General features: G+C 41.3%; 34 protein-coding genes, 4 long non-coding RNA genes and 6 other non-coding genes across 91 annotated transcripts; 23 read left to right on the top strand and 21 right to left on the bottom strand.

The window, feature by feature from the left end:
* Nucleotides 1-3,795: 3,795 nt before the first annotated feature.
* Nucleotides 3,796-8,516, top strand: hoxb8a (homeobox B8a). 2 transcript variants are annotated; one of them, XM_088357711.1, is made up of 2 exons: nt 3,796-4,723; nt 7,386-8,516. In XM_088357711.1, the coding sequence occupies exons 1-2, from the start codon at nt 4,291-4,293 to the stop codon at nt 7,787-7,789; spliced, it is 837 nt and encodes a 278-aa protein (XP_088213837.1). In that variant the 5' UTR covers nt 3,796-4,290; the 3' UTR covers nt 7,790-8,516. The 2 variants fall into 2 exon arrangements, with proteins under 2 accessions (XP_088213837.1, XP_088213835.1); XM_088357709.1 differs by having other exon boundaries at nt 7,383-8,516.
* A 2,243-nt stretch (nt 8,517-10,759) lies between these two features.
* On the top strand, nt 10,760-28,244 carry LOC148384176 (homeobox protein Hox-B5a-like). Of its 3 annotated transcripts, XM_088357015.1 has the most exons (3): nt 10,760-10,911; nt 26,243-26,836; nt 27,402-28,244. In XM_088357015.1, the coding sequence occupies exons 2-3, from the start codon at nt 26,341-26,343 to the stop codon at nt 27,647-27,649; spliced, it is 744 nt and encodes a 247-aa protein (XP_088213141.1). In that variant the 5' UTR covers nt 10,760-10,911; nt 26,243-26,340; the 3' UTR covers nt 27,650-28,244. The 3 variants fall into 3 exon arrangements, 2 of the variants coding, with proteins under 2 accessions (XP_088213141.1, XP_088213140.1); XR_015853255.1 differs by lacking the exons at nt 26,243-26,836; nt 27,402-28,244 and adding an exon at nt 11,850-12,502; XM_088357014.1 differs by lacking the exon at nt 10,760-10,911 and having other exon boundaries at nt 26,045-26,836.
* LOC148384177 (homeobox protein Hox-B6a-like) lies at nt 17,071-24,492 on the top strand. Its single transcript, XM_088357016.1, has 2 exons — nt 17,071-22,449; nt 23,376-24,492. The coding sequence occupies exons 1-2, from the start codon at nt 21,894-21,896 to the stop codon at nt 23,645-23,647; spliced, it is 828 nt and encodes a 275-aa protein (XP_088213142.1). The 5' UTR covers nt 17,071-21,893; the 3' UTR covers nt 23,648-24,492.
* Nucleotides 28,245-33,514: 5,270 nt separating the features above from the next.
* On the top strand, nt 33,515-62,188 carry hoxb3a (homeobox B3a). 7 transcript variants are annotated; one of them, XM_088357007.1, is made up of 5 exons: nt 33,515-33,651; nt 41,929-42,176; nt 52,742-52,808; nt 57,286-57,983; nt 58,719-62,188. In XM_088357007.1, the coding sequence occupies exons 4-5, from the start codon at nt 57,407-57,409 to the stop codon at nt 59,591-59,593; spliced, it is 1,452 nt and encodes a 483-aa protein (XP_088213133.1). In that variant the 5' UTR covers nt 33,515-33,651; nt 41,929-42,176; nt 52,742-52,808; nt 57,286-57,406; the 3' UTR covers nt 59,594-62,188. The 7 variants fall into 7 exon arrangements, with proteins under 7 accessions (XP_088213133.1, XP_088213132.1, XP_088213130.1 ...); XM_088357005.1 differs by lacking the exon at nt 52,742-52,808 and adding an exon at nt 41,769-41,850 and having other exon boundaries at nt 33,526-33,651; XM_088357006.1 differs by lacking the exon at nt 52,742-52,808 and having other exon boundaries at nt 58,722-62,188.
* Nucleotides 37,153-40,487, top strand: hoxb4a (homeobox B4a). The gene is made up of 2 exons (XM_088357017.1): nt 37,153-37,808; nt 38,962-40,487. Exons 1-2 carry the CDS (start codon nt 37,424-37,426, stop codon nt 39,234-39,236), a joined length of 660 nt encoding a protein of 219 aa, XP_088213143.1. The 5' UTR covers nt 37,153-37,423; the 3' UTR covers nt 39,237-40,487.
* Nucleotides 60,097-84,754, bottom strand: LOC148384171 (uncharacterized). Its single transcript, XR_015853256.1, has 4 exons — nt 81,118-84,754; nt 79,296-79,559; nt 76,451-76,513; nt 60,097-60,654 (listed from the first exon to the last, which is right to left on the bottom strand). It is a non-coding gene; the product is annotated as an uncharacterized LOC148384171 (long non-coding RNA).
* On the top strand, nt 64,204-68,089 carry hoxb2a (homeobox B2a). The gene is made up of 2 exons (XM_088358521.1): nt 64,204-64,983; nt 66,147-68,089. The coding sequence occupies exons 1-2, from the start codon at nt 64,497-64,499 to the stop codon at nt 66,986-66,988; spliced, it is 1,329 nt and encodes a 442-aa protein (XP_088214647.1). The 5' UTR covers nt 64,204-64,496; the 3' UTR covers nt 66,989-68,089.
* On the top strand, nt 77,406-80,322 carry hoxb1a (homeobox B1a). The gene is made up of 3 exons (XM_088357011.1): nt 77,406-77,501; nt 77,860-78,660; nt 79,184-80,322. Exons 2-3 carry the CDS (start codon nt 77,895-77,897, stop codon nt 79,534-79,536), a joined length of 1,119 nt encoding a protein of 372 aa, XP_088213137.1. The 5' UTR covers nt 77,406-77,501; nt 77,860-77,894; the 3' UTR covers nt 79,537-80,322.
* Nucleotides 84,755-97,001: 12,247 nt separating the features above from the next.
* LOC148384170 (chromobox protein homolog 1-like) lies at nt 97,002-100,427 on the top strand. Of its 2 annotated transcripts, none has more exons than XM_088358203.1 (5): nt 97,002-97,254; nt 98,199-98,419; nt 98,566-98,737; nt 98,873-98,967; nt 99,112-100,427. In XM_088358203.1, the coding sequence occupies exons 2-5, from the start codon at nt 98,229-98,231 to the stop codon at nt 99,260-99,262; spliced, it is 609 nt and encodes a 202-aa protein (XP_088214329.1). In that variant the 5' UTR covers nt 97,002-97,254; nt 98,199-98,228; the 3' UTR covers nt 99,263-100,427. The 2 variants fall into 2 exon arrangements, with proteins under 2 accessions (XP_088214329.1, XP_088214328.1); XM_088358202.1 differs by having other exon boundaries at nt 97,003-97,254; nt 98,178-98,419.
* Nucleotides 100,428-101,587: 1,160 nt separating this feature from the next.
* On the top strand, nt 101,588-106,905 carry copz2 (COPI coat complex subunit zeta 2). Of its 2 annotated transcripts, XR_015853443.1 has the most exons (10): nt 101,588-101,701; nt 103,199-103,267; nt 103,562-103,646; nt 103,745-103,836; nt 104,369-104,424; nt 105,104-105,181; nt 105,277-105,328; nt 105,441-105,545; nt 106,053-106,091; nt 106,193-106,905. XR_015853443.1 is itself a non-coding variant. In XM_088358254.1 (9 exons), exons 1-9 carry the CDS (start codon nt 101,684-101,686, stop codon nt 106,238-106,240), a joined length of 537 nt encoding a protein of 178 aa, XP_088214380.1. In that variant the 5' UTR covers nt 101,588-101,683; the 3' UTR covers nt 106,241-106,905. The 2 variants fall into 2 exon arrangements, 1 of the variants encoding a protein (XP_088214380.1); XM_088358254.1 differs by lacking the exon at nt 105,441-105,545.
* Nucleotides 106,906-106,975: 70 nt separating this feature from the next.
* Nucleotides 106,976-111,664, bottom strand: LOC148384168 (uncharacterized). Of its 2 annotated transcripts, none has more exons than XM_088358252.1 (6): nt 111,423-111,664; nt 110,033-110,286; nt 109,695-109,941; nt 109,401-109,607; nt 109,156-109,335; nt 106,976-108,354 (listed from the first exon to the last, which is right to left on the bottom strand). In XM_088358252.1, the coding sequence occupies exons 1-6, from the start codon at nt 111,549-111,551 to the stop codon at nt 108,187-108,189; spliced, it is 1,185 nt and encodes a 394-aa protein (XP_088214378.1). In that variant the 5' UTR covers nt 111,552-111,664; the 3' UTR covers nt 106,976-108,186. The 2 variants fall into 2 exon arrangements, with proteins under 2 accessions (XP_088214378.1, XP_088214379.1); XM_088358253.1 differs by having other exon boundaries at nt 109,204-109,335.
* A 328-nt stretch (nt 111,665-111,992) lies between these two features.
* rab11fip4a (RAB11 family interacting protein 4 (class II) a) lies at nt 111,993-116,064 on the bottom strand. Its single transcript, XM_088356671.1, has 13 exons — nt 115,831-116,064; nt 115,539-115,741; nt 114,925-115,047; nt 114,599-114,733; nt 114,351-114,386; nt 114,103-114,211; nt 113,855-113,958; nt 113,491-113,631; nt 113,327-113,408; nt 113,058-113,195; nt 112,836-112,982; nt 112,615-112,758; nt 111,993-112,545 (listed from the first exon to the last, which is right to left on the bottom strand). Coding segments are annotated over exons 2-13 (1,278 nt in total). The 5' UTR covers nt 115,541-115,741; nt 115,831-116,064; the 3' UTR covers nt 111,993-112,428.
* Nucleotides 116,065-116,168: 104 nt separating this feature from the next.
* Nucleotides 116,169-123,938, bottom strand: coil (coilin p80). Its single transcript, XM_088356672.1, has 9 exons — nt 123,888-123,938; nt 122,096-122,174; nt 118,471-118,657; nt 117,657-118,404; nt 117,437-117,523; nt 117,144-117,191; nt 116,978-117,047; nt 116,634-116,722; nt 116,169-116,459 (listed from the first exon to the last, which is right to left on the bottom strand). Exons 3-9 carry the CDS (start codon nt 118,641-118,643, stop codon nt 116,409-116,411), a joined length of 1,266 nt encoding a protein of 421 aa, XP_088212798.1. The 5' UTR covers nt 118,644-118,657; nt 122,096-122,174; nt 123,888-123,938; the 3' UTR covers nt 116,169-116,408.
* scpep1 (serine carboxypeptidase 1) lies at nt 119,295-123,508 on the top strand. 2 transcript variants are annotated; one of them, XM_088356670.1, is made up of 13 exons: nt 119,295-119,460; nt 120,060-120,199; nt 120,458-120,547; nt 120,723-120,878; nt 120,954-121,028; nt 121,169-121,241; nt 121,403-121,440; nt 121,522-121,650; nt 121,901-121,985; nt 122,298-122,411; nt 122,665-122,802; nt 122,882-123,045; nt 123,322-123,508. In XM_088356670.1, exons 1-13 carry the CDS (start codon nt 119,403-119,405, stop codon nt 123,382-123,384), a joined length of 1,323 nt encoding a protein of 440 aa, XP_088212796.1. In that variant the 5' UTR covers nt 119,295-119,402; the 3' UTR covers nt 123,385-123,508. The 2 variants fall into 2 exon arrangements, with proteins under 2 accessions (XP_088212796.1, XP_088212795.1); XM_088356669.1 differs by lacking the exon at nt 123,322-123,508 and having other exon boundaries at nt 122,882-123,129.
* Nucleotides 123,003-127,744, bottom strand: cln3 (CLN3 lysosomal/endosomal transmembrane protein, battenin). 2 transcript variants are annotated; one of them, XM_088356667.1, is made up of 15 exons: nt 127,534-127,744; nt 127,411-127,447; nt 127,081-127,177; nt 126,771-126,854; nt 126,608-126,687; nt 126,399-126,484; nt 126,246-126,318; nt 125,934-126,077; nt 125,648-125,784; nt 125,331-125,404; nt 124,767-124,835; nt 124,627-124,682; nt 124,415-124,508; nt 124,197-124,337; nt 123,003-123,945 (listed from the first exon to the last, which is right to left on the bottom strand). In XM_088356667.1, exons 1-15 carry the CDS (start codon nt 127,580-127,582, stop codon nt 123,829-123,831), a joined length of 1,338 nt encoding a protein of 445 aa, XP_088212793.1. In that variant the 5' UTR covers nt 127,583-127,744; the 3' UTR covers nt 123,003-123,828. The 2 variants fall into 2 exon arrangements, with proteins under 2 accessions (XP_088212793.1, XP_088212794.1); XM_088356668.1 differs by having other exon boundaries at nt 125,331-125,383.
* A 128-nt stretch (nt 127,745-127,872) lies between these two features.
* On the bottom strand, nt 127,873-133,321 carry dus1l (dihydrouridine synthase 1-like (S. cerevisiae)). Of its 4 annotated transcripts, XM_088356663.1 has the most exons (15): nt 133,212-133,231; nt 132,956-133,093; nt 131,828-132,109; nt 131,053-131,161; nt 130,915-130,965; nt 130,682-130,794; nt 130,415-130,497; nt 130,209-130,312; nt 129,991-130,138; nt 129,687-129,783; nt 129,527-129,612; nt 129,130-129,287; nt 128,817-128,854; nt 128,623-128,682; nt 127,873-128,356 (listed from the first exon to the last, which is right to left on the bottom strand). In XM_088356663.1, the coding sequence occupies exons 3-15, from the start codon at nt 132,062-132,064 to the stop codon at nt 128,087-128,089; spliced, it is 1,554 nt and encodes a 517-aa protein (XP_088212789.1). In that variant the 5' UTR covers nt 132,065-132,109; nt 132,956-133,093; nt 133,212-133,231; the 3' UTR covers nt 127,873-128,086. The 4 variants fall into 4 exon arrangements, with proteins under 4 accessions (XP_088212789.1, XP_088212788.1, XP_088212787.1 ...); XM_088356662.1 differs by lacking the exon at nt 132,956-133,093 and having other exon boundaries at nt 133,212-133,321; XM_088356661.1 differs by lacking the exon at nt 133,212-133,231 and having other exon boundaries at nt 128,607-128,682; nt 132,972-133,111.
* A 43-nt stretch (nt 133,322-133,364) lies between these two features.
* Nucleotides 133,365-138,699, top strand: engase (endo-beta-N-acetylglucosaminidase). The gene is made up of 14 exons (XM_088356660.1): nt 133,365-133,528; nt 134,456-134,535; nt 134,658-134,859; nt 135,155-135,303; nt 135,385-135,536; nt 135,648-135,796; nt 135,923-136,094; nt 136,233-136,336; nt 136,424-136,535; nt 136,622-136,809; nt 136,898-137,037; nt 137,557-137,656; nt 137,791-137,902; nt 138,092-138,699. The coding sequence occupies exons 2-14, from the start codon at nt 134,457-134,459 to the stop codon at nt 138,497-138,499; spliced, it is 2,067 nt and encodes a 688-aa protein (XP_088212786.1). The 5' UTR covers nt 133,365-133,528; nt 134,456; the 3' UTR covers nt 138,500-138,699.
* A 68-nt stretch (nt 138,700-138,767) lies between these two features.
* LOC148384161 (serine/threonine-protein phosphatase 4 catalytic subunit B) lies at nt 138,768-142,692 on the top strand. The gene is made up of 9 exons (XM_088356673.1): nt 138,768-138,920; nt 139,558-139,703; nt 139,943-139,994; nt 140,077-140,127; nt 140,277-140,378; nt 141,009-141,182; nt 141,493-141,619; nt 141,694-141,883; nt 142,133-142,692. The coding sequence occupies exons 2-9, from the start codon at nt 139,594-139,596 to the stop codon at nt 142,260-142,262; spliced, it is 936 nt and encodes a 311-aa protein (XP_088212799.1). The 5' UTR covers nt 138,768-138,920; nt 139,558-139,593; the 3' UTR covers nt 142,263-142,692.
* A 274-nt stretch (nt 142,693-142,966) lies between these two features.
* aldh3b1 (aldehyde dehydrogenase 3 family, member B1) lies at nt 142,967-148,073 on the bottom strand. Its single transcript, XM_088356665.1, has 10 exons — nt 147,803-148,073; nt 146,711-146,880; nt 146,509-146,619; nt 146,271-146,391; nt 145,951-146,036; nt 145,798-145,879; nt 145,217-145,609; nt 144,126-144,289; nt 143,949-144,048; nt 142,967-143,840 (listed from the first exon to the last, which is right to left on the bottom strand). The coding sequence occupies exons 2-10, from the start codon at nt 146,870-146,872 to the stop codon at nt 143,653-143,655; spliced, it is 1,407 nt and encodes a 468-aa protein (XP_088212791.1). The 5' UTR covers nt 146,873-146,880; nt 147,803-148,073; the 3' UTR covers nt 142,967-143,652.
* A 366-nt stretch (nt 148,074-148,439) lies between these two features.
* timm29 (translocase of inner mitochondrial membrane 29) lies at nt 148,440-149,700 on the top strand. Its single transcript, XM_088356674.1, has 2 exons — nt 148,440-148,850; nt 149,084-149,700. The coding sequence occupies exons 1-2, from the start codon at nt 148,745-148,747 to the stop codon at nt 149,677-149,679; spliced, it is 702 nt and encodes a 233-aa protein (XP_088212800.1). The 5' UTR covers nt 148,440-148,744; the 3' UTR covers nt 149,680-149,700.
* Nucleotides 149,701-150,269: 569 nt separating this feature from the next.
* rpl23 (ribosomal protein L23) lies at nt 150,270-152,572 on the top strand. Its single transcript, XM_088357522.1, has 5 exons — nt 150,270-150,296; nt 150,800-150,883; nt 151,485-151,613; nt 151,829-151,942; nt 152,458-152,572. The coding sequence occupies exons 1-5, from the start codon at nt 150,284-150,286 to the stop codon at nt 152,538-152,540; spliced, it is 423 nt and encodes a 140-aa protein (XP_088213648.1). The 5' UTR covers nt 150,270-150,283; the 3' UTR covers nt 152,541-152,572.
* A 393-nt stretch (nt 152,573-152,965) lies between these two features.
* On the bottom strand, nt 152,966-158,069 carry LOC148384157 (all-trans-retinol 13,14-reductase-like). The gene is made up of 12 exons (XM_088357519.1): nt 157,503-158,069; nt 157,074-157,256; nt 156,461-156,599; nt 156,286-156,388; nt 155,966-156,161; nt 155,673-155,870; nt 155,372-155,491; nt 155,156-155,294; nt 154,803-154,912; nt 154,568-154,734; nt 153,291-153,450; nt 152,966-153,223 (listed from the first exon to the last, which is right to left on the bottom strand). The coding sequence occupies exons 1-12, from the start codon at nt 157,660-157,662 to the stop codon at nt 153,075-153,077; spliced, it is 1,824 nt and encodes a 607-aa protein (XP_088213645.1). The 5' UTR covers nt 157,663-158,069; the 3' UTR covers nt 152,966-153,074.
* Nucleotides 158,070-158,932: 863 nt separating this feature from the next.
* Nucleotides 158,933-171,846, bottom strand: carm1 (coactivator-associated arginine methyltransferase 1). Of its 13 annotated transcripts, none has more exons than XM_088357505.1 (18): nt 171,660-171,846; nt 169,870-169,995; nt 169,680-169,786; nt 169,489-169,593; nt 169,181-169,291; nt 168,922-169,099; nt 168,704-168,794; nt 168,451-168,532; nt 168,146-168,231; nt 167,986-168,075; nt 167,604-167,741; nt 167,176-167,265; nt 166,885-166,982; nt 163,534-163,611; nt 162,658-162,717; nt 160,855-160,920; nt 159,949-160,017; nt 158,933-159,832 (listed from the first exon to the last, which is right to left on the bottom strand). In XM_088357505.1, the coding sequence occupies exons 1-18, from the start codon at nt 171,799-171,801 to the stop codon at nt 159,693-159,695; spliced, it is 1,857 nt and encodes a 618-aa protein (XP_088213631.1). In that variant the 5' UTR covers nt 171,802-171,846; the 3' UTR covers nt 158,933-159,692. The 13 variants fall into 13 exon arrangements, with proteins under 13 accessions (XP_088213631.1, XP_088213633.1, XP_088213644.1 ...); XM_088357508.1 differs by having other exon boundaries at nt 159,685-159,832; nt 159,906-160,017; nt 171,660-171,845; XM_088357507.1 differs by lacking the exon at nt 160,855-160,920 and having other exon boundaries at nt 171,660-171,845.
* Nucleotides 171,847-172,102: 256 nt separating this feature from the next.
* clpp (caseinolytic mitochondrial matrix peptidase proteolytic subunit) lies at nt 172,103-174,484 on the bottom strand. The gene is made up of 7 exons (XM_088357521.1): nt 174,326-174,484; nt 173,570-173,671; nt 173,255-173,326; nt 173,056-173,152; nt 172,732-172,919; nt 172,522-172,627; nt 172,103-172,395 (listed from the first exon to the last, which is right to left on the bottom strand). The coding sequence occupies exons 1-7, from the start codon at nt 174,341-174,343 to the stop codon at nt 172,169-172,171; spliced, it is 810 nt and encodes a 269-aa protein (XP_088213647.1). The 5' UTR covers nt 174,344-174,484; the 3' UTR covers nt 172,103-172,168.
* A 542-nt stretch (nt 174,485-175,026) lies between these two features.
* mrc2 (mannose receptor, C-type 2) lies at nt 175,027-190,277 on the bottom strand. 2 transcript variants are annotated; one of them, XM_088356847.1, is made up of 29 exons: nt 190,139-190,277; nt 190,048-190,087; nt 189,294-189,440; nt 185,914-186,318; nt 185,385-185,558; nt 185,045-185,209; nt 184,610-184,723; nt 184,394-184,537; nt 184,132-184,323; nt 183,585-183,739; nt 183,362-183,466; nt 181,129-181,244; nt 180,908-181,056; nt 180,619-180,842; nt 180,415-180,554; nt 180,251-180,347; nt 180,041-180,170; nt 179,944-179,967; nt 179,707-179,873; nt 179,449-179,617; nt 179,243-179,385; nt 178,977-179,088; nt 178,750-178,916; nt 178,562-178,670; nt 178,262-178,500; nt 178,036-178,198; nt 177,788-177,937; nt 177,596-177,709; nt 175,027-177,457 (listed from the first exon to the last, which is right to left on the bottom strand). In XM_088356847.1, the coding sequence occupies exons 3-29, from the start codon at nt 189,430-189,432 to the stop codon at nt 176,967-176,969; spliced, it is 4,497 nt and encodes a 1,498-aa protein (XP_088212973.1). In that variant the 5' UTR covers nt 189,433-189,440; nt 190,048-190,087; nt 190,139-190,277; the 3' UTR covers nt 175,027-176,966. The 2 variants fall into 2 exon arrangements, with proteins under 2 accessions (XP_088212973.1, XP_088212975.1); XM_088356849.1 differs by lacking the exons at nt 190,048-190,087; nt 190,139-190,277 and having other exon boundaries at nt 175,027-177,214; nt 177,278-177,457; nt 189,294-190,000.
* Nucleotides 190,278-190,337: 60 nt separating this feature from the next.
* tlk2 (tousled-like kinase 2) lies at nt 190,338-197,407 on the bottom strand. Of its 3 annotated transcripts, none has more exons than XM_088356852.1 (21): nt 196,791-197,407; nt 195,758-195,840; nt 194,691-194,768; nt 194,510-194,579; nt 194,359-194,402; nt 194,164-194,262; nt 193,910-194,011; nt 193,723-193,815; nt 193,537-193,647; nt 193,321-193,457; nt 193,087-193,239; nt 192,938-193,004; nt 192,769-192,866; nt 192,607-192,688; nt 192,444-192,535; nt 192,277-192,366; nt 192,037-192,206; nt 191,829-191,967; nt 191,636-191,747; nt 191,427-191,534; nt 190,338-191,342 (listed from the first exon to the last, which is right to left on the bottom strand). In XM_088356852.1, the coding sequence occupies exons 2-21, from the start codon at nt 195,836-195,838 to the stop codon at nt 191,169-191,171; spliced, it is 2,100 nt and encodes a 699-aa protein (XP_088212978.1). In that variant the 5' UTR covers nt 195,839-195,840; nt 196,791-197,407; the 3' UTR covers nt 190,338-191,168. The 3 variants fall into 3 exon arrangements, with proteins under 3 accessions (XP_088212978.1, XP_088212977.1, XP_088212979.1); XM_088356851.1 differs by lacking the exon at nt 196,791-197,407 and adding an exon at nt 196,625-196,659; XM_088356853.1 differs by lacking the exons at nt 194,164-194,262; nt 196,791-197,407 and adding an exon at nt 196,625-196,652.
* A 188-nt stretch (nt 197,408-197,595) lies between these two features.
* On the bottom strand, nt 197,596-200,042 carry mettl2a (methyltransferase 2A, methylcytidine). Its single transcript, XM_088356854.1, has 9 exons — nt 199,855-200,042; nt 199,674-199,762; nt 199,308-199,564; nt 199,100-199,149; nt 198,930-198,990; nt 198,725-198,864; nt 198,449-198,555; nt 198,002-198,067; nt 197,596-197,928 (listed from the first exon to the last, which is right to left on the bottom strand). Exons 1-9 carry the CDS (start codon nt 199,995-199,997, stop codon nt 197,771-197,773), a joined length of 1,071 nt encoding a protein of 356 aa, XP_088212980.1. The 5' UTR covers nt 199,998-200,042; the 3' UTR covers nt 197,596-197,770.
* A 450-nt stretch (nt 200,043-200,492) lies between these two features.
* Nucleotides 200,493-207,436, bottom strand: LOC148384145 (integrin beta-3-like). The gene is made up of 15 exons (XM_088356850.1): nt 207,137-207,436; nt 206,580-206,665; nt 206,310-206,514; nt 205,987-206,239; nt 205,766-205,928; nt 205,537-205,698; nt 204,384-204,479; nt 204,224-204,313; nt 204,030-204,164; nt 203,548-203,977; nt 201,926-202,148; nt 201,621-201,721; nt 201,416-201,535; nt 201,118-201,284; nt 200,493-201,043 (listed from the first exon to the last, which is right to left on the bottom strand). The coding sequence occupies exons 1-15, from the start codon at nt 207,192-207,194 to the stop codon at nt 200,969-200,971; spliced, it is 2,364 nt and encodes a 787-aa protein (XP_088212976.1). The 5' UTR covers nt 207,195-207,436; the 3' UTR covers nt 200,493-200,968.
* trnat-ugu (transfer RNA threonine (anticodon UGU)) lies at nt 204,542-204,613 on the top strand. The gene has a single exon. It is a non-coding gene; the product is annotated as a tRNA-Thr (tRNA).
* trnat-cgu (transfer RNA threonine (anticodon CGU)) lies at nt 204,714-204,785 on the top strand. Its single transcript has one exon. It is a non-coding gene; the product is annotated as a tRNA-Thr (tRNA).
* Nucleotides 204,893-204,964, top strand: trnat-cgu (transfer RNA threonine (anticodon CGU)). Its single transcript has one exon. It is a non-coding gene; the product is annotated as a tRNA-Thr (tRNA).
* On the top strand, nt 205,069-205,140 carry trnat-cgu (transfer RNA threonine (anticodon CGU)). Its single transcript has one exon. It is a non-coding gene; the product is annotated as a tRNA-Thr (tRNA).
* trnat-cgu (transfer RNA threonine (anticodon CGU)) lies at nt 205,245-205,316 on the top strand. The gene has a single exon. It is a non-coding gene; the product is annotated as a tRNA-Thr (tRNA).
* Nucleotides 205,423-205,494, top strand: trnat-cgu (transfer RNA threonine (anticodon CGU)). Its single transcript has one exon. It is a non-coding gene; the product is annotated as a tRNA-Thr (tRNA).
* Nucleotides 207,437-210,059: 2,623 nt separating the features above from the next.
* rprml (reprimo-like) lies at nt 210,060-211,293 on the top strand. The gene has a single exon (XM_088356855.1). The coding sequence runs from the start codon at nt 210,262-210,264 to the stop codon at nt 210,628-210,630; it is 369 nt and encodes a 122-aa protein (XP_088212981.1). The 5' UTR covers nt 210,060-210,261; the 3' UTR covers nt 210,631-211,293.
* Nucleotides 211,294-213,634: 2,341 nt separating this feature from the next.
* Nucleotides 213,635-216,157, top strand: LOC148384143 (uncharacterized). Of its 2 annotated transcripts, XR_015853242.1 has the most exons (4): nt 213,635-213,730; nt 215,380-215,436; nt 215,562-215,635; nt 215,708-216,157. It is a non-coding gene; the product is annotated as an uncharacterized LOC148384143 (long non-coding RNA). The 2 variants fall into 2 exon arrangements; XR_015853241.1 differs by having other exon boundaries at nt 215,562-216,157.
* LOC148384142 (uncharacterized) lies at nt 214,062-218,149 on the bottom strand. 2 transcript variants are annotated; one of them, XR_015853240.1, is made up of 3 exons: nt 218,056-218,149; nt 217,222-217,304; nt 214,062-215,843 (listed from the first exon to the last, which is right to left on the bottom strand). It is a non-coding gene; the product is annotated as an uncharacterized LOC148384142 (long non-coding RNA). The 2 variants fall into 2 exon arrangements; XR_015853239.1 differs by having other exon boundaries at nt 217,987-218,078.
* Nucleotides 218,150-218,432: 283 nt separating this feature from the next.
* Nucleotides 218,433-219,763, bottom strand: tcap (titin-cap (telethonin)). Its single transcript, XM_088357922.1, has 2 exons — nt 219,418-219,763; nt 218,433-219,258 (listed from the first exon to the last, which is right to left on the bottom strand). The coding sequence occupies exons 1-2, from the start codon at nt 219,564-219,566 to the stop codon at nt 218,868-218,870; spliced, it is 540 nt and encodes a 179-aa protein (XP_088214048.1). The 5' UTR covers nt 219,567-219,763; the 3' UTR covers nt 218,433-218,867.
* Nucleotides 219,764-221,530: 1,767 nt separating this feature from the next.
* Nucleotides 221,531-223,739, bottom strand: LOC148384140 (melanoregulin). 3 transcript variants are annotated; one of them, XM_088358381.1, is made up of 6 exons: nt 223,274-223,739; nt 223,044-223,209; nt 222,452-222,617; nt 222,291-222,381; nt 222,031-222,194; nt 221,531-221,959 (listed from the first exon to the last, which is right to left on the bottom strand). In XM_088358381.1, the coding sequence occupies exons 2-6, from the start codon at nt 223,127-223,129 to the stop codon at nt 221,762-221,764; spliced, it is 705 nt and encodes a 234-aa protein (XP_088214507.1). In that variant the 5' UTR covers nt 223,130-223,209; nt 223,274-223,739; the 3' UTR covers nt 221,531-221,761. The 3 variants fall into 3 exon arrangements, with proteins under 3 accessions (XP_088214507.1, XP_088214508.1, XP_088214509.1); XM_088358382.1 differs by having other exon boundaries at nt 223,044-223,184; XM_088358383.1 differs by having other exon boundaries at nt 223,044-223,192; nt 223,275-223,739.
* Nucleotides 223,740-223,873: 134 nt separating this feature from the next.
* stard3 (StAR related lipid transfer domain containing 3) lies at nt 223,874-229,268 on the bottom strand. The gene is made up of 15 exons (XM_088358380.1): nt 229,107-229,268; nt 228,088-228,314; nt 227,940-228,017; nt 227,713-227,790; nt 227,574-227,627; nt 227,278-227,395; nt 227,104-227,205; nt 226,981-227,036; nt 226,814-226,906; nt 226,606-226,668; nt 225,873-225,968; nt 225,728-225,807; nt 225,550-225,654; nt 225,391-225,484; nt 223,874-225,308 (listed from the first exon to the last, which is right to left on the bottom strand). The coding sequence occupies exons 2-15, from the start codon at nt 228,298-228,300 to the stop codon at nt 225,177-225,179; spliced, it is 1,362 nt and encodes a 453-aa protein (XP_088214506.1). The 5' UTR covers nt 228,301-228,314; nt 229,107-229,268; the 3' UTR covers nt 223,874-225,176.
* A 561-nt stretch (nt 229,269-229,829) lies between these two features.
* Nucleotides 229,830-237,998, bottom strand: ppp1r1b (protein phosphatase 1, regulatory (inhibitor) subunit 1B). Of its 6 annotated transcripts, none has more exons than XM_088357811.1 (5): nt 237,858-237,998; nt 237,005-237,334; nt 233,007-233,096; nt 232,825-232,900; nt 229,830-231,011 (listed from the first exon to the last, which is right to left on the bottom strand). In XM_088357811.1, the coding sequence occupies exons 1-5, from the start codon at nt 237,873-237,875 to the stop codon at nt 230,860-230,862; spliced, it is 666 nt and encodes a 221-aa protein (XP_088213937.1). In that variant the 5' UTR covers nt 237,876-237,998; the 3' UTR covers nt 229,830-230,859. The 6 variants fall into 6 exon arrangements, with proteins under 6 accessions (XP_088213937.1, XP_088213939.1, XP_088213936.1 ...); XM_088357813.1 differs by having other exon boundaries at nt 233,013-233,096; nt 237,858-237,992; XM_088357810.1 differs by lacking the exon at nt 237,858-237,998 and adding an exon at nt 231,345-231,449 and having other exon boundaries at nt 233,013-233,096; nt 237,005-237,326.
* Nucleotides 237,999-242,540: 4,542 nt separating this feature from the next.
* LOC148384137 (neurogenic differentiation factor 2-like) lies at nt 242,541-247,274 on the top strand. Of its 3 annotated transcripts, none has more exons than XM_088357809.1 (2): nt 242,541-242,632; nt 244,811-247,274. In XM_088357809.1, exon 2 carries the CDS (start codon nt 244,815-244,817, stop codon nt 245,907-245,909), a length of 1,095 nt encoding a protein of 364 aa, XP_088213935.1. In that variant the 5' UTR covers nt 242,541-242,632; nt 244,811-244,814; the 3' UTR covers nt 245,910-247,274. The 3 variants fall into 3 exon arrangements, with proteins under 3 accessions (XP_088213935.1, XP_088213934.1, XP_088213933.1); XM_088357808.1 differs by having other exon boundaries at nt 242,557-242,934; XM_088357807.1 differs by lacking the exon at nt 242,541-242,632 and adding an exon at nt 242,947-243,115.
* On the bottom strand, nt 247,275-263,014 carry LOC148384136 (uncharacterized). 4 transcript variants are annotated; one of them, XR_015853365.1, is made up of 7 exons: nt 262,880-263,014; nt 260,857-260,985; nt 257,750-257,835; nt 253,208-253,309; nt 252,717-252,854; nt 248,331-248,397; nt 247,275-247,459 (listed from the first exon to the last, which is right to left on the bottom strand). It is a non-coding gene; the product is annotated as an uncharacterized LOC148384136 (long non-coding RNA). The 4 variants fall into 4 exon arrangements; XR_015853366.1 differs by lacking the exons at nt 247,275-247,459; nt 248,331-248,397 and adding an exon at nt 249,329-252,511 and having other exon boundaries at nt 252,604-252,854; XR_015853367.1 differs by lacking the exons at nt 247,275-247,459; nt 248,331-248,397 and adding an exon at nt 249,329-250,244.
* A 636-nt stretch (nt 263,015-263,650) lies between these two features.
* cdk12 (cyclin dependent kinase 12) lies at nt 263,651-272,073 on the bottom strand. Of its 2 annotated transcripts, XR_015853318.1 has the most exons (16): nt 271,527-272,073; nt 270,156-271,401; nt 268,748-269,467; nt 268,426-268,605; nt 267,929-268,068; nt 267,692-267,862; nt 267,293-267,482; nt 267,157-267,213; nt 266,955-267,056; nt 266,774-266,851; nt 266,508-266,624; nt 266,292-266,423; nt 265,967-266,199; nt 265,477-265,866; nt 263,890-264,324; nt 263,651-263,829 (listed from the first exon to the last, which is right to left on the bottom strand). XR_015853318.1 is itself a non-coding variant. In XM_088357380.1 (15 exons), exons 2-15 carry the CDS (start codon nt 271,301-271,303, stop codon nt 263,993-263,995), a joined length of 3,990 nt encoding a protein of 1,329 aa, XP_088213506.1. In that variant the 5' UTR covers nt 271,304-271,401; nt 271,527-272,073; the 3' UTR covers nt 263,651-263,992. The 2 variants fall into 2 exon arrangements, 1 of the variants encoding a protein (XP_088213506.1); XM_088357380.1 differs by having other exon boundaries at nt 263,651-264,324.
* Between the last annotated feature and the right edge of the window lie 475 nt (nt 272,074-272,548).

Raw genomic sequence — 272,548 nt, 5'->3', positions numbered from 1 at the left:
AATTTATTGTTAAATACGTTTAAAATATTATCAGTGGTTATATTTACAATATAATAATATATCTCCCTTGACTCATAAAGCTCTGGCATATTTTGGTTCTCTTCTCACCGCATCATTTTGCACACTTTCTATTTTCAAACATGGAAACAAACAGGGGGAGAAGGAAGTGCAGCATGCACCAGGGTTTCTGAGAAGAAAAAAAAAGGGGGGGGGGGTGTATGAAGGTGACGAGGGATGCAGCATTGGATGGTTGGAAGAAGCCGCCGCCGACTGTCGTAAAAAACAGTAAGACGGCAAAGAAGAGCAAGAGAGCAGAGAGAAAGGGAATTCAATGCGGTGTGCCGCAATAAAATGATATGACGGCAATAAAAGTTTATAGCGTATAAATTTCTGAAGGTTAAGAACTAAACGGCTGTAAAGCAAACACGCCGAGAGAAAGGGGAAGGCGGCAGTATGGAGACAGACACACTGAAAGTATTAGCGAGAACGCAGAACCCCCAAAATTTATTTGGATGATGAGATTGATGGAAGGAAACAAGTGAATGTTGTCACATGTTTTACCTAAGAATTGCGTGTTTATTTATTTTTTATTATGAATGACCCAATTCTGTTACGTGCTGAATTTTGGATTAAAGGGGAGGAAAGAACTCCTTCCTCTTCTCCTCTTCCTTTGAAAGGGGAGTTTTATGGTTTTGCTGCTGTTTGCCTCTATGGGGATATCTTTGCGTTGCTGTGTTGAGTCTCCCGTCCTACTTTCCTTTGTCTTCCTCAGTTGCATCCTTACAGCATGGGTCATAAAATCCCCCCCCACAAAGAAAAACACCCAAGACGGTAGAGCTAGAGGCTCTCACCTTCCGGTCCAGAGGGCAGAACGAGGCCCAGACTGAAGCCTCAAATGTGAGAAGAAATTCTGGGGCTTCACTCCAGAAACAAAGGTCCCTCATAAGAGGTTTTTCAATACATGTTCGTATTTTTTGTTATTGCTCCTGTGCTCTCTGATTTCACTGTGCTGGTCTGATAATGACTCAGATATCCAATGGCTGAAAACTCAGGAACTGTGCTGCAGGCTCTTCAGATAATGGTAACAATTGCTTTTTACGGGCTGTTTGCAGCCTCTAATTTAACAGGCCGGCGCGCGCGCGCGCGCGCGCGCGCGCTCACACACACATATATACACACACGTATGCGCGCATACGCGCACGCGAGTGTGCATGCGCGCACGCGTGCAAATATGCACGCACGAGATAATCGAATGAGTTAAAAAAAATCAGGGTTTTGATTGACATTTGATTTAAAATAAATACGATTATCATCTGTTTTGTGTTGCTGTTTTGCTTTAACTAAATATATATTTAAAATGAATTTTCAACAACTATTTTAACAACGCAGTTATCGGTAACATAACTGTTATTGTTTTTTATTGATATAAATAGTTTTACCATGAGATATTTCCATGTTGTTAATTTTATTTAGGACTACAATAGACAGTATATTATATTGATTTGATAGTTATTGATAACATGTGTACTCATACTTGAAAATATATGCTATAACGTGTGGATGATTCTCTAAAATAAATCTAACCATTTCAAACACAAAACTCATCATTTTTATTGAAACATTGTTCAACAATTTAATTGAGATAACTTGCATTCTGTATTTACGAAGCACCAGTTTTTCTTTTCCGTTTGACACCCCAAGTGCATCATCTGCAGGATAAAGGCACACATTTCAACGAATAAAATTAAAAAATCTACAGAAATGGTCGAGGCCTGTCTCTGCCTTCACCCAGATCAGCTGGGATTGGCTATACAGCTAAAGCTTCCATGAATATATAAAGAATATAAGCGTAGGAAAATTCTAGTGATGTACGACTATAGTATTAGTAGTGGTAGTAAAACTATAAAAACATTATAATAATAATAACAACAATAATAATAATAATAATAATAATAATAATAAAATTTCATCTAATTTTAGAATTTTATATCATCATTTTTCATTGAAATATTTTTATCAGTAATAATGAATGTGATGTGATTGTCTTTTTCTCTTGGGTTCCCAGTCACTATTGTAAACTTCTTGGAGCACAGTTTTTTGGAGCCGTGTATGTAATGTGTAGAATTAAACTGAGCCTGCACGCATGCCTAGTGTAGGGCTCTAACTTTAAAAGCCACTTGATGGCGCTCTTGCACCGTTATTAGACCTTAAGAGCCATATTGCTCACAGGCTGACTGGTGAACGTGCAAACACACCATTCGCCATCTTACGTTCAGAATGTGTTTTAAAAAAATTATTATCAATATTATTATTATTGATTTAGGAATAGTGTGAATTGGTTAACTTGTCAATGGACATATGCAAGTATGATGTACAGAGGCAACGAGCACAATATATTTTCCATAGATTTATTTTCCATAAAAACAAAAGGTTGTCTAAAAGGAGCTGAAGGTGCAGTAAACACGGGAATATAAAATGGCCATATTGTTTCCGTGGTGTATTTGAGGTTTGTGTACAATGTCTTTAATTGATACACATATAGGAGAAGCAAACTAACAAATAGCTACATCGATTTTCTCCAAATACTTGCAAATAGTGGCGGCTACCTCTCGTGTTCGAACATATTGGGTATAGATACTTGTTTTATAGGAAATGAAAACAGCCGACTCTAAAAACAAGTGAACTTAACCATTTGATGTGTTAAATGCGGTGCAATGAACTTTGGCCAGTCTGAGTAATAGATGTGAAAATACTGCTGGACTCTTTGTGAAATCTAGCGTATATTAATGTGATTTATACAGTGGCCATTTCAAATGGGCGCTTGCGACATTTTGGCAACACGTCAGCGCTCTATAATGATTCATTCATTCTTTCATTTGACTAACATGCGCGTGTTTGAATGTCACACAAAAAAAATCCACATTCATATGGTGAAGAATGATTCAAGATCCTAATTGATACATCTACTGCACATTAAATATTCGAGTTTAATCAGTGCGGGGTTTTTTTTCCCCATCAAGTCAGAAGATCTAAACGAAAGCCATCCTACAACTTAACCCTCGTTAAAAAGCATCCCTTTGTCCACACCTCGACATGAGGGGCGACATCTGTATGACGAAATGACAATTAAAACCCGCGGTATTCTTACTCGGTTAAGGGCATTTACGGCCTTCGCTCTTGCAAAAAGGGCGCTCATAACCCCTCTTTGTGCTTCTCTGTTGCGAGGACGTAAACAAGCAAACACCACCGCGTCAGCTTTATGGGACTTTATAGTTGCTTAAACTGTTTACAGCCGATTCTAGCGTTTATTACCCAACCACCCACCTCTCCTCGCATGTATATGAAGATCATATTTATAAAATGATCAGAACGCATCGTCCAGATCCCGCGGCTCGTTTATTTCCAAAGCCACACTTAGACTGAAAAGAAGTGCTTGGTAATTAATGGGGACGTGTTGTTCTTAATGATGCAATGCATAGAATGCAACCTCTTATCTTCCTTCAATTATAATTTTCAGACTGCATATGAGATGTGTGTGCTATGCATTGGTTAAAACTTTTATTAACACACACGCACACACACACATACTCCCTTCTTCGATCTCTCCATCCTCCAGCTCTCTTTGCATTAGACGCGCGCCAGCCGACGCCAGCGGGGAAGTGCAGTGAGTGTGCGCACGCTCGTGCATGTTTGTTCGTGCACAGAGAAGCCAATGGGACGAAGAGCTGATAATAGATGCAAATTATCCTGAAACACACATACTACAGAGGGAGACAGGGAGAGGGGGGATGGAGAGAGAGTGAGCGTGTGTGTGTGTGTGTATGTGTGAGAGGGGAGAGAGAGAATATGAAACAAGTCATTTGCAGAAGAGTAAATCACAGAAAAGCCGTTTGAGAGCAAGACAGCGCTCCAGATTTCAACGCTATTGCCGGAATTGTGATGCTCGCTCGCCTTTCCTCCTCCACTTCCCTTTCTCTGGTTTCTTCATCGCTGGATATTTCATGGAATCGGTGTGAAAGTTGTTGTTTTTGCGGCGGCGGCATTGTCTCATGGTCCCGCTCCGGCAGCTTGTCGTCACCGAGATCAGCTCGTCAGTTGTGGCCGTGAGGGGGAACACCACAACAGACTCTCGCTCACTCTCTCCCTCCCCTCCGTCTCTCTCCGTCTGGTGCTCTTTCTCTCGCCTGAAAACATAACCGAAGCAGACAAACACAACAGAGCGCCGCCGCTCACTTATACTCTGACTCTACAGACGGGGGAAAAAAAACAAAAAAAAAAAATCAGCAAAAGATGAGTTCATATTTCGTCAACTCACTCTTTTCCAAATATAAAAGCGGCGACTCGTTACGTCCAAATTATTATGAATGTGGCTTCGCGCAGGACCTCGCCGGTAGCCGGCCCACTGTAGTGTACGGTCCGGGCTCCGGTGCCACCTTCCAGCACGCTCCTCAGATCCAGGACTTCTATCACCATAGCGCCTCAACACTGCCCAGCAATCCGTACCAGCAGAGTCCTTGTGCGGTGACGTGCCACGGCGAGTCCGGCAACTTCTATGGATATGACGCCCTACAACGGCAGACGCTCTTTGGGACGCAGGACGCAGATTTGGTTCAATACAGCGACTGTAAGCTGGGAGGCGCACCCGGACTCGGCAGCGAGGACGCGGAGGGAACAGACCAGAGTCCTTCACCGACGCAGCTCTTTCCCTGGATGAGGCCGCAAGGTGAGAACTTTCTTTCTCTCTCTTTGCGAAACCTCTTCATAAAGTAGTTCGGAGCAAATCTATGACCTGCTTCTCCGGAGGAGGCAGCAGAATATTTGAGATGTTGTGGGAAGCAGGAGACAAAAGTTGCCAATTCACTATTTAATGAAGGTAATTGGGGCTTCCTGTGTTCAAAGCGGAAGACAAAGACATGTTTATGGTTTTATTGCCAGCACCAAAACTTGCGGATGACGGGGTTTTAAATTGCACCAAGCATACTGTGGTGGATGGGCGAGCACAGAGAAGGGAAGCACACTGTGGAAAGAATGGTGTTTATGTGTGCGCGTGCGTGCGTGCGTGCGCATGTGCGTGTGTGTGTGAGGGGGGGGTCAGACCAAGACCAGACCGGACTAGGAAGAAGTCAACCTCATCAGAAAACCCCCGTCTGCACCAGATGGGAAATAGTACAAGAGTATTGAGAGCTCTCAAAGACTTGCTTTAGACATGCAGGCATGACCTGGGTTAAACTTTTACGGCATTTTCCTTTTTACGACTTACTTGTGGTCTTCTGAATTATTCAGCTACACGGGGGCCATGCTGCCTGCATGGGAGAGATGAGGGGGTGTATAGGGGCGACAGAGAGAGAGAGGGAAAAAAAAGAAATGAAGCTCCCTTTTAAAAAAGAAACGAGGTTCGCTTTTATGTTAGTTTTAACACACACAGTGTGTGCATATATGCATTGTGTGAGTGTGAGAGAGAAAGAAGAAGACTCGGAGCTGTGAAGCATTCTTTATTTCAAATAGGAACGATGGCAGAGTAGCTTTATTGTCAATGAGTCTCCCTGCACACACATTGTTTGGATATATATTTTTTTATTTCAGGAGAATATTGCAAGTGACCGTTATAATTTTACAGTAGTCTTATTGGCGATAGTGAAACAAAAATAACAATAAAAGCTAAACACAAAATCTCTCCCTGTTGCCTAGGGCAGTGATTCATCACTGCTGGTAAAATAGCAGCAGGCCTACAAGTTCACTTATGTTTCCGCACCCGTTTCACAAGCCTGTGTAAACTGCAGTGCCTTCTAGCAATTGTGTATTACCACGGACCTGGCTTATGTTGGCTGCATGCTTACTAATTGTCCCAACACCTCTGCGGGTTTTACGGCTTGTAATGTTGAGTTGGCAAAGATGATAATCTGAGGGGATCATATGGTTACAATATTAGTCCGAATTGTTATTTGGTCTATAAACATATTCTGTGCTCGGTATGAGAATCAAAACAGGAAAGGGCGCGCCATACTTGTAGTTCTATGCAATGGAGCTCCATGGAAAATTTCATTTCTGCACATGTAAAAAAAATAATGTCGTGTTGTTGTCTTCTGCATGTGTTAGTTCAATAAATGGGTTAGCACTAAATGCAAAATATGTTGTCGTGAATCCCTATCAAACCTCTTGATAATGTATTTGCAACCCCAAGTTACTTCAGTTAAAATTATGGAAGAGACTACATGACTTTTTTTGTTTTTCTTTGGCGTGTGAGGAGCATATCTGTTGTTTTGAAATAACTTGTGCTTGTTTATTGGTGCTATATTATAATTGAACTGAATTATGCAATCAAAATTAGTTGTAATCATTAGAAACATCGACCCGTATTGAAAACTTATTGTCACATAAAAACACCGGTACAGATAATTAAATTATATACAATGTGAAGAAATTGTTTTAATTTAATCTCAAAAGTCATTGATAGAGAAGTTTTGTCCACCAAAATTTCACTTTCTAATCCCTGATCTTTATGACGAGTGGCATATTTTGTCCGTGTGGTGCATCCATCCCCTTTTATGGTAGGCAATCAAAGCGTAGGACAAACAGTTTTATGGAAATATAATCACTCACATAAATGCCCCGTGTGTGTAATCTGTCGGGAGTCGGACGCCAAGCGTTCACTGTTAAATGCGTTAATATATTTTTTTAATATATCCTTGGATGTTTATGGAAGTTGAGATGCTTTTGTGAGGAATCATGTTGAGTTCCTAAATTAAAAATGTACATTTCATTTTTTGTTTCACTGCACCCAGTTGAAGGAATACACTGTTTAAAGTTTAAATGAAATTATCAGCGGGTGTAGTTAATTGGAATGGGAAGTATTGAAATCGTATATGTCCTTGTAATGCATGTGACTTGTGGCCTTGAAATTAGTAATTGAAAATCACTTTGAATATTTTGAATCATTTATGAACTTAATATTGAACTTGTGGTGAATTTAATTACTTCTCTGTCAGTGAAACAAATCTGCACAAATCTCCCACCGGTGCAGAGCGAACGAATCGAATTCCCCCCGCGTTGAAGTTTTTCCACTAATTGGACCGTTTATGTAGTAGACTTGTTTACGATTTGACACATAACTTTTATTTCCAGAGATTTTATGATTGCAACTTTGCTCTGTTTTGATTTATAATATACACAATTAATTTATTAACAATCAATAAAAAGTGAAAATAATTACATATTGTTTTAAATAATACGAACACATGATTTTTTTTTATTCTGTTGTGGACTCCTTTCATTTAAGTTAAAAAAAGAAAAAGATTCCATTGCTTGTTTCGATATGCATGGGAGACCCAGTCTCTAATAACATATGTCCTCATTCCCCACCTTTTCCTCACCTCCTCCCCCAGTAGCTGCCGGAAGGAGGCGAGGCCGGCAGACGTACAGCCGCTACCAAACTCTGGAGCTGGAGAAGGAGTTCCTGTTCAACCCGTACTTGACCCGAAAGCGCCGCATCGAGGTGTCGCACGCGTTGGCGTTGACGGAGCGACAGGTGAAGATCTGGTTTCAAAATCGAAGGATGAAGTGGAAAAAGGAGAACAATAAGGACAAGTTCCCCAGCAGCAAGAGCGAACAGGAGGCAGTGGAGAGGGAGCGGAGGGAGAAAGAGCTCCGGGATGGTGGGGCAGTTGGTGCGGGAGGTGGAGGAGGTGGAGAGGGTGGAGGTGGTGGAGGCTCCGTGCCCGTAGCGGGAACAGCTGGATCACAGGCGGCTTTGAGTGATGATTGCTGCGAGAAAAGTCAGAAGCAAATGTAGGAAAAAATATAGATTAATTTGGGGAGCTCCTTGTGTTATTTGGTCTGAATTGGGGATTTGATTCTCCCATATATTCACCTTTCAATCGACGGGACCGAACTTTAGTTTGCAAATCGGCGAAAGGCTATCTGATATAGGACTGGAAGGGTCTCCGTACCCACTTCTGCTGACTGAATGAAAAAATAACAAGAAAAAAAAAAAGGAAAAAAAAATCATGTGGAAAAGTAAATAATGAGGGCGGGATTAATCAATCCAACATAGTCTACTTTAGTGAAGAAAAAAAAAGAATGATACCACAATGATAGCTTCCTTTCTTTGGTGAACACTTGTCGTGGAAACATTTCTATATTGTTCGAAGTTTGTCATTAACAATTTTATCTTTGGCAGCTGTATAGTTTTTAAGTTAAAATGATGATGGTGCACTTTTTACTGTACTTCTCACTCCTATGTTGTTGTTGTTATTATGGCAATTGTTATTAATGATGAAGTTGATGGCGTAGCAATTAATGAAATGTCCAACAACATGAAACTGCCTATTTATGCCGTTTTAGTAGGTCGGGTCTCTTTTTTAAAACACTCTAATCGTTGTTTATGGTTTTAGTTCGTTTCTGATTGATGGTGTTTGTTTATGCTGTCTTCCTTTTCTCTTTTGGGATTAAAAGCATGCGCACAGTGCGGTTAATAAAGAGAAAATACTTATAAATAAAAACGATTTTAAAATGTACAACGTTTGTGCGTTCTACATTTTGTTTTGAAGTTTGGCTGTTATTTTTTTTTAAAACCTGTTTGCCTATTTTGGTTCTACTTTGGAGGCATTAGCCTGCGAACCCAAGGCAATTAATGGCATACAAATACTTCCTTGTCCTTTTTTTATAAACTCTCATTTTCAAAATTGCATTTTCTGTCATAACACAGACTGATAAAACTGCAGTTTAAGCCTCTTAAAATCACACGCACACACATACGGGCACACATACAAAACCCTTTGCCTATTCAAACACACTTTTATTTATGGCGCACTCCTCCAATTATATCGTTGCAAGTCTGTGTTGGCGCAGATTTACACTGCTCTCAATCATCATCATATCAAACACTTGCAGCAGGGTTGTTTCCTAATGGAAGGATCAAACACAAAAAAACGACTATAGGTTTAAGCATAAACCCCCCACAATATACGGTTTAACATATGCAGTAATAAAAGCAGGAGAAGGTACATTGAAATGTTGTCATTTTATAGTGTAGGCTATATTAATTTGCGTGTAAAATTTGTTTATTTATTTTCATATAGAGCACGTTATACAGAAGTATGCTCACTTCAAGGAAAAACGTTATTTTCAGACTCCAAGAACAATCGGATTGTGTGGCCTTAAATGGGTTCTGGTATATCACGTTTTGTACGAGGTGATAGAAATTCCAATTTGTCGCAACACAGAACAATGAAAACCGATGAAAACACGCATTTGCTTGAATATACTATACGGTAAGGTACGCGGTTTGAGTCCTACTTACAATTAATCAACAGAATATGATGCCGCCGGATCTATGTTGAATTAAAAAGGAACTAAGTAAGCAATTTAAACCTCTATGGAGGATATCCGTTCACAATGAACGTCCAGTTTGGAAGAACAGCAGAACAATTGTTGCTATGCAACACACGAAAATAGAAATAAAGGAAATAATAGGTTCCACCGCCAACCTGTCACCACTAAAAAAAACATTTGGTAGTATATAAAGGTAGTTTATTTTCTAAACCAGCCGCTTGACGTCATTAAAAGGACAAAAAACGCAAAATAAATAAATAAATAAATAAATAAATAAATAAATAAATAAATAAATAAATATGACGAATTTTACTTTGACTTTAGGATGCATCTGCACTTCTCATTGTTAACTGTAACTCAAGTGTAAAAAGCTAACCAATGTAAAACGTAAAAAAAATTATGTGATGCGTAAAGTTTTTGTCCATTCCAAATTATCTCTGATTAAATGAAATGGAAAAAAATACGAGTTTGTAACGAGGAGGCGCCAGGCTGCTTCCAGACAGCAATATGAAAGTGATTGCCACTGACCCGAACTTGCCATGTTTGTGCTTGTGCTCCAATATATTGACCAGGGGATTGTTTTTTTTTTTCTTTTCAATCTCCCAATAAAAATAAAATTCAGCAAAACGTATGGGTGAGGAAGATAAGGTGTGTGAACACTGCAAATTGTTCTCAAGGGAAGATAGCAAAGATTGCCTAGTGGTGACATTGCCACTTCGAGAGGATAGATAGTCACCCAAACCTCTGTCATCAGGTTTACAGTTCAAGTGTGTGAAGTTTGAATAACTTTGAATCAAGCTGAGTATCTTTATTGGCTGCAAGTTATTTCATTATTAAAAAGAGCATAGGATCTATGGCTGTGCAAAATTCAGAATTTTGGGATTTAATTCAATTAAATTTAATTGAAATGATTTGAATTGACTCCAAGCCACAGTATTTTTCATTGAAATGACAGGATATTGAATTTAATTCAACGTGAATGATAGAAACTAATTCTCATCACATATCGGTGAGAATGAGACTGAATTTCAAAAATCCATCCATCCGTCCATCAATCCAATTTCTCAACCGCTTGTAAAAAAATTCAAAATGTTTTGGCAGAAATTTTAAAGAATTAGATAAAGCAATGTATTCTGGGTAATGAAGTGCTGCTTTAACATAATCTCAAACAATCCCCATCATGATTGAGGTGCGTTCATGGGCTGTTGTAAAATTGGAAATCTCATTTGTAGATGTCGGCTACTCTAAATGAATGTAACACAATGACAACAAGCATTCTTGAAACTTGAATTAATGTATTTTATACATGCAATATATATTAGGGCTGTGTTCAAATCAGCGGTAATTTGTTCACTTGTTCGATTTGGAATGGCGTATCAATAATCTATAATTTGCGGAGTCGGATTTGAGGATGTGACGTCACGGGAACTGCCATTTTGTTCACAGCTGTTTGCGGGAGCCCTCTGACAAGCAAACAAATTTAAGACAGGAATGGCGGTTGATACAAAAACCTGCTTCCTAAATCCTGTCCACTACTAATGCAGCAAGGAGGAGGATAACTTAAATGTGGCCAGAGAAAAGGTAAAAATACATTTTTACATTCTTTTCGAACTCTTGTCGCTTTAAACGTTACATGTGTGTGCATGTTTTTGAGTGCATATTTGTTTCCACATATTTCTAAGAGAAAGAACAACCAAAACCAGCAACAGAAACATAAGATAAATAATAACAATGAATAAACTAATACACTTACTGCAGACATTTATAAAGAATATATTTTATTTAGCAACAGTAACATTGAAGAACATATCTCTTCCCGTGTATTGCTCTTATTCTGAAAGTCAAAGTGTTGTACTTCTGGTGGCAGATTGTCGTTGGCTTACTTATCGATGAACGGAACTTTCACTAACGTCGCAACAAAATCAATCAAAATATATAGTTATATATATCAAAATATACATTGTTATATATATATATATCAAAATATATATTGTTATATATATATATATATATATATATATATATATATATATACTATATCCCTATATCTATATGTATGTATATATGTATGTATGTATGTATGTATGTATGTGTATATATATATAGTGTAACAAAAAACCTCAGCCATACAAGTTTAAACATAAGAAGTTAACTTCTGCAAAACTTAACAAAAACCACAATGTTAGCATGGGTTCTTGCAGTGGAAGAACAGATGGCTGTGTCAGTGAGAGGGCAAAGAATGTTTCTATGGTTCGACCAAATCATTTCATTAAACATTTTGTGTCGCCTTGGTTGCGCAGCGGTTACTGTCAGTAGCTCAAATATGCCTGACTGTCTCTTTCTTTTTTATACAACCCCTCCTCTCTCATGCATTCTCAGGGAAATCTTTTATACTCTGTGACCTCCATAAAACAACAATTTAAGACTTAGTGAATATTCATTAGTTTGTATTGTGTTTAAGAATCTGCAACAAAATACAGCACTCGTGTAAATCACTGCGCCATTGCTTGTCATTGCAGCCTACTGTACATTGTGTGCTGAAAATGGTGATGATGAAGACTGAGAGGATCCCAGTTTCTTCAAACAGCCAATAAAAACTGTCATTGACTTGCAAGAGGGAGCGGGGTTTATACTTAAGCAACGGAAGCATTCGATTACAGCTCTGGCCTTCCTATCTTGGGTTTGCATGTTCTCCCCATGCCTGCATGATTTTTTTTTTCCACGTAATTCAATTTCCTCTCACACGAGATGCGTGGTAGGACGTTTGACCACTCCAAATTGTCCTTAGGTGTGACTGTGAGTGTAGATGGCTGTTTTTCTATGTGTACTCTGATTGGCTGGCAACCAGTTTAGGGTCTACTCCGCCTACCGCCCGAAGACGGATGGCTCTGGCACCACGCTACCCTCGTGAGGATAAACGGTTCCGTTGATGAATGAATGAGTACAAACACAGAAAACCAGATCATTTTATAATTTGCTGGTCTATTGTAATAATGTCAAGTTAAAAAATCATATTTGATTTGGCTGGTATGACGCTTTTTATGACTTATGTTGTTTGTGGTCTGCTGTGTTGGGCACAGCCCTGTTTCTCAGGCACCTGAAAAACACTGAGCATTTTCTAAATATTGGTGAATAGATCATTTGCAATTTAATAAAGAGAGTTGCATTTTAATGGGTACTAATTTAATTTTAGTGCTACCCTGATTACAATAACAGTGCAATACAGTACAATACCGTGTTTGTATAAATCAGCCTTTAGTTCAAGACCAAAACGACTTTTGCTCTTGAAAGGCATATCTTCAGAGCCTATCTTTATATTATTAGAAATATTCAAAACGTTTTACTTATTTTATTTGAAACTCTGAAGTATATTAAGGTAGCAATTGTTTTTAAAAATTTGCGTTTGGTCTATTTAAATTGAAAACGGAAATAAATATTAAATTAAATTATTACGACAATATTTTTTATAGTTAAAGCATATTAGAATTAATGGCTGTATTTTGTACATACTTTTTAAATGACTTTCGATATATTTTTCTAAAGTCACCATGACGGTTTGATCGTGATTGCGTTATGCAATGTGAAGACAGGAAGTGTTTTATAATCCAGTTTATGATTTTTGGGAACCCCTCCCCCCAGCGCTCTTTGGCAGGTGGCATGCAAATATAATCATGATCAATAAAAAATGGTTATAGAATACATATTAATGCACGAGGAACAAGCTAATGTTCGGATATAGGTGACTTGTTTTTTTCCCCGTTGTGTAGGCTACAATGAGAAAATTCACGCATGCAAGCACAGCAAACACCCAGGGCCTAAAATTCGAACCAATCACTTAAATGGTAGACGACGCAAAAACAATCTACAGTCTGAATCGGGCGAGAGATTTTTTGGAACTCCACGTATTCATGACAGTTACCTGATTTTGTGTGCATTTCTTCATTATTAGTATTCACCCATTTTCAGAACCGCTCATCCGCACGAGGGTCGCGGATGCGCTGGAGCCTATCCGAGGGGTTCACCCTAACCTGGTTCTCAGCCAATTGCAGGGCATATTATTATTATTATTATTGTTATTATTATTTCCATACATTTCTACAAATGTGTATTTTACCCATGGTAAGAGAACATTATTCAGCCTCGTTTCGCTTGTGGAATTAATTAAAAATGGAATGTTCTCCTGATACCCGTATAGCAAATCTTGCAAAAATAGCCGAAATTTGCTTAATCTGCACTTGAAATGCGATTTGTACTTGTTAGAGATCGCTACATATTTAGTTTATTTTAGGTTCGATTTTATTTGTGCACAACTACTTATTTCAGCGTTAGTAGTTTTCTTTTGAATGCAACAAAAACGTAAGAAAAAGTAATGACTCGCCCGTACATAAAATATAAATCAACAGATACCCCGAATCAGAATCTGATTCATTTGTATGATTTCGTCAATGTTGTGAGAGAACGTTACCGCCGCAGAGCCATGCAATCTCCTTGTAAAAAACAGACGTTTTTCCTTTTTGGTCAATAAAATCCTTATCTAGCTCTGCAAACCCTCTTCGCTCCGAGTTCCAAGTTGCAAACATGGGGGTTCGCCGTCAAGCGGAGAGGCTGTGGAGCGTGGGCTTTACAACGAGTCCTGGTGACTTTATTGCACCCACCAAAGGGGCGGGAAGCCAAATAAAAGCCCAAATCGCACAAAGAAACCAAACGAACAAGGTATCGAGTGGCCTGTTTCAAACAGAACACTCTGTGCTGTGCTTCTGCCGGTTTAAATTTTAACCTAAGATATTTGCAAGAGGAAGTCTCGCGTCCGTTTTAGCAATCGTGTATAAGACAGTTTTGAAGGAAGCCGCACCAAATTGTTTAATTACAATATTGGCCCATTTCCTTTTATTATTGATTGTGTAAAATAACCAAGGATTAAGATGAAAATTGTAATTGACGCATAGCAATGGCACGGTCAAATTATACTTTGGGACTTGGTTATTCCTATACGTAAGTAGTATGGACATAACTGGTATATTATTTTACCTCATCTAATAGCTAATACGCGCCGTTTACTTCGTTTTTGCGCAAAAATCGGCCATGCAGTCCTGCCTTCACGTGGAATAGTAAGAACGGGCGCTATGTAATAATAATATTAAAAATAATAATGTATTCACATCTCCAATTTTAGCCACTGTACCGTATGCATATTAAGAATATAAATAAAATCGCATCGAAACCTGCACTACACATCTTGTGGCAGGAGGCCCGTCGGTAGTTAAACTGGTGACGCATCTTGTGCCGCAATGCGAAACTACATTTACGCATCACGCGCTTGTAGCTTATTCAGCTGCTAGCCTAGAAATCAACACTATACGCATTCAACTCAATTTAAAACCTAATGTTTCCCTTTGCAAGAACTACAAACAAACGAAATGCGAGTGAATCTTGTCCGTCTGCCTTTTTTTATTTTATTTATCAAGTGGCGCGTCTGTATTTTTGTTCATGTTTTCCAACCAAGCAATTGGTTACTGACTAGACGCGTGTGTCGCTCAAGTTGTGTTGTCTAGGTCTGTCTGATCATTAGCTGCAACAAGATTTTATATAACCAATATGCTTGTATAAATACTGCAAATTTGTTTAGACCGAACATACAGATTTTATCTTTGTATATGTGGCGAGTGGTGCAATGCTTAAATGAAGAGAGGCCAGCAATGTTTGAGAGGGGGTGAAAGGCTTATTTCAAGAGCAGAAACAGAAGAAAATGGCGGAGAGAAGAGTGGACGAGGGTGTGAGAGCAAAAACCTCTCTCGCTCTCTCACTCGCAACATCCACCACAGAATTGCTATAAATTCTTTGTTGTTTTATGAAAATTTACAACTTTGTGATACAAGTTTATGAGTGGCCGCGCGCAGGGATTGGCCAATGGACTGGTCATGTGGACGCCCTTAACGTGAACATGAACTTTTTATGATTTCCCAAGTGGCTATATTGCTGCGGCACTGCTCTCCGGCCCGAATCAGCCACCTCCGCTGAGCCCAGCTCCGCAAGCCTGCGTTGACGCGGTGCCGAACGTCGAATTTAGCTCGCTTTGACTACATGCTGACAGGAATGTTGGTGGTGGCTGTGCTTGGGAGCCACGGAGATGTTGACACCAACCCGTGCTAACCCACACACCCCTCCTCCTTCTCATCATCATCATCTTGCTCTTCCGGATCTTGCTCCTGTGTGCTATATGGCTCCGCTTTCGTGTGGTCCCGTGCTGCTGCCTGCTCCGAAACGGCGCGCCGACTTTTGAGCCATGAGTTGGCGGCTCTGATGACAGCGGAGAGACTTGCAAACGTTTCTACCTCCTTAGTTGTCCGTTTGAGTCATTTTTGTCAGTGATGCTGCTGAAGATAGCGGGGGCGGCGATGAAGCCGACGTATTTTTTACAACTGGTTGACAACCCAGACCCCGATTTCCATCCTCCTCCACCACAAACTGCCCTCCAATTTGCATGCTTCCGGTGCGCATGCACCAAGACCGACTGGTTCCCCATGGTACCGGGCTAACGTGTTTGCCCGAGTGAGCTGCAGGTGTTTCGGACTCGTGACGGACAAGCAGCAAAAAAAAAAAGAAAGGTAAGAGCGCTTGGGTGCTGCATGCACGCTGTTGACTTCAGCCATGTTAAATGAACAAAACAACTGCAGCTTCGCCCTATTTTGACGCGTCTTTCTCGGTTTCCTCTTTAAAGCGTTGAATAATTACACCAGAAATATTGTTGGGATTATTTACGCAGGAAACAACAAATGAAACTGCAGTGTTTCAGTAAAAAATAATAATCAAGAAACGATTTTCCCTTTTGTCTTGCGTGCCATTTAGACTACTGCTGACAGACTTTCTTCATATTGAGAATAGGGATGCTTTAATATCGTTGTTCATTCAAATGTGAGACTATTGTTTTGCTCTTTCTGTCCACGTTGTGTCAATATGCAGCCGTCTCTTTGTCTTTCCATCGCACGCGCGCGTGCGTGAGCGCGCCCTGCCCACTTTTATGACTTCGCTTCCCTTCTCACTTCCTCCCAGCAGGTGGCTGGTATCTTTTTCTCCCCTGATTACCCCTCCACCCATTCCCTTGCTCCCAACATGTGCAGATGCACATCCTGCACATTCTTAAATTTAGGATCAGCCCGAGTTGTTGTCTTTTAATGTATCAGCTGCAAGCATGTTCTTTAGCGTGATGATTCTCATGCATATCCCACAATGTAGATTTATTACATCTCGTATGCATTTGGCTATACTAAGCCAACAACTGTATTGCATATTTAGCTGCACGTTAACCTACCAATGTACGTGTAAAACTTGGTTAAAAACAATCCAATTTGGGTTGAAAATTGGACAGACCCATGAGGTTGGATCAGTTTGACCTAACTTCCTGGTTTGCTTTACCCGAAACAACCCCTTTATTATGATATATATATTTTTTAAACAATTTAATTTCACAATTTCCCGGGTCGGTCCAATTTATAACCCAACAGTTTATTTATTTTATTTAATTTATATATATATATATATATATATATATATATATATATATATATATATATATATATATATATATATATATATATATATATATATATATATATATATATATATAATACACACACACACATACATACACTAATTTTGTGTGTGTGTGTGTGTGTGTACATGCATTTACAAATGAAAACAGAATATTACGGAACAACGGAATATTCTTCAATACCATTTTTTCTAATTTTAGTCTCGGCCATGCACTCTTTGTGAATGTAGTCATTTCTATTCTTCTCATTTCTTAAATAATCTGCCCAAATCTGACGTCCTATCAAACCGCAGAGACCTCGTTTTTAAATCTCCAAATTAATTAATTCATCATCAGTATAATTGCAAATATTATTGGTACATTGCCCCAAAATTTTGCAACTCTACGAGCGATGGTCCGACAGACAACCAAACAGCTCAGCTTCACACTTTGCTCGGTTGCTCATGAGTAACCATCAAAATGCTTTGGTGCCATCTAGCGACTCATTGGTAGTAATGTCTAAAGCTATGCACAGACGTGACAACCTTACTGATGATTCAAAGGAACGCTTGCTATGCGGTTGTGCCTCTGTGTTATGTTAGCTCGTCTGTGTGCGCGCGCGCGCGCGCGTGTTCCTTATTCTGGACATGCATGTACATCGGTTGTACATGAATATCTTAACAGGCAATATGAATTTAATATTTTATTATGAAAGTAGTAGAGAGTTACGAAAGTTGTCCACATTTTTTTTTCCAGTGTACTGGTAGAAAAGGTCAAGGGCCTGCATTGTTGAGTCTGCTGACGAACTCTGTGAAATGAATCTGAAAGAGGCGAGTGTTCATGCGTGCATGTGGTGGACCGTGGCGGCAAGGTGTAACCCCTAACCTTTTGTTTCTGCTAGCGAGCCTTCTTTCTTTATTTGTTTGATGTGAACTCAGCTGGCGACAGATTGGTGCTTCGCCAAGGTTAGGCATACCCGCTGTTACCCTGTGTTGAATGAGGCGTGAAGCATGCGTGAAACTGGACTGTGCCATTGCGCGCTTTGAAAAACAAGCTTGAGGGGGGAAAAAGTTTCTGCAGGTTGGCTAAGGTCTCTAAACAGATCCAAGCAAAGATCCTGTGCACGTGATTTTTTTTGCTCACGCGTTTGTGTGAAGGGCAGCATGGGGTGGGGCCCTCAGTGTCCCCTGGTCCTTCCAATATATGCATCCAAGTGAATGTGAGCATAATTTATGACTTCATCATCGTCAGAGGGGGAAAATTATCTTTTTTTTCACACCCTATCGAAGACAAATCCATATAAATCCTCGCTTTCCGTTATTTATGCTTTGGTGAACAGCCAACGTTGCCATCGGATTCGCGATGTAATTAGATTACAAGTGTGCAATCCATCATGCTTCACCTTTTTAATAAACAAGTGAGGACCACAAGCAAGTCAAGCCCACCAGCAAGTCAATCTTTAAAAAGAAATGACTATAATATAAAATATCAATAATAATAATAATAATAATAACCAACGAAAAACAAAACGGGACGTATGCCTACTAGCTATTTACGCATGTCCGTTCTACGTCCTCCTTTTATAAGAGAAACAGTCAAAATAGTTTCCAGCCACCTTTGTGGTACCTTAAACGTCGCTTTAATCGTTAACATGCCCCGGGGTCGCTTTGGCGGGCGGACACAAACACGAGCTTATAGTGGCGTGAAGGGCGAGCTTTTGCTCCCTTGAAACGATCAGTATATTACAGCACCAAAATTCAAGTCAGTAAATATCTTTCAGTTTATTATTAACTGCGGCTGCGGGGTCGGTCAAAAACGACGCGCGTAAAGTAGGAGCGGGAAAACACAGGCTACAATGAGTTACTCAGTTAAATTTATAATAAATATTCACAATATATATATATTTATTATATATATTTATATTTATAATATATATATATTATACACACACACACATTTACTGTTTTAGATCAAACAAATTAGAATAAATCCAATAAATTAGATTTGCTATACACCGATGTCTTCGTCGGTTGGCCGCATTTAAATCTTTTTTTTTTTTTTGATTGCAAAGTACAAGCAACAAGACTCAATATACAAGTAAATCATTTGACAATAATTGTGAGTAAATACCCTGTCGAAAACGCGGCGTAAAAATTGCTCAGGGCCACTGTGCGCCGAAAAGAGAGGGAATGTGTGTGAGCGTGTGTGTGTTGCTATTTTTATTGCTTTATGACTGTTATTGACTCCTTGTAAAACCCAAGGAATGGGGAGTTAAAAAAAACAGGCCTGTAGCAAACAGCAGATGAACAAATGTGCTGTGCAGCACAAAGAACGGCACACACGCACGCGCGCACGCGGGAACGCGCTCCCAGGGACGCAGTGAAAAGAGCAATAAAACCATAAAGAAGCCTCAAAAGTTTTGCTCCATTTGAATTTAGTTGTCATGATTGTTTTTAAGTGAGGGATTCCGATTTTTTTCCAGATGCTCTCAGTCGGTATTCAGCGCATCGGTTTCCAAATCTACCTTGCCAAAATGCAACTAAACGCGCTTTGGGACAAAAAAAATAGTTGTACTGGAATGATTTCTTCGGGGTTTTTTTTATATAAATGTGATTCCGATATTTTCTTTCAAATTGTCAGCTTTATAGACAGGAAAACTGTCAAAGGGACTATAGTAAATAAATGGGGAAACTGTGTTTAGTCAATTAAAACAGACCCGTTCGGATATAATGTTATTTTATTTTTCAATGTTTATTTATTTTTAAAACTCCAATATATGCGAGCAGCGCGAATAGGCATGACAAATGATCACAAACTATTTGAATCGCCTTGTTGTCTTGAAAGTTATCCAAAATGTTTCAGCCAATTCAAAATTATTTATTGTTAAATAGAAGTGGACGTCGATTGCTCACGTTCTATCTCAGATTAAATTCTAAAACTAAAATTACTGATAAAGAAAAAAAACGGTGTAGTGACAACAAAGAAGAATTTTATTTCACAAAATATCTTAACATATATTTGGTATATATATAAAAATGGATGCATGCAAATGCCGTTTAGCAATGTACCTATATGACGTTACCGTGAACGCACCAAAATTACATTGCGGCTGGCTGTACATTATTTTACGCACTAGCAGCACCTTCGCGCGTTCCCTCCTATTAAGGCCAAGCCTGCACTGTCCCCTGCCATGCAGCGTTGGTAGACATTAATGATTAAACCGCAGTCAGCTCCAACACAATGCTGCAGCTTCCCGTTCCCACAAAGCAGAGAGGAAACGGAGCGTCCTGCCATTGCAGGGAGATGGAAAGATGGCGAAAGGGGTGGGGGTGGAAATGAAAGTTGAAGAGAGTTCCTCCGTCTGTCTATAGTGATCTTGCACAGAAACTGAGGTTTAAACTTATTAGCTGACCCGTGTTACTTCGCAGAGCTGCGAGAAGGCACGGACGCAGGAATGGTGGGGGGTGGGACACGGTGAAGTAAAAGTAAAAATAGAGTCTTTGTCTCGATTTGTCAGCCATACTGTCTGCAATATGCCCATTTAGACAAATCGGGGCCTATAAGGGAACGATTCATTGCCAAAGAGAACGACACAGTGAGACTGGTTGTATTTATTTCGGAACATGCAGTGCAGGGTCACAACGTCGTGCAGAATGGCTCTTCTATAGGAACAATAAATTTGTGATATGTAATATCTGCGTGATATTATTAACATTTTGTTCAGTATCAAATATTAGCCTATTTTATGCAATCAACGGATTATTTTAGGCTATTTAATCGTCTGCGGTCTTCTGGCATCCGATCGGTTTCACAAAATCAACACGGGCATAAATCAAACCGGGTATGTTTGTTTAGCAACACTTCTGTGGTATGTTTGAAATGAGAGCCACACGCAACAACGTTTCTCCTCGTGGCATAAAAAAAAAGCCTCACCTGATACGCTATATTATTTCCGTCTACAAGGTGGTCTAAGGCACCCACACACTTTTATGTCCGTGTACAGTGTAACCTATCACAGATTAAATCCAGGATCGCACGCTTTATAATTGGAGCTATATAATACCACCAACATGCGCACAAAGGATCGCACGCGAGCGCTTGCGTAATATATTTTTGCCGAAATTATTTGAATGTGCTGTATTATTTGCAAAGTGCAAGGAATATGTTTTATTGTTTCCATTTAGTACCCCCCCCCCCCCCCCCACACACACACACACACACACACACCCTCGGGGCTTGAGTTCGCTTGCGCTGCGCATAAGTGCGTTTGTGAGCCGCCAGTTGTTATGGGGCCCAACAGACGGAGACACAGGGAGAAAGAGAATCAATTTAACGCGCGAAAGACTCCGAGTCTGATTGCGCAATGTCACCGGGAACCAGATGACGATTGTAAAAGTAGATTGGAAGAGAATTAGCAAGAGAGGAAGGGAGATTGGAAAGTGGAAATGAGAAAAGAGCGCACACACGTACATTGACGCGCACACGCGCGCGCGTCGTGTTCTCCTCCGCCTGGGTATAGGAAAACGAGTGAATGAATGCAGGCACAGAACCTTCTCATTGGTCAGGGTGTGGTCAGCTGGTTCCTGCTTGCCTCCACCTACCTTACCCCTCATCTATTTTCCTCACCCAATACCGCTTTACACACAACGCGCACACAAAAACGCACGCCCGCGCGCGCACGCATGCTGATGCCCCCCTCTCCCTCTCTTTTTCTGTATGTGCTCCACACAAGCCAGACTCCCCGTGTCCCCTCTAACCCTCATCAACCTCACCCCTCCTCCCAATCTGCGATCAACTAAGTGATAGCAGCAGCCCGTCGAACTGTCGGCTATAAAACACAACAAATCATAAAGTGCAGGCTGGGGAAGCAGATGAAGGAGGACTGGAGGGAGAAGCGTTAGCTTTTAGCCGATAGCCTCATTCTACTCCTCCTTCTTTTTTATAACGCGTGCACGTTGTTGTTGTTTCGCACCCTCCTGTCCTGCCCTCTGCTCATCTCCTCCGTTATTATCCACTTTCATTGCCTACTGTCCTCATGAGTTCCTATTTTGTCAACTCCTCTTTCCCCGTTGCGCTATCGGGAACGGGTGGAGGCGGGCAGTCGGCCGATTCGTTCTTAGGTCAAATCCCTCTCTATTCCTCTGGATACACCACCGATCACCCGCTCAGACATTACCCGGGAGCTGCTGCAGCGGCGGCGGCGGCGGCCGCGGCTTACGGCGCGAGCGGAGGTAGCGCGCAGGAGAAGCCCTACCCGGCTTCTTATTACCAACAGGCGACAAACGGAGCCTATAGTGGGCATCGGACGGCGGCAGGGGTTGCTGTCGGTGCCGCAACCGGCGCAAGTGCGTGTGACTATGCTGCGGCTGCTGCTGCCGCGGCGGCGGCGGCCGCCACAAGCTTTTACCGGGACAAGGACTACGCGTGCAGCCGAGAGGAGCATCCACTCGCATTGAGCCAGGATGGCGTGCCCCGCAAGACGGACTGCCCGAGTTTGAGTGGCAAGGGGGTCTTTGGTGACATCGAGGATGACAAACAAACGGGGTCAACCCACATTTATCCGTGGATGCAGCGAGTGAACGCCTGCAACGGTGAGCTTTCTTTTCTTCCTTCAACGCATCTTCCTTGCATATTTTATGATCCCCCATCATAAAACTGACGTTTGTTTCCTCTTTGAGATTCTCCCTTTCCTTTTCCTCCTCCTCCCCCTCCTCCTCCTCCTCACTCCCTCCTCCTCTTCCTCTCCCACGATTTGTTTTACGATCACCGTTTGTTGGCCCGTCAGTCACTACTCGCTATTTTACTGTCCATCGTAAAACGGGTATGTTTTGGTTGGAGCTGTTAGTGTAGGCCGATGCCGCTACCGAGTAGACGAGAGAAAGAAATCAGATGATGAAAAAGTGGCACGTCTTCAATCTACATTAAGTCTGTCATCTTTTCGTTTGACAATAAAAATTAATAATGATAATACAAAAAAGAAGAAAAATAAGCATAATAAAAAGAATTATAAAGAAGAAACGGTAATTGGTTGGAATAAACTAGACCAAAATCATACTGACACTAAGTGAAAGTAAAGTTAGCCTTTTACAAATGCCACGTGATTGTCCCGAAAAAAAAATAAAACTATTTAATTTGATTTTAACATTCAGATTTTGACGAACACGATGTCATGAGCGATACCCGGGAGATGCGTTAACCAGTTATGAAATGGGAACATTCTCTACAATGAGCACAAACAACATAATTTGATATTTAGAAAGAGCACCCATGCATGCACTTAACAAGTGATGTTCTTTTTTTTCCCATTTTATTCCATTAACATAAAATTAAACTGTTGAACTGTTAATTGTTAGCCCAGTGGTTATTTGGTCCTGCCTGTGCGTATTGTACATAGTTGATAATAAATGAAGTTTTTTTTTTTTACGTCCAAACATATTTAAACTGATTTAATTCTGTGTTGAAATAATTCCCCCTCGTCAACGTCCTAACTCTTTCTTCAATTCTCTTTCTCTCTCAGGGGTATTTGGGAGTCCCGGCAGGCGCGGGCGTCAGACGTACACCCGCTACCAGACTCTCGAGCTGGAGAAGGAGTTTCACTTCAACCGTTACCTTACGCGCAGGCGGCGGATCGAGATCGCGCACGCGCTTTGCCTCACAGAGCGCCAAATTAAAATATGGTTCCAAAACCGGAGGATGAAGTGGAAGAAGGAGAACAAATTGATAAACTCTTCATCCTCCTCTTCATCCACAGTGAACGGGGTCGATGAAGAGGAAAAACTGACGGAGTAAAAAAAAACAAAGACTAATAAATGGAAGCGATAGGAGAAGATGGTAGAAAAGACATTCTGATGAATACTTTGTCATCTTCTTCCTTAAAGCGCATTCATTCCTTCAACGCCCTTGGTCTGAACTTAAAACTCTGGGAAAGTAACCTGTGTTTAATTGCTTTGTATTGTTTTACATGAGAAGAACCGAATCGGAGCCATATATGACCCCCACTTCCGTCATCATTCAATTCGTTTTTATCTGTGATTTGAAAGGAGAAAAGGGACGTCGTTTAAAATGCTACGGTGAGCAAGATGGTACATTTTGCTTGGTGCGTTTTGGTGGTTTAAAACCAGCCGTGTTAACGTGTTGTTTAACAACAGTTACATTTTCCAAAAAGCGATTAATTTTCTTTTTGCGCGTATGTTTTTCCTCTCTCCTATAAGCACTTGAATTTTAATCACTGTGTTGATTTCTTTGGTATAATTTACAAAAACGGGTCTTAAACTTTTAGTATGACCCGTACACAAAATTAAGAGAAAAGACACCAAATGTAAAAACAATGTGTTTGTTTGGCACTCATATTTAATATGTACTGTATATTTGAAAAAAAAAGCTGGGTCAAAATCCCAATACATATTGAGCTTTAGCATCATTTTGTAGGGGAGGGGGAACTTAAGGTAATACTTGACGGTTTTACTTAAGCGGAGTGGTGGTGTGAAGTTGGGGGAATAACATATTGTTGTTATTCCATGAACTACTTTAAGTATTCTGAAATGTGGTCATTTAGAAATTGTATATTTTATGGGCTTTTGCATTGTTTGGTTATTATGTCTGTGTTTGTCAAGTACTGACCAATACTACCTATATGTCCAATAAAATGTAAAGAAATGTAGTTTAAGTCTGCAAAGAGGTTGCTTTTTTTGTCCAGGTAAATTCATAAAAATAATAATAATAATACTCAGCCAGTCGGCATATCTCTATATAATTTCTTCTAGACAGGGGGCACAATGTTGCTGGTGGTCCGAGCTAATTGATGAGCTGGCCGATGGGGTGAAAGTTGACCTGGCCTCGAGCTGAGCGGCCAGACACGACACCCATAAACACACACTTCACCCAGACAAAGTGGACAATGTCCTTGTGACCCTTTGAACCATGCTTGTCCCCTGTGTGACCGTACGTTCCATCCCGCAGGAGAGAAAGCTTGACTTTATTAGTACTCGGGGGACGAAAAGGCGAAAATGAGGCACAAATGAAGAAAGGGACAATGTGAATTATACTTATAGCCCACTCCAGCCAGATTTCGATTTTGATGAAACAATTAGTCTTTGGCAATTTTTGGGGGGGGTCAGATAAGCAGAGTGCGAATTAAGGTGAATATGTTCGCCTATAGCGTGCAATGTGTGGTCTTCTTTGGGCATGCATCATTTATCGCCAATGGTGATAAAGTCTCGTTCACTTGAAGGATATTTTGAATGATTAATTTTAAAAAAAATCATGACATATGAGTCACACCGGCTTTTTACATCCCTGCTCAATTTTTTTTTCCAGCAGGAAAATATGACTAAAATCATGCAGTGACTATTGTTGCGTTGCTGTAGATTGTGTGTGTGCTTCTGCAAGTTTGATTCCTTGAATGCACTTGCGTACGATTTCCTCTGATGCTCTTATCAAAAGCTGCTTCTATTCACCATTCATATAGCTTATATTAAGAATAGAGAATGTTCACAGTTGACTAAGATTCAAATCTAAATCGACTGTCTCTCTTGCAAGAAGACTTGCAGTATACCGAGTATGAGAATTGAACAATAACAGTGTAGTCATGTTTATATAATTTGTATTACGTGTATTATAATTTGTGTTGTAATGTGTGCTCTAACAAAACCTACTTTGATATCGTAATGTTATTTTCTATTTCATCCGGGGAAGCCAACAGATTTGCTTTTATATTTCAATGACTAAAAAAATTAGCGCAAAGTTCACTGGCACATTTTCCTATAACAAAATTATTTTCTAGCATGTTTTTTTTATATAAGACACCAAGAATGGATAGCAAAGTGCAAATTGCGGCTTAGTTCGGATACACTTGCAAAGATTTGAAGACTCGCGTAGTGAATTTCATCACCTCCGCAAACACCCCAGTCATTTTGATTGCTGCAATAAATTCTAACAGTAGGTGGCGCTCTGAGCTCAGCTGCAGCAATGTGTGCACGCGTGTGCGAGTGACAGAAAGGGAGAGAGAAATTGCCCCCGCCCATGCCTTTATCATTAGAAACCTCAGAACATGAATTACCTATCCAGTCATCGGCGAGAATTTACGACGGGTCAACAAAAGCACGTGACCGCTCCCTTCAGCTCTCTGCCCCCCCCTTTTGCGCCCTACCCATCCCACTCCCTCAAACATACACTCACCACCCCACCCCCATATTTGGACGGCGCATACATAGCTAAAAAACCAAGTACATCGCCATAATTCAAACTGTACATCATAAATCGATGAAAGACAGCGCGTTATAAGGACCACGAGAAATCCTCCAAATTAAGATTCCTATAACATTAACAATACGCAGCTCTCTAAACCCACCTAAATGAGCTCTTACTTTGTAAACTCGTTCTCAGGGCGCTACCCAAATGGCCCCGACTATCAACTGTTAAATTATGGAACCGGCAGCGGCGCATTGAACAGCGGGGCGTACAGCGATCCCTCCACGGCCGCGATGCACCATGCGACTGGCTCTTACGGCTATGGCTACAATGGTATGGACCTGACGGTCGCGAGCCGGGGAGGGGGGAACACCTCAAATACTGGAGGACACTTCGGGAGAGCTTCGGACTCCCGGAGCTTTAGCCCTCTGGACAGCGAGAAGCAGTCGTCCAGCTGTTCCGTCGCCTCCGTGAGAGACTCGCTTCCGTCAACTAATTGCGGAGACGATAAGCAGAGTAGTCGGAGCTCGTCTCCGGTCTCGGAACAAGCAGGAAGCGTTCTTCTAAACTCCCTTAACCTACCCTCAGCCACGGGAGCAACACATCGGTTCACGGAGCTAAATGAAAACGCAGCAGAAGCAAATGGAATGCAGCACAACAACCCGGCCAGGGGCGATCACCTAATACAGCCTGCGCGGAAACAAGAGGGCGGTCAGGCGGCCAGCTCAAACTCGGGCAGCGAGTCTCCACAGATATTCCCCTGGATGAGAAAGCTGCACATTAACCATGGTATAAGCGTAATGTATATCAATAAATCAATTAGGTAGTATGCATTTTACTAAGCCTTGTGCCATTGTCTGTATTTAGAAACCAATTGTTGCATCCGTCTTTGTAGTTTAGAAAATTCCACAAAAGTGTCATAATTCTGCCAAGATAGCGCGACAAGCAGGGCAGTAAAAGCAACGGGAGAAATGCAGAAAAGACGCAGCCGGGTGGGAAACGGGAGGGGGGGAAAAAGGCCAGCAAGACTTTTGAGGTTGTTGCTTAGAAAATTAAAGCTTTATCTTACGTGTGAGCACTTCATGAGGCAGAAGATGGGGTAGTAAACGTCTCCCCCCAATGCGACTGGAGAAATAATGGGGCGTCGGTGAAGCAGAATAACATTCTAAAGCGAGGCCTTTATGCTCTTGTAGAATGAAATACAATTTGGAAAAAGGTGCTGATAGTTCCGAACACTTTTGGGGGAAATGTAGTTCACTAATATGTGCGTGGATAACCCCGTTATATTTAATTGTGTCCATTTTGTATTTTTTTCCCGCTCATATAACGTGTTTGTCCGCTTCAAAACCCTCAGATATGACGGGCCCCGACGGGAAACGTGCACGGACGGCGTATACCCGCTACCAGACACTCGAGCTGGAGAAGGAGTTTCACTTCAATCGCTATCTTACGCGCAGGCGGCGGATTGAGATCGCGCACACGCTTTGCCTCACCGAGCGGCAAATTAAAATCTGGTTCCAAAATCGAAGGATGAAGTGGAAGAAGGACAACAAACTGAAAAGTGTGAACCTTGGAAGTACCGGGGCAGTCTTCCAACCTTAGCAATTATTCATTTTGAATCATCCACTCATTAGGCCTATAAGGGAGATTTTTGATTTCTAAAGAGAGAAACCGGAGATCAAAAAATGCCATCGATGTAAGATATCGAGAGGGAAAAATTGGAAATCAACTTGGAGCCCCATGCAAATGAAAATTTATTCATGTCCTCATTTCTGACGCAATACTGAATATCAACACGGCACTTTCATTTCTTCATGCATGGTGGACCAGTGTTTTGGGTAAACGTGAAACTATGGTACTGTGGTAGAGTTATCGTGTTTTCGTTTTGGGAAAAAAAAAACAGTACAAGTCTTACACCTCTTATCACTCCCCCACCCTCCGCAAAAAAAAAAAAATCTTCAGCCATCCTGGTGAACATTTTCAAGATGTTTATTGTAAGTTATTTGAGCCTAACGTGTACGTATAGTCGAAATATTACAATTTTGAATGCCTTTAAATTCTGCTCTGGAGTTTTTGGTCTTGTGTGTGTAAATGCGCCTTTTGGGGGGGGGCAACTTTTCACGCAATTTTGTCCTCTCCCTCTTATTATATTGTCATTGTGATATGTGTTTAAGTAAATCAAAATGCATTTTCAATATATGGCTGTTGCATGATGTTATCAGCTCTGGAAATTTTTGAGTTCTTTTGTGTATACATTTTGACAAAATATTGTTATTGTGCTGTTGAGTCACACCGTATGATACAATATAATTTTGGAGCATATTCCGAAACGCAAATTACGGCACAGTAATAAATGACTTCCTCAATCAAAACGTAATATTAACCTTGTAATGGAATATTAGATACAGCAATCGTACCATTGTTGGGTTGACCTTCTGACCGAATAGAACCAAACATTGATAAAAGAAGAACTTGAAGAAGAGTCAAACATTGATAAAAGAAGAACTTGTACAGCTAACGTCCACTATGGACACATAGAATTTTTTTTTTTTTGCATTATTGTGTCAATTTAATATTTCATATCAGACCTGGCAAACTAAGTTATTCTAAATCTCTAAGGGCAACGCAAATAAGTTCAGAATAGCTGAAAGATTTAAAATACAAAACTTTTAAAACTCACCGACTGATGTGGGACTACTAGTATATTCTCTTCTTTTCTTTTTTGTTTTTTTTTCCCCCTACGAGAATTATCCGTACACGACCCTCCGTTCAATGTGCTCGACAATTGAGATATTTCCACTGCTTTGCGTTGCACCATAAAAACGAATTCAGCTTTGACATTTACATGTCGAACAGATGAGTGCTTTTTATCTTCAAGTTGCATCGTAAAGTTCAGGCCTGCGTGGCCTCAAACTGATACTGCTCACTGGCTGTCCACTAGTCACGTGGGGTCCATAAAGCTAGTTTTATGGTTTTGGGGAGTTGACATTGTACAATATATTCAAGATTCTAGAAATCAAGTGACTGTTTAACTGCTTCTAGGGGATCCTAAAGGGGTCAGTAAAGTAGAGACAGAACAGCAGAGGGAGGGAGAGGATTGCGAGCACAGGCCGTGCACGCAGGATGGTCACTGATCCCACTCGGGTCCACACAGGCTCAGAAGGCCGGTCACGATCGTTGTCGATGCATGGGAAAAATCTCAAGGAAGGAAAGGGGGTACAAAGTAAGTACTGGCGTGGATTACTTGGGGAAAGTATAAGAGAAGCGTGTTTGATTACTGTGTTACTCTGATGCAAATATTTCTTATGCAGTTGGGGATTTTGTTGCAGCCTTTGCATGATGCCATCAAATATATTATTTGTCAGGGATAGATCACGTTGTGTATTTTTGTGTGTGTAAACTGCATGGGAAACTTAAATTGAGTAAAATTGGAGGCTAGAACACAAGAGATTCATTTATAAAGCAGAACTTCAAGTTATAGCATACTATAGTAAACACTTGTGTTTTAAATGTCGTAAAATTCATGATAACATCTGAAGCTATTGTTTTGGTTCTTGTTTTTTCCCCCCAAGTACCCACGCGTGTGCATAATTTACCCCAAATTATGGGAAATATTGGATTAATGTAGAACTGAAACAATGTATTTTTTTCTTCTTCCTCTTCTTATTTTTTTTAGAATCCCAGCCAAAGTAAATGTGAATTATTTAGATGAATTATTTAATGTCTTATTTGATTATACTTTTTTTTTTTTTGTGAATCAAAAAGAACAATAAGTACAAAAAAAGAGCAATGTTTGCATCAGAAATTACAGCCGTGGTTTGCAGGAAATTTCGCTTCGGTAAACAGGAAAGGAAAAACTCCTTTTCCTTTTATACTTACTTCCTCTTTTCCTAACGACAGGAACTTCCTTCCCCCCCACAACAGGTATCCCCCAGCCCCATATTACACAGGTCCGTATATGAATCTGTGACGCAAATAGGCTATTTTTGAAGCGAAAAATGTGTGTGTTTGTGTGTGTGCACCCCGCTGAACTCCAGAACTGCTTTTCCACCATTATTCGGTTTATGTACATAAGCTGTCTTGCTCCTTTGAGCCTGTACACGCTTGCCACAAGGCGCTGACCTTGCCCACACAGGTGATGACGAGTGGGTGAGTCACAAATGTGACATGGCCCCCTTTTCTTTGCATTGTCGAGGTGTGTCTGGGTTTGTCTTGGAGTTGGACACTCCTGAAGCTTTTGTGGAGAGGTAATCAAGGAGTGTATTGTTGCATCTGAGAAACGTGCACACGGATGTAGGCATGACTTTGGAATGAACCGAGTATTTTGGTCGTGTTTGTTCTTCTACCATTGTTTGTGGTGTGTGTGGATCTGCTTGCAGTCATCCACAAAAAAAAATTTTGTTGGAGGCACATATTCATTCCTTTCGGAGTCGACTAAAAGTATTTCAAATCCAACACGATCACATCGAGTATCCGAGAATCGCTTTCCTTTTGAATCACGTCTTCTGCATACTAATGGTGGTTCATGAATAATGTACCAACCCGGAGTCATTGCGAGGTCACCAGACAGGCTGTAACTGCTCTGCTCATGCGCAGGCCGTCCATGCGAGGAAAAGCCCATCAACCCTCCCTCCCATGTGTGTTTGTTTATGTCACTTACACAGAGGAAAGAAAATAGCCTAACAACTCACTGCTTTTGTTTGTGCATCAATGTTCCCAATTTCCAGGTCACAGGGAAAGGAAGTTTACCTCAGGCAAATAAATTACATCCCAGGCCAGTTGGAGAAATCACACAGATTTGTAAAACAAAGGAGGGCTCACTTTGGACAACAATAGTGAATGGGTGGTTATTGTTGATGGTGGTAATATGGAAATGTGTGTATTTATGCAAAAAATAAGGACTATGTCTTTTGTCAATTATTTTCTACACTCCCCAACCTTTAATATTCCAAGGCACCTACTTTACATTAGGCAAATTTCACATTCTACTACATGATTAAATAAATAAATGAATAAATAAATAGATTCATTAAAAAATATATAAAAATAAATAGACATAAATTTAAAAAATATATATATAAATAAATAAATAATTCGCAATTTACTGCCAAATTTACTCACTCAATTTGATACCTTGATCTTTAATTAAATACGAAATCTTATAGGATTTATACCTTCTCCCATCAAATGGAAGAGCATTCCATTGTTCTGCCTGTCATTATAGATGTAAAAATATGTATTTCCAATAATAAATACTATGTATAAGTGAAATTTAATAATTTCTCAAGACAATGAAGTCTAACAGCCCACTATTATTACCACGACATTATAGCTGGGGATCCACCCAGTCCTTAATATGCTTCCAAGGAATTTGGTAGGATTTTTACTTCAATAAAATGAGCTGTGCTGAGGAATATAAAATAAATGCAGCTCCCCCCGCTGCCACTAGAGACCGCTTGAGACCGGGAGGACAAGATAAGCCTACGGTTCTTAAACCCTGCAACCAGATAACGTCTCATATCCGCTTTACCATTCAAATCCATATAAATGCATGTTAGAATTGCATCTCGCAGGAGCTCTGAGATGATGCACCTGTGTATTTATAACTTGAATTGTGAAGTGGTAGATCATTTCAGTCTGACTGTAATCAACTTTAATCTAGTGATGAGCTATCAATGTAAAACCTTACATTGGCTGCAAGCCATTGTTTCACTCAGTTTCCTGCCCGAGGAAGGAACTATAGCACCCTAGCTTTATTATCAGAGTAGAATTCTTGGGTGTCAACTATACAGCTCGCAGCAGAAGGTTCAAGGAGTTGAAGGGTCAAAAGTTTACCGTCGTGCATGCGTGGGTTCCTCCCTCGCCTCCTTCTCCAAACCAATTGCTGTAGGCTAAGACTACACAAACATGGGAGGGAGGCAGAGAGGTATGAGAGAAATGATGACAGGAGGCAAAGGAGAGGTGAATACATGACCTTCCTTTTCCAGGGACAAAAGCATAGGGCTGCTATATATAAAGTATCGAGTTGAGTGAGTGAGTGTGGCGTGGATGGAAAGTAAAGGAGGTAACATTGAGGGGTTGGATGCGGAGATGTGTTTTGGGTGATGTGGTTTGGTGTCGATTGTGTATTTTGCTAACACCCGATAGCATCTCTAATGAGGCAAATATTTTTTCCCCGTATATAAAACCAAATATTAGTGTTTTAAATATATAATGATAATAATAATAATAATGGATGGGTTTATTATTATGGATATTCACGTGCACAAATAAATATAACATTATTTGTTATAGTTGTGCTATGGACCTCCCACAGGTCAGCCACGTGAACTGCATCCTTCAACTATCAAATTTTAAGGTTGCAATATTCCTATTGTTAGTCATTTTGCGTTTTGTCCTTTGCCTGCACCCAAGTCAGCTATAAAATATCGGATCCACTGCTAAAAACTAAATCATGGAGGAACCCATCTTGGTTCATCCTGAGTTCACCATTGATTGGGTTTAGTTCGTATTGCTAGCCTGTCTGTCTCCAACCTGAGTAATAACCAACCAATTGGCATGTATTTTTTTTTCTTCCTAAAGCATGATGCGTATGTTTTGTACAAGAGTATGCAATCAAATGGGCACGATGCAAACACAAATAATAACAAGAAAAACTTCCTCAAATGTGTTAAGATGTGCTCACCTCAGTAGAGATTAAAATGCAAAAAAAAATGACAGATTTTAGATTTGAAATCATCTTTAATACTGTTTTTGTTATAAAGCCACAAATCTCGTGTGTGTCATTAATAGTTTCACGCCGAAAGGAAATGAGAAATGACATTCAAAGAGAAGAAAAATCGGTTTTAGAGAATAATATAAAGACCAGCCCACCCCCACTGCAGCCAATGGCCATTTTTCTTCAAATTAATGACTCCCAATTCAATTTGCTATGACGGAGGGAGCGAAAATCACAATGCAGAACGACGGAGTAGGCGAGAGAGATGGGATAAGTGGCAGAAAGAAAGGAAGAGGAGAGGGGGGGGCTGGAGAGAGATGGAGGGGGGGGATATAGGGGCTCATGCTCGGGGTGAACGGGAGGTCAGTAGTCACACCATGACGTTGAAAACATGGGGACGAGCCTCCTCCTTTTAACAAAGCCTTACCGCAGATTAATTGGAAAACTTGAGTCCACACGTACACGCACGCGCGCGCGCGCATACACACACGCACAATGTGAGTCAATGCCTTGGAGAGCACGCAGTACTCGGCAGCCGTGAGCCTTCAACAGCTAGCTTGCATTAATCGCAGGGAAATACTGCAAGAGATGTTGTTTTTAGCACCTATAGTCTGCTATGGTCGCTACTGATTTTTTTTTTTTTTTTTTTTTTTTGGAGGAGTGTGTGGAAAATTACAGCGACTGACTTCCCATTTCTCCTTCTAGTTTGTAGACACCTTGTGGAGACGTCGAGGATCTCCGTGATGTCGCAATGGATGGGAGAGAACGCATGCTGAGAATACCGGAGTTGCGGATCAACAATACGAAAAGGATGCGTTTTAAAAAATCGGATAGGATAAGAGGATGGAAAAGTGGAGCTGGAGTCGGATTCGAGAGCTACGAAACAGTGAGTATAAAGCATCCTGTTAGGAGGGAGGGTGGGTGGGTTTTGTCATGCGTGCGCTTGCGTGGGTGTCAGGTGATGCTGCATGGTGATGAGAGGTTATGGGATACCACGTGCTGCAGGATTGTCTATGGCTTCTTGTGATTTAATTACAACATCATTTATCAGCCAATTGAAGTTGAATCGCCATTTTGCAATTACATTTTTACAAATTAATCATTTTGCACGCACAAACCACATTGTCACTGTTTTGTATATATTTTTTTCTGTTTCTTTTTGTAAGTTTGCAGCTATGATTCGTTTAATTCACGGTGAGGCCTGAGAATTTCTCATTTTTCTAATTCTGTCAGTCACTCTCCATAACAAAAGAACGAGGGATTGAGTCTAGGTTTATTTTTCACACTATCTACAATGGAGCAAAACTGCATTTTTCTTATTTGCCGTTGCCACTTCTTTGTCCAGTGATTAATATTTCAAAACAATGACAAGACCAGTGTTTGCAAACAAGATCGATTCACTCTGTAATATTTCACTTAATGTATAGCTTTAAAACCAAATGATTATTTTCTTTAGATGTAAGTATTTTTACACACACGCACGCGCGCATACATTCACGTGCACGGAATAAGTTACAAATACCAATATCATCGTTTTAGCATTTATTTGCAGGAAATGATTTATAAATTTGTTTTTGTTTGGATAAATTCGAAATTTGGTTTGCTTTGGCTTTCCATTCAAGTAGCAGCAGCTCCTAGATAAAACACAGACAACATCCGTGAACATTTAATATTTAATTGAGTTAAAAGGCCGTGTAGGGGTTCACATTTTGGATTTTGCTATGTATAGGAATAAATTACTAATCCAAAATGTCATTTTGGAGCATTATTTGAAGAAAAAGATTTTTTTAAATACAGGAAAAGGCCAAGTTGCAATAGCATCATTGTTTGCATTATTATTATGCTAAATTTCGTGCATGGCCTCACTAAAAAGTATTTCTTGATGCCATTTTATGTTTGTTACATTATTGAATAACATATTTAGACAGCTTAACCCTGACCGTATACACAAAATACCAGTCAATATTAATTCCATACAACATAGCCATTTTACAACCATTTCCCACAAATAGAAGACTGAGTTAAATAAGCTTTTCTTTTCATTTGTCTTCAAGTCATGTTTGGATAGTAAGTATACAAATATTTGGTTCGGTTCACCAAATATACCCTAGCTGGTGAGTGACTCTGGTAGCAAAGTGACCTCCATGTGAACTACGTTGTGCAGCCTAAACAAAAGCTGCTGCTGACAAACTTGACATAGGCAGGGGGAAGTGTCACAGTCACACTCAACACACCTTGATCGATATACTACCTGGGATGATGGCAACGGGGGTCAAGTTGAATGCTCCCACACCTGGAATTGAATAGAGTGGAAAAGAATAGCTGTTTTGGTGCAGTGTACATAGCAAAAAAAAAAAAAAAATCGAGGTTCGTTGCAAACGCATAAGCTCTCTTTTAAATTGAAGTGCTGTCTGCTCATTGTTCAATTGATGTATGATGTATGACGTATGATGTATGAGCTACTGAAAACGGAGAATAGCAAGGCTGCCTAAAGCAAGGGACAAATATTATTGGTGGCACAAATATCAATGTGGGAACAATATTGCTTACTATTGCCACACAATTAGATGTGCAAAAAATATATCTAATAATAAAATGTACTTTGCAAGCTGCACTGAAAAAAACAAAGAAAAAAAACAAAAAACATACACGAATGCAAAAAAGAAAAACAAACTAGAAAGAAATGAAGAACTAAGGATGAACCATCCTCAATTAATTCTTTACTACGAAAATTAACTTTAATGAAGACATTTTCCTGACTAGGTTCGAACGGAAGTCATTTGCGCTTTCATTGTTCCAATATGCATTTTTTTTGTATGGGCTCCTGTTAAAACATATATTTACACATATCTAATATTTCCATGTGTTTAATTAAATAATTCTTCGTCTTATATTATTATTATTATTATTATTATTATTATTATTATTATTAATATTATTATTTATGATTAATAGTTATGAAATATAATTAGTATTAAATTAGTGTTCATTATTAATACAATTAGCATTATTTATTTTTTTGGTAAGCATATAGGCTATTCAATATTTTCTTTTCATGGTTATGTGACTTATATTATTGCACATTGTGTCAGTGTGGTTGAATGCTTCATGTCACTCTATAAACAAGCAAATTACAGATGCATACCTCGTACTTAATCTCCCCCACCCCCCAACCGCATCCCTTTTCACTTGATGATTTAGTTGGTGCTTGATAACACTGCGGCAGTGGTGACAAGGAAGTGATGCGTCAAGCGAGCATTTTTTTTTTTTCCAGTCTCGTGGGCAACATAAAGTGAAGTTTCAAGACGGCACAAATGCAAAAGTGTTTTAAGTTGAAAGTCATCCCGTAAGCAATAATTATCGTTTGACGCAGCAAAGTGAGATACCCTGTCTTCTATATCTACCCTGTAGATCCGGATTTGTGTCAAAATCTTAAAAGCAATCACAAATTCGCTTCTAGGGGAGTATATAGTTGATTTATACACGACGGCACCGATGGACACTGTAAGAATAGCGCTTCTTTTTTTTGTCTTTTAGCAAGCGCTCTTTATTTTTTTTAGCATGGATTTCAAAACATTTGCCACCAGAGGAGGCTTTTAGCAAAGTCTCCATTGTGTCAAATGAAACAGTATTTGGACATATTAAATTGCCTTATCTATTCTGTAATTATCGACGTTTTTAATTTTTGTCATCCATCCATCTATCCATCTGAACCACTTCTTCGTCATATAATATTGGGACATGTTATGCTTAAATGTGGCATTTAAATTATAATTGTATCGGTATTGTTGATTGTATTAATTGTATTTAGCTGCATGTATGATTTTAAATTAAGTTTCGTAGACATATGCAGTACTGTACATTACAATTTAGTCAATTTGTGACTAATATTGCTTATTGAAAATAGTCCATGGACAAAATATTGCGGGTGGAAGTGTGGACTTAACATGTCAGTGATGTTAATATGTGCGCATGTATGTATACATACATGCGACTTTAACATGGCAGCAAATTTAAATTACTGTAAGTACATTACAGATAAATATCAAATGAAGGTAACAGTGTAACCTTTTTTGGTTGATGAATTTTTTATCGATCCCAAACTGGATATAGAGCTGTGTCTGACAGCTGTTGGGTGGCCGCACAAGAGTCCATTTCTCTCTCCCTCATTAACACTAATTTACAAAGACTAAATTGATCGGGGGCGATAATCAATAGAATATTCACAGGCAATAAATTGCAAATTTTAATCGAACACATTTGATTTCCAAAAATTTGATAGCAACTCATGCATGATATGCTTCTCTGCATACTTTCAAGGGATTTAATATATAGTGGGGGGTATTTACATGCAGGGCAGCGTGCGCAACGTGGGGAGCGTGGCGGGGAGTGAAAGTATTGGGAAGACTTGTTTGTGACTGCACACAAAATGAGAGCATACAACAAGGCGCGTGCGGGGCAGTGTGTACACTTAATCTCGTTTCCTTGTCCACGCGGCGAGTCCCGCTCCAGTTCAATTGGCTCGCTGTAGTCACATGACCGCTTAACTTTCTTCACTTGACAGAAAAGTAGGAGGGTTCAGCGGAACAGGAATGACCGACGAGTAAAGGGATGCGGTATCAATTTTAGTTATATATTATGTACAAGGAGTGGAATAAATGGTCATGAGCTCATATTTGATCAACTCCAACTATGTGGATCCTAAATTCCCACCCTGCGAGGAGTACTCACATAGCGATTATCTACCCAGCAACTCTCCGGACTATTACGGCCAAAGAAATGAAACCACCGCCTTTCTACCGGACTCTGCTCTCTACCATCAGCAGGAGCGATCGGAGCCACAATACACGCTATGTCAGCCTGCCTCGGTGGTGATGCCCCCTCGTGGCCTGGCTATCCCCCAGATTGGAGTCGACCGAGACTCTGTGACACCCAGCCCGCCTCAGTCGCGGGAGCAGCCGCCCCTCAGCCGAAACAGCCCCGCAAATACAAAAAATGACCCAGTGCTGTATCCGTGGATGAAGAAAGTCCACGTAAACACTGGTAAGTTCTGCATACAAACTTCCTTTTTTTGATCTGTAGTCGTCCGCGGTCACAATCTACGGCTTTCTCTCCGGTTCGACTTGGACTCGTAGTCCTTGGAGATTTACGATCGTCTGTTTGCACGGCCAACATAATTACACCCCCCATAAATTTTTATTACACCTCTACGCCGAGGTGCCTTTTTGAAGTCCGATCTCAGGCTCGAGTCCTTGCTTTATGACAACGCAGACTGAACTCATAAGTTAGGTTTTATGCTGTGGTAATTTGATTTTAAGTGGTAGGTTTGTATAAACTGTGCGCTCCACACTGTCAAGCCTTCCTTCCCCACTCCATGTTCAAGGGGAGGGGAAGTTTTATGGCATCTGAAATATTCCTGTTTATGGAGCACGCCGTAAAACACTAATGCAAAGGCAAATACCGCAATCTATTATATCTTCTCAGCGTTGTCGTTGGCGAGGTGACTGTACATATGGCTTGTTCGTTCGACGATGTAAAGGCAATTTAGACCACTCGTGAACGCATGGACATAGTGCAGTTATAAAATAATGGCAGTTTCTTGTTGCTTTTTTGGAGGTTCAGGACCACCCTCCCACCTCTATGTTGGCAGACAATCAACGCCCCTTAGCTTGCTGTGCGTCGTGGCCGTGCAGACGCAGGGGGGGAAAAAGCGCTCCTTAATTTTATACGCTTATAATTCCTGTTGGTCCCAATAATTAGATCATTCTGTAGTATTGTTGCAAAATAGTTCAGTTCACCACCACAAAATGTACATTTGATCTTATTTTTTTGTATAAAATCACATTTTATTGTGTCGATGGGGGTGGGGACTGCTTGCTGGAGGCATTTAAGATCACGTGATACGTGTAGTCCCTTGACATGAGCGCTTTTTTTTAATCAATAGAAAGAAAATCACGACCATTGAGGCTACTAATATTCTTATAATTATTATTAAGATTGCTAATTTGCATATAGTAGCATCCCTCCCCCTTTACCCCATCACATGTAGGAAGCACATTATTATTATTGTTATTATTATTATTATTATTATTATTATTATTATTATTATTATATAATGATAACAATATAATTACTAATATTAATGTTGTTGCTGCTGTTCAGAATATGAATACGGTACTTTATTCTTTATTCACAGTAAATTCAAACTACACAGGAGGCGAGCTGAAGCGCTCTCGGACAGCTTACACCCGCCAGCAGGTTCTGGAGCTTGAGAAGGAGTTCCACTACAACCGATACTTGACGCGCAGGCGCAGGGTGGAGATAGCGCATACTCTGTGTCTATCCGAACGCCAGTTCAAAATCTGGTTCCAGAACCGGCGAATGAAATGGAAGAAGGATCATAAATTGCCCAACACCAAGGTCCGCACCGGGAATAACACAAACGCTCAAGATTTAAATGGCTCCACCTGACCATGCACATGCAGAAATCGAGTCCATCTGCTCTTGCCGCATTTCCGCCACCCAAAACGAAGCTGTAAATAAAAACTGTGGACCGGAATAACCTTGACTGACTTGGAAGCTTGCTTATATGTGTCGTCAGTAATGGGCCGGACACAAAAGGGAGTTCACCGTTCGAACACTACTGACAAAGAGCCCGATTGAAAGAATTCCAGTATGTGTAAAATACAGTGAAACGCTTCAATTCTAGGAAAGTGTTTTCTTTTCTGCCGACAGAAAGGCATTTTCTTCATTTTAATGCTCAATTTGGAATTATTTGTTTATTCAGTGGCTATAAAGCTGAAAACATGGGTGAATTGATTAAAAGTGGTTCTGCACTGGCCACGCAAAATACCATAAATAATATAAAAATATGAGCTCTATTCACGTGTCACCCGGCTTCCACAATAAAAAACTTCTATTAATAATGCGATAAAAATATGAATATTTATTGAACAATTTTTTTACGGTTATTTTCATTGGTCGCAAAATATTGATTTAGATACTGAGAATGACACAGAGCGCTGTCTGTTGATAACACCGACGTATAACAGACTGCTCAAACAAAAAATAGGTTCAGTAGTCATGACTGTATAACAGTATTAGACCGAAAAAAAAAATCGGTTACATTTGATAAATATGTAGGAAACGGAGGCAATCTTCCACTCTTTTCCTCCAAATAATAATTACATGATATATGATTTTACCATATCTTAAGCTTATGCAATCAATGCACATGTTTGAATTTAGTAACTCCAAATGACTTTTGGGTGCGTATTTGTATTATATCCCAAGTACGCACTAAATTCAGCGCTACAATATTACCTCAACTGCACGTTTATGTTTTATTTCAGTCTTCAATGAAGTGACGCATTTCAAGCAGTCTTAGTTTGAGTATTATATAGCGAGTTCGATCAAATTGCTATACGTTGCTCTGTAGAGCGCCTCTGTACTTTTCAAAAAGCAAACGTGGCATTGCTCTATTCAGAGACATCATAAAAATGAAGCCTTTTGTTGCATGAATTAATCATTTGTTGTATGAAATACGCGCACACGGTGTCGCTCCGTGTTTTATTTAAACGAAGTGTTGTCCAATTTACATTCCAAAGATAATGATTGTTCATAATAATAATAATAATTATTATTATTATTATTATTATTAATATACTCTCGTATTTGATTGATTGATAATGTTGAATACCTCACAGATATGTATATTGCATTTGTGTTTATATGCTGTCTTACTTGCTATGATTTGTAAATACAAAATAAATACATGTCTGGAAATGCGTTGTTTTCCATTATCCTCTATTTTCCTTTCAGAAGTTATAATTTGATTTTGAGGTATTTCCCTTTGAATATTATTTTATATTATTGACAGCTGTCATGTCTAGCAAATGCAATGTTGTATAAAAATGTGTATAAATGTGTATACAATTACATAGGCTACTACAAAATGCACTGTTCAATATGATTTCAATGTTCCCAAGAAACACAAAGCCCGATTGTCTTGAGAAATCAGAGACTCACGATGATTAATTTTGCCTTGCCGCTAGTGATCTTGGTACATTACGTCCTGTAATCTCGTTTTAAATCACAAACCGTATTCTGTTTCGCCCCCTTTCCTCTGTTAATTTAACGTCAGTGTGCAGCACATTGAACCATTTGAATAATAATAATAATAATAATAATAATAATAATAATATTTGATTGTAGCCTTTGAATGCGTTAATGAATGTATAGTTTCTCCACAACTGGTTTTTTTTTTTCAGCATAAGCGTAGAGTGCGCATGTGTGTTTTAGAGGGAAAGGGTCGGCACCATAGCTCAAACCCTGACAAGCAAATAGATAATCAACAAGACGAATGACTTCTTTTGTAAGGCTCGGCTCCCGTATTAATTTTCATTTTCTTCTAGAGCAGGTATCGAAAAATAAAGAGCAAGAGAGGGTGTGGGGCGAGAAAATACCATTCCTCTCGATGAACTTTAAACTAAAAATGTGCCCCCTAAATTGGTCCACTCGTATTCCTCGGCCCAGAGAAGATTCCCCATTACATGTTGGCTGATTTCTCTCCGGGCCCCTTGCCAAAGAGACTCCCCTTGGCCATTTATCTATTTTCTTCCATTTATGAAAGCCTATTGCTCCGTAAAGAAACACGCCCAAATATATGTTCGAATACCCAACAAAACAAATTAGAATAGTGTCGCATATGCTTGACTTCCTCTTGCATCTTTACGTGCACCTGCTTTTTCCATCTTTTATGCATGTGGCAACATGGGCACGGATTTACCACGCGCTAAATAACAATAGCATATTCAAATACGTGCATAATCACAATATTTTATAATATATCAAACATTCTCAGAATCTTGCCCCTCAGTATTTGATTTAATCTTGAAATAAATGCGTGCTATGGTTACCCAAAATGCAATGAGATGCTTTCGAAGTAGTTTTCAAACACAGCTGGACCTTCTTGCTTTCCTTTAATGAGGGAATATATTTTAGTGAGGATTGCCCTCGCCTTGTGAAAAGTTCACCTCCATTATTGGGAAACAGGAGAAAGAGGACTGCCCCCGAGAAGAAAAATGTGAGAATTATACAAAAAAATAATCATTAATCACGAGTTCTTCTTAAACCCTTTTCTTTTTCTATTGTCATCTCGCAGCTTCCTCCAAGGCCCCTTCTGTCAGGAGGTGCGAGGGGCCAAGGAACAGAAGAAAAAAGAAAGAAAACGTCTAGGAAGACATCCCCTCCTCCAACACAACAAGAAAGATTTTTTTTTTCTTCTACTGATTCATTCACGGGCTATTTTTACGCCCTTCGAGAGTAGAAGACAGAAAAACCTGCTCATTGGAAAGAAGATAGGAACTCGAGAAGATGGCGAAGAGTTTCATCAACAATGTGCCCTGCAAGGTAAGGCCTGCGTAGTTTTAACATCTCCGGTTTTGTATTTTGTCTTCCTTGCTTGTTTTGAAATGGCTCCTTGGCATTTGAATGGTTTTATTGCCTTGTGCGAATTAGAAGGCTGGGCTTGCATGCGCGCGCATGCAGGCACGCGTAGCGCTTGTGTGTGCGCGCATGTCTGGTACAAATCACAGCCTTGGTGTTATTTTTTTTCTTTTTCCTTTTGTGTTTATGTAGCATGTGACCGGCCGCCTCGGCGTTAAAGCGTTACTTTTACATTTGTCACATCTGTTTTAGTGCGTATTTGCCATTTATTAAATATGTTCATTTCAATTAAATACACAGGCACACACACAAATTGATTCCACATGGTAAATGGTTATTTTTTGAGCCAAGATTTTTTTTTTTTTTTTTTTAATGACTGCAAACGATCGCAGGCCTTCTTGCATGGGCCTGTGTGTTATCTATTGAACAGAGCTGCCGTTTGACCCCAAAAGAAATCAATCTGACCAGATTAGAAATAAAAGGGCAAAAGCTCTGGTGTGTCTCAAGGGGATGGAAGCCGCTGCTAGATTCAATACTCGGAGAAGTGAGCGAAACAAATGGAAAAATATGCAGTTGCGCAGCACAGTGTGTTGCGGATTGATGATTGTCCGGGGCCGGTGGTCAGAATGGGTTCAAACAGGGGACACGTTTTGCTGACCGATGAGGTCGAGTGACTCTGAAGCAAGAGGCTGACCTGTGGTTATCCCCCCCTCCCCATGTTACCCGCCTTGACCTCACATGGGTTCTACAGCCTCTGCTCATTCGGACATTCCCAGACCTCCTGAGGCCCTGCCTGGCCCCTTAGTCATAACATGCCGAGTTTAGGGCACTGTAAACCACGGAGAGTCAGAGACAAGGAACCCTATCAACTTTGGAGAGGTCAGATTCAGGTCACAGTTAAACGGCTAGATTGATAAATATCCAGTCACATAGATATACAGTCGATAAAAATAGACATCGCAGTGAAGTCCTCAAATATTTTTTTTTAAAACCAACCTCAGCTGAAACAAATTGATGTGCATACAACAAAAGATTATCAAACATAAGACAATTCAAGATTAAATAAAAAAAAATGATGCTGGGGAAAATCTTGTTTAGCTGGTTCACTGTATGTGCTTAGATACTGCGCACACGACATACCAAAATATTTGAGATAACTGCGCTTGATGTAAAAACAGGTGCAACTTCATTTTCACACTGCATGGGGCAAATCGAGTTAAACGTGTTTGTGAATATGGTGGACAGCACTGTGTGTGGATATGCCCGGCAAATGGAGCACGATTTCTATTTTTTTCTGATTGGCAGATGTGCAAATTTGGTGAGAAGATGTAGAACACATTTTATAATAACCATGTTTAACTTGTAGAGGTGATTTTGGTGATTTGGTGGACACGTGGTGGATGTCATTGTATTTCATTAATAGTGAGCATGGGACAGTGCCTCTGAATCACTGAAGAAATCAATTCATTGAACAAATTATGACCATTATCATAATAATTTTTTTTTATCGCACCCCTCTGACCATGCGACAACTATTTTGTGGGGCGGGTGTCACATGGCCATAAGGTTGTGGGAGGGAGAGAGAGAGAGAGAGAGAGAGAGAGAGAGAGAGAGAGAGAGAGAGAGATTCAGTAAAACTAGTTCTTTAAATACTTTTAATTGTATTTCTTTATAGAAACATTTACTGAAAGTCTCTTTTTGTAAAAAAAAAAAAAATACTTACAATTTATGAGTGGGAAAACCTTTCCATTTTTTTTCAAGTAAAATTCACTATCCATTTTTACAATTGTCAGTATGGATGTGGGTTTAACTCTGATTTGTCTGTGCCATGCAATTGATGCAATTGACAGGCGACCAATCCAGCTCATGACGAATGAACAAGCGGTTTATGGATCACATGCCATATTATCAATATGTGGATGGTATGTGACTGCATTCAGTCATGACTGACTGCATGGTATTTTTTGATATTTAATTCAACCTATAGTCATTAAACAGTGTGGTAAATAATTTAATAAAATTTGGACATCTCCATTTAAGAAAGACCTTTGTAAAACCTTAACAGGAACTTTTTTATTATTATGAACTGAGCTTCGGAGGTTCTTTCCGACACATCCACCACACAGGTCATGAAACCGGCCAAGGGAAGAACTCACGGGTGGCGCTCTGCAATATATTTTAAAAAGCAGTTGTGACTCGAGGCAGATTTACGAGCGGCAGTGAAAAAAAATATCAACATGTCAGAGCTTCGTAAATCAATCTCTCTGCCTCTGTTAACGCTGTAGTCATAACAATAATAATAATAATAATAATAATAATAATAATAATAATAATAATTGATTAGGCTATTCGTTACCATAAATCAAATAAGCATCTCAGGTAATACATTTCTTTTCTTCATTATAACAAAAAGACATTTTCAGTTTGTCTCGTTGAGTACTTAAGACAGATTAATGATTAACGTAAAGGAAGACTGAACCTTCCCTAATCCATCACGTTCCACACGAGACCGCAGGATTCTTAAGGTTTGCATGCGTTTGCATGGTTACACCAAATATATTTGTCATTGAGATTACACAATATTTAGATGACTATTTTAATTGAATTGAAACTTAGCAGTGCAATATTAACATATAGAAGAACAAGAAGCGACTTTGCAGTACTTCAATTTTTAAATCAAGGTGATTTGCTTTTATTAGGCTACATTCTGTTTTGGGGATTAATGTCGTATTGCTTCAGTTGCGGCAATGTGGCACATTTGGCAAAAGCTGATTCGTTGTCTGGCCGCTTTGGTTCCTCTCCTGCATGCTTATCTTAGCTGTTGTTCACACTCCGAGTACTATAATTTATGGCCATCATTACAGACGCCATCATCATCACTGCAAATGTTTGATTTCAATCTTCTTATGGAGAGAATAGAAAAGTGCCATATTGCTCTTTGTGCGCCTTTAATTAAATGATTAATATAAATGATAACTCCTTTTTATCAGAATGTGGTTTCTTTTATTAATGCAATTGGTTTATCCCCTTCCGGAATATAAATTTGTTGTAACGAAAATGTTCACGTTTATTGTTGAACTTGGATGGGTTCTTGAGGGTTCAGGTAGCTTCTTGTTTGACCTTGAATAATTTCTTGCTTGAAAAAGCAAGGTGAGCTTTTCTTCCATGTTCCAATGTTGCATGCATTAGAACTCTGGAACCAGCAGGACACATAAGGGCCAAATTGATTCTTGCTTCAATTGTTGTGGCAGGACGGGAGTTCATTCTTCAACTATATGGTTGCTGTATTTTTTTATGCAGAGCTATTTTGATCAAGATACACACCTGAAGACGGTTGACTGCCTCTAAACAATTTATAAGATCTTTCAAAAGTGACTCTGAGTCACTAGAGCTTGTTTTTATTATTATTCTAGCGCATTTGTTTTTAGAAGGGAGATGTATTCCAACAAGACATGAATGCAGCACAGATTTTGTAAATATTTAACAATTAGGAAATAGAGTGCTTGTAAATGTAAGACAAAGATAACAAAATGAAACTTAAAAAAATGCATATTTCTGATTAAAACAAATATTTAGAAATTAAAGCCAAGGCACTTTAAGGAATTCCTCCTCCTCTGCAGAACGGCGCAGTTATTTTTAAGAGCACCGCACAGTATTTTTAATTCTTGCCCCACTCGTTTTTTTTTTACCTCCTGTACTAAAATATGCGCCATTATTCTTGGGTTGCCATTTTCCACTTTATGTCAAATAACACATCGGAACAGGCAACAACTCCGGTACCGCACTTGCAGAGGTTGCAGAATTTTTTTTTTATCTGTCTAGAAATATAACGCCAAGAAAAGGTCTCTCGCCTGCTGCGTGTTAGTGTCGTGGAAAATTAAACTATTTTTTCAAACAAAAAGGGAGGGGAGGGGGAAAACACGACCCCCACTCAAAGCAGAGCGAGAGAATAGGGGGGAGAAAGAGAGAGCGACAGAGAGAGAGAGAGAGAGAGAGAGAGAGAGAGAGAGAGAGAGAGAGAGAGAGAGAGAAGGGGGCTGCAATATAACAAATTTGGACGGGTGTGCGTCTTGTGGGTCGTTGTGGACACAACGTGAGTATTGCGGAAGAAAGAGGACCTGCGTGGGGGGGAACGAAAGCACCCTCCTTCGACGCTGCACTTCTCTCGCCTGCATCCATCACTGGCTCATATAGGCTTTTTAAACACCTTGGTAAATATCCCCCCCAAAAATAACAATAGTGATATTTGACTCATTGTGCATGTTGCTGTCGTGTTGTTTACACATCTTCCTCCGCCCATAATCATCATCATAAGCCATTTTGTACAGTGTGAAATCAATGTTAGCCGATGGCTGTTTATATCTTAAGAAGCACTTTTATATTCTCTCCATCTCTCCCCCCCATCACTTCCTGTCTGCCTCTGCATTCCTCTCTCTGTCCATCCCTCCCTCTCTCCCTTTCCCCTCGCAGCCTCCCTCTCTCTCTCTCTCCTTCTGCTTTTTCTCCCTGTCAGCTAGCAGCCCAGCTACTTCTCTTGATTTATAGTGAGACTGGGTGTCAGCGTGCGGCCGCGCCTGCCATTGTGTGTTTGTGGGGGAGTGCTTTTGTTTATGGCATTGCACGCGATAAGTCGTGAAGCGATGGTGTGAAGGAAACGACGGCCGATGGAGCGATGATACACTAGAGACCAGTTGAGATTGGCTCTTCTCTCAGTTCTCCTTCTTTTCCCCTTCTTGCATATATGACTTTATTTTCGCTACCTTCCATGCTTTTTTTTTTTCCTGTGCAATGATTAGCTCAAATGTTTTTTTTTTTCTTGGGAGTTTCATCTCCGGGTGTTAAATCTCTGCAGTGAGCAATTAACTGAAAATTAGGTTGACACAGTGGAAGCCCCGGCTGCCATGAAATCTCACCGAGGGTATTTCATCCAGCTGGGAGGTGTGACAAAACCCAAGTTACGGATTAAGATGTAGTTTAAAGTCTTCTAATTTGCAACTGACTGCGAGTTTGAATATTTCATAAAGTATATTCTGCACTATAGGAGACTCCAGTAGTGTTATTTTAGTCAAAATTCCCTGTTAGTGTGTCGAACGGACTAAAAACAAATGTGCCGTCCATTTTCATAATGTTTACTCCCAAATTGTTTTTTTTAGAAATATGGCTGCAGATAAGGCTGCTATCCGTTATTCATGTCAGTATTCAGTGTCTGCTTTTACTCAAACCCTCCACCCTCGATTAAACTATTCTCAAATGGCGAAGCAGAACAGAATTTAGGAGCAGTCTGTGTGAATGAGGATATGAAATATGAACGTATGTATTTCTGCTTCTTGAGAGCATAGGATAAAAAAAACAGTATACAATACAGGTAACTTCGTATTATTATTTTTATTATTATTAGAATTTCACAAAAATAATCGTATTCATCCTAAAACACATTAAACAAATAAAATACAATAACAATGGGGTTGGAATTGCTTTATGATAGCATTTCAAACGAATTCCATACATGTCCACTCCTCCCATCTTACTCCATTAGATCAAACCTCAGTGTAACCGAATTAGAGTTGATCCGCAATTTCCCGTCACATATTGATGAAAGTGGGAGCATGAGGCGTAACTTTTGAAAATGTGTGCTCCTTCTGTCTGCTGATGTGTAAAATGTAAACTGGGCTTTGTCCTTTTACATGTTATTATCATTTTTATCATTATTATTATTTATCATCAATTATATAAGCAATGGTAGCCAGCGCATTTTAAAAAAAATTATATTTTCGAATATAAAGCGCAAGCCAAATTCCACTTTAGTAGAAGCGCACCAGAGTAAGTGGCAGCAATTCACTTTTCTTATCTTATCTTTAGGTATGCGGCCACTTTTAAGTACGTTTGCTCTGGAAAGATAATGCCAAATCCGCGCAAAATAGTTCAAATATTTGAAGAAACATTATCCACCAAATAGCGAAGGGGGTTATCAAATCGCTCGAACTCTTCGCGTCCACAAATCAAAAGTTCTGTATCGGTTGCCGTAAATGAATATTTAAGACCCGAGCAGCGACTGCTGCGATGTCCATTTTGTTTTTATAAGGAATACTTCTTCGTCGTCGTCGTCTTTAATCAGGTTTATATTTTGTCATTTGTGGTCCAAGGCCAGGCAAAAGTAAATCCATAATAATGACAAGCGGTAATACTTCATAAAAAACGGCCCGTGTCGTCTCCGTCACGAGCACGACTTAAAAGCTAAAGAATTTCATTAAAAATATGCGTTGTAACGTTATGAACACTACAATTAAAGTGTTTGTCGGATCCTGCACGTAGGATGTGTCTGCAGTGAACGAATATTTTGGAGACTTGCATTAAAAATCGTAGACCTAAATATTATATGGAAAAAAAGACACGCGCATAAATAGCCTATAAATACAAGCACAAAAGGCAAACAAATAATTTAAAGATTAGTTTGTGAATATAAAACAGATAAAGTACCTAAAGTAAGGAGGTAAGAAAAAAAAAACGAAATAATCAGTCTTCGAAACGGTCAAAAATAAATCAGGCGACAACAGGGCTCCCTAAATTGTGCATGTCAAAGGATTTACGCGATGTAAACTTAACAGGTTAACAAATCCGTATCAATATGTAACATCCGTAATATGTGTTATTTTTAAGGCTTTATACATCTACATTTTGCGCTATTATTATTATTATCATTATTATTATTCGCTGTTGTTTTCCTCGTTGTGTCTGGATTTTTTTTTCTTCTTGTGGCCGCGTGGGCATGTCTATACGCGTGGGAAGATAACACAATCCATACAAAGGCAGAGGAGCAAACAAAACAAAGCGCACGTTTCCGTTCGTATTTTACCCTTTGTGTTTTAGCGGCGGGTCCTATTCCGCATCATGTTAAAACAAAATTACAATGACGTAAATATTAATTTGCAATCATTTCAACGTAACACATGATTGCAAATAAATCTTTACGTCATTGCATATATATATATATATATATATATATATATATATATATATATATATATATATATATATATATATATATATATATATATATCTTGTAACACTGCTGATTGCTCTCAGTTTGACGCCATGTAATAACCAACATCTGGACCGCGTGCAGGCAAGACAGACAGGCAGGTCAAAACGAACCTCACCGACCCCCCTGGCCCGCATCAACCAGGCTGCCCTATTGGACAGAGACAAGAACCAGAATCCCCCTCCTTCTCCCCGACTGCTAAGGCATCTCTTGGCTCTCAGTTGGCTGCTCGGTTCAGAAAGAGTTCACTCAGTCATTCCGGTACATCCCGCACATAGGCAAAATCGGAACCGCAGGGTCCAAACCACCACAGGAAATGTGAAGGGAGAGAAGCAGGTTAGTAGAAATTTGATGCTTATGCAATGTCCAATACGTGGACGATATTATTAGAAAAACGTGACAGAATAGCGTTTAGAGAAAGGTTTTATTTTGCAGTCTTAATCCCATTTTGTGTCATTGGTACACAAATGCTCTGGGAATAAGAAGCCTGCAGCGCAGTGCAGGAAGAGAACGCAGAGAGAGCGCCTGCGCGTTTTTTTTTTTTTTTTTTTAAAGGTAGCGGAAAAAAGGGGCCCAGACCTAGCAGACCACATCTGCTTGTGATGCCAGCCAGCAGTAAGAGCATTTAAATTCGCAGTGAAAATCAATCAATGCTTTCCCGAAACAAAACACCGTGCTGGTTTTTTGTCAAAATGTCCTCAGGATAAATTTGATCCAAGCAAATCACCAAAAATAAATCCAGGTAAGTTGTGCCCACGCGTATGCATCTTGCATGCTCATTCATTGTCCTGCTGATGTGCGTTTCCGAAGCATGCACGCCGATCCCACGCGCTGTCACTGTCCTGCTTGCCAACGTTCTCTGGAGCTCACTGAGATGTTCATGCGGCGTCCCCACGTGTTTGCTCCGCTCGTGGACAAAAAACTCGGTTCCCTCTGTGCGTGTCAGTGAATCATTCCTATGACAGATGCCTTGGATAGGTAACAAACAAGGGGCCTGCAGCCTCGCCATTCTCTCTCTCTCTCTCTCTCTCTCTCTCTCTCTCTCTCTCTCTCTCTCTCTCTCTCTCTCCCCCCTACGCAAAAGAACAAGGCAGAAAGGAAGTAAGAGAACGTGCATGTAGCATTAAATGGATCCTGGCAGCCAGGTGGAAGGAAAAAAAAAAGATCTATAGCTGCACAATGATTTATGATGGTGTGAACAGATTGTTTACTCTCAACTTGCACCACACTCTTGTCCTTGCTTTTGTCTCATCCTCAAATTTCACTAATGTGCTACCATGTGTGGAGAGGTCAAAAGTTTGCTACAATATAGAGCCATCGTGTGGCAAATAGTTTCGAATAGTTCATATTGGTTTTGGACACTTTTGAAACATCAGTTACTATATATGGGCAGAATAAGATAAAATAAGCACATACGAGAAAAAAAAAACTGCTGTGGTGTCTTCCCTGATGTCAGGGCTTTCTTTGAGTTTGAGGTTAAAGATTAGCATCTCTGATAAAGATTAACTCCACCATCAATGGAAGGTGCTGATGACATGAATGTCTGACCAAGGGGTGAATACTTTAGTGTTGTGCCTTGCCGAAACACAAAAGTACTTTGACATGTTGGTAAACTCATTGCTCAGCCTAAGGTGTAATGCCAAATCGTTGGAGTGCAAAATGCACATTAGGGGGTCACCATTTGAGTTGGGGGAGTTGTTTAACTTAATCTGATCTGATTTATTTCAGTATAGACGGTGTAGTTGGGCATTTTATTAAAGTTGTCATTTGTTAGTGATTTATTGTTGTAGTTTTGAAATCACGCTATTGGCCTGGCCGGTTTGCAACCATGGATGGAGGGTGCAAAAATAATTGGGGGCGGGGTTAGAGGTATTAGGTCATGAGCTAACAATTTTTTTTTGTTGGCCTTAGGAATTTTACCAAATTATTTCTTCAGTCTGACTTTGAGTTAAAACCAAAGTGTAATGAAACAAAGACCAGAAAAAGACTCCCAACACTCCATTTTTAGTGCACATGACTTTTGAAAAGCAGTGTTGACAGATATGCTTGTGTGTCATCAACCTGCAGGAGGAAGAAGGAAGGAGATAAAAAGTATCGCAGTGAAAGACCTGTCGTCACTTCCCATTTAGTGTCTGAGGTCATGGTGATGATGCTGCATGACTGTTCGACCTCATTAAACATTTTCAAAATGACTTGATGAGAAATATCGCTTTGGAAGGTGGAAGGGTTTTTGTTTTTATAATAATTTCACGGTGGAATGATTAATAGTTGACAAATAAAATAAAGTAAGATCGGCTGCAAAAATTGCAAAAAAATACCCCTCCTGACCTATTTTGGCTCATCAGCTGAATTGTTGACTGCAAAGGCGGCCTCCTTTTGTCTTGGCCTGTATGCTAGCTTGCTAAGCTAATCAGGCCTCCATCATTCTCGGGACAACCTGTGACTTGTCAACTTGTTTGTTTTATGCCTTCAAATTTTCTGCGCACTCGCCGTGCTAAGTGTGAGAGGGAACCCGAGCTGATGATGTGATGGGAATGCACCCCAGTCAGAGATGTGCGTGAGTGCATGGACGGAAACAATAAATAACTTTATGGTGGAGGTATAGGCACTTGCAGAAGTGGTTTTTATAGTGCTGCTGGTATCATGAAAGTCAGGAGAGCCTTGCTGTTGATTTATGACTTTTGAAAAAGCTGTCAGGAGCCCAACTAGAGGCAGAGTGGAACAGCAATTTTATTCCATCATTTTGATATTAACATCTGCATGTAAGAACTGTGGAGACTACCTGAACTATTTATTCATAAAATCAACAAGATGATTTCTGTTTACTTAGTGACCACCGTTATTTTTTTTATAATTATTATGCTCTAAAAAATGAGCATAACTGGACTTTTGTCCGCTTGTATGCTCAAAGCGATGGCGAGAGGAATTATTTATGACCTCTGTGGATCTATATCTGCCTGGAAGTAGCAAGAACATAACGCCCCACCATCCCCACTAAGAATCTGATATCGCCACATTGAGGACATGCTCAAGACTGGAATTTAAAAACATTAAAAAATAATTAACTAAATTAGTAGGGGTGCAAAATACAACCATTATTGGAATCTTACTTTTACAAAACAAATTGAAATGTATATGCATTGTGTATCATAACTATTCAGATATATGGATTAAGTTGGTCAGTAGTTTTGTCAATGTGCACCTAACAAGTTGAATATATAACGCTGTTTTTTTTTTTTTTTTTTAAAACAAGGGGGATGCGTGACTTGTTTCATGTAATTAATACAATGTTCACAATCAATAATGTCCACTCCAGTACTTGGTGCAGTTCATGTTGCTTCATTCCGGGATATGACAGTGGGGAATCGTTTGAGGTCATACCTGTCCATTAGGCTCCACTACGTTTTTGTTCTCTATTGGATTTGCAAGAACTATGATGCCATGTCTCTTTTCCCTCTTTCCTTTATTCCCACATTGCTGCCAACATCAGTTCTCAAGAGATCTGTGGAGGGTGCCCTTTCCCATCAAAGCACCAGGACATAGAAGAAACTCTCTCAGTGAGTTTTACGCTGTACTTTTTATTCTCAAAGTTAATCGTGGCTATGAATGTGTGCATGCATGGGAGTCATTTAAGTTATTTGCATGCAGTGTGCGCATGTGCTGGATGACAGGATATTATTTATTATATTATTTATATAGTATAAATGTAAAAGCAAATTGCTAGATATGCCTCATAGATAGATAAATATAAAAAAAACATGACCTATATAATAAATAACATATAATAAAGAATACAGAATATCTTAGCATTAAATTAAGACGCAATTAAACAAATTTGAAGAGGTTAAATTGGCATGCAAATATTCTTTAAATGTATGTTTGTGTGAATATGTAATATAATGTATATAATGTCATGTGCTATTCAATAATGTGGCAATTATATGATATAGTATCCATAAATGTAACAGGAAGTAAACGAGTGTGCTCATCAGTTGATCGATTAAAAAATGTAAATGTGTAAATTATAACTGCTACCATCATTTCGTGAAGATAGCAAGTCAGGAAAATATTACTTTCATTAGAGGCATTTGCATTCTTTTGTAGGCGTTTCAATCAACGTTTGAAAGTTTCTTAAATCAAAATCGATCCATCTCCTTGTGCGAGGTCATTGAGAAAATAATACATTTCCTTGAACAGTCTGAAATGTTGAATCCGCAACTCACACAACATTGAATTGTCCAGTAAAAATAAAAATTAAACTTTGCAATCAGTGGTGTGCTTTCACAAGCGTGCACTTCCCCTCTGGGTGCATGTCTCTCCCCCACACATGGTTTGCGTTTTGGAAAAAACGTTTGGTTAATGAGTAACGTGGTCTGAGCAGAACCTTCAATTAACAAAAGGCTTCGTTGAATAAAAACTGCTGACCGGCACATTTTTGGCTCCCACCTTCTTCCCCCTACATGGAGCTAATCCTCCCATTTCAGCAGCCAGTAACCAATGCTATCTGCTTTTAACTTGTTCTACATTTACAAGCTCGCTCATGCAGAGAGCTCGTAAGTCTAAACGTCTTGCATGGGAAAAAAAATAGAGGGGAGTTGGAAAGAGACCATGCAGTGGCATGTGAGAACGACAGGCTGGCAGATTCTCAGCAAGGAATTCTAAATGCTTTTACTGTTTAATCTATTCTTGAAGATGATGTTGTTCCCTCTCGAGGATGTGTGTGAACGGTTGAGCTTTGTGAGTCTAAAAAGATGGATGGATGGATGGATGGATGGATGGATGGATGGATGGATGGATGGATGGATGGATGGATGGATGGATGGATGGATGGATGGATGGATGGATGGATGGATGGATGGATGGATGGATGGATGGATGGATGGATGGATGGATGGATGGATGGATGGATGGATGGATGGATGGATGGATGGATGGATGGATGGATGACCCAGTTGTGTGCGATTCACGACTACAGATGCTCAGTAGCACACGTAGTGTGTGAATGTCTTTTTTTCTCCCAGAATAGAGGTGTTACGTCATATGACGTACCTATGGCACTGATTCAATATTTTTACAATTCCCTCAGATTAAAAAAAAAAAATCTAAAACAATTCGCCAATTCAATTGACTGTCGAAACGTATGGTCAGGGCATCGTTGTTTTTGTAATAAAATGAAATTACATCACAGTTTGCGAGGAGTTTAAATTAACTGAGCTGGTGGAAACTGGAGCGCTACATACAAACAATTAAAGCGCGCTCTTAACTGAGCGCTCAACAATAATAGATAATTTCTCTCCACTATAGCCTACAGCATTTTAGAATTGTTTTTTCATTAATCGGTGTGGTATAAAGCGCAAACCTAGCATTTGTTTTATTTATTTATCTAGCGCACAGACCAAAGCATGCAGTGAGACGTTCAGGATAGGAAGGGAAGGAAGGAAAGGAAAAACATGCGCAGATTAAAGTTGAATTAAACTATTGAATCATTAACGGTCCCATAATGTGTGTTCCTTTGGGGGCTATATCTGGCTGTGTTTGGTGGTCGTAGGAGCAGCAATACAAAAAAAAGACATTTGAGGTCATTGTTATCAACCAGCAGCGGTGCAAGCAGGCAGGCAGCGCTGGTAGTGGAGGGGAGAGGGGGGCGGGGGTCTACAGCAGGCAGCAGGCGGGCTCCCGGTAAGCTCGTTCAGCTTGTGTGCTAGCCATAGCCTCTCGGTAGGCTGTCCGTATATTCCACCTGTTTAAACCGGCCCCCCCTCCATCACCGAGGTGCTGAATTTGTCCACCTCTCGCAGCCGCGGAGCGTTCATGTCACACGGCGTCCGGCTTGCCGCCCTCCGCGGCCGCTGGCGCCAGGAGGTGGTGGTGGTGTTGTGGTGGCGGCGGTGGCGGCTGCAAACAGCCGCCCGCTAGGCGAGAAAACATCGGAGCGGCTTGCGCAGGAAATAGAGGGAGCACCAGGATTCTTCATGGATTTCATTATTTTGCCATGATTAATGAAATGTCCCAGTGACGGCAAATCTGTGATGCGATCTTGCTGGGTCCTATCGGGATTGTACCGGGACCGCCGGTGCTAATAAAGGTAAGGATGCCTCACCAGTGGGCAGGCCAGGCGCTAATGCACGAGCGCGTACAACAAAGCAGAAATATCTCGTATTTGCGCATTGTGCACTTTGGGGTTGGCTTGGTTATTTATGACCCGCGTGTGCTCAATGCCGGTTCAACAAGAGTTCACTATGCGTTAAACTGTCTTATAGCAACACCCCCCCCCCCCCCTCACCTCTCCTTCCACCTATTCCGCTTGCCCTTTCTTTCTCTCTTAAATGTTTCACTCCCTCATTCCTTGTAATTTTTTTCTTTTTTGAAATAACCTATTTAATGGCTGACACTTTCACATGATTCGTACAATTTATCTTCTGGTTTTAGTCTTTTTCATTTACATTTATATTTTTATTTATTTAGGCATTTTGTTATTTATTCATTCCTTCTTGCACGTAGCGTCCCCCCCCCCAAAAGAAAATGTTTATTTTAAATTTGTTTTTAGACGTTTGTAGCATATACCACATCACCACATCAATCCGTAGAGTATTTATTCCGTATTAAATGAAATCACCCCGTTTTTGTTTTGTTTTCTAAGCCTTTCATATTGTTAAAAAAAATGTAATAAATCGGTTTCGTATCTCCAAGCTTGCATGGTGCGTCACGGCAGGCGCCATTTGTAATTTTATATCTCAGGATGAAGCAGTCACTGGACACCAAGGCCGACCTCTCCCTCCCTTCGTTTTTTGTTTGGGTGCTTGTGTCACTATGCTTATTATTCTGGGAGACGTCTAAGAAAGTTGGTGATTGTATAAAGCTGTTGCCCTTATAAAACAGGGGAAGATAAATTACGTTTGCCCGTTTTAATCGTAAAACAGCTATGATTCAATAAAATGGTCCTCCTACCCTCACTGCCATGGTCTCGCTAGCTCCCTTCTTTTTTTTTTTTTTTTTTACTCCCCCTCTGCTTGCGACTATTCCTCAGAGTAAATAATTAGGATTCCAGCTTGTCTTGAGGAAGATAAATGGCTGACATATGTGACGTGCTGAGAGCTGGAGAGGGGCTGGACAGTGTCTCTGATAAATAAAAAGCTTAGAAATAATATTTTGAAAAATATATGGAGTTTAAACAGCTGAAAATTCTGCATTGATTTAGGTTGTCATTATTATGTACGTAGAGACTTATACCCACTTTACTGCTTAATTTTAGTGTAGACTTTTTATTTAAATACCAATTACTATTATTATTAATTTTATTTTATTCATATTATTATTATCTATCTAACTTATTTATCTTGCTTTTTATTAAAAAAAAGTTTGTATAGAGTGTGAAATAAAAAATATGAATGTATGAATACATTTACAAATACATTTAGGTGTAACAATGACAGCTTTTAAATTAGCAACAATGAGGCAAGGCTCAAATCCAATGCAACATTGACAGAAATAGGCTATTTGCATTAGCCACGTTAGAACACATACAGAGTGCCAGTGCCTTTCTCTAAAAAAAATAAAAAAAATAAACACCTATGTATTTGCAAACACTTGAACAATGCAAGGAAATGTGTCCTATAGCAAATAATTTGTCTCATGTTAGGAGATAAAAAAAACACAGGGCTTAATCATACAATTCTTCATTTTCAAATTTGGCTAATATTGTTCGAATGCTATTTTGCAAAAACTGTATTACATTTTACTCCTTGCTCATGCATTAATTCCCCCCTATTTGAGTCACATACAGTATGTGTGTGCATGTGTACGTCTTTCTCTGACATGAGTGTGCGTGTGCATGTGTAAAGAAAGAGGTCTGCCCTCCTCATGCCCCCTCCACAAGAGCATCTGCAGCCTGTGCTCGGGCTCTGAAGGGAGGGGGGGGGTGCAGGAGGTGAGGGAAGAAAAGCGCCGGATTCTATTCATGTCATGGCGCCTTTCAGTGGCAGAAGATGGATTTATCTCTCTCATTTCTTGTTTCTGCTTTTCCTAACCTCTTAGGTCAGATTGCAGGGGGCCATTCGAGAGACACCGTCACGTGACCCCTGGTACCAAATGGTCTTCCGGCAGTGGTTCTCAACAAGGGCCGGAGCTAAAGACGACATTGCCACATTTCCCAGACATGCAGAAGACAACATACTACGACAATTCAACTCTTTTTGGTGGCTACGTGTCTTATCAGGTGCAGGGGGCAGCAACTGCACCTGTCAACAGCTTTGGGGGCTATGAAGTCCAAGGGTCTCATCATCAGCCAGCCTTCCAGTCGGCAACCCATCTGGATGTCGACTCTTACCACCGATCCGCCTGCTCTTTGCAGACACTGGGTGGTGGCAGTGGGCACCAGCAGCAGCAGCAACAGCTAGCCAAAAACAAGGAGCCCAATGGCAGCTGCATGAGGCCCACCCTGCCTCCTGAGCACCATGCTGGCTCCCAAGTCTCCCCACCATTGGCCCCCAATCCAAGCGACAGTAGTACCATAGCTCAGCAGCCAGGGGGCAGTGCTGGTGCCTCGTCAGTCCCTAAATCAGGCCTCAATAGGTCATCTAATTCTTCCTCCTCGACGTCATCCTCCACTTCTTCCTCCTCCTCTTCGCTGCCCTCCAACCCAACTTTGGCCAAGCATATATTTCCCTGGATGAAAGAGTCTCGCCAAGCAACTAAGCAGAAAAACTGTTCGCCCAGCAACAACTCGGGCAACGGTGTGTTTTACCCATCTTTTGAATTGTTACACTCAGTTTTAATATTTTGATATTTTTGTGTTTGACTTATAGAAGCTAGCACAATACTGATTTTTCAATCACTGTAGTTTTTGCAAAAAAAATCCACCTGATGCTGAACCTAGCGCTTAATTCTTAAATATCATTAAATGTTTTACTATATTACATATTAGTGCTAACATGGTATTATTAATATGACAACCTAATGTGCTAGGTGAGAAAAATATTTCTAAAAGTTTATTTGCGTCTATGATAAAAAAAAAAGTTAAGTGTTATTAGAGTCTCAGTTTAAAAAAATCACCATTTTGCTAGAATCTGATTTGAGCCTTTTAACATGCTGGACTTCTTTTTGATGCCAATCAACATGCTCCTAAAATATATCTCTTTTTTGCATTCTTCATTCTTAGTAATGTACTAAATGTAAACTTAAGTCCACCTTTACATGATTTGTGCAGACATTTTTCCTGCTGCAGCTATTGTAGCTGTAGGGGCTTTGTCTTTCTGGCCAAGATGCAATTTAGTGGCCCTCCACTAGTAACGGCCTTGCTCTCTTAATAACTGCCACTGTTAGAAAGCGGTGACAACTAATATTAGGGGATACTAACCTCTGCCTGCACAGTATCGCTTAATCTTCTCATCTGCTGTCTCATCCTTACGTTTTATTTTTTTTTCTATTTAGATCGCAAGCTTTGTCTGATCAATTTTTTCTTCTGCCAGCAGCATCGGGTGGAGGTGAGAGCGGTAGCGGCGGGGAGAAGAGTCCAACTACCGGATCATCGGCATCATCGAAACGAGCACGCACAGCGTACACCAGTGGCCAACTTGTTGAACTGGAGAAGGAATTTCATTTCAATCGCTACCTGTGCCGTCCACGGCGTGTGGAAATGGCCAATCTTCTTAACCTTTCTGAGCGCCAGATCAAGATCTGGTTCCAGAATCGCCGCATGAAGTACAAAAAGGACCAGAAGGCCAAGGGATTAAGTTCTAGCTCAGGAGGGCCTTCACCAACTAGCTCACCGCCTCTGCCCATGCAATCCTCTGCGAGTTATCTCAACTCAATGCACCCAATGGTTGGGGGAGGTGGGGGAGGAGGGTCAGCCTATGATGCCCCATCTCCTCCATCTTTTGGTAAACCTCACCAAGGAGTTTCATACTCCATGTCCACTGCCTACTCCAATCTCCCAATGAAGGGCTGCCCTCCACAACAGAAGTTTAGTCACCAAGATCAAGACTACGGTGATCCACATCCTCACCACGGCCTCGTGCAGGCCAACACTACCAGCTTTGGAACTCCCACAAACATGCAGGCCAGTCCAGTGTATGTGGGGGGTGGCAGCTATGTGGAACCCATGCCTGGCTCTGGGCCCTCCATGTATGGCCTAAATCACCTGGGCCCAACACCATCCCATCACCAAACCATTGAATACAATGGTGGAGGGCCCATGTCAGCCACTAACCAGCATCATGTGAGTGGAGGGGTACCTCCAGGTCCTTGCGACCCACCCAGTCATACAACGTACACAGAGCTCTCTGCGCACCATACCTCGACTCAGGGCAGAATTCAAGAAGCACCCAAGCTCACTCACCTGTAGCACTGGGGAGAAAAATGAAGGATGACCACACAAAATTAACAGGCTGATTTAGAGGAAAAGCTATGGAAGAAAATGAGATGGAGAGGAGCAATTCAGTGGTTTATGCTTTACATGCACTTAGGGAAGTAATCAATGTTTGGCTCTATATTGATGTCATCGCTGTCAACAATATGTCAATGTACTTTAGTCTTAGAAAGACACTTCATTTGAATTTGTATTTATTAATTTTGAATAGAAAAAAAATCCTGTACCTCTAGTCTTTACAGAGCAGGCAGTAAGTCCATGTGGAGGTTTTTTTTTTGTCGTGGCCTCGTCCCACATTTCAAAAATATGGTTATTAGATTATTCTAAATCAGTGGTGGCCAAACTTTGTGCGTCACGAACTGGTTCATAAAAGTTCTCACAACCCGAATGAGAAAAAGTTGGTATAGGGAATGAATGAATGAAAATTCAGAACATAATATGATGACAACCTTAAAAGAGAGCCATTTATTTGTCTTTGGTATGTCCCATCGAATTCAAAACTAGCATCAAATGATCTCCATAGATCTCAAAATAATTGCTCACTTGAATAAATGGAAAACTGTTTATTAATATTCTTGAATAACATAATCTGATTTAAATAATAGACACCCCAGAAGACCCATATACAAACCAGTCTTCCAGATGAAATAGTGGAACATTTAATGGGAAGTTACTGAGGTGCTAAGATTAATGACAGTGAGGTTTCTTCCCCTCCAGGCAACACATGTTGTTGTCATCTGAGCTGAGTAAGTTGAGCTCTTCGAGAGAGGAAAGAATAGCTGGCACTCTTCACTTTCGCCTGTCCAGTAAAGTGCATAAAAACGCTGATTGATCCTCTGTCTCTTTTCATCTCCTGCCATAAATTTCTGTGTGGATCCAGATTTAATCACTGACCCATTGTGTTCGTTCGATATGTCACAACAGCACATACGCTCTAATTGGGGCGACATTTTTTTTACAATTCAATTTATGCATCTGTACACAACACCTCCAATCACTTCTTCTTCCACTCCAAAAGCTTCAAGGTTGTAGATTCCCTGGAATGACACATACAATGTCTTGCTAAGTACTTTAGCGTACCATCTTTGTACACACAGCAATGCTAAGCTAGTTTCATATTGTTGGTAACTGCAGTCAGGTAACGCCAGCTGCTGATGTTGTTACAATGTTTGTTTATTACCATACTTTCGCACATCATTGATACAGGGTATAGAGTTGAGAATGCTTTTTACTTATGCTTATGCCCATTCTCTCCCTCACTTTCACTAATGGAAGGGTTTACATAAATAGGTGGGCATAATTCTTTTATATATAAATATATTTGTTTTTTGTTTTTCTTGCATATTTTGACTTTTGAAATGGATACAGGGTATATATTTGAACAAAAATGCCAGTCCCAGGAATGTGTACACATTTTTGAAAAATATGGGTTTATTTGTTTAAATCGTTAGTAAGGAGTTGGGAGCAAGACACAAAACATTAAAAGAAAATAATTGAAAATTGTTAACTCAACGTTAAAAGAATTAAAGGGGAAGTGAACCCACAATTTCTTTTTTTAACAATATGTTCTGAGCAGTCCAACTAGTCAAAACATCATGTTCTGATTAATGTTTCATTTATGGAATATGAATTAAGGAAGCAAAATCTACTTTTTTATGCAGCTCAGAGGGCGTCCATTTTGCATCTTGCTGTTGATTGAAAATGACATCACAGTTGCCATGTCTCAGGTCACAACCAATCACAGCTCATCAGTTTTTGTAAGCTGAGACATGATTGGTTGGGACCTAAAACATTAGCAACAGTCATTTTCAGTCGACATCACGTGGCAAAATGGCCGCCCCTAAGATGTATAAAAGCTGTTTTTAGACTAGTAAGGGCACATAAACAACATATTGTAAAGAAAAGTAATGAGTTGACTTCCCCTTTAAGTGTGTCTGGCCCACTCTACACAACTTGATGCTCTGAAAATATACTCATATTTTTCAAAAGTGTGATTTACACAAATGCTTTTTGCATCTGGGTGTCATTGTTGCACTTAGAGTTTACAATTTTTAAGTTTAATGTAAAAAAAATTGTTATTTTGAGGAAGCCTCTCCAATCAGAGTCCTTCGCAAATGTGCGTTCAAGTTAACGTTCATATAAAATATTTATTTGTTATTGCCAGTTTAAAATAATTCTCTCTCTCCATTATCATTATTTATCCATCGTGTATTTATATTGATAAAAAAATGTAATTTTCTAGCATTTACCTGTTATGAATGAAAAACAGCAGTGTGTTTCTTCTTTGTCGATTGTACTGAAGTTACAATTTTAGTTCTTGTATTTTGATAGGGAATAAGTAATTTTTAAGTTCCTACAGTTCTTTTTACAAGAATGTCTTGACATGTAAAAGGAAATAGCAGGCATGGGGATTGGTAACCCATCCATGCAAAATTTTGACAACATATTAGCCGGGGGAAAGAATAAGACTTTTTGGAGAACAATGACTTATTTATTTTCCCTTTAGCAATTTTTATTTAATTGTTTATAGAGTTGTCTGTCCAGCAGTTCCTTAATAAAATGTTACTTTATTCAGAGTTTCATTCACTGTTTCAACATAATCTCAGATAATTGACGTCACAGTGTAATGTGTTACAATAAATAACAAAAGCAAAGCATCAGTAGAACAAAAACAAAGCATCATGTAGAACTTTTTTAAGAATGCACGCAAACATATAGTCACTATTAAGCTTCGAGATGGCTATAAATGCAAATTATACACCCACTCAGGTCTTCCAAGATGAACCCAAGCGTGATCACGTGGTGTGGAGCCTCACCCCAGCTCAAATACGTTCCTTCTCTCTGTCCTACTCCCCCCATTTATGAGAACCGAAGACTTGAGACATAAATCAGCGTCCCATAAATAACGGCTGTACTTCCCTTTACATTTTCGTTGGACTAACAGACAATAAAAACACCAATAAGCAAAGATTGAATGTAATTTATTGCCTCGTAAAAACAGCCAGGGAACTTGGCTTCAGCCTCTGCTGAAAATAGCGGAGCCCTGGAGCGTGCGATGTCACACGAGCAAGTAGAGCTGTTTTAGCAACATTAATTGCAGGAATAATATCTTAACATTTGTTGCGTTAATAATGTTTTATTTATGTTTTATTTGTAATCCATGTTTCAAATAGATCAATTTACTATTCGCAAAATAATACAAGATGTCACTCTAAAACATTCACAAATTCAATCCCCCCCCCAAAAAAAACGAGTGCCTTTTGCCGAAATTCCACTGTTTTGTCTTTGCTTGCTCTGCCGAATGGACTTCACTCCCACGCACATTTCTGCCTTTTTTTTTTTTTTTTTTTTTTTTTACTCTTACCGAACAACAATTTGTATGCAAAGAAAATGGGTTATGTCTTCAATGGTTGTATTTTAATATTAGGATCAAATGTGCGGTTGATAACAGTGAGTGTTATTTAGTAAGTGAAGTGAATGGAAGGTTTGCATGTTTAAGAAGGGGCTGCGTCAGGCTCTTTGCAGTCAGAGAAAGATTGATCACCGCCACCCACCCGGGGGTCCCTATAGGCCCTTCCGAAATATCCCTATAGTAAATTTTTGAGTTCCCATTTTTTACAAACTGTCGCAATTTGCGCCCCTATTTTCCATTGACGTTAGACTCCCTGCGATCAACCCGGAGATCTAAAAAAAAATGCCGTCTTTCTACAAATAGGAATGTGTGGACTTCCCTCCGCTACAAAACGACCTTGCTGTGAACTCGCTCTCCCTCCGTAAACACACCAACCATTTTTAAGTCACACGTACTTCATTCACACTAAGAGGGGGTGGGGGACCAATATTCTCACTGTGGATTAATGAAGGACGAGATGATGGCTTCTAAAATCAAAACACTAATCAGATTTTTACGCCAAATATAAAAATTAAAAAAAACACACGCATAAATAAATAAATAAATAAATAAATAAATAAATAAATAAATAAATAAATAAATAAATGAATACGCTTCACGCACTGGAAACACTTGATTAATAAAACCTTTTATTATGTCTTCTTTCGTTAAAACAAATAAATAAACAAACAAAACAAACGTGACCCATTTACACATTCAATTCTCACCTTTTTTCCAAAATAAAATCTAGCCATACCGTTGTCTGTACAAAAAAAAAAAAAAAAATCCCATCATAAAACGGGAGTTTGTCAGACTCAATAAGATTAATGATCCGTGTCTTGTAGATAGAATTTTTTTTTTTTTTTGAAGGAGTTGTGTAAAAAGTGTTGGCGCTCTTCAAATATTAACAGTCGTCTACCACCGGAAAAAAAAATGTCCCAGCGATGCTCTTTTGTTGGCGTCTACGAGCTGAGATCCACCGACAGGTCGCCTACACTGTCCACATGGCGACCGGTAGCCCACAGGCTTCTCTGAATTACCCCCCGGTGTGCCAAAAACAATGGCATTATTTTATGCTATAGCCCCGTTTGCCACATTTTGTACAAAATAATTATGCAGCTTCCCACAGTCAACGCCGCCGCCAGGCCTAGCCTTGTAATTGGTTCGTTGGGGTCACGTGACCAGGAATTGGCTGCATTTTCACCCCATAGTTCTTCAGTTTAGCCTACCCAGGTCCCCATACGCTAGTAATATCACCAATATACACAATTATTATATTGCCACACGCATTTACGCTTTCGCAGCCGGAGCGTGCGTGCTCGCGCTTTTTTATTTTTGTTAAATTTGAACGTGTTTCGAGGCTGTATGAGTCTGCTTCATTGCGTGCGTGTGTGTGCGTGTATGTGTGTGTGTGTGTTTTGCTTTTTTATTTTGGGGAAGGGATTTTCAGGGTTCTCGTCGTTTGATTGATATCCGTTTGAAGGAGCAATGAATTTTGAATTTGAACGAGAGATCGGTTTTATAAACAGCCAACCGTCGCTAGCAGAGTGCCTGACGTCCTTCCCTGCCGTCCTGGAGTCATTTCAAACTTCATCAATCAAGGAGTCGACAGTAATTCCGCCTCCCTTCGAGAACACCATCCCCAGCCTCAGCCCTTGCACAACCAGCCAGCCAAGACCAGCTTCAAGGAACCAACAGAACCGGAGAACTTCTGTTAGCGATGGCCTCCCCACAAACCACCGACTCACCCAGCATCCCTGCCCGCCTGGCCAAGCCCCCGCCCCGAATGCATCATCGTCTTCGGCTGGACCACTGGCTCACGAATTCCCCTGGATGAAGGAGAAGAAATCATCCAAAAAATGTCTGAAAACTGGGATCAGCTCCAACAGTGGTGGATCCATCATCCCATCCGCTTCTTCGTCCCCGTCACCGACCGTCCCCGGGTACGCTCCGACGGGCATCGAGTCACCCACAGGTCGGTACATCTGCACTCTGTATGGTTGGGCTGTGGGGGTGATTTAGATGTGTTTAAACTGATTGATTGTACACCGTTAATCTCCTCTGAAGCAATTGCATGAAATGTGTCGGAAGAAGATGGCATTGTCTCTCTCAAGCAGTGATGTGTCTATGTGCGTCTTGTGCATTGCGGTGATGTTGGATCAACAGGGGAGCCATTTTCAGACTACTGCATTATGCTGTGCACTGCCTTGCACGCATTCATTCATTGGATTTAAAATGGCCACGTTATCCATTTAAAGACAGGGATTGCGTTTTGCATTGAGCAAGACATCGTATTGTATTATCCGGATTATTGTGACGATAAATAAATAAAATTGATTTATGGCGTATTATCAGTGAGCGTAAAATTCTATTTATATACAGTACAATTTATCACATGCTCATTTCGAATAGTTGTGATTTCCTAAAGCCGGATATAACCTATATTTTGTGATCAAGGAGCCATATTTTACTGATATGGCTAAATGACGACGCATATAGTCCGTCAGAGAATGTGGGGTGGGGGTTGGGTGGTAAAATGTGGAAATCTTCAAGCCCTCGTGTCGTTTGGCTTGCGGTTCAACCCCCTTATTAGTTTATCACTTTTTATCTCTACACCCAAATCACGCAAAACTCGCCCCCCCCCACACACACACATTTTATTAACGATTTTGTGCGCGTGTGTGTATTTTTTTTTTAATTTTTATCTGCGTCTCCCACTTTTACTCCCTGCTTTGATTTATTTAATCTAATCGCTGCTATCGATTTTACGCAGTCGCTCTTATCGGCGCGCTGCGCTGCTCAGGAGCGTAACCTGACATTATTTAGCTTGCAAGGTTTCATCATCATTCTTTATTTATTTATTTATTTATTTATTTATTTATTTATTTAAAGAGTAGCGCTGTATTTAGAGAGCATGTTTTATGTTTGCTAACTGCTTCATTTTATTTATGGAAGACCCAGCGAGCGGGAGATCCCTCATGCCTTTGAAACAATTTATTGTGAAGGCTGGAAATTGTGCGCGTAATAATGACTTGAGGGAGATTTTATGCACATTGTAAATATTACAACAATGACGAAATCAATATATTTGTCACATATTTGAATGAGAATTAAATCCTTTATTTATGTGCCATTCAGATCCAAATCAAGCGGGTCTAGACGTCGGAGGCGCTGGGTCTCGTCGGCTCCGCACCGCTTACACAAACACGCAACTGCTGGAGTTGGAGAAGGAGTTTCACTTTAACAAATATCTTTGCCGACCGAGAAGAGTGGAGATTGCTGCCCTTTTAGATTTGACCGAGCGTCAGGTTAAAGTTTGGTTCCAAAACCGGCGGATGAAACACAAGCGGCAGACCACACATCACCGTGATGGTGGTGGCGGCGATGGGGGAGGAGGAACCCAAGAATCCGGAGAGCCGAGTTGTATCGAGCCGCTCGAAGGCGCGGATGCTTCATCACCGTACTCAAGTCAGCCGCTTGAGGCATCTGGCACCGGCGAGTTATCGGATGGCGAGGCGGGGTGCAGTAATCCATCTTCGGCTGCAGCACCCACCGCCCACACTCTTGACAGCGGAGACAATGCGCGTCCCACGCTCGAGGAGGGAGGCCTATCCAGGCTCCCGGACCTGCCAACGCTGTCGAATGCGGCTTGCCCCTGTGACTCTGCTGCCAAATACCACTCCCCGGAGCCGTTCGCCAATAAAAATTCCAGCGATAACGCGAGCATAAGGCATTTGAACGAAACGAGCACAGTCGCGGGATCTGAGCCACCACGTGCATTTTGCGAGCAGCCGGACTCGTCCGTCCCTTCCTCTTCTACTTCCTCCGAGCTCCCCGACTTGACTTTTTTTGCTGGGGACGCCTGCATGTCACCCAGCCTTCAGAGTTCCCTGGACAGCCCGGTGGATTTTTCCGAAGAGGACTTTGACTTGTTCACAAGCACATTGTGTACAATGGACCTTCAGCATCTCAATTTCTGAGAGTTTTATTCGTGATTAAAACTCTCAACAAGAACTGCGTCGCTGAAAAAAAAACATGACAACATTCCTGAATGATTCAAGAGCGAAATATTGGACGTTGATATTTAAATATATATTTTCATCATTTTGCCAGTATTATTTGAACATGTAGCTCAACTAGCTACAAAAAAACTCGGAATATATGTGCCCTCATTTCAGGAATGTGAATTTACATATTTATTAGTCATTAGAATTTTTAGAATGTGTGGATTTTTTCCAATCCAAACTTCTCAGGAACTGCTGCCGCTTTTTTGAACATCTTATCTGAGGAAATGAACAGGAAAAAATCTCTTGCTGTGCACCCGAGAGAAGAGGGAAGCCGTGTTGATGATTGAAGTTTTAAACCCTAGTTTATTTATTGAGATTCTTTAATAGTGATATCCAAATTATTTATTGTATACATATTTTCATAGTGGAATACTAATATGATAATAAAAATACAAACACATAAAGTGGCATTTGTACTTTTTATTTCGAAGGTGTTTTCTATTATAGGTTCAAATTAAGTCCTAAGTCTGTTCAAATATCTGAGCAATGTTATTGAACTTTTACAAAATGCACGTTATTATGGTTAATAGTTGAAAGGTGGTATTTAATTGCACTAAATACGTTTTATTTGTTTTACTGTCTATAAGATTGGGAGACGTAGTGAATAAATAAATCAGTGCAGTCATGTGACAGCAAACTTGCTGCATTATGGTATAAATGAAAGCATCACTTTGCCATCTCTTATTTTAGTACTATAGTAAGAGTACTTATATAATGCAACAACAATAAGTATCCACGACGTAGTAACATCTCGCAGGCTTTGAGAATTAATGTTATGCAAACTTGGCTGCTGCCCCTCCTCCTGCAGAGTTAAAATGGCGCTACAGACAAAGCAGGATGCAAACAATGAGCAATGGCAGCCATTACAGGACAAGCTGTGTGCGCGTGCGCGGTTTCGTGTACGTGCTTGTGTTAGTGCGTGCGTGCGCGCGCGTTTGGGGCTGTGGGGAAAAGAAAAGAAAGGCAGAGAGAAAGCGTCATTGTTTTTTTTTACTCGAACTGCATCGTTTTATTCCAACCGCTTCCACTCTTCTACTGCTAAATAAAATTTAATAAAATAAAATAACGATGGGGAATTGTTTCGCAATGACAATATAGTGTTCTAAATAAATGATTAAAAATAGTGGATACTATTATCTGTTTCACGACATATAGACATATATTTTCCTTGTGAGCTATTATAAACAGTATAGTAAAATAAATATAACAATATGGTTCAACAATCCTTTAGCCCAGGGATTGTCAATCGGTGGTCCGCGGCCCTCTAGCGGTTTGTAGTGGTATTGCAGGTGGTCCGTATTATTGAAATTGGAAAATAATTGTAACATTTTTAAAAGTAAAATGGATACATTATTTAGACTTGATTTATTTTTAATTGAATAAAAATAAATACTAAATATTCTTTAAATTGTATTTCTTTTGTAAATGAAAGTGACAGTTTTTGAAAAAAGGTTTTAGACTGTAAGGAATAAACTATTGAAAGTGATTGTGATCAAAATCTGAAAGAATCAATATGGCTTTGTTTACTGTTTTAGACATTAAGAACAAAGTCACTTTTAAAGACGCTCTGCTGTTCTGACAGCGGCTGAGTGGCTATCACAGTCGAGGTGTCTCGACTTGACTGTGTATTTTACGTTGGTGAAAAATGAACAATCCAAGTTCTCCCGTTGCTCTGATTTCCATCGGGCCAAAAACGCACCACAGCCGTCATAGTGTCACTTGTAAGTAAAAGAGGGCAAGGAAAAACTAAAAAAAAAACCTACTAAAAGAAAGAAATAGTCGTATTGTTTTATTTCATCGTATTTATATATTAATTATAAATGTATTATTTATTTATATAAATGTATTATTTATTCATATAAAGGCCGGTCCGCGAAAATATTTCTGACACGTAACCAGTCCGTGGTGCAAAAAAGGTTGGGGACCACTGATCTATTACGATTTGCTTGTGAGCTGCTCCATAAAACCGTATATATTCCCAGCAACATCAGTGCAGGTTCCATAGTGTAATGGTTAGTGCTCAGGACTCTCACCCCAGTGACCCGGGTTCAAATCCCATTGGGACCTAACTTATTTTGTCATAGAAAATTTGCAACACGGTTGCTCGTGTGCTCCCCCAAATAACCATTATAACTATTTGCTTGTGAGCTGCTCCATAAAACCATCTATATTCCAAGTAATGTAAGTGAAGGTTCCATAGGGTAGTGGTTCGTACTCTGGGCTCTCACCCCAGTGACCCGGGTTCAAATCCCATTGGGCCCTAAATAATTTTATCATAGAAAATTTGCAACACAGTTGCTCGTGTGCTGCCCCATGTAACCATGCACCTCCGGTTCGGCCTAGGGTTAGAGCTAGGTTTAGGGTTAGAGTGAGGGTTAGAGCTAGGGTTAGGGTTAGAGCTAGGATTAGGGTTCGAGCTAAGGTTAGAGCTAGGGTTAGGGTTAGAGCTAGGATTAGGGTTCGAGCTAAGGTTAGGTTTAAGGTTAGAGCGAGGGTTAAGGCTAGGGATAGAGTTAGGGCTAGGGTTAGGGTTACAGCTAGGTTTAGGGTTAGAGCTAGGATTAGGGTTAGTGTTAGAGCTAGGATTGGGGTTAGGGTCAGAGCTAGGGTTAGGGCTAGGGTTAGGGTTAGGCTAAGAGTTGGGGTTAGAGCTAGGGTTAGGGTTAGAGCTAGGGTTAGTGCTAGGGTTAGAGTTAGAGGTAGGATTAGGGTTAGAGCTAAGGTTAGGGTTAAGGTTAGAGCGAGGGTTAGGGCTAGGGTTAGAGTTAGAGCTAGGGTTAGGGTTTCAGCGAGGGTTAGGGTTAGAGCTAGGATTAGGGTTAGAGCCAGGATTGGGGTTAGGGTTAGAGCTAGGGTTAGGGTTAGAGCTAGGGTTAGGGTTAGACTAAGAGTTAGGGTTAGAGCTAGGGTTAGGGTTAGGGCTAGGGTTAGAGTTAGATTTAGGATTATGGTTAGAGCTAAGGTTAGGGTTAAGGGTTAGGGTTGGGTTAGGGTTAGGGTTTAGGGTTAGTGCTAAGGTTAGGGTTAAGGGTTAGGGTTAGGGGTTAGGGTTAGAGCTAGGATTGGGGTTAGAGCTAAGGTTAGGGTTAAGGTTAGAGCGAGGGTTAGGGCTAGGGTTAGAGTTAGAGCTAGGGTTAGGGTTACAGCTAGGGTTAGGGTTAGAGCTAGGATTAGGGTTAGAGCCAGGATTGGGGTTAGGGTTAGAGCTAGGGTTAGGGTTAGAGCTAGGGTTAGGGTTAGACTGAGTTAGGGTTAGAGCTAGGGTCCATGAAACCATATATATTCCATGCAATGTGAGCGAGGGTTCCATAGTGTAGTGGTTAGTGCTCTGGACTCGCGACCCAGGTTCAAATCCCAGTGAGACCTAAAATATTTTATCATACAAAATATTGCAACACAGTTGCTCGTGTGCTGCCCCATAGCTATTGGCTTGTGAGCTGTTCCATAAAACCATGTACATTCCATGGAATGAGAGCGAGGGTTCCATAGTGTAGTGGTTAGTGCTCTGGACTCTCACCCCAACGACCCGGGTTCAAATCCCAGTGAGACATAAAATATTTTATCATAGAAAAATTTGCAACACAGTTGCTCGTGTGCTGCCCCATAAACCATTTGCTTGTGAGCTGCTCCATATATCCATGTATATTCCATGCAATGTGAGCAAGGCTTCCATAGTGTAGTGGTTACTGCTCTGGACACTCACCCCAGCGACCTGGGGTTCAAATCCAAGTGAGACCTAAAATTTTGATCATAGAAACATTTGCAACACAGTTGCTCGTGTGCTGCCCCATATATCTATGTGCTTGTGAGCTGCTCCATAAAACCATTTTTATTCCATGCAATGAGAGCGAGGGCTCCACAGTGTAATGGTTAGTGCTCTGGACTTTTACCCCAGCGACCCAGGGTTCAAATTCCATTGAGACCTGAAACCTTTTATCATAGAAAAATTTTCAACACAGTTGCTCATTTGCTGCCCCATATAACCATTATTACTATTTGCTTGTGAGCTGCTCCATAAAACCACAGTAGTCAACCTGTAGTCCTCGGTGCCGCATTCCAACATGTTTTCCAAGTTACCCTCGTTAAGTGCACCTGCGTGAAAAGTTTTAGCCACTTTCACGGTCAAAAGGAGCTAAAACTTTTCACGCACCTGCACTTAACGAGGTAATCACACGGACACCCCATTAGGTACACCGCTATTTTCAAGTGTACCTAACAACAGGCCACTTTATTAGGGAAATATCATGGTCAAAGATCACAGGTTTCAAGCTTTAGTCCTCGGGGCTGCATTCCAACATGTTTTCCAAGAGTCCCTCGTTAAGTGCACCTGCGTGAAAAGTTTTTGGTCATTTTCACGTTCTGCAGGAACTAAAACTTTTCACGCAGGTGCACTTAACGAGGGACTCACACGGACTCTCCATTAGGTACACTATTTATTAGGGAAATATCATGGTCAAAGGTCACAGGTGTTAAGCTCTAGTCCTTGGGGCCTGCATTAATGAGAGAATCTTGGAAAACATATTGGAATGTGGCCCCGAGGACGAGAGCTTGACACCTGTGGTTTTATGGAGCAGCTCACAAGCAAATAGTTATAATGGTTATATGGGGCAGCACATGAGCAACGGTGTTGAAAAATTTTCTATGATAAAATACTTTAGGTCTCACTGGGATTTGAACCCAGGTTACTTGGGTGAGAGTCCAGAGAACTAACCACTACACTATGGAAGCCTCGCTCACATTGCATGGAATATACATGGTTTTATAGATCAGCTCACAAGCAAATAGTTATAATGGTTATATGGGGCAGCACACAAGCAACTGTGTTGCAAATTTTTCTATGATAAAATATTATAGATCTCACTGAGATTTGAACCGGGGTCGCTTGGGTGAGAGCCCAGAGCATTACCTACTACACTATGGAAGCCTCTCTTAAGCTACTTGGAATCTATATGGTTTTATGGAGCAGCTCACAAGGAAATAGTTATAATGGTTATATGGGGCAGCACACGAGCAACTGTGTTGCAAATTTTTCTATGATAAAATATTTTATGTCTCACTGGGATTTGAACCCGGGGGGCTGGGGTGAGAGTCCAGAGAAGTAACCACTACACTATGGAACCCTCACTCTCATTCCATGGAATGTACATGGTTTTATGGAGCAGCTCACAAGCAAATAGCTATGGGGCAGCACACGAGCAACTATGTTGCAATATTTTGTATGATAAAATATTTTAGGTCTCACTGGGATTTGAACCTGGGTCGCTGGGGTGAGAGTCCAGAGCACTAACCACTACACTATAGAACCCTCGCTCACATTGCATGGAATATATATGGTTTCATGGACCCTAGCTCTAACCCTAACAGTCTAACCCTAATCCTAGCTCTAACCCTAACCCTAGCTGTAACCCTAACCCTAGCTCTAACTCTAACCCTAGCCCTAATCCTCGCTCTAACCTTAACCCTAACCTTAGCTCTAACCCCAATCCTAGCTCTAACCCTAACCCCAAACCCTTAACCTTAACCTTAGCACTAACCCTAACCCTAAACCCTAACCCTAACCCTAAACCCTAACCTTAGCTCTAAACCTAACCCTAGCTCTAACTCTAACCCTAGCTCTAACCCTAACCCTAACCCTAGCTCTAACCCTAACAGTCTAACCCTAATCCTAGCTCTAACCCTAACCCTAGCTGTAACCCTAACCCTAGCTCTAACTCTAACCCTAGCCCTAATCCTCGCTCTAACCTTAACCCTAACCTTAGCTCTAACCCCAATCCTAGCTCTAACCCTAACCCCTAACCCTTAACCTTAACCTTAGCACTAACCCTAACCCTAAACCCTAACCCTAAACCCTAACCCTAAACCCTAACCTTAGCCCTAACCCTAATCCTAGCTCTAACTCTAACCCTAGCTCTAACCCTAACCCTAACCCTAGCTCTAACCCTAACAGTCTAACCCTAATCCTAGCTCTAACCCTAACCCTAGCTGTAACCCTAACCCTAGCTCTAACTCTAACCCTAGCCCTAATCCTCGCTCTAACCTTAACCCTAACCTTAGCTCTAACCCCAATCCTAGCTCTAACCCTAACCCCTAACCCTTAACCTTAACCTTAGCACTAACCCTAACCCTAAACCCTAACCCTAACCCTAAACCCTAACCTTAGCTCTAACCCTAATCCTAGCTCTAACTCTAACCCTAGCTCTAACCCTAACCCTAGCTCTAACCCTAACTCTTATCCTAACCCTAACCCTAGCTCTAACCCTAACCCTAGCCCTAACCCTAAACCCTAACCTTAGCTCTAACCCTAATCCTAGCTCTAACTCTAACCCTAGCTCTAACACTAACCCTAACCCTAGCTCTAACCCTAACCTTAGCTCTAACCCTAATCCTAGCTCTAACCCTAACCCTAGCTCTAACCCTAACCCTAGCTCTAACCCCAACACTTAGCCTAACCCTAACCCTAGCCCTAACCCTAGCTCTGACCCTAACCCCAATCCTGGCTCTAACCCTAACCCTAATTCTAGCTCTAACCCTAAACCTAGCTGTAACCCTAACCCTAGCCCTAACTCTATCCCTAGCCCTAACCCTCGCTCTAACCTTAAACCTAACATTAGCTCTAACCCTAATCCTAGCTCTAACCCTAACCCTAGCTCTAACCCTCACTCTAACCCTAAACCTAGCTCTAACCCTAGGCCGAACCCTAAACTTTAGGGAGGTGCATGGTTACATGGGGCAGCACACGAGCAACTGTGTTGCAAATTTTCTATGATAAAATTATTTAGGGCCCAATGGGATTTGAACCCGGGTCACTGGGGTGAGAGTCCTGAGCACTAACCACTACCCTATGGAACCTTCTCTTACATTACTTGGAATATAGATGGTTTTATGGAGCAGCTCACAAGCAAATAGTTATAATGGTTATTTGGGGGAGCACACGAGCAACCGTGTTGCAAATTTTCTATGACAAAATAAGTTAGGTCCCAATGGGATTTGAACCCGGGTCACTGGGGTGAGAGTCCTGAGCACTAACCACTACACTATGGAACCTGCACTGATGTTGCTGGGAATATATACGGTTTTATGGAGCAGCTCACACGCAAATAATGGTTATATGGGGCAGCACATGAGCAACGGTGATGAAAATTTTTCTATGATAAAATATTTTAGGTCTCACTAGGATTTGAACCCAGGTTACTGGGGTGAGAGTCCAGAACACTAACCACTACACTATGGAACCGTCACTCACATTACATGGAATATATATGGTTTTATGGAGCAGCTCAAAAGCAAATACTAGTTATAATAGCAAATTTTTCTATGATAAAACATTTTAGATCTCACTGGGATTTGAACCCAGGTCACTTGGGTGAAGGCTCAGAGCATTTACCACTACACTATGGAACCCTCTCTTGTGCTACTTGGAATATATATGGTTTTATGGATCAGCTCACAAGCAAATAGATATAATGGTTATATGGGGCAGCACACGAGCAACTGTGTTGCAAATTTTTCTATGATAAAATATCATATTATATTTGCTCACAAGCAAATCAAAGCTCAGTGGTCCCCAACCTTTTTTGCACCACGGACCGGTTACGTGTCAGAAATATTTTCGCGGACCGGCCTATATATAAATAAATAATACACTTATATAAATAAATAATACATTTATGATAAATATATAAATAAGATGAAATAAAATAATACGACTATTTCTTTCTTTGAGTAGGGTTTTTTTGAGTTTTACTTGCCTGCAAACACTGCAAGAGCACACACCCAGGCTGAAATCATAACAATGACGGTGAATGTAATACAAAAGATAAAGGACTACGCCATATTAAAACGTGGCAGCTGGTCGACAGACAGTGACAGCCAGAAGAGCAAGATTATCAAAGCACACCTAACCAATCTCTCTCTCTCTCTCTCTCTCTCTCTCTCTCTCTCTCTCTCTCTCTCTCTCTCTCTCTCTCTCTCTCTCTCTCTCTCTCTCTCTCTCTCTCGCTGCCTATTGTCACCGATTATGTTAATATATTTTATGGGCAGATTTCCAGGTACACCCGAGGCATTGAGGTGGTGATCTCAGTATCTCATCTTTTTTTTTGCGCTAATCTTGTCCTTGTGTTCATCCACGTATCAAACTGTACGTTCAAACTTTATGCTTTGAATCACAATGAATAGCAAATAACCAATCAACCTGCCTCCCTCTCATGCATCAATGTGTGGCTAAATTGTGTGAGAGCAAATGTCACACGTTTGTTTCTATATATACAGTACAAAAGAAGCACAAGTGCACAAATGACTTGTCAAGCTGGATCCGTGGAGAGTACAGTGAAAACAATCGGAATAAGTGTGTACTGCACCAACCTAAACAGGTCAATAAAGTCATTTCACTAAATTTGCTAACATTTACCAAGGGACCAACACCGACAATTGCCACTCATTAACAGAAAGTAAATAGACGGCGAGGGATTACTGAAGCATTTACACTTCGATCCATTGTTGACCAGCAGCAGTCAACAAGAAGTAGAGAAATAAATTACAATATATAAACTATATAAAAAAACAGTTATGCATTATTTAACATCATCTAACTGAGGCCACTTTTGTCCTGCTTAGAAGAAATTGAGGCCTGTATGAGACTGAATATTCCTGAATTTCAGTGAATAGAACACAAAAGTTGTTCAATCCAAGTGATCCATCCTGCTTATTTGAGCTAAATTCTCTCTTTTCACCACATCACCTTGAAACAGAAATTCTTTGTCTCTTCTCAACTGTATTAGTGCAGGAATTGTCAACCAATGGTCCGCGGCCCTCAAGTGGTTTGTAGCGGTATTGCAGATGGTCTGTGAAATTGGAAATGGAAAATAATTCAAATGGATCAAAATTGTTTAGTATTTACAAGCTTCCACTTGGGGACTTTATAATATAAATAAGGGTTATATAGATCAAATTGACTTGACTTGAATCACAATAGGACTTTTAGACACATAATTAAAATTTTAACCTTTTAACCTCAGTTTCTTTCTGCCCTGTAGTCACTACTCAGACAGTCATGTGGGTGTCATTTGATGGTCATCTTGTACTAGTCTGTTCCTGCATTCTTCCTACCCACTTATTTTAGTCTGTGTCCTTTCATTCACTATGCGATCATTAACCGCCATCCTTGTTACCCACCCACATCACTCGTCATATAGCGGGGGGGTGAGTTGGAGTTCTGTTTGCTGTCCGGCCACTCACCATGGTTTGACAAATTCCTTTTTCTGAAGCTTGTCAGCAAGAACTTTTATACTTAAGCAGGCAAATGAATCACTTTAAGAGTATACCGCCTTCCATAAATATTTGCAATGGTCTTTAAAAATGAAAAAAAAAAAAGTATACCTCCAAAGTATGGTGGTAACTGATCTGCACACAGAACATTGTGATGTCACCATTTCTTCTTTCCTGATGGACAAAAAAAAAAAAGTATTTGGTTAACCAGAAGGTCTGCTGTCTCCCTTAATCTCATTGCTATAACAGATCAGCAAAATTATTCCATTAGCAAACACATGGTCAAACACATCACAATCCAATTGTTAGAAATCAAATTGATTCCCCAAAGTTTCTGATCATCTTCTCGTGCAATGTATTATATTATTCCTGGTCTTATTATATATAAAAAAAAAATCTACAAATAAGAAAAAGGAAAGCATTTTAATGTTTGATTTAAGGTGAATTCCTGAAGTTAATTTGAAGACCGTTCACTCTGAATTATCCAAGGGTGGTTTATAATTCAGCCACATACGAGAAGACAATTATTAAAATTTGAGAGGAGCAGGTGGCCCTCACTCATTAAAATCAGGGGAGCAACATTTGTAATTAGCTATTTTATCCATCCATCCAATCATGCTGAAAAGTACAAAATGTACTGCATAGACATTACAAGGAAGTACAACTTTCTTTACTTGTAGTTGTAATGTTTAAAAAAAAAAATAAAGCGTTTTTTTTTTCTTTCAACGAAGATGCCAGGGAGCAGAAGGCTGGTTCACAACTCCTCTTTTATTCCCTCACCCTCTCTCCGCCCTGACAGATTCGTGCTGATATCAGATTGATGGGTCAGTTTGATTGAAGTCTCTTTGTCGTGCCCATGTCACGGCGAGTGATGGATGAGGCGCGTGCGCAAATACAAAACGCGGGCACCTAAGTCCTCCCTGTTCCTCATTCTCCGTTTTACGCGCACACGCACCCCTCGCTTCGTCCACCGGTCAAACAAGATTCTGGGGTTTTTGGTCACCCTAGGCGACGTGACGACAAGTCACGTGACCCGGGGAGGTAAGAAAAGAAGTGACACGAAAAACAGAAGGGGACATGTAAAAGAGGAAAGCCGAGTGTGAGAAGAAAATGATTTACAGGATGGAAGAAGACGGATTATTACCTGTGTGACCACAAAAAGGTGACTTGACTTTTTTCTGCCCTGTTGCGTTGTTTTGCATCATCACCGAGTCTCAGAATTCCGCACGCGGATTTTTTTTTTGGCCTTGCTTTTGCGTAAACTTATAGGAACACGTATACGCGCGCCACACAATCACATGCACGCACGCGCGCACACGCAAGCGCATCTCAAACAGAGACCATTAGGCTACTTTGGTCTGATTCCATTTGGGGTAGCAGAGTCTTCTCCATTTTTTTTTGTCTTGCTTCTTTGTTTCTCTATATTATTTTTATGATTTTGGTTAACAGCATAGATTTTTAAAAAATATATTTTTTCTTGCAGCCAAGTCATTATTGACCAATATCTTTTTCCATTTTAGATTTTTCCCCGAATATTTGTCCCTAAAGAGTCTGCATGGACACATCGAATATGAACTCATTTATGCAATATTCAGTTAGTAATCGATCCTATTGTAGACCTAAATCTGGATACCATCAACAATTGCATCATCATCCTTTGGATCAGCATCAAGATTTCCAGCTGACCAACGACAGCATCCACTCGGACCAATCCGCTCCTCAAGATCCCATCACCGTGTCAAGAAGTTCCAGGCTGTGTTATAATGAACGCTTGAGTGCTGACAGCGGAGGACCGAGCGAGACAACAGAACCGGCCCAGCATCATGAACAACCTCATCATGAGCATCAACACACACATAATGGCTACTATCATCAACTTCTCAACACACAAAGCGGATTATTGTCTTCCTACCATAACGGAAGTACTGTTAATAACGGGGCCTATTTGGAGCAGGCCTGCACCACAAACACTGACTATACGACAAGCCCTGCCAACACCATCCATCCTCAATATTTCCTGGACGACCCAGTAACATCTACCTATTATCATCAATCAACTTTTGCTACCTCGACCCCCACTGGTGGTCCAAGCTATGGAACCCTGACTACAGCTTATTGTGGGCCTCAAGGCGCCCTCGTCGGTTCCCATTACCCATCTCAGGTTAGCACGAGTCTGGACGCAGTGGACTACCTGCACGGGGGAGGATATGGAGAGGTACCCATGTCCCTGGAGCGAAAGAGGGAGGACGAGGAGAATCAGCCAGTCGGACAGGGACAAACATTTGATTGGATGAAGGTGAAGAGGAATCCTCCTAAAACAGGTGAGTTGTGCGCGTGCGTCGCAAATTTTTACTTGTGAGCGCTCCAGTTTCAAAATGTCTTAGCATAAAAATGATCGACCTCAAACTAATATAAAGTAAAAATTGCATTATAAGAAACTCAAACGACGAAATTAGGATTACAATGTTGGAAAAAATGTCTCGTTTTATCCCGAATATTCATTTTCTTGAACTAACTGTGAGTGGGAGGGGCCTATAGATAATCCAGTTTTGTATAAAATAATTAAATGTTGGCTAGTTGAGCATGTCATCATTTTAGTTTCATATTAAAAAAAAAAGACGACCGATTGCACACAATTACGCACACACCCACGAACACGCGCGAGCACACACTATAAATAAACAAAAGTCAAAAGGGGAAGCAAATGGTTTTCTCTTTAACGGTGTGCGCAACACGAAGCCTCCAAAATTACGCACACTCATGTATCCATTAGTCAATGTCGAACTTCTGTCGCATCTAATATAAAACTGTTGCATAACGTATAGTTTGGTTTGATTTATTCAGTTAAAGTGACTGACTTCGGCCTGGCCGGTGCAAACAACACCATGCGCACCAACTTTACCACACGGCAGCTCACAGAATTGGAGAAGGAGTTCCACTTCAGCAAATATCTGACCCGAGCACGGCGAGTTGAAATCGCTGCCACTCTCGAGCTGAATGAAACCCAGGTGAAGATTTGGTTCCAGAACAGGCGCATGAAGCAGAAAAAGCGCGAGAAGGAAGGCACGTCCACGCCGGTGCGCGCGTCGTCCTCTTCGGGTTCGTTGAACACTGGCGGTGGCTTCAACAAGGAACTGGAGGAAACGGACCGCTCCTCTGCATCCACTTCACCAGACGCATCTCCCGACTCGGAGTAGATATCCAAAGTTGTTCATTGAGCCTAGATATGTGAAATGAAATAATGCCAACTTGGCTTTGATTCATGTGTGTGACACCTCTTTCAACATTTCTATCCAAATTATAAAATTTCCAAATTATAGAGGGTGCTATCAAACACTACGTATTTTAATTTAAATGCACAGTAAACATCAACGCAATTAAAAGCAAAATAAACGAAAAACTACCAATTGACAACTGATGAATCATATTTATCGTTTATTTATTTTCTATAGGATTGCTTCTTAAATTGCTGTTCTGTTACACAATAAAGAGGAACCTCAATGCACAATGATGAGGTTCAAATGAAAGTTTATATTTTGAAATGTTGGAAAGTTTGCTCTTAATTTGCAAAAATCCCAAATTACGAGTTAGAAAAAAAAAACTTTTTTGTGTATGTATGGGGGGGGCAGCCAGTGTGATTTGCTTAGGGCGCCTTTGGGCATATAAATTTATTTTAATTTACTGTACTGTGATCTAATCTTCCCATGGTGCATTTATATGTTGGACAACATGGTAAATATGGTAAAAGAAGAAACATATTCAATTATCTCCATTGTCAGGAATTTTATAATTACTAAAGATTAATGGAATTTGTCAGCATTCACTTCTCAGTACAAGGTAGTACATTGCCCTGGAAGCCCCTCCCCCTTTTGTTCTTTTTTTTTTTTAAAGGTTTCAGTCTTGCTCGAGGACTGTCCTGTCAGAATTGTAGCTTGAATCACAGAGACCATTTATTAAAAAGCCATAGCAGAATAGAATTTCTATGATAGATACTTGTATTTTTTTCTCATGTTTGAAGTTTTTTCAGTGTGTCTACTCAAGGCTGTCTGTTTAATATGCTTTGACACATTTAATATAGAAAAACAAAGTGGAAGATCAAGCTCCAGATTCTTTAAGTCGTGACACACTGAATGATTTACATGCATGATTTATTCAACTTTTTATAGTTAGATTCAGGGATGCAACTTGCACTGATGAAATAAAATAAAATAAAAAAGCTGGCCATTGAAATGATCTCTCTTTCCCTGCTGAGTCTAGAAAGTCATTTTCCAGCCTGTCAGTGATCCCATGAGAGTCACATTTATATTGTAATGCACAGAGTGAGGTCTCACTCTAAACAATAATGTCTGAATAAAAACCATCAACAATAATATCTGGTGCTAGAACAGCTGATATCAACTCAGAGTAGGTTAACCTTGAGTTAAGTGTGTGCACGGCCATTACAAAAAGCCATCATCAATGAAGCAGTGATACATTGATTCACTATGGTAACCATGGAGACAAACATTGATCCACGTGCTCCACACTCATTGAAGATTTCAACCCTAGAATAAGAATGTTAATTTTATTCTTTACATATAGCGTAATAAGAACAGAACATAATATGGTGAGTTAGCAATTTGTCGCTAATGTGGCTTTAACCATTTTTATTTTTCTTCTGCTGCAATTGTCAGTGACTAGAGCAAATATTATAAAAAAAAAGTTTTAGAAAAAAAAATCACTGCAAATGCTTCACTCCTGGTCTTTCTCAACATGGAAAACAGAGAGGAATGGCTGACCTGATAACCTTTGACCCCAGCAGCATAACATCTCGACAGACTTTCTGAGGGGGGGGAAAAAAGATCACTGACGTTAACACAATTGGCAGATAGAGTTTATAGCATCAGTATATAAACACAGTATATTATTTTGATTTATCTTTTTGTTTTATCTGCTACATGTGTTATTTCATACTATTTGTTCTCACTCATCCAACTTGTATTGTTTCTCTAACCTGCCAACTCCTTAACAGACCCAAATATATTGCACTCTCGTCTTTCTCCCATCCCGGATAAGCCACACGTCGGTGACGACAAGTTGACCTCTCTTGCTCTCCTCCTCTGCTCTCATATTTCCCACCATGCCGTGCTGCAGACAAGATGTGGCGTCACCTGCGCCTGTCCTCCCCGCAACCCCTAACTCTGACCTCCATGTGCGCACGAACACACACTGCGCAATCCAAACATCCACACTTCTGGTTGCCGGTTAGATCAGGTGTGGTAAAAAGGACTGTCAAGCGTCTTTTGGCCCAACTCTAATATGACCCGAACAAAGGTCAACAGAGTCAAAGGAAACTGACCCCAGGAGCTATGCTATCTCGATAACCCCCCTCCCTTCCCCCAAACACACAATCTTACTTCACACATCCACAAAAACACAGTTAGTATTAATTCATTTCTTCTGGTTGCTGGTTTTATATCATTTCCAAATTAATGTATTTATTTGAAAATGGACAGTACATATTAATGAACATGAGCATGCCTGAAAAATTAACACTAGTTAATTGCACCATCATTATATGATACATCTTTAGCATTAGTGGCTAACTGTTAGCAGCTAGCCGCTTGCCAGGCAACAGCATCTGTCAGCTGTTTTGTTCCTTTGTTTTCTTTGTTTTTTTTCCCAAGATGTGGACAGACTTCTCTTTTTTTGTCATCCACTTTCCATATTTAAAGAAAGAAGATGTGGCCTTGAATTGTACTTTAAGGTCTTTTTCAATTATGGTCCATGTATGAAATGAGAAGGTACCACCACATATTTTTATTTTCACTTAAAGCACCGGTACCTGTTCAAAAGAACAATATTGGCACTGCTTCACACAATGGCAGTTAACCTGTTACCTAAATGTTGTAAAGAGTCTAACAAGAGATAAATGTGGACCATCGGGTCTACATTGGCCATGCTGAGAATGATGGAGAAGGAAGGTGTAACCCTAAAAATGGCCTGACAATGAAAAAATAGGTATAACAGTAAAAAAAAAAAAAAAATACTCAAGTGTCAAGCCATAAATTGAATTTTTCCTTAGGGACTAATATTATCATCTTCTTCTAAAAAGATTGAGTGCCTCAAAATCTGGCTACCCTACTGTTCAACCCAACAACCGAAGAAGATAGAACTCAATCATGGTTGTATTCCGCCATAAAATTGAGACAGTCTTATAACCTTCCAACCCTACGTCTTGTAATGGCCATGTTTTCCTACATTCTACTCTCAAAGGTGTTTGCCTGGTTGAAATGTTGCTGATAGATGGAATCTTGTGGTCATGACCTCATTGTCTGGCCCTCAAGAAGTAATACAAGGGAAACTAAAATGGCCGCCTTTACACTGTGTGCACAATTATTAGGCAAGTGAGTATTTTGTCCGTATGATCATTTGAATGCATATTTTCCATTTCCATGCTGTAGAAGTTTTTAGAAGACTTTCAAGAAACGTTTCACTTTTACTCTTTTAAATATTCAAGTTTGTTTTATTAACATTTTGGTTGACCGAGAGCACTCTAGTTGTTCAAAACCAAAATAAATTCTCAAAAATACAATTTCCTTAACACTTCTACACACAGTACACAAAATTGATCTCATTAACTACAGTATATAGATAGAACATGAAAACGATGTGTGGCCAGCATCGATATAAAGCCAAGCTCTCATCGATGAGGTAATAAATACACTTGGGAGTAGAAGACACAGACACAAACTCATGGAGGGGAACATCTAATATCCACGATAAAACATATTCCCAAAAAAGAAAAGTGGTGCTTCCCCATTGTGGGTTCACAGATAAACAAAAACATTTGACAATACATCGGACACTGTAATGCAGTTCAGTAGCAGGCTCTTACGCTGATATAGCTGTGGCCTCTGGTTGACCCACACACACACACACAAACACACACATAGACACACGCTGAGCTACAGCGAGGAATGTAGGTTAGCTTTCCGGGTGGTTCGCTAAGCTGTCAACCTTTGGAGAGGCTCTGGGATATCTAAACATGTAAACACACTCTTGCTCACCAGCTTCATCACCTCCACAACTCGTTTGAAATACTAGTTGTGGTGGAGCCTGGGTGGCAAGCTCAGTCATCACTTCGCACACACACACACACAAAAGTTTTTAAGTTTAGATTTAGAAATAAATCTAAATACACTAAGAAGAATGTGGTGAAATTTAATTCATGAAGTCTGATTAAGGCTCAGTCGCCCTCTCACTTGTTAATGTGTGCCTTTAAGGGGCGTGACTTAGTAAGACGACAGAAGTTTCGTGAGGCACCTCAAGAAACCCCCCTCCAAATTGACAACTGCATTGTTACACAAACTAAGGAGAAAGATGATGGACTGGCCAAGTATCCAGATCTAAAATCTGTTCAGCATATGTTTGACATCCTTAATCAAAAAGGAGAGAAGCGAAAAGCCTTGGCAAAAAAAAAAAATTGATTTCTGTAAAGCTATCCAGTATCTTTCCTCCTTGTTAATGCAGCCTTGGCATGAGAAACAAATTCACCCAGAGGCAAGTGAACCCCATGGTGGACACTCATCCTCAGGGCGATGTGGCCTTGGCTTCATTCATCACTTTGCTGACACATTCCTGCTGACTGCCTGAGGCTCAAACTTACACAGCAGGCTGTTGTGCTCCTACAAAGTGCCATGTGGTCACACTGGCACCTCTGTTCACCTCAATCTCGTAATACATTACATTCTATTATCTATTAGCTGTAGGTAAAGTGTATATTCAATAATTATGGGTGAGGTGAGAGAAGGACGTCTGGAATCTCTGCTAAATCAAAGCAAAACACAACTGCAGACTTTGGCCAACATGGGATTTTGACAAATATTCGTGCCTATAAATATTTGCATTTCAGACCGAAACTCTCCGCTTTTCAAATCCTGCAATGTTGAAGAGTGAATCTGTTCAGGCTTCAAGCTTTCAAAGTGTCGAGAGTTTGTAAGGAGAGGAGGAGAGTCCCTTTCCCTGAGGTCTATTGGTGTGCTGTCTCATCAATAACTTCATATTGACAGGTGGAAAAAAAGAGGCAGCTCACCCCCACAGTGTGACGCCTTTCAAAGCCCATTTGAATGAGGTTTCAGGTTGAGGAAATGAGTCTTGTGTCTTCAACCCTGTCCCTGAGCAGGTGGTCAGTCAAGTCTTATCTGCCTTGCCCTCTGTCGGACACTCACATACAAGTACATAGTAGCAGCTTTCTGGGCAGATGTGTGTAGAAAAGAAAAAAAAAACACAGTGGACATCTGCCGTGTATTTATAAAGTCATTCTGCATTGTTAAGTGGAAAAAATGTGTTTGTGTTTTTAATGCAAAGACAGAATCGCATTGGGAGACACTCAGAAATTATAAACTGGATGGACGGACGGAGGAAGAAATATAAATGCACCATAATCACAGAAAGGCTCACCATATCAGACCGCGGTGCGTATTGCCCCCTAGTGGTACGTCTCAAATTGGAGGGCTTCACGCACCATGAGGTCAGAGAACCACTCCCATTCTGTCAGGGTCTGTTTCACAATTGCCGATAATACATCTGACAAAATCAACAATATGGAATGCCCCCTAATATTTAACAGAGAACAAGAGAATATAATTTATCGCAGTTGACCAAAAGCAGCAATTCACTCAACCTTTCTGCAATCTATACCGAAAGGCCGAATGCCTTAACAAGCAAAATAATAAATCGATAATCCATATTAGATGCCGAATCACCTCTCGATTCAAATGACCACTGATTCTAATAAATTGTATAAAATAAGATATAATATTATATAATATCTAATAATAAAAACATACTATGATATGGTGTGTTTGTAGAGTCCAACACATATTTGTGTCAGCTTTATAGGAGTCAAATTCCAGAGGGAAAAAAAAAAAAGAGTTCTGCAGTATGGCATTCTTGCATTTCACAGTTCTCTACCTCCGCCGTCAGAGTAGAAGTGTGAATTGTCTGCTGTGGGTGAGAGGAGTCTTTGACATGAAGGCACCCTCTTATGTGCTCTGCACAGAGTGCAATAGCATATTGTGATTGTTAGGTAAGAATTTTTAGTTATAAATAAAAAGGAAGGATTATATACAAATGATTTCCTTACATTTCCTCATTTTATTCCTATGTATTTTCCCCTTGGTTAAAAAAGCCAAATCAAAGCTAGTTACTCGTCACTACTTCTATTACTTGTCTTGTGTCATTTAACAATATGATTTATGATTCTGTGATAACATTGTTGACATTATTTGCAGCCGTGTGTAAAATGATGCTTCCTTGGCAACAGCGGGACTAGGAATAAACAAATGTAATCATCAGCCAATTGAAATTTGGATCTGACTGTGTGTTGCATTGCAGTCAAAATTCTTCTCGGATGATCGTGCATTTGAATCAGGTATGTTGGAGGAGGGAAACATCAAAAACAGGCTGGATTGGAATTCTTGAAGAATGGACTTGGTTTTGACCTTGCTGAGATCAAGGGTGCCCAAGTCCGCTCCCACACTTCTTTTTGAGATGAGAGCTGCCTCTTCAGTAACATTTATTCAAAAACAGTTAAAAAAAAAATTGGGGGGTAGTATTTGAGACTATGTATGTGCTGTCAGGCAATTAATAAAAAAATCTAATCAATTACAGGATTTGTAAATAATGGAATGAATCGCATTCTAATCTCAGACCTAATAAATTAATAAATTTCATATGTAGAATTTGAATTCTAGGTCATTACAAAATTGTAGTGCCTGACTAATCAGTTGCTTATTATTTTTCTGTTTGATGAAACAAATTATTTCACTATGAAATAATATTAAAATATTTCAAGAATAGATAAAGAATGAAGGTGTGAACGAGTATGTCTTGTGTTTGTATGAAGTATGGATTTTTCTAGTTTCAGTGTTGCCAGGTTATTGCAATGAGTTTGGGAGGGAGTGGGAGCCATAACAATTTCACACAATTTCACACACCCCACCCTGAGCCACTCACGAACACGCGCACAGTTCACCACAAACACCCCTCTGCCTCGCCGACAGTGCCCCCTGTTGTCAATTTTACAACACTTCATGTCTGTGTATATGGAGGGAGTAGTGTTACATATGTGAAATAAGAGTCTCCTACAAAGACCCCTTGACTCTTCATGACCCGGTTACCAGTTCAAGTTCAGTTCAGACGTTTCTAGTGTGGAAATCCTGCTTTTGTGAATGCTTCGCGGTGGCTCACCATAAAAGGATAAAAGAATTTGGGGATGAAAAATGATGTTATTGTCTGTGGAAACGTTTGTATAAAAAAATGTATGAAAAAGTAGAAGCTGTATCAAATGATGACAAAAGGCAAAAGCTGTATATATATATATATATATATATATATATATATATATATATATATATATATATATATATATATATATATATATATATGATTTTTGCTGCAGCCTATCCACCAACTGTTGAACTAACCTAGGAAATTACGGATAAACAGAACAATAAAGAGAGAAAGGGTTAACCACAGTTCAAGGGTTCAATTTTTGTTCACTTACAAAGCTAATGTGTGTGTGTGTGTGTGGTGGGGAGGGTGCATGGCGTGCACGTGCGTGTGCATCTGCCTGCATGAGTGCATAAGTGTGTGTACACATTCAGCATTATAGCATAGGCCCTGGCAGAAATTGGTATGATGTGTGTGTCTGGATCGCTACCTTAATACTAGAAACCTCCCTAGTGCTTTCTTGGACCTAGTATTTTCATATAATGAGTTTTGTCCATGGTGTGCGTGTGTGTGTATGTGTGTGTGTGCATGCTTAAGTGTGTTATACGCCATTTGCTGGTCTTCCTTGCTTACAAATATGGTGTCACTCACCCCATTGAAGATGAAACACACACACAGACACACACATGCACACTCACGTAGGAATATGGTAATTTGAACTTTGTTTCACCCGAAAAATGTCGCATTTGATCCAAGTAAGAACACCTTTTCGCAAATTCTTCTCTCCTGTGTGTCTTCATTTCTTCGCCGGATTCTATTCTCTCTTCTTCTTTTCCAATTTTCCATCCTAGTACCCCTGATGAAATTGATGTATCAAATTTTCTGCACCGCTTTACATTGATGAGGGCTGGATTTGTTTACATCGATGCTGGCCTCACACCGACACATCGTTTTTATAAGTTATCAATCGATCGAATTGATGTAATTAATCAGATAATTTTCTTATTCAAAATTCCTCACACCCTTACACATCTCTTAACTTATATTATTTTAAAAAATGTTACAATTATTTTTCCTTTCCAATTTCGTGGACCACATACAATACTGCCACGGACCACTAGAGGGCCGCGGACCGCCGGTTGACGATTCCTGTTGGAAATTTAGTATTTAAATAACCAAAAATAGGCCAAATGGTTCTTGGAATGTGGGAGGACAGTAGAATACCTGGAGAGAATCCATTTAAGATATTTTAACACTAAAATTTGGTACTGTATGTAACTAACTTGCAAACAAAGCACAAGTGAACTCTGAACTCTTGACTGGGTCAATGTTTCTGTGTAGGATCAGGAAGGCAGCGAGACCACTTGAAGGCGTATAGTGTGAAACCTTTTAAAATATTAGGAAGAGAGATGTCTGTCTTTTGACCACTGAATGACCTCTTGCCTTCCAGTCCTTCTGAGTGACTCTGCTAATCTCCCCGGAGACGGTTTTAGGGGTCACAGTGGTTTCAGAAAATGGTTGTTTGTTGCTGCCGGAAAGGATACATGCGTCCTTTGTTTTCGTCAAGGTTAGTCAAGGGTAGGGTTGAAAGATTTTGGGAAATAATTTGCTACTTTTTGGTGCTGGCCAGACTTGCCAACTTTCCCAATCCACTGCTGATTTTCAAGTTGACGGAGACTTAGATTGGCAGATAGCCAAACCTTCCAGCTAGCACTCCAAACCACCCAGCTAGCAAACCTCAGACATGGCTCATCAATATTCTGAAGTAGATGTAATGCTTCCTCTATTATATGTTTTTTTTTAATAGACCATGGTGACCTGCAGATTTGCGGTGGTGGCCCAGTGGTGCAAAAAGATTTAGAATGAATAGAGCCATTAAATTAAAGATCGTGGTATCTGAAGGAACAACTTGAATACTGACTTGTATTTTTTTATATATTTTAATCCATCTTATTCCTATGCCCCATGAGCCTTTGCTACCAACTAGCGACAAGGTAACGACTTTCCGAACTTTGTTCCTTCAGATGTGAGGCAATGAGCAATCTCAAAAGCTCAGCGACATGCAAAATCCAGAAATAATGATCGATTAATGATCCCAGGGGTAGCAAAGAGAAAACAGAATAGGGCTGAGAATAGAACCCTGTGGTACACCAATGGCGGGATTTAAAACCAGACTGAAATTTATCAAGAACAGAATTGCTCTGAAGAAAATGCCTGTAGTTGAATAAAAACAACCAGAGCTAAGACAACGATTAATCTCGACAAGCAGACTTAACCCAACTAGCTAGCATAACGTCTAAGAGACAGTTCGTGCCACCTTAGTAAAAGACGACAGCAAAATGGTTTCTGGTAGAAAGCCAAAACGCAAAATTAGCTGCAAAACATGATGAGGCTAATGAAGCAACTGAATCCACAAGGAAAACACGCAGAAGATTTTTAAGACACGTGTCCCTCCATGGGTCCAATTTACATATGGTGGTCGGTGGAGGACTATGATGAACTGAAACCCTGTAGAATAATGTGGATTATTTGCGGAAGAAGAATCCATCTGTAATGGCTCACAATTATATTAAACGTGATGTCATCCCGATGAGACTACGAAAAGAGCTCGCGACAAAAACGGCACAATACAGTCTACACTGCGTCATGCGCATACAGAATATTATGCAGGCTCATCCGGTCGCAGTTATGGCTCATCAACAGGGAATCGGCACACTGAATCATGGTGGTCCCACTCATCCAATGAGTCTAATCTCCCCCCACAGTTCCTACCACTTCCAGTAGCTTAATGTTCACTGTGTTTTTCCATTTGCTAATTTGTCATTTGTTTTTTTGTGTTCAGCTATTCGTTCAGTCTTTTCCAATCTTAATTGAGCCAAGACGTGAAAAAAAATCTCACCATTTAGCAAAATGATTCACAAAAGTGGATCTACAGATTAATTATGTACCTTCTGTTATTCTAGTGGGAGAGCATTTGATTGTTTTGCTTCCTTTTTTTTTTTTTTTATTCGTGGTTGGTGTATATCAATTAAAAGTTACTGTGCTCTGCTGCTTTTCCCAAAAACATGACAATACAGTAAACATGAAATAAATAAAATGACCAAATAACGGACGTTTCAACAAAGAACACTGATTTTGCATGGTTAATAATCCGTATGTGAAGACATGGAAAAAGAAAATAATTAGAATGGATCGAATCACCCATGTTCACACAGTATGCTGTAAATAAACTCCAGTGTACAGATGGTGTGTGCTTGCATGTGTGCGACTGATTTACAGCTTCCGACATCACAGAATGAAGAGAAAATTGAAATCTTAAACTAGAAAAAAAAAATCGATTTACACTGACACATACACATGCAGAGAAACATTCACTCAGAGCAGCTGTTGCGCTAATTAGCTCTGCTATGCACAACACACTTATCACCGTTACTTGGTTCTGTCTACTAATTTAGTAATCAATCTAATTTTATGGATTCTGTATTGGTATTATATTTTACACAATATGAATTAATTTATTTATTATCATTTTTTTTGTCCTTTAGTTTTTGATTGACAGATTTCACCACCTTTTTATGTTGTTATAGAGTTCTTTATTTGTCATTTATGGTTTGTGTTGTTTTTTGTTTCAATTAAATTTGTGCTTGATTTTCATGCAGCATTATTTACAAGTACTACTACTACAAGTACTACAACTAGTAGTACTACTACTACAATTCAAAGAGAAACTAAGCAGACAAAAGAAAGATTTGGAAAGATTCAAAGTACATGGAGGGCAAACTGCAGAATCTACGTGAAGCCAATTAAATCATCTCCTGAGAAGACTAGAAAAAAAGATTGAAAATTGAGGTATGTCAGGTCCTAAGAAAAAAATCTTTTTAGCTCTGCTCAATCAAGAAAAGCTTCACAAAGTATTTTGCAAGACCTGAGGGAATTGCATAGGAGCTATGACTATATAAACCTGGAAATAAATCATCATCAAAGATCAAATGACCCAAATGAAGATATTGATCCAGATAGCTATTACTACTGTAACTTAATTAACCCATTAACTTGGGTTAATGAAGATATCCACCTCGACAGATACAAATCCGGTGGAGGAATAAAGCTCTTAATTGAAGAGCAAGTCGATGATGGTTGAATGTGTGTCAATAAAAATCACGATGGAACCTTTAAAAGCGAAGTAAAGGGTTTATTGATAAAACAATACCAGCATTACTGTAACATGTAAACTCGATGAAATGTTCAGAGTTATTTTGAAATTTATCATTATGTCTTTATTAGGTCTGTAATTATAAGCAGGTGCCTGAGCTCTTAATAGAAATCTACTTTGACGTAAGAGTCACGGGTTTGGAAGTATGTGATGGGCGGAAGGGAAACATAGAAGAGGAGATGATGAGAAGGAAGGAGGAGGACAAAGAGAGGGAGGAAGCACGGAGGCATTTGGATTTGACCGCGGATTGACCTCCTCCCTCTCACCTCTCCTTCACCTCCCTTTCTTCATCCTTCATCCTAGACAGAGGAGGCCTTAAATGCACGCACGAATGCGTGTACACACACACACACATACACACACACACACACACACACACACACAAGGATTCATTCTGATTGTGTCCTCTGCTATGCTCAACAGGAAGGTTGAAAAGAGGATGACTGAGTGACATGTCTACACATAGACCCATGGGCACATAATTAGTCACACACACACACACACACAATCTTAGTCGGGATTCAGCCACATGCCAGGTGTGTTTATTTGGTGCCGACGGAAATGAGTGTAGTCAGTGACACAAACACATTTGACACAAACGCCGATGCTTTCTTATTTGTTGCCGTGCCTCAAATGATGATCATTTGTTTTATTTTCTAAAATTGAATCACCCACTGAAACAAAAAAAAAATTCGGAGATAATGACCACATAATTTACTACAAGTTAAACAATCGACATATTTTTTAATAATAATTCACAAGCGTCTAAAGATTTTACAGTATGATTCCAGAAGTCATCATTGCACTTACTACATTGGCAGTTAAACTTAAAAATGGAAAAAACTATCGCAGGGAGAAAATTATTTTTGCTTATTGTCTTCTAATGGGATATTGTGATTTTAACTATGCCAGTGCGGTCCACTCGGGATGTTGGCACTGCAGGCGACACCGGGAAGGAAGCGCAGCACCCGCCTTCTGGGTTTCTCATTGTTCACATTTCTCACTGATCACAGTTGGACTGGCTCGGTCTTGAAAGGTCTTGATCAAAAAAATAATAATCCAGAGTCTGACCTTTTAGTTTTAAATTCTTATAAACATCCAGTTTACCAGATGGTTTACAATACAAGCAAATTACAATAAATTGCAGATGAAAGCGAGATTTCGACGCCAACATACTGGAGCTGGATTTCTTCTGAAGCCCTGGTTAGCTGTTGCAGAGGTGGTGGAGGACTAGTTAGCTGTAACCCAGGTGGTAAAGACCCGGTTAGCTGTATCCCTGATGGTAGATGCCCGGTTAGCTTTAGCCTAAGTGTCAGAGATCCAGTTAGCTGTAGCCCAGGTGATGGAGGACCAGTTAGCTAGTATAGCCTTATTTTTTGCGAATTTCATTTACTACCTTTTGGTGGATACCCTGGACCTTGATGTGGTAACCAAAATACTACAAATAGCCATAGTGTATCATTCTTATGTTCTTATTTCATGTATACTTTTTTTATTTTTCTCCCATATGTGGTGTCAGTACAGACTTGCAGTACGTTTCCTCGTTTGACGTCTGCAGACGAATAGACTGGTTATTAATCCATCCATCACAAAATTGTCAGTTAACTCATAGTCTTGGCCTACGATATACTGCAGTTAAGAGCACGGAAGGCAGGATGAGCAATGAGTACTCAGCGATTGTACACTCAGAGTATGATGTGCTGTGTCAGAGTGCCTCCAAGTGGCTGGACAAGAGGTTGTGGGAGAATGAAAGCATTGTGCCTCTTTTTTTTTTTGTTTTCAAAATAATTCCTTATGTTGTGATGTAAATTCATTCATAAAGTGTGATTTTTTTTCCAAAGAATATTACTGTATTCCAAATGCTCAAATATGATTGTTTAATTTGACAATTCATCTCCAGTTAATTTATTTTACTTACCATATGTTACATTTATACTTTTTATTTAATACAAAATGTCCGTCACCAAATAAATGTCCTCATAATAAACTTGTTGGCCGTTACAACCTGTGATGTGATATGTTCTGTTATATTATTTTTTTACATTCCTACATTTGTTTTACGGACTTGGAGAAGATGTTCGATCATGTTCCTCAAGGAGTTTCGTCAGGGTCTTGATAACCAATGTCAGAATTCGGTCCATGTTATTTTGCTGTCTACAAACCACAGAAGAGAAAATAAACCATAGAAATGTTCAGTTCTTGTGGAGTAACGTTGAAAATAAAGTTGGATTAAAGTACCGGTCACCAATACAGTCTTGGTCTCGGGAAAAACACTCTTAAGAAGTGGAGAATGCAATGGCAAAGAAACAGAAGATATTGCAATGTAAAAGAAAAGGCGGGGAAGAGGCTGTTTGCAAGAGACAATTTGATTCAATTTTCCGCTCAATAAAATGCAACCATCAGCTCTGCATGTACACATGCGCACAGACACACACACACACACGTACACACTGACAGGGAAAGAGAGGAAGTCTGTCTCTAGAGTGGGGTTTTAATTGAAGTAGGTTACGGTGGTCTCTTGATGAAATTGAAAAAATTAATCAGCTGTAAAATGATGCCTTTTCTTCCTTCTGGCCTTCCTGCTATCTCTCGCTTTCCCTTGGTCTATATCAGTCTCATATGAGATGTGCGTGTTTGTTTTTGTTTTTTTTCATGTTTTCAGAACTTGTGTAAGTGATCATATCAATGAAGAACAAAACAACAAAAGTGCTAATATTCACAGAACTCAAGTTATACTAAAAAAACACAATATCAAGGGTTAAATGCTTAATATAACAATTTAAATCTTATATTGTACTGTATTATAGTATTAAACTACACGAATACGTTTTATGATAAACTTTTCTTATGGTTTTTGTATATTTGAAAATATAATACCGATTTCACAGACCTAGAAGAATATATTGTCGTTACTGATTTTAAATTTAGGTTCATGAATGGATGCGTTTGTATTCTTACCAGTACCTGGGTATGTTGTTTATACTCCAGTAAGTTTCCCTAACCAAATGTGCTATTTTATGGTATGATGTTTATGTTCAAACTGTCTTTCAAGGAAACAGGAATATCCTTTAAACTGCCCCACCTCTCCCTGTGGTCACATCAAAATTCAGAGTTGAGTGGAAAGGTCATTTCCTTAACAATAATTCTCCTTCTACTCACAGAGCAATATTTTTCATTCTATAAGAAACTCCCGGTGGTATACCCATTTGGGGATATGAAGAGTTAATGATTTGTTTAAAAAAAGCTAGTATGCTTGACGAAGTACAATACATATGAAATTAATCATTTATGAGTAAAACGTAAATATTGTTTTTATCCGTCATTGTCTTTCTTCTCGCATACATCGAGACAAGCAAGGGCCGGATATAGAAAAACAGATAGGGCAGCATTCAGATGAAATCATATCAACACTAGCAAATGAGAACAGGAAGAAAAGCAGAAAGGAAACATAAAATGACAAGAGCGAGGGATTGGGAGAACGGCGAGAATGGAGATGAGCTCAACTGTGTCCTCATCTCATTTTCAATCTCAAGCCAATTAATTGTTCTGAATTAATCTCGCAGTAGGCCTTGCACATGCACACATACCCAAACACTTTAAAGCTTAACATAAACACAAATGCACGTACACACACTTTTGCTATTGGAAACACAAAGACACCCGTGTGAATGAGCAGGCACACACACACAAACCCCGCTGTGAACAAAGTGGCAGACTGCACAGTTGGACATGAAATACTGTCCAATAGCATCATCCATCTGCTTTTTTTTGCCCCTCCTTTTCTCATTCACTCTCCATCATCTATCCCTCTATCATAATACTGTCATCTTTTCCTCCCTTGTCCTCTTATTACAGTTCCCTTCATTCGTTCATTCTTGCCCCCCACACACCAACTCTCCAATTTTGTTCCCACTTTTTTTCCTGTCCTTCATACAAATAAATACATCTCCAGGAAAGTGAGTCTTATAATTAAGATCAAATAATACTGTGATATTGTATCATGTGTTTTATTTTTGTATTATGGATAAGACAAAAATATTCGCAATTTCATTGTATACCTGTTGTACAATGACAATAAAGGCATTCTATAATTTGTACAGTGGGTATATACACTGTAATATAGTATATACATTTAATTTGATGATGTACATCATTGCACTACTAAGATTTTGCCCTCTTCTCTTCAAAAATAATAGAATAATATATGTTAGTTGAACATTTTAATCATGTGCAACAGATGTACATGTGAAATCAGTGTGATTTAATGTATTAGTATTTTATAGTATCTATAACTGTGTCCTAAATTCTACATCCTGAAAAAATGTAATTCCAAATTTATTCATGTGCTCTAGTAAATATTTTCACAGCACGTTTATTTCTTTTTTGAAGACCATAGGCTTAAAATTAAGAAATGAATAAAAACAGAAACGCTTTAAATTTTATTTGTATACTTGTTATGTGAAATGCCATAGGTAATTTTATTTTTACTTTATTGTTTGGCACTTTAATCTTTTTTATAAAAGCTGCAATTCTTGATGTTTGTTTGACAAAGACATTCAATAGAAAAAAAAGACTTATTTAATTATTGTCCCATCATAGCAAGACTGACGGTATAACATATATTTAACCAAAATTAAAGAGGCAATCTCTCTTCCAAATGTAAGAAGGCAAACTCTTAAAATAGACTGATTGATATACGTACCTGAAAACAAAATGGGAATATCGATCCTTCCTGAAAACTGCTATTTTGCTTTTATTATTCCATTTGCATTCACAGGCTCTCTCCTCAATTTTTATCCAGATTAATCCAGCACGATTTTTATAAAATGAAAAATAATTTTGAAAAAATGTATAAAGCGTCAGACACCGGTACGAAGTGTGGCGACAATTGCTCATGTGAAAGTTCCATTTTTGTGCACTCTTCTGATGCCACCTGCTGGTCAAAAGTCTACCGACATTACCTTCCATCTTTAATATTGTGCACATTTTTTGAAAATACAGTATGTCTATAATAACTCTAAACAAACAATATATTTTTCTGGCATTGGATTTTATGTTAAAAGTAACTCAGCTTTGCTGATTTCAAAATGTAAAAAAATAACTATTGATATCAGAACAAGCTTGGACTCTTAGTTTTCTAGCATGGACAGTGCAAAAATGTGCATAAAACAAGCTATCATTTTATACGCTAATTTACCTTTATATCAGAATAAGACTTACGACGGGCAATTTGAAGTGCTCAATCAGCCTACCATGCATGTTTTTAGGGATGTGAGACGTAACCGCAGTACCCGCAGTAAACCCACGCAGGCACGGGGAGAACATGCAAACTCCACACAGGGAGGTCCGGAGGTGGAATCAAACCCGCACCCTCTGAAACCGTGAGTTGGACGTCCTACACTAACATTAAACTTCCATATTAAAGTCCGCATAAAATCGAATTTAAGTGCACTTACTATCGGCCATGCTCGATTGCTGAGCCTTTTTTACCTTGTTAGTAAGGCACATGGTTTATGATCTGTATGTCCAGATAAAAGTGCACTTTTTGCACTTCTAAATTCATGCCACACGAGGGGTTGCGCTAACCAACGTGCATCCTCCAAAGGACAGTGACCTGGCCTTCACCTCACCTCCGCTTAGGGATAATAACCCAGTCTTCAACCCTGTCCTTTGACCTCAGCTGGGTTCAACCTGAGGTCGTCCCTCTCACACACACAGTTCAAGACGGGGTCACTGGGAAGCAATTTAGATGCCATGTGTTCCTCTGACGCTTTTTATCCATCCCACATCGAAAAGCTACAAAACCTGATTGCACTATGCTGGACTAGATTTGAGGGTGGTTGCACAGTCTTATGTAAATTTTCACATTCGGGGTCAAAGTTGCCAATATTATCGACAATTTCTCAGTATTAAGAAACAATCGATTATTTACCACATGAACGTAAAAGCAAATTCCTCAAGGTATCATGTGGACACAAGCACAAAAGAAAACAATCAAAAAAACATCAACTTACCTTTTATTTCAGGTGTGCAGTATCTTTGAGCTACTATATATTACATGGTATTTGAATATTGTCAAAGAGTTAATACATTTGCCCTGTGTTTGTTTTGGATAACGCATGCATGAAGAAAAGGTAACTGCAAGATGGCGGATTTCTTGACGTATAATTGAGCCCTACAGGAGTAAGCTAGTTGGTCTAGAACGCTTCGCACGACCATAAGCCTTTGCGTCGTAAGGCACTTCCGGTATTGCTGTTGGCGGGTAGACGGGGTTTGCAAGCCGTGCTGCAGAGTGCTGAAGCTATTGTATTATTTAGCACAAAGCTTTTTGGATGGACAAAGAACCCGAACACTAGTAAAACCTTGAGTAGCTTGTTGGTCACAACAACTGGAGATCGGTCTGTTATTCACTTAAAACAGACCCGAAATCACTAGTTGGTTAATTGACCCTCGCGAGAAGCTAATTCAAGAAGTTTTCATCGTAACGGTAAGCATTTTGGGGGAGTAACATGCCATCGCCATGTTGTACCCAGTTGCAGAGCCTGGCTGGCTAGTATTTATTTGTATGTTTGTTTTTGGCGGGGTGTGGCATTTGGATAAAAGTATGTTTGGCAAGAACGATCCCATTTGCCAACGCATACTGGTGTTTGGTTTCATACCCAAAATCTGCAACTTTAGTGTTTGAGCATGTCAAGATTAAAAACGCCGGACCCCTATTCTTCCCTCGTGAATGCAGTTTGTGTACTGTGCTAGTTGGATTGGAATGCTATTTATTTGATGTGATTTAAATGACACTGACATAAAAAATAAATTAATTAAAAAATGAATTAAGTACTTATATACTTGCCTGCAGATATTAAAATGATGGCTGGTTTTAACGCGTTATTTCGAATATTCCGTTGCATGTTAATGCGCTAATTAAATAAATTTTGAGCGTCAAGTCAATGCGTAAACTTTGCAAATTTGGCACGTTGAGCTACCCGTAGGCTGCAGTGGCTGGTCATTTCCTTTTTGCGCTTCGTTACTCCGCTCCTCCCCGCGTCTCACGTTTACATTTGCACAATTTAAAGCAAGGATGGTTTATTTTTAACCCAGTTTACGTATGCAAAATCCAGCAATCTCCTGCATTAGTTGCACGTCTGCTTCATACAGCCTGTTGCCACATCAAATGTTTCTTTGAATGTGTCTTTTTTCCTTAGAAGACACTTTGTTTACTATATACTGGAGTAGCAACGATTTCATTTGATACACTTTCAATTTAAAACATAATTTTCCATTCAAGTTGTTTTTGTTAAACCCCTTATAATTACATCACATATACTGGTGTGTTATGGTTACTTTGATTTTTATGTGAAAAAACACAATACACTTTTAAAATTGTCTTTTTAAATTTGTCTGGACCCATCATAGACGTTTTCATTTCACGTCAAGCTGGCGACTGTAGCAGTAAAGAAGGGCAATATGGAGGAGGAGAAGGAGCAGGAGCAGCAGCAGCCGCCGCCCGTAGTGCCTGAAACGCCAACAGCAACCACAGAAGCAATAGCAGCACCAGAGGAGGAAGAGGAGGAAGAATATGTGGTTGAGAAGGTTTTGGACCGTAGAGTGATGAAGGGCAAAGTGGAGTTTCTACTGAAATGGAAGGGTTTCTCAAAGTGAGTCTGTTATCATCTTTTAAGTAAGCTAACAATGTAGAAATCTCTTTCAAGAAGAAACAAGTTTAAATTTATTGACTGGATTGTTACTAATCCTATTTTCGTTTGTAAATAATGTTTTGCTTTCTGCACTTGTACCTGTTTAGTGAAGACAATACATGGGAACCAGAGGACAATTTGGACTGTCCAGACCTTATTGCAGAATTCATGCGGAAGTACAAAGAGAAGGAGGAAAAAAAGAAGGATGGCAAAAGAAAACTCACCGGTGAGGCCGTCGGAGGTCCAGAAGACAAAGGGAGCAAAAAGAAGAAGGAGGAGGTAATTGGGAAGATAGTAGGGGTGGAATTGGTTACTGTATCTTCTAATTCACAGCTTTTGTGAGAAATGGCAGTTCAAAAGAGGATACTTTATGGCTCTTTTAATATTTCATGTTATTTATTTCCTTGTGTCTAGGGTGAGAAAGTCAGAGGTTTTGGGAGAGGTCTGCAGCCAGAAAGAATTATTGGTGCGACAGACTCAAGTGGCGAGCTGATGTTTCTGATGAAATGGTGAGTCCTCTTTCATTTAAAATTCAAAAACAAAATACACAAATCCTCTAGAAACATTGAGAGGATGAGACTACAATTCTCAGGGAGGGTCACTTACATTATCCTGATGTTTTATATTTATGTTCCCCTTACTTGTCATTACAGGAAGAACTCAGATGAAGCTGACCTTGTCCCAGCCAAAGAAGCCAACATCACTTGCCCGCAGGTGGTCATCTCTTTCTATGAGGAGCGTCTCACATGGCACTCTTACCCTGCAGAGGAAGAGGACAAGAAGGAGGAGGAGAAAAAAGACTAGATAAGTGGATGTATATGCAAGAGAGAAAATGAGGAGGTGCAGGGTTGTAATTAAAAGTACAGTACCTACACATGTAATAGCTTAGTTTACTGCAATGGACCCAAGTGCAAAAACTCCAAGGAGTGGGGTGTTAATTGCCACCATTAAATGTTTTTCCTGTGTTGTGATACATCGATTTATTAAGATACTCCAACTTGCATTATGATTAATAATATTTTTAAACATATGTCATCCAATAAATGATGTTCTGCTTTCTTGACATGGGTTGAGTGTAGGGCAAATTTGGTTTTGCAGTGAAACAATCAAAATCTTACATAGTGTGCGCAAAGCTATCAATTCATCTTGACTGAGTTGTGGCAAGCAAGTTGGGCTCTTTATGAAATGTTTAAATAATGATGGCATACATGTTGATGATGGCTGCAAAAGTCAATTCAAGCTTTTTCACAACATAAATTACACTTGTCACAGTACCACCAACTGCTTTGTCCTCTTTTTGTACTTACAACGGTCATTTATGTAAGTCTTGTGACCTATGCCATAAAGTGACTGAATTATTTGCTGTCATGATTTCTAATGTGGGAACTCAACTAAGCTTTACTGTACTGATTTTTCACCCAATAAGGTGCTGTAATGTTATCATATTTGTTGGGATAATGTGAAGTTAGTCTTGTTGATGTCAAAACTTATGCAACAATTTTGTTGTTGAACCTCAAAAGGCCAAGTTTTTAAATTGATTCACAATTTTGAATAAATGATGCAATACTTCCCAGTTTTATTTGCAAAGTCTGAAACACTGATATTCGATATGCACAGCTAAACCAAAATATAAGTACAATTACTGGTTGTAACAAAAGGGCACTTTGGAGTTCAGATCCATAATTCAATAGAACTGCAGGGTTTTGTTTTTTTTCTCCCGCCTGGTCTTGGAATCGAAATTTTGTCAGCCTCACTCACGCTTTAATCTCCTCATTCTATTACTGATGAGATATTCTGATGTAATTGTGGTACAGATTTAATATTTGGGAAGAATGATGTTCTTTGGTCGGAAAATGGTTATTACTTCTATTTCAGTTAGTCTACCCGAAAGGTTGTTTGTTGATGAGACTTGAGTTTGCCATCAAATGATAAATTACTGACATGAATAATAAACTCAATGCATCTTCTATGTCGGCTTGCATGTTCACTCTTTTGATGTATGCCTTTGAGTTTTGGCTGAATTTGTCAATTATTTTATGTAATTGTGCCATAACAAGAACAGGAAAAACATTGAAAGTTCAGCCGTGTGACCCTTTGTTTTTTTCTTACCCTGTCATCTTTTTATACAATTAGCTAAGGTTTCTTTGCTATTGAGTAGAATTATTATTGGCTCCACAGATATGAAATGTAATTTTTCTTTTAAGCCACTGAAATAAATACAAATAACACCTGTACGTGTGCATTTACGGAGAAAGGTGGTCCCTAGTAACCAAGCCATTCAATGAATGTGCTAAATATTGAATCAATATGGATTTTTTTTTAACCATTCAGCAAAATGTATACAAGTGCTGCCCACAATTCTGAACAGTAATCATTCAGCAATCGACTTGTAGTGTAATTTTATACTTTAAATAGATACTTTTCCTGCAAAGCTTCTGTTCTACATCAGTATTCTGAAGTCTTGTGATTCATTTTCTTGTCTCTATAGCTTTTTCATTTTTGCATTCATCAAAGTGGTAGTCATTTTGCATGTATCTTATTGTCACGATTATTGACTGATCCACTTTCAATTATTAAACAATAAAAAGTTTTTGATTTTCTTAACTGTGTATTCAGTTTAGTAAATCTCATTGTAATTCAAACATGTATGAGTGTGTATATGTATATACATCAACCTCAGGGTTGAGAAGCAAACACTACCACGGAGCCACGCCACTTGTAATTACATACATATTTAAGTAATTCAATAAACATTTAATTAAAATATCTATTTCGTTATTGGTGCATTTATTTAACTCTACATTTAAATGAAAAAAAACCTAAACATTTCATGGCGTATTCATTATTTAATTTTGGTCCTCCATAACTCTTAAGCATTCATTTAATAAGCTGAAAATAATGTTGTGTACTGGATCCAAATGCAAGGATTGTATCTGGTTATTTAAAAATGATCTGTTGTCCCATACTCATCTTTCATTCATCATTCATTCATCTGAAATATTTCCATTGGAACGATTTGACCTCGCTGTTTTTAGAGCGGAATCGTGAGCGCCCCCTGTCAAACTCCTTGTGCATATGCTTTGATTTGGTTGGCTGCAGGATGATCGGGAACGCGATGGGGGCGGCCCTGTATGGAGGCGGGGGGGGGAGAGTTGCCGTATGCGAGGTGGTGCGACTGCTACAGCTCGGAGACTTCCACGTCAACACACCGTCTGAAAGAGTGCAATGGATTCCGCGTCTCTGGTGAGGCTTTTCTTCCTTTCACATGGCTCCGAATACGCGTTACACACTGGTGGAGGGACGATTATTGTCATTATCGTTTTTAAAGGCTATAACGATGTTGTCATTTGTTTTTTCCCCATGACAGCTGTAGTTGGCAGGGAACATGCGGTACCAACCGCGGAGTTTAGTCCATTATAGATCCATCTAGATTATATAGCAGAATGAATTTGTATCAATTGAATAGATGAACCTCAGAGTCGGTTTTTCGATATTCCCTAAAATAGGGGCAACAGCTACTGCTGAGACATCGTGACCAACTTGCGTGGCGATTTTGTAGTCCTTTACGTTACGGTAGTGTGGCTCAGGAACAGCCGTAATCTACTTACGGTGACCGAGAGATCGTAGAATGTCCCGGAAACCGAGACTGGTTAGCATCATGCCACAAAAGCGTTGTAGTCATGGCAGATTGTTTATTACCGTGAGTTGCTAAAATATCTGCTTGTGTCCACTTGACGTGTAGTCGTTGATGCCACGTCCTCTCTCTCTCTCTCTCTCTCTCTCTCTCTCTCTCTCTCTCTCTCTCTCTCTCTCTCTCTCTCTCTCTCTCTCTCTCTCTCTCTCTCTCTCTCTCTCTCTCTCTCTCTCTCTCTCTCTCTCTCGCTCTCTCTCGCTCTCTCTCGCTCTCTCTCTCTCTCTCATATTTAGCGCTGTTATTCTGAATGTTCATTCAAATCATAACGGAGTTAATATTTTCTGTCAGGATTATCTGATAAATGAATAAATGGGGCTGAATTTCATTCATAATTTGATTTTTTGGACTCTAAAAGATCAAATTATGAATGAAATTCAGACCTATTATTATGCTAACATTAGCTCTAAAATTTAGAGCTAATGTTAGCATAATAATGGCAGTTTTAGAAAACAATCATTTTAAGTTCAGCACTGTTGTAGACAGTAAAATGCTGCTTAAGATGAATAAAAAGGGAAAAAAGATCTTCCTAATCTCATGTTATTTATTTTATTCTTCATGCTCGTCCCCCCCTAAGGTCAACTTTATACAGGCTGGTCTTCAAGTGTCTGGTCTAAGTTCTGTGATACACTCTGACTGTGAATCTATGCTAGTCAGTGCATAACAGAACTTTGTCCCGAGTCTAAAATACTCTTCTGATAAATGGACAGGTGAAAGAATCTTTTGTTGCATCCGCGTCTTGATCAGGATTGAACCAAAAACAGCATCAACATTCACTTGAAGCAATATTGATTCACAAAAAACAGTAGAAAATGAAAAATGGATCATAAATTTAGCTCTATTACCTGCAGCCTTTTGAAACACACATGACATTGGTCTCAAAAGCAGTCAGTGTGTTGTTTGTTGAGAGAATAATGAAAACATTCACTCTAAAAGCAATTGAGTCAAAAATAACCCAATTGTATCAAAAGGGACAGACCCAACTTTATAGACGTTTTACTTGACCTCTTTATGCAAACATGAAACATTTGCATCATGCGTCTTTGCAGGAACCTTCCCTCTACACAGTGAAAGCTCTTTTTATTCTTGACAATGATGGCAACAGACTTCTCTCAAAGGTAAAATTAATATTACAAATGCATATCGCTATTATTGTTAGCCATGAACTTTGTAATTACTGTTTTGCACCTTACTGAAAATTAGACAAGAACATTATTATTAACCACTTTCATTCCTAAATAGTAAACAGGTTGTGTACTTGAAGTTATTTAGAAATTGCTCATTGTTTTTCTGAACATCAAAATGGTGGAAGCTGTTTTTATGATCCTTTTGTTGTTGTTTTATGATATAGGTGTAATGAATTTAATAACTAAATGGGTGCTCAACTGATTTTTATTTCTTCCCTATCTTAGTATTATGACCCTGAGCTTTACCCCTCCATGAAGGAGCAAAGGAACTTTGAGAAGAATATTTTCAACAAGACTCACAAAGCAGACAGTAGGTTTAATTATATATATATATGTGTATGTGTGTGTGTATATATAAATATATATAATTATATTATATATTTACCCCCCCTCCCACCTCTCTCCTAGATGAAATAGCTTTCCTGGAAGGATTGACTATCGTCTATAAAAGCAGCATAGACCTTTTTCTCTATGTTGTCGGAAGCTGTCAAGAAAATGAGGTAAGATGCACTCATCTGTTTCATCGAAATCTGCTTTCAGAAAATACCCAAATAATACAATTCTAAGGAGGACCGTGGTGACTGTCACAGATTAGCCAAACACAATTCAAGATCTCTTTATTGCTGTAATCTCTCAATTCTGACTGAAAATTCATAATCCAACGTCACCACCGCCCAGCAAGGCCAATTTATAGAATTTATCATTTTTTTTCTTTAGCATTTCAGACACTAATACAAATGCTTGGGTGGTATTTATTCATTGGCCCTCTACCAGGAAATTGTCCTTACTGGTTTGTTGGGACTACTCAATTTTGTCATTTCATTTGATATTTTTCCTTGTAAAGGCTAAATTAATTCCAGGTAGACACTAGTTTTTCTTTCACAAGATAAAATTGCCTACAGTACCCAGTATTAAGAGGATTACTATATATAGAGTTGCGCTCATCTGGTTAGCTCAACTGAAGCATCGGTACTGGAACATAGGGATTGATTATCTCAGGGGAATTTAATTTCATTTTTTCTTTTTCTCTAGTTGATGCTTATGTCTGTACTCAACTGCCTATTTGACTGCCTTAGTCAAATCCTGAGGTAAATTCATCCACCACATATTTAATTTTAATATGCACTGTCTGACACACAAACTCGCAGTTCAACAAAGTCCAAAAACATAATAATTTACAATAATTTTCACTTACTATGCATGTTGCTTAGTGCGACTTCTGGCTTTCCTTCCTTCAATCCTCTTCAAATCTGGCTTGTATTCCGTTGTTGCAATGTTCCAAGCCAGTTGACAGTCTCTGAGTGCTTCGTCATTTTGGGGAAAAACTGTACCGGTTTTTCTGCCTGACTTTTCAAAGTTTCCAACTAACGCTTGCGAAATTTATTCCCTTTTGAAAAGTTTTTATCGATGTTAGCATGGAGTGAGCTAAAATGGCGCTGAAGTTTTGAAATGCGCTAATGACGTCTGACATATCAGACAGAATGGCTTGCCATGACGTTGAACAAAAAAAAATATCAACTTTCCCACTATGTTAAAAACGTCCTGTGTTCATCTTCATATTTTTGTATAGCTGTGCGTTTTTTTACCTGCCATTTTGAGAGCGAAATTGACACTAATTGTTTACTCGAATGGGTTTGCCACTTCCTGCTTTGTGGAATTTCTTGCGCATGCGCGTTTGACGAAAATACCATATTAGACTCAAGTGAAGTAACGCACACAAAAAAGACATAAATTTGAATGAATATATTTGTTGCACTTTTTTTGAAGGAAAAATGTGGAGCGTAGGTGTTTCCTTGAGAACATGGAAGGAGCTTTTCTCATTGTTGATGAAATCGTTGATGGAGGGTAAGAATCCTGATATCTATAAAAAAAATTGTTTTTCAACATTGGTTCAAAAATTCACATCAAATGCAAATAATTTAAATTTATTCTTTTGATAGGGTGATCCTGGAAAGTGACGCACAACAAGTCCTCCAAAAGGTCAATTATAAGGTAAATTCTTGCTATAAAATTACCACTCTTATAATTAGCCTCTTCTTAACTTTTCTCCTATTCGACTTTCTTAAACTCTTATCTTTTCCCTGTCATCTCTGGTTGGCACCAGCTTGTGCCAGAGCCTGCCTATGGTTTTGTCCTATTTGATCACATCACTGGTAACCTCCAAGCACAAACAGACAAGAGCCAGCTCCTGTAGAAAGACAAAAACAGGGTGAGAAAGATAGATGGATGCATGGTCAAAGAGTGCCATGACTAACAAGAGTTGAAAGGTTAATATTTTTGATGAGTGTCCATGTTAGGAGTGTCTTGAGTCACATTACCAAAACAAATCTAGACCTGCTGTAAGATCAATTCCTCCATCTTAAGGGTCTAAACACATTTTTAGTTTTATCATAATCTACAATTAACTGTAATTATAATTAAAAAATAATTATACTGTATTGTTTATTATTACCAATTAACTGAATTATAACATACTCAATCAATTAAAATAGCAATTGAAAGACTTAACCAAATAAATCTATAATTGTGTGTAATTGCCAATTAGTTTTTTATTGTGGGGATGTTGTGGTCAGGGATGCAAACATGAGTGGAAATATTTTTACTGATGACTGATTTGACTAATGTGAAGATTTATTTGCAAATTAATTTCTTTATTAATTTTGTTTGGGTTGTTTTTATTCTGTCAGTTATAATGGTTTTATTTTCATTTTTACAGGTTGATGAAGGTACATTATCGGAACAAAGCGTAGCACAGGTAAAGCACATACTCACCTTACATCTACATCAACGCTTACTCCGATTTAAAAATTTCCTGTGATCCTACTGAATGATGTCACCTTTTTGTGATTCTTCCAGGTTCTGCAGTCGGCCAAGGAGCAGATCAAATGGTCCTTACTGAAATAACAGCAAGCTATGTCAAGGCAGTTTCAATTACCCCATCGTTTAGTGACCATTTTAATTGTTTAGATTTTGAAGGTCTATGAATAACTTGAAACTGACAAGACTGCAGCTTGGGCAAGTCACAATAGATGTGTTTGCAGATGTAAAAATAAGGCATACATAAAAATGGAGGTGGTTCTGTTATGTTCTGGGGCTGGTTTGTTACATTTGGCACGGTATCTGCGAAGGGTGTGATGAAATCTCAAGACTGTCTAAGCACTGTCCGATAAGTAGGCTGAAAAAGTGCTGAAGTCTCATTGAGTTACAGAAATTGATTAGTGATTTCTTCAAAAGATTGTGCAACAAAATATTAAGTGAAGAGATTTATATTTTTGTAAAAATATTTTTATGCCTTTGGCCTGCAAATATAAAACAATGCCTTATTTTTATTAGTAAATAATCAATATTTTTTAGATATATTTATTACTTTTGTCTGTTTCAAGTTATGTCAGAGACTAATGTGGGTTGTTTTTTTTTACAGAAATGTAAGTTTCATGAAAAAATATTTGCATATTTTAATTGTTTATTCCTGTAAAGAAATTTTCAAATATTGTTACAAAAAGGTCAATGATTGAAGTCATTAAAGAAATGTTTGTAAAATATGTGTAATACAAAAGATTTTAATACAATATCTATATGAATGTCATTTTACTTTATGCTACCGCTAATGCAGTCAGCACAAAAGGGAAAAAAAAAAGCTGGTGATAAAACATTTTTATTTATATAGTAGTTTTCTAAATACTCAAGACACTTAACAAGGAAAGAGAAAACATCAATGACATTAATAGAAAATACAAATAACTTTAAAAAGAAAAAAAAAAGACAATGTCAGTAGGATTTTTGATATTTTAACAGAAATATAACAGAGCTACATACATGATCCATCATGAAACTTCATCAAACTAACCTGGATCTCATAGCCGTCAGATCCAACTACAGATGTATACTATCTGGAATTATTTAGCAAACTAGCTGCTAAATTAAACTAACCTGGTGGTTTTTCTATTTGTAATAAGCCTTTTTGGGGCAGTGTGTGGGTCCTGAGCTACAGAAAAACGCCCCCCTCCCCAAATATAACTTCCAAATGCGATTGTAACGTGGGCCCAAACTGGCTCAAGTGCACAGTCACAACAACACAAGCTAGTACAGGGGGCTGGAAAAGTACAATGTTTATTAAATAAGTGTATCAAGTAACAAACTTGTCTTACAGTGCTTTAATTTGAAAGGTAACATACTGTACTCTTTTGGACTTTAGGTACAAGCCACTAGCCAAATGTGACTATCATGCAGGCATCTTGAAATAAAGTTACATCTTATATAAAAGATGCAGTGAGGCAAATTAGTCTGTAAAGTATCTTTGAAACAGCAGTTTTTTTATATTTATCTATGGGTAAGACTAGTACTCTTTATTAAGTAGTCCTGATATGCATAATGTACATTATTGTATATTGTGGCATCATGTCAAATAGTATAAAAAGATGGTTTAGTAACATTGTTCTAATTGTAGAAGTTTTGCTTAAAAAGAAAAAAAATGGGGAAAATCTGTTGACCTGCTTAATTTTGAAATTATTGTTTTAATAGGTAATGGAATATTTAAGTCTGAATAATAGTTATCAGAAGAATAATTTCAGAAGAAGGTGAGGAGAGTCGTTAATGAAATACAGATGTTAACTTAAAAGTAGTATGGAGCATACATAAGGAGCAAAATGTAAAAAAAAAAATCCAAATTACTCAATTTTTTCAACTAATTTGTTTTACGTTCCCACACGCGTGTCCCAAAAGGGGCTGACTCTGGCGTTCGAATGGTGGTTGATGTCCTCAGTCCGGAAAAGTAGGGGGGAGCGGGGACGAAGAGTAAGTGTTGTGTTGGATGAGCTATGAGGAAGGACAGTATGCTGGTTCCTGAAATTTTATTGATTGTAGAGTGAGCGCTGCTCCCAGGGCATAGCCTGGATGCTGCGTGGCACGGGTGAAGGCTTGAGTGTTGTTGCTCCGTTTGGATGGAGGGAGTGGCCAATGGGGTTGATAGTGGTGAGGGGGCGCTGGGGGGTCAGAGAGAAAGTGTCCTGGTGCTTCGGCTGTGGAAGGTGGCAAAGGTAAGGGAGGGAGGGAGGACAATACCATTTCAGTAAGTTCAGGGCAATAATTGAAAAACAATAATATCGCAACTTAATGTACAGTGCTAACTTATTTAGTAAAATAGGTTGATTTCAAACATGCAGTCAAATAATCACCTGAGTAGTTTTAATTTAATTTGTATATAAACTGATAATATTACAACATGCCTTGAAATCTGCTACTATTTCAAATAAGAATTTAGAAAACACTAACATGCCAAAAGCTACCCAGCAACAGGTATGGATTAATTGCTTTATTTTTTATAGCACGGTAATTTGCAATGTAATTAATTAATCTAATTATTGAGTTAGAGTGAGTACATAAACATATCTAAAAATTAAATTACCGTATTTTAAATGACAACTAAATAAACCAACGAGCTAAAACAATTTTTTTTGGACAATGGACACTTTTCTGAAAAGTTTTTTCTCAAAACGATGAGTTTATACAATGCTTCTCCAGTGTAACACGCACTTTCATGGCTCATACTAAATCCAAAAGTCATTAAGTTCTTATTGCAGCTCCACAGGAATAAAGATGGTTTCAATTTGATTAACTGGTTAATGAAGTATTCATTCCCTGGCACAGATGCCCTGATACAAATGCTAGTAGCTGTCAGGTTGCTTCCAGTCAGTACAAACCACCAAGTTACTCGTGGCCAGGTTCATGTTTTTAAATCTAAATTATTTTTCTCCTGATGTTAGTAGGTAGATAACGAAAAGCTGCTAGTTAGCATATAAGACGGTGGTTTTCTCTCCTACCATGAGATTGGCGCTCAGCCTAGTGTATCCCAAGCTCATCTCCTTTACCTCAGGCACCAGGGGCTGGAGAAGAGAGTAAGAAGATGTTGCTGTAGTGCTGGAGGAGGAGATGTGTTTGGAGGAGGTTGAGCTCCTCATATTTGGCTGGTTGCTCTGGGACGACACAGTGCTGGCCCGGCCCTGTTGGCAAAACCACGTTTATCGGTGAGTTAGCCCCAATAACCAACTTGGTATGTGTTCCCTACCTGGTGGGGGTCAGGGACAGACTGGCTGGTCACGCCACCACCCTGGCCTCCTTGGGACATAGGAGAAACGCAGTGGGAGGGCAGAGGTTCCTGTTGATTGTGTCCTCCATGTTGTGATTGCATTATGGAGGAGGCATTGTTCTGCTGTTGCTGTTGCCGCTGCTGCTGACGACGAGGTGTGGCCGCAAAATTGCGCCGACTGCCAGACTGCGTGAAAGGAGAGAGGAGACTTCCTTCAGCACCCTTCAAGAAGAAGCATAAATCACACCATAGCATAATTTTACGCAGACTCACCTGGCTGGGTGTTGCAGCAGTACAACGATGTTGCGCTAGCTCTAGCATTGTCCTGTAACTCTTGGAGCAGGAAGGACAGTCAAAACGGTTGGGCCCATCGTCGTGGATCCTCTGATGGTTGCGGAGATACCGTGCCAAACGAAAAGCCTTCCCGCAACGATCGCACATGTAGCGCTTCTGACCGTGAATTCGCATATGGTTACGCAAAGACATATAGTTGGTGTAGGGCTTGCTGCAAAAGTCGCATCTGTATTGTGTAAAGAAAAAAAATAATATGTTGAATGTATTGAACTTGGTCATTAATTTGTGTTATTATCAACTTTCAAAATCAAGAATACCTGAAGTCTCCAGTCTTATGAGTGAGCTTGTGGTTAAGCAAGGAGCTGGCGTGTTTGTAGGCGCAGTTACACAAGTCACACACATACGGCCTTTCATCTGAATCCATGTCATCTGATGCGGATGTTGCTGGGACTGGTGCTCTTGATTCTAAGGAAAGACTGGAATTGGAGAGGGAGGCTGTCGAGAGACTGGAGCTTGACAGTGCGGCTGACGACGAAGGGAGTTGATCACACCAGTTGATGGTCGAACTCGACTGTCACAAAAGATTAAAATTGTTTCAAATATATTATTACAACCTTTAATCACATTTTACATAAGATCTCACACATCAGCCCTCTTTTCTGCCAAAACAAGAACGACAAATCTCTGTCTTCTTTACTAAACAAAATTACATCAGGGAAAAAAAACAAAGATGGGAAATGGAGATTAAACAGTATTTATCTTATCCTACCAAATCATTTGATGCTGACCCAGTGGCATTGTGGAAAACACACATGGAAGATTTGTCTCAAGCTTAACTCAGAGACGGAAAACTTTCCTGCAAGGAAAATTTTGGGACTGACTTCCCTTTAAACGGACATTTTTACAAACTAAATCCAAATTCAAGTTATTACCGTTTTTAAAAAGCCCAAAAATAATATAATTTGTCAAATGTTACACAAAAAATTGTCACGGTCTAAAAAAAAAAAAATCCGTATCTGTCGGGCCCTAAATAACACGCGCACCTTGCCTTATAAAATGCCGGTTCTCATATTTATTAATACAACTGCAGCCTGGCATTACAAAAAGATTTAGAAAAGACCCCCAACGCTCTTGTCAAGTCTCGTTTTGTTTCTTTAAGCTCACAGTGCACAACGTTGTAGGCAATAGAAGCTTAAATCAAAATCATTTGGCTCGCATCTAACTACTCAAGGCACAATTTCACACTTACTTTATTCTCACAATAATGCGCCACCTTGTTTTGCATTGGCGCTACAGCCAACAACGTCCGTCTTAAATGCTAGCAATAGCTTGTCTCGATGTTTTTGCACATTTGATAGCCGCAACCATATTCCGCACCGGCTGCAGTATAAATTTATATGCAACCGGACATGTTGCTTAAGATGATGCGGGATGTCTCCAACTTATAAGCACCATCAACACAAAATTAAATCACTAAATATTGTTGTAAAGAGTCAATTAGGCCACAAGCCGCTCCGGTGCCTTAGCAGAACCTGAAGAAGATGCCCACACAAACCACAATGTATACTTTGTCAGATTGACGTGAGACTCACAAATGATAAATACACTCTAATATTGGTATTCCCGAGAAAAAAATGTAATTTTTTTTGATGACATGACGAGTTAGTCTGATTCGTTCGCGAACATTTTAGGCAGGGGGTTTCTTACGTCGTGTGGGTCCTTTTTCCAGAATAATTGGGAGCAATGGCCGAAAGACTCTGTCGATGTCACATAATTCACTCCATTTCTGTCAGGAAAATCTCCATGTGAACTGCCGGTACTAGTTCTAGCATACATCGTTGGTATGGGGTTCTTTGTATTTTGTGAATTAGAATCCAAACCGCTTTGTCAGGATCTGTGTAAAGAAAAATATTTCTTCTTTGACAGAAGCGTTTTGGCGGTGGGCAAGTGAAACAATACGGTCCACTACTGCCGTCTGTTGGACTGGAGTATAATAAAACGAAAAGAGAAATTAATTGACAATCCAGGCGCCATATTTCTTTGTCAATTCATAAATTAGTTATTAATGTTTTAACTCTTTCATGCCTTTTTTTGTCAAGGTATTTTGAAAAGACATATTTTGCTGTCATCATACATTGAGAGAGAGAGAGAGAGAGAGAGAGAGAGAGAGAGAGAGAGAGAGAGAGAGAGAGAGAGAGAGAGAGAGAGAGAGAGCGAGAGAGAGAGAGAGAGAGAGGGAGAGAGAGTCACAAAAATCATAGCTTTTCAAGGTGAAAATGATATTTAGTGTACATTTATTTTCATCAAATTTCAAAACAGAGCTAATTTGACCCGCACAATATTTCAAGTGTACTTCCAGAGGTCTTGCTGGGGGAAAGGGAGCAGCAATAATGTAAAGTTTGGTCAATATTTTGTGTCCCCATTTTTGTCTCGTCTTGTATTAGGCAAAATAATCCCCCTCTCTACCGCCATATTGGAACGGATGAATTTCACCCATTAACAGATTGCTTGTCTATGGATGGAATATTTTTTTTCATTATTATACAGTGTTTCACGAAGACAGTGGTAAATAATAAGATCTTGCTTTTCAACAGCAACATTTTTGTCCTTTCATCGTTACATCACAATAAAATAATTGACATTCTTTTATGAACACATACTGTACCGCTAGATCTGTTTAAACATCATAGTTAGTTATTGAGGCTTTATAGAGTTAACATTTAATCTCCAGGATTGAGGGGTTATGGTCAAGAATGGCCAAAATGATTTTGTCCATGTATTTTCTCAAACGCAGGTTGTTCTCCTCCTGTGATTTCAAAGCATCAACCAGCTGAAAAAGAAAATGTTATTTTAAAATCAATATGAATAGCAATCACATAAAGGAAGAAAGTAAACAAACCTCATCCCGTGAAGCATTGTCAATCTCAGCAGCCAGACACTGGACCTTTGAGTGGTTGGAAAACAAGCTCTTGGCCTCATACAAGCTCAGACTTAGAATTTGAGCATTCAAGTCATCATTCTGATCTCGCAATTTATGGTTCTCCTGTGGAAGCACACAATCACAGTTTATTTGGATTGAAATTGTCGAAATAAAATAATAATGTGTGTTTGTGGAGGAACCTGTTTCAATTTTTTGACTTCCTGTTCCATTTCCATCTCTCGAGGCTTGGTATTGTGCTCAGAAAGACCTTTGCTCTTTCCTGGATACTCCATTTCCATCCTAAACATCTGCAAGTAGTCCAGTTCTCTGCGGAGATCATCAACCAACTGTAGGGTGTATTTAAAATTATGTTAGATATTTGAAATGTCTGTGAGTACATTTTCTATTTGGTGGGTGCTTACTTCTTGCATGGCCTCCTTTTCCTTATGAAATTCTCGCCGATTGTGCCAAAGTTTGTCAATTATTTTTCGATAGAGGTCCGTCTCGTCTTTTAACCTCAGGCTTGTGTCCTCCAGCTTGTCCATCTTCTTCTGTTTCTCCTAAACAATTTGACCAAGGGTTATTTGGACAGTTATTTATTTTAACTGTCCAAATAATTGTCATTTGAGGATGAAACAATATTCCATCCATCCATCCATCCATCCATCCATCCATCCATCCATCCATCCACCTGGTCCAGTTTCTCTGCCTGAGACTTGAGCCTGTGTACATTTGTCTTCATTTCTCCATTCTCTTCTTCTAACTGTTGTATCCTGTATGTCAAAAATTACAGGCAAGTCCATTACTTTACATATTATTTATTATTTGTGTGTCAGTTGCCAGTATTTTTTTTACCTGTTGCACAAAAAGTTTATCTCTGTGTTTCTTTCACTCTCCATCTTGCAGTAAACTTTGCAGTGCCTCTTGGTCTCCTCTTCCAGACTCTGATCTGCCTTCGTCTCAACATCCTTCATCTGCTCCTCAAGTTCATGCACACTGTGGTAAACACAAACACATTAAATTATGTTTCTAAAAAGATTTATTGCACATAAATCATGATTTATGGCAACAATTTGAGCCTGGAAAAAAAAAAGATCCATTTATAACCCATGAGTGGTTGATTTTTTATTTTACAGTTGTCCGAGAGTTCATGTTAAAACTGATGTATGAGGTGCATCAGTGATTCCAACAAATTTATAAAATGTGATGGACAACCTACCGATGGACAAGTTGTGTGTTTTCCTGTTTAAGTTTAGACTTAAGTTCCCCATTCGTCAGACTGTCGCTCTCCAGCTCTGTCACCTTCTTCTCAAGGTAACTCACCTGGAGGACACCAAATAGCCATACTTCAAAAATCAAGTACAAGTGAAATTTAACGTACAATAATATGAGAGAGGACAAACTATCCTGGCCACTTAACTACCGCCTAATTCATGAAAACTAAAAAAAAAATGTGTACGTCAATACCTTCTCTGTAATATTAAGTTCACAGGAAGCAATGCTCTCCGCGAATAAATCCTCAGTGCTGCTTCCCTGACTGGAATCAAGCACGTTGTGGTTGGCCTGAAACAGTTGGCTAGAGGGAAGACAAGACATCAAAAATATCGATTATTTTTACTTTTAGATACTTTGTTATCTGCAACATATTCCAGGAGGAGTCAAGTTTTTCAGTTCAGTTGAAAAAAGTTCCAGAACAGCATATTAAAATGACTCACTGTCCGAAAGCTGTGCTAGATATACTTCTGCTGGGGCTGAAACAGAAGAAAAGAAATAAATTTTAATGCAAATTATATTATCTACATAATTATATTAATCACTTTTTGTCAGTTTGTCTCTCTATCCATGGATTGATGGAGAGTGCAGCTTAGAAGCAACATTGGTCGTAGTAATAATTTAGGAAATGAAATAACTAACCCTAAAAATTGTCCGTGTACTTTGTTTTGGTACGTGTGCATATACTTACCTGCTCGCTTTAATGTTTCGAAGGCGAGCATCCAAATCATTGAGCAGATTCACTTTCTTGCAGCACTGAGAACAGTTAATATCCAAGTATTCACTGGTATACAGTTGTCGCATTTTCTGAGTTGTGTGTCCTCCACTGTGGTTACAAAGATACAAAATTATTTGCATTGTCAATAAATCATTGTTCTATAAACGAGAAAAGAGTACTTGAAAAGTACTAGTCAACATTAGTCAGTTAACCTGCTATACTACTCAATTGCTATTTAATCTGTATTTATCCGTAAAAAAAAAAAAAAAAAAGTGAATGTTTTCTTTTTAAGTACCAACCTCGGTGGAAGGGAAGATCCCAAATTGGAGAAGCATTCGGCTTGGGGGTCGTTTTCAAGCCTTGGACTGCCTGCAGAATAATCTACATCCTTCCGTTCACCATAGTCTTCAAATTTTTCCTCCCTGAAGTTTAGAGAGTCAGAGTCAGAAAAACTAAGGTTGTTCTGCTCGCACTGCAAGGCATGATGGAAACCAGGGCTGCCCAAGACTAATCTTATAAATTGCTGGACCATCTACAGCAGACACCTAAAAGCAAGATCTTAAAGATAGGTTGGGACGATAGGGAAACTAAAATCAGTGTCCTGGAGGAGGTCAACATTCCCAGTATCACCACAACCATTTTTCAGCACCAGCTACGATGGACAGATCAAATTCTGTATGGACAATTGAAGGAAGGATATCGCACTCAAGGGGGACAGAAAAAGCGATACAAGGACAATATCAAAACTCATCTAAAAATAAAAATAAAAATAAATAAAAAAGTGTCGCATTGCTATTTGCTTTCACCATTCATCAACATACGCAACACAATGCGTTCTGTCCAAAAGGCTTTATGGAAGATAAATTGTTTATGCACTCATATATATTAAATCGAAATTGGTAATTTGACTTACATTTCCCCTGAAATCCACGTTTGGGGTAGCACCTCTGCCGCCGAAAAGGAGGTGCTTTAAACGGCCACAATCCGCTGAAGGGTCGGTGTTCTCGCTGGAAGTCCGGTGCGCCCAATCTTTCCAACAAGCCGACCTCCAGGCGTTGTGATGCGGCAGGAGGCTCGCCCCCGACCGCGTCAGTGAGGAGACTCGCTCCGGACCGCCTGCAAAACACAGCGTGACATTTACTGCAATGTGAGTTGCTTATGCATAAATGATCGATTAACATAATTGGCGTTTCCATCCGACTCACCAGTGACGTTAAAGCAGCAGGACTGTTGCGGCTGCTGAAGGGTGAAATTCTCAGGAAAATGGCGATGGTGTAGGAATAGGAGCAATGTGAAAAGACGAGGATCTCATGGAGCGCACACCAGCAATCGGAAGAAAACCACTGGGTACCCGAATGATTTGTCATTAAAATGCAGTGCTGTGCAGATCGATACAAATATTGATAGAATCGATATTAACGTAAGTCCGGGTATCGCGTCAATAACAGACAATATAGATCCTTGACATTTACATACATACGATTGATAATGATCATTAATCTTCCTGCCTAGACCAGATATGACAACAAAAAAAAACATGAAATAAAAACACTGTAGGGTTTTATTGGGGTGAAAAATGTACACAAAACACTCATGGAAAAAAGACATGAAATGAAATTGATCTACATTTTTAAAGAACATATATACATTTAAAAACAGATTTGTTTCTGTACCCTAAAGATTGTTTTGAGATCAAATGAAAATACTGACATTAAAACATCGGAGCGTAATTACTGTAAAACCATCTGGTTAAATACAGTGAGGACACAATTGTGAACCAGTTTTAGATGATGATCAGCCTTGGTTCCAGAAGAGAATCCCATCGCTCTGTTACCTGTGGACATACAGTTAAATAATAACTTACACACACACAAAATTTATATTCTCCTTCAATTATGTTAACACATTTTATTTCATAAAATAAAATAAAAATAATAACAATGTGGCAGCATGGTGGTCAACACCTTACCATTTTTTTAAACACATTTATACAGTATATTGGGATTACCCTGGATCCTCTGGACACAGCATATTCCACAATCTCTGATCCGTCTGGATTCTGATACACCAGGTCAAACTTGCCGGGCTCAGAAGGGGCTGGGGAAAGAATATATATTGGTTTGGGATTTAAAATTTGTACGTGTTGTCCTGAAAAATCATTGGCACAGCCTTTCATTTAAGAAACTATACATAAAGTGGCACGTGTAGTAAAAATCTTTATTGAATGAAAAAAATGTCATGGGGGTCTTCCAGTATGATTGTGGTTTTCTTTTCATTTTTAGTCAGATTTATTATATGACAGACAGAACACGACATGCTTTGAAATTTGTTGTGTCATCAAGTGAGTCTTACCTTGCGTAGCAGAAAGCAATTCCAGCTCGATTTGTTTTGTTATTGGGTCTAAGCTCATAATCATACCCTCCTAAAATGCAAAGCAACATCATCTGAATAAATTATGAAAAACATTCTCAATAACATCTTCGATTTGGTTCTTTCTTTAATTTGCAAAATTACACACCTTATATTCGGACACCTCTGGTGTATAATTTTCAGTAAGCTCCAGCAACTGTGAACAAAAACAAATATGTGGAAATTTTGGTCTACTTTTCCAAACTGATCAAACACAATCAGGGAACACCGCTCCAGTTCTATGAATTAAAAACTAACTATTAGAGTTTACATGGTTACAGCACTTATTACACAATGTCTATTGGCTAGCTCTTTATGCACAATGTGAGAGAAATTAACATTATAGCACAGTCACGACATAAAAAATAAAATAATCACATTTAGCTAAGAAAATAAAATTACCTTAAATGCAATCTTCTGTCCCACTTGTGGAGGGGCGGCAAGAAGGGGCATAGCACTGTAATCTTTTGGTGTACTTTCAGCTCCATTCTACAAAACACAAGTTGCCAGTAGTAAAATTAACTGGGAATTAAACAACACTTGAAACTTAATTTGTATAAAACTGGTAACAAACATACTACTTAATGAACATTATTATTTGTTGATAATGGTAATTACTCACACTGAGATTTTGTTGTTGCATGGGCTGGAGAGTAACCAGATCTGAATTCTCTCCAAAACTTTTTTTGTCACAAGACTTCTGAGACATTGGGATTTGGTCAGTTTGGGATACTGACTCACTTGAATGTTTTTTCTGTGCACAGTTTGAGAGTTTAGAATGGGAATTATGATTCAATCCTGATTTGTTATTGGTTAAATCATTTTTATGCTTGTTAGCCACAGTGTCGTTCTGATCTGAGGAGTCTGTATCTGATGAGGAGGACGAGGAACATTTCTTGGCAGGACGGGGACTTGAAGGTAGTTTGGAAGGAGAAACTTTTGCAAGAACAGAGTCTGTTTTGGTTCCAGCTGTATTGGAGACTTCATCCTGCACACAACTGGAATCTGATGGGGTATTTTTCGATTTTGATTTGTGTGATATTTTCATCCTCTTGGAGCTTTTTTTACTTTTGTGATTTTGAGGAGGAGAAAATGCTTGCTGGGAGGTTGCAGTCAGACCATTTGCCTCTGCTTTCTTCTTTTTCTTCTTTAAGGGTTTATAGTTGTGATCACCATTTGTCTCCACACTAGGTGTCTTATTGGTGTCCACTTCCAAACTATCCTTACACTTTTTCTTCCTTTTCTTTTCAATCAATTCCACACACGTTATGTTTTCACCATTATGATCGGGTTCATGTTTCTGTCTCTTTTTGCAGTTTTCACTTGGTTTATTTGAGTACTGGCCGTGTCCACTCAGGTCCACCTTCACTCTATAAAATGAAAACATTGTTAATAACAACTTTAAAAGACCAATTTAAAAGAAATCAAAGACTCACCTGAGGCTGTCGTTATCCCGTACAACATGAATGCTTTCCGTGTGTAGTAGATAGCAATCATCTATAAAGAGGTTAATAATACTTTGGCGACTTAACTCAAACTTATCTTTGATGATGCTCTCCAGATCGGCGACCATGCGACACGTGTTTAAATCCACAAGTAGCCAGCACATTCGACAATCCACAACTGCCGGTGGAGGATAGTCAAAGTGTAAACGAACACGAATTTGGTTTCTACACTGAGTAGCCATGACGGTTATGGTTCTGTTTAGGTTACGTTCGACGATGGATATGAGCTCATTTCTCTCAATTCTATTAATCCTTGAAATGCCGCCGGTGTTCTGGACCGGATATGAACTTCGGTTCGTTTGGCCCTGTTCAAACACTCGCACTTCCACCTTGCGCCCCTCAATCGCGCGTCGGGTGTCCAAATTCTTCGAAGTGCGTCGGAACCGCGTCACTTTGCGCCCTTCTTCCACACTTCATCTGAGGCTACATCAATGGCCCCTCGGCTTAAGTGCGTTACCCACAATCCGTTGCGTACTTGACCAAAATTGCGAGAAACACTCGACATTTGGTAAAGTACTACATCCACTACATCCCTACTGAAATTTAAAATTACATTTTAAGCGACAATAGACAAAGCAAATACCGGTTTTGTTCGTTTTCATTTTAAAATTCTTGAATCTTGACTAAGGCAGATTCAACATGGCGGCATGTCGATGACGTAACACGCACTATCAAAATTCCGATCCACACTTTCGTATACTCATATATAGTGTACAAGCGAGTATTTGGACACGGCCGAAGAAGAAGTAGTAGAAGAAGAAAATGAGTAGTCAGCTGATGATGAGTGTTGTCACGTGATTTTACATGATTATTTAAACAAAAAAAACACTGTACGAGTATCTTATCAAAGAGGCGAAGCACAAATGGAACAGTGCCGAGCAGCGTTAGTTTTCCTTTTTTTTGCCATTATTGCCAGCAAAGGTAGGCTCTCTGTTTATTACAATTACGATTGTTTAACACTATTATTAGTATGTTTCAACCAAGTTTTCTGTCGATTTTTTTCTCATGAATATCTTGAATCGCTAAGTCAACTTTCTGTACTTTAACCATAGCTGTACATAAAATCAATTAAAATCGCCTTATAAAAAGAACGACATATTATCAACATGTAAAAACATTTTAAAAAATTAAATTGATAACAAAAAGAGGAAACATTATAGAACACTGCCAAATAAGGTGGCCAAATTGGTGTTTGCGCAAGATGCTGAGTCAAAAGCCAAATAAAAATGTATGCATGTAGATAGACACATACACGCACGCGCACGCACACATTGATGAGATAATCAATGCAATTGATTATAAAAAATATATTGTGACAGCTCTAGTGTTGTAAAGTGTTCAAATTTAAACAATAAAAAGTGATCTGAATTGAAGAAATTGTTAGCTTTTATTATGCTGTGTTGGTGGCCCCAGAAAATTTCAGGGCCCTAGGCAACTGCCTTTTTCCTAATCGTAAGTTTGACAAATACAGTTATTTAGGTCAAAATATAACTTCTTAAAATATTCTTATTATTTTGCAGGGCATTCCACTCCATTGGCAGGTAGAGAAACCTGGGACTACCTGGAAGTTCGAGATGGGGCCCACATGTTCTGGTGGCTTTACTATGCCGATAGCCAGTTTGTAAAATATCAAGAATTTCCTCTGATCATGTGGCTACAGGTACGACATATGTATCTGCCCAATGCAGTTTTGGCATTTAAACTGTTGGAAACTCCCGGACTTGATATTAAATGGAATAATCATCTCGATGATCCAAAGCCATGGAATGTAAAATTGAGACACTCCACATCATGGAATGCTGGACAAATCAATCGAACCCATCATCTCTGTACAAATTCATTCCAAAATATTGATTACTGCTGAAAATTGCGGCATATGTTTAGAATCCCTATAAACATTAGCTTTATGTGTGTTTAGGGTGGACCCGGAGGTTCAGGAAGTGGCTTTGGCAACTTTGGAGAGATTGGACCTTTGAATACTGACCTAAAGCCCAGAAAGACCAGTTGGGTAAGATGGTTGCACCTAAAATTTTGGATTATCTTTTTTTTTTTACAACATTAGCTGTTTTAGAAGATAAGTATCATTGATTGATTTATTGATTGATTTAAATATATCTAAGTAAAATGCTATTTCTAATGTTAACGATTGGGTATTGTATATGCTATTTTTTTGTTTTTTCCAGGTAAAGGCAGCCAATGTGCTATTTGTAGACAACCCAGTGGGCTCTGGGTTCAGCTACACAGACAAGCCAGATCGCTACGCTACAGATGTTGCCACCGTGGCTTCAGACATGTTGACCTTATTAAAACACTTTTTTGCCAAGCTGGATGAGTTTCAGGTATGGCTTCTCAATAGAAATCTACTCAAATTGATTCTGATGGTATTTCAATTAAGCCTGACTTTCTCCATCCAGACTGTACCCTTCTATATATTTTCTGAATCATATGGAGGAAAAATGGCAGCTGCCATTTCCCTTGAACTTGTAAAGGTGAGTCCACTGTCATTTTTCGTTCTACTTGAATTCTTCTCTAGTCTAACTTTCAAAATATAGAAAAAAATCATCTTGTCACTCAACCATGCAATTAAATATATTATGAGTTTAATTTTTGTTTTTGTTTGATAATCCAGGCAATAGAACAAGGAGAACTCAAATGTAAATTTGCTGGAGTGGCACTTGGAGACTCATGGATCTCACCAGTGGGTTGGTATCAGTCAGCTTTGTATTTTGGAGTTGTATATAGTGTAACTTCTATATAAATGCTACATTACAGGATGAACTAGTCATTTTATGGTTGTTAAAACCATAACTTCTTTATTTATATACTTTGGTTAGCATGAAAGATCTTTTTGCTTCATCCACAGACTCTGTTATGACATGGGGACCTTACCTATATGCTACTGTAAGTTATAAAAATGGCATCTTTTTCTTTTTTTTCCTGAAACTTGTTTTGAGTTTCTATTGGGCTATGATCTTTTGGCAGTCAATGCTTGACAATCAAGGTTTGGATGAGGTCAACAGTGCAGCAGAGGCGGTGAAACGTGCTGTGGAAGAGCAGCTGTTTCAGAAAGCCACAGAGTTGTGGTCTGTGGTCGAGACGGTGGTTGAGCAGGTTGGTATGGCTAAAGAATTTATGCCCATTTTTAATTAGGAATATGGCATCACCCTCTCCCTTCATGTCAGGGACCCATCATAATTTGTCCATTCAAAATCGTTACATTAATGATAATGTCAATAATGTCATATATCAGCATATGTATATCAAAATATATGTGTAAGTGTTCAGAGAGGCTTTTTGTAAACTGAATTAATAATATAATAATTATATAATCGATTGTCATTTCCAATCTCTTTTCTCTTAGAACACCAACGGAGTAAACTTCTATAATATTCTCTCTCAGACGTCAGAAGACAATGTGGTCTCTTCAGCAGGAAATAACTTAATATGTAAGTTTTTTTTTTACTTTCTGAATGCATTCTAGGATTAACACCCCACTTTTTGATCATGAAGAATGGTCGCTACACATGCATTCAAAATTATTGGCTGTTGCTCATACCTTGTTGGAGATGGAAGAATGTCCAACATGGAGGCAAGCATGGGCACAGATTATTGGGAAGAACCTCCCTGCAAAATCCCTGTTAATTAAAAGACATGTCCAGAAGAGGTCACACTTTGCCAAAAAAACACATCAACTGACCTGAGGAGAAATTGAATAATATTTTAGCATTAATCCATTTGACTATTTGTTTTTTTTCCAGCTATTCAGGCTTCAAGGCATATTCGTCCACTGCAAGAACAATCACTAAGTGAGCTGATGAATGGACCTATTAGAGAGAAACTGCACATTATTCCTGAGAATGTCACCTGGGGAGGTATTTATATAATTCAATAATTCACATTTATATCTCTCAATCGAGTCACCTCAATTCCTCCTTCCCTCGGGAGATGTTGCGACTTCATTCGAACTGCTGCCGTTTTCATCATGTTGTTAGGTAGTACATAGATTACAACCAAAATGGTGTACTATAATAAATCCAGATAATCTGTCATTTTTTTTCTCAATTTTTTATGAGCCCACGCCCCCAACATACCATCTCACCCCTTATTTTTTTCTGTACTTTGCAGGCCAAGCAGAGGAGGTCTTCGCCTACATGGCGGGGGATTTTATGAAACCTGTGGTGGACATTGTAGACCAACTGCTGACTGCTGGAGTTAACGTTACTATTTACAATGGACAGTTAGACCTTATTGTGGACACTCTAGGTAATGTATTCCAACTTTTTCTTTTAGCCCTGGAGGATAAAATAAAATGTCTGCTAAATGTATGGACTTTTCCATTCAGGTCAGGAGCTGTGGGTGCAGAAGCTCAAGTGGGGAGGTCTACCTAGTTTTAATAAGTTGAAGTGGACTGCCTTGGAAGACCCCGCTGCGCTTGGTGTTACTCGAGCTTTCTACAAGACTCATAAGAATTTTGCTTTTTATTGGATCCTCAAAGCTGGTCACATGGTAAGAATTTACAGTATAATTAGAATACAGATGCAACAGATTGTGAGGACTAAGAATAGAAGTGGATAAAAGAACAAAACAAGAACTAAAGAAAAAACATATGAGGTAGAATCATATTTTTCTTTCTATTTTAGAGGTTGTCTTTTTCGAAAAACGCGTTGCATTTAAAGAGTTAATTGTGCAATATAAGTTAGGGTTAGACCTACCGTAATATTTTCCAAGAACTATGTTGTGACATAAAAATTTTATTGCAATTTTAAATTTATCCTTTCACAGATTCCATCAGATCAAGGACCAATGGCTTTACAGATGATGAAGATGATCACCAAGCAAGTCTGATGATGGTGCTTTCTGAAGCCTTCTGGAAAGGCTTTTGTTTCTAATCTTATATTTTTAAAAATTGACTCTTTTAAAAAATCCATTTTTAATGTCCAATTCCGCAATAAAAAATAATATTTGAAAATTGTTTAGTCATACATTATTTATGACTTTTTACATAGACAAAAACACATTGATCAAGCTAATTTAAATAGCATGCATGTGAAAGCACAATAGCTAATAACCAGTGTTGGGACTTTGTAACGCTGTTATAGATTTCCGGTAACAGATAATCGACTCAATTACTATGTTAATTGTTATAACACTGTTACCATTACGAACAGTGAAATGTGGCAAGTTACTTGCGCTGCTTGGGACGCAACGCAAAAACGTTTCCGCCTCTCCGTGGACTAACTTTCGACTCGCTCATGAATATTAATTAAATTAGTCAGTTTATATGCTGGGTCAGAGGGAACAGAAGTATTTATGAACAGGGAAAGCAGTGACTGCAGCCAAAGCTATACCCAAACTGTCTCCAACGCTGGCTGCAGCCATGGCAAACTCCCTCTGTCTGTCTTCAGTCTAAGGAGAGAGAAAAAAAAAAAAGATGAACTTGGCCTACCTGTATGATGCCTAAAACAAGGAACATGAGCGTATTGGCAGTTCATGATGATTAGAACATCCCTACCAAAGTTGTATACTGTCTTAGAAATGGGAAAATATATTATCGCCTGGGTTGAATTGTATTTGACTTTACAGAATGCAAATATCTTGACTGGTTAATAAAAAATGTGTTTTAAAAAAAAAAAAAAAAGTGATCAAATAAATCGGACCTCTTTGCTGATGAAGTAGAAAGTGTTCACGTATGCAGTTCCACCAAGTAGACCTTCATAGAAGATGATCACAAACACCAACCAGGCATTGGGCAGGAATTGGTAATACACTTCCAACAAGACCAGCACTGCATTCAACACCTGTGGAGTATAGTCATTTTATTTCTGTTTGCGTTGATACCAGCAACTTTTTTTTTTATTATTTAGATACAGCTTACCTGTAGTAAAGCAAGAATCCAGAGTTTTCTGATCTTCATACAGCAAAGCGACGATCGAGAGATAAATACGCCAACCTGATACAATGTCTGATACCTAAGAGAAAAATAACCATATTGATATTTTTGCAATAAAAACTTCCAATGTACACTAAAAATAAAATAAATATGGCGCTCTATGGAGATTGATGAGATGAATGGTAATAGTAACAAACCAGCGATACTGCTCTGCATGGGTCAGGAAAAAGTTTCGGAAATACAAAAGCTCCATCTGGAAAAACAGAGGTAATACTTCACATAAAAAAAAATGCCATATCCTATTTGACAAAATAAATAGTGTGATAATTACACTTACCAAACCCTGGTTAATGAAGTATTCAGCATAATAGACTAATCCCAAGGCAGAGACAAATGGTATCAAGACCTGAAGAAGTTGTAAGGAAAATGAGTGAAGCAGTAAAATCTTGATAATGACAAATGGCTATAAAAATCTACACACCCTTCAATAAATGTCATTTAAAAAAAAAAAAAAAACAGACTTAAATAAATAAATTCAAAACTTACACCTTTAATTTGACTTATACCCATTCATTTGAGTCTTTTAAATAAACTGGAATCTTTTAAGGCAAGAAAATAAAAATATGTCCGATAACATGGTTGCATAAACACTTCACTGGTTCTTTTATCTCAAAAAATTTTTTTAGGTTGCATTACCTGACATGTTTCGGCTTGTACTTCCGCATTCTGATGAAGGCGGAAGTACGAACCGAAACATGTCAGGTAATGCAACCTAAAATAATTTGTTTGAGATAAAAGAACCAGTGAAATGGTTGCATAAATATGCATACATACCCAAAAGCTAACATTGTTTTTTTAATATCACAACATGGCAAGGGTGTGGAGACACTGCTGGACTTACTTTGATGATGTGGAATTTTTCGGTGAGAGTGAGAAGTCCAGATCTCCTGTCCTCTGTTACATTGAAAGAGAAACCTAACAATATGGTGTTTAAAGCACTGCTATGAATAAGATTTACTAATTTACAGTAGTTTTTTTTTAAGTGTGATGAACAGAATATTCTCATTGTCAGGCTACAACCAGAATTTTTCTTTTGAGCTTGGGTCCACTGAATTATTTAGACGATTGGAATTGTGTAGATTTTTGCTAGATTCATTCACATGAACTTCTGCCCCTGAGACCCAACTCCAGATGGATGGACAGATTTTTTTTTTTTACCTTGGCTAGATGTTTCCTGCTCTTCTTGGCATTCAACCATTAGCCGCTCTCTCTCCTCAGAAGTCTCAATGTTGTTATCGCTTTCTCCATGTTTCCACTGAGGAAATGATGGTGGTGGAACCAGCAGGAAAAAATAGCTAGAAAAAGCAAAAAAAAAAAAGCAATAGAAATAATTAAAACAAAATTTAAAAAAAATAAATAAAAACTTCAGACAGAGAACATTATTTTCTATTATAACTTTACAATTACTTTATACTAAACTTGTATGCAATATTTTCTCACTTACCTAATGAGCATAGTGAATGGGATAGTCAGCATGATTAAAAGTGTAACCTGGGGTGTAAAGCCAACTTGAGTTAGGCCTGAATAAAGCAAGGCACCTAAAACACCAGCCCCACCAGTCCCTGAACCCCAGGCCCCAAGTACATCCCTACAAAAAGTGAGAAAACAATGTTAAAGTTGACTGTTGTACACCTATAAAAAAAATAGATTCAAATGGATGTCAGTGTGTGTATGCAAACTTGTACACCACAAACGTGCAAACAGACAGATCTCCCATTGAAAGGTGTAAACAATTGAAAGATATAATATAGTATACCTGCTATAAAAGACCGTGAGTGCAAGGAAGGACAACTCTCCAAGTCCTGCGCTGGTACTGGCAAAAATCACACCTGAAAGTGTACAGTATTAAAAAATAACTAATTAATATTGCACAGATCAGTCTTTAAGAGTTTTTTTTTTTGTCCATTACCTATAATGCTCATCCAAACAGTTGAAGATAAGGAAACGATAACGAAACTTGCTGTAGCCATGACGACACAGAATAAGACTCGAAATCTGTAACGAAAATCAACATTTATACATGAGATTCTAAAAACAACAATGCAACACTATATCTTCTATAATGTGAGATAGATAGATATTATCCATTATATGTATCGAATGTTTTTTTTCCATTACCCATAAGGCACTTTGTGGATTACAAGTGGAGCAGACAGCTTAATGACGAGAGTTGGGAGGATATCAGCTAATAATACAGCCTGAGGGAAAATCAGAAAATCCACATAAGCATGATTACCTTAATTTTTGATGAAGAATTGATGACCAAATAATTCCCACTTACCGCTGTTGAGAGAGAATTGCAGTCATAGCGACTACTGTTACTCACATCTTTAAATTCTGTAGCCAATACAGATAAAGAAGTGTTCTGAAAAGAAACAATATAAAAGGCGAAGAGTGTTATTTCCAATTTTATTTTTCAAAATGGTCCAGATCATCATGTGAAACTCTGTTGCACATCCAATGCATGATTTTTTTTTTTTTCTCAGAGGTGTGTCTCAAGACTTATCTTCCTACCATTTGTCATTTTCCATACACTTCAAATATAATAAAAGCGCTGACATACTTCAAATATAATAAAAACGCTGACATACTAATACGGTGGTGTTTTTGGACTCTTGTTCTGTGAGGATGTCTTGAGCAGCACTGAGCATAACAACATATGCAAAGTTATTGCACAATCCGATGAGCCTGACAAGGTAAACAAAGAGAAGGTGTGTTAAAAAGCAATCGCCATTAAAAAAAGTGACCTTAACCCTTAATAATCAGTAACCTGCCACTGAGTACCCAGCTAGTACTTCCAGCTGGAAGGCTGGTTTGTGTACTATTTTACATGTTACTTGATTAGTTCTAAAAGTTCAGTCAATTTAGTCAACAGCAGAACAAGACCTAACACTCGAGCTCTTGTATAAAACGACACTCACCAAAATCCGCTCCAATTTCGCCATTGTTTAATACGATCTGTAACAAGAGTAGGAAAAAGAACAATATAAACCACTGAGAATGTATTTAAAATTAATGTTATGGGGAGGCGTGTTTTTACCGACCATTTAAGTGATGGGGTTGAATGACATCTGCGTTGAGAGATCTATCCATTTATAAAAAAATTAAGTTAAAACATTAGAAACATCTGTAATGTCAGTTCAACAACGTTGACAATTGTTTGTCTTAGGATCACGTGAGAGACCCGGAAGCGTAACATAGACACGCATGCGTAGACACCTGATTGAATTGTCTCACTATTTTCGCCAAATACGTCAGCACGTCCGCCATGTTGGATGAGTCCCATCTGCCCTGTATTCAATGTTTTCATAGCTTGGGTCAAAGGTAACTGAGGTCAAACGTCAACTTTCATTTCATTATGATTATTGGACAAATGCAACATCTACCATCATAGCCTGGTTTATTAAATATTCAAAGCAGAGGTCCATGCAATGCTTTTAAGCTTTCATCAGTGATTATATAGGACTGAACCTTTTGTCACCAAGTTAGCTGAAATATTGGCACTTCAATAACACTGTCTGAACATCTTGAATTACTGTATATTAATTAAATTTGAAGTTATACTTCAAATATTTGTTCATAAAATTGGACTGTCACCTATTTGTGTTTTTCTGGAAAACAAAAATACAGGTAGTTCAGGCACCAAAACCTATGGCAGCTCAGAGCATATTCACAAGGTTTATGAAGGAAGACATGGTAGTTGTCCAATCCATGATGGAGGCTATGCCTCGTACTTCTGCAGCATTGTGGGTTGATGCTGAAGAGACTGTGGTGGGCTGCAGTTTTTCTCCATTTCGATTTCTGGATCTCTCTTGTCTTCTTGAGCTTTAATTGCATCTGCCTTGGTCTTAAATTTAAGTCCATGGCCTGTCAACAAAGGTTAACGCATACTTTTAATTTTATTTTTTACTAACACTAACTCTTCTGCATGTAGTATCAACATTTATTTACTGTAATCACAAATAATAATAATCGGGTGTAACTATACAATTGCCCTCACGATTCGACACAGCGATAAATATTTTTTCATGCTATTTGTAAAATCACCCTTTCACAAATTAATACGTAACAAATTAATGAATATGTTGACGTGTGTGTTGCATTTGCATATACTGACTTAAACAATTTGCCACCTCCTTGTAGGACTTCTTCTTACAACACCCTCGACAAAGGTTGAAGACGCACTTATTTCCCTGAAAGAGTAAAAACAAAAACGCATAAATACTTCAATCAACTCAACAAATAATCATTTTGCCTTTTAGCAGTTCAAAGCTGGATGCCCAAGAACTTCATGCCCATGATTGAGTTGATTAAACTGACATCTTACCTTTGGATTGCCACACTGTTCACATTTGATGTACTTGGCTGTTGGGAGGAAAAAAAATAGTTTATCCATTTGCAAAATATGTTTTCCATATCGAAACTGTATAATTACACATACAAATAGATATAGAGATATAGATTGTATTAATGAAAAGAAAATCTCCGAAACTATGTTCCTTACTCCTGTAAATATAGAAAAATTAAATGTTATTAAAAAAAAAAAAAAACACAACCACACTTTCCATGTTTCAAATACAGTAGGAACAGACAAAATTATAACACAAAGTCTGACTTCTTTCTCCACAAATTAAACTTACGTTTCTGATCAGGACAGAAGTTCTTGTCAGGATTGCGGGATCTTTTCTTCTGTTTATTTTTGGAGAGTTGTTGACCTGACACAGTGTTGTCCTCAAGTACTCTCTTTTGGCACCCTGTCAACTTCACTTGTGAATTCTGGTTATTAACTTCTTTTGGCCTGTATGAAAAGAAGATACGGATCAGCATTTGACTTGTCCCGTCATTGATCACCACAGCAAATTTTAGAAATTACAAAAAGTATTCAGACCTGGCATACATAGTAATGTCTTTGTTTTAGCACAACATATTGAGATAAGATTTAACTATATTCATATATCACCAGTAACTACAGATCAGGGCAACAAAACAAATATAGAGGCGTAAAACAAGACATATTAGAAAAAGGTAAATACTCACGGTGGTCTGACATATGGTTGGCAGATCCAGTGAGGAAAGGGCAAGCTGCTCTCCTTATGCATCTCATTTCCTCTAGCAATCTCCTCCTAAATGGCAGATAAAAACTCAAGATATGGGATTGTAATATTTCTCTTCTGATATAATTTTAAAACAGATGTACCTGACATCGCAGTCTCAGCTGGTTACTAACATTAGCCAAACTATCAAGAGTTTTCACTTTAGCTAACTCCTCTCTCAGGTCCTGATGGATCTGAAGCCTAAAACAAAATAAAACATGGCGTCAAATTATTTGTGTTATGTCCAAAGCGAAAAGACACAGACAGATGAATTCAAAAGAAAAAATTGTCAAGCACGAAAAAAAATCTGAAATTAGCCAAGAAACTGAGTGGAGCTTGGGGGAAAATAATGTAAATATTGTGGTGCGGTTGTCATACAATGACACGGAAAGAAAAAGACACACATACGTGTGGTGCCACAACTTGAAGAGATGGGCTCGTACATAGGACAAGTTGCTTGGGGGATGCTGCCTCACCACCTCAATGTACTCTTCGGCCATTTCCCAAACTGGTGGGCTACGTCCTTCAAAGAGTGCTGGGTTATGAAGGTTACCCTCTAAATGACACAGAAAGTTGTGTTAATAAAAAAAAAAAATGGATGCTTGTGAAGACCACTTGTTACACACCTGCACTCATGACCCCTTGCACACCGGTCTCTTTAATGCAGCGTTCCACATCGCTTAGATGCTGAATGTTGCCATTAGCAAAGACAGGAATATTTACTGCCTTCCTGCAAAATAATGCATTACTTTAGAAGTACAGAAAAATCAATAAAGTACATTATGAAAAGTTGAATCAAATCAAGGATTGAAATGTGATCATTGCAGCTCACCGGACTGCTTTGACATGCTCCCAACTAGCAATTCCAGTCAGTGCTCCTTTTTGGTCTTTGGTTCTTCCATGCACTGTGAGTAGCTATGAGATAAACAAAACATTTTATTTATCTTTGTAAAACAGATTTCCTTCTCCAAATATAATTGTTAAACCATCAAAAATTTAAAAAGACAAAATTTGAATTGTTTAATTACCGACAAATATTTCATATTTCTTATGCATAAGCTTTACTTCAAGAGTTTTTAGTGCATTATTTAGTTCATACCTGGCATCCAGCTTTCTCCAGCATTTGGGCATAGCGGACAGTTTTTTCGATGTCCTCGAACACACGGATCTTACATGTGATTGGCACAGACAGCTTTTCATTTGCTAATGTGACTGTTAAATGAGAAAAATAGTTGTGATCATTGAGATTTGTGGCCCACCTAGGAGGTTCCGCTGTCCTATTTCATAACTCCAATGACTCTTTTTATTGAACATACAATAAAAACACATTACCCATTTTTTGTAACAGCTCCCATTCATCTTGCAGGAAAGCTCCATAGTGCCCTACAAGAACCACAAAAACTATTTTTATGACAAGTCTACAATGATGACATTTATTATCATGTGCTTAATTGTAAAAGTCCCAAATACCCCTTTTAGCGATCATCTGAGGACAACCCAGGTTGAGGTCAATGGCATCACAGTATTTCTCAGCCAAAAGAGCTGCCTGAATGAACACCTCGGGATCATTTGCACAAAACTGAAATGAAAAAAAATTATTAAAAAAAAAATATTTCTAAGTTAAGAAGCTTTCTTAAGGCGGACACTTTGTATTGCTTGGTTAAGTAAACCACTCTTCTAATTGACTTGCATTACACTTACGCCCTCTAGCGGCCAACTAGAAACACTACACGTTGGAAATGTCAATACAATGTGATAACATTTCTAAATAATTTAAATACCTTTTCTACTCCGCGGATTTTTTCTTTTTTTTTTTTGCGGCCCTGGCATGTTGGGATACTGACACACTGTAATTGAAATTATTGAAAATGTACAACAAATTAAAAGCTACTTTGATAAAACAGGCCAAAAATAAGGCAAACTTTGAGAGGAAAATAAAAATAGCTGTCTTCCTGTTGGGTTTAGCGTAGGGCTGCTGTTACATATGCCTAAAACTTTTGATAGATTTTGGTCAAACGGTCAACAGGGGGTACTTCTTTAAAAATGTCTAGAAAGGCCAAAAATGGGGCCAAATTTAAAAGCAAATTAAAAATGGCTAACTTCCTCTTTAGTTTAGAGTTGATTTCCAGTGATTTTTTTGTAGGTCTTCGGTTGTTACATATTAGCCTGGAAAGCCAGACCCAATGCGGTATTTTTTTTCCATAATTGTCTAGCCATACTTTTGGGTATCAATAAATATTCTTACCTGAGTTATTAATGGTCGATCCTCCTCACAAACCTCATTATAGAGGTTTTCTCGCCTGTAGTTAACATCACGGACAAACACCTGCGCGTGTAACATGGGCGTGTAACAGAGGTGAGCGCCGTGACGACGGCTAAGTAGACGCCATGCTAGCTCACTCTGATCCACCATAGGTGCCACCACAAAGCAGGCTTCTTTCAGAGTTTTCTTCCAAAAATCAAACCCCTGGAGCTTTGCCATCTTCGGTGACTGTATCAGACCAGGGTGTCCAAAACATTTAAAATCCTGCAAAAAGAGAAGAGACATTGTTTCTGTTGTTTACAACCTTAGTCTGGCACCTACAGCAGATCATTCTGGACCACAGTTATGGGTTTGTTTCAGTTCATTGAAGAAAAGGACAATTCAAGCAATTTTCTCTTGTATTTAAAATGTGATAGCACCTGAATACTAGTTTGAATGGAATGAGTGAAAACAATGACAAAATGCCAAAATGCAACAGCTCAAACCAACTTTATTTTTGATTGGGGAAGAAAAGAACTATAAACTTTTCATTTTTGAAATAATAAACCTAATTCATAAAATTTCAATTACGAACTGGACAAGTTCATTTTAGAATTGTTGAACTGAACTTTCAACTAGTCTGTGGAGAAAATGAACTTTCCCAACACTGTTAACATGAGTGTTTTTTTTTAAAAGACATGTTCAATAATTACTGTTCCAAACATGTTCAATAAATGCTGTACCAATTTCATAATCACGTAAATAAATGTGATTTCAATATTGAACAAAATAATCGTGATTATGATTTTGTATCCATCATCGAGCACCCATAGCCTATAATATAATCTGTCAATCAATGTAACAACACAAAACTTCACTTTAGTTGAATGGTTTTCCTTCGTGGCTTTTCTCAATTTGTCTAAAATAATTAAAGTTGCTTGTGATTGTTCTTATTCATCCGAGTCAGAAAAGTTGAATCTGTCTCGGAGTGCCACGCCGTGTTAAGCAATGCAGTCTGTAACATGCACGATGCACGCGTTCCACTTATGTATTAAATAATAACCCGATTAAAAACAAATGACAAATTTCCTTGTAGTTGTGTTACATGCAAAGGTTGCATGACATACTCACGGTAAATATTACATACTCTGTAGCTAGTTTTGTTTCCAGTGCCTTTCTTTTTCGCCTGCACACCAAATCTGTGACGTACTTCCGATCTTGCCAAAGATCGGCCAATATCCGGTTGACTTCCTGCTTCAGCTACGAGACCTACACGACAAATTTGCATTCTCTAAAGACTAAATGAACATTTTACTTATAGTAAATTACATAACCTTAATTAAGAAGATAAACCTAAAGATATAAATTCATTAAATATCAGACTTACTCCCATTACGCTCCCTATTAGCTTCCAGGGCTTCAATTCGTCGTTAGGTCTTGTCCTCGATTGAATCTAGTGGGAGGCACACCTAGGACGCAACAAAACAGAGCCAGAGGCGAGGAGCTGTCTTTTGCAAATACAGAAATGAGATTTACCCCATGTTATTGCGTCCGGTCTAAGAGTCCGGCCGAGATGATCGAGTCACTTTTTCTCACTTGGGTACTGTTGTGGATGCATTCCACCAAGTTCAATACCAAAGTAAATTCAAGAGGATGATGCAGATGTGTTAATCGACAATAAGCAACATAAAAAGAAAACTAAAGGTAAAGTATTGCCTCTGCGCCAGATAGATGCAATTCTGTGGCATTTACATTTTTTCCCTATTTTCAATCCTGCTGAATTGTAAACAGGGACGTTTCGGTTTCGTACTTTAAACCACAATTTGACGAGTTTATTGATTTGGATGGCAAAGCATCCAGACTATGGTTCACGCGCTTTTCAGATGACGCAGATTTAAGAAAATAATCCTTAATTATCAGTTATGATTTTGGTGGCCCTAAACGAGATTATATGTGGCCCGAAAAGGCGTATGCCTGATTCATACTGACTGCGGAACGGATGTTTTGTGGTGTCCCCTACGGAAGATTTACGACTGCACGCACACCGACCGTGGTCCGTAGCTGTGTCCCAATTCACAGGCTGCATCCTCTGAAGGATGGAGGGAGTACCACATCCATTTGGGTGTTCATAAAAAATAATTTATATAATTATAATAATTTATTTATTTATATTTGTTTATTTTATTTTTTTGATTATTTATGTTCGGGGGAAAAAATTCATCGTTATTGTGATATTTTTAATCAAGCAATCTCTTACTATTGACCCCAAATGTGATTATTTTGAAGTGCTGATTTAGAACAGTTAATTCTGCCTATGCTTGCTGTAAACTTGAGTTGTGCTCCACTCCGGAGTGTAAACATCTGCAAGCTGACCATTGTGAGGATAAAGAGATAAGACCAACTTTGCAACATGCTGGAACCAGTTTGCAGAGATGACCCCAGCAGAAGCTTTCACGAGATAAAGACTTCACATCCCGCCTTCCTTGTTGAGAATAAATACGATTGCTGCGGGAGCAGAGTTCGGAGTTACTGCCAAGCATTTTTGTGTTGCACAAAAGTTTGATGTTTTATGTTTCAAATGAAAAGTACAAACTGCATTTTATTATACGTTTCACTTCTGTCTCTCACTAGGATGGAGGGTTGTTTGCATCAGCCAGTGGACTACCATGACAGTCATGAAGTCATCCATTTTTTGCCATCTCCACTACCAGGTTTGGTGACTTCACCAATGGTTCATTAAAACATGTTCTACAAAAATACACAAGATTGTCAAGAGCACAACTTTTTATTACTTTTTTGTTAATTCCTATTGTATGTCTTCTTACCCATTCAGTGAAACATTATGATGCAGACACAACTGAACCAATTAGCTGTAGTCTTCAGACTTTGAATGAGCTGTTGTCATGGAAACAAAATGAGGCAAACCCCTTCAACGTGGCAGTAGTCCCACTAGCAGGGCGAGAACCTGCACTGCCTAATTGCTTACGTCGGACTTTGGTATCTCATGACATGATGGGTGGATACCTAGAAGACAGGTATGTCCAGATATGTATTAAGGCACTGCTTTCTAATTCATTCTATTATAATTCTAACCCTCAGGGCAACTTAGGCAGCCCAATAAAAATTATATTAAAATAATTGTAGCGTAGTGTAACATATTCGAAATATTGAGACAAAATGTCAAAGAATCTAACAATGATGTAACAATTTATTAAATTTAGGGGATTTTCCCCATCTTGCTCTGATGCCATTTTTGTCTCCCATGCAATAGGATGCTGTGCTGTATTTAATAATTACATTTTCCAGCACGTTATGCCTTTCTTTGTCTAGGTTTGTTCAAGGTGCAGCTGTAGATGCTCCATATGCTTTCTACCACTGGCAGTACATTGATATTTTTAATTATTTTACACACAACATGGTGACCATTCCTCCTGCAGTCTGGACTAATGCTGCACATAAACATGGAGTTGTTGTTCTTGGTGAGTTCGTCATTATTTTGTAGTTCAATTCTGAGCTTAAATGTACATCATTTCATTGACTTTGTATTTGTTTTTACTTAGGGACTTTCATCACTGAATGGACTGATGGAGCAGCGACATGTGAGGCCTTCCTTCAAGAAGATCTTTATTGTGAAGTCGCGGATAAGCTGGTTCAAATCAGCTCTTATTATGGGTTTGATGGATGGCTCATAAATATAGAGAACACACTCAGTGTGAGTATTGCCTTCATCACATTTGACAGTTCTTGTAAATAGATGTTGATAAAAAAAAAAAAAAATTAATGCCACCTGTAATTGTGTGTATTTTGTGTCAATTTTTTTCAGGATGTTGCAGTGAAGAAAACACCTTTGTTTTTGCGCTATCTCACAAATCAGATTCATGAAAAAGTGCCAGGCAGCATGGTTCTTTGGTATGACAGCGTACTTGAGAATGGAGAACTAAAATGGCAGAATGAATTAAACAAATTAAACAGGTATTAATTTCTTTATCAATAAAAATTCTCAAGATGTGGTATGTGGTAATCGAGTGGTTAGCACATCTGCTGCACGGTTCACAATGAATGCATAATTCATTTATTTCCTTTTCACTATCTTTCCAGGGTGTTTTTTGATTCATGTGACGGTTTCTTTACTAACTACAACTGGACAGTAGAAAACCTCGAATGGATGACAAATTACAGTCAAACAATTGGACGTCAGGCTGACATCTATGTGGGGATTGATGTTTTTGCCCGTGGGAAGGTGATCGGAGGGATGTTTGAAACCCATAAGGTATTTTGCGTCTGTGTGTTTATTAAGCGTTTGTTTATTTTTTATTTATTTATTTCCAAACAACAAGAAAAATATACAATATTGTTGTAAATGTAATATCATCAATTGCAAATATCAGTTACCTTCTCTGATTGACAGGCACTGGAAGTCATCCGAAAGTACAACTTTTCAGCTGCTATCTTTGCTCCTGGTTGGGTGTATGAGACCCAAGACAAGACAATGTTTCGCCATCTTCAAGATAGGTGAGATGACCACCAAAGTTTGATTCATATAATAAGTACCGAAATCTGTGAATGTGATAATCATTGAAAACAAACTTCTATCTGTAGATTCTGGTCTCTTCTGAAAAACCACCTGTACATTCATCGTCTAGCCGTGACGCTCCCCTTCGTTTCTTCCTTCTGTCAGGGCTTTGGAAATTCTGTCTTTTGGAAAGGAAAGGTAAAGTACTGAAAGAGGTGGCATAAAATCATTATTATCTTTCCAACAATCAATGATCATTTGTTTGCCTCATTTTTGTCCTCTAGTGTGAAACAAAGAAGAATTGGTTCAATTTGACTGCTCAGGAAATCCAGCCATTGTACTACCAAGACCAACTAGAAGGTCATGGCTGGATAAGGAGCCGTGGTTGCCCAGAGGATGCCTGGAATGGAGGATGCTCACTACTCCTAGACGGTCTCATCCCTGCCACACATACTTCTCCAGTCTGTGCCAAGTCTGTCTCAATTTTGCTCAGCTTGACATCATGGAAGAATATTATGATCCCCTCATCTTGTCTTTTCATGTGCTTTTCAAACTTACAGGATCCTCTCCCTCCATGTGCCTCTATTCGACACCCTTTTCTGCATTGTATACAAGTCATCTTCTCAAGTTGCAGTTTCGCTGGAGCTCAAGATAACTGATGCTGGTCTTAGTTCAGATGAACATAACCAGGATAGAAAAAGTAAGTTTCTCATGCCCTTCTTTTCTAAATGTATTTATTTATTTATTTAACTTTTATTTTACCAGGTAAATCCCATTGAGACAGAATAATAACAACATGGTGCCCCTTTGTGGTGGTTGAGTGTACTGCAGGCAGTAAAATTCCACCCCCATTAAGTTATTAATTAATTCGCTTCCTTGTTAAAAATCCCGCCACTTGCTCTTCCACAAATCGGTGGATCTTCTGACCCACCCTGGTCCACCAGTGGCCTGGCAATGGTCCTATCTTGACCACAAATGGTAAACCAGTTAGGTTCAGCAATGATTGCTTTTTAAGTAGGGCCAGATTTGTTGTAATTTTCTTTCTCTGCTAAAAAAAAATATGAAAAATAATAAAAATTCTCTTTGACATTCTTTATATTATTATGTCAATTATTTAAATGCAAAATATCACATCAGATATCAGGATAAGGCTAAATGCTTTTTTACTGCTTGAACAAATACAAATTATTATTTATTTATTATTTATTTCTGTCCGCAGTCACAAGTGCATCTCCAGGTCTACTCCATGAAGACCACGAGTTAATTCAGCAGTTTCCTCATCTTCGTGACAATTGGACGAATACAGGTTGGAATGTCAGGTAAAACAGCAATGAGGTCCTTTATATGCTGTTAGTTCCTAAACTCCTTATAATACTTAATGTATTAACTTCAACTATTAAGTTTAAATAACGCACGTTAATGACTTTGCATTAAATTTACTCTTATTCAAAAGGTATTATAAGATGGACCTACAAGGCTGTATTCTTCGAGGAGTCTGTGTAAATATCCAGCTGGTTGGAGAGTCTTTGGACACAAATTTCAGCTGCAGAATGGGAGAAATAATGGTGAGACTGTCCATCATTGTTTTTGTTTTTTTTGTGAAGCAAATAGTATTATATATTATATATATAATATTACTCAAGGGCAGTGGAGTTTGCATGTTAGGTTGATTGAGCACTCCAAATTGCCCATAAGTGTGAGTGGCTTTAATGTGCCAAAATTGATTAGTTGTTCCTTTTCTTCTCTTCTCTAAGTTCCTAGATATAGACAGTCTACTCAAGACCCCTGAAATAGTTCAAGATGTTTCTATTTCTGACATTGTGTGGCTGCGTGGTGCTGGTGCACCTCCCAATTCCGATTCGTGCTGTTTGTATCTCAATGCAACGCTGCAATGGAGCTACCCAATGGAGCTTGTACGGCACTTCAATGTGTACTGGCGTCAGCTGAAAAGTCCAAATCCCAGAGTCTCTGCAGGTGAGATGGTTCTGGTGGGTCGGGCATATTCAAAACTTTATCGGGTAACTGAACTCCAAGTGTTTGAGCCCCCTGGCCAGCTGGAACTTCTGATAGAGCCAGTAACTCGGAAGGGGATGCCACTCCCAATAAACTGTTGGGGAAGAAGAACTGTCAGCTACACAGAGATTGAGTGTGAACATGGATAAAGACTTTATTTAATTTGAAGATCATTATAATGGCATTTAACATTGAGTAGCTATGCTTACTTGCATACTGGGGTAATATATATTTATTTAATGGATTTATTAAATTTATTATAATTATGAACAGATTTGCTGTACTGGATTGTGAATTGTATGTTCTCTGGAGGTTTCTCAATAAAACATGAATGCCATACTATTTATTATCCGACCGACTCATTAGACGTCATTCTAAATCACACTCCGAAACAAAAGGTGGCGGTAATGCGCCCAAATGTTTGCTACCCGCCAAAATGTCAAAACAGAAGAGCGTCAACCGGCAGTGACGACGCAGCGACGGGAGAGCGAGAGGCCGGTAAAGGAAGAAAGCTGACTCCAAATTATAAAGTATACTGGAGATTGTTTTCCCACCTTATATCTATTCTAAGTAAGTCGTTACTTTTTAATAATACGACATTCTAAATGTTTATCTGACAGTATGGTTCTCGTGTTCCGGACACGCACTTAACCGTGGCAATAGTAGCTCGGACCGATGGCTTTCACAATTTTGCGTTTTATTCCTCAGTGTGTTGACAGCCGATGTTATATAGATTATCTAAAATTCACAAACTACATGAAGCCTACAAAAGAATCTGTTGATTGACTTCGAGATAGTGACTTTCTTACTAATGGCCTTTGTTGAGCGTAGGCCTCACGCGCTAGGCCTAGGCTAGGTGTGTGTACGTATGTATATATAATATGTGTGTGAATAGATGTATGTATGTTTATATATGTGTGTATGTATGTATATGTATATATATGTATATGCGTGTGACATATATGTATGTATATATATGTATGTATATATGTATGTATATATATACATGTGCATATATGTGTATATATATATATGTGTGTGTATATGTATATGTGTGTATATATATATATATATATATGTATATATATATATATAATCTATATATATATATAATGTCCGCTCTATTTTTATTTTTTTACTTGCAACACTAAGTAACCTGTGATGGAAAACATTGCTTAATGACATGGAAATATGTCTCTTTTAACAGGAGTGTGTGAAAATCAGTGTGTGACCAGCTTTCCCTATGTGTGTGACAATGGGAGATATCAGCGACTTGGACCGACAAATTGAGCAGCTCAGACGGTGTGAACTTATTAAGGAGAACGAAGTGAAAGCCCTTTGTGCTAAAGCCAGGTAACATTTGCATGTATACACTCATTCACAAAAAAAAAAGATTAGGATTTATGCTACATATGTCAAGTTTTGATTTAAAATAATTTAGTAGAAATTGAGTATATATGGGTTTTGTTTCCAATTTTTAAAAAGTGCACCAAGTAGCCATATGGATGTAACAACATTTAGTGAAGATTTTTTAGTGTGCATGTTAGTACTTGTTAAAACTGCCTAACCAATGCTTTTATTTGTATTAACAGAGAGATTCTGGTTGAAGAAAGCAATGTCCAAAGAGTGGACTCTCCTGTAACAGTAAGTGTCTTTTTTCTGTTTCTCATTGGTCACAAATTATTTTTAAAAAATTGAGTGGTGACAATAATTATCTATTTCACAGGTCTGTGGTGATATACACGGTCAATTCTATGACTTGAAGGAGCTTTTTAGGGTAAATAAATATTGGAAATTTCAATAGAATGGTGTTTAAATTTCTCAAAAATACATATGTTTCTACTGTATATGGACGTTAAAATAAATGCCAACTTAAGATACCAAATTGTTTTACATTTCTAATATTATGTCATTGTATCACAACAGGTTGGTGGAGATGTTCCAGAGACAAATTACCTCTTCATGGGAGACTTTGTAGACCGAGGCTTTTACAGTGTGGAAACATTCCTTCTTCTTCTAGCTCTTAAGGTACAAATCCTTGTCAATAATATATCTGGATTGGCTTCATGGATGTTAAGATGAGAGTAGGCCTATCCACTTTATTCCTAGCCAGCCTCCCCTGAGAGCCCTTGCGGGAATTTTGCGACCGACTTCCGGCGTTTGTTTACATTCCAACCAAGACGCACGATGCCAAATGTTGGCGCTAATCCACTTTTCAATGAGGTTAATACTACCAGTAGTTTAAACACAATTACAGTTTATTTGTTCAGAATACTATCATGCTTCTGTTTCTGCATGACTACAGTTGTGTATGCCACACACGTGAAGTCATACCTGTTGTTCTTGTAGGACTTGTCAAACCTTAGCATCTCTTTGTCTTATCTTAACCACAAAGTAGGATACGGGTGTGTGGTTTTTTTTTTATCAGCAAAATGGAAGGAACACTGATAAAGTCTTACTTGTCAGAAAATATTGCTGAACTTCACAATTGTGTAATTTGTGTCCTAGTTGTTGATACTTAACAAGAAAATGTTTTTTTTTTATCTTTGTTTGAAACCTGATATGTGGAAAAAGGTGGGCTAATATTTTAGCAAGGAAGGTCATGCGACCTTTGACCAATTACTTTTTTTTTTTAACCATTTTGTGTGGTATTTTCAGGTGCGTTACCCAGACAGGATAACTTTGATTCGGGGAAACCATGAGTCTCGACAAATCACCCAGGTCTACGGTTTTTATGATGAGTGCCTCCGAAAATATGGCTCTGTCACAGTCTGGAGATACTGCACTGAAATTTTTGACTACCTTTCCCTCTCCGCTATCATTGACGGCAAGGTAAGAAGTCAACTTTGTCTTTAGCTATTTTTAGGAACCATTTTTCGAGCTAGTTTCGCTTGGGGCATCTGTGGTATGAGATTGTAGTTTAGATAAGCCATTTTAAAAGCGGAAGTTTGGAAATCCTACTCGTTTTGTTGTCAACACGATTAGGGAGTGTGTGACCTGTAATTTTAATATCTACAAGTTTCACCTGAGTATAAGTCAAAGTTCCAGTCAAACTGCAATAAAAGTTTAAAAAACAAAAAAAGTTAAATTAATAATTGTTGTCTAATCAGTTGTTTTAATTCAGTCTCTTCTATCTCCTCAGATATTTTGTGTGCATGGTGGCTTATCGCCGTCTATCCAGACATTGGATCAGATTCGGACCATTGACAGAAAACAGGAAGTGCCTCATGATGGGCCCATGTGTGACCTCCTTTGGTCAGACCCGGAAGGTATATGCGCAACACTTCCTCAATACCAAAAAGCAAATGACATTGACATTTTGACTTTGTGTCCCTGGTCTCAGACACGACTGGATGGGGTGTGAGTCCTAGAGGTGCTGGCTACCTGTTTGGTAGTGATGTCGTGGCCCAGTTCAATGCTGCCAATGACATTCACATGATTTGCAGAGCACATCAACTGGTCATGGAGGGTTATAAGTGGCACTTTAACGAAACAGTGCTCACTGTGTGGTCGGCACCAAATTACTGCTACAGGTATGAAGCATGAAATATTTCCAATAGGACACCAATTCAGCCAGACAAATCTGAGCAAATATGATTCAGTTGCAGATTCATTGAAGGAAATGGGGTTAGTTATCTTCCCCGAGTAAAAGCACCTGCAAATGTCTGATATGAACTAAACCAAAAATAATCACCAGTCAGGTTTACTTAGAGCCTTGTAATTTATTCACAATCAAATGTGGGTCCATAGAATCTTTTTTTTTTTTTTTTTTGCTGATACAGATGTGGCAACGTGGCCGCCATTTTGGAGCTGGATGAACATTTACAACGAGAGTTCATCATATTTGAAGCAGCGCCACAGGAAACAAGAGGCATTCCATCAAAGAAGCCAGTTGCAGACTATTTTCTCTGAAGTCTTGTGTATTGATTTCACCAAGTCATAATTCAAAGAACTCTGTGCAGTTGGACTGAAAACCCGCAGAGACCTGGCAATGTCTGAACCATGAGATCATTTTTCTTCTCTTTATTTGTAAATTCAACTCCGCTCATTTATTCAGTCCTCGTGTAAGTTTATTCTAAAGATATGTTGGAACTTTTTTTTTTTCTGAAAAAAATTCATATAGGTTTCACAATTTGTAGTGTGATTTCTAGTAAGCTGGCCAAAGTGAGACACTGTATTCACACTTCTTTTCACTTTGGTCTTTTTTTTTTTTTTTTTAAATCTAATGTCTGTAGGTCTTTTTTTTTTAATCTAATGTCTGTAGGTTTATCAATTTTGATATTAAAATAAAGTTTTTGTATTGGTGTTTTTTGCTAAATAAAAGCCACTCGTGCATAACAAAGTTCAAATGGCTAGTTGTCACGCCCTGGCCCAAGGTTGCGTCCACACTTAAATCATTTAGACCATTGTCAGAGAACTTTTTTTCCTCAAAACTGTTATCATTAAGTATCCCTCTGAGCCAAGCTAAGTAAATTTTTGTCTTATTTTGTATTTTTCCATCCATCTTCTGCTTATCTGGGGTTGTGGGTACAGCAACTTAGTAATAAGTGAAGCCTGAACTTTCCTGTTCCCAGCCACTCCTTCCTGGTCTTCCAAGGTGATCATACAGCATGGGGTGCCAGTTAGCCATTTATTAAAAACCGTTAACATATTTGAAGTTTCAGATTTTCTGAAGCATGTGCAATACATAATGTTATACCCCGCCCTCATCATATATTTTGCAAACATATTTTTACCAGGCTTTAAGATAGTACAACCCAAGTTTGAAGTCAATCAGATTAATTCTCCAGGACAAGGCTGCAAATGTAAATGTGCAAAATTTGGCATTCTAAAATGTATAACTCTTGTTTTCGTAGGTCTAGCTCAAACATACTGGGATTGGTTTTTGATTGTTCACACTATGCGCAGAGACATTTTGTTTTAATCCTTTAGGACAACTTTAAAATTACATTTTTTCAGTAGGACGGATGAGTGCAAAGTTTGCAGTTTTGTTTAGGATGTCTAAAATGTGATCCTTTACAAAAAAATAAGAATAATCCTTACAAAAACAATAGGGACCTTGAAAATCTTAAAAACAGAAAAACATTGAAAAAGTGTTGATTAGGGAAATATGGAGTATCTGTACATAAGCATAAGAAAAGCATATAATCAACAACAGGTCCAAGAGATTATTTTCACCATTTGAAAACTGAATAACACCACAAAGTAATTTAATGTTGCTAGTTGGACCCCAAAAAAAATTGCTGTTGATCTCACCATATTGCCATAGATTTGTTTTTACACAAACATCCACTATCTGCTGTCACATGAGTAAGCAAGTTCTCTTAACTGAGGCAGTCCAGCGCAGCCAGCTCAGTTTATTATCATTGTAGGGTGGGTAGCGTAGGCCATTCAGTTTTTCCAAAGCCCAACCACGCATCATGCAACCTCGTCGGTGGCTAAAGGTCTCAAAGCCCCAGCGACCATGGTAAGAGCCCCAGCCGCTGGCCCCTGAAGGATAAGTGAAAATAAAAATTCCAAATCTTTACAATTGGACTTCAAGATTGAACCACCTTGTGTGAATATTATCGAATAAAAATATATTCCTTTAACACCTACCTACACCTCCAAATGGGAGTCCTGGTAGTGTCATGTGCACAATCCCGTCATTTGAGCAGAATCCTCCACTGGTTGTTTTCTCCATCACTGTGTTTATGACCTTGAGAGAAAAAGAAAAAATATCACAAAAGAGTGTACAATACAAAAATCTATGATTGTAACACTTGAAGCACTTACTAAGTCTTCGTCAGAGAAAACGTAGAGGGCCAATGGCTTCTCCTTCTGATTGACAACGTCAATGGCTTTTTCCATGGACTCGACAGTTAGAATAGCAAGAATTGGGCCAAAGATCTCCTCTTTCATGAGTGCGTCATCTTCAGCTACATTAACCACTGTCGGAGCTAAGAGGAATTAATAACACACATACAGTAGTTCATTATTAAAGAAGAATAACCAGATTTTTTTTCTTAATCCTGTCAGAAATGATCACAATATATAATCAAAGAATTTCTCAAAACAAAAGTTGCATATCATAAAATCATGATGTGACTTAAAACTCAACCAGATCAGCAACAGTGCAAATAGGAAAAATATCCCAAATAATGCTAAAATTTAAATTAGAAATACATGGAGGAATGTTTTGTTGATACGGAAGTCGCTACGGTTTCTTCTACTACTATTTTTGGTATATTTGGTCAATCTGTGTGTGTCAAAATGATTTGAATGATTTCAAAGTGTGATGCATAAATATAACATAAAAACATAAATCCTAATTGGATCAATATTTTTGGTGTCCATGAAAACAGTGCATCATAATTTTAATCCAAACTCTGATTGTAGTCAGTAATGCTAAAATCATCTTGTTTAACTGTAAATATTTGCAGTAGCTTTGTGGTAACAAATGTTATAGAAAATATGGTCCAGAAGTGTCGCATGAGAGCTAAAAAATTAACTGATTAATAAATTAATAATAAATTAACTAATTAAAATCTCATACTATTCAGTGATCCCTCGTTTATCGCTGATAATTAGTTCCAAGACAGGTGAAAAGGCAATGTGGAGTCAATATTTTTACAATATGCGAATAAGACTTTTAGAATTGTATTTTTAAACATTTTAAAGTTAAATTGACTTTTAGAAACATTCTTTAGGGCTTCACTAAAACTCAAAGTCACAAAAAAATATAAATATAAGCGATATATAAATATAGATATAAAGCGATCACTTACTACTAATAATAATTATTTATATATACGTTTGTGTTGCCTTAAAAATAGCAAAAAACTGCAACAAGAGATCAGTTATCAACAAATGTAAGACCAATTCACCAATGTATTTGTCCTGTTGATCACTTTCACCTCCGATGACAACCGTCCCATTGGACTTCTTCAGGAGTTCTGTCAGACGAGTCCAGTGTTGCTGTGACACAATACGGCACAAATCTGGAGATTTCTGAGGATCCTCGCCATAGAATTCTTTCAGGATCTCAGACAAGGCAGGAAGAAGAGCATCGTATGTGGCCTTGGAGCACAATACATAGTCTGGTGCAACACAGCTTTGTCCTGCATTGAAGAACTTGGCCCATATTAAGCGGCGTGCAGCATATTCAATAGTCACTGATCCATAAATCAAGCATGGACACTTGCCACCCAGTTCCAATGTTACTGGGGTCAAGTGGACCGAGGCTGCCTGTAAGATGCTGCGAGCCACAATTTGAGAACCTGCAACAAGAGAAAAATTCACGATGTGAATTAGTAGGCGAGAAGCTATAACTAATATTATTTCTACTGTTCACCATTGGACAAGATTTAACATCCTTTCTGCAGTCAAAGCTTCTACTTACGCCCCAAATTCCGATTTCCTAACCAGACCCATCACCGACATACAGAGAACAGTAAATTGACTTAACCTGTGTAGAAAATGTGGTCAAAGCGATTTTGCAGAAGTGCCTTGGTCTCCTCTGCTCCACCGCTAACAACTGCATAGCAGTCCTGGCAAATGAAAAAAAAATATTTAAGTCAGTAATTTAACAGAATTATTTGCCAATACCTGTGAGAAATACCTGTGACAGGTATTTGGGGATGAGCTCTGCTATCAGCCGGTCTGCAGCAGCACTGACTTCAGAGGGCTTGATGATCACACAATTTCCTGGTTAGAGACATCAAATAAAATAGTGAGAACTATTAAATCTCAATCACACCAAATATTTAAAAAAAAGGAGAAAATCATATATTGCAAAAATTCACAATCAGTGCTGCCATACAGATGCTGAGAAGCCAATGGTCCACGCAAAGGACTAATAAAACCATGTGGCAAAACAAATGGTAAAAATAAAAACAACAGAGACAAAAAGACTCATGTAAGAACTTCTGATCATCCTACCTGCTGCAATGGCTCCAACCATGGGTGACAAAACTAGCTGAAGGGGGTAATTCCATGCCCCAATGATAAGCACCACTCCTAATGGTTCTCTTCGTACAAAACAGTTATCAAACTTTGTGGCCTGCAACCCAATAGAAATACAATCGTTCAGGGGTTAAAGAAAAAAACAAAAACAAATATGAATTCATGATTTTTGACACTGCTTATCTTTTTAAGTCACACACACAGTATAACTTACAAGATTTGTGCTGACGTACTCTGGCTCCATCCATCCTTGAAGGTTCATGATGGCGTAGTCTATGTCATTAATCACCATATCAATTTCAGACAAACTGGCCTCAAATTTGGGCTATTGTGAAAGAGGGGTGAAGAAAAGTACATGTTAATATTAAAATTAACATTAATGTCACATATGCACTTATTTCTATTATAAATGTTACCTTGCCAAAATCCTTGTGCAATATATTCACAATATCGTCCTCGTTATCATGGATCATGGCCCTTAGCTTTGAAAGCTGATCATAACGAAAGTCCTCAGATATTGTCATGCCGGAACGGAAAGCCAGACGTAAGCGGTCCACAATTTCTTTCTTGCCGTCCATCTTTTCACCTAAAATACCAACACAAATGTTTTGAAAACAAACAAAAAAATCTTTGTTTCTGGAAATATTTGCTTGTTAATTTACAATGGTGTAACAATAATGGAAAGTTGCCACTCCAATCTTCACAAAACATGTCACCATTTTGAAGGGAGGTTCTTGTCTTGAGGAGCTTGAGGACCATCTGCCATCTTGGAGATACACATTCCAATGCAACATAAGCAGAAACTTCTAATGTTATGTCATATTTTTCTTTCAACTTTTTCCTCCTAACTTCCTTCTTCTTGGCTTAGCCATCTGACTGCAGACTCCAGAACCACTCCCAGCTAAGATCCACCCAAGACGTAAGTGCAAATGTATGCAGAGCATATTTCCACCTCTCCAGGCTAAACTCTCGAGGTGAGATTCTACTCTGACTATGTCATCTACAATCTTCCTGTATGACCTCATCTGTCAACCTCTCCATCACCACTGTGAACAAGAACTCAGATCTGATCTTTTCTGTTATCTCACCTACACCTTGAATGCTGTCACACGACCCTTGTACATGTCCCACACTCCTCTCACATATCTTCACTTTAATGATCAGAGGTCAATGCAAGTGATCGTTTCTTTTCCTATTTAGAAATCCTGCAGATTAATCAAGATATACTAGAACGATTGGAAATGCCAGTGACTCCTCCAGATTTATCAAGTGCTATTAACCCATCAAGACTTAAGCGATTGGCAAAACACACCTCGAAACCACCAATCACAATGGTAAAAATAAAAATCTCACATTTCACAAAAACTGAAATGCATTTTTATTTGATTTATAAGTGTCCAAAAAAGTCGCTTGTCTTTAATAATAGAAGTTAGTTTGTATTATATTGTTTCCAACACAGCTTCTTATGAATAGACAGCTTTGACTAGATAAATTGATATTTCACCAACCTGTTTCGGGGACTTCAATGCCAGTCTGCTTTGTTGCATCCGTCGTTGCTGCAGCACAAAACACTGTTGATGGTTACTTCCGGGTGTTGCAGTTCTAGACATGAACACATGTGGGTGGGACGTTTTTTAAGTTCTTGAAAAACAAGTCTTGCAGCAGCGGTTTTTACAATTACCCCAAAGTTTATTCCTAGAAAGGCAAACTGCGCGTGCGCAACGGTTATATTGCTTAGGTAAAATTAATTGCGCGATACAGGAAGCAGGTAAGACTGTTTCACGAGCCAAAAGGTGTGAACCGGTTTGCTATTTCACCATAAACATAAGATATGCTTTCAACCAAACACTGCTGCTTTGATGTCTTGATGTGATCATCGTGATCATATGACATTTTTCGCCATATTTTTCCCGGGAGGATGCATGAGAAATATCCACGCTTGGTTCAACCGAAAACATCAATATATGCTCTCCACATTTTGTCAGGGGTAAATGTGCCAACAGTTGAAAATACAGACTCATTTCAGAATTTCCTCAAAACGCAGTCTTTGCACTAAATGTCCACAAGGGCGCACCAAAGACGACGTTATGAATCCACGTCTGTCTGTCACTGTCATAATTTTTTTTATAGACTTTATATTTCATCCCAATTCCACCTTTAAACTCTTTGTGTACTCTTAATAGAGCTTGATTTAAAGATTATAGACCAGGTGAACCTTGTAAGAATTTTTCTGTATTTTTTAAGTTTATATTTTTACGAACACGGACCATTATAAAGGTATTTTGTTTTAGTGGGGTTGCCGTAGTTAGCGATCCAAGTGGCGGACATTCTGCGCATGCGCAAGATGGTTGCCGGTTCAAGCATGCGCACTACGCAGTTTCGAGTTGCAACCAAACCGTGTGTTATTAACCGTGCAGCCAATTTGAACAAAATAAGATTTTGCTTTTGATATGGCGTTCCGATTGGGAATTAGGAGGATGTTTTGTGCTGTAAGAGAAACATCGACCTCTCGTCATTCAACAAGTCTCTGGGACAAACTGAAAAATAGTAAAGCAGGTGAGAATGCATATGCGCATATGACTTTGTTTTAACCTGCATGAGCACGTCTGTACTCCAACTACAGCTGTATACTTTGGCAGCTTTTTCTGTATTTTAATTATTGTCCACTGTGTCTTTTGTCTTATTGCTAGTCTGTAAAGATTTGATATTTTATTGTCATTATTTTTTTGTACTTGGATTGAGAGGAATTCCAATGCTCATTTTATGTTATTCTGCATCTTTTCTTTTAGGTATATGGGGACGCGGTCTGGCATCTGACTACAAAGAAGCATGTCGTGAAATGGTGGTTGGCATCTGGGAGCATCCTGTCAAAGCATCAATATGCATTACCATGCTTGGAGGTGCATTAACCAGTTTCTTCACAAAGCCTGATTACTCATCTTTTGAAGAGTCCCTCCTTGAGTGTTCCAATCAACTGGGTCTGCTGTCATCATGGATCCGCAATGGAACCGCTGATAGCCATGTGCAGAAACTGCTGAAGTTTCGCAACGAGGGCCGTCTCTGCCATATCAACCTGGGACTACTTTCTTTTATTTATTTTACTGACCATACACACGACACCTCTCTGTATGAAGCTCAGTGTTCTAGTTTGTCTGTAATCTGGAGAGAAATCCCCAGACGTATAATGGATGTAGGCTTTGCTGGTCACTGGTGGGTCCTGAATTCAAAGATGACAAACTATGACGTTAATGATGATGAGTTCATGTACCTACCAGTGCATATGCAGAGAACATCACCACCCAATGCTCAGGTGGTGGAATCAAATGAGCGACTGCACCGAGAGTCTTGGCTTGCGCTGAAATTGAAAGATGAGGAGAAAGAATAAAAAAATCTGTGTGAAGTGAAATTTGTTTTTTTTACTGTTCCAGCCACCTCTAATTATATGTCCTGATAAAGTAAATAAATTTAGTATGCTTAACCCTAACCCCAACATTAGTCCTAATCCTAACCCTAGTCCCAACCCTAACTCCAGTCCTGAATTTTAGGGAGGTGTATGGTTTTATGGGGCAGCACACGGGCCACTGTGTTGCAAACTTTCCATGATAAAACATTTTGGGTCTCGCGGGGATTTGAACTCAGGTCGCTGGGGTTAGAGTTCAAAGCACTAACCACTACACTATGGTACTTCACGCAAAATCAATGAAAGGTACGTATATGCTTTAATGGAGCAGCGCACAAGTGAATAGCCTACTTCCATTGCAGGCATTTGTGATTGTATAGCAAAACCCGATTTGTCTAACCTGTTTGCAATCAAAACCACAACAGAAATAAAACAACTACTGGAATAGTTGAAACATTAAACAGCAGTCAATAAAAAAATCAGTGCTCTTTCCGATTTTATTGAAAGCAGCACAAGATTCCGACAAAACCCGGATGAAGAATATTTCCCACAATCCCCCTTCCCCTCGTTCTCTTTTCCTGTTGTCGCCATGTCGAAGAGAGGTAAGAAACAGTGTACTTAAATCCTCTTTCATCATCCATTGCTGTTTTCCATCGGATGATACTTTGTAGTCGCTGTGTATCTTATCAAATTGATTATCCGTTATTCATCTTTAGTTTTTCTGATTTTTATTGCTTTGTATAGTTATTAGAATCATTGATTACGAGGCCTCGCGGTAGCCGTCGTGTTAACCCTGAGTATTTTTTTTTTTAATGCTGTGCTACATGCTATGAAATAAGTTCTCGGATAACTAGTAATTATATTAACTGTTCGTGTTTAAGATGTTAAAACCGTCACGGGGAAGCAAAGCTTTTCATTTCGCCGAATGCTATTCGTAAGCAAGGCGCTGTTAGCCAAGCAAAATGATGCTAAATTTAATGGTGTAACTCCAAATCTTCACTAAAACATGAAGCTTCAACTTAAGTCCTATTTTAAACGACTGGCGCGTGAACCTCAGCGTTAATTAGTGTTACGTGTATTCTGATTAAAATATTTATTTTCACAGGACGTGGGGGTTCATCCGGAGCGAAGTTCCGAATCTCGCTGGGTCTTCCAGTGGGTGCAGTTATTAACTGTGCCGACAACACTGGTAAGTTTTAATAATACTTCTCAAAACTGTGTACAGCATTAGCTCCTAATGCTACATTCAGGTGGCGAAACAGTCTCTTGCGTTGATTAGCTTAAAGGTATTTATTTACCTGAGCTCTGAGCAAATGCATATATTCATTTTATATTTATTCCTTAGACTTGCTATGCTTTAAACAGTATGTTCTCAAAAGTAAAAGGATGGATGGATTTTGCCATTAAGCTTCTTAGATAGGAACAAATTGTGCAGAGTATGGAGATATTGTCCAATGGGAAAGTGAAGTTTATGTGTAAATTGTTTTAACTATGCTTGCGCTACCCTCTTACAAAAGCACTTGCTTTGTCTGATCAGTGACAACTGTGAGCCGTCGAATAAGAGGAGATAGAATTCATCAATGTGGGTGAGATGGCAACTTAAAAAAAAGTGGCTGCGGTCTCAATCATTGATGAGACAAATTTCTGCCTCCTGTATTTTCTGCCTTCCTGTTGTCTCTCAGCTTAAATAATGGAAGGAATGTGAGGAATACGTTTTATTTAAAGAACATTTGCATCAACTGACGTTAAGGTAACATCCCTGATTTCTTCTGATGGTCTTTTTCCATTAGGTGCCAAGAACCTGTATATCATATCAGTGAAGGGCATTAAAGGGCGTCTGAACCGTCTGCCTGCTGCTGGTGTGGGTGACATGGTGATGGCAACTGTCAAGAAAGGCAAGCCTGAGCTCAGGAAGAAGGGTAAGTTAAAAAAAAAAAATGGTAGCAAAACAGAGGTGTTTTATTTACTTGGGTTCAACTATATGGGATACACCTCAAAGTTGACCAATTCCAAAAATTTAGATTTTCTGAGACCAATCACATAGTTAAATGTAATAAAAATGCAAATCATGTACTCCTTTGAGTTATTATTTTCTGCGATGTAACAATATACTAACCATGTCCTCTCTTCATAGTGCATCCTGCGGTCGTGATCAGGCAACGGAAGTCCTATCGGCGAAAAGATGGAGTCTTTCTCTACTTTGAAGACAATGCAGGCGTCATTGTAAATAATAAAGGTGAAATGAAAGGTGGGTTGGATTTTTTTTATTCTATTTTGATGTTAATAGGAGTCTCTTTTGGCTTGTGTGCAAATACTGTCTTTTAGGTGATCTTTGATATTGGTGTATAATGTATAATTCTGAAAATTAAAAAAAATTGAGAATACATTGTAAAGTTGGAAGTTTAGTGGGGAAGTGAAGTTCATGTGTAGATTGTTTTAACTGCGTGCTCACACGCTACCCTCTTACAAAAGCACTTGCTTTGTCTGATCGGTGACAAATGTGAGCCGTCGAATAAGAGGAGATAGAATTCATCAATGTGGGTGAGATGGCAGTACAAAAAAGGTGGCTGCCGTCTCAATCATTGATGAGACAAATAAATATGTCTGACTCTGAAGGCCTTCAAAAAAACCAATGTGCCAGAGCCTACAATGTTGCTAGGGTTGCGAGGGCCCTTCATTATTGTAATAGATGTTAAATGGAAATAGTCTGATAGAACCAAGTTTGAGACTTATGAATAATTTCCTGTTTTTATTTGTGCCCAGGTTCTGCCATTACGGGGCCAGTTGCCAAGGAGTGTGCTGATCTTTGGCCCAGGATTGCATCAAATGCTGGCAGCATTGCCTGACACTTGGTTTTCAATAAAAACTGTTGATGGTGGAGCTAGTGTTGTCACTATTCCAACATTTTTACTTCCCGCATAAAGTACCTCGATGCCGGTACCAAAATGGTTCCTGGACAAAAATCTAAAAGTCAGTGAGATACAAACTTTCACCCAAGCTTTTGTGCATAAAACTCCTCGTGCTTACCTACAAATTGAGATTTGTGGCTCTGTTTCCATGCATAGAGGATGTGTTACAGATGTTCCCTGCTTGAAAAACATTATTGGTCTGTGACATGCACGCACTTACCATATGTAATCCTACAATAAAATATATACAGTTGATCTATTAAAATTGCTTTTCAGTGAGAATCAATAACTGAATAGTTTTTGATTGTTTTGACAGCCGTCAACTCATAATTGACATTTTCAAAACAGTTAATGCAGAGGCGTTCAGTGAACAAAATGACATTTTATTTGTGAAAGGCAATACCTGTGCTAAAACATAGAATATATGGAACAAAAACAATTTTTGCCTTCAAACAAATCAAATAATTTCTTTCAGGTGAGCTTATGATTTGCCTTTTTCTTTTTTAGGCGGTTCTTAAGTGCTAGAAGGTCAATATAGAGGATTTGATTGAGGACAGCAGAGGCACAGAGTAGTCCACCATGCAAAGCTCCAGCCATGCCATTACAGAACACATCCTGACCTGCCAACAAACACACAATTAAATACTGTCAATTACAACTACAGTGTTTTGGTTTTTCCTTAATCACCTGTTAAGTATAGACCACTGATAGGTGTTTGTGGCCTGGTCCTTGCAACCGTTTCAGGGGTGAAGCGCTCCAAATTGTGTTCAGCACCATACATTTCACCTCTTGGTGCACCCAAATAATGGACATTAGTCAGAGGCGTGGCTGCATCAACCATAACCACCTAAAAAGAGACACACAATTGGATATAAGTGTGTTCCATTTTGTCAAACACTATATAAAACCACAAAAAAAATACACGAAAGCAAAACTATTTAAAATGCTTAAAAACACATTTAAAAGACAATGAGTTTGAAATGAACATCCATTTAAACATGGGTGTCAAACTCCAGTCTTCGAGGGCCGCATTCCAACATGTTTTCTAAGATTCCCTCGTTAAGTGCAGGTGCGTGAAAAGTTTTAGCTCCTTTTGAACGTGAAAGTGGCTAAAAGTTTTCACGCAGGTGCACTTAACGAGGGTAACCTGGAAAACATATTGGAACGCGGCCCCGAGGACTAGAGCTTGACACCTGTGACCTTTGCCCATGATATTTCCTTAATAAAGTGGCCTGTTATTAGGTACACTTGAAAATGGCGGTGTACCTAATGGAGTGTCTGTGTGATTCCCTCGTTAAGTGCAGGTGCGTGAAAAGTTTTAGCTCCTTTTGAATGTGAAAGTGGCTAAAACTTTTCACGCACCTGCACTTAACGAGGGTAACTTGGAAAACATATTGGAACGCGGCCCTTCGAGGACTGGAGGTCGGCACCCCTGGTTTAAGTGAAAAGTGCCACACCCGCCCTCACCCCCACTTTCTGATTGGCTGATTGATCTGTGATGTCACTTGGACACTCCATTAGGTACATCACCATTTTCAAGTGTACTTAATAACAGGCCACTTTATTAGGGAAATATCATGGTCAAAGGTCACAGGTCTCAAGCTCTAGTCCTCGGGGCCGCGTTCCAATATGTTTTCCAAGTTACGCTCGTTAAGTGCACCTGCGTGAAAACTTTTAGCCACTTTCACGTTCTGCAGGAGCTAAAACTTTTCACGCAGGTGCACTTAACGAGGGAATCACATGGACACTCCATTAGGTACACCGCCATTTTCAAGTGGACCTAATAACAGGCCACTTTATTAGGGAAATATCATGGGCAAAGGTCATAGATGTGAAGTTCTTGTCCTTGGGGCCGCGTTCCAATATGTTTTCCAAGATTCCAAGGAGCCTGGAGTTCGACACCCCTGGTGTAGAATAACACAAGTAAAAAAAAACTAACATACATTACAAAGCTCAACACACACCTTGTCTTTAAGTTGAGGGAAGATGGTTATGGCCCACCCCAGCATCTCCTGAGCCATGTGGTTTTTTAGATCCAGGTAATCCTGTCCCCTCTTGCCAATCTTTGTCCCCTCCCATTCTTCAAACCACTCATAGCGAGCCATGGTTAACAAAGTCATACAGGATTTTCCTAAGTGAAGATAAGGTCATAAGTTATAGGGCCACATTTGACCCCAGATCTCTTTTTTATTTATTTACCTGGTTGTCGAATGTTGGATGTGGGATCTTTGGCAGATGGGAAGGTGATGAACATCATAGGAATGTTCCCCAAGACTTGATCTCTGGTCAGCGAAGAGTATTGTTCCATTCTTCCCACATAGTTCAAAGACAACACATATATAATGAAATCCAAAATTGTCAAAACTAACTGTAATCCTAATGAAGAGAAGCACTATAAAAAATGTATCTGTTTTGAATGTGTAAGTGGTCATAATTAAATTGAAATAAATAAACCAATTAAATTAAAACATTAAAAAGCCAGTATGTATTTGAAATGACAGTTAAAATAACAAGACTCTCAGGATAGGGGGGAAACAATACAATTTACTTACAGTGTATCCAAGTCGCTGTCTTTATACATCCAGAAATTTGTGGAAACAATTCCCAGCTCTTCTTTGGTTCCATCCAGACCAACAAAGACCAAGAAGGAACCCATGCCATGGCGCACCATACTCAACAATGACTGGATCTCTGCTCATATAGGATCAACAGCAATTTCTTTTCCCCCTGTAGTGTTTTTGACATCCTAAACATGCATGAAAACTCACCTGATTTTTGTTGAATGTGTTGTGGCAGAAACTTCTGGAAAGTGTTGAAGATTCCAGCATTGGAAATGACAACAGGAGCATGGATCTCAAGCTCCTCTTGTCCTTTTAGCACTGTCACTCCTGTTAGGAAATACATCCCAGTAAAAAAATCCCAATATAATAAATAATTAATAATGTCATAATGGTATAATGCTACTTCATATAACGTTATAAATGTATAATTAAATTATAAACTAGCATATAAAGACTGTAAAAGGCAAATAAAAACTGTAATCAGAACAAATTAAAAAAAAATTCTCACCGCAAGCTTTCCCCTGCTGGTTTAGTAGTACACGCTGCACTGGTGCCCTGACCAAAACAGCGCCCCCTGTCTGCTGAATGACAGGGATGATGTGAAAAGCAAACTCACTTGCGCCTCCTCTTGGATAGTATGCGCCACGTTTGTAATGGTGAAGAAGGAGCGCATTGATGAGAAAGCTCGACTGTTTCGGAGGCACACCTTCAAAAAATGATCAAACAAAACTCTCAATAAATTGAACAATATAGGTCCAATACATATAATATTGAATTTAAAATATTATGAATTCCCAGTACCGTAGAAAAGGTAAGCAGATAAAGCTTGAAGATCTTTGTTTTTTGTGAGACGGGACATTATTTCAGAGTGGTTTGTGGTTGCAAGGCGGAACACTGTTGATATCCGATCTAATAATCCGGTGCGCACCAGGAAGTTGACAAGCCAATATGGAATAATCTTCAAGCAGGCAATAAGTGGTGTCCGTTGTGAGGCTAACTGCAAATGAACAAACACATTTAAAAATCAGTTTAACACACTTTCCAAAAATAAAAAATGCAAAATGCCTTAGATTCAAAGTATTAAATCACAAATCCATCCCAGTTACTTCCTATTAATCTACCTTCATTAATCGAAAGAATTCATCAATAGCATCCTCCTCTCCTGGAAACTGCTTCTTCAATTCAGTTGCCATTTCAGTCTTCCCTGCATGTATACAATACTGCCTAGGAAGTGAATATGAAATGGGTGAAAACATGGTCATAAAAACAAAAAAATATTTATGTATTGTGTATCACCTGTGTTTTCCAGGTTGGCCCAAGAGCAAGGTATCAAAGTGTTCCTCAAGCCGAGTAAACTGCAGCTGGCCCTCTGTGATTTGATCCAGTGCAACTCGAAGCAGGCTGTTCTCATGAAGCTGGCCAAGATAGTGAATACCTAGAGGAAGCATTAAATATATTCAGATCAGAAGGCAGTTTGAGTTTTCTTTGGCAATGAAGTTCTGGGTAGCGTGGTTCAGTAGTAGAGTGTTCGCCTCTCAAGCCCAAGATGGTAGGTTCGATTCTCACTCCTGGTGAGCATTTTTCTTACATGTCACTGGTTCTAAAAAGGCATTATAAAATAAAAAATAAATAAAATAAAAAATGGATTTGATTTGATTGATTTGATTTTCTGGATTACTAATGAAAATTAAGACTATAGCTACTTATACTCAGGCACCCCTACATCACTCATGAAAATTTTTGTTTTGATGTTACAAGAGCACCATCATTTTCAAATTAAGAATTACAATTGAAAATGTAACCATAAAAAAACTTGAAATTTAACACTTGTTATTTTTCAGATTTTTTGATTAAAGAACACTAAACCGATAATCAGACCATAAGTATTTAAAGAGGCCAATTGACTTACCCACATCAAACTCAAATCCCTTATTTTGGAAGGTATGCGTGCAGCCACCAGCCTGATCATGTTGCTCCAAAACAAGAACCTTCTTTCCAGCCTTGGCCAACACAGCTGCAGCTGTCAAACCACCCATACCGCTTCCAATAACCACAGCATCCAGAGCTTTGGGAACCCGATCCATGCGGAATCCTGTAAATTAAAAATATGATAAATATTGTAAGACATACATTATTAAAATCTAGTTTTATCATTACTATCTAATACTAGCCCTGAATATGTTTTGTGTAGAATGTACATATTCTTACAAATGCATTTATTCTAGGACTGGCTATCAATTTATGTGACCAAAATAAAACATTAAATAGTTATTAAAAGAGTAGACAAACATTGATTTAATCTGCAAAAATCAGAATTGATGGATTTTTTTTTTTTTACCTTTCTTGAGCCTCTCATCTCTCTTTTTGTCATCGTGAACCAAGGGTCCTGGAGGCTTAATACAGGTCTCACTAAAAACTTTGTAGCGTTGCCTAACAGTCAGGAATATTACAATAACTAAGACAACCAAAATACTGCTCAATAGAATAGACAGCCACATTGTATCAATGATCTTTACACGGCTAAAGCTCGGCAAAAATAAAGAAATTATAGAAGGTTAACGAGGAAAAGAGAGCAATGATGAGGCGGAGTTACGACAGACAAAATATTTCCAAAGCCCTTCATTGCCTTTAGCAAGGCATTCATTCATTCATAAGGAATTTTATGGGTGAAGTATAAGAAAAGGGAAATAGATGCCTATTAAGAATGAAAGAGGATGTTTCATAAAATAACTCCTAACATTTTTCAAATTAAAGTACAGCGAAGTAAAGGAAAGACATCTCATTGTCTACATCATGGACATGAGACTGCGAGAAAACAGAGAACTAGTTGTTAATTATTTCAAAAGGGTGAAGTCACACAAATAAGTAAAACCATGAATAATTTAGGGATCATTAGTCAAATACCTTAAGGCACTTTTTTTCTATCCAAAAAAAACCTGTGACTTCAAACTTAACTCTTGGAAACAAAGACGCTTTTTAAATTATGAAGAGTCACTGGTTTTTTTTTTTTTTTTAAATTCCAAAAGCTAAGTGTGCCAAAATTGCAAATGTAAGTTTTTATTATATTTCAGGAATCAGATATTTTTTTCCACATTGGTATACAAGAAATTGTCAAGCCAAGAATCTGATATGGAAATTTGGAATTTATTTATTTTACTATTGTTTGTTGGTATAATATTCATATTTACAGTTGTGGCTATTTCCATAGAATTGATTATTTGGGTTAAGGTTGTTTTCCAAATCAGAAACTTTGTGTTCAGTATATTTTGTGTATTTGTTGCTTGCCAGTTTTGGAGATTATTCAATGACGTTATTCATTTGTGCCAAAAATGTTGCTGTTTTTGTGTACTTGTGTGTGTGTGTGTGTGTGTGGGGGGGGGGGGGGGGGGGGGGGGGACGAGTTTATAGTATATTAGATAGGCAATTGTTTCTTTATCACGCTGGTTTAATTGAGGCATCAAGTCTTTTCTATTTTGTCGTACTGCTTCTGTAAAGTCCTCTTTTTTTTCATTTTTTGTATTTAACAATAATTGGCCTGGGTCTGGCCTTACCGACTTCTGTTTTTCAAGTAATATTTTGTATTGTATTTGTAATTTTTCTTGGAAAAAATTCTGTGAGGTTGCATTCAAATCTTTCTAGTAGTTTTGAAACTGTAATCTCTCCTTTTATGATAATAAATAGCTTTGGATGAGGTTCAGTGAATTCAGTGAATACACTCAGGCTCATAATGAAAAGCTTGCTGGACCACAATTTACAGCAGACAAAAAGGAAAATAAGAGGTGCATATTTATGTCATGGCTCAGCATACACGTTAACAAACGGTTCATTCATTGTGGGGTCCATCTATTTTATGAAAGACTGCAACAAAAACACATCAATAACCTATACTCAGGTAATGATCAGAAAATAAATGGTTCATACAAAGGTTTGGATTGCCAAAGAAAAATTCTATTACACTTCAGGATATAAGTTTCCTTGTATACATATACACCAAAGTTGAGGTTATGGTGCAAATGTTTTTTTTTTTTTCTCCTCACTATTTTTTTGTTTGACATGACATGATGTAAAGAGCAACCCCCTCCCCCAAAAAAAGAAAGAAAGCATTGATCATGATGTTATGAAGAACTGGGAGTACAACTCCATCTGGCAGCTGGTGTAGAGCTTTCTTTTGATAACATGAGAAACAAAAAATTCCTGACATTAATAAAAAAAAAAAAAGAGAAATAAAGAGTCGGAGGTGACAAAACTTGCTGCAGCTCAGCAATTCGTTGGTGTGCAAGGGCCTTGGGAATCTATATTTTAAAATGAGCTTGGACGGATAAAAGTGTGATGTACAATAACGGACAGACAGTAACAGAATGAAGATGTTGAACAAAGTGCCAGAAGAGCACTGGTTTTGGTATCGGCTGTAGTCCATGGGTCGGTTAGAATTCAGAAGAGGCAGCGGCAGTTTTTTCTTTTTTTTTGTACTGGGAAGTCCGTCATGCAGAGTGGGGCAAGTTAAAGGGGTCTTTGCAAAGTCTTCATCTTAACTGCCATAATGCATTGTGTTGCTGGGGATGACCATGGGCGAAGCCATAGAAATAGCAGCACCCCCCATGGTAAACTGGTTGGTGACTGGATAGTAAGTACCGCTGCTACTGGGACCTGATTGGCCTGCTGCAGCCCCTGAAAGAGAAAACAAAGGATTACAATTCAAGACTCCCTGTGACTGTTTGCATGATAAATACATTTAGCTTACCAATGTGGATTTCTGTACTGTGTTGATTATTAACTGGACATACCCTGGACAATTCCTGTGCTCATGATGGAGCCCATCCTGGAGTGGGTGTGGTTCACAATACCTGTGTTCACTGTGAAGAAAAAGAAAAGCAGTTACTTGCTGTCGTATCAAAACATTCATTATTTGCATACTTTATCAATTTATTAAGTCTCACAATGATTAGTCCCACAAACAATGACTTGTCCATGTGTTGTTGCATCTTTGTTAATGCTCTTACAATTCTGTAAATGTGAGAAATATTCTGAAAATAAATATGTGAAATAAAAAAATGAGAGAGTGGCAATCCCCTGGTCCCTCCAGAGTTTGGGAGCAGAAAAAGTCAGACTTGCACCATGAAACAAGCAAATGATTTTTCTCAACAATAAGCCCAACAGATGCCACGCAGACCTGGCAACCATGGCTGTACGGATCTGGCAACCATGGCTGCACTTTGACCTGCCTACAGTTATAACAATACAGGAGCTTTTCGCCAGCAGTGACCTGTAAATGCATCCATGAAATGAAGTACCGAAATTCCGCTGTCTATTTTCCCGTGCAGACCGCACTGAACGGTTCAAATCTCGATTTTATTCGCTTTGATCCTATGCGACTTTGTGTCTAACGCGACTTGGTCATGGACCCCAATTTTTTTTCCCAAGTAGTATTTTAAATGGATGCTAAAAGGGCCGTACGAAGCTAAATGACTAGCGCGTAAATCTTAGCGCAAGTGATTAGATGAATTTCTGAATTTTCCAATTGAGTTGGATAAGACAAAAAAACAACCTGGGTAGGTTTGACCTAGGCCTACGAAAATTTGCAGGCTAGTTGTAGCTCCCCAAGATGTATAAAAAGGTCCATGGCAGAAATGTTAAAGTGAACAGGAAAAGAGTTTTTGAAGGTCCAATTTTTGCACAATTACAGGTCATACCTTTGTACCCTTGTCCTAGCTGGTTCACCCGATTGACTTCAAACTTGGGCTGTACCATGTTAAGACCTGAGACGACAAGGGAAAACAGCTTGAGTTTTTGAATTGCTAGGTGACGGGGCGGCTCATCAAAGTTGGGTTCACAATTCGTTCGCCACAAGAATTGCTTTAGAAATGTTTTTTGAGAGCAGACGCTCTCAAAAAAAAAATCCCAAATTTCACATGTAATTAGTTAGCTGCCAATAAAACGAGATGAATTTTAGCGATGCTCAACATTTATAAAAACTCATGAAACCATGAACACAAACAAGGCCTGGTGAAAAAAATATTTGATCAGTTTATTGTGTAATTTAAAAAAAATGTCTCTGTAGCTTCCTCTCGAATTTCTTAATGAAGTTGTACTTTTTAGAGAGCGTTGCAAAAATTTTGTGGTACATATAACAGCCCAAGACTTACAAAAAAAAAAGATTTACTAAGGACTAGTGCCTCTTAAAGGTGAACCATCAAACATATTACACATTTTGATCGAACGAACTGCTGACTCATGGTTAGAGTTTGTCTCAAAGCACTCGCAACAACTGCGCTCATTGTAACTGTTTGAATCATTTCTTTTCATTTCATATGCCAGTCGTGAAATCCACAGAAGAAATCGATTAAATTAATCTCGCTTAACTGTTGGCTGGCTTTTTTTTAATAATCAAGAAAATTGGGGTCCATGGTCGAACCACATTAGACAGAAAGTCGCATAGGATCGAAGAGAGTATAATCGAGATTTAGGTAACCACGTGATAATCGATATTTCCTGCGGAAGCGCGCACGGATTGTGTGAAAGGCAGAAACCGTTGCTTGTTTTCAAGAAAAAGATGAACACACTTTTGTGTTTGTCAATTTCCATTCCAATTAAGTTTGTAAGTACAGGTACCACTGTACCGTTTTATGAGCGACTAAAAGAATAAATCGGCCTGATATGGGTTGATATTGATTATTTTGAAAAGAGCTATACTTGGCCAATTTAATCATCAGAACGACAGAGTAATGGTGGCACTCAAACACATGTTGCAGTTTGGACAACGATACAGTGCATCCGGAACGCATTCACTTTTTTCCATGTTACAGCTTCATTTCAAAATAGTCAATTTCATAATCTTTCAACTTTTGGAAATTGACACACAAAAAAAAAAACCCATGTCAATCAAATATTTGCAGCCTTTACTCAATACCTTCTTTGCAGTAATTACACCTTTTTTTTAATATGATGCCACAAGCATGGCAAAATTATCTTTGGGCTTTTTCACCCATTCCTCGTTGCAACACCTCAAGTTGGATGGAGACTACTGATGAAAAACCAGATTTGATAGCTGTGGTTGAAAATAAGTCGAAAGGATTGAACTGAGAGGATCAATGCGTTTGCAGCACACACACTTCACACGCTTTATAAGACACACATATGGCAGATATCCAAAAGGGAGCTTTCACCCATTTAGAACTTTCTAGGCCAATTATATGCAAAAGGCCGAGTGCTCTGCGCGCGGCACACACGATAGAATGCCTTTATTGTCATTGTACAACAGGTATACAACGAAATTAGGAATATAGCTCGCAAGTCAGGCTGCTCTTAAAATTGGCCGCGTATCACGTTTGCAGGTGCATTTTTTTTTTTTTTCTTCACCAAAGCTTAACAGCAGCATTTTTTTTTTGTAAATGCACAAACATGCACAAACTAATTGTGGACATTGTCATGCAGCGGTACAGCTCTGCTGCAGCCCAGAACTACAACAAAAACTTAACACTTTGGATTCCACTGACATTGTTGTTGTTGTAGATCTAGTGAGAATCCCGGGTCCACTGAAAACTGCTTCCTCTGCTCTATGCGGAAAAAAACAACAATTGCCCCACTTGATCACTTATTGTATGATTTACCCAGAATCGTACTCATTATTGTATCGAACAACCATTCACACTTACAACTACGGGCGATTTGGAGTGGTCAATTGTCCTACCATGCAAAAAGTGGAGTATACGACAAATGATGAGATAAATATTCGGATACAAGAATCTATCAGTACAAGTGATCTGAGTGATCCACTCTCTTCATGCACACAAATACGTCTCCATGATTTAAGCTAATGATAGCAAATGTATGTATAGCACACGTGCATCAATGAAGGGGGGGGGGGGGGGGGGGGGGGGGGGGGTGCGCTCAAGCTCAAGGAAGCCACCTAAAATGTGCACATTATACTTTTTAAAATGCCATTATACGTAAATATCGTGACTCGAATATCTATTTATTAACATGAGAAGGATTTAACGTGGAGGTCACTCATTGAGGGGAAAGGGAGTAATATATATATAGATATATATATATATCGATATAATTTGTCGCTCTTGCTGGGGAAAGAGAATAATATGGGAGAATAATATGTGAATTTTATATGTATGTATTTTTTTTTTAAGTTCAGACAATTGGGAATTATGGTAACATTTGTGTCAGCTAAAATTCATGTTGTGATACGAGTACTTCACTACTTCTTACACACTGCGCATATCTGAGATCAGCATTTTGTTCGAAGGGGCAAATTTTGCATTTGGTGAGAATTTGGTTGATTTGCGTTTGGATGGCCTTGTCAAAACTCTGACAATGCTGTCTTGCGTTGCAGTGACAAAACAGGGAGAAAGACGTACCTAGAGGAATAAGGTTGTTGTGAGAGACTGATGAGCCACTGCCAATGACTGTACTAAGGTCATAAGCTGCAGGCATTCCTGGATAGGATGATAAGAAACACAGCAATCACCAATATTAACAAAGAAAAAAAATCAATCGGATCAAGGTGGCACGTATGGGATCACAGTTTGAGGTTGGTTGAATTACTTTACATTAAGCGCTAAGTTTTATTGTTAAAATAAGGTTAATTCAAATTGTGTTGTAATTCGATATTATTTGTATATGTTGAAATGACCTCTTTGAAAATCAATTATTCCTGTGGTGATAAGGGATTGATATACCGTTTGCCTGTCTTTGGTAAAAACTATGAAAGTCATCGCTCCTGGAGGACAATCGTTTTAATTTTGCAGAGCAAACTACAGATGTTCCACAAAAGTTTTACTCAAAATCCCACCCCTTTAAGAAACTTGTGCACGCAGACACGCAGAACCACACAGGCACACAGCGTTCACAACTTGAAGGTGGTGGGTTCAATCCTCACCCCTGGTGACCATGACAAAGTGTCCTTGAGCAAGACACTGAACCCTAAATTGCTCCTAGCGGCGCCTGGCAGCAGCATCCCACTGGTGGAATATCTTAATTTCGTTGTAGACCAGTTGTACAATGACAATTAAGGCAATGAAATTCAATTCAAAAAATATTTCAGCCTGCCGCCCCAGGGCAGCTGTGGCTATTTACATAGTTTACCACTACCAGAGTGTGAATGGGTGAGCGCATGAATAATGCATCGACTGTGAGCGCTTTGAATAGAGTTCTATATATTAAAAAAAAAAAAAAAAAAAAACAGCATAAATCACATTCTTGGGGAAATACACTTCACATAAACTGACAAACACTAGAGCTCAGATTCGCCACCAATATTTTTTGTTCTTTTAGTAAACATGGTGAAACATATGATTTTAGTTTTTTTTCCATATTCTTCTTCCCATTATTTGGATGGATGGATGGATGGATGGATGGATGGATGGATGGATGGATGGATGGATGGATGGATGGATGGATGGATGGATGGATGGATGGATGTTGGAGCATTCCCTCACATTGCTATTTTAAGAGTTCCACTGAGAATTTTATACCAGCTTTCTGTCAGCATTGTTTGTGCTCCCAAAACTGGTTATTAGCATTGGTGTTAGTTAATTACACTTTCTTAACCAATGCAATCACAGCCTCTGTGTATGTTTTGTTAATTAGATACTATCTATTTATGACCTTTTTAACAGTTAGCGCCACGCAAAAGCAACACATTCATTTAGTAAATTCAGCCCTCGGTGTATTGTTTAAATGTGCCACAGAGTGCCTCAAAAAAGAAGTGCGTCAGCCTATCATTCAGACTGAGGTCAGATAATCAAAAATACAAAGAAAAAAAATTGATAAATCAGATACAGGTGGGCAAAAACAATCTCAGAGCGGTGTTAGCGCGTCAAAAATGCATCTCTGAACCCACCCCAGTGTTGATGGCAGGAAACGCGTTTGACAAAACTTCTGCCTCCAAATACAGTAATGTTTTATTTTTAGTTTAAAATGGCTTACCTTAACTAGAATCCCGCGTTGCTTTATGGCCCAAGGTTGAATCCTGGTCCGATATTGCGCCTTTTACTGCTGTAATTTCTCATCCCACATTTTTTTTGCCATGATTACTCTTCTCGTGTTTCTGAATTTCTACTTTCTTTTTGGCGGTTGGAAAATACTTTTGGTACATTACTGCCACCTATAGCACGCCATAAATAAGATGGTTAACGGCTGTAATGCCTGCTGCGACTTCATGGCTATTGCCAAACACTTTTGGTGAATTACCGACAGGGGGGTTAAGGTTGGTGCCCTTCTGAGCTCTAATTTTAATATGAAATACATCCCATTCCATCCTGGGGGTTATGTTATAAATAAAACATGCGATACAGGAATACACTGTAGACATTTGATCACATTTATAGCACCTTTTTAGGGCTTTACCACAATAAAAACACATTTAAACATATATTAAGGGAGAGCATAATCGATGACTAACAAACATAGTATTTTACAATGCGGCAATGTGTTTTGACTATGATGATGATGAAGATGATGATGAAGAAGCTGCCATAATGCAGTACTACATTCCCATTTCAATGCAGAAATAAAGGCCGTTTTGTAAAAAAATGAATGAATAAATATTGTCATGGGTTGAAAATGACCATTGAAAATTTTACGTCCTCATTAGCAAATTGTACAAGTGTCCATAACATGGTTTCAGCCCTTCTACATCAATGACTTTTTTTTTTTTTTATAATGAACAAACTAGCTATGGGCAGTTAATGTCTGACTGTGCTTCTTTCAATGCTTCTCCATCAATATCGTTTTGGAACTACAGCACACCATACATCACGATGCCACTCGGCCAATATTACACAACAGATTGGGAAAGGCGGGAGTGACCAGCAAGGGAAATTGACAGAATACGAGCAAAACAAAAGGGATGCTCTGATTGAATAAATCAGAACTTATAGGTATTACAACTCACACCTACACTACAAAATGCTGGCAAATGGCAAAAAAAATACACCCTCAAAAATGCTGCATTAAAAACAACCCAATTTGGGTTAAAAATTGGACAAAAACCAAATATTTTTTTGTATTTGCAAAGGAACTCAAAGTTGGGTCATTTTGATAACATTACATAACATAAAAATTATGTTATGTTGATATGTCGATCTAAACCAGTCCAGCTCTCGTCGCTATAGCTGGATGGCAGGGCAGTGACATCGATGCAATGTGAGTAAACAACCCCCCAAAACAATTCGGTAGTTAGAGCCAAATACATGAATATTTTTAATAATATTACTCATATTAATAATTTGAATCTGAGCAGAGTATGATTAAATCTCACGACGATCTAGGTATTCCAGAGAAAAATATGCTGCCAGTTTCGGAAAGCTTGGTCTCAGTCACAGGTTACCAAAAACTGAACAAACTGAAAATTAAAAAATTGCACAAACTCAACACTTGATTCAAAAGGTTGTACAACAAAATATTCATGTAAGGAGATCATCATTTTTGTCCAGGCCTGTTTCATGAGTTTTTAAAAACTTTCTGTTGAACCACAACTCAAAAGCATTTTTAAATTTATATTTTTGAATTTGTAGTTAACTTCACACAATCTCTGTGACTCCTAGGGGGTTTTCTTCCATTAATATTGGTGTACCATGTATTTTGTCCACGTGTGTATATAAGAATGAAGGACGTTTTCGAGGTTGGGTGTTCCCAGTTAATACATGAATTAAATAAATTCTTAACATCTTCCTTTAATGTTTGTTATTCACCTGATGTGGACATACCTTGACTCATGCTGTAGGCTATTCCTGTATTCCAAATATTCTCAGAGGGGGAGGTGTAATGCGACCCAGGAGGTGGATTTGGGGTGGTACCCGTGTACCTGTAAATACATATATGTTTGGCATTATGAAAACAGAGCACTCCCATGGAGGTGGCTTTGCCTCAACAATCAACAATCTGATTGGTTTAAGTGCAATACATAATGTATTCAGTTTGTCCCGGTTCTCGGACAAAGCTTCGTAAACCGACTCGAAAATGAGTAAAGGATCCCTTTCATTTAGTAATTGACTCACCTAAAAAATGGGTTCTTTAAATCCAGGAGGTTGCTGGACTTTGATCCAGTCTGGTCCACCTGGGCAGCAATACTGATGTCATAACTTTGTCTGTTGGGAAAGAAAGTATCACTTGATGAAGAAGACCTGAATGGCAACAGATTTTTTTTTTCTTTTCAATTTCAATGAAAAAACATTGTCAACATGACAATCTGGATTGTTTTAGTGGTTTACGGTGTTTACTGTATGTTATAATATGACTGATTTTTACTTCATGTATAGCACACATGCAGCAAAATTGCATTCAATTGCAAAATATTAAGGACAAAATAAAAAGTAACCACATTATTAAGGACAAAATAAAAAGTAAACACATAGTAAAATGCGGCTCTAGTAAAATGCGGTCAAATTTCTGGATGATCAGTTTCTTATTCAGAGACAATAATCACCTTTTGTTGGCCACTAGTAGAGCAGTCCCAGACAGTGTATCCCCAGCCTTTGTGAATAAAGGAGACTGCAGCAAACAGCGTACCTGATACCAGTGAGTAAGAGGTTCTGTAGGTGCAGTGGACAGCCACACTGTCGTCCTGTCAGGAGACAACAAGCAATGACTTTGAATGAGAGGACATTTATTTATATAGCACTTGAAGCAGAGAGACTCTCCTGTTTATGTTCACAAATGCACTTTAGAGCTAGATCATTCATTTTTTCATGTCTGCTCAATAAAATAAAATAAAATAAAAAAGTAACATTTCTATCAGGCATTTGTTTGTATTAGAACATTTTCAAAATCTCATCTTGTTCTCGTTAATAATTTATTGTGTGACTTACACTGATCCCATGAATGCCACGTCAAACCAGAAAGCCAGACCGTGTACAAGGCCCGAATGCATCATGTGGAACTTAAAGGGGATCTCTATCCTAAAAGACAAAGAAAAAGGTAATAAGATACAGTTCATAGATTTATTTGACTTGTATCAATTAGGGTTACCTGTAAAGATCCTCTTCTTTCGCCTCCAGAAAGTTGACTGTGTATTTGACTGACTTTGCCATCAAGATACGGATATCAAATGTGTCCTGTGGATGGAGATGTGAGGTCATCCCATCAAGCAAAAGTAACATAGGAATGATAGTTTCTGCAATAACCTACTAGCCCAACTACTTGATCAGTTCAGCCGTTATACAAACAATTTACAATGGGTCTGTGCATTTTCTCTGTGCATATATTTATGACCACAATGAGCGGAAAAACTAACAGACTAGAGTCTGCTTATCGACTGTCCTTGGTGTACGTACCACAATTGGTTGGCGGAAATATTCATCCACTGCTGCACCCCGCAGCGCAGAGAGATCTACACCATGGAAGGAGGGCTGGTACCTGAGGAACAAAAAAAAGTTTTATATTTTAGAATGTTGCAAATGTGGTCTAATATCAATATTAGACGGGAGTATAAATATCTTTTGTGACTTGTTTTTTGCAGCCTACCCAGAATCAACTGAGAATTATTCATCTCCATCAAGTCTTGCCTGTTTTTTTTTTCCTACTCACCAAAAATTAGCTTTTGTGAACTGCTCCATGTATAGCTGCTCATCTGTGAAAGGTGCCAGGTGAACATCCCCAATGGTCGGGAACATTTTACCTAAAACCAAAGCAACAAAGAAGAAAAACATGTCCTAGTTAATCAGAATTGTACAAACTAATCATGTAAAATACAACATCATTTAATCCAACTTTCTTTTGGATATTATCATTATAATCAAGTGTACCATTGGGTTTAAGGAACTTCTTGGCATGCAAGTAGCTCTCCAGCATCCGCTCATTAAAAAGCATATAGCCCATGGGCTCTGATATGATGATGTCCACTTGTTCAGGGAGTGTCACCTCCTCCACCTTTCCCGGTACAACAATTACATGGTCCCCAAGATGGTTACTGTTAACCAGCACCTGCAAAGTAGCACACAGGTGATGAGTCATTGCTATTACAAATGACGTTTATGTTTTGAAATATTGCTTTTGAGTGTGTACCTCAGCATGCTGAGCCATTGTACTTGCTTCCACAGCATAGACCTTCTTTGCTCCTGCCTGGGCTGCAAAGAAAGACAGGATCCCAGAGCCACAGCCAACATCCAGCACAATCTGGAGGAAAACATCGTAAGACATCCACATAAGATCAAAAACTGTACATTCGCTTATTATTATTGATACATTGGATTTATATTGTGCTTTTCTATAGCCAGAGCGATTAATATGGCTCAACACGTCCCTGAGTTGACTAAGCTGCGCGAATGACATGAATCTAGACGTTGTTAAAAATAACTCGAACAGCTCATTACCTTGTCCTCAAAATCGGCATGGTTCTGCAAAATGGCCCGCTGGTAAGTCCCTGTGCGCACATAGTCCTGCATCATATTCTGTTGTTGCGAGAGGTATCCATAAAACTGCAAGTATGGAAAAACAAGGAAGTAAATATTACTCATTGCAGTTAAAAAAAAAAAAAAAAAAAAGATCGAAATCCTCTACTCACCTGGAAGTACTGTATGGCAGATGATTCCTCTGTTCTGTCACTGAAGACTGACCGCTCACAAAGATGGCCCCGACAATTCTTCAAGACGTTATAAAAGGACTGAAAGTCTGAAGTTGAAACCGTGCAACAGATCAGGTTACAAGTTAAGTAGCGATGCTAGCAATAAAATCCAACTTCGAAGTTAGGGTACCTGCAGGTGAGGAAAACTGAATTAGGACACTGTTGCAGCCCAGTGTGATAATGAACGACTGCTTCCCCACTCTGCTACATTCCGTCTCCTTAGAAACTGAACACTTGAAGATACTTGCGTCCTCTCCTGAAGAAAAAAAAAAAGGGAGATTCTGTATCAGACGAAATTTCAAAATAATTCATGTTGCAGTGTCTGTTTTGCAGCTGGGCCAATATCATGGCATTTTTGCCGTAGAGACAAAAATTTACATGAAAATTCAATGTATTTAAGCTATGAGTGATTAGTGAGTGGCAACGTAACATGGTGTCACTCTTGCTGTGATGCATTAAGTAGCATTTATATATATATTTAGGTTATTAATTTGTGGTGTTTTTCTTAAGGCAGAGAAGGGCGGGGTGAGCCTTTCAGTTACTCGTGCATTAGGTTATACACTTGTTTTCAAATACGCTCGATCCGATTGATTGCTGAATGCTAAAAATAGGATTGATTTGACTCTATAACAATCATTTTGGCTTTCTGGAGGTAGTTCATCATCAAGCACGACTGGGTAGTTTGTCACCACCGCGGAGAACATCCCATCACGCGTCTCTTTTCTGCTGCACAGATTTACATATGCTATCAATAAAGTCGGTGTTGCTTCAGTGTAAACTAGCTTTGCGCCTAGGAGTAGCAAGCAGTCGTAAAAGTAAACACTTACATCAAGACCTGCATACATATATGCTGCTGTTTATTTATTTTAACCAGCACTGTTTAGTGTGACATGTCCACACTCCACAGTAATGCCATTGATGGGTGAGCAGGGACATAAGAGCCCTTTAACAATCACAGCTTTGACAATGTCAAAATTGTGTTGTTTGATATCACAAGTTCGGTCTCAAAACACTAAATTGTTCAGCCCTAGTTCACGACAGAATAATCCTAGCAGGAGTTACAGTTCATGACAAAATAACCAATGTCTAATAATGAGTACACATCAGACTGTTTTGATTAAAAAATAAAATATGTATAAGAATATTATTGGGAAAGAACATTTTCATTAATGCAGCCTTAATTTTATTTTAGGAGGGAAAAGCGAGCCTATTGTTTCAAGAACAAAGACGAATGCATAAGGAAGGCCTTTAATCAAAAATGAAAGATAAGCATCAATAACAATTCATCGAACTACACAATGTTATGCTGTATTTAGACGGCTTTGTCAAGCAACTGGATATATACGATTAAGCGATCTACTGTACAAGGAGCTACCGCTAAGACCTCAACGTGCCGCTGCTCGTAAGCTTGACATCTTTCCCAAAACAAATTTTGCAACCTCTACGGACTAATCGCTAAATAGAATTAGGAAAATTATTTAACTATTCAAATAATTGCAATTAATATTCAAGAGCATCGTTACAGAAAATTACACCGCGTGATAAAAGATTAAAATGTTTATTGATGTATTGCAGCTATTCGACGATGTCTTATTTAGCCATGTTAAACAGGCGATATTTTATCGCGGGCATGATTACGCCTACAACCGAGGCACTGGGAAAATATTTGTCTTGCGGTTCCCTCCTGAAACGCTGCGTTACCGCGTCATGCGTTACCGTTAGCCAAGGCTATCAGAAAAGCTGTATAAGCATGTGCAAAGCAAAGCAAACCATAGCATAGCTTAGCATATTTTAGCATAGCTTAGCATACCATAGCATAACATAGCATAGTATAGTTTCGCGTAGCTTAGCTTAGCTTTAGCACTGGTGGTGCAGATGCCACACATGTCCGATGCGTTAATGTTTAAATGGTTACTGTACCATTAGAGAGGTTGAGTAATGCAGTCTCCTGTGTGGTTTTTACTTCCAAACGCAATGGTTGCTGTTCTGAGTGTCGCTGTATTTCTCCATTTGCGTCTCCGATGGTCAGCAGCCGTACGCCGGGAAACACCGAGACCGCCATTTTCAATCTGAAAGTGTACAGGTCAGGCAGGTCTGTGTGGCATTCTACTTCACAATTCGGGATACATAAAACAGTGCAACAGCGCCCCCTTTCAATAAAATGATGTTACGAAAACATACACAACGTTCTTGAACCCATATCTTGAGTTAAATATTTTATTTCGCTTTGTGTAGAAACGACAGTCACCATTCACTGTTAACCAAACAGCATATTCCTATTTTTAATAATTGATGTTAGATTTATTTTATTATTGTCACTTTGGTGACTTACTGTTGATGCTGCATGGAAGGACAGAAGCCAGTTTTAGTTATTAATATTATTTTTTTAATAATCACAAAAAGTATACAGAATATAGACAATTATATTATCAATTGGGGTTTGTGTGAGGGGTGGGGTGGGATGTTCCACTTGAAGCATTGTTTTGTTCTGAAGACTCCAGGATTGCAGAAGGACTAGCTGCTGTGGTAGACTCTTTCTGAACCAGTTCAGGCTCATCTTTACCGGGTTGGGGTGGGTGGACCAGGACCATGTCGATGAGACCAAAGTCCTGGGCCTCCATGGGGCTCATATAGCGGTCTCTCTCCATTATATTCTCTGGAAAACAGAACAATTAAAAACTAACATTCATCATTGACCATGTGCCAGAAGTCATTTTTAACATCATTGAGTAGAGTTTGTTTACATAAAACATGTCATAAAACATTTCTGGAGGGACCTTACCAATAGTTTCGAGCAGTTGCCCAGTGTGTTTGGAATAGAGATTATTTATTTGTTTCTTCAGTTTCATGATCTCTTCAGCCTGGATGGCGATATCAGTGGCCTGACCCTGGAAAAGAACAATTACATCGCAATGTAAGATATCTAAGATATTTTATAATTGCAGGCAGAGAAAATCTTCTCGTTTTGATTTAAAATCTGGATTTGTCTTACCCTAGCACCTCCGGATGGCTGATGGACCATGATACGAGCATTGGGTAATGAATGCCTCATGCCATTTGTCCCTGCTGTAAGAAGCAAACTACCCATACTAGCTGCTTGACCAACACACCAAGTGGAGATGGGATTAAGGATATATTGCATGGTGTCATATATAGCCAGACCTGCTGTTACCACACCACCTAAGGGAATTTAGAAACATCTTACTAAAGAGTATATAAATGATTTTTTTTTCTTGTTATTATTATCTATATTATCTGTTTAACCTTCACAATCACATTTTAGATATATATGAAGCCTTATTATTCAATTTCTCACCAGGGCTGTTGATGTACATGTGGATTGGTTTGTTGTTGCTTTCAGACTGAAGAAAAAGCAGCTGGGCAATAACCAGACTGGCCACAGAGTCATCAATCTTAGAGGAGGCGTCAAATAAAAAAAGATACGCTGTCATCATCGTAAAAGCATATCATAAAACAAAACCATCTGAATAAAATCATTCAAGCAAGAGACTTACCGGACCCATTACACAAATTATTCTCTCTCTAAGTAGGCGAGAATATATGTCATAGGCGCGTTCTCCTCTGCCCTGAAATGAAGCACACAAAAAATGTCTCAAAATAAACCAAAAATAAAGTTAATGCCAAGACAACAAAGGCTAACTTTTATATTTTATGCTTCTTCTAGTTTTTGCTATGTTATCATTTTACAAACAGCATTGACTACTTTAGGCATTCATAGTATGGAAGTCAAATTTTGGGTATTGTGACCACACGACCATGTAATGCAAAAAAAAGAAAAATAAATTCAAGCAAAAGAATATTTTACTGACCGTTTGCTCTATAACTATGGGTATTAGAGGACTTTGCCATGCAGGACTGTAGTGGATTGATCTTCTTAATTTCATTCCAAGTCCCACTGTTCGAAACACCCCCTAAAAGACAAGATGCAAGCAAGACAGAAGACATATGAACATATTTTACAGGCAATTGTGACAGATTGTTTTTGCGTTCTTATTTATTAGGGTTGAACGTAGTTTGTCCAACGAGAGCTGCCGTAGTCTGACGTCATCAACAGTCAATCTGAACCAGAGTAGATGTTGTACCTGCACCAGCCTTTGGGGGGCGCAGCCTGAGCATTGTATAACCTATATTCAGATGTACCTCAATATTTTGGATTTTGTGGACATCATTTTACTCATTAAGCGACATTAAGCTTACGTGCGTAACTGCGCACCTATGGAGAAGATGTCCATAAAATCTTAAATATTGAGAAAATCATTTTTGATATGTTCAGATGATCATTTGAAATGGATGTGTTAAAGAAGGGAAAGATCTTAAACTGGCTGGATAAGGGCTCAAATGCTGTTTAAACTGCCACCACTAAGTTATATTATTGAAATGCCAAAGTTTTACCATCTCATTTGTGCGTTTCCTTGGGTTTCGAAATGTTTCGTCTTTGGAGAAACATGGATGCAACTGTACTTCCATAACACGGACCAACCAATACACTCAGAGTCATTTTCGTTTTGCATTGTAATCACTCTGGTGAGTACGTTTAAAAAAAAAAAGTAAAGAGCATTACTGACCGTGAAAAGCGCCCTCATTGTTGAGAATAGTGTGTGTTAAACTCCAAATGTCACCAGGAGAGAGATAGTTGAACTGTCTTCCAGATAAACTGACTTTGCCCAAGACACTAGCTGTTACCTATTCGGGCACGCATGATCTGAGGCGCGCATGCGCAAAAAGTCGGCCATCTTGAATCGCTAACTACGGCAAGTGGCTGTGTCCAAATTTGCAATTCGCGTCCGGTTTATATGAACAAAATTCGTATTTGAAAATATTAACCTTGGAAATGAAAATAAACTCGTTGAGCTTCAAACTTGAAAATTAATAAATGTAGTATTCAAAATAAATATACTTGTATGAAAAGTTTTTTCGAGTTGAATATAATTTTGCTTCACTGGTAAATTTTTTGAATAAAATATTTTCAGGTTTCACACTCGTTTAGTGTAACACTCACTTTAAATATTTATTGCTTTAAGCGCTTTTTCACTTGTCAATGGATATGGTCATATTTCATGATTATTATTGGAGAAAAAATGTCCATGTGTTGTAATGCTTTTTATTTATTTTCTTTAAAAAAAATTAAAAGACCATGTATAGTAAGACTTTTTTGGGGGTAAAAAATGACCATGTGAGTAAGTAGTAAGACTTTTTTTAATGACCATGTAAAGTAAGGCTTTTTAGTGTTCTTGCAATTAGTGTTATCAATAATGGAAACAAAACGTCAGAGAACATATATATCTTTTTACTAATTTCATACAAAAAAGGACACTTCCGGTCATATTCACAGGGGTACCACGTGGCCTGATTGACAGACTTAATGAAGAAATGAGAAATTGTAACAGGCACACACAAAAGTCTACTGACATGCACACGCGTCATTATTGCGCAACACTTTGTTGGCTCGCAACCTAACTGCAGTACAGCAAACGGTCCCCAGAGGGCGGTCAACCTCTTCCTACATGCCTTCACCTCCCCCTCTCCTCTCTTCTCCTCGCTTGATCCCTTCTTCACCTCCACTGCTTTGCTCCTTTTTTCACCCCCTCATGTCCCTTAGCCCAAGCACCCCCACCATCCCACCCACTTAACTTTTCTCTTCTCTGATTGGTTCCAGACGTGCCACTAGGCTCTTCTTGCCGACTCAACATTCCACAGCTGGAGACAACGCATGCACACACACGCATTCACGCACACGCACACACCTCCAGCAGCACAAAAAAAAAAAAAAAAAATCCTGCAGGCGGAGGAAGACGGGGAAATGATCCTAAATCTGCTTTTGGGGGGTAAAATCAACACTGTGGTATTTACATTGGTGTCGGGAGGGGGATCTCAATTGTTGGCAACACACACACACGCACACACAAAACAAAAGAAGTGGAAAAGTCTCCATATAGCTTGAAGCAAAAAAGAAAAAGACCGCCACGAAGGCAGAGAAGAAAAAAAATGACAAAGAAACAAATCAGAGTCACTTGGTTTCGAAGTAGGGCTTCAAATTAGGGGTTTAAGTCTGAGTTCAAGTTTCAGAGTAGGATTTCAAAAAAGGGTTTCAAATAAGGTTAGGGTTGAAAAGTAGGGCTGCGAGTCAAGGTTAGGGTTGCACGACAGCGATGAGCTCCAAAACAAGGGCTTCAAAATTGTGTTAGGGAACCAAATTTGGGTCTTAAACTTTCAACATTCAATTTTGTATTAGGGTTTTTAAAGTAGGGTCAAAGTAGGGTTTCAAATCAGGGGCTGGATGGGGTCACACCAGGATTTGGATTTCAAAGCTGGGGTTCAAATTAAGACTTTCAAGTCTGAGTCAGGGTTTCAAAGTAAGGTCTACAGGTGTGGGGGGTAGGGTTTCAAGACACTGTTTTAAGAATTATAAAGTGGGAAGAAGATGGCAAATCATTCAAAACCTTCTTTTGTGGGGTTGTAGTTCGTGTCAGGGGTTTGGTCTCTTGGTGCAGGGGCGGTTGTTGGCAAATGTCCCAAAAGAAACTGCAAAAGAACCGTGAAAGTCTTTAAATCTGTTGACCTAAGCCACATAGAAAGAGAAGAAAAACAAAAATAGCCGTGACCAAGTGTGGACCTGGGGCGCTGTGTAAAAGGGGGGGAAAAAATTGCTTACTCAGCTCCAGGTGGGGGTATGGCGGGGGGGCGGAGTGTAAAAACTCACAACATAGCAACACTTGGAAATTAAAGAAAAGTGCAAGAACAGAGCAGGAGGTCACGTCACTGGAAATTTGGACACCTCCTCCTCCTTCGGATGCTGACGTGTCCAAAGGGAAGGAGGCGGGATGGGGATGATGACATCACAGTTTTCGTCGACTTGTCTTGATTTTAAATGAGAAGAAAAAGAGAATTTGGCATCAAAGGAGCGAGTAGCTTTGAGTACTCTTCTAAAAAGCTTCCAAGTCATTTATTCTTCATTTGTATTGACAAAAAAAAAAAAGTCTGATTTCATTTGTTCGGTAAAAAAATGTGCTGTAACTGTTAATCCTTGGTGTCGTTGGAGAAAAGCATGTCACAGACACACTTGGGAACAGTTTGAAAAATGTAGAAAATTCAGACGCTGCTGTGCTCTACACAGCCTTTTACTTTTGGGGGGGTGGATTATTTTTCTCAGGATTATTTTTGGCTTCACAAAATACCGGTTCTGGTTGAGTCTGAAGTGTTGAGGGACTACTCGGGCTGTTCGTTGAGCTCCATGTCCGATACCAGGATGTTCTTCTCCACCTGGTCGCCCTGGCCCGAGTGCGTACGGCTGTAGCGGGCGCCGTCGTAGGAGCCCCGCACGCCAACTCCGCCGCGCCGCCGGTACAAGTAGATGACGGCCACGATCAGAACCACCAGCACCACTACCGTCACCAGCACCACGATCAGCGTGGGCAGGTGGTCGCCGCTCAGCAACTCGTTGGAGGACTCCATGACTGCAAAAAGGAAATAGACGTTTGATGATGTCATTAAAAGCAAAATCGGACTTGGGCGCTTACTTCTGGGCCGCTTGCAGATGACTCCGTGCGTTCGGTTCCGGCATGATCCGGGCTTCCAAAGGCCGCTGTTGCTCTGGATCCAGAAGCAGGAGTTGGGCGAGAGCACGGAGAAGGCCACGTCGTGAGCCTCCCAGTTGGTGTATGACATCTCTGTCTCCTTGCTCCACACTAGACTTCCACCTAAATAACAAAAAATGTCCCCCCCCAAAAAATATTCTTAAATTAACTTCACAGACATTTTCTTTCATGGTTATGTAAGACAACTGTAATGAAAGTAGTGACGTTGATCCCGAGAGGAAAAAAAAAGTGATTTGGGACCTCTGACGCTGACTCCCAGCCAAGCTCCGTGGGCCTGCTCGGCCGAGCTCTGGATGTGCTCCCACACAAACGCGTTCTCCGCTTCGTCCAAGATGGTAAGAAGCTCGGCCCCGACTGAGAAGAAGCAAAAAAAAAGAATAAATATATTCCAGTAGGGAAGGAAGCCTGTGTGAGATAAAAGGTTGTCCCGACCTTTCTGGCAGGACATGAGTGCGTCCTGCTGCAGTTTGAGTCTTTGCAGGTTGAAGGCATAACAGTGGTTCCTGAAGGACACCCAGGCCCAGTCGCCCACAGTGCGCGGGCAACTTCCCGGGTAGAGCCACTTGTGAGTCTCTGGCGCATCTATTTTGATAAACAACAACATTTGTTGGGTTGAACAGTGGAGGCATCCCTAATAAAGTGACTGTAAGAATGCTGAAGCTGTTGATATTGTTACCCACCACTAATTTGACAGATGGCAGCATCCAGTTTGGTCTCGCAGGAGGTCCTGGTCCACAGACCGGAGGTGGTCATGTGACCGCAGCCTGGCAACTGTTTGGGCTCCCCGTCCACCCAGTTGGAATAGGACAAGTCTTCCTCGCCCAGCCAGGTGAAGCTTCGGCCCTGTGGATTCAAAAATGGAGTTCCCACCCATTGTTGGCTCAAATAAATTTTAATTGACCTCACCTCATAGTTGTAGAGAGCGATCCACGCTGGCTGCCGCAAGCTATTGATGAGTAACGTCAGGTAGGCTTGCTGGACGGGATTTTTCGGCGCCGCCAAGGTCCCGTTTAAGGAGTTACACAGGTGAAGGGCGCCGGTCCAGTCCAGTCGTTTCTGCACCACCTGGTAGGTGATGCCACCCAGGTCCAAACGCTTGGACAAGGTGGCGGGAATCAGGGTAGGTGCCGCGGGCATGCCTGGATCTGAACAAAAGGTGGCGTCATTGGATTAAAAATGTTAATATTGAAAAATTTATTTGCAAACCTTGTTGCCTCTGACAAAGGTAGCCGATGCTTTCCGTCTCGCAAGCCCGTGAGGCCCACATGCCCTTGTGCTTCTGCGGGTTGCCGTGAATTCCGGCCACGCAGTTTCCCTGGTAGGACACAGCGAGACCGTCAAAACCGAGGGCGGGTAAGGTGATCAGAGAACATCCAGCGAGAACATTCCAGTACCGGGTTCTTGTCATGATGCGGCCCGTTGTTGTCGACCGGCTGTCCCGGAGCCCAGTTGGTGTAACTTAGCAGACCCGGCTGCGCCCACTGGAAGTGACCTTTGGGGTCGGATTTGAGACCGAGCCACAGGTCGACGGTGACGTTGGACAGCAGGGTGGTGACGAAGGCTGCGAGGAGGAGAGTGGAGGATTAAATGTTGCCACAACATAATAACCAAAGCGTCTTACCTTGCTCCAAATGATTGGAAATGACGGCCAGGACGCCACCTTGCAGCTCACATTTGATTTTGGCCGCGGACCATGTGACGTGCTGGGACTGTTGCTCAAAGACTCTAAAACACTAGCAAGGATCATTTTAAATTATATTTAGTAAGGCTAATTGGCTTGAAGGCTAAGCTAGCTTACATCAACAAATATATAAAACATATATATATATATTTTTTTTTAAATGTGTGTATCTTCCGAAGTAAAAAAAAAGAAAAATATTTGTGTACCTTGCGCTGATACGAGGTCCATCCTTCGGGACAACCCGAGGGAGGGTGTGGAGACGATGGCGTCGGGGGGGCGGTGCCAGTGACGTTCACCCTCTTGCAGATGTACGATTGGTCCGAGTCACATTTCTGCTCAGCCCACTCTCCTGTTGAACACGATTTACATTTTCACGTATAATCGAAAGTCTCGACGGTGAGACTCGTCTCACCTTTGCTAGCGATCAAGTGCACGCATCTGCGGTCGCGACTGAGGGGGCGTGGCCTGCCGGCAGCCCAGGACACGTAGTTGAGCACGGAGTGGTCGGACCAGCGGAAACGTCCGTCGTTGTTGAAAGTGTGAAGTCCCAACCACCAGTTATCAGACTCCACCTTTCCCATCTAAAATTAAAAAAAAAAAAAAGAAATGAAAACATCATTTTGTGATGTTATGACACTTCCATTGAACATTTTAGCCGTGTTTTCTTTGCCTGGTTGAGCGTGCTGGCCAGGAATTTCTCTTCCTGCGCCGAGTGAACCGAAGCCAGGGATGAATGATCCCATGAGCAAATTCTCTGGGCCTGGTCCCACGTGGTGCGGCTTTCGAAAAACTTATATTCGGCCTCCTGAAAGCCGATCCATTCCGGTGAAGCGGCGCCTAACGAGCGAATAAGATGCTGTTAGATTTTCAGACGGATGATTTTCACGTGCTGCGAGGTCACACTGACCTTCTGGTTGCTTCTCAACGCTGCCTAAAATCACGGAAAACAAGGAAGAAGCAAGAATCAAGATAGAACCGTGTAAAAATACGCCTTGGTGATGTACCTCGAGGGATCTTGCAGATCCAGTCCAGAGGTGATTCACAGTGCATAGCCAGCCAGGTCATGGAGCCCAGGTCTGCTGCAGCACACTGGCGGACGTTGTAGTAGTAGCGCCCAAAGTTCTGGTACGTGACCTAGTGATCCAGTTTCAGGATTATCAATTGAGATTTATTATGTTTGGAAAAAAATATATATTGATAAGCGTGACACTCACAGCCAGCCCATCACTCCACTTCCAGCTGCTGCTTTCCATCGGGTTCCTGCGGTTCAGACCGATCCAAAACCAGTGCTGATCGTGTTCCTCAGACTCCCTGTGGGTTACAATTGACATCATCAACACCATCATCTTCATCATCATCATCATCATGGTCCACAAACCCAAAGGTCTCGTGCAGGACTTGAAGAACAAAGTGCTCCTCTTCTGGGCCGGCGATGCTCAGCAGGTCGGCGCCGTGCGTACGGCAGAACAAGTGAGCCTGCAGCCAGCTCAACCTCTGATCTTTGTCCCAGTGAAAGACCTGCACACAGAATCATTTTTTACAGCAATGGCCATATTTGTTCATTTCAAAGACGGGTGGGTACCTTGTAACAATAGCGTAGGTTGCTGTTGCTCTTCCAGCCGTTGGGGCAGGACCCAGTGAGGCTGGGCGTGGGCTGAGCAGCGGGAACAGAGGGCTCGGGGCTCAGGGTGGCATCCCGGTTCTGGCGGCAGATGTATTTGGCCTTGGACGATGCGCACTCTCTCACCTCCCACAGCCCGGTTCCCGAACCGGTCGCCATGGAGACGCAGCCTCCTCGGACGCTGACTGGAAGATAGGAAGGATGCAGTTAGAGGCGTGTCCTCGGCTTGCGCCACAAAAGCGTGACCTACTCGGCTGGTCTCGGTTCCAGTTGGTGTAGGACACTTGGTCCCCGCTCTGCCAGTGGAACGAGCCGGGGCTGCCCTGGTCGTGCAGGCCGATCCAGAAGGAATCATCGGAACGACCAAACACCAGACTGTTGGCGAAGGCCTGCTCAAATCTTTTGAGGGTGATTTCAAAGCATATTAGGGGGAGGAGTCAGCACACGACTGATGATTTCGTGGTTATTTACCTGTTGGTGATCGTTAGGAGCGACGCCTTATTTTCCTCGCACGACTTCCTGGCCTCATCGAATGTTAAGAGATCCTCCGACACCCAGTAGCAAGATGGACTGTGCCACTTCCAGCCCTAAGAGGGGGGGTGCAGACATACAGCTGAATACAACGGCATACAAAAGTGACCAAAAATAAAACTCTCCTTTTATGGAATATAAAAACAATACCAATTGTCATCCTAAAAAAAAAAAATAACAGTATTTCATGTGAGTATGCAGAATTGATTGTTATTGCTGTGGTGAAGGCACGCAGGCGCATCATCATGCCAGACTCGAAAGGTCATCGGGGGTGAGCTAGATGATTCTCCTTCACGCTAGTGCGCAAAATCCAAAAAGCAAAAACCACCGCCTCCTTTTAGCAACTGTATGCAAACCTCAAAACTTTTCAGGCAGCGCCGCCGCATTCTTCATGTCTCTCGTCGTAATCGTGCATCTCTTGTGAAATGTAATGCCTACTTTCACCACTAGATGAGCATCAAGCTAATAAAGACGGAGTCACGCTTTGTAAAGAATAAAGAAGCCTGTGAGGATTGTTATGTCTGTCTTTATGTGTTGCTCCACTGGTTGTGCTTTTTTTTTTTTTTAGCCTTTCTATGGCATTTCCATTTATGTGTTATTCTCGATTAACATAAAGTAAACTGCAAAACATTCAACTTTCAAATATTACTGATAAAATCCCTGTCTGATAAACTGACACTTTTATTAGGTGAATCGTCCTGGAAAAAGCTTCAAATTACAAATGTTTCTTCCAGGCGACACGGATTATATTTTCTCTGCATGAAGGATTTATCTTGAAAAGTCATCAAGTCTTTTGCTTCTCCTCAAATGCCTGAAAACGTTCTACTTCCATGCAACACTTTATTTTCTTTTAATTTACAACAGGAAGTATTGTAAAGGAATGCTGCATATGTAATCACAGCGCCACCATCTGAGCACTAAATGCATTGGGGGGGACTCCACCATTCAATTTTGCTTTTTGGGGAATTTATTTATTATTAAAAACGAATTTTGGCAATTTATAAGGAATAACAAGCGACTTCATTCTTATTTGTGTCATGCTGCTGCGATGGGCTCAGCGAACAGCAACAAACAGTGAGGACAGCTTTGTTAGCTTAACCATCACGTGGCGGTTTCACTTGTTGTTTCACATGTTGAGCTCAGCTGGAAACAAACTAGGCCGCGGGGTGAACTCCTGTCACATGACCAGCCCTGACGCCTACCCCAACACCCTCAAATAAACTCCCCTTATCCTGGCAAATAATGCAATTCAGTTTAAATTGCATAATTTATTTAATTCTAATTAAATAAGCAATTGTTTAATTGTAATTATTTTTTTAAACATGGTATTATCAATATTTAATCTAATTAGAATTATTTAATTATCACTTTATGAAATAAAAACTGTTTACAATAAATTAATTAATTATTATTTTATGAGAAAATAATGTAAAAATAAATGAATACACGTAAGATCCAGTTTAAGGGAGGGAAAAAAAAAAGTTAATGATATATTGCCCACTTGTGCTATATTTTCTGCTTAGGTGCCGAACACGCTTCCGAGAAATGCGCTCGACTTGGACTATTTCAAGCCCGTCAAGTGAGCGACGGGAGCGTCGTATATGGGCCACACATGTGGACGTGATTACGGGGATGCGAAATCAAACACAGATGTCTGCGTGAATTCCTCCAACGTGGGATTTGATTCACACACTGTATTCCCGCTGTCCTCACTGACTGTGTATAAGGGTCACTTTAGAACGTATACCCTAAAAGTCAGACGGGGGGGGGAAAGGAGGTCCAAACTGAACAGCTGGAACGCGTATAACAAGAATCAGGATCTCAACGGGGCCTGCAAATTGTCAGTAGCTGCAGACAAAAATAAAAGGACCAATTTGAAATTTATAAACATGGCCGCAGGTATGCTATAATTAGCATTAAGCTGTTATAACCCTTGAAGCAAATGATATTTGAACACAAACAGTGCAGCAACACATGTAACCAAGCAAATACTTACAATACTCATATTTTTTCAATCTAACCAACCTTATTGCGACTTTGTGAGATTGTTGGATTTGTTGGTTCAAGTTGCGCCCACATTGAAATGAAATAATCTAATTTATTGATATGCATCTGTACTATTTCAAAGTTAGCAATACCAAATGCGTTTTAAACAGGAAGGTGAGTCTCGTACTTGTTTGCAGTCTTGATGCTGAGATTTTCCTTCTCTTTTGGTAGCGGCCTTCTTGCAGATGGCGGGCAGAGTCAGGTTACACGGACTGTCGTCCCAGCGGCCCTCCTGCGCGTGGAAGCGACACACACACATATAGCTGCTGAGTGTGTTTAGACATACAGACGTGAGGAATGGTATAAGCAGGGGATGATGGTTTTGGAGAAGGGGGGAGGGGGTCACTCACGGGTCCCCACATGGACACGCAGTCTTCTTGAGTGTTGCGGAAGTTGTTGGGTTCGTACGGATGCCAGTGGGTGAAGGTGACGGGGGTGTGATCACTCCAGTGGAAGTCCATCTGCATGGCGATGTCGTGGAGGCCGAGCCACAGCTGCTCCGTGTCTGAACACACACACATTATTAGGAACACACACATTCAGAAACAGCGATGTGGCACTCGAAGGGAATGTTAATGAAACGCAGAAAGTTTGGACGGAGGAGTACGTTTTGAGTTCAGAGGAAATGTGGGGATGTGAGGTTACCATGGCAACCAGAGAGCGGAATGCCCAACATTGCAAAGTGACAGTTAAACAATGACATAAAAACATTTGACTAACAAAAATGACTTAATTGATTTACTGGTAGAAAAAAAATAAATAGAAATGTTAATAATGCCTTGAGGGCAACTCAATTAAACTGAACTTTATTTAAAATATAAACTGCTTTCACAAAAGGGCTTAAAATATTTGAATAAGGGTTTTATAATGAAAAAAAAATGGCAGACAGCAACTGACCTTTCTTGATGTTGCGAACGATGAACTCCATCTCGGGCAGCGTGTGAATGCTAGCCAGGTTAGCTTCCATCTTCTGGCACGCCTTCAGCCCCGCGTCCCATTCGGCTTTTTCCGGCACCACCTTGTAGCAGCCCGCCTGGAAGGCCTGCCATCCCACTTGGCACTCATACTTCTCATCGTCCGCCCATGAGTCTGCTGGGACACCAGAGACGTGATGCCATTTGTGTTCTGGAACATATTCTGAACCTGTTTGCAGTCTGACCGGTAGTAAAAGGATCCAAAGTGGCGTTGGGCCTCTTCTTGCAGACGTAAGGAAGAGTTTCGGAACAAGCGCGGTTTTGCCAGCGACCCGACGACTCTGTCCTGATCACAACGCAGTTCTCCTCGTCTTCGTGGTTTGGTTGGTCTGCGGAAAGATTTTGGTATCTTGGTGCCGATTGTTTACAAATACGGTGAAAAGATTTGTCGACAGGCTAACCTTGCTCCCAGTTGAGGTAATTGAGCGGGGACGAGTCGGCCCACTGCCAGCCGGTGTTGATGTCCAGGTCATTGAGGCCAAGCCAAAAGGCGGTGCTGTAGGCGGTCAGCAGGCCTTTAAAAATAAGAACAGATTTAGGGTCAAGGATTGTATGCGTTGCAGAGTCTGTTTGAAAAATGTGTGTATATATATATTAATCAGTTAAAAAAAATAAAATTTCAATCCCACATAAATAAATTTTGACTACAGTACTTAAAATGACAGACTGGGTTGCTGAAATTTCACTAGTGCTCATAAATGGGTGGAGGTCCGGAGACTCTGAGTCATCTGAGTAGCCTCGGTCGGAGTCTGGGCTGGGGGTTGTCCGCCCCCCCTCCCCCTGCACATTTCCTTGATGTCATTTGTGCGTAGAGGAGTCCAAAGTTGTAAACAAACCATTGATGTAGGTCTGCTCATGCAGCTTGGTGACGCTGAGCAGGTCGGCTCCCTGCTGCTGGCAACTGATGCGGGCCTCGTTCCACGACAGCTCGGCCTGGTTGTTGAATTGGTAGCAGCTGTCCGTCAGTGGGTCAATGTCCCAGAAGGTCTCGCAGCCGCCGCCTATGCGGTTGAAAGATACCAATTACCGTATTGGCCCGAATATAAGACGAGGTTTTTTTTCATTGAAATAAAACTTAAAATGGGGGGGTCGTCTTATATTCGGACCAATACGGTAAGTCAAACAAAGCTGGAAAGTGGGTGAATTATGAATTTGGCCCACTCATGAGTAACTCACTGTTGACGGGACAGAAGCCCCAGCTTTCGCCTTGGGCGTAGTCGTAGGTGGTGGCGCACCACAGGTGGCCGTCCTCTCGCCCGATGCTAGTGCAGTTGTGAAACCACTGGCCGTCGTACAGGAAGGGTAAATGGCATGGGCGCCCGTTTGAGTTGCCCTGGATAGTGTAGATCTCTGAGGAGCAACACAGAGGTTTGTTAAATCACAAAAAGAATAACTGAAACCTGTGTAAGATATCAACAGTTTTTTTTTTCTGTGCACACGCATTTTTCAACACAGTGTGAGGAAAAGGGCACGAGGGGGGAGAACGCACTTGAAAGCCCGAAAAGTAGGCCAGACATTTTTAGCGAGAGCAAGCGAGTGCAAAGATTTCCTCAGGGCTCCGACACTGACTGTCATTCTTCCTCGTCTGACTAACATCCCGCGCGAGTCTGACACTAAATTGTGGATGTAACCATGACGGAGAAGATGCAGGTTTCAGAATGTGAACAAACGAAAGGAAAAGCCTTGGACTCTGTAGCGTACATACCACGATACGTTTTGGCGCACAGGTCCTGCTTTTCACCGTACACGCTCCATTTGGAGCTGGACGTGGAGGGCGTGGACACGTTGGAGAACGATGGCCAGGGTAGGTAGTTGCTGAGGTCCTCCAGCACTTGGCCGCAGTTCCACGTCCAGCTCACCATGGGGGGCTGGCGGTCGCACGTGTACACGCTCAGAGGTGTGCGTCCCAGCCCGGAGGCGGTGTCGTTGCCGGAGGTCACGCCCAGGCACAGCGAGGAACCCAAATTGAAGAGGCGACCAAGGGACACCCATTTCCAGCGCTGGCCGGCCTCCTGGCAGGACGTGGAGAGCACCAGGGAGCGCCCGCGCACCCCCAGGCAGCCTCGGGTGCCCTCGTGGAAGAAGGCAAAGTCATTGGAGTCCGGCGGTGCTGTGGAGGGAAGCCACAAGTCAATACGGTAGATGAGAACATTCCATGGGAGCTGCCGGAGGGATCAATTTATCCGATAATTGGCAAGTGGAAAGTAGCCCCCACTGAAAGAAGAAATAAAACACTGACATGCAGTGGTGGGAGTTGCCAAACGCATATTTGCACTTCACACATATATACTGAATGTACATCCTACTGTCTCCTCCTACAGGCCATTAGACAGAATGCACCTGTTGAACCTAATGCCCTTTGTTTTATGATAGCTCCAAACAAAGCTCATGTACTCACATTTTTTCTTCCTTTTTTTTCCCCCCTCTTTACAATTTTGGTTTTGGCCGAGTCGAAGCCACCGTGACTACACGACTGCGTGTTTGTGTGGGCAGCACAGACAGGACCGAAGAAGGGGGGAGAAAAAAAATTCTAAAATATCATCCACATATTCCAAACTCTGCTCAAATACAGCCTGCAGGAGCCAAGGACTGAAAAGACGACCAAAGTGTGACCCTCGGCATTCCGACTCAGCGGGCTCCTGCGAGAGGCCAGGAAGTGAGGAAGCATGGGAACCATCACCGCTAAGCCAGTTACTTGCTCGTAACACATTCCCCTCTGAAGCCCCCCAATTAGCCTCCTCTCGAAACAATAAAGTCTCACCGTAAAGGCAGCCTGTGGGAAACAAGCAAATGCGCTAATAGGCCCTGCTTTCCTTTCATCTTTTGTAACTCATCTAAATTTGGTGAGGCGAATCATTTCAGGACCACTATTAGATTCGGTTTCATGTCTAAGATCAAACATAGAGAATGGTGCATTATATTTTTAAAACAAGGACAAGCACATAATAATGAGTATCACCAACGGTGAAGCAACACAAGTAGACAGACATAACATGCAAAAGCATACTCCACATTGGATTGTGGCGCAAGGAGAAAAGTGGGAGACATAATTTCTAATTCTGTCTTTTTTGGTGAATAGGAAAAGGTTTGTCGTAAGCTCCGCCCACATAATGCCAATGTGTTTAGTATACCTGCATGTTCGAAGCATACCTGCGTTCAATGAACGAGACACGAATGGGACAGGCAAGCGCTTGTCAAAAGAAGGCGTCGCAGCTGACAAAGTAATTCAGGGCAAAAATCTCAAGAGAGCAATGTGGCAAGACTACAAGAAAGGAATATATAATTGTCAAACATTTAATACTCCCAAGAACATTGTGAGCCGAAGTTTGGGACGGGTTTGCTCAGAGCTGGCCGACGAGTTGGGGGGGGGGAATTCGAGGGGGTGAGAGCAGGGAAATAATAAAAAAAAAAGTCGAACGGATGATGAAATACTGAGCAACCAAAAAGGAGCTACACAAGGAATAAAAAAGCTAATTCAAAATGTCTTTTAGGGCAGGCTGTGCAAATGAAACTTCTTGTTAGTTGTTGAAAAATGACAGAAAGCAGCTGCAATGACTCACGCCGCACGTCTCGTTTGTCAGGCAACATCTAAACTGTTGTCATGCGAGCGTTTTTGAGGCTTCCGGGAACTTGGCGTCGGCCGAGGAAAGGAATGGAGACTGGGAGAACGTTTGGCTCAAAAGTTAAACTGGATGTGCATCTTCCTCCACCCCCCTTTCTGCACCCAAGGTGTGATGACAATGCGGCCCGAGTGGTACGGAAGCATTACCGCAGGAGGCCCAACAGGACCCGAGTCCTATTGTGAGGATGGCATGTGATTTAGTGAGGCGCCTGGCCGCTGTGGTTTTAGCTCCCAGTGACAATTAGCTTTCAGAGCCAAAGCCACAAGAACACGCCGGTTGGTTGACTTGATGACGCCGCACGTTTTTCTCCCTATTGTCAAAGCTTATGAAGGCTACCAAAATAGCTCATCATTGTGACCCTAACAATTTTCGACTCTCTTACATTGGGATAGTAAATGCTGGGCAACTAAAATGACATTTAGCGCAAGACATTTTTTGTTATAGGATTAAATTACATTTATTTATTTTCTCTCGATTGTTTAAACATATAAAATCTTTTGACTGCAATGCAGTGATTTTAACAACAGCATCACTGCGGGGAAGGGTACAATACTAGCATCATCACTCACTGTGGTTGGGGCCTGTAACATGTAATGAAATGATTGATTTCGTGCCCCAATAGAGTCGTCAATCACACATGAGCGGGCTGTTAATGTAACCAGAAATGAAGGTCACATGAGGCCGCAGGGGGGAGGAGGGGGCGGGGCTAGAAATGACATGTCACACTCAAATCAGCTCCCAAAAAGCCACATAGCAAACAATAATAGATAACATAAAATTACCTAGATTGTTTTTGTCGGATAAATCACAGCTGTAGCAGTTGAGTTTGCCAATATTTTCTGCTCAAGTGCCACAAGTTTGAAATTAAGACAGATGGGCCACGAACAAGGCATACTCGCAGGCATATATTCTTTATCCTCTGTGAAAAACGACTAAAGTCGATGCGTTCTTGTGTCTGCAGTACTGCCACCCAGTGGCCACACTACAGGAAGCCATTGATAGTTCTACCAATGGTTTTATTTAAAAATATTAGTGAGCTGAATGAACACAACATAGATAAAAACATTAAATAAAATACATTTTAAAACACAAATTCTGGGGACGGGGGGTTAAATTAATACAACGAATATAGGACTCTTGAAACAATAAGCTATTTCAGAATACCGTTTTTTTTGTCAGTATATTTATAACGGGCCAAACTTTGCCCATGATGGAGCTGAACACTCCAACGCGCACACAACCACAATCCACGCACACCTCACCCCCCCCCCCCCTTTTTTTTTTTTTTTTCATGCACATCTGGTTCCACTCACTCTCGGACTTTTTGGTTCGTGGCAAAGCAAAAGCAGCAAATCCACAATGAAATACCCCCCTTTTAAAAAAACAGGATTTTACAAATGATCATTTCAACTTGTACTTTAAGATACGAATGACACGTGGAGAAAATAATAAAAAGGCTCACCAGTGGCGCTCCACGTCACGTCCACGCAGAGCAGTAGCAGCAGTGAATACAAAGTGCATCGCTGAAATAAGTGGTGCCGACCGGTCCATTTTGTTGCTGTTGTTGTAGAGTTTCGGTGCCGCTCGTCGTCGCCGTGCATGCTCTCAGCTGCAGCCCTCACGCACGCGCATGCACGCACACGCACGCACGAAAGAAATGGTGGGGGAACGCACACACATAAACACAAAAAAGACTCAAAAAGTGACACAAATGTTCCACTCGAAAGAGTTTCAACCGTCTGCTGCCCTTACACGAGCAAATGAATGGAGATGCGTCAACAGTGTGTGTGTGCGTGTGTTTTGCGAAATAAGGCTTGAGGACCCCCAGTGGCCGCAAAGAGTAGCCGCAACTCACCGGACAATTCATTAGGTACACTGTCCTGCAACGACATACTTATAAACATTCATTTTGCATTCAAGCAAAAAAAAAAAAAAAAAGGAAACTTTGGAATTGTCACCACAGTACTTTGTCTGCATTTATAGTATTAAGACTTTTTTCTTGAATATAATTGAATTATTTTCTGTTATCACCAAATTTTACTTAATTTCTGCTTGTTTTTCTTTTTAAAAAGATACTTTATTATAATATAAAAACTATTTTGAACCCCTCCCAAAATTAATTCTACATTTTTTTCCAAAATACACCCAAAAGTCAACCACTTTTGTAATAAGGCAAAACAAAAAAATCATTCAAGATCATTTGTAACAATACATACCACAGTTGTTTTGTGAGGAACACTCTGCTCCCGTACTGTCCTGAAAGGCAACATGAAGATAAATCAAGAAGAATAATACGACTGTACCTACCTACTGTCAGAGCTCCTTGGTGGTCATCTTGGGAAGATGAACTCGCATCAGACATTAATCTACTCTGGCTGCCCCTCAAACTTCAGGTGACCTTTAAAACTCATTACAAACAATATTAAATTACATCTCTAACAGCCATCCTCTCTTTATACAACAGGAAATACTATTCAGTTTGACTAATAAACTAATAGTCACAGCATATGTTTGAAACATATTTTTTAATGGTTTATGCAATGTCCTGCTAAGGCCCAGACTCTCCCCCCGAAAAAGTACTAGAATGTCAATCAGTCCCTTGCATTTTTAAAATGGCTGAAAATTGAATTCAAACATCCCTAAATAAATATGTGTGTTTGTTGTAGGAAGTGAGGGGAGAGGGGGGTTGAAGGCGGGTGGGCAATAAAAACAATAAAAGTTTTAATTAAAGGCAACTTGAGAAAAAAAAAAATTCTTCATAAAAATGACTTCGCTCTTCCTTAAAAATGTCAAAGAAATGGAAGTGGTGGGGTGTAGGTTTTCTTTTCTTGGGAGTTTTTTCTGTTGGGGGGGGAACTTCCTCAGTGCTTCCACTCTGTCAAGCATTTCTGTAGAGAACTGAGAATGAACAGCGCCACCATCTGGTTAAAAGCTTTGGTCACAGGGTCGAGGGGTAGATGGTGGCGAGAGGCGCATGTGATGGCCTCCTCCAAGCGCACGCACAGACACACACACACACAAAATTGGACTTCTATGCCGTGTGGCGTGGAGGGGTGGGGGGGGCCTTACTTGTAATGCAAAAAACGTCCACTAGAAGGGGCTCAAGCGAGAATTTGCCAGCCATGGAGGGGAGAAAATAGTCTGGTCCTTATGGCCAAGCTGAAGCATTTCTATAGTTGTTTTTTTTTTTTTAAGCAGAAACCCCCCAAATGCCAAAGCCCACCTTCACTCCTGGGCTTTGACAGCAACCACCAGCAGTGGACAGGTGAAGATAAGTCTTGTCCTCAAGATGGATGCTATGCGTAGGATGGTGTTTGATGGGGGAAGGGAGGGGGTCTCAGTTGGAGGCGCTGCTGTTGGAGGAGCTGGACGTGGAGGCCACCGCCATGGCCGAGTTGCCCGAGGAGGCCACTGACTTGCGGATGTGCGGCATGAGGAAGGGGTCGTTGGAGAGCTGGTGCACGTCGATGCGGTCCTCCTTCCGGTACACTAAACAGCGTCGGATGAATGCCTGCGGGAATACCAATTTGTGAAGATGAAAACAAACATCCCAAAGAAAGGACAAAAAAAAGCCAGAGGAGGAAATGTTCTTGACCTTGGCTTCCGGTGTGACGACTGGTTTGGGCGGGAACTGCACGTCGGTGGCCTTCAGGATGGTGTTCTCCTGCAGGATGTCCTGCTGAGATTGGTTGTGGCCGAAAGGCTTCGGGGGGGGGACGCAAAGGAAAAGTATGCTCTCACTAATTTGAAACGGCAATGTTTACATACATTCCATACAAATTGGCTGCAAATTATGACCCCTACCTTACGACCATATAAGCACTGATAAAAAATGACTCCCACGGACCACACGTCCACCTTGTTAGAGATTTTGGGCGGCTCTTTTCCGACTACAAAACACTCAGGCGGCAGGTACCTGAGAAGACGGCATGAGAATCGAATTTTAAAAAAGACGTTTCACAAAGCCCACGTTCATGTCCTGGAGCTTTCATCTCACCAGTACGTGCCGGCTCCCTGCGATGTGAGCTCCATGCCGTCCACGGAGTTGTAGCTGTCGTCGTCCATAATCTTGGATAGGCCGAAATCTGTGATCTTGATCTCTCCGCACGCCGTGCCGTTCACGAGCAGGATGTTACCTGGAGTATTTGACATTTTAACATTTCATAATCAAAACAATCATTTGACTCTGATGAATAACACCCCACCGGGTTTAAGGTCGTAGTGGATGATGGGCGGCCGGATCTCGTTGAGGTACTTGAGGGCGTTGACAATCTGCATGATGATGGAGCGGCCCTCCTTCTCAGACATCAGCTTGTGCTGTTTCAAGTAGAAGTCCAGGTCGTTGCCCTCGCAGTACTCCAGGACTGTGCAAAACCTGCCAGCGAGCAACGTGAAGAGAAAAGCTCCTCAAACTGAACGACCGCATCGTTGGAAGCAAAACTTACGAGTCTGTGTCGAGCGAGAAGTAGTCGTAGAGTTTAACTATTCGCGGGTGGTCCAGCTCTTTGTGGATTCTGTATTCTCTGCATGCGTGTCTGAAAACAAATTCAATGTGCGTTACGAAGGAAGTGGAGTCGTCGGTGGAATGGGGCGGAGTTTGCCGTTCGCTCACTTGTGGTAGTTTTCCTTTTTCTCGTCCCTCCAGTTTTTGTTGAGCTGGTGGATTTTGACAGCCACGTACCTTTGCTCTGTTAAATCAAAGGCCTGGAAGAGGAAGTTTCGTGAGACTAAAATATTAACTCAGTTTCTTATTTTATATCGAAGCTTTCTCTCACCTTGTAAACTTCGCTGAAACCCCCGCGTCCGAGTAAATGGAGAAGCAGGTATCGGTCGTTTAGCGTCGGGTGATCTTTGAATCTGCAAGTAGGAGAAGACGGTGAGTGTCCTAGCAACAGACAATTCTGAGGGAAAGAGGAATAAAAAACGAGGAAGCCTACTGGGAGTTATCCTCGTTGTGGATTCTTTTGAGCTCGCGAATGTGCAGGTTGCGGACTCTCTCCAACCTCTCCAGCTCTGCCTGGATCTCAGCCTCCTCCTGCAAAAGGTGACAAAGATGCGTCAGCGTGCCCTCGCCAGTGCCAGCGCTGCTCTCAAGTGAAGCTTTACCTTCTTTAGATGGCCCAATCGTAACTTGAAGATTTCCTCTTGCTCGTGGTACTCGGCCTGCGATAAACTGCAACGAGGGAAGCGGTCGGAAAAATAAACAAGGGAAGATAAACAAAAAACAACAGTCGTGCTAAAGTGTATTTGCGTACGCTTCGCTTTCTGTGCCGTTGGCTTTGCTTTTGCGTTTGTTCTGTTCCAGGTTGGGCGGCGGCGTTTGGGCCATGGAGGGCGGCTTGCGCTTAGCCAGCAGTTTGCGTTGCCTCTCGATGTCTTCTCGCTGCGAGTTGATGCGCTCTTGTTGCCTGCCAAGGCGAGGCAGACAGAAAAAGGGACAGTTGGTCTATTTGTGCTTCGGCGCGTCGCAATGGCGAGGTGCCGCTTACTTGATGAGGTTCTGGAAGGCGTAGCCGTCCGTCCACTGCTCTGTGAATGAGGCTCCGTGTCGCACGGTGGTGAAGTGGCCCAGCCGAAGCCGGTCCTGCATGCTTTTGTCTCGGCACGCCATCTTCTCCTGCTTGGACTGCGGCGGAAGACAAACGGCGATCAATGAGTCACGAGTCGTCCTACCCGTGTCACGGCTCGGACGAGCGCGGACGTACTTTTTCAATCAGCAGCTTCTTGGACATGGTCACGCACTTATTTAAGCGCTCCTTGTATCGCTCAAGCATCCTCTGCTGCTCGTCGATTTGTCTCCGCAGGTCGCAGTTAGCCTGCGGCGCACGAGCGAGCGCAAGATGAGCTTTCAAACGGGAACGTCGAGAGCTTTGTGACGAGATTACGCGTACCCGCAACAAATCGTCGATGCGTCCCTCCTTCTTCTCCAGGTCGGAGTTCTTGTTGTTCTCCATCGCGATTAGCCTCTCGATGGTGAGGTCGGACTACAGGATGAAAAGGAAGGTTGGGGGGTGGCTTTGGTGAATGGAGGTGCATCAAGTCATAGGAGGTCGAGGAACGGGAGGTTCTTAGGAGTACCTGTGTGGCTTTGTGGAGCAGATAAAGGGCGACGGGTTTCAAAGAGCATGACGAGTGCTCGGTGTTGGCTGAGCCCACTGATGACGGGCTTCCCTGCTGCACCTGGGAAATCAATAAGGAAAAAAAAAACATTATTAGCCCACCCTATATCTACAACCATTCAACTGTGCTAAAAAAAAATGTCCTCCTGGTTAATAAGCGTGGAAAGATAGAAAATGCAGGTGAGAAAGAGAAGCGTTAAAAAGAGTGCTCACCGCGACCGGTGGGTTGGAGAGGGAGTGCTGCGGGGAAGAGCGGACCACCGGCGGGATCCCCCTGGCAGGGCTGGCCCCAGGACCGCTGCCTCCCGCAAACTTGACAGTCAGAAGGAAAAGAAAAGGGGAAAGACAGGAAGGTGGTTAAGCGGGGAAAAAGATGAGAAACCCAAGTGAGAGGCTTTGGACACTTACCTCAAAATAGTCGCTAATTTTATGTCCCCTTGTTCCTGCTTTACCTGAGGAAGAACAAAAATAGAGTTATAAATGACAATTTAAGACTGTGCAGCACCTCTAATAATTTTTTTATCATTTAGTTAATTGTACAGTATTTTAAACAGCTCACCTTGGCTGCCATCAAAGTGGTCCCCTTTCCGTTTCCGGACCCTCTGGTCATTTGCCTTTTTCTCTGGAGTCTGGTGGAGTGGAAAGGGGGGGGGGCAGATGAAGCGAGTCCATTACAGTCATGTATTCAGTGTGTGCCGTGTATGCGCATAACAAGCGAACAGAAGGAACTACTTGCCAACCTCAAGCTCTTTGTCGCTGAGCGAGCCGACGCTGCACAGACTCTGGTTGGACGACTCGTTCTGACTCTGGCCCGAGCCCTGGGAAGAGAAGCCATTTTATCACTCTGGCTTGCGTTCATTTGAATGGAACACATTGCGGACTGGATGCTGCGAGCACAAACTGGCGGAAAGTAAAAAAAAAAGCTGAGGCTGCCTTGTTGCTACGGGCGACGGCGTGATGCCTCTACTCTTGTCACTCAAACAAATCACATCAGAATTCCGCAGGCGCTGCCCGATGTGGGGGAGAGAGCGACTTTGTCATTCAGAGCACACGAGCGCTCTCTCACTGAACCCTCCCTAAAATGGCTCCCGCAACATTAGGCAGGCTGCCGAGGATGTACTCCACTGTCACCTTTTCAATTTTTTTTTTACTGTCAGCCATTTTTGCAGGGAATTACTGAGCGTTTCATCAGAATAAAAGGCACTCAAGAGTTGAAGTTTCTCTTAAATCCCGCAAAACTTCAAATGTACCTCTCATGACCCAATGAGTGAACAAGATCAAGAATAAAGACGACTTGTGACATCAGACTTTTTAGAAGGAAGAGCAAAAGACATTGGTAGACTCCTCCCCAACACATATAGCACCTCACGTTAAGCTGGGTGGCAGCAGGCCGCCATTTTCTCTGCGGCGCCAGCAGCCGCGCCATGCTCCAAGCTCAGCCTATGGTTGGCACGCGGCCCGCTGCTGGCACCGAGTCGCTTTTCCCAAACCGTTCCAAGATAACCTTCCGCAAAGACTGGACGACAACTCCGCCGCGTCGCCCCACTCGCACCTGGTGAAGAACTACTTCAGCATTCCCCCCCTCCCCACCTTTGCATTCCCATTCCGTCTGTGCACTTCTTGGCAGGCAGCGCCACTTGTATATGCAGGCACTACATCATGAGCAAGGGGGGAGATGTCATGTCGCGCCAGCCAAAAAAAACACACGCACATATATGAGACGCTCCACACAAAGAAACGCTACTGAGAGAAGTGTCGTGTATGTCATGGCAGAAATCCTAAGGAGCAAGCAGAGGCCTCCACCGACCTTAGCCACGCCGACCCCGGTGAAGCGGGCCTCCAGCAGCTCCTGCCGCCGGGGGTCCAGGCTGTGCAGTTCTTCCATCATGGCTGCGGACACAAGAGAGCACAGATGAAGAAGCGGCCGCCGTCGCCGGGGTCCCGTACAATCAAGCGGGCGAGCGACGGATCATTATTTCACAACACATAGGTTGCAATGAGTCATAGCACAGGCTGTGGAAACCAAATAATCCTTCATCTGACTAATCCTAAAATATTTCTATGTCTTCTGTACAAACAGTAAAAGATACAGCGATGGAGGCCTGATGTGTTGAATCACTGCCTTTGGAACATAAAAAAAAAAAAGATGGCATCATCATGTGATAACTGCCTGACATTAAAATTAGAGGCCCAAGTTCCATGCAGATGGAGCTACCTATCAAAAGGTCACACAGCTGGAGGACAGCTGGTAGGCTAACGTGCAGAATTGGAGGTATATACGATTATTTTTGATATTCACAATGACACGACAATATAGATCAGTTTACTGTTTGACCATTATGTGACATAACCTCACCTATGGCTTGCATACATTAAAGCAATATTAAGCAGACAAGTTAATTCTTGGGAGATTTTAATTCTTTAGGGTGAAGGAGATAAATTGATTCGAAAAGTGACTATTTAAGAGTAATGTTGACGATTGAAATGATTAGCAAGACAGTTAGCTGGCTTCACAAACGAGCTAACGAACCTCCCCTGTGATAGCATAGCAACCGCTAACGCTAATTCGAAATGACATTCAAACTTGAGATTTCACTGCGTTACATAGCCACGGGCGTGATTAACAGAGGTGATAAGTTGCCGATATATGAATATATTCGTTTTAAATGATTACCGCAGACGTGTGAGACGAGATGAAGGCAACCGGCTAGCGTTAGCTTATCTGTCATAAAAGAAGCATCTTTTGAGTGTTGTCAAGATGTTGCTGCCACGACGCTCAAATCAATGTAGCATCTCCCACCTCCATTCTTTCACTCGACAGCGTCGGGCGAGATACTCACTGCACTCGAGCGTTTCCTCGCTCCACGGGGCCTGCCTTAATCCCCGGGTGGCGTCCCCGTTGTTTCCCCCCGGTGCTCGTCAGTCCCACCCGGGGTAGGCCGCATCCACAGCCTCGGGTCTCGCGTAACGCTTGTGAGCGAGGGTCGCGCGGTAAGATCGGGGAAAGGATGACGGTCGGATTCCGACAGAGGATTCCGACGGAGGATCCCCCCCTGCTCTTGGGAGGCCTCGGCAGCTGAGGGTATCCCAGACCCGCCTTTGAGTACTCCTTAGGCGGGGATCCCCTTTAGGTCCTCGTCGCCGAGCACCATAACTGTTGCGATTTGGCGTTTCCCCGTCCACACAATGGCGACCCTGGAGTTATTTTCCCCCACCTCTCTCCAGCAGGTATAAATGATGTCTTTAAAGCTGCCGTCAGTTAACCCCTACTTTTTTCCTCCCCCTGAAGCGGGGATGCTTTTCTGGTCCAGCGCGATCAAAACAAAGTTGGGCTCCGCACGTCTTCCTTCCTTCCTCGTAAAGAAATCAATTTTGCCCTGCAGAAAAGTTGGCTATTCTAACGAATCCGGATCGATTCGGTTCGGTTCTCATGGCTTTTTTTTTTTTTTTTTGCAATGTAAACAATAATCACCCAAATCTCATAATGTCTCGTGAGATTGTGTCAAGTAGTTAGCGGCTGCTCCTGCAAATCTCGTGCGGACAATAGCAGATTTGCACACAATACAACCAAAGTAGTCAGTGCGGATAAAGATGTGAAAGTTACTTTTCCCCACCACGACGCATGTTTTCTGATGCATTTAGAAGTTTGACAAAAATAATGACATGTTTATTCATTTTGAATGTACAAAAGATTCAAATTAGGCCATGATATTCCAAAATATTGCTTAAAAAACAGCATCCAGATGAATAGACTCACTTTTAAAAAATTATATAACAAAGAGCAACACACGATGGCAGTTAATGCAACAATGGTTCTGTATCAAGTGGAGCTGTTTTCCTCGAGTTTCCGCCGGTACTTGCACTGGATCCACACCCTGTACATGGTGAGCTGCTTGCCCCTGTTCACCTGGAGCCTGCGATCCACCAGGTTCTGCACCTTCTCCAGCCCGGCCTCGGCGAATATGTCGTGCAGCTCGTCTGGAATCAAGAAACACATCAATATGATTATAGACTGCATGTAGAGTAATTAAATAGACTGAATAGAAGTTACCTTGTGTAAAGAAGTACACCCTGGTTCCATCACCACGGACGTAAAAGTTATCTGACAGACACCTTCCTAAAAAAATATATACAGTCTTAAAACATACATGATCTATTATAAAAAAGAGTACAGAGCTATTTGTCTTTTACGTTACCCAAATAAAATGATATGACCCATATTGTGCCCTGTTTTTTTTTCTCTGCACAGTCAATGTTTGTGGCAACATTTTCCAGATTTTTAACAAAACATTTTTTTGTAGTTTGGGGCATATGAAATTTTTTTTGGTCTACATTTTGGCTCAAAATAACATCCCAAATTCTAACAAAGTTTGGAGAATCTCTACATATTGTCATGATGATGTCCGTTGGAGTGACGCTCCATTGTACTTTTCCCCAGTTGGATGTCTGAAGTTTCACATTTCCCAGTTTCCTGCAATGGTGCATCAAGCCTACTTACCTTTCTTAAAGCGGAGCTGTGCCATATCGTAGCGTCCATAGTCCCGCAGCATCATGACCCCGCCAGGCTTAAGCAACCGTGCCAATCTGCTCACAGAAGCCTTCATCCTAAAATAAAAAAGAATCAACATGTATTTGTTGATTTCCCGAGAAATGTCATGCGTAAGGACCACATTTGATTTATAATGGATAGATTGGGTAGGTGATCTGCATGTCTTCCAAAACGGCCCTTTGTCATGAATTCTGTTCCAAAGCACGAAGAAGAAGGTGTCCATACTTGTCAGGGTGCAACGCCGACAGCACGAAGATGAGCACCACCACGTCAAGGCTCCCGTCCGGCACGGGGTAAACAGCGTCGTCATCGCTCAAGTCGGATACGAAGGCGAAGCAGCGTTCAGCATCGTATTCCGGGTTAGCCTTGAAGGCGAAAGAAAACACCGTTATCGACTTGACAATGACAAAATATTGACACGCTCACTCACCTTTACGAGCTCCACGGCAGTGCTGGAGAAATCGCAGCAGTACACAAAAAGTCCTGGGTCGCTGTAGAACAAAAAAATAGAAAGAAAAATCATTTAAAATACATAACCGGTAAATTGAGGGTTGGTCAGGGAATGAATTAAACTTGTTAAAGTATGTAGTCCAGTCTTACTTGTTGGTCTTCAGGATGGGAAAAACCGTGTTGCCAACACCGCAACCGACCTTTCAAAACAGAGCGTTTATTATTAGCCTCCCACCATCAGTCACATCATTAGGTACACCCACTACAGCTCTACGGCATCGTTAACATAGCAGTTTGTGTTTATTATTCTGGTAGCTGGAACAGAGACGTGGCATGTGTTATATTATAAACAGCTCACCTCGAGAATACGATACGTGGCTGAAGAACCGGGGAAGTCAGTCGGATTCAAGGTGGCAACATCTCCACTTGGATCCAAACTGGACTGGAGACTGTGATGGTTTTCCGAGCCATCTGGACGGGGACGTTGGTCGTGGAGGCATGCCGGTGCCAACTCGGGGAATTCGGTGAAGAGCCAGTGGCGGTCTTTGAAGAAGCGGTTCTCGTGGATGGTGTAGAAGTCATTCCAGTACTCGTTGGCCCGATTGTCAAAGTCCTCTGGGAGAAGGATACGCAATGCAAGACCACTTGAGTCACTTCATTAGGTACACCTAATATTGTGGCCAACACGTAAATTAAACATGATACTTGAAATTCAAAGTTAAACCTTGTTTCTCCGGAGGCAATGGCTGACTATTCTCTTGTACTTTACTCTTTGCAGCAGCTTCTTGCTCCTCCGTCCACTCCACGTTGTCCCTGTTGACAGATTACCGGTCTTTACCATCGAATATTACGACTTAAACATTCGAGCCGTCCATTTAAGCCCATTCAGGGTCCAATTCACCCACCAAGCGTTGTGCTGGAAGACCTGTCGGGGGTCCGTGAGAAAACGAGTACCGAACTGAGGTCGCTTCTCCTCGGTGGCAGACGACTGTGACAGAATATGAGTGGATTCGTGGACACCATCATCCACCGTGCAGGGCGCCGCCATGTTGAAAAAAATCGCACCGGATGTGGATGTTTGTTATGTTCAGGTTGTATCGGAAATGTCATAACTTCAATTATTTCGGAAATGTACAACACATTATATCGAGTAAATACTCACAAAAAAACTTTGATTAATTGCCACTTGTTTCAATATTAATTTCTTGTAACCCCTGAAGTTATACTGCTCGAGCGAAAGCATTCCCTGTCTTACTTAAACGCCTAAAACACAAGTTCGCAATGCAGCCACTGGAGGGAGACATTTCCCACAAATGGATTACACAGACAAACTAAGAGACGATAGAAAATAATTTATGAAAATATATGCAAAGACAGAAGTTTATTAATTACTGAAACTATAGCAGTAAACAGTTTTACACTATTTCAGTTTTCGTGACTTATTTTGGGGCGTGGCTAAAACTGTGGCCCAGTGACGCACTTTGTCATCATATGAGGCAGAATTGATCACAAATAACGCTCTTCTTTGTGGTGTGTCAAAATGTCACGTTAAAAAGCATTTATTTGCACTTACATGATACATCCATCACTTATTGGTATTTTCACCCCCATTTCCTGAAACCATCATATAATACTACATTTACAGCAAGCAAAAACCCTTGAGCATTAGTGATTGCGGTTGTTATTTTTAAATAACTTACAGTGAATATATTTATTAAAATCATTTACCAGTTATCAGAGGACTTTAATAAACAGAGCAGATGCAGCAGTAATGAAAACGTGACCACGTATAAAAAAACACTAAAAAAGAAAAAGTGCAAACTTTATATGCATACAGTAGACGTGACAAGATTTTATGTGCATATAGCAAAAAAGTGAGTATTTTTCTCGACTGTACAAGTTACAAGTCCTTGTCGACCACAATAAATATGGCTGGGCTGCAGTGACTGGCTGCGTGTCATTACTAGTTCTCTTGAGTGCAAGCATTTGGCGTGTGTGGTTGAACCCTGAGAGCTGCAATCAACTGGAGGAGGCGCCTCTGTACGCCACATTGGTGAAGGTGGACGTCGCTCCTTTGTACAGTGGATTGTTGGCCTAGGAAACAAGAAGGCAGCGTGAACCCCTTCCTATTTGCAATCCCGATTATTAAATCAAATTTAAATCCTCACCGTGTTCCACCTGGCTTTGGCTCGCTCCTTCTCGAATCTGTCGTACTCCCTCCGGTCGTGGATGGTGACCAGCAGCTTCCAGATGAGCAGGGCCACCAGGCCCAGGAGCAGGATGGCCCCTGCCACGGCCGACAGCACCACCAGGGTGTCGGCACCCTGAGGACATTCTACGACAAAGTGCGTGTGTAAGCTGTTCTGTCCCAGTCTTTAAAGAAGACATTGTATTAAAAAGTCTGTTTTCCAAAATATGTCACCTTAAACCGTATTAATTATACAGAGGCACACCATAAAGCGTTACCTGGCTCTTTTATTACAAATAAGATGGATTTGCCACTATCGTCTTCATAATACTGGAAGTGCTCCACGCAGTCATTCTCGTCTTTGTATGAGCAGTTCACGGCATTCTTTGAGAGGAACTCTGCATGACAAAAAGGGATGAGGTAGACCTTGACAGAGAGGCCTACATTAAAAAAAGAGAAAAGTCAAGATGGCGGCATGCTCACCGAGTTGGGTCACAACTCTAATTTCGTCTCTGCAGATGCGACTGCAGCTGTTGTCATCAGTGTATTGGCCTCTCTTAAAATGCTGACATTCCACACACTCCCTGTAAGAAATTCTTATGTTAATATAATACATAATTCTTTTTTACTCCTCTCAAAATAATTTTTCCCACATTAAAAACATATATAAATATAAAAATATCAAATCATAAAACAGCAAGAGAAATGTCTTTTTATCCAAAATATCATTAGGTTAACTCGTGGTGAAGGTATACTTATTTATTACTAACAAAGTCTTTATATATTACTTTTTGATGGTGCACGAGTCAGGACAGGTAGGGCACTTCTCGCAAGTGGCGCCGTAAGCCCCTGGCTGCGTGCATTGGCACACGCCACACTGGCAGCTTCCGCGGCCGCTGCACAGCAGGCCGATATTGGACATGCACGTGTCGATGCGTGTGGTGCAGTTGCAGTTGTCGCCAACCCATCCGGCGTCGCACTGGCAAAAGCCGCAGCTGCACTTGCCGTGGCCTGCGAGAAACAAACAAATATATTTAGTCCGTTCTATCTTTATTTAGGGTCGCAGGGGTGTCAAATTCATTTTTTTCTCGGGCCGCATTGTAGTCATAGGGCTTTTATAACCCTAACCCAAATAAATGTATGAGCACCTCATATTATAAACACTAAAAGCTACAAAACAAACTTACAAATAACTCATTTTCAAATCAGACGAGTAAAAACTGGTCAAATATTTAAAAAAGAAGATATTATTAAAATTTGCTATTCTAGTAATGACACACGAATTCGATGCACAATTTGTCTTCGCCGGCACATAAAATGATATGACGGGCCGTATCTGGCCCCCGGGCCTTGAGTTTGACACCTGAGGCCTTGGGTTAGGATTACACATGATTTAATGTATTCTCATTCTGTTGAAAAGGATGTTAGCTAAAATAGTACACACAAAAATAGAGCGAGCTTTCATTTCCGCTGGGTGTGTGTGTGTGTGTTGCGTTGTCGAAAGACTGTTGAATTATTTAATGGTGGTACTGCTGGCTCGCCATTCTGTTTAAATGTTTCGACACATCATTTGAGATCCAATGTGCGAACATTCTTGTTTAACCTGGTAATATATTAGCAGATGGAGGACTTTAACTTTAACCTACTCTTGTTTTTGTCGGCAGCGGTCCTTTGCTAGCGTAATAAACCCGAGTGTGTTCTTTGAAACATGTTCAGGCAAGTGGACCGGTGGACTTTTGGAGGGAGTGTTTAGTCATTAACCACTAAAAAAGTGTCATTACAATCATTTAAAAGGGTTTTAAAAAAATCACAAATGCTGAAAAATCAAGCCGTTCTCTCCCCTCTTACAGATTTGGAAATGAATGACTATGCAGCAGTGAGGGGGGCCCATCTGGATCAGACAGAACGACCTCGGGTCACTTATTCCCCAACTGGTTAATGACAAAACACATTTCCTCTGGCAGGAGTGAAGATAAACGCTAAGTGGGCGTTTTTAGCTTGACATCATTTCACATCTGGCTTGTAAAACAAGCAAGCCAGTGACAAAAGGTGAGAAAACGACATTAAAAAAACAATGTGGGTGGAGAGAGTAACACTTTGTCCTCTTTTCCTGTTGAGGAATGCAAGCTTTCTTCTCCTTTCACTTGCTGCCTTTCACATTTATGGGCCCTAAGGCTGGGCTTGCTGGTTCTTGCATAAAACCTCAAAAAAAAAAAAAAACACTGCAGGGAAGGGAAAGGTCTAACTTTCCTTCGCATCTAACAAACAAACCAAAACCTTCTATGATTCTGCCAGGGCCATTAAGATAATGAAAATAATGATATCAAAGTACCTGGAGTGAGTAATCTGGACAACCAGGTGAGTTCCCGGTGAGCCAAGCTGCTCTACATTTTTTTACATGTGCACTCACCCGAGCATAGCGCCCCCTTGTAGCGCAGGCAGTTGAAGTCATCGCACTCGCAGTGTTTGCCCCACACTTGTCCGAATTCGCTCTCGTGACACGCACACTGTCCGCATAAGCAGTCGCCGCGCCCGTTGCAGGCGGGGCTGTCGGGTTTGGGGATGCACTTGGCGTCATCGGAGGGGCTGTAGTCCTCCAGCGAGCACTCGCAGTGAGGACCAAGCCGCCCGGTGTGGCATTGGCAGACGCCGCACTCGTAAGTGCCGTTGCCGTTGCTGCAAATCGGGCTGTCGACTTCGGCGTCGGCCTCGCATTCGCACGTGCAGGCGAAATCCACTGTGACCTGTAGAGAGTCTTTAAATCCTAAAGGTTTGATGGTGAAGGTCTGGGTCTTCTCCTTCGGGCAGCTTCGCAGTTGAGCCTCCACACTGAAAGACACCTGAAGACGAGGGTTGGTTTTCGAAGAAAGCGAAACAATCATATCAACCCACCGTGTCGCCGATCTTCAGACCAGAGCAAGACTTAAGACCGAGGATGACTTCACCGTTGAGGCAAGTGGCATTGAAAGACAGATTCAACTCTTCGGGAACATCCAGAATCTCCAGCTCCACTTTTGAGCGAATTTTCTACAACCAAATGATGATTAATCACAATCTGGATTATTTTGAGGGGAGCAAGTTCTTACCGCGTACGCCGCCTCAATGAGCTCAATAACATTCCCAGAGTCACCGGACAACTTTCCCACGGTGGTCCCGGGAATTAGCTGACTGTATTCCTGGGAAAAAAAGAGAGCATGGATGACGTGACCTAGTTCCTGTGTTCACAAAATTAAATGGAGCTTCTACCTTGTAGAGCGGCACCACATAGTTTGTCACGGCGAAAATCAAGTTGATGTTGTTTTCGGACATTTTCTCGGTCAAAAGTGCCAAGGATGGATAGTCCTGAAAAAATCAGGAAGTTGACAAACGAGACTGGGTGACACATTACATATTTAATAAACACAGGCGCGGTGGCCAAGTGGTAAGGCGTCGGTCTTGTAAACCGAAAATCGTGGGTTCAAATCCCACTCGTGCCTGAAATGCATTCAAGAATTTTAGAGATGGTGGTGTTCTTTACCAATATGGATTTGTTGTAGGGAATTATCAATATCTAGATGACAGTACAGCTTTAACACAGGCGCGGTGGCCAAGTGGTAAGGCGTCGGTCTCGTAAACCGAAGATCGTGGGTTCAAATCCCACCCGTACCTAAAATGCGTTCAAAAAATTAAAAAAATGGTGGTGGTGTTTACCAACACGCTAGAAATGTTGTGGACATGATCACTATCTAGATGACAGGACACTTTGGATTTAAACAGGCGCGGTGGCCAAGTGGTAAGGCGTCGGTCTCGTAAACCGAAGATCGTGGGTTCAAACCCCACCCGTGCCTAAAATGCATCCAAGAATTTTTAAAAATGGTGGTGGTCTTTACCAACATGGTAATGTTGTAGACATGATCACTATCTAGATGACAGGACACCTTTGATTAAAACAGGCGCGGTGGCCAAGTGGTAAGGCGTCGGTCTCGTAAATCGAAGACCGTGGGTTCAAACCCCACCCGTGCCTAGAATGCATTCAAGAACTTTTAAAAATGGTGGTGTTCTTTACCAACACGGTAATGTTGTAGACATGATCACTATCTAGATGACAGGACACCTTTGATTAAAACAGGCGCGGTGGCCAAGTGGTAAGGCGTCGGTCTCGTAAACCGAAGATCGTGGGTTCAAACCCCACTCGTGCCTAAAATGCAACCAAAAATTTTAAAAATGGTGGTGTTCTTTACCAACACGGTAGAAATGTTGTGGGCATGATCACTATCTAGATGACAGGACACCTTTGATTAAAACAGGCGCGGTGGCCAAGTGGTAAGGCGTCGGTCTCGTAAACCGAAAATCGTGGGTTCAAACCCCACCTGTGCCTAAAAACGCATTCAAGAATTTTAAAGATGGCGGTGTTCTTTACCAATATGGTGGATTTGTTGTAGACATTATCACTATCTAGATGACACTGTCCATCATTGGGCTGCACGATGCCGGCCATACGTCCATCCAAGGCGATATGGGTTTTAGCATCAGTGGTGAACACCAGAAGGTGGGAGGCATCTGGACGCCAACCGATTTTTTCCTTTAATACATTCAAGAGAGGTAAGGTAAGGAACGGTAGAAATCATCGGAAGCCATGCGAATCCTACCTTGCACACTACCGCCTGCATAATGGCATCAAATCCGCCCTCTGGGGCATCTATGTTTCGTGACACCTGCTGCTTCACCACTTCTTCTGTGAAACGGGCCACCTTTTCCGTGAGGGACAGCACGTGCTTGAAGCCGAACTGCGCCTGACACTCCGTGTGAATCCTTCAAGAGGGGACTATTACAGAAAAAGCTTCTTCTCAGATCATTTGGTGTCACTTACCCATGACAAGGATTCTCGATAGCCTCGGGAGGAGCCAGGTACATGTAGGGCGACACGGTTTTATCTACAAAGGCTCCGAATCCCATGCGTAGGTTACTGGTGGTCTTCCCCATAGTCTGGGCCAGCTCGTTACCAAGAGTACGCAGGCGAGCCAAATCGTCCTTCATTGAGAAAGACAGATCCATCAGGTAGTAGAGGTCTACTGGGTAGTCCTCCACTTGCTTCACGCTGACAGTGAACTTCTTGGAGTCACCTGCAAAGAAACCAGGTTAGAGAACAGAAGGAACCGTAAGTTCAAGTCTCTAGACCGGTATTTGGTACACCTGGCCTGAGCACCATGTGGATTTTCTGAGGCTGGATCTGGGTTACGGTTTCCGCCGCGCCTGAGGCTTTGTCGCTTAGTGCCTTATTCTCGAGTACCGTCAAGGTGCTGGTAGGCGACTCCAGAGACGCCTCGGAGCAGCCGCCGTCCAGCAGGTTCTGCTTCAGGTCGCAGCGGAAAACGCCAGACCCTCCCATCCCAAAGCTCTGCAACACAAAACATTAATAATAAATAAAATAATAATATACTAAAAAAATAATAATAATTTGACCTGTTGCGGGCACCATGCGCAGCTGGGGTCAACTGTCAAACACTGCTGACATGTCGTGACTCCTCGTGACGTGCACACGTTGGACCCTGTCGGTATAATCACAAAAAAGTGACACCATTTCCCGCCGCAGAGTGGCATTTGCATTTCCTCGATGATTCAGCGTCGAAGAGCGCGTGGGGAGCAAGATAGCGCTCGTCAAGCACAAGTTCCTTCCAGGAGAGTGCTGAGCAAACATGCCCATTGAGGGATGATTAATGCATCCTTACGCACTACAACTTTACGCATGATGGCAAAGTAGACTTTGGTTTTGCAATTTTTTTTTTTTTTTTGCAGAAGTCAGTTATCTTTAGTATAAAGGGAAAAACATCTGTCAGATAAAAACAATGATTAAAATGACAAAGTGTCATTTCCATTAACGGGAAAATTTGTGTTACCGTCCATCCAATGACTTAATAATCCAATAATTGATTTTAAATAGTTACAGCCTTAATCTCTGAGTTAAATGAAAGTGACATTACTTTTGTAAACACAGGGGGAGAAAAGTTGCAAAGACTCACCGTAAAGTGAAGAAGTGGACGTAAGAAGGAGGCACAAAACAGGCAGCAGCGTCCTCATGGTAAGTCCGCTTCACTCACTGCGACAACCTTTCCTCATTCTTCCTGAACTACTGCACACACACCAAAACTCTCCTTCCACAGCACATCCGTTTCCACTGTCCTTCCCTCCTCATCACTCAAAAGTCTACACCCTCTTTTGGAGTCACTCACCTTATTAGCATGTAAAACCTTCATCTAGTTCATATTTATAACGAGACATTGACACAAGAGGCCAGTGAATCACTCACAGGGTAGTAAATACCATAGAGGGGCTGCGTTGAGTAAACAATACCATATAAGGACACACACTTGGGATGTTTTTTTCGGACCATTTGCAGTGTGCCGCATTAAGCTTATGTAATGAGACAATCCTAAATGATGATGTTTGCGCACACAGTGCTCTCTCTCTATTTATGATAATGTTCACCTTGATTTAAAAAATAAAACCTGAATTTCCCCAAATGGTTTTTAGTTCATCCACAAAATAAATAAATAAATAAATAAATAAATAAATAAATAAATAAATAGAAGAATGAATGAATGTATAAATAAATAAATGTTGAATGTTGTTTTATCTGCGCAGTATTTGGAAGTTGTAGAACAGCTACCTCTAGTGGCGAAATTGAATAACAAGCGACATCTTTAATGAGGCAGTATAGGAATCTGTCAATTAAGAAAGCAGTGTCTTGCAAAACAAACAAATACTTCAAGTTCTCCTCACACTCATTAGCTATAATTTTTAGAAACAAAACGGACCCAATACATTTTCTGGTTGGCATTTTAAACATTCTTATCTGTCCATATATTGAATCATTCATGCCGCCCACCACCCCCCCATCAGCAACCCTCTCATGCTTTCCAGACGGTTGCTAAGTTACCACCGCCTATAAAAAAGACGGGGTGACAGAAATAGAGAAATAAGTCGAACAATAATAGTTGAGCTCACTCAGTGTGTGCGTGTGTGTATAGATGTGTGTATTCATGGGCCCGGATGTATCAGCACCCTTTTGTTGGGCGTCTCGCCCACAGATGAGTGGCCTTTCCGGAACCGAATGAAGGAACTCGACTGGGTCATATGGCAGCCAATTAAGACTGAACAAGACAAGTGGAGGGGATATGATGAGAGCGGGGGTGGGCTACGGGGTCTCGCCCTGTACGTTATATATCTCTACCGAGGCCTTTAAGCGTCTCGCTCGCCATCGCTGCCATAACAGCTTTAACCAGGAGTGAAGGGGGTGGGTCAAAATGAGGTGACATTGATGAAATGTGGACAAGATGGTGGGGTGGTGACTAATAATAAAAAAAAAAGCACGAGTTGACCCCCTCACCCCGTCTCCGACATCTAATGACTTGGCGGCCATTTTAGCAAACTCTCATCCCCGCAGACCACCTGTAGCACCCAAAGTGACATTGCAAGGACATTTCTGCTTAATTTACGTTGCTAGGTTGCCAAGTCTCTTCTGCTAAGTGCAAACACCCCCCCCTCCCTGCATCCTCCCTCTGGTCGGCCCAAGGACCTTAGCTAGCCTCCCAAGTCCCCCCCTCCCCACAACCCCCTCCACTCAGTCTCAAAATAACTTCACCAACCATCTGTCAGTGAGCTCCCAGGTCTGCTGTTGCTTGGAAACAAGTCTTACATCCGCGCCTGGATGCATCCACGATATATCTTTATGAAGTTTGGATTCATCGTGGAAAGTTTGAGCAACAGGTCCAAGAGTACTTCAATGGTCTGGATCATATTCATGAAAAGGGATTTAATGAATAATGCGTGGCTTTATTTGAAGCTCAAAAGGAGGATTAACATGAAGTACACGCTGCTTTCCATAAACACACTGACACGAGTTGATTAACATGCGGCAGATTAATTAGTTACAGGTTAATCCGCCAGATAATGAGATTATTTCATTGGAGAGTAAAAACAACTTTGTGCCACGAATGTAATATCCAGTTTGAAAAAGAAAAACGGCAAGTGTGGTTTTTCCGTGGCTGAATTGCCCTCTAGCTCGCTTAAAAGAGGATTTATCTGAAGGACATTGGGCTACTTTACATAAACACACTTTGATTTATTAATAGACACAATTACACTTTGTTGATTTGCATACGGAAAATTAATTAGCTGCAGGTGAGTCCGCCGACTAATGAGATCTCATTCACGTAAAAGCAGAGCAAAGCAAAACATGAGAGGTGTTTGTGTGGCGCATCCGAGCCGATTCCTCATCAGGAGATTCCCAAATTGAGGGCGGTGGCCTTTTGCTGATTACCATGACATCACCCTAACAAATGTTTTTTTTTGTTTTTTTTCAAAATTAACCTAAAGGTCAGCCAGCTGCCACGAGGCTTAAAAAAAAAAAAAAAAACTGCGCTCAAAAGAAGTTCATGCTTGATTTTTTTTTCATTTTAATAAAAGTGGATTTATATGGAGCCGCAGCTTGGCAGAAGTGTAGTGAGGGTTAAAAAGCCCTGCCAATAACTGCAATAAATATTTGCCACGGCTCAATCACATTTTATTAATTCATCGCTTCATTTCGGAGTCATAACTCGCTGGAATTGACAGCTCCCAAGTGGCGGCGGACGTCTCCACGGCAACCGGTGTTTAAACTCAGAAGCTCCTTTATTAGGACCATCTACCTCAGTGGAGCCTATGAAGAGCTGTAGCGGAAATTCTACCCCGATTTACATATGTGGACAAAAAGTTTTGTCTCGTCTGGCAGTAGAATTCAAATAAATACAGGTAATTATAAAATGTTTTTAAAAGGGTGGCAACTGGCTGCAAGTTGGTGGGGAGCTCATCATGACTCGCTACGCACCAAAGCCTTGTCACAAAAGGCGCTCTGGGGGGGGGGGGGGGGTAAAGGGGGGGGGGGGGCTGGGGGCTCCACGCATACGCACAGTCTCTTATTACACCTTGCACACTCTTAAGAGGACCCACGAAAAGAAGCCACCGGGAGGCAGACATCAATCCAGAACTTTATTTTGATTTTAGTTCACTCCAATTGTGAGCATTACGCACCTAACTCCACATTGGCTTTTTCTTTTAGTTCCATGACGCCAAGTTGCTCGGCTTTTCTTCACCCCAACTTGGAGCCATGAACGCTTCCTCGTTCCTCGACGCAACGCACGGCGCACTACTAAATGGCAGCCAGACTCTGGCGGGGACACTGGTCGCATATTCCGGCAACGGTAGCGAGCAGGCGGTGACCGGCGACGGCGGTGCGGGAGGTGGAAGTGTGGGAGACGGCGGAGGCGCTTTGATTCTCCTGCAGGAGGAGCGCAAACTGCTGGTGATGCGCGTGGTGCAAATCGCCGTTCTGTGCGTTTTGTCGCTCACGGTGCTCTTCGGGGTATTCTTCCTGGGATGCAACCTGATGATCAAGTCCGAGAGCATGATCAACTTCCTGGTGAAGGAGCGGCGGCCGTCCAAAGATGTGGAGACCGGCATGATTGGACTCACTTAAGGGGGGGCGAGGGAACCAAGGACTCTTCTGCATGAACTTATTAGACGTTTGCGCCCCCCTGCCTTTCCCCTTCAAGTCATTCAAGTGAGGATTAGATATGCAACACGGTCACGTTTCCTTCCAAGTGACTCCAAAGCAGCAACCTTTGTGCGTAAAGTTTGTGCGTAAAAGCAGCCAACCGAATACGCGGCGATCGTTCAAGTGAGTTTAAAAGTTGCCAACTTGAACAAAAAGTCACGAAAATGTTTACAAGCTGTTACCTCACCTGTGTCACGTTTGTATTTCGGGGTGATTGTAATTTAATTCCTGTTTTAAAACGAAACATGGTTGTGATTTGTTGTTGCAATCTTGTCTCGTGTGTGTGCGTAAGAACAACATCAACCAACTCAGCAGTCCCACTTATTTGCGCAAATAAAAGGAAACATGGAACAAACGTTGCACGTTTTCAAGCACACGCTCTCGCTTTTGAAAGTTTTATGGAGTTATGCTGCTGGTCCTTATATGTTTGGCATGCTCTCATTCGGGGTCTGGTTTGCACTTTGGAAACGATATGCTGCATGAAGTCTTTTTTGTACCAAAGGAGATTGCAAAGATTAAAAAAATATATATCACAGCACACGAACTCTGTCTGATGAATGTATGAATATGGAAATACTTCATTAAAAACTTGGTTTTGCAACAAAGCCTGACTCTGTCATGAAAAGTACACCAAAACTGGACTGCTTGCATTAAAACATTTGGCCAGGAAATTTTACATTAATCACATTGCAATGGAAACATGTGGCTTGAGAAAAATATATTCAAAAATCCAAAAATGCTAAAGTGTGATGCTAAATTTTACCTATATGTATCAGCAAAAGAAAACATTCTGACTCAAAACTAGTATAACGCTTTAGAAAGCTTCATTTAAAACCAAAAGGGAAGGGCTCATCACTTCCAGCACTTAGCCTGATCCCACTCAAAAACGTGCGCGACACTCAAGCCACTTGACGCTCCTTTAGTGCGTCAATAACCATAGTTTGAATCGACATTGGAGCCTAGCTTAACATCAAGGCGACTTATAGACATCTGCGTCGGCCACCGAAGCCTCCTGGGCGCTGCCCTCATGATTATTTCAACACACGCTAGAAGAGCCGGGCGAGCGCCTCGACAACACACCCGTGCGGCGTGCGCGAATGTGCAACAGAGCGGCAAAAGCTCCCAAGCACCGCTATCCCCGAGAAACGGCATGAATAAATCAAAATGCTGCCGATAATTAGATGTCGGCGGCTGAGAACAACAGCCAACATGATCAACTTGTGGGTGCCTTTACGTGATAATCATCTACCTGATAGTCACGCACCCCCCCCCCCCTCTAAAAAAAAAGTCGTATAGCACAAGATGGACCTCACAAATGCATAAAACACATTAGAACACAGATAGGCCATTATAAGTGAATTAATTACGTGCAAAAACACTTGAGTGTGTTCCCATGTGAGCAGGACATGAAGGTTGCTGTGTTGGTATTAATTATGATGACTTTTTTTTTTTTTTCCTCATGCCGGCGAGTATGCTTGCTTGTCAAAAAAAAAAGGTTCGCCGCTGACCTATAGCGGCGGTATAATAATGAACATCGCAGCGGCTCTGAAGTGATGTCAAGAAGAACAGCGTTCAAGCCGAGCTGGCGAGACCAAAAAGGACACTTTTTTTTTTTCCTAGAAAAACCTCTTTTTAATTCCCTCCTGTATTTTTTGACAGGCGGGGCGGGATCGACAAAAGATTCGTTCCGGGCGTGCGTACGGTTCCCTCCAGGACCGAGTGGCCTTTCTCGGGCCCATTCAGCCGCCTGCTAATGGGATGTGTCGCATTGAAAGGAGTAGGCGGGGAACAATGCTCGCCGCTCGAACGCTATCTGCAGGTGAGGCCTTTTCTTTTCATCTCAATTATTTTGCATTCAGACGTCGCCAAAGCCTTACAGGGGTTATCCCATGACACACATACAAACACACACACGGGTTCCGTGAATTCAGTTCAATCTTAATCGCTTGTTCAAAGCAACAATATGGAGAAATTTATGCTCATGCATCGTATTCTTTCAAAAGGAAGCAGCACAAAAGAGTCTGTCATGCCGAGTTGAACAATTCAGGGAATTCAAATCCACACCTGAGCTATGGTAGCACGTAGACACCTTGAAGGAAAGGACATTCAGTCCTGTTCCTTCTTGTTCTTGTACTGTCAGTGTCTGCTTGGCAGGAAGAGGGGGTGTCAATATTCTCCCCAAACTGACCAAGAAGAAGGCGGCTCACTCTCCTCTGCAATTTGGACCATGCCCGAGGCCACCGTCAACTGAGTTGGATCAGCCCTACTTCCATGATCCTATTGAGAAGATCAAAAAAAGCACCCAACTCTATTTAGCATCACGCTTCTGGGCAAAATATAAAGATGGACGATGATTTCTCTCCGGGTTTTAGATGACCACCTCGGGCCACCTTAAACGACATCATACCATGACCACCTTACGAACCTACCGCAAACCTACCTTAGATCACACAGAACAACTTTCATCCTGTACCATCCTTAGACCATCTTAATCAACTTTAAACCATCTTAAGACTTTGTGCAGACCAGCATCAATGACTTAAAACCACCTTAGATTATCTTCATCAACTTAGATTGTCTTCAACCACTTCGTGTGCATCTTCTCAAGAAGACGCATGTCTAACCATTGATAAGATCAGACCACATGTGAGCTTGAAAACGCACCCCCCCCCCTCCTCCCTTCCCTCAGCACAGACATCTGAATGCAATATAATTGGAGTCCACTGTTAGGTATTAATAAAGTGAGGATATGAACAAAGACGTGTTAATTGGCTGGAAAGGGTGCTAGTGCCCCCCCCCCCCCCCCCCCCCGAGCACCACAATTCACCACGTAGTACCTTTAACCAATTTGAACCACCTGAAGCGGTGCCTTGTTTTCTTTTTGTATTTGTGAGGATGAGAAATGACCAAATATGGACTACACATCATCATCATCACCACCACCACCATTACCCCACCATTACCCCTAGAAGAAGTCATCTTCCCTTCCATACTGCCGAGCTCCTGTTGCCAAGGTAACAAGGTAAGGCGTAACGGCCACGTGCAGGTGGGGATGGGGGGGGTTGGTCGCTGCATGCTAACTTACTATTTGTTTTGACAAGCAGCACATTCCACTAATGGCCACCCCCCTTCGCTACATATAAATAAGTCATGATTAATGCTATGCGCTAAACTTTTAGCCACCATGAAGAACATTAGCGAGTGCATGTGACTGCCATGAAATATTACAGCGACGTGCCAATGTTCGACTCAGCAGACTACTGTTCGCTCAAGACGTCAATCAGAGTGTGGCTGTCCGTCACTGGTCGACCATCACAAATAATCTCACAAACCACCTCGGGCTTCCGCAACCTTTCCCGGTATATGACGACCATCCCTTCACTTTAACGGCCCAAGTTTGGTCACATGTGTTTTCTATAAAAAGAAATGCGTGTTATTGCAAAAGGACTCAATGTGTGCTGCGTGGGCGGCACGGGAGAATAGAACAGGAATTACGGCGCTGCCAATTAAATATGCTTTGCTTGTTTGTTCTTCCCCTTGGGTGAAGTTAGATGTCACACAAACACACACGAACATGCACTCCATCACGGCGGGTCACCATTCCAGTTTTAGTACCTCAGGGCTGCAAAGGACTCGAAGCGCAGCTATTTAATGTCTTGCTTAAGTAATATTTATTAATTTTCTTTACTTATTTTTTACTTTTATTTTATCCACAAAAGTGTTTTTATAAATAAAGTTTAGTTAATTTATAAATGTAGAACAAATTTTCCTGTGACAATGATAGTCATTCGTAAGCATGCTAACTGCTACGTAGCCTTGAGGCTAATGGGCAAAAAAACATGGCGGACACGTGTTGCTAATATGAACAAGATCCATCTATACACCCACACACTACACACAGCCGTGTCGATTACAGTGTTTTGATTGCAGGGCCGGAAATGTGATGGGGGGGCGGTGCAGCCCTCTTCCTCAATGAGGTGGCGGGGGGGGACAATGGGGGGTATGTGTTTAGCATCAGTGCAGGGAATGTAAACACAGCGCTAATTAGTGTTGTCTACCAAAGTAGAGCTTGAGCTGTCCATTGTACAAGTATTGGTAGCAAATTTGGAGAAAACACACACACACACACACAAAAAGTAGATAACATGGGAAGACAACTTTACAATATTTTGGGGAATTTACCAGAATTAACCAAAAACAAAGCAGGTCAAAAGTCACCTAAACACAGCCATCTGTTAAATTTCAGCGTATACGACTTTAAAATGACATAAAAAAGAGCAACACACACAAATGAAGCTTCAGTCTTAATTAGGCCTAATTTCTTGTACAAAATTCTCAGGGGATGTTCCTTCCACTGGTCGCTATAGCGACACACCAAGCAGCCAACAGTTGGTGGTGGCTAAAGTTAAAAATAAAGTCCAAGTGGAAGCAACACTAATGAGCTCTGATTTCTCGTTGAAGTGGCCCAATGAGTTTGGAGCGTAGAATTTATGTCAAACCCAAATTAAAAATCCAAGTGACTCAGTCGAGGTCTCGGTCGTGTTGGGTGTGTGGGCAAGTGTCGTGTGGGCGCGTGTGTGATGCATATGCACGTTGCAGACGCTGGCTTTTATATGTGTTTTTTTTTTCTTTTGTTTTTGGTCGCCTGTGTACACCTCTGCACCCCAACAGATGGGCTACAATTACAACCCACCATCTTGGAAGATAAAAATAGATGTTTGTAAACATGTGAGTATCAATCGGTGGTGTGCAAGCAGGGAGGGGGGGGATTAAGAACTTCCTCTTGGCCTACGCCGGGGAGTGAAGGCAAATCATTGCTGTCTGAGTTTTACATGATGTCCTGTCTTTTGCAGAATTGGGCTTTGTGACAAGAAGATAACACCGCCCCCCCAGCACCCTCCAAAGTGGATCCTTCTCTCTAATACAGGTAGCAAGACTTTCTCGGGAGCCACAGAGCCTCCAGGCACACAGCCTCATTATAGTCCCATCTCTTCCTCAGCATCAGCACCCACGTTGACTTCTCCATATGCCACAACCGCTCCCCCCCCTCCCCACCACACACACACCCACAAACCATCCTATTAGTCCCGGTGGTCATGTCAAGGAGACGACGGGCGACTGTCACTGCACATAAACTAAAAAAAAAAAAAAAAAAAGCTGCTCATATCACATTGTGTCCTGCCCGTCACATTACCTGCAAATGTGGAGTTCTTGTGACAACGGTAAGAAAAGTGTTGGAGGGCAAAAGTTTTACTTCTTTATTTTTAACAGAGCTGCAGACGGCTTTTTGCGATGTTTAGAGGAAATAGTTTTGTCAGTTCACACGAAAAACTTTGTTTTATAGAAAGGTAACTGTCGCTAATCGAAAACGTTTTCCGTAGGAAATAAACGGAACTCGAAATACTGTGCTTTAATTTGACTCGTGCACATAAAAACTACACACACACAATGTATGTGACAACTATAGAATATTTTAATTGATTATTCTATCGATTATTCCGTTGATTAATAGAATAATCTAACACCATTTCAGTTGCATTAAAAAAAATCTCTAAATGATTACTCGATTATTACAATGCAAGACGATTAATTTGCTTTGTTGCCGATTAATCGATTCATTTTGACACCTCTCTGACATATAACAAAAAATATTGTTTTTTAAAAAGATTACAGCACTACTTCTACTGACAGTAAAAATCAAATAAATTCTGTGGAATCGGGAGGTTTAACGCATACACACACCAGACAGCCAATTAACAGCCTCGACTACCAGTGATGTCACAGCCGTCTTTTGACAATGGTGATAATGACGGCGGATGCGATAACAAGCGGCCTGATTGAGGACATGACGACGATGATGATGATGGGAAGGAAGGTGTGTAAATGACGTCAGCTCATCAGACACCATACGAAGATTTAATACTACATTAAGGAAGGCCATTACTGTTGTCATTGTAACGACAGACAATAAACTTTTGACACACTCCTGACTGATTAATTGAACAGCACACAATTTCTGAAACAAGTGGAAAAATCCACAAAAAATTCTTTTTTACATTGAAACTATCGTCGACTACTAAGAGTATTATAAAGTATTACCAAATCTTTTCAACTCCACAATTCATGTGACCTATATCCTCTACAACTTAAATGAGGCTTAAGAAAATAAAACAAGACGGATATATATATAAAAACACAAACTACTGAACATATCAGGAAAAACATTACAAATTCCACAGTGCATTACCCCAATTGACCAATAGAGGGCAGCAATGTAAAGACTGACAGTCATACTCTGCTGCTGTTTACACGTAGAGTCAAAGCATTAGGATCAGCTGTCAGCATCATGTCTATTAGATCACGAGAATATGCAAGAATATTTGTTCAGGTGTACCTAATATTGTGGCCCGTTAGATTATACGCCAGGGATGGAACTACTTATGGATCATTAACATTATGGATCCATTAAGGGGGGGAAAACGAGTGTGATGATGAGTTAAGTGTTAATTTTACCCGATGAAATGCCACGTGTCCTCTCCATGTGGCCTGGTAACCCGGGACCATGCTGGGCCGTGCCGCCGCGTCGTCAGTGTCTCCTGGGGGTCATTTCAAAAGAGGAGAGCACATTGAGATCCCCGTTAACGTGGCAAGATTAAGAGTTCAAAGTGGTTAGAACACGCTGATGCCATGCCAGTGTTTGGTTTATCCAGCTATTAATATCACAGAGCGGAGCAAGTAGCTGCCAAGAAAAAGAAGAGGCTCACTTGTCGTTAACACCCATTGTTCGGAAATATTGTAGTGTGGGTGGAGGTGGAAGACCTTCACGCAACAGTACGTTGCTGTCCAAATAAAGTGTAGGCGCCATATTTGTTTCTGTTGCATTATCACAGCCGCCTCTTAAAATAAAAACTTTCAAATGGGCCCATTGGGCTCAAATTGACAAAAGCTCTGTTGGCTCCCTTGAGCGAAAGCGACTATTTATTCTTTCGGCCCTAAAAATAGAATTTCACAAGTTATAAGAGGCCATTTGTAAAATTACACGATGCAATCTGTTGAAGTTGTGTGTGGCTGTTTAAAAGCTGCAGCTCAACTGAAATATGGGATTGATTCATGTTGTAGAAAAGTGACATTTTGCAATTCTGGAAATAGAAATATTTTCTTGACTTCCTGAAAGAGGTGAACATTTGTAAATGTTTGCAGTAAATTTTTAAACAATTGGTATGTGGCATGTTTAACAGAAATGACTCACAAGTATTCACAAATGCAAAACTTACTTACTTGTTCAATTGATAAACTTGGGATTCATTTAAAAGTTTGGAATTTACACTTAATATTACGCCTGCTCACCTCTTCTCCGCGCACGCGCGTCGCGTGGTTTCGTTCATTAGCAGTGTATCACTCCGCGATGCTCATTGATAGGTCGTTGTTCGGTCGAGGTGTCATTCCGCCAGTCATGTGATCATTTCCGGTTAAAGAAACGTCATCAATCATTGTTTAATATGACCACTATCGATGTTAAGAAGAAACTGATGCTTTATAACCACAATAATCGATCATGTGCCAATATTTTTCCAAAGTTATTTACATCAACTTCAGGTACTATCAACATTGCAATGTTTAATTTAAATGTATTCATTTTATTTTGAAATTTCTGTGCCTTCACGCAGAAGGACAGTCATTTGAGAACTATAAAAATAAAAATTAAAGAGGCTGAAGGAAAAAAGTGAATAGCAGCTCTGATTTTATTAGTAAAAACACAAATTCAAAATCTAAAAGAACACAACACACACACAAAATACACAATATGTACACAAAGTCATGCAAGGATGTTTCCAGAACCACTTGCTCTTCCGTCCTTCTTACACGTGACACTTCCTTTCAAATACTTTCCATCCCAGTAAGAACAGAACCTTGTCTAATTTTCAATGTAATAAAAAATATGTGCTTGATTTGATGCTTCCTTCCTATGCTTTTTTTTTTTTTTTTTTAATCAGTGCAGTCGATACTTCTTGCCACCCACTATCACAGTAAGAACACAATCGTGTCTTTGTTCGCTGTGCTGGCATCAACAGCCAGTGCTACAAATCCGAAAAAACAGACGGTTTAGGATGTCACAAGTGCATGCACGTTCTTCATCCACCCCATAGTCCATAATTGCTTCAGCCTCTCTGGGCCTCTTGGGACATGGAGCGCCCCAGGGCTTTGGGCGTCTTGGAGAACTCCATGAGTGTGGGCTTGACAGGTGGCAGGTCCCGCGTGATCTCGCTCACGCTCCTCTTGGTGGGGCAGGAGCCGTCCGCCAGGGGGAAGGGCTGAAGGTCCTCGGGGGCGTGCGGGCTGCCGCGGCCCATACGGACTCCCAGCTCGGCGGGGGTGAAGATTGGCAAAGGCAGGGTGTGTCGCTTGGGCAACAGCTGGTGCTCCTTCACGCCACGCTCCACCGTTCCTACGCGGAGAACACCGGACGGGCAGGACTGGGTTAGGGGGGAGGCCTTCCACTGCCGACTGAGGGTCTCCCTGCGGGAGGTGTCCTTCATGTTCATCGTCTTCCTGCGGGCATCAACCAAAAAGGCCATTTTTGGGTGTGTAATCATGACCACAACAGCTACCCAGTAATATTTTTCCCACAAATCGATACTTTTTTTGATAAGTTTCCTTACTTTTGTGTTATTTTGGGGGACGGAAGAAGCACTTAAAGCCATTCCTTACCGTTCCTCAGGTTGAGTCTTGAGGCTGACGCTCTTCCAATCGGCGCAGTAGCTCTCCCTCTGGGCTCTATTCTCTTCCCGGACGCTACACGACAACTCCGCTCCCTCCACCATGCCGTTACACTTCTCCACAATGGTACACACCGGCATCTTCCTCCTGAAGCTCAGATAAACTGTGATGGACTTGAAACAAAGTGTGGCAATGCTCCAGATGGCCTCCTCTTTGTCCTCTGTGTGTCCTGGTGTGTCAGGGTTGAAGTCATGCCACAGCCTTTATGGAGACGCCGTTGCTATTTTAGATACGTGTTGTCACCGGACAATCGGCGTGCGCTGACACCGGACACCGACAAGTGTTCCGGGTAGCTGCTATGAAGCTCCTCTGCTCAGACTAATTGGCATGAAATCCCACCAAGGGGTCATCGGACCGACACTTTCCACCTTACACACTGTATAGGGATTATGTAACCAAAAACAAACACAACAAGCTGATCTGCATTTGGTTCTTATGTAGAGTGGATGAGCCTCTGCTAATGTGGAAACAGTCAACAGCTGCTTTTCAAACACGACACCACATTTTAAGACTTTGAGCCTTTAAATCTTGACTCCATTGATAGAGTCATTGTTTGGTCCTGGAAACAAGGATCTGAAATCTGAAAATAGACAAAAGTTAATCATATGGCCTGGCATCAAGTGAATTTCAGGGGGGTTAGTGACCCCGCGGCCCCCCCCTACCTACGGCAGTTCATAAACTGTTGCTCAGCTGGACTTAGACACCCCAAAAAAATGCTGGGCTGCTATGATTGGTTGAGACAGATAGGTAGACAATTAAGTTGCCTAATTCTGACACGTCACAAGATAGAAACCCATTTTTTTCCTTTTTTTATCTTTTGTGCTGGTACAACACCGCGTGACACCATCAAACTTCCTTGTTCCCGCCTCACGGTTGCCGCATCCATCGATTCATCACCTCAATGACAGAGCGGCACGCTCCGCACTCGGATTACATCGCCTCGGAAGCGCTGGCAGCTGGAAAGTTGTCTGCTGGTGTGAGGTTACAAAAGTGACTCACTCGTCTGCATTGGGTAGTGATATAACACATACGCAAAGCACAATGGCTACCATGGCATAATCAGCTGTTATTTATATATATATATATATATATATATATATATATATATATATATATCTTATTTTACACACTGTCCCTTTAACTAGTTGAGATGAAGATTTTAAAGTGTTATTTAGTTGGCAGGCTTTAATGGCGAATAAGGGTTAGAAATTGTTCATCGCCATCTAAAACAGGGAAGAAGATTGCAACTGATTAGACATGTTATGACACCATGACAACCGTGGTGGACAGCTAGTGTATCATCTCACAACATGTCAGTGGTGCATCACACCGGCGGACACCTTTTAAGATAATTTTGGTGGGCGTGTGGGGGCAAGGGGGGGTCTATTGGGTTGTGCCAGGAAGAAGGTGACATTTGGATGAGCTGTCACCACACCGCACAGTTGGGTAGTGGAAGAGGAATTTGAGGGGGGGTGTCAAGGGGTGGTAACTAAAGCAGGGCGAGCGGCCATTTTGAAAGTATTTGTTTTGGTTTGAAGGAAGGAGGAGATGGACTAATAAAAGGTTGTCATATAATCCTTAAATCTTAACTGGTTTGGCAGAGCAGTCGCTTACAACGGTGGCGCAGCCAAAATAAAAAATAATATATGCAGGCGGGGCATCCATCAATACAGACATATATTCTTTATCCTCTGCAAATCGCTGTGATCACCATGACAACAAACCCAAGTAGCCACGAGGTTTTTATGTTCCACATAATGAATACCGTCTTTGTAGAAAAAGCCATAATTGTCTTTTGTGTACGGTGCAAACATGACCTTGAGCAGATATGTTTCGAACTTAACAGCAATAACAAGAGCAAGCAGCAGCAACAGCTGAGCGCCAGCAGGACCACCAGACACCGGACGGCGCCCCACGCCGGGTCCCGGGATTTGCGGCATGCCTGGCGGAGCGGCGAGTACCCACCAGCTGCACCCACGTGCACACGCCAAAAACATCTTTTAATCAGTCTGGACTTCAAATAACCCACTCACAACATGTGACATGGACTCCAGTGGCTTGCAACTTTATTTGTTATCAATGTCAATAGGACAGATACAAAGAGCAGCATGGCTGCAGGGGGCTTTTCAAACACTGCTTGCTCTTCTCCAAACATATTTGAATGACTCAGCTGTTTAGATAGGCAACTTGTTGTCTCGTCATGTGACGCTAATGAACATGATCTAACCTTGATGTCTGCCGCCCCCTGCCTGTGATCTGGTGCTACTGCAGTCGTTCAGGACTTCTCCAGACTTCCCCCGCTGTCGTCGTCGTCGGGGGCGCCGTTCATGGTGGCCTCCACTCGGGCCAGCAGCAGCGGCAAGTTGATGCCGAGTTGATTCGCCTCATCCTCCTCGGAGTCATCCCGGGGTGGGAAGAAGCGCTTGGCCTTGGTCACAAAGTCCTCGGCAATATCCAGGTAGAGCAAGCGATCCTAAAGAAAGATTATTTTGTCACCGTCTTTTGTTAAGACTGTACACGATGGACACTTTTTAGGCTCCTCACCAGGATGAAGAGGTATCGCTCCGGCGGTGGCTCCCTGCTGCTGAAGAGCGACGTCTGGGTGTGGAGCGTCTGCAGCAGAGAGCGTGCTGCGGCGGCGTTCCGCATGCGGTCCAGCGAGGCGCCGGCCGACACGGTCAGCAGCGAATCAGCCTCGGCCATGAAGCCTAAAACATGAACAACGTGGGAGTCCATCTTGTAATGTCACATGGCACGACAAGAGTGGATAACTTCGATATGGAAGAAAAAAAGATGGTGCTCACCAAGATTCTCCAGGATGGTCATCCACTTATCCCGAACTTCCCTGCGTGTGTCTCGCATGGCTTCGATGTCCACACTCAGGCGGCGGTAGCCCTACAAAGTAGAAAACTGCAAAGCTCCTTCATTCTGCCTCACTCTCATTTGTGTGTGTGTGTGGATGTACCGTGGATCCCATACGGGTCTTGTTGCGGGCCTGAAGCAGCGCGTAGAGCGTCCGGTCGTCATCCCGCTCCGAATGGCTCGGGTCCCCCGGCTCACTCCATAGGTTGGCCTCCTCGTCGCGGCGCTTTTGCACTTCGCGGCTGAAATACTCCAACGGATCCGGAGTCCTTGCCGATGCGGGCAGATATTTTGTTATGATATTATCGTTTGTTAACCTGTCGCAGTACAGGACCAACTACTGCTGAGGAGGACCTTGTCAATGTCAGATTTTTTTAAAAGTATCGATAGCTAGTATCGGAGCTTCTGTGATTATCCGATACCCTAAAATAATGTCGTATCGGCCCGATACTCAGCTATTACTCAGCTGTTCCTACTTTTTAAATTCATAACATTGTATAATTGATTTTTTTTATACAAATTGGTATGAATAAATAGATTTTAAGTCCAATCAAACATTGGAAAGCAATTTGATCAAATACAACAAATAAAAAAAATCTGGGTAAAATATCTCGCATTAAACCTAAGCTAATTTCAAGGTCAGGGCTTCATTTGCCCTTTCCAAAAAACATGAAGGCATCGGAAAAATGTTTTACCCCACTAAGGGCTGCTTCTCATCGTCGTCGTCATCGTCGCCGGCGCAGCAGCAGCAGCAACACACCTTGAAGAACGTCGAGCCCATGGAGGATCAGCGGCCGAATATCCCAACACTTCTTGTCTTGAATGTCTGGGGATGCCTTTCGCCACACATTTGCTCACATCCTGAAAAAATAAATAAATAAATGTGATAAACGTCAATATACAAAGGGCAATTTTTTTTTATTACCTCATATTCAGCTTCCCATCTTCCGGGATGCTGTGGTGGAGGCCAGAGAAGGTCTGCTGTCTCTGGAGGACTCAACACTCACACGCAACCTCACACACAGCCATCGCCCCGGCACACGGTCACAGCCATGTCATGTGAGTGGGACACCCCTCCCTCCCCGCCTCGGTGGAAGGACAACACCTCTTTTCTTCATTCTCATCAGAGGCCCCGTTACGCGCTTTCACTCCGCCTTGGTCACTAGAAAATCATCTCTAAACTGGCACGATTTGATCCCTGGGGGCCCCCCCTCACCCCGAGTTTGCATGTGACTCATACGACGGGCTCAATTGGTATTATTGTGGATAACATGCTGCTTTATGTCACCTGCTTTTTGCAAAATAATTGCGAAAAGTTCAGTACAGTATCAATTTTGTCTCATGAAGAATGCACACATAAATGAACGCTTTAGCAGAACATATTATTTCTAAGAATATTTTTCTCACCAGTCATCTGAGTCTCATAAGGTTTTTGTAAACGGATGCACTTGGTAGTCCTTGGCTGGTGGGGGGAAAAAAAGATTGAAGGTTTATTTTGTAGTAAAAAAAAAAAAACATGACCATGTATAGTAAAGCTTTCCATTTAATAAAAAATAGAAAAGTAATGTACTTTCCTCAAGCCATTAATCCATCTTAAATCCAGTGTCGCAATAAGGTGATGGGGGGGGATTGTGGATGTTAAGGGGCTGTACCTAATAAACTGTCCAAACCAAAAGGCTTCTTGCCTTGTGATTGGCTTCAAAACAAAGAAATTTGACTGATTAATTACTGTGATTGGTAGACATGCGTCAAGTACTATCTGGGACCCCCCCCACATTTTTCTCAATTTCAAGTCAAAGGCATTTGAACCAATAGAGGTCTTGAACCGTAGAGGTCTTTAAATATTAAATCAATTTATTAGACACTAGCTATATAAAAAAGAAAACAGTTGGTCAGTTTGTTGTGATGACTTCAAATGAGGATGATTGTGTAAACACAAGTACAGTATGACGTGTGCATGTGTGAGAGATAATGTTCAAACAGTGTAGGTTCATTAAGACGAAGCAAAGATCATAAATCGAAGGCAGCCAAAATGCCTTCACGGCTCATTGCCCCATCTGACATTTTCCACACTCACATGGGTGTCAGTGAATGTGAGCGCAGAACAATTTGTTCCCTTTGGTTGGGATCATCACATGTGATCATGATATGCTGCTTTTTCTTCTTTTTTTTTTTTTCCTAAACACTCCCAAACAATGATTTTGTGGTTTTCAGCTTTAAAAAGTCCACAAATCTGAATGATTAAAAAAAACAAAAAACAATTAGAAAGCGTTCGCACTTAGCTTGTCCCGACAATCCACACAAACGCTTTTAATATCTCAGCAATTGTTCAAATCACTGAAACTTACTCATTCCAGTTCAAAACAGGGAGCGCTACACGCCAGTGGTCAGCGTCGATGTCACAGTTGTTAAGGTTTCATTCACCGACATGAAATTAGATGGCTATGTCTTCATAACAAGGTGCGCCAAAATGTTGAAGCACCCGTATCACAAACTGAACAGGAACGGGGGGGCGAACAAAAAAAGTAAGCCGCCTGGCACCAGTTGGACGGATCCCACACATTTGCGACCTAATTTGGCAGCCATTTTCTCAATATATATTTTTTTGCACCTGAAGGCAAGGAGATCAGCTTTAACTGGTGCTGTCTCCCTCATGTGACGAGGCGAGTGTATGTTGAGCGGGGAAGGCACCGGATGCAGTCAGCGAGCGGACCAAATGAAGCAGAAGAAGATAAGGCTCAGAGAAAAGTTCAGTCTTAGCAGCCGCGTGGGTTGTGGCCAACGCGTGCTCACGTGCGCCATGATTCCTCGGCCTCTTTGCCGTCATCCTAGCACGGGTGGTGCTGGCGGTGGCAGCGCAAAGATGGCCGCAACTCGGCGATGCGCTGGCGTAAGTGGGACATGAACTCAAACATGGTGGCGGCCAGACTCTGGTGGATGAGGTAGCGCGGTAGTCGTCCCTGGAATGAGTTTCATTTATATGGCATTGAGACAGCTCCCAAGTCCCCTTAAAGACCAGAACATGTCAGTTTTTCGTCTCACCTTCAGGTCCGTGTTAAGGATCCAGATAAAGGTGCAGACAGACGGGTTGCTGCTGGATTTGAGGACCACAAATCCACCGGGACCGTTTTCTCCCCTGTTGTGCAAAAAGTCCGATAAAAATATAGTGCACGAAAGGATTTTGCCATTTGTTTTTCTGACCTGACATAACGTCCACAGGGTGCTTTGGCGTCATGATCGGTAGCCATGCCGGCAGAAAGATAGCAGTCTCGTTTCCGCTCTACCCGTCGGACATTGACAAAATCCCTGGGTGGGCCAAACGTGACTTGTAAAACACAGAGAAGCTAAGGCGTGGCCAGCTAAGAGGCTAGCTTGTTACCGGGCGGACACCACTCCTCCGGCTGCCCCCGCCGAGACGTCGTACGTCACCAGTGTGTTGTCGTCCACCCGTTGGAGGATCTGAGGAGGCGGTAATAAAGACATTAAAATGATAAATTGAGAAGTCTTGTGACTACACCAATCACCTGGCAGGCAGACACAGTTCTGTTCCACAGGACCATCTTCTCTGGCTGAAGAATGACTTCCTGGTACACCAGCTCAGCTGGACACTGCACAAAGGCCTGCCAGAGCACACAACAACGTCCCATTTCAGGGAGAATTTGAAATGGGTCAAACACATTCTTCAATTTTACAGTCCGATATCACGAACCTAAGAATAGGAATCAAATCTGTGTAAAAGTCAAAGGTCCTCCTCACATGATTAAGTCCAGCCAGAACTATGCAGGGCTGAAATATTGCTTGCAAAGTCGCTTTTAGCACGCTTGTTTAGGATTAGCAAACAAAGCGGTCAACCAGCCTGACACGGTATATCAAGCCAAAGCGTCAACAACAGCTACATTGTCCCAGTATATCAACTAGTTGGCGGCTAGAGCGCCTTTGCTATTTCGGCGCTAATCAAATGCTTGTTGGCATTATGGCGCCCTCTGTCGACTGCTTTCTGTACTACATGTGCTGAGCAAAAACTGATTATGCCGTCACTGGAACGATCGATTGATTAACGCGGAAAAGATGTGACCTCTTTGGATGCCGGTGACACGCTAACTCTGACAAATGAGGTGCTGATAATGAGTTTGTACGCTTTAAAAGGGCTTAACGTGTTAAAGTGTTAATTCAAACCGAAACAACAAGAGTGGAAAGGTGTCAACAGGATGTGGGTCACTGCTGACATGGTCGTGATGACAAACACTGCTCCCCCACCTTAAGGATGAATGTCTTGCCGTGGAATGGAATCTCCAGTGTGTAGACAGAGTCGCCCGCGTCCTGGAACGTGAAATACAAATTAAATGTGGCTAACAACGGTCCACAGTGTGCCCGTCACTTGCTGGGATGGATTCATATCACTCTAGTGAGGACAAGCGTGGCAGAAAAAAATATTTCTTTGAATCAGCCACGTGGGCTCACTCACGTTGTTCTTCTCAAACTTCCAGTTTTCCTCCTGGGTGAGGATCTGCTCCACAATAGTCATGGCCTCGCGTCCTTGTCGAACAAACTCTTTCTCCTGCGGCGGGAGGACAGAAAGTTATGAAAGAGAGATTCCATGTCAACAGTGAGGCGGGATCTCACTTGGGGTACCTGAGTGGTGACGGCACGCCGGCCGAGACCCTCCTCATCAAGCTCTTCCTCGGAGTCTGGGGGATGGTTAAGGGAATCAGCATATACGAGGGGGGGGGGGATACAAGCCCAGATGGCGATTACCTGCGACTGATTCGGGCGGCGAATAGAATTGTCCATCAGACACGGCGCGAGGGTACAGAAGAGGGGCGCGCTCGCAGGCCGCGTTCACCATTGCTAGGTAAGCTGAGGATAAAAGTTTCCAACTCTTGGTTATTTTTTCTGGTACGTTTCCACCCTTCGATGGCCGGCGCTCACCTCGCTCGTCGTCCGCCTCCTGCGGGAGAACCTTGAAGTCCAGGAACCAGGTTTCCAGCCAGGCCACCACAAAGGAGGTGATAGGCAGCACATAGCCAAATGCATTCTGGGATAGAAGCTGGAAGGATACAAAGCGGGTTGCTCACTGGAGACATGCTATACTCTATGTCAAAGGGTCACAGGTCACTGAAAGTTGTCATCTGGCGCACTTTCAGCCACGAGCGGAACTCGTACGGAAGTGAAAACGTTTGAGGTGGAAACCGATGAACACACATAAAAGAAGTAGCAGCACTCACGTTTGAAAGGATGACCTTTACTACGAGGAAGACACTGGTGATGAGGGTGGTGACCTGCGGGGTGTTTATTATTTTATTTTTTTATTTGGGAATTCTTTAGAGTGGGTGGAATTCCGTCAAATGTTCTGAGGCGACTCACCGCGATCATCCACCAGTGCTTCAGTCGAAAGGCAGCGTAGCCCACCTGCAGGCACAGGAAGCGAAACACGGCCAGGAGCTGTAAACAGCAAGAGGACATGATGATTCATTTTTGAAGAACACTTAGACCTACTACGTTACTGTATATTTAGAATGTTGGTCTAAATGGTGGTGAGAAGATCCCTCGCAACAACAACATTTTACATAATCTCTGCTTACAGTACTTACAAATATGTCAAAAAAGGAAGACCTAAAGTTGTAGTGGATGATCTCCTTCTCCAAGCTGTCCAAGATGGTGCTGGCGATCTAAATGAAGAGTCCACACACAAAATTCGGACAAACATTCGGACAAAAAAAAAACAAAGAAGTCTCTCACGTTCAGCTCGATGATCCACAGCAGTGAGATGAAGAGCAGGTCAAAGGTGACGAAAAGGCAAAAGGTGCGCCGCACGTCCGAGATGAGCTTGCGCTCGGCGGGCGGCAGCATCAGGTACGGGGACGGCAGCGACAGCGACGTCGAGTACGACGCGTTCAGGGAGGCGATGGCGGGCAGGCTGCCCCCGAGCTCCCCGTACTCCGCGCCCGGCATTTTCCCGGCACAACCTGAAAACCCACGCAAAAAAATGAGACGACTGATCTCAGTCCTTATATATTATACAGTCGTGCAAATTTACCACATCTCCTTAACACACTGGACAATTGTACACTTTTCACTTGATGGTTACAGTTTTGGGGAAGTTCTTTTTTTTCGTTCCTCAGCAAGAACATAGAAGAAGTGTATTTGGGCGGATCAACAAAATCAAAGACACAAACGAACACAAATTGTTCCCAGAAAAGCGGTTTTGTTAGATTGATTTTATTATTTTGCCACTCATCGCCAACAGTGAATCACAACCTCTGAGTCTGAGATTCAATTATTCCTTGAGATAAACAACAGGTCTCCAGCATTAGTCATCTCCCCACGGTTAAAACTGTCATAAATCACGGCTCATATTAGTTTCTACATTGATTTGTTTACATTTTGAAATGTGATCCGATTTGTGACCATTTAAAAATAAGAGCACGTTAGCGACAAAAACAAATACCTGTGCACTGCATTGGTTATAACTTTCAAGATCTTAGCTGGAAGACTAACACACTGCCAAATAGAATTATTCAGAAAGGAAACATGATAATAACTGATAAATTATTTTAGATAAGCAACCATGTGATTTAGCAGATGTCTAACAGTTGCTAGCTGCCCAGTTAGCAAACAAAGGCTAATTTACCTTCGTGCCTTGGCTAGCTTTGTGTACAACGTTCTAAAAATTACGTCCAACTCGCGAGTAAATATTGAAGACATAATTGTGCCTCACGTCCTCATTAAAATGACAATAGTGTATGATTTTAACTTACTTGTTTTAACGCTTCATCATTGCGATGCCAAGTTTTCATGCCAGCCTGCCGAACTTTCAAAGAGGAAAAATATCATTGAGAGATAAATCCCCGCATCGTCGTTGTTGCGTGAGCAGGGGCGGAGTGTTTTCGTTCTGCGTTCTGCAATCAGAACCAGTTGAGTGCGGCTGTGGGAGGAGTGTTACCGTTCTGATTCCTGCAGTCAGGCCCCTCTCGGCTGTGGGAGGAGTGTTACTGTTCTGCAACCAGCCTTTTTCTTTTTTCTTTTTTGCAATCAGCCCTTCTTGAGAAACGTAACCGAAACTAACTCCGAAGATCATGTGACCAATACCGTCACAGCGAAAACACAATTGAGAGTGTTATTCACACAGAACTTCCTGTTTCGGCGGGATACAGAAACGTAAACAAACTGCATAACGAATTTTTTTTTTTTGCTGTTTACAATGTCGTGTTAAGACAAATATATAATAATTAGCTGTATTTAATTATGGATGATGAAGACGGTCTTTTGGAGTGTGCTCTATTAAAGTATCTCCAAATATATGAGATTATACAGTATTAAAAAGTGTTGCTTTGTTGCCTTATTTGTTATATTATATGGTATTCTATTAGACTATTGACAAAGAATGTTAGAAGTTTTATTTCTCGATATGCATACATTATTGTGCAGACATCCTCATTATGTACAGCGTATGTGTTTGAGACAATGCAAAGAAACACTGCTAAGGGAAAAAAAGTGTTTTATTCTGACATTATTTAAAGTTGGTCACTTGAAAACAACCACCAGCAATCACATTTAAAAACAAGCCAACGGAAAACAAAAAATAAAGAGCATTGAACTCGGACATCTGGAAAGAAAGTAGACTAAAGGGGAAAGTTTGGAGAAGGATATCAAGTCTAAATACATGAGTTGCTCTTCATCCAGTCAGTAGGTTGTTCATTTTATCTTTATACAAACAGCAGCACAAAAATAAGTTGTGGAAGAAAAAAATTAATTTTGTTGAAGTGTCAGTCAAATGGTAACCATGACAACCGTTTCTGAGACGTTGAATTGTAAACCTATATGGTGACTTTATAAAGTTGAGTAGAAAAGGAACCAAAAGATTTGATGACATGCGGCTTGCAGAACACGCGAGGTAGTTTTGCCCTTACTAGGTCCATCACCAAAAACGTAACTACATACTCGCTAATATTACCCAGCTTTGGTGAGTTATCAAAAGTACGCCAAGTGGGTTTGTTTTGTTTGGTATTTCTCAATGTTTGAAGATTATTGATTAAAAAAAAAAAAGAAGGGGTGGGGGGTATTTAACTGCGGCTGATAACCTGTCATTCCTGATAGCCACTAGATGGCGGTACATGCATATTAAGAAGCTACTTTACAGTTGAATATAAAGTCAGCAGTAGTCACCAGTGCTCAGAATGTGTTCAGATTAGCCAGTGAGTCGTCACAATATTTCAGTTTGAGAATCAGCCTGTTACAGGCTCCACATGCCATAGTGCTGATTAACAAATTCTAATTGATCAGCTTGGTAATGAAGTAACGCATCCATGAGTGAAAATACAAATCACTAGGGTAGCGCCATCTAAAGAGGTTAGTCATATCCTAACATCTTTGTTTTCATATAAAGATGTGAATTTATTGGTTAAAGGTTACACTGTTCTTTATGAGGTCACACAGACCTCAGCTGTAGAAGCAAAAAGGGAAGCAAGTGGGCTGTGCAATCCTTTAGTTTGATATCAAATGCGCATTTCCTCAGTTACTGCCCAGCGACTTGCTCTCCTCGGTCATCACCCGGTCTTCTCCCCCTTCCTCCTCCTCCACCTGAGACGCTTGGATCAGCTTATCCGTCTCCTGGACATCAGGGGCCGCTTCCGACTGGTCGCCAGTTGACGTCTCCTGGGGCTCTAAGCATGGAGGGGGGAAAACTTTTACTTTTAGGATAAGTCTTTGAGAATGGTGGAAACATAGAATGATCGGGAAGAGGGAGAATAAGATGAGATAAAATGTTCCTTTATTTGCCCCATAAGGGAAAATAGCCCTAAATACTCTTTAAGTTTACAGGTAAGTACTCTACTGCCCCCAAGAGGCCTGGAGAGTCAAATTCAATGTATTTTTCTAATGCTAGCAGAACTAGCGGGTGAATTCTTCCTTTTACAGTAACTAGAAACAAAGACTTGTGCGGCCAGCGCAGTCGCCGGTGGCCCAGTTTGACGGTGGAACGAGAGCCTCCTCCTCACCGGTAGCTTTTTCAGGGTCGTCATCCTCCTCACCCTCAAGAGGGTCCTCCAGAGGAGGGAGTACGCCGAAGTTCTGCATGTGCGCCTCGGCCATCTTCTGCACAGCTATGCACACCCACGCGGGCACACGGGGGAGATGACGGTAGACAAACACAAGGACACAAGGATAAGAGGGGGATGGTGTTTTGTTTTGACCACGCTTCAGCTCACTGTTTGCTCATAAAAAGAAAAAAAAAAGTGTGGTGTTGTCTTACGCACATTTTTAAACAACTGCGTTTATGAATGAGGCCACCCGTTTTTAGGGGGCGGCCATTTTGTCACAGTCGTGTGATATTCCCCTAAAAAATTCAGCCTTTGTTTTTGTTGACGCAAAATATGGAGATCCACGTTTTTAGATCACTTATAGATATTTTGGATCTAAACCTCACGACGTTGTTTACAGTCAACAGGTTTGTTTGCGTCTCTCCTCGACTTTCTCTGCCACGCTGACTCACCCTCCTCCTCTCTTTCGTAACATCGCCTCTCTCAATTTCTCTGGGTCACCTCGCCCCGCCCACCTCGCTCTTCTCTCCTTTGCACCGCGTGGGACGCACACCCGGGCGACGCTTCGGGTCACCTATTCTGGTAGAAGGCCGCTTACGCAACCTTGGCAGATGCAGGTGCGAGGCATCTTGTGTGCACTCTGAACACTTCATGCAATAAGAGCACAAAAGGGTCTTTTGTGTTAAAATATGCATTTGCAGTGTGTGTATGTGGCACAGCTGTACACACAACTGAGTGTAATCCAGGATGATCCACACTCACACTCACAGCTGTCCCGCTTCTAATCCCCCCGCCCCCTTTTCTGTCGCACAAACATACACAAGCTGCTGTCACGTTCGCACTAAAAACAATTGCGTGGCACACAATTCACCACCACAAAGTTGGGACAAAAGTAGCGACGCGGTTTACACTTGGTATTTGTTACAAATAAACTTACAAGACAGTTCTTTCCTTTGCTTCCTTCATGTTTCCTTCTTCCCTCTCTCTCTTCCTTCCTTCCTTCCTTCCTTCCTTCCTTCCTTCCTTCCTTCCTTCCTTCCTTCCTTCCTTCCTTCCTTCCTTCCTACCATCCTCCCTCCGTCCCTTCCTTCCTTCCTTCCTTGCTTCCTTCCATGTTACCTGTTTACCTACCATCCTCCCTTTCATCCTCCTCCCCTCAAACATTCTTTCCTTAATCTTTCCATCGGGCATTCATATCATCTTTGTTTCCTTCCTTCCTACTTTCCATGCCATCCTTCCTCCCACTCGCCTTTCCATCCTTCCTTGATTAGGTTAATTTGCAAACCGATTTGAGACCACCTTGTATAATACAATGAAGCACTTTAAAGGTCTTGTTTGTATGCATTGTGAAGCGTGGCAGTAAAACAAATGAAAGGAATAAAGACACAAGGTTAAGTCTAACACACACACACACACATGCGCGCCCTTTCGCACTGACCTTTAAGTGATGGAGGCTGGTACACATTTGGATTGACTCGCTTTGGTTTGAGGATGCCGTTCTCCCCAACGACCCACTGTGCGACAAGACATTTAACACATGGTAAAAGGCAAAAAATTGTCAATTAAGTCAATCAATAGAATGAAACAAAGAGGCAATAGCATAAAAAGGCTCAAGTTCACCTTTACCTGATGGCTGGACTGGTCGTCCTCTGGCGATGTGTGGTCAGCTACTCTGAAGAGGGTGGCGGGCGTCGGCCTCCTGCGCCGAATCTACAAAAGTCACAAAATGAAATGATCACATCAGATGGCATTGTATCGAAAAAGTCTGTCTTCACCATTTGAAATTATTTTCCATTAATGGAAGGAATGTGTAGATAGATCCGCTAATTTAGCTTAGCATTCCCACGCAGAAGTTGCCACCTCCAGGAAACATGTCGGATTTAATAAAACAGCGAGCACGCATGGCTTAGCGGAGACTGAGCCAGCCAACCAACCTTGGCCATGACATGAACCTTTTGTGCCTGCGCCCCATGACGGGAAGAGAGCAAAGGGGAGGGGAGGCCGCACGATGGAACTGTGCCACAAAACACCACCGAGTGTGGATTCCTCCCTCGCTTGTGACGCCAACTTCCTGTTTACCGGCCCATATTTCGTCCCTGGATCTCTTTCCTGTCCATCATCGGTGTGCCACATTGCTGATTACATTAACATGTGTTTGTTTCCTGTCCTCTTTCTCCTGAACGCCAGGGATTATTAAAAAAAAGCTTCCTTTCGACCACGCCCACCCTTTGTCACGTCTCTCCCCTGGCAAGGTGAACTGGCCCGGGGGCGTCGTGGCGACCGACACCTGCTATGAGGTGGCTCAGTCAGACACCAGATCCTGCCCTCTTTATCGGAAACTAAAATAAATATTTAAAAATTTATTGGAGAGGAATGGGTCAAATATTTGGTATTTTAAATAAATAAATAAAAAATATTGACTGACTTATCAGAATTTTTTGTTTTTTTTCTCTAAGTATACAATTAGCTATTTGGACATTTAAAATTGTAAATTAAAAAATTGTCAATGATTGTAAAATTTGGTGTAATTCAGTCCATACAAGCTCCAAACAGGCAATCAAAGCCCAAATCCAATCTCCATGTGATGCCGCCATGATCTGTATGACACGGGACGGCGGACATGATGGCGACACGACACAAACACTCGAGTAATTCTCCAGCTTTAAAAACCAGCCCGCTCTACACCGCTTACGTAATAATCGTATGTGACTTCCTCATTTGCGCCAGAGATTACTACGCATTATCCCTCGGTCGTCGCCGCCATTGCTTCTCCACCTCTCCCCTCTGCTGTGACGCTTCGGGATTGAACCGAGGTATCGGGCCGATGTGGGCCTGCTCCCCAAGCGAGGCGACGGCAGGCCTATAAAAAGCGGCGTCACGAGGGCAGCGTAAACTAGATCATGGTGGGGTGGTCTCGGGGGGGCACTGAGTAATAGAATCTTGAGGAGAATCAGCAGTGGGACATAGCCAAAAGTCTTGGGTCACACCTTCACATGTGGGAAAGGAGAGCCGCAGGACTAATGTCCTTTCCGGTGTTCCGCTCCAACAAAACATTTGCTTCTTATCAGAGCCATCTATTGCACTCCCGCACTCCCACAGCAGATGATTTATCTGCCATGTCTTTTGTCGTCGTGATCCTTCCACCAGCGTGATTGTGCGAGCGCAATTAAACAACGCTGACCTTTCCCTCCGCTCGCATTGTGGTACCGTTTACGACTTGGGACAATGGAAAGACAAACCAGCAGTGAAACATTTTTTCCACGGCTTGTTGGAAAGCTGATGTCCACTGGAGAACAAATTCATTGTGACATCGGGGGATTTTCAGGATCAAGCCTGCAGACAAAGCTCAGACAAAACGTGAGCTACAGGAAGTGAGCTACGGTTCACCGAGCCGGTCGTGGTGCTAGTCAAGGTCGTGAGTCGTGACCGTGCTAATTATAAGCTACTGCCCGAGTATTCATTTTGATTCAAATGAACAGTAAGGCTCATTATGAGGAGGGGATCGGTGGTCCCACTACTGGCCAAATGAATAAACAGATTGGCCACATCTGGAGGGCCTCTCCAACGACCGACCCCCGCTTTGCTTCCCTGAATAGACTATTTAGACCCAGCGGCACAATGACCTCATACAAGAACCCTCTCGCTTGCTTGTAATGAGATGCAGGTAACAAGGGGTTGAAGGGAAAACAGGTTTGCGTCACAACACTGTGTCCTTTTCTTGTTCTCTCTCAGGTTTGGTGCGAGTATAAACAAAAGACTGCGTGCGTAGTCACAACGACGCAACAAAAGAGTCTGTTGACGTTCGGGAGACTTTTTCAAGGCCATGACGTCACTTTATTAGCCATAACACCTATTTTGTACTGATAGGTGAAAATGTGTTTTCAATAAATAAATAAATAAATGAATAAATGTTTTGTAATATTAGGTGAAAATCCGCCCATGTAAAAATGTGCGTAAAAATAAATAAATCCATCGAAAAGAGAATTAGAGATTACAACGCGTGTGTCATGTTTCGATGGATCGGTGTGGGGGGGGGGGGGGGGGGGGGCAATCTCATTTGTTCGTCAATCACGCCTCACTGCTCTCATTCCGAAAGATGTGAGTAGAGCGGACCGGACGAGCTGAGACGAAGGGCCCGAGTTCGGTGACCTTTGGAGACAAGTCATCCGCAGATGCTTCTCGGACTTGATCCGCAATGCTTGACTTAATCCCTCCCTCCTCGCCGTCATGGCCGCCGCTGTTGTTGTCATCATGGATAACAAATGGGCATCGGGGGGTCGATTAATTGAGCCGCCGAGTGGGATAGCGACATCCCGAGGAACGTCACGGGCCTGTATGGTGACGGGGCATCTACGCAGCAAGCTTGTGTATACTAGCAACAAGCAGCACACGTTCAATATTGATGTTTTGACACTGTTTACACACCACATGAGGTTTTGTAAAAACAAGCACGATTGATTCATTTACTGATGACACCGTAAACTGAGCCCACGTTGCCTGTCAGGCGAGTGAACCACGACACCATCAGTTAAACAGACAGAAATACTTTACTCGTTCCGAACTCATCTTCAGAACCTCCTAAATTACTTCATGGAGGACATTCCAGCGGAGGATCAACCGCCTCTCTCCCAGCATGCTTTGCGCCACCCATCAAGATGTGGCGTGTGCAAGTGTGTGTGTGTGTTGACAGTCCGCCAGACCCCTCGTGTTTGCCCACAAACACGGCTCGCCTCAAAGGTCGCCCCTTGACGTTTAACCCAGAAAAAGTGGACAGCGGGCGGGCGACAAAAACTTCGGACACAGCAACTATTTTTATAAGCCACAGGTTGAATCGCTAGTGACTGACTTTGGATCTATCAACCAATCTAGGAGTCTCTATAAGCCTTAGTTTACTTTGGAGGGCCATTAAAATTTTTAAAAAGATGAATGGTAATAAAAATGGCTAGAAACCCATTTTATAAACGTGGACATTTTTTTTTTGAAATTTTAGTATTGACACAATTTGTCTTTGCGGGCCAAATATAATTACACTGTGGGCCAAATTTGGCCCACGTGCCAGAATTTGACACCCCTACAGTATACAGGAACTGAAAAAGGGTAATTGTGTATTTATTTTATCTACGTGGCAAATTACTTCTTCTTTAACAGCTGCATCATGTTTTTCTGGTTCAATAAAAACTCAAAACATTCCAATGTCAATCATAAGGTATTTTCTGCAGGTGTCCATAATAACACATCCGGTGCTATCTCCAAACATACGCGAGATCCAGCGGAAGGAAGGAGTCGTCTATTAGAGGCGACCTTTTCAGTTATCTGCCGAGAGGGAAGCTTGGGGCGACATTGTTGTCCACCCCGTCTGTCTCCATGGCGATAGGGCCTCAGTTGTGCGTGATATAAAAGTAGAAATACTCATTAAGAAAATGTTCAGGGTCGAGTGCAATGGTGCAAGATAATGATGCCGGTGATGTCAGTTAGGTCAAGATGATACTAATCTCAGAAGAGAAATGTCACAATCGTTTCCCGACGACAAATCATAAGAAGACAAAAAAAGGTACGTGATCTTGGAAACGACTGTGAGATACTTGGGAAAAAGTTTTTTCAAGACTCCGCCCACTCACCATCTCAACTTGCCGGGGGTCAAGATTGGGGGCCGCCGAGGCCGGGACGGCGAACTGGATCTTCCTCCGCTCTTTGGGTTCCATCTCGGATGACACGGAGGGCTCCATGGTTCCGAAACAGGATGGGTGCAACCTCCCCGGAGGGTTTGCTGATCCTCGAGATTCACCTCCCTCGAGCAGAGTGAGCAGACCAGAGAAGCCCACCAGTTGCCAAAAATTCCGCTGTAGTTCCTTCTCTCCACTCAACCTGTGTGGCAGCGGCAGAAGCAGCAGTGGTCCGTCTGTCCGTCCGTCTGTCCTCACAAGAGGCTGAATGGGAGGAGGGAGAGACTGAGGGGCGGCACATAAGGGGGAGGAGAGAAAGAGAAAGAGAGAGAGAGAGGATGACATTTTACTTTCTATCTGAGCTGAAGTGGATTTGTGATCAGAGAAATGAGGGAGGAAAAAAAATAATCTCATCGCTTCAACTGAGCCTCTTTTGGCCTCTCTTTGTGAATGAGAGATTGGAGCCAAGGGAGGGGGGGGGAGATAAACAAGAGAGGGAATCACGGAGGGGGAAATGACATCACCAGAATCTTCTCCTTTTAACTTTACATGTGGATAAAAGAAGCAAAAATTAAATGAAAGCAACTCCAGGGCTTGAAACAGGATGTCATTTTTTTTTTTAAAAACCGTTCCACAAAGCTCCTCCAGTTCTGTCCCCCCCCACCGACACACACATTCCCACAGGTGGCCCCTTGTTCATCATTTTTCACAGGAGAAATTGGTTAAGTCTGACAGTCAGTTGCTGGAATATTCTGCCAAATTTAAACTGCTCTCTTTGTATTCACGCCAGCGTTGTTGCATAACTTACTGTGAGTTTGGCCGGCATTCCTCAATTAAAAAAAAAAATTAAAAATCAAAAGGAACGTATTAATGACTGTAAAGGCCACAGGGTCAAGGCGATGCTGTCACATTTTTGCCCGATTTCAATGTATCGGGTCCTCGTAAAGGCTGCCGATACCAGTCACCGATACTTAAGGAGCTTTCTGTAGGCCATTCTACAATCAGGAAGTAAATGACATGCATAGCTGATAAAATGTTTTTTGATGTAATCTGCATCCTTCTCCACCCTCTCATATGGGCACTATGACGCAATACTGTTTGTATTTTTGATAAGGCATTTTACAAATACTTTAAGTGTATCGTTAGCATGCTACTTTGTCTACTGCAGCAGAATCACATACAGACACAAAGTGGGCTCAGTAGAGGCTCCAGAAGTACGGCCAGACGATTAATCTCACCCCAAATCCAGATTGCATGGAAGAAATATCCTTTACCTTGGTGAACTGCACTTAAAACCACCAAAAGCAGAAATAGGATCACAGATTGATTGCATTTGTTAAGCAGGAGTCCGTGGAAGGGAAATGCATAAATCTCTGAGACAACATTCAACCCCAAAGGCCAAACTGCAGACTTCAACTAACTTTGAACTGGCAGTAAGTAGATGAGGAGAATGCTCTTTGAGTGCAGCGTCCGTAATGTCTGCGTGGATTACGCACGCAGGAAATCAGATTGAGGGCACCAGCATATCTGTTTTTTTGGAGGGGGGTGGGGGGTGGGGGCAAATCCTGATATATTTTACTCCTGGGAGATGCTTTGTGCCATCTGTTTTGCAGCTCTGTGGGTGAAGGCTGGGTCATTTTGTACACATTGTACTTTGTGAAATCTCACAATGCCATTTTCTCATAGAAGACAATTCAAACAGAAAGAACAAGTTATTTGCTGTTTAATTATAGTGAAAATTAATTAAAAAGGCCACAATTAATTTTTTTTTCCTGTGTCTGTTATCCTTGATTATATGTTGAAAAACGTTCTTCCTTACTATTATTGTGCTCAATCTGAAAAGCCACAAGATGATGCCAAAATCTTGTCTAATAGAAAGGTAGCATTGTTTTTCTATTAACAATAGGGCGCCATCTTGTGGAATCTCTGTGCCAAAAACGGTCACGGAAAGAATTCAACTAAAGTCAAGGTACTGTTTATTATGTAGTATCGTGCACGTAGTGTATAACATTTTCAAATGCGGTCAGAAAACAATGTAACATTGCCCCCTAGCGGCGTGTTGGCGTAATTACAAATTAAATGGTGGCGAGATGGCATATATTTGCCACTATATTAGGTACACTAGCTACACATGCGCGTGCACACACACATAAATCTGACATACTAATAATATACAAAAACGTAGTAAATTCATGACGTACACGCGTGACGTCATCACTCACGTAAATGGTGTCAATCCATTAATTAGCTGGCAAGTGCATGTTACACACTAAACATTGCATAACTGATGCCTTCACGTTTTTTTTTTAAAATCGTAACAAAAACAATTTTACAATTTTGTTTTTTAAAGCGTTGGTAGCAGGTAAATTACACTAGAGGGCAACCTCCACCTACTTTTAGTGTCGATTTTTTTTCTAACTTGATTTGACTTTTTACACGTTTCTTCAATGACAGGACTTTGAACTCGTGGTGCCCATTTTTTGTGAGGGGGGGGTCCTGTTGCGGTTGTATATAAAATAAAATTATACAAAAAGAAAAGCAAATTTGGGTTTTTGAGGGTAACATGCCCAGGGTGGGGTCTCTGGGATGTAGCAGGTGGGAGATATGGCGGACGTGGCAATGGGGCAGTGATTTAATTAGCACCCTCTACCCCCTCCAGCCCCGCACTCATAGCATCAATAATGCATGCCCCCCCCCCTCCCTTGTTTCCACTGCCATAATTAATCCTCTCTTACTATAATTAAAAGGCAAAAAAATCCCACAAGATGGTCGGGCTTGGCCGGGCGCGGGGCTGACTTGGCACGGGAACTGATAGTGGTGGTGGTGGGTGGGGGGGTCTCTCGTGTGCAGACCCAATGACGTGGACTTCAACGTCTAAACGGATGGCACCCGTATGGGGTATGAAGGAGGGTGCATGAAGGTTTGACTGTTGCAGCAGAGCCAAGCGAGCAAGTGAGTGGAGGAAGAAGACGAGGAGGCGGAGCCTACCGATGCTGCAATTAAGAACCTCGTTGTCTGCCCAGCCAGCTAACGAGAATGAAATAAATATTTCAGTCCGGATATCTCAGATTTCATTTTTAGGTGTCTCTGCTATATATGAATATGCATCCAAGCTCCTTTCTTGGGGTGCCCACCACTTGGCCGCCTGCCAGCAAGTGACACAGCTGGCAGAGCAGGGTGTGGAGGGGCGATCACATGCCGCCTAAATTTAATCCGCCTCTACCTTTCGCACCTCGTCTTTCAGACCTATACGCTTCTTTGTCGACGTGCCTTGCTCTTAAACCTCCGCCATTGACCAAGCCACCCCACCCCACCCTCCACCTCCTCCTCCAGACGTCCTCTGCCCCATCTCCACTTGATTTATCGCTCTAAAATACCACTGCACTAATTAGTCAAGTAATTAATTAATAGGCATTTGCATTTGTGCATATGCAATTAGCGGGTAGGAGAAAGGAGAGTGCAGATGGGGTCCGGGATGCTGGCTGGTGTATCTGTGTGTGTGTGTGCGTGTGTGTGTGTGTGTGTGTGCTAGTAATAGGTCCAGAAAGACCAGAGAAGTGCAGGTCGTCACCTCGCACGTCTGATGGAGAATTGGGGGGGGGGGTAGATTTGGTTTGATGACTTTCACCATCTACTGGATGACATTCAGAGGAAAAAGAAGACGTTGAAACATTATTTTATTTAGCGTTTTGATTAGCTTTGCAAAAACAACAGCAGGTACCCCCCCCTCTCGCTTAACACTAATCTACGTACAAACAAAAAGTCATTGTGAGCGTTTTGGCAAATTAAATGCGGATGCTGAGCCGAAATGCCAAACACAACATGTTTGAGGACCAACTCCGGGCAGTCGGACTGGAACGCTAACTAAGAATTCCCTCAGAATGTAAACAGGACAAAAAGATAATCGTCGAGTGCATCCTTACGTCACGATGCTATGTGGCTACATGTTAGCGTTAAACATTATTCGACACGGTAAGGGAATTAAGAGCCCTTAGCATTTCCGCACTGGCCTTTCAGCTTCTCCACTGTTTGTTTGACGCTGGCTAAAGTGGCGCTGTTGACATTCAGCATTCATTTTGGCAAGGTGACTTGAAGGTTGTTGGGGACCACCTCCTGCCAATCCTCTACTTGGCACCACTTGGCTGGCACGGAGGCCTCACAACTCTTAATCAATGCGATTAACTATTATTAAAACATTTAACAAGGGCATTGCCAATTTGCGATATGGATTTTCGGAAAATTAGCCGTTGCGTTCGAAGCATGATTTTTTACATCTGAATCCAAACACAGTCTCTACCGCACACACTCAGCTGGTGTGCTTCCAGGTTGACATCCCCACATCCCAAAAGGGATGGACACATTAATGAACAAGCATCATCACAAAGAATGCAAACATGTCCTCTGCTTACACACGCACGCATACACCCAGGGGTGAACCACACTAGAACGCAACAAGCCCGTATCGCCATCAACGCCTCTCCTCGGCGTGGCGACACTCTTCGCTAGCCAAATTGGACGCAGCGGTCACGGAGCTCATTTCTCCCGCATTAACTCCACTAATGTGCACTAAATAGAGATCTCAGTGCAGGGACGGACAAAAAGCGGGCACGCCAAAGGCGACGGGGATAGCCGGGGCACCGCCCCCTTAGATGAAGACACCACCTGCAGCATATTTAGCGAATCTTTGAATAAAAATGTAACTAACTAAAAAGTAGTTTCCGATTAAACTAAAATGGCTGCCAAAAAGACCACGAAGTACACAGTGGCTTCCCTTTTGGAGCCAATTTACCATTGGATAAGAATAAGCACAAAATGGCGGACTAACTCTAAATAACACCCCCTTGGTACTCACTGTAAAGGGCGCTCATCCCAAAACTTTTGCCCTTTTTCTCTCAGCTTTTTCGTCAAGTGGGTCAACGGAACAAAATGCCGACTGAGGCCACGCTCGCCGGCATAGCATCATTGGATCCAATTAGGTAAATAAATAAACAATATGCCTTCTGCTAGGGCGGCCTTAATGCACTTCTAATGCATTCTCCCCCCCCCCCCCCCTTTCCCCACCTCCACCCACCAGTGGCCGCAGTGTGGCAGGCTGCACCTTCTCCACTTAATTGATGTAATTGTACGATAAGCCGCCTACAGTCTTATGCGGACGCTAAACTGATTAATCGCTTGTGTTAATATGATTTAATAGCGGGTGATCTGCTTAATGCAGTTAGCCATGCAATGCATATTCTATTCATAATAATAAAGCTGACTTTAAAGTGCTTTTTTTTTTTTTTTTTAAAAAGCAGGTTCTGGTCCAATATTTTTTGTGTACCACCATTTTATTTGCTTGTCTGTATTTTTTTTGCTGCCTTTGTGCGCACTAGTGTGGCGACAGATGGCGAAGCCCTCCTCCTCCTCTTCCTCCTCTCTCTCTCTTGCTCTCTATCTATGTCTCTCCATCCCTCTCGCTCCACCCCTCCAGGGAGGCCAGATCCCTCCGAATGCGGGCTCATGTCAATCAGCGGGCCCCTCATGTGATGGCTCTTGCCGGTGACGTGCAGCCATATGGGCGCTGGCATCGCAGCCTTATAGTTGGTATGTAACCTCTTCTCTTCTCTTCTCTCACACGCTACACTCTCTCTATTCTCTCTCTTTCTCGTGCTCACCCTCTCTCGCGGAGCGGGAGGAGGGGGGCAAGGCACCCAGTGAAGGAAGAGCCAGCGCGCTGTACGCACCTGCACGCCGACACGGAACAACCGTGCCGCTTCGCTCCCTAACGATGGTGGTTTAAAAAAAAAAAAAAAAAAAGGACCTCACCCCCTCCTCTTTTTCTTGGTTACTGGACCCCCTCGCCCCCACCCCTCCCATCCCATCCCGCGAGAAGAGCTCGAACGCAGGTGAGTTTGCAAGCGAACGCGGCGGAGAGACAATAATGCAACTTACGGATGCTCTCGAACGCATCTTTTTGGATGGTAATTGGAATGAATCTGCGTGCGTATAGCGCGTTTTTTGTGGATATGGATACTAGCTGAATCGCCACTTTTCCATAATGTCATCAAAAATAATTCATGAAGACGGGTAAGCAAAATTTTTCAAATTAATTTAGAGATTTTTGCCATTAATTGCTATACATCAACATCTAGCGCGCGTATGGATTAATCGGCGATTTCTAAGCGTCCGTTTTCAACGCTGTTAAATCTAATTTAAATTTTTGGGGACACAAATCATGTTTTTGTTTGTCCGGGGGCGCTCTACAGCTGCAAATAAATCAAACCGTCATACAAACGTAATTAACGATGTTAATGCAAAAATTATAGATTTGTTCCCTGACAATTTATTTGCATCGTTCTCCCGCCTCTTTAAAGTAAACACATTAAATCACAGCCCACGGCCAACATTTATATATTTCACGAGCTCTAAAAGCCCTACAAGCTATACACTATATGTCCATCTGTGAAGGCGTACGCATGCGTGCATCGCCGATTGCAAGTGCGGTGAAATCAATGTCATGTTTTTGCATGCTTGGCTTGTTAATTGTTTTTGCCTCTAATTGCTGCGACGAAAGAAAACACGAGTGTGTGGTTTTAAAAAAGTCGATTTTGCCCCTGGCGCGTGCCCATACACACTCATACACGACTAAAAACACGCACACACATCTAAGCGATAATTACCTGAAGGTGTTCGACAGTCTTTCATTAATACATTTTGAAGAGGCAATTAGGCTATTGTTTATTTTATGCGTTTCCTGTTACGTTGAGGTCAAATGGATCCGTTTTATGTTTTGTTAATTCCTTCTATTTATATATTTGTGAAATATATATTGTATGTTAAAAGGTGGTGTATAAATGTCACATTTATAGATATGATTTTACTAATGTGAGCCATTATACGTTACCTCTGCTACACACAAATATTTTTCAATTTCAATATTTCCCCATTGGCAAAACAGGTAACACCAAAATCCCCAAATCCTAAAATGTTATGTAAAACACACGACTTTTGCATCTGAGATTTCTCAATCTTCACCAAATTAAATTTAAAACAGCTGAACAGAAATGAAAGCAATGATATAACGTTGCTCATTGTTATAATCTTATTATATTAACCTTTATTTTTAATCTATTTATATTCGATAATGTGATTTTGCAGCATGAATGTAATATTGAGAGTCACAAGAGGCAGGCAATACACCCAATTAGATTTATGATTTTTATTTTGGGCGGGGGGGGGGGGGTCCTTCTGTCGCCCCGTGACAAGATGTGTTGGATATGAATAGTGTTGGAATGCAGCCAGTGGGTGTGGGCGTCACAGACTCCCCCTTCCTTTCTCACCCCCTCTTGGGACCTGTAGTGTGCCCCCGCCCCCTTTGCACCCACTCCTACCAGAGGCCATTGTGTTAAAACAAATACGGAATTATATTTGTAACACTCTTTGACTGAAAATATAATTCCGATATTTTTGATTGGATGATTGGTGTTACTTGAATGGTAACTTTTAACTTATTCAAATTTCAAAGCAACATACAGATAAATATTTAAGCTGGGCAACTCAACAAAATATTTTAAGTCTTGCTGTTGTGAAAATTGAATTTCCCATATTTGAAAACAAACAAGAGTTTACAAAATTGAATTTGATTAGAGATCAAACGATTAATCTGCAATTAATCGACAGTTAATCTGATTAATCGTCACTTGCAGCCCATTCGATTGATTCACCTCTACTTCAAGGTGACGTTAGAATTCAGAGTTATACTTTTTTCTTCTCCCCCTGCAGCAAAATGTTGACGAGGCTTTTCAACGACCCCTCGCTGCTCCCCGACGTGCAGAAATATTCCGGGTGGGCTGACGACAGCGACGACGACAAGATCAAGGACGACGACGGCGACACGCGGGACAATATGGACGCCTCCTCCGATCTACGGGGCAGCAGCCGGACCCAATCGGAGCACGCCGGCGAGGATGACGACGATGACGACGATGACGACGGCGCCGAGGACGACGAGTGCGACGGCGACGACACGGAGGGCGAGCGGCCCAAGAAGCGGGGCCCCAAGAAGCGCAAAATGACGCAGGCCCGCATCGAGCGCTCCAAGATGCGCCGCATCAAGGCCAATGCCCGCGAGCGCACGCGCATGCACGACCTCAACTCAGCGCTGGACAACCTGCGCAAGGTGGTGCCCTGCTACTCCAAGACGCAGAAACTCTCCAAAATCGAGACTCTGCGCCTCGCCAAGAACTATATCTGGGCCCTTTCGGAGATCCTGCGCTCGGGCAAGCGGCCGGACCTGGTGGCCTACGTGCAAACCCTGTGCAAGGGTCTCTCGCAGCCCACCACCAACCTGGTGGCCGGCTGCTTGCAGCTCAACTCGCGAAACTTCCTGACGGAGCAGCAGTGTCCCGAGGGGGGGCGCTACGGCTCGGGCTCCTTCTCCATGCACTCGTACCCGTACCAGTGCGCCCGGTTGTCCAGCCCGCACTGCCGCCAGGGTTCGAACTCGCACCCGCTGGGTTCGCACGGCTACTGCCCCGCATACGACTCGACTTATGGCGGCGGCGGGGGTGGTTCCCCGGAGTACAACAGCCCCGAGTACGAGGGGCCCCTCAGCCCGCCGCTCTGCGTGAACGGGAACTTTGCCCTCAAACACCAAGGCGCAGCGTCGCCCGACCACGACAAGGCGTACCACTACTCTATGCACTACTCGGGTCTGCCCGGTTCCAGGCCCGGTGGCGGCGGCGCCCACAACTTGGTGTTCGGCTCTTCAGGGGCCCGCAGTGGCATTCACTCGGAAAACGTCCTGCCTTACCACGACATGCACTTGCACCACGAGCGCGCACCCGCCTACGACGAACTCAACGCCTTTTTCCACAACTAAACCCAAGCGAGAGAGCGCCCCCTTGCTGCCCACAATCTATCTTTTCTCACGCTTTGTTGATTTGACTTTTATTTCTTGTTGTTTGCAACCGTCAGGGAAACGAGAGCCGTGAAAACATATGCCACCACTCCACACAGAGTTGTATTTTACACTTTTTTTTCAAAGAAAAGGTGCATCAGTTCATCTGCGAGATTATAAAATCATTCATCGTTTAAATACCTTTTTTTTTTTTGTAAAAATTGTCCAAATCGTCAGAATTACAGCGCCTCAACAGTAAATATTATGATATGTCTGTACGCTGTAAAAAATCAACAACAACAATTTGGGACAAATTAAAAATTGTTTTACGTTTATGACAATAATGCTATAGTTAGCAAAACAAAGCAATCAAACTCTTTTCTCCAAAATAATTTGCTTAGTTTTTTTCTTGAAGTTTTGGGGCACAATAAAAGGGAAAATCGTTCTGCAAACGTCTTTGCTGTGAAATGCAGGAAAAACATTTTCTTTTAAAATCATGCACACCACTTCAAATTTGATCCAAGTTTGTTGCATTGAGAATTTTAATACGCCTAACTTTTTCTAACATTGTAATCGTCCACAATCTTTGTTTTAAATATAAAAATACCTGCTTTTATTTTGAAATAAGATCAACATTTTCCACTACAAACAAGTTACACACCAAACGAGTAACTGCGTGTGTGCATTTTCAGCAATGTCAAAAAAGTAATGTCCTGTTTTTCAAAGAATGCATAGACATTTATAAAAAATCATTTTCAAATTCCAAATAACCGATCAATCAGCAAATTAATCGATTATAAAATAATAGATAGTTGCAGCTCTATTTCAAAGAGGAAAAAAAATGTACTTTGCGTTTGTGTTGGTGCTTGTTTTCTTGGTTATTTACCTTTTGGCCACTGGAGAATCAGAGTAAAAATGTACACTGTACTATATGAACATTTGCAGGAGGTTGTGTCAGATCTTTATTCATTTTCCTTCAGTTTCTATTTTATTAAATCATCTAACAGCTTTGAGGGCTGTCTTTATCTTTCCTTCTCTGAAATCTGTTGGTTGGCATCTATGCAAAAGCAGACTCAAAAGCTTTTTGCCGTTTTTCCATCTGTCCTTTACTCTTGCTCTTTAACTGACCCATTACTTGCTTTTTACTTTTTTTTAATTTAACAAATTATTTATTATTGCTGCTGCACGTCTATTTATTATTGTGTTTACCCTGTAATTAATGTGAATAGTCAATGAAACGAAGGGATCCCCATGCTTATTAATTTTTCCATCCAGTCTTTCAACTTTGTATTCAACCAAACTGTGTGGCATAAGAAAAAACATACAATAAAATGATGAACTGGGAAATTGTGCAATTTGGTTTATTTCTCTTCTTTCCCCACTCATATTTGATCCTTCATGTATTTGGATCGGATTTTTAATGAGATGATTGGCGCACTAGATCCTCCTTCCCCCATGTTGGCATTTTTCTCCTCCCTGCACGAAGTAACTTGGCGCCAAAAGTGAGCGAGGGCGTCACGGGTGCCAAATATCTTGAGATTTGACAAAATAGTCATTTAAAAATACAAGCGTGAGTGAGTGAGTGTGCCCTATATTTTATAGACATTTTACAGCGTGGTCAGTGATGCGTTCAAGGTCAACTTGGTCATTTGTAAACTGCCCGCATATTTGTCAGGAACACTTTCGTTCCATACAATGTTTTTTTTTTTTTTACATGTATTTTAACCGCATTTAATATGATCTAATATTGTGCTATTAGTCAATTTCCGCCATTTTGTGTAGGCCTACTTTTTCTTTTTTTCCTCATGGGAATTATTACATTTCAACGATAGTGACAAAATGAAGTAGTTTCAGAAATATAGCATTCAGTAATGGATTTTAATTGATGTACAATAATTTCCAAGCCCAGATAAAAGTCACTGGACAATACAAAACAGTAGGCTACAAAGCTTTCATAAACGCCTACTGTATGAGCACACGCAAACACAGTTTGAAATACACAAAATGGCGGAAATCTCGACAGGGTTTGGACTGGTGCCCCAGGATCCATATGCGCCCCGCCACAAAAAAAAAAAAAAAAAATCAAAGTCCCGTTCTATAGTGACCACCCGCGAATTGAATTGAGGATCACGGCCTTAAAAGGCCCGCTTCGGTCCCTTGAACACACTTTCACCTTGTATAAATAGATTCAATTTTAGGTATTAGGTAACAAATGTTGAAATTATCTTTTGCTATTTTTATTTGATACATTTTTATTTCGTTTTCTGTACATGTTGCATTTCATTTTAACCCTAGAATATTAATTACAAGCCCGATTTACACATATTTCCAAAATTTATATTTTTCTATTTATAATATGAATTATAACGCAAGATAGTTACAACATTCTTTATGGATAATTACCTTTTTTGGGGCGGAGAGGTTGGGAGGGATTGATAAACTTCAATGCTGCGTTTTCCATTCGTTGCCGCTGTTAAATAAAAAAAAAGCAAAGGTTATACATATCATTTTTTAATGTGGTCAACTTATTTATAAGTTGATTTATTCTTGCTTTGTATACATCTCGGTCTTATTTGTGTGGGGAGACGCACCCTGCACAGTCCACTGTGCGCGCGCGTGTGTGTGCGTGCGTGTTAGATCGACGCAGTACATCGAGCCAAGTCCCTTAATGTTCCCCCGCAGCAGCAGCGGTTCGCGGGCCAAGGTGGGAGTGCTGGGAGTGGGGGTCCACCATCCATGTCTCCTTTTTGATTTTTTTTTTTTTGGGGGGGGGGCATCTGTTCATTATCCAGTAGCGCGCCTTTTTATTTTCATACTGCAGACTTAAAGTCTTGTTTCCAGGTCTTTTTAAAACTATATTTCCACCTTACACAAGCATGGAAGTTTTATTAAATTTTGGGTGCATTTTTTTTTTTTTTGCGTGAAAAACTCTTGTTTAACTTGCAGTGACACCGTGTGCGTGTGTGAGTGATCTCGCTGTTTAAATTATCATGTACCGTGCAGCCGGCCCACTCTTTTTCTCACTCAAACTTGAGAGTGTGTTTGTCCGACATGGCCATGAGCAAAATGTCACAAGTACGATGGTGTGAAGTCCAATTAGCCACCAGAAGACCCAATAATTAATAAATAAATACATACAAGTTAGTGTGTGTGTGTATGATGTTCTGTGAATTTCTTTATTTCGTTCTGTAAAAGGCATCCCAAAATATGAATCATGAAAATATATAATCAATAAAATTGCAAAGAATTAAACCATTTGTGTTGCTCTTTCTGGTGTGCCCACTTTGGTCACATGGGTCAGCTCATCATTACAACACTGATATTAGTCATTCTACACAGGGGATAAAGAATATGTGACTGCGGGTATTGTTATGTTCCTCTTTACTTCTTCTTTTTTTTTTTTACACAAACAGATTTTTTTTATTTGGGGTTGCTTTCTGAGTTATTCACCTGACCCAACATGTTGGGTTATTTATTTAATCACAAAATTGGGTCGAATGTTTGACTCACGAAACAACCCCCAATATTGGGTTGTACCAAAAAAATAATGGTTTGGACCAAACAACCCAAAAATATATTGACTAAATAAAAACAATAAAATTAAGTGATTAACCCAAAAATCAGTTCAGTTCCTTTTTGACCCAATATGGGTCATTTCTGACCCAACTGTTTTTAGAGTGCTTAAGGCACCACTGTATATGTGCAGATTAGCATTTAATCAGGGAACAAAAACACAACCCACAAAAAAATGCCCAAAAAAGTGCACAAACTGATGATGAAATTCCGCAACATCTGAATATTTGCCCACACTCAAAAGAAAAAGAAGATAAAGAGCTGCAGGTCCTGCTCAGGGGAGAGACCTCAGGAAGAGGAGGGTGTCTTTTTGGCGAGTGTCCAGGAATGCCGGGGAGGAGGAGGGGCAACATCTGGCAGATGTGCATGCACGAGGAGAATGAAAATGGTCTTTCTTCTTGACGCCCCTTTAAACGAGCTCTTCATCCTCGTCCTCATCCTCACGGCATGTGAGTGTGACACGGGGGTGGGGTCAATGCAATGTGGGGGCATCTGGCCTTAGTTTAGGAGGTTAAGTAGGAGCATGCACGGGGACACAACTGGATGAGAGAGCAGTGTGTGTGTGTGCATGTGTATGTGGCGGGCTTTAGTTGCTGGTCTGCACAGATGGTGTGTGCGTGGGTCCGTTATGATAGGCTTGGTTGATGCCCTCGTGGTCACATGGGCAGCAGTAATTGGCCTCCATATTGACCAGTTTGCAGCGCTGGGGGGATGGAGGAGGTGGGGGCGCTCTCCCAGCTGGACCTGTCACACGGCATTGAGCACACCCCACTGATCAGCACCCTCCACCCACACCCCGCCTACATCGTCTCTCCGTGACTGCAAGGGTCATAGGTCATCCGTAGTCTAACTCTGAGGGTCACTTATCACTCGTGACTAGGACTTTCTAAAATCTCAATAATTTCCTACTCTCTCACTTAGTCTTATAGTCTTCCTGCCTGTCACTTGGCGCCAAGGGGCTCAAGTCATCAGGACCACTGGGAACAAACAACATCTGTTTTCTTGCCATTGAAATAAAAAAAAAAATCTGTGCCGTCCAGGTCTTGATTTCCTCCAGACAGGACAAAAATGGCCTTAATGAAGGAGCTCAGTGGGACATAGATCTCACAAAATATCTCCAATATGCTTTCTTAAGATGGAACACAGGGGCAGTAAATATGATGGGCCCCACGGTTGAACCCTGTGGAACACCATATGACAGGGAGCCAGAGCTGGATTCATATTAAGCTATAGATAAAACTTTTTGGGAGTTTTTTTTCATACCAAACACTGCATAGCTTCTTGATGTAGCAAATATACTCAGACTTTTTGACATGGCTTATTTTTTTGGGTACCTAACAGACCTCTCTCGATGTATCTGACCAAGTTTTAGCATCACCCACCCACCTGGCGTACATTTGTGTGTGTGTTTTGCTGCGTGATGCCCGACTGCAAGGGAGTTAGCACTGGAGAGCGCTTCTCATCTCAGACTTGGCAGGGGAGGGTCTCTGGGTACGAGGAGAACAATGGTCTCTCCTTGGCTGCTGTCAGCCAGCAAACACACCACACTGGCACGCGCTCAATGGCGGGAAAAAAAAAAGAGCGGGATGGTGACAAGGGGGATGGACGGGCATGTGCGAGCGCGCACACACACCACACACACACGTGTGGCATCAAAATGGGCACCAGAGAGGATTGTAGGATGTCATGAAAGTCGCTTGTAAAAACAACTGCAGCGATATAGCAATAAAATGGGTGACATCACACAAGATTTTAGCTCAGCAAAATTCTAAAAAAAGGCACTCCTGCAACTTCGTCAAAAGAAAACGTGCTTGCTTAATGCTAACACCTAATGAAACACTGGCTAACAAAAATTAGCATCGATGTCACGCTAATTATAAACCTTCAATTAAGTGCAGCAATTTTTCCCCCTCAATGTTGTGATTGCAATTTATTATGTGATTATATTTTTGCCGAATTTTATATTAGCCAAATTAATGAAACAGGTTCACTCAGATTTTTCTATTATTCCCGATGTGGGGGGGAAAAAAAATCATTGGACCTTAATGGTTCTGCTGTATTTTCTTCCAGGCGTGAACTGCGTCCTTCCTTATGCCTGAGCAGAGATGAAGAGGAGGAGAGACGGGAGAGGAGGTTCAAGTGTGTATGTGTGTGTGATGAAGGGGGGGGGGGCGCTGTAGAGGTAGTGGTTGAGGGGGTGTGGGGGTAAATTCTGTGACATCTGTTCATTACAACTAGAGTGTGTTTATTTTTATACAGCCACAAGCAGGGAGCTCGACTGGCACCGCTGGTTAATGTACCAGCCCCACACTGCCAATGAAATATTCACCAGCAGGCAGAAGGGGAGGAAGAAAAAGAAGAAGAAATAAAAGCCAGGAGAGGGCAAAAGCAGAAAAAAATAGAAGATACAAAAGAAGATATATGGAGAAAGGATGCACACGGTGTTAGAATTGACACAAACCTCAATTTTAGGGCTATAAAAAAAGAATTTGTGATCAACTATAATTGCAAACTTCCTAAAATTTGTGTGGTTAAAAAGTAGCACATAAATAAAAACTGAAAGAAGAGTTGGAAATGGTAATTCCTTTTTTTTTAAATTTCCCTCTCAACGTAATATTTGGAAAATAACACCATGTTATAGCCAAAATATACAAAAAATTTTTTTTTCAATTACCGGGCATATTTTCCTGCCCCCCTGAAGTAGCAGCAGAGACTAAATCCAATCATCATGACCCAGCACACTTTAGCATTAACAAGTTAACCCAGTCCCCCCCCAACCGTGCTACCGAGGGTCCCGGGGGACGGCCTGCTCTGGAATGCCGCTCATGGGGAAGAATCTGGCTGCAGGCGTTCAATATGTCACATGTGTCTGCGTCAGGAGGGGAGTCGAGAGGAGGAGACCTTCGACAGGTTTCAGGGTGGTGCGGTGGGGCGCTGGCAGGTCGGCGTGTTGGAGTGCCACAGATTAAAGGTTTACAGGGTTCTGATTAACAGGCTCAGGACACTCGGGGCTGGGGAGGATTAGGGGGGCATTAAGAGCTCCCGTGCAGCCGCACATTAGATATTCATTAGTTGGCCCTCGCCTTGCCAGGCTCAAACTCACCGTGCTCCACCCACCACTTTGATTCTCGCCATTTCAAGGGTCTTCCATTCAACCTGTTTAACTTCAATCGACTACAATACGGAACTTAAAGTAAACTTCAACTTGTTACTAACCAGAGGTGGATATTCCGCCATGGTTTCAGCGACTGATGCCCAAGGAAGCAGGTTTGCGGAAGGATGCTGGGGTGGGTTTCCACACTTTCCATTCCTGATTGGTTGTTCTTCCTTGGGTGCGGTGGTTTCTTAAAAAATCTAATTAGAGTTAGAAGTTGGAGTCAGATTTTTCTTAACAGGTCATCTTACTTTTAAAAAAATCAAGGGAAAAATATGTCCCCTGATCTAAATCCATCTCGACTAGTTTGTTGAATGAGGTGAGATCACAAACTATTTACTAATAAAGGGAAAACCAAATGTGGCCCTTCAAGCTTGAAATAACAGTCAATAAAAACTTTTCTTTGTGGTATTTTTTTTTTTTTTTTTGCTGTTGCTGGATTGTTGTGTTTGTTCCTGGAGTGCCAAGAAGAAGTAAAGCCTTCCTCCTCCTTCACCACCGCAGATTAAGAGATTAGCAGGCGAGGCGAGCGCTAAAGCCGGCTAATTCTCACCCGAGAACACGGAGGAGAGAGATGAGGCTAGCGAGAGCCCCGACGCTACGAGGCCCCGTTGGGCCCCGCGGAGCAGCTGTGCCATGGTGCTGGTATTTGGGTCTATTAAAAAAAAAAAAAAAAAAAAGTTTACAAAGCAAACTTTCTGATACTTTTAATCTCACTTATTTATTATATCATGCATTCAAAGTCGAGCGCTTCAATAAATCTTTGCTTTATGCATTTCTGTCCACGTCCTTCTCAAATTGTTTCTTTTATTTAATTCCCAGCTGCATTTGTTGTTGACGCGAGCTGTTGCGCATTCTGTTACGCAGTAATTTGAGTGATTTTTGTCAAATGTAATTAAATTAAGATGCTTTTTTTGTAGCCTCGGCTTAGAATATGAGCAGAAAAAAAAATATTTACACCACGCGTAGTGATAATGCGATTTCCTCCTGCATGGGAAAGTATTATGACAAAAAATGCTACACAGAGTCATAATGATTAAAATATTCAGGAAAGACAAAAATGCTAGCTTGGTATATTTCAAGCATTAGCTTTGAGTAAACCCCCAATTTTATTTGATCATTTATAGCAACCTGTTATGCTAAATTTCCACACACGGCAGCACTTTAAAACAATAGTTTAGCTACTGGAGTTTGACAGAGTATGGAAATTTTGGCACGGTACAAAAAGACCATTTCCCAACGGTGTGTCACCTGCACGCACACCCCATTTATCTCAGGTGGGCGCTTTGGAGACCCTTAACGCGAGCATCCGTCTCCATGTACGGTAAACATGATAAAAGGCAGTGGGTGAAGGTGGGGGCACGTTGCGGGCACGTGCTCTCCAGCAGGCAGCGGACAATGTGGGGCTGGCAGAGGGGCTACCTTGTGCCAGGGGGGATAAAGTGCCACATGGTGCCCCCTTATGAGAGGGAGTGGGGGCTGCACCCTGGGGGCTTGATGGGGGAAAGGGAGGGGTGCGGTGTTTGTGTTGGTGCATGTACATCTTTGTGGTGTCAAATATGGAGATACAAGTGGAGCAGGGGTGTGCAAAGTGTGGCCCACGTGCCACCTAAAGCACTTAAATTTAGACCACTGGACGTTCATATCCAGCAATATTCGTCATTTTATTTTATGATCAATTTAAATGGGCTGAAATAAAATTTGTTGATTATTTTTATTAATTTAGTTCCTAAAAGAATTGGTGAATTGAGCTGTTAGAAAATTCATTGTAAAATAAACCATTTATGTTTTTTATGAAATAATCATTTAATTCATTATATTCATGTGCAAATATATATATATTTAATCAAAATAATGTCCCCTAATTTTGAATTTTATTTAGTTAACTATATTAGTTAGGTTAATTAATTTGAACGAATTAAGATTTAAAAATATATAAAGAATAAAATGCTTTTATATTAATAATAGTTTTTCTTATTTACCATTTCTAAAAAACAGTTAAAATGCATAAATAAAATATATAAATAGTAACAAAAAAAAAAAACAACTAAGTGTTTTTGTACCTCTTCTAGGAATGGCCTGACCCGACCTTGTGTTTTAAAATTTAAATGTATCAGCCGAACAGCAAAAGTTTGCCCAGCCCTGATGTGGAGTGTGAAAGTGTGCATGAGGAGAGGTGGAGTACACCGTGGGGGGAGTCCCACTTCCCTTTTGCATGTTAAATTCCTCAACATCTGTTCAAACCGTCTTGGGTTGCAATGTTTTTGTGCGTCTTTGTGTGTGCGTGCGCACGCTCGACTGAAAGTGCTCCTTAATTAGACGCGGGCTCATTTTCTGCAATACTTGCAGGTGATGCCAGGCGCCAGAATGCAAACAAAGCCATCGCCTCATAAAGCTGCGACCAATCTCTCAGAATAGTGTCAAACGTGCGTTTTGACAACAACTAGGTCAAATGATCGACCCAGGAGTGCGACCTAGCAAACACGCGTGTTTTGTGTGTGTGTATTCTAGCACAGGTCGGAAGATGTGGGTTAGCATTAGCATCCCACGTGCACGTGTGAATGCGAAATGACAACGGGAAATGAAATATTTACGGCCGGTCTCTGGAGTGAGCGTGACGGGAGTTTTCGAGGCGAAAAAAAAAACAAACGTGCATGGCAGCTGCGTAAGCCTTTTTGATGCCGTTGCTCTTCTATCATGTTTACCAAAATTACGTTTATTAATTAGGCCACGCCGCTTTCAAAATGTTAGCCGGGAGTTTGTCAAATTTAAGAATATTAGCGTGCTTTACGCAGCCCTTGGGGGAAAAGTTTGGGACAGCCGTGGTCTCAAGTGTCAAGGGGTCATTTGTGGACATCAACAATCTGGGGAACCGCGTCTGCCAAAGTCGTGTCACATCAGAGCAGCTTGCGTCACGCTCTAGTAGGAGGCCATTTTCAGACACCGCATGGAAGGTCAACGGCGGCTCGTGACTCTTGAAAGACAAACGGGCGTTGGTTGTTGTTGTTCTTCCGCAATTAGCGGCGCAATCCCGCTTATGAGCTTTAATCTGACAATGTCTAGCAGCCGCCTCTCCCGCCGAAGCCCCTCACCTCTGCCTCCCCGCTCTCCTTCCCCTGATGCCTGCTGGCACTTTGGGAGCGGTGCCCCTCCAATCCCTTCCCTCCCTCCTCCTCCTCTTCTGGATGCCAGCCGACGGCCCTCGCAGTGTGGCACGCCATCTGCTGCCGCCCGCCCCGGCAACCCATCCCGCCCCTCCCCTTCAACGCCGTCGCCGCCCTCCCCCCCCAACCCCTGCAGACAGCCACTACCCACAATCCTCCTCTGCCTCAGCGCATCGAACAGGAGGCTTTCACACAGATCACTTCACCCCTTCGATGCCCCCACCAGAGGAGGAAGATGGGGAAAGTGTGCATATGTGTGTGTGGTGGCCTTAAAAAAGACAAAAAATAGAATGCAACCAAAAATATGCAACTATTCTTAGTTCAAACGACAATATCAATATGATGGTAGATGCATTAGGGAACAAACGATATGAATACGTGCCCCTATTATAATCATCATTTAAGGGGAAACTGCAAAAATGAAACGTTAGCTGTTAGCATACATTAGCTAGCATCGCGTTTATTCTTTTTCAAATCACAAACGAACAAGAATGACGATATTGACACAACATAGTGGTAAATAAACACTATCATGGTAATATAGATTTTGTGTTTATCAAGGAAAATTGCTAATTTGAATGCTAGCTGCTAGATAGCTCATGTCTCAAAAAAACTGATATATGATAGTGATGTATCATACTGTATTTGTCACAGATATATGTGACAATATTAATATGGGATTTATGAACGATCAAAAATCAATATTGATATTTTCCACCACTAGCGTTCAAATCCTAAATATCAACGGTTTCAAGTCATTGAAGTCAGGATTTACTGATCAAAACGACCCGTACAGCAGTAGCAAAAGCGCCGGGAGAGGCGGGCAGTTTAATCTCCATCCATCTTTTGTACGGAGCCTCCTCGCTGGCACTCTATCCATCAATGAGCGCAACATTAACTCTTTGGATCAGAACCAACGTTCCCTGATATCTCGCCATCGCTCTTCCCCACCCCTCGCTCTGCTACACACACACCATACAATCATTAGTATGCCGCCGCCATCCAGGGCTTTATTTCCTGCACTTATCCCAAATTCTCCCGGAAAAATCTATTCTTCGTCGTGCCCCCTCCTCACATAGACACAGTCGGTGTTAATAATTCAACCAGTGAGCTGGTGCAGAGCTGGCTCACGTCCAGGCCCGCTAACGCCACTCTCGCTCTATTTATGACACAATGCGCGCATCCTACGTGCGGCAAATTAGCATCGGCAGCCACGAGATGGAAATGGAAGTTCAAAGAGGACAACACGAGCTTTTCGTCTTTCCGGTCCAGATGGGTCACGCTACTGCGTCATTTAGCTTAATGTTCACACAAGTGGGCTCGTGTGATTGCGTGCCGATAATCGGATTCTAAATTAAAATGGTATTAATAGCTCGCTGCTACCAGGTTATTTCTGGTGCAATGTAGGTGCAATGTTGTTTTTTTTCACACTTTTAAAACAAAACATAATATGCTATGTGTGTATAACAAGTTGACTTCACGCTTTTTTTTTTTTGCATGGATATAATAAAAAAAAAGCATAGGGAAATTATCTAATAAATAAATAAATAAATAAACATAATATTGCTTGGACCATTTAGATGAATAGTAAAATCATGTCAATACAAATAAATGAAATAATTTTGAAAGCAATGATTTTTAAAATTAATTTAAAAAATGCTAAAAATCTTAGTTTATTTTAATTGTGAACTAATAATAAATGAATGCTTATCAATGATAATAATATATGTCACTTAAGAACATTTTAAAAGTATATTCAGTATGTGGGATTAGAAAAAAATGGGAGCTCACACCACAGGGAAGTGACATTTGGGAACCAAGTGCGTTGTGTGTTGTGTGTGCGTTACCACGCCATCTCCCACACCTCTCACCCTCCCACAGTTGGGCCCACCAGAGACATCATCATCAGCAGAGTGGCTCACAACACTCACGTTTTCATCATCCATCTTCACGCGAATCGTTCGTCGTCCTCTTTTAGTGTCACAGCGCCCGACCTGAATGCCAACACCTTTGGATTCTGTCCACAAAAAAAAAAAAATAATTGTGATCGTCCTTGACTTTGAGCTTTTAATTAGCCAACTGCAAAATCAAATTGTTCAGCGGTGACATTTTAATTCATTTACAGGTCATGTTTAAAACTGGAATGGAGGGTTGAAGATCAGATCCTGACCAAAATCCAGTTCGTCAGCTCTGTGAGTAATTCAGTACTTCCAACTGTTGCAGAGATTTTTTTCATTTTTCAGACAAGCTGTTTTTAGCCACGGTTGCTAAAGCTAGAATCTGTAACTTTGTGCGTGCCTGCGTGCACGCAAACAACCTGCACTGTCATTTTATTTCCAAGATGGCGGCGGGTCAGCGCGCCAGACGGCGTTGGCGCGTGCAAGCGAGCGGCGATGGACTCGCACGATTGTGAGGATGTCTATGAGGGAGGGTGGGCGCACACACATGCGCACACGCATGGCGGTGTTGACAGGTGGCTGTGGTAAAGAGGTGGTCCCTGAGCTGGGGTCCGCCTGTCTCTGGCTGAGGCAGAGAGGAATAAAAAGCTCCCGGCAGCTGTCGCCCTAATTCCTCTAACACGCTGCTTGTGCTCTGATTAGAAAACAGATCTGGCCTCTAATTTACTCCTGACACCAACTAATGCGAAAATATCTCAATCGCCACAGAAGAGGCGGGCAGCGGCCAGGCTCGTGGCGCCGGTCCGAGCGCCCGCTTTCGTCCGAGGGCGCCCGAGATGTCAAGTGGGACGCCTCACCGGTGGGTGCCGCCTGCCAACTTCCTGGAAACGTTCACGCCTGATTTATTCACCACCTCACTTCCTGTCACCTTTGGAAAGGCTTTTGATTTGAAGCCTGGAATGCTTAGAAATGTTCCCTCGGGATCCAAAAAGTCAATCTGCATTTTTGGAATTAGCCCCAACTCTTGAAGTGAATTTAAGTGCCTTGCAGATAATGCAAACTAAAGATATTACAAAAAGCAAATTCTATTTTGTGTCCATGCAAAAGTTATATCATTGAAGAATTCCAAAGTGATGTTTGCTTCCCACAGAGAAGGAGGTGTCAGGCCGCGCGTGCGTGTGCGTGTTGACGGGTCCGGCCCAGCAGGGGGCAGAGGTGTGATGCGGGGGAAGTGGGAGGTGACAGCTCGGTGTCACATGACGACACACTGGGTGTCACCTCACCCGGACCGCTGAGACCCAGACAGACAGACAAGGAGGCGGGGAGGGAGAGGAAGGTGGCGGCCATCTTGATGCTACACTAAAATGGACAAAAATATATGGACAGGTGCCTTTTCCACCGACAGGAAGTGACCACAGAGGACAAACTGTGATGTTCTCGTCCTTTCTTTCTGTGATGATTACAAATGCGTGTGCATGTGTGTGTTTAAAAATCCTCTCTTTTTTTTTTTTCCTCCTCCGTTTCTTCTATGTGTCTCAGGGGACTCGCTTGGCATCTCTCCCTACTTTTAATTCTCACTCGGCAAACTGCTGCTGTCTGAAGGCAAGCTGGCATCATGAACACACACAGACACACACACACGTTCCCCTCGTCATCGCCTCAAAAAAAAGACGCCATGAAAAAGGCCCGTCCCACGTCCGGGTCCGGTTTGTGTGCAGGAGAGCCGGTTAAACACACCCGACAACGAGAGGTGGAACTCAAAGAGACGATCGCAAATACACACACATACACACGTGCAGCCTCTCAGGAAATGTGCAACACACACACACATTGACAGAAGCCGACACACAAATACACACGGAGCGTCCCTGCAACTCGGCATACAAATCCAGCGTGAAAGCAAACACAAACGCGCTCGACAAGCCCTTCAAGCGTAAACACAAATCAAGGAAATAAAAGGACGCTACTGGTTCGTTGCCGTCCCTTCTAGCTTGAGTGTTCCTTTCAGAATAAAGCACCTGTCATCGGAGGGGAACTCGCAAATACACAAACACAATCACACACTTCATCAGCCCAACTTCAAAAGCGAGGGATAAATAAGTTAGACAAGTCTGATGGGCATGAATGAATAAATAAGACGAGGGAAGCAAACAGGAAGCAGGAAGCAGGAATGCGGTCGACGAGTCTCGCACACAAATATACATTCATGCACACACAAACACATTTCGAATCTCATTTAGCTCCATCTGATATCCGGCAGCACCACAAATGAGATACTAGCAAAGATGCACATTTTCAGAGTTTCCCCCATAAGACAAACAGATGAAGCTCCTCTAATCACGTCAACACAGTTCCCGACGGCCCCCACCGATACGGACATATGAGACGATTTTCAGCGAGCTTATTAGGTCTTCCCGAGCAACTTTTTTTTTATTTTTTAAGAGGGGGCACGAGTGTGAACATACATATGCAAATGAAGCGCTTATTATTGTGTTGCTCATCAAGCAGGACGCAACGCGGACATTAATAGGCTGATGAATATGCATGCAGAATTTGTTAATTAAGCTAATTATTCCGCCGCAAAATGCATTCGTCTTTCAAGGACATCTTCCCTAGGATTCCAACCTGCTCCGCTCATTAGTCATGCGATAGTTTACACCGGGCGGCGGTACAAGAGGTGGAGGTGGGAGGGGCCACGCAGTCGGGGGGGTGACGCGGACACAATATAAGGTCACGATGGCTTTGAAGGCACTTGGAGGAACGCAGCGAGAACCCCTGAAAGGCGCATAATAGTGTTCTAATGGCGGCCCGGCCGTTCATCAGCCCCTCCAAAAAAAGTGAGAGGTCAGCGAGGAGGAAAGAAAAAAAAAAAAACAAGCGGTGCCTTCGCTTACAGTCGGACGTGCCAGACGCTGGCGCCCGCTAATTCCCCCCTCTTCGCTGCTTTTCCTCTAATTGCTTATTAAAACCCTCTTAAATGAACTTTTTGTGCCAACTTTCCAACACATTAATTAATTGTTGTAGCCAATTAAGTGTCGCTGCGCAAATGAGCTTCAGCACAAATGGTCCTGCAGGGCCCGTCGACACACCCAACGTCCCCCAACACACACACACACACACACACACACACACTTACTCACCAGCTCCACCCTCTTGGCTCACTGCTTTCCCATCAGCCCCTTCTGCCTTAAAGCGACGTCTGCACGGGAAGTAGAAGACGAAGGCGATGAGGCCTGATGGAAATGCTGCGTCATGCCGAGACTTTGACTCTGTCTGAAGGAGATTAAAAATAAATCAAAGGCTATTCAGTACATTTTTTGACGAGTGACTAGTATGATATTTTGCAATCATAGCATGATATAGAAATTATGTCATAGTATCACAAATATAAACAAGACAACATCTTAATGTGCAAACTCCTTGATGGCGAATCTGCCACAAGATTTGGATTTATTCCAAAAAGCAGGAAGCCGTTATCCCGGAGTACGCCTCGTCTCCTGACCTGCCGTCTGTGACATCAGCGCACATCTGCACCTCCTAAAAACTCCCAATGAGGCCTCGCTGCCACGGAGCGACGGCGAAATAATAATGAGTAGGTGTGTGTGTGTGTGTGTGTCATGGCAGACGCTTCTCTCAAGCAAAACTATAAAGTGAGGAGCGAAGTGAGACGCAGTTAGGGCGTCTATAAAACACACTGTGACTCGCAGTAAAGAATATTTCACTTCTGGGAATCATGGCAGACATTTTTAACGGGGATAGATCACGTCTATAAAGTGTCTAACTTTGAACATAATTATCGATACACCGACATACACAGGGATGAAGATAGATTGAAGGATGATGGAATGTCAGAAATACTGAGAGGATGGGGGAAGGAACAGACAGATTAGACAAATGGACACACAGATCGAAATTACAGACAGACGGATAGTCAGATGGATGGACGGGCTGACTGACAGATATGTGGAGGACAGAAGGACTCCAAATGGGAAGATAGAGTTGGAAGGGTGGGTGGACTGAAAGACAAACTGAAAAAGAAAAGACATGAATAGGCATTTTTAATTTTTTTTTTACCATGTTATAAATCACCTTTGCCCTTCAATCATCCTGAGTGAGCGTTTGCCGCCAAATGAAATGCGCTCGCTGCTCAACCTCGCATTGTTTGCCGTGGCAACATGAAGGACGACCGCAGAGATTGCCGCTAAACGCCAACCATAGCTTCGGCCATTATCCTTTGTTTGGCGTCCGCTTTTAACAAATCGTGCCAATCATCTTAGGTGGTAAACGAGGGAGTTAAATCCATTGAAAGCCAGACACCTGACAGACCGCTGCTATTGTTTGTCAAGCTCACCGACATTCAAAATGGAAGCCACGTTCCATTACCATGTCGCCTGTCTGCGGAATGGTGACAACATGCTTCAACCTGGCAAGCGTGGCACGTTTATGGGCATTGCCCCCACCCCCCCCTCCCCTCCATAAGGTGCCCTTCTGATTGATGGCGCGCACCTCCTTCGCCTCGCCCTGCTGATTTATTCGCCCGGTCTCTGTGACTTGGCAGTGGCAGTGCCCACTCCTCCCTACGGGCACTTCCACTATTATCCCCAGTCCCGGCGGGTGAAGGCATCAGACAGAAACATACACAATAGTCATGCACGCGTGCACAGCTGCACACACACGCACACACACATTAACAGTGAGCTGGTGCTGGAGGGCAGGTGAGCCACTCAATGAATGCATCTTTCACCCAGAGGCCTCAGCTGCACGCTTTGGGCCAAGAGGGCTAAGCGTCTCTGTTAGCTTGCCAACTGAGGAGCTATGTGTGGATGAGGCCAATCCACACACAAAAACGCGCGAGAGAATGAATAAAGCTGGCAAGCTTACCAATCAGCAGTTTATGCATGTCTGTGTCAGAAGCTCCATAAAGAGATCAAACTTGGTTTGGAATTTAAGGGAGGAAATGCTATTTTTAAAAGTCACTGATGTCACTTTACAAACATTTCTATGAATTCTGAAAGTATTAACATAAATCGCCCCTTCATGTTTCATTGCCAATCAGAGCAACACTAAACAAGTAGGCGGGTCGTAGCAGCTAAGCTAAGTAGCCGCCGGCTTTCTCATTGTCAAAAACAATATGAGTGAAAACCAAAAGAAGACATTACATACCTCTAATATCTCCAGAAGAAGATATACTGCCCCTATTAAGTAAAAAATAATAATTTTAAAGCGTTCTGAAAACGGAGACGATCAATTTGGCGATCTACTTGTGTCAAAAGCTTCACTTCCGGCTTCACTTCCTGATGGTCGCTGATTGGTCCACACTCGCGTGGCTTCCAAGTACAATTTTTTTAGGACTGTAGTCAGGGTAATAAAAATTACTTTTAATCATTTTACTAATTCAACACCAAAAAAGAGATTTTGTTTCTGTATATGAATTATTTGATTCGTCTTTGGTTTACAAAAATGTGCAGGGTCAAAGTGCAAAATAGATAGGTAACTGATTTTTTTTAAAAACGTTTTTACTGTTTGAAGGTGATTACTTTATATTCCAGACAACAGACTTAAATTGCTCTCATAACGTCTTTTAATAAACTCAACACACAAAACATATTACAAAATATGTGCTTTCCTCTTCGACACATGAATTGCACTCATTTGAAGATAATGGACCATATTATGACTTTCTTCAAACGGGTTATTTTCTTTATTTAGAAAATAACTGGGCCAAAAAAAAATAATTGAAAAGCATTTTTAGCTCACACTCACACAAGGAGGCAAAGAACGGCTTTTGAATGCCCTCCAGGAAAAGCGCTTGAGTCTCTTTTGTGCGACTAAACTTCATACTTCACCAAGCAGAAACGCTGAGCGACTGATTTTATGTTTTAAAGAGCAGAGGATGAGCGCTATGGGCTGTATTAATAAGGCTTGTCACAACACTGAGTTTACTGTTGTTTTTTTAATTGATGGCAAGTACAGAGCAGCATTGGCGAAAAAGAAAAACAAAGCATCCAGCCTTGCAGTCAGCACCGTCCAGCATTCAGGCAGAAGATGGAGAGAAGCCAAGCGTCTTTGCCGAATAACTTTACCTCACTTCCAGTGGCAGACAAATGCAAACCCTGCATAATAATCACTTTTTTAAAATAAATCAAGGAACCAAGCAGACTCAAAACACTTACACCCCATCAGTCCTTTCCCCCCCTCAGATGATTTACTTCCTGCGTATCTTCTCTTGGGTTTGGAACTGTGGGGTGGAGGCCTGCGTGACTTCAAGTCAGGAGCTCAGTGGGTGGTTCCATGGGAAAACCGGAGGTCCTGGTCCTTGAGGAACTGTGCTGCGTTGGAAGAATCACCTTCAAGAGGGGCCAGGGCCTCAGCTGCAGGCGGTTGAGCCTTGGCTGGGCCCTCCGTGTCGGGTGACGGCTCCTCTCCATCTGAAGGGGCTCCTGCATCTGAGATGAGCTGGAGGAGAGCGGCTGCTATTTCTGATGTGCTGATGTCCTGGCTCAGGCAGGGGACTCCAGCTGCGGGTGGTAGTTCTGGAGGTGAGGGGGGACGCTGGTCACCAGGTGGTGGTGCGGGGCAGGTGTTGAATGGCTTCCTTTTGGGCACATCTGGAGAGGACATCACATATTAGTCAACAGTCATGAGGATTTTTTTTTTTCAAGTATGCAAGAGCTCACGCTGTAGTTCCTACCTTGTCCACAAGAGGGAGACAATCAAACGCATTAAAGCATGCATAACTCATTAAAATTTTGCCTATAGTCATGTAAAAGTGAGACTTAAGGTCTGTTTTTAAAGTGAGCACCATTTTAAAAACATTTACACTAAGCTGTATTTTAGCAGCAGAGTGGGAATGGGTGAAAAGAGGGATTGCATGGACAGGGTGACTTCAATTGCTAAGTTTCAGCTTCCTCAAGGCCAAATCAAAGCATTTCATTCAAATGCCTAACCACATTCTTGTTGAATCTGTGTTGAGAGAAAAAAAAAGTAAAACAAAAATGGCATGTGGGTAAAATAAAAGCTAAAAGAAGAACATGCAAGTAAGGTCTAAAGATTGAAAACATTTATTTCCACTTGATAACTTATGAGCGTGTAAAAAGGCGAACATGACAGTCTCAAGCTTCCTTCTGCTGAGAGGTGGTTGTGGTGGTGGTGGGGAAATGTAATACAGAACCAATGAGTGAGAAAATAAACACGGAAAAGTGGGTGAGAGGAAGGGACGAGGATGGAAGGGGGGAGTGGACTTTTTAACTTTCTACAAATGAATGACACTCGACTTTGTGGTGCATTTATTGTGTACACCAGTCGGCTATTCTCGTGTGCAGGAAACCGTCACCCCGGTAACATGAAGACACTTCTTTTTTTCATATATACATTCGGGGAGGAAAAAAAACTGAAATTTGAGGGAGTTAAAAAGTGGACTATCTGATTTACCCAATTAAAATAATCATCGCACTAATTTCATCAGTATATACAGTAATCCCCCGCACTATTGTGGGTCGCCAACCACTTTTTTAAAATGTAAGCTATGCTCTTATTCGTGGATTTTTGCACCAATGGACAAACTGCAAATGCTGGTGTTTTTTTTCTAAGATCAAAAAGCGCCATTCAAAGCGGCGCTCGATCGCTACCACCCACAAATGGCGGGAGATTACTGTATAATAATTTTGTCGCTGGAAATCTAAAGTAACAATACTTTTCCTTTCAGTCCCCAGTGACGACATTCCCCCGTGTCACCTCCTACAGACTAAAGCCAGACTTGCCCTTGCGCTCAGCAGCAGAAGCAGACGAAGCGCGCGTTAAGGCCTCCCCCGACTGGACGCCGTTGCTGCTTTCGTCGGCCTGCTCCTCGCCCTGCGGCTTCATGATGTGGCCCAGGAGGAGCGCCAGGAGGTTGGCCTGCTCCTCCGGGAGATGCCCGACGTCTAGCGCGTCGGGCGACTGCTCCGGTGGCTCTGCGGCCGGCGCGCCACCTTGTTGGTGCTGGTCGGGGGCGTCGCTGAGCGCCGACAGTGACTGGCTGAGCGTCTCTGTGTTGGACAGGTTAAGGAGCTGGGAGACTTGCGCAAGGGAGATGTCCGTCTGGCCTTGGAGGAGGTTGAGCAGCAGGGCCAACTCGGTCTGGTTCAGCTGCTCGGCGGCAGCACCCAACACTGACAAGACAAGAGAACCTCAATCAATGCCAGAACATTACGTCTGACTTATTTCTCATCCAAAACTGGAAGGGAAAAAAAAATAACGGGAAATATTTACCTGACAAATCGTTGTCCGGGACCGCAGCCGAGGGGGGCTTTCGCTGCGGAGGAGGCGGAGGCGGGGGCGGCGGCGCTCCGGCCGGGCTGGTTTGCGAACGACTGTTCTCCCCGCTAGTGGTACCTGACATGTCCTTACGGGGTGCTTTGGGGACATCCTCGGGCAGGCCGCTCTGACGCGCACGCCGCCGCTTTTTGCTCCACAGCTCGTGACAGTCTTGATGATGAGGAAGACTAAAGAGGTGGGGGGAGGGAGGGGGAGATTGAAATGCCTTCTATTACAGAAATGATGCAATCGACTGAAAGATAACTTCAAGTGGACTGACTCTGGCGGCGGCATGTTGATGGGGTCCACGTCGCACAGGAAGTCGCTGTTGAGCGCTCCTTCCGACGTGCAGCGGCGTGAAGGGTCCAGGGTCAGCATTCGGTCTAGCAGGTCGAGGGCTTGGGTCGGCAAGCTGTAGAACGCAATGGGAGAGACGTCAATCAGCTTCCGAATAGACGACGAATCGCAACCAAGGCGGCTTTGGACAAGGGCGTACAAGGCAAATTCCTCCCGCAGTCGCCGGCGGTACTGCTTCTTGGGCTTCATGGTGTTGAAGAGAGGCAGCTTGATAACGTCAGGCCACACAGCAGGACACGGGGAGCCACATAGGCGACTGCAAGACCCAAGATTAAAAAAATAAAATAAAAAAGGCAGGCTTAATATTTTTGTGGATTTGGAAAGATCTCCATATGCGGTTGAAAATGTTTTCAAATATTTGGCACCATATTTAAAATAGCATTTAGGAAGAGAAGTAGCACCAACCTGATGAGCTCCAGTTGCAGAAGCTCCTGATTGGCTTGAAAGATGGGCTTCTTAGTGAACAACTCCCCAAGAATGCACCTGAACCACAACAGGCAGAGAATTAAGTTGATCAAAAATAAATATGAGCTACACAAAAAGATAAAATCTCCCAAGAGGATTTGCTTATCGATTTTACACTCACCCACAACTCCATACATCAATGGCCGGAGAGTACCTCTCCTCGCCCAGCAGCAGCTCAGGGGGTCGATACCACAGCGTGATGACTTTGTTCGTATAAGGCCGGCTGAAAGCATACAAAGTGTGTAAAAGAGTAACAGTGCCATCTAGCGGCGAAAATAAACTACTGAAGAAAAACCACCAAGGTCATAAGGAAGCTTAATTACCTCTCTTCGGAATTATAAAGGCGAGCCAAACCAAAGTCAGCCAGTTTAATCTGACCTCTAAAAGGAGACAAGAGCACATCTGGTTTTAAGGAACACGCGACAAAACATCTCCACACTAAAACGGCAACAGTTGTACCTGTTGTTCAGCAGTATGTTGGAGCACTTGATGTCACGGTGCAGGAAATTGTTCTTGTGGCAGTAGTCCAGGCCCTCCATCAGCTGGCGCATGAAACTGCGGATGTGCTCTTGCGAGAACTGGACCATGCCCGACTCCAGCAGGCCCATAAGGTCGTGGTCCATGTACTCGAAGACCAGATAAAACGCTCCTGGGGGAGGTCAAGGCGAGTTAAATTACTCATCAGCTCCGTTTGACTGATTTTTAAATTTCATTTTATGATTTGAATTGCTTCCCATGCAGTTTATATCCATCCTAAATTTACGTGTGCTGAAAATCAACTATTGGCTCAGCCACTTCTAAATCTTGGAGGCAGAAACTTGGAAAGGGCAAGTGACACAGCGGTTTTCCGCCGCTTACCTTTGTCCTTTTTAAAGTCGACCGCGTCCTGCTTGTCGGTGACGATCTCCTTCATATTGACCACGCTGCAGTGTTTGAGCTGCCGCAGGATCTTGATCTCCCGGATGGCCGTGATGGGGAAGCCCTCCTTCTCGTTGTCCAAGCGCACTTTCTTCAGGGCCACCAACTCGCCTGTCGAAACGCGTGAACAATCAACACCACTGTGGATTTCATAGAAGACGATCGATGAGGTCTTACCCGTGTCTTTGTCCTTGGCCTTGTACACCTGTCCGTAGGTGCCCTCTCCGATGATGCCGATGATGTCAAACTTATCGACGCATCGCTTGCCCCAGTCGCTCTTGGTGTGTTTGCGCTCGCCGTAGCGAGGGCAACAAATCCTGCAAGAATTTAGGAGAAAAAAATTCACATGAGGTTTTAGCTTCTCAGTGTAATATGGAACAAAATGAAGATATAGCCTAAGGAACCCTGTTCCCACGAGAGCCGTGACCTGCCTGCTTTCCATGTCTACCTGCGGCAACACACCTGACTCAAACGATCAGGCGTGTTTCAGCTTTCGACAGAGCTTGCTGATGAGCTGATCATTTGGATCAGGTGTGTTGCACCATGAAGACATGGGAAAACATGGCTGTAGGTTCCCTACACAAGTGCTAATCGAGAAATTAACTACATAAATGTCAATTAAATGCAGATTTTTGTTACGGCTCGACGGACATCTTTTAACATGCGACACTCACTTTGGTCTTTTTTTAAGGGCGGGCAGGGGGAGCGACAATCCGTGATGGGCGGACAATTGGAGAGGTGGGGAGTCGCCCCCGAGCAGGGTGGGCGGCAACGGGAGGTCGATGAGTGACGGCCGGCTCCGGGTTTCCTTCTCCTTCCTGGACCCTCGCTGAGGATGAGTGGACTTCTTTGGGCTGAGCAGGCAAAGAGAAAAGAATTGTTTTGTCGATGGAGAAGAAGAACTACATAATATGCATTTAGCAAACATGCCAGCAGGGGTATGTTAAAACTTTTGCTAATTAAGCTTGATTTAAGTCTATTCTAGGTCCTTCTCACCTGTCTTGAGAGTTTCCGAGCAACATGGGGGGCAAAGGCAGGGGCGGCAACGTGGAAGTCTTGTGGAGCGGCGTCTGTCGGGCAGGACTCCGCGTGGGGACGGAGGCGGGGACTGGAGCGGGTGATTTGGCTGGGGCAGGAGGTGGAACGTTGGTGTTGGCCTGCTGGGGCGGTGGTGGGGGCGGTGGAGTTGAAGCGGTCGAACCAGGGGCATCAGAGGGTGATGGTTCAGGAGGAACAGCAGGAGAGAAGCTGGTGCAAGCGGAGGGTAACAGGGTAGCAACTGGTTCTTCCAACACCGGTGTTTCTTGTGGTGACTGCACCATAGGCGTGGCCTGAAATTCTTTTTCTCCAGAGTCTTTTTGCGGTTGCGGCTCCTCCACTTTAGACCGCGAGGAGGAGGAAGAAGAGGCTGAGGGAGCTGCGGGTTTCTGTGTGGGGGGCGCGGGGGAGGCGGAACCACTATCGCAGGCGCGAGCCGCCGCTGCCGCCGCTTCGGCGGCCTGGCGCTCCTTCTTTCTACGAGTGAGCTCGGCGCCCAGGCTGGAGTTGAGCGGCAGGTGGGTGGAGGGAGGCGAGCGGCTGGCGGGCCGGGCGCCGTAGGAGCCGGCGCCCAACGCCCCGGCCGAGGGGGCGTGCCGCTTGCTGCGGGATCGGGATGAAGAGCGATGAGAGGAGGAGAAGAACATAGGGGATCGACTTCTGGAACGGCCCGAGCGCCTAAAGGAAAAAGTTTGGGGGAATTTTCACATGAATAAAGCAGTTTTACGGCGGTCATCCTGATACATGTTGATAAAGTTGCACAATTATTAACAGACATGGGACAAGCAAACAACTAGAGAGTATGGCTAACATCAGTTTGTTTGTTTGTTTGTTGTCTAGTTACTCATTGTCTAAGAAAGCAGGTCAAAGGAATTCAAGTTTTACTCTGGCACTATCTCGTAGAATCTTAATTTCTTTATTCCATTTACATTGTTTTAGGTTCGCAGTTGAAATGTTCTTTTTTGCTTGTGGTCCTTAAAAGCACCTTGTACACAGAAAGTATGTTTCAGCTTCCCTCCCTACGCAGTAACAAATAGCTCCGAGCAGTTGGTAACAATTTGAATGATTCTAAGTTTGTGCTAACATATTACTTATGCTACTATGCTATGTAACCTCATATGGAGGTCTTTATTTGTGTTAAATAATTTAAATACTGCTTGCAGTTATGCAAGAAGCATTTTTTGTTTTATGTCTAGCCCTGTTTTACATGCTTTGCCGCCATCTTGCGGCATTTACATGCAACTGCAACCCCATTTTAGGCTCCAGTTCACCTGTTGCTCGAGTGAAAAGCAATATGGCTGCCCTGCCAGAAAAAAATAGACCAAACAAAACTAGTGCTGGATGAAATAACTGGAGACATGCTTACCGGGACACTGGGCTTGGGCTGGTGCTGGAGGAGCGTCGGGCCATGTAGGGGCTAATGGAGCGCTTCCTCGAGAAGGGACTGCTGTCTCGTTCAAAGCTGGACGACCTGTGCCTGCTGCCATAGGGGCTATCTGACCTCTGCTTGTTGGACCGGCTCATCTCCCCGTAAGGACTTGGGCATTGCTGAGTCATCTTGCGCCTGGAGTAGCCGTCGTCCACCATTTGGCCGCCCATCGGGCTCTCTGCCATCCTGGGACTAGGCGACAGGGCGACGCTAGCGGCGCTGACGGTATTCTTGCGAGAGTTTCCTCGACTCGACTTGCCTTTGGGGCTCGACTTGTTGCTCTTGGAGGACTTGCGGTGGCTTCGCTCTCCACGGACCTTCTGGGGGTCGCTGTGGGCGACTTCTAGCCGGGCCTCTCGCCTCTGCTGCTTTTCTTTACGCGACTTTCCAGAGCGGCTGCTCTCCTTGCTCCGGGATGAAGATGCCGAGGACGTGGCGCTCCCTACGCTGAGCATAGGGTACATCTGAGAGAACATGGGGTCTCCTCTCTTAAAGTCAACCTCCTGCTGAACGTGACGCTTGGATGATCCAGATGAGGCCGATTTCTCCTTGCCGACACCGGAAGCGCTTTTACTACGATCCTTACTGCTCTTCTTCTTGTAGCCGCGTTCTCCATTACCGGGATCCCGAACTTTGTTGGGGTCCTTGGACTTTTTCCGAGAATGTCTGCGGCTCTTACTCTCACGGGTGGGCTCTTCCCTGATGAAGTCCGGTGAGGGCGAGGGCTCGAGACGTTCCATCAGAACCACCCTTTCGGGCATTCTGGTACCCGGTGGGTCTGAGAATGTGTCAGAGTCCGAGCTGATATCGTCATACTCCACGAGAGGCTTCATTAGGACACTAGGAGGCGCCGTGCGGGCCAGGGACATATATTCGGGAATCGTCGGTGGTGCCGGTGGCAATTCCCGAACTTTAGTCGATTTGTGCCGTTTACGCCTGGACGAGGCCATTAGAGATTTCAAGTGCAACTTGCCGTCTTTGCTGGTCATGTCTCCCGCAGCTGATTGGAGGGCGGTGTGGGCCAAGCCGCCGATGCTTGACTGCGGCTTCCTCTTGGTCCCATGGTGTCGGTCCGACCCAGGCATCCCTTAAGCCGGCGTCGGTACCACCTCTCCTGCGGCTAGGCCTTGGCGGTCCAAGCAACTCATTAACCGTCGATTCAAGTACAAATTCTCAAGTGTTCCTAAGCAAACAAGAATAAACAAGAATCAACACACTAGGCCGCGATGGTCCCGTCGGCCTTCTTCACTGTCGATTCATTCTACTCGTAGTCTCGTCCAAATTCGACAAAATTGATAAATATCCCACCGTTGATCTTCGGGGAAGCTCAATATTCACATGGAGCGAGTCCGTAAATGAAGTTATCCTACCAAACGTTGGAGCATTGCGCTGTCGTCGTCTCGCAGTCTCAACTTAGCTAACAGCTAGCTAACGCTGGGCGAGCTAGCGAGTTGAGCCGTGGAAAAAGAAAAAAAAGTCTCCTTTGTCAAAGCTGTCCTTGTCCAGTGCCAAGTTAGGGAAAAGCTGATTTTATTCCACAGAAATACGGTCTTAGCGTTCACAAGCTAGCAAATGCCTTCACTAAAAGACGCTCATCTCGAACAAAATGAAAACTTGACCCGGTTGGTGCTGTTTATATATTCCCTTTAATGTAAGCTTTATCCCTCCTTAAATTCAATATTTATACGAAATCATAGTTTTTTCGTGTGCAATAGATGTTCCAGTTTACTATCAATGGCTCTGGAAATCAACCAGGCCTATATTTAGGGCGATGCTAGTGGATTTAATAACATCCACAGCCGCAGGAGACTACAAACGCCATTGTGGCTCCTGTGACTAGCAACTTCAGCGCACGACGCCAACGCCGGATCGGGCCGGAACTCGACAAGCTGTCAATCAACGACGCTTCCCAGCGACAGCCAATCAGCGTTTAACAACCCGCCTACTTTTCCAACAAGTGACAGTTTTAGAAAAACATTTTTGGATGCGAAATCGAAAATAAGATAAAACGCAGACAATGTAAATTAAAGAAAATAAATGCGCTATGTTTTTATTTTATTTCATTGGTTCAAACGAAAAAACAGAATGTAACCTCCAAGCAATTAATCATCATAAAGGTATGGGATAAACATTTAAGCAATTCAAACAGGTATTATTTGTAAATTAGATACTAAAACTTTTATTGATAATCCAAAATCTGAGAGTTTTTAATTTTGTGTGTGGAGCTAAATAACGAACGGAAGCTGTCACAGTGGGGCGTGGTCCAAGGAGAAATGAGAACGTGACGTCTCCCACGGTAATGAAAAAAAGTTCCGAAGAGCATTTTTTTA

Source organism: Syngnathus floridae, chromosome 17 (genome assembly GCF_059516105.1).
Source record: "Syngnathus floridae isolate MCC-2025c chromosome 17, RoL_Sflo_1.0, whole genome shotgun sequence".
Lineage (NCBI taxonomy): Eukaryota > Metazoa > Chordata > Actinopteri > Syngnathiformes > Syngnathidae > Syngnathus > Syngnathus floridae.
Note: the sequence above shows the minus strand (reverse complement) of the source record. Positions and strands in the feature narration are given on the sequence as shown.

Coding starts and splice junctions, on each gene's coding strand:
- scpep1 (XM_088356669.1), top strand. CDS start 119,403: ATGGAACAGTGCCGAGCAGCGTTAGTTTTCCTTTTTTTTGCCATTATT. Junction 121,986..122,297: donor AGCAGGAAATAACTTAATAT/GTAAGTTTTTTT, acceptor TTTTTTTTCCAG/CTATTCAGGCTTCAAGGCAT. Junction 122,412..122,664: donor TGAGAATGTCACCTGGGGAG/GTATTTATATAA, acceptor TGTACTTTGCAG/GCCAAGCAGAGGAGGTCTTC.
- mettl2a (XM_088356854.1), bottom strand. CDS start 199,997: ATGGCGGCGCCCTGCACGGTGGATGATGGTGTCCACGAATCCACTCAT. Junction 199,763..199,854: donor GTCTTCCAGCACAACGCTTG/GTGGGTGAATTG, acceptor ATCTGTCAACAG/GGACAACGTGGAGTGGACGG. Junction 197,929..198,001: donor GGTGTACTTCTTTACACAAG/GTAACTTCTATT, acceptor TCTTGATTCCAG/ACGAGCTGCACGACATATTC.
- hoxb8a (XM_088357709.1), top strand. CDS start 4,291: ATGAGTTCATATTTCGTCAACTCACTCTTTTCCAAATATAAAAGCGGC. Junction 4,724..7,382: donor TCCCTGGATGAGGCCGCAAG/GTGAGAACTTTC, acceptor CTCCTCCCCCAG/TAGCTGCCGGAAGGAGGCGA.
- LOC148384177 (XM_088357016.1), top strand. CDS start 21,894: ATGAGTTCCTATTTTGTCAACTCCTCTTTCCCCGTTGCGCTATCGGGA. Junction 22,450..23,375: donor GCGAGTGAACGCCTGCAACG/GTGAGCTTTCTT, acceptor TTTCTCTCTCAG/GGGTATTTGGGAGTCCCGGC.
- engase (XM_088356660.1), top strand. CDS start 134,457: ATGGAGGGTTGTTTGCATCAGCCAGTGGACTACCATGACAGTCATGAA. Junction 136,810..136,897: donor ACTTCTCCAGTCTGTGCCAA/GTCTGTCTCAAT, acceptor TCAAACTTACAG/GATCCTCTCCCTCCATGTGC. Junction 137,657..137,790: donor AATACAGGTTGGAATGTCAG/GTAAAACAGCAA, acceptor CTTATTCAAAAG/GTATTATAAGATGGACCTAC.
- LOC148384176 (XM_088357014.1), top strand. CDS start 26,212: ATGAGCTCTTACTTTGTAAACTCGTTCTCAGGGCGCTACCCAAATGGC. Junction 26,837..27,401: donor AAAGCTGCACATTAACCATG/GTATAAGCGTAA, acceptor CAAAACCCTCAG/ATATGACGGGCCCCGACGGG.
- mrc2 (XM_088356847.1), bottom strand. CDS start 189,432: ATGCACGGCGACGACGAGCGGCACCGAAACTCTACAACAACAGCAACA. Junction 180,843..180,907: donor CTGGAACCGAGACCAGCCGA/GTAGGTCACGCT, acceptor CCTATCTTCCAG/TCAGCGTCCGAGGAGGCTGC. Junction 180,171..180,250: donor AGTGGAGTGATGGGCTGGCT/GTGAGTGTCACG, acceptor CTGGATCACTAG/GTCACGTACCAGAACTTTGG.
- timm29 (XM_088356674.1), top strand. CDS start 148,745: ATGGCGTTCCGATTGGGAATTAGGAGGATGTTTTGTGCTGTAAGAGAA. Junction 148,851..149,083: donor ACTGAAAAATAGTAAAGCAG/GTGAGAATGCAT, acceptor CTTTTCTTTTAG/GTATATGGGGACGCGGTCTG.
- LOC148384168 (XM_088358252.1), bottom strand. CDS start 111,551: ATGTATGCTAGAACTAGTACCGGCAGTTCACATGGAGATTTTCCTGAC. Junction 110,287..111,422: donor GGAAAAAGGACCCACACGAC/GTAAGAAACCCC, acceptor CTTTTGTGACAG/TCGAGTTCGACCATCAACTG. Junction 109,336..109,400: donor CTGTCCCTGACCCCCACCAG/GTAGGGAACACA, acceptor TTTTGCCAACAG/GGCCGGGCCAGCACTGTGTC.
- LOC148384145 (XM_088356850.1), bottom strand. CDS start 207,194: ATGAGGACGCTGCTGCCTGTTTTGTGCCTCCTTCTTACGTCCACTTCT. Junction 206,240..206,309: donor CCACATGGTGCTCAGGCCAG/GTGTACCAAATA, acceptor GTTTCTTTGCAG/GTGACTCCAAGAAGTTCACT. Junction 201,285..201,415: donor ATTTGTAATAAAAGAGCCAG/GTAACGCTTTAT, acceptor ACTTTGTCGTAG/AATGTCCTCAGGGTGCCGAC.
- clpp (XM_088357521.1), bottom strand. Junction 172,920..173,055: donor CATGTACATCAACAGCCCTG/GTGAGAAATTGA, acceptor AAATTCCCTTAG/GTGGTGTGGTAACAGCAGGT. Junction 172,396..172,521: donor GCAACTGCTCGAAACTATTG/GTAAGGTCCCTC, acceptor TCTGTTTTCCAG/AGAATATAATGGAGAGAGAC.
- LOC148384140 (XM_088358381.1), bottom strand. CDS start 223,129: ATGGGCTCGACGTTCTTCAAGGTGTGTTGCTGCTGCTGCTGCGCCGGC. Junction 222,618..223,043: donor GAGAAGCAGCCCTTAGTGGG/GTAAAACATTTT, acceptor CGCATCGGCAAG/GACTCCGGATCCGTTGGAGT. Junction 222,195..222,290: donor GACCATCCTGGAGAATCTTG/GTGAGCACCATC, acceptor TTCATGTTTTAG/GCTTCATGGCCGAGGCTGAT.
- rab11fip4a (XM_088356671.1), bottom strand. Junction 114,212..114,350: donor TCTAGCACAGCTTTCGGACA/GTGAGTCATTTT, acceptor TCTTCCCTCTAG/CCAACTGTTTCAGGCCAACC. Junction 113,632..113,854: donor AACACACAACTTGTCCATCG/GTAGGTTGTCCA, acceptor TGTTTACCACAG/TGTGCATGAACTTGAGGAGC.
- stard3 (XM_088358380.1), bottom strand. CDS start 228,300: ATGCCGGGCGCGGAGTACGGGGAGCTCGGGGGCAGCCTGCCCGCCATC. Junction 228,018..228,087: donor TGTGGATCATCGAGCTGAAC/GTGAGAGACTTC, acceptor CTCTTCATTTAG/ATCGCCAGCACCATCTTGGA. Junction 227,396..227,573: donor TAAAGGTCATCCTTTCAAAC/GTGAGTGCTGCT, acceptor GTATCCTTCCAG/CTTCTATCCCAGAATGCATT.
- cln3 (XM_088356667.1), bottom strand. CDS start 127,582: ATGGATAGATCTCTCAACGCAGATGTCATTCAACCCCATCACTTAAAT. Junction 126,855..127,080: donor CCAAAAACACCACCGTATTA/GTATGTCAGCGT, acceptor GTTTCTTTTCAG/AACACTTCTTTATCTGTATT. Junction 126,078..126,245: donor CTCACGGTCTTTTATAGCAG/GTATACTATATT, acceptor CACTTTTTGTAG/GGATGTACTTGGGGCCTGGG.
- LOC148384170 (XM_088358203.1), top strand. CDS start 98,229: ATGGAGGAGGAGAAGGAGCAGGAGCAGCAGCAGCCGCCGCCCGTAGTG. Junction 98,420..98,565: donor AAATGGAAGGGTTTCTCAAA/GTGAGTCTGTTA, acceptor GTACCTGTTTAG/TGAAGACAATACATGGGAAC. Junction 98,968..99,111: donor CTGATGTTTCTGATGAAATG/GTGAGTCCTCTT, acceptor TTGTCATTACAG/GAAGAACTCAGATGAAGCTG.
- rpl23 (XM_088357522.1), top strand. Junction 150,884..151,484: donor TAACTGTGCCGACAACACTG/GTAAGTTTTAAT, acceptor TTTTTCCATTAG/GTGCCAAGAACCTGTATATC. Junction 151,943..152,457: donor TAATAAAGGTGAAATGAAAG/GTGGGTTGGATT, acceptor ATTTGTGCCCAG/GTTCTGCCATTACGGGGCCA.
- LOC148384157 (XM_088357519.1), bottom strand. CDS start 157,662: ATGTGGCTGTCTATTCTATTGAGCAGTATTTTGGTTGTCTTAGTTATT. Junction 156,389..156,460: donor GGCCAACCTGGAAAACACAG/GTGATACACAAT, acceptor TTCACTTCCTAG/GCAGTATTGTATACATGCAG. Junction 154,913..155,155: donor GACAGCGACTTGGATACACT/GTAAGTAAATTG, acceptor CTATGTGGGAAG/AATGGAACAATACTCTTCGC.
- cdk12 (XM_088357380.1), bottom strand. CDS start 271,303: ATGCCTGGGTCGGACCGACACCATGGGACCAAGAGGAAGCCGCAGTCA. Junction 268,069..268,425: donor GCCCTTAAAAAAAGACCAAA/GTGAGTGTCGCA, acceptor AAATTCTTGCAG/GATTTGTTGCCCTCGCTACG. Junction 267,057..267,156: donor CTTTATAATTCCGAAGAGAG/GTAATTAAGCTT, acceptor GTATGCTTTCAG/CCGGCCTTATACGAACAAAG.
- coil (XM_088356672.1), bottom strand. CDS start 118,643: ATGTGCTGGCTACTTGTGGATTTAAACACGTGTCGCATGGTCGCCGAT. Junction 117,524..117,656: donor TGCAACAACAAAATCTCAGT/GTGAGTAATTAC, acceptor TGTGTTTTGTAG/AATGGAGCTGAAAGTACACC. Junction 116,723..116,977: donor ATTGCTTTCTGCTACGCAAG/GTAAGACTCACT, acceptor TTCTTTCCCCAG/CCCCTTCTGAGCCCGGCAAG.
- dus1l (XM_088356662.1), bottom strand. Junction 130,966..131,052: donor TCAGATGATCGCTAAAAGGG/GTATTTGGGACT, acceptor TGGTTCTTGTAG/GGCACTATGGAGCTTTCCTG. Junction 130,498..130,681: donor TGGAGAAAGCTGGATGCCAG/GTATGAACTAAA, acceptor TTTATCTCATAG/CTACTCACAGTGCATGGAAG.
- hoxb2a (XM_088358521.1), top strand. CDS start 64,497: ATGAATTTTGAATTTGAACGAGAGATCGGTTTTATAAACAGCCAACCG. Junction 64,984..66,146: donor GGGCATCGAGTCACCCACAG/GTCGGTACATCT, acceptor TGTGCCATTCAG/ATCCAAATCAAGCGGGTCTA.
- hoxb3a (XM_088357004.1), top strand. Junction 57,984..58,718: donor CAGCAACAACTCGGGCAACG/GTGTGTTTTACC, acceptor TTCTTCTGCCAG/CAGCATCGGGTGGAGGTGAG.
- hoxb4a (XM_088357017.1), top strand. CDS start 37,424: ATGGTCATGAGCTCATATTTGATCAACTCCAACTATGTGGATCCTAAA. Junction 37,809..38,961: donor GAAAGTCCACGTAAACACTG/GTAAGTTCTGCA, acceptor CTTTATTCACAG/TAAATTCAAACTACACAGGA.
- rprml (XM_088356855.1), top strand. CDS start 210,262: ATGAACGCTTCCTCGTTCCTCGACGCAACGCACGGCGCACTACTAAAT.
- tlk2 (XM_088356852.1), bottom strand. CDS start 195,838: ATGATGGAAGAACTGCACAGCCTGGACCCCCGGCGGCAGGAGCTGCTG. Junction 193,648..193,722: donor GCATCGACGATTTGTTGCGG/GTACGCGTAATC, acceptor CGTGCGCCGCAG/GCTAACTGCGACCTGCGGAG. Junction 193,240..193,320: donor GCCTTCCAGAACCTCATCAA/GTAAGCGGCACC, acceptor TCGCCTTGGCAG/GCAACAAGAGCGCATCAACT.
- LOC148384137 (XM_088357807.1), top strand. CDS start 243,087: ATGTCATCAAAAATAATTCATGAAGACGG. Junction 243,116..244,810: donor AAAATAATTCATGAAGACGG/GTAAGCAAAATT, acceptor CTCCCCCTGCAG/CAAAATGTTGACGAGGCTTT.
- tcap (XM_088357922.1), bottom strand. CDS start 219,566: ATGCCGGTGTGTACCATTGTGGAGAAGTGTAACGGCATGGTGGAGGGA. Junction 219,259..219,417: donor AAGACTCAACCTGAGGAACG/GTAAGGAATGGC, acceptor TGATGCCCGCAG/GAAGACGATGAACATGAAGG.
- carm1 (XM_088357505.1), bottom strand. CDS start 171,801: ATGGCGGTCTCGGTGTTTCCCGGCGTACGGCTGCTGACCATCGGAGAC. Junction 169,292..169,488: donor ATGCCGATTTTGAGGACAAG/GTAATGAGCTGT, acceptor GTTTTCCTCCAG/ATTGTGCTGGATGTTGGCTG. Junction 166,983..167,175: donor TTAAAGAACCCATTTTTTAG/GTGAGTCAATTA, acceptor ATGTATTTACAG/GTACACGGGTACCACCCCAA.
- hoxb1a (XM_088357011.1), top strand. CDS start 77,895: ATGGACACATCGAATATGAACTCATTTATGCAATATTCAGTTAGTAAT. Junction 78,661..79,183: donor GAGGAATCCTCCTAAAACAG/GTGAGTTGTGCG, acceptor TGATTTATTCAG/TTAAAGTGACTGACTTCGGC.
- aldh3b1 (XM_088356665.1), bottom strand. CDS start 146,872: ATGGACGGCAAGAAAGAAATTGTGGACCGCTTACGTCTGGCTTTCCGT. Junction 146,392..146,508: donor AGTACGTCAGCACAAATCTT/GTAAGTTATACT, acceptor ATTGGGTTGCAG/GCCACAAAGTTTGATAACTG. Junction 145,880..145,950: donor TCCCCAAATACCTGTCACAG/GTATTTCTCACA, acceptor TTCATTTGCCAG/GACTGCTATGCAGTTGTTAG.
- copz2 (XM_088358254.1), top strand. Junction 104,425..105,103: donor TGCCTTAGTCAAATCCTGAG/GTAAATTCATCC, acceptor CTTTTTTTGAAG/GAAAAATGTGGAGCGTAGGT. Junction 105,182..105,276: donor GATGAAATCGTTGATGGAGG/GTAAGAATCCTG, acceptor TTCTTTTGATAG/GGTGATCCTGGAAAGTGACG.
- LOC148384161 (XM_088356673.1), top strand. CDS start 139,594: ATGTGTGTGACAATGGGAGATATCAGCGACTTGGACCGACAAATTGAG. Junction 139,704..139,942: donor GCCCTTTGTGCTAAAGCCAG/GTAACATTTGCA, acceptor TTGTATTAACAG/AGAGATTCTGGTTGAAGAAA. Junction 139,995..140,076: donor GAGTGGACTCTCCTGTAACA/GTAAGTGTCTTT, acceptor TCTATTTCACAG/GTCTGTGGTGATATACACGG.
- ppp1r1b (XM_088357811.1), bottom strand. Junction 232,901..233,006: donor AGTCCAGCCATCAGGTAAAG/GTGAACTTGAGC, acceptor CTTGTCGCACAG/TGGGTCGTTGGGGAGAACGG. Junction 231,012..232,824: donor CCAGCCTCCATCACTTAAAG/GTCAGTGCGAAA, acceptor CTCCATGCTTAG/AGCCCCAGGAGACGTCAACT.